Source organism: Syzygium oleosum, unplaced genomic scaffold (genome assembly GCF_021117445.2).
Source record: "Syzygium oleosum isolate NSW1041296 unplaced genomic scaffold, Sole_v2.1 Sole_v2.03, whole genome shotgun sequence".
Taxonomy (NCBI): domain Eukaryota; kingdom Viridiplantae; phylum Streptophyta; class Magnoliopsida; order Myrtales; family Myrtaceae; genus Syzygium; species Syzygium oleosum.
The window spans coordinates 342,675-585,905 of NW_026607487.1; the positions used below are offsets into that span (position 1 = coordinate 342,675).

The window sequence follows — 243,231 nt, forward strand, 5'->3', positions numbered from 1 at the left end:
GGTGTTTCCATTGTCAGGGAAGTCGGAAAATGGAAGCACTGTCCATAGGATATCGAGGAAATGAAGACGTTATTCTAAAGCATGATGAATTTGCTAATTTACGGAATCTGAGGTTCTTTGAAGGGGATGGGGTGTTCTTTGTTGGAGACTTCAATAATCTTCTCTCGAATTTAAGATGGATTTCTTGGCAAAGTTGCCCTCCCAAGTTTGAGGCAACAAACTTTCATCCGACTAATTTAGTTGTTCTTGACCTTTCATGGAGCCATATTTCGGAGGGATGGATTGGCTGGAACCAAATCAAAGTATCGTTTGAGTCCCACTCCTTGCATACTCATATCGTTTCTTTTGTCATTTTTTTTCCTACAAGTCGTTTCTCAATATATATTTTATCAAATTATTTTGCAGGCAGCAAGTAAACTAAAAGTATTAGATCTCGGCTATTGCTCCTTTTTAAGAATACCTGATTTATCTCCGTGGGTGTCCTTGGAGAGATTGATTCTTGAAGGCTGTTACAACTTAATTGAAATCGACCCATCCATTGGTAAATTGAAGCTCCTAACTTCTTTGAACTTGAAGGGATGTCAATCTCTTCGAGAGTTGCCTGAAGAAATAGGTTGTCTACAAGCTTTGATAGAGATTGTCATGCCTAATGCGCTTCATGGACTTCCAGAGACGTTTGGTAACTTGCAGTCATTGTTGACCTTTGATGTACCAAATAGGCAAATCAACAAATTGCCATACTCGATTGGAGGGCTGGTGAAAATTAGGCGATTGAATTTATCTGGGTGTACATACATAAAGGAACTTCCAGATTCGATTGGGAAAGTACAATCATTAGTTGAGTTGGATATTTCATCGACAAGTATTGGTCACCTACCCGATTCAATTGGCAATCTAAAGCAACTGAAAGTACTAAGGATGAGAGGCATAATAGGGTTAACAAAATTGCCAAGTGCGATTGGGCTGGTGGAGAAGCTCGAAGAGTTGGATGCTCAAGAATGTTGCAACTTGACTGGCGAAATCCCCGAAGAAATTGGGAGACTGTCCCGTTTGAGGATCCTAGACTTGTCGGACACACGTATATCCGAATTACCCACCTCGGTGAGTCACCTCTCTAATCTCCAAATACTTAAGCTAGAAAAATGTTGTGAGCTGAAACAATTGCCGGAGCTTCCCCCAAGTTTGACTTGGCTGACATGGAGCCCTTTTTATTTCTCGTGTTCCACCCCGAGAATTGGTGCCCTATCTCAACAGGGAACACTTGTCACCACTCCTCCCACTAGCATCGGTACCCTATCTCAGCTTAAATCACTAGAATTGTCCTGCAATTACATGCAATTCCTCCCCCGGCTCCCGTCTAGTTTAAGAGAGTTACGACTTGAAGATCTGGAGACCACACGATCACCGGATTTTTCCAATTTGAAAAACTTGTTAATCTTGACATTCTATCAATGTTCGCTAAAACTCTCGAGTGTATTTGATGCGGAGTCGGAGGAACTCCGTGTGCAGCTCTGTAAGCTTAGAAAACTGGACTCACCGTCGCAGCCGGAAATGAAAAGATTGAGATTATTAAAGATGGATGATTGTGAGTTCCTTCCAGAAGTACTTGATCTGTCGCGCATGAAGAATCTATACGAGGTAAGTCTGAGACGTTGCCTTTCATTAGTCGAGATTCGTGGCCTTGAAGAATTGGGATCCCTTCACTCCCTATCAGTCGACGATTGCCCTTCCATGGAGAGGATGTCAGACCTATCGAAATTGAAAAAGCTACGGAAGCTCAAAGTAATAGATTGTGGCCAGCTAAAAAGCGTGCAAGGTCTAAACCACTTGGGACCTTTAAAGGAGCGGACAATCTTTGGTAATGGAGAGTTTGAGGGTGACACCTATCAGTCATCGGTTGCCTCTGCGTCCGCCGTCGTATCCAGGAGTCCAATCGGCGGCTCCGATTCATAGATCCATTGCATTCTTCAGAGTGTCGCCGCCGCCATTGCCTCTAGGAGCCCCATCGGTGCTGGTTGGAATATGGCAACACCAAGTTTCGCACCACAACTTGCAACTGGTAATTCTAAAATTGCACACCAAATGCTTGCGCAATTGCCTCTTTCCCTGTTCGAATCTGGATATGAAGTTTCGTTACGGTGGTTTGATGGGTGAAGTTTCTGGTGTTGAGCTAAATGGGAAAACTGTGCGAATGGACATCTTAGTTTTGATTTGATTTGATTTGGTGCGCAGAGGGTGGTAAAAACCCCACATTTCAAGAGAAGTTTGTGTTCATGCTCGTTGAAGGGAATAGGTAGTTGAATCTTGCGGTGTGGAACGGCAATATCCTCACTTTGGGCATGTGCGATCCGTTGAATCTATTCCTCTTTTCTTATGCATGTAGAATTATGGATAAGGTTCAAAAGCAAAATACAAAAAAAAAAGAAAATGTCAGAAGATAGAGTACATAAGATGACCTTTGTGTAAGAACAGTGGTGTGGTTTCTCTAATTCACTCATTTGCAATAATAATGCTAGGTTCTAACTTTGCTTTCAAAATTACATGCTGACTGCCAAATTATTGTTGTTGTCATCGTCATTATCATCATTAGTAGGTTTGATCACTTGACCAATTTGCTGGAAACTTGGGTGCTTCATAATAGTGGCTGCATTTTCCATGTCCATTTTAGTTAGTCATTTGTGTGTTAGGGCTTGGCATGTCATATTTGCCAACTTTTATTGTTTTATTGTCTATGGATATACTATATTTTGTTTTCAGGTGAAATATGAACTATTTGAGAATATTGGGAGTATTTATTCCTTTCAGAAGTAAAATTCTTGCACAATTTAGTTGTCCCAGTAGTGACCATTGCTGGCAATACACTAGTTCTTCTAGCTAGATTCTAATATGGTCAATTTTGCAATGGACCAAGTAGAATACTTATCTTGGTGTGAGAACAAGCCCTTGGATTTTTCCTTTTTATTTTCAAGAATATAGTTGGACACTTACTAATATTTGATCCGACAACTTTGAGATTGAAACATATTGACATGTCCAACCAATTCTGTAAGAATGACATGGACTATTTCCTGCAGCTGAAGTAATGGAGTCTTTACATATTCCCAAGGGTGTGGGACGGGTGTTGTTCAGCATCCTACATACTACCAGGTAAACTTCGGTTCCTAAGCATCCTTTTGTGGGTCATGGTAAGCTGAACTAATGTGGGATTTCCAAATTGTTGGAAATCATGTCACCCATGCATGTGCTATTGGAGCACTCATCTGAGTATTTTAGTATACTGTGGTACTAGTGAGTACTATGATTAGAAAGACAAATTAGATTTGTGCTATGTTTTGTTCTCAGATGGCTTATGTACAAAAAAGAGTTCGACACGAGCCATGTGGAATTCGTGAGAGATGGAGCAAAATGGTTGGTAGAGAACGTAGAAATTAAACTTGGTAGGATTCATCCCTTTTTATTATTCTGATGCAATCTTAGTGAGAAAGCTCTTTTTCTCTTTTCTTTTTTTCTTTTTTGTTTGTGTGTGTTTGGTGGTTTGCTTCATTTTCATCTTATCTTCACCTTTTACCAAGACTCACTGATTTATAGTGTACTTCATGATGTTTCCTAATCGTTACCCAGAAACCATGTTAGGATATATTTCTCTGTTAGGTAGCTACCTTTTCTATTACCACCAATTTTTATTTGCAGCTTCACTACAAGCAAATGTTATTTTTCTTAGGCATGGCAACAAATGCATACTTTCATCTTATTTGATTTTCTCCTTGCCGACACATGAGTCGTAGTATGGTGCTGTAATAACTGTCAACATGAACACATGACATTCGGTTGATCTCTAAAGACATGGTTGTGTAAGAAAACGCTCAAGCATATGTTGCTATCAGGCTTTTTGAGCACTACACAGGTTCAATTTTCGCTAAACCTCCCTCTTGAGAAATAGTGCAACTTGATCATCTATTTTCTTTCTTCTTCTGCAACTTGTAGATTATTACATGTCTGAGACTGAGATGCAATCTTGCATGACATAGTCTGTGCTATTCGATGCATGTATTGATTACCTGTTTGTTACCTCATATGATCATTTGATCCCATCCCATCTTATCTTCCTCGAAAGCTAGGTAAGAAATTGATTTGACGTATGACAAACTTCCCCATCAAAGTTAAGGATGACCATGTTTCATTGTTGAATTGCCATCTTAGACCTAAACTAGTGTTGGTGATTTTGTCCGGATTTCACATCGTTGCATTCTCATATGAAGTCTAGGTTCAAGAAATTGACATTGCGGTAAAGCTGCAAGAAATTATTCTTGTTGAGGGCTTGAAACTCGAAGATGTACCCATAGGAGTGTATACAGTCCATGTCTGCCTTTGAGATTACTTGGTGCAGAAGGATCACGTATAAGATGCATCCTTATCAAATAACTTCTCCGAGTTTTGTTCTTTTTGAGGGGAATTAATTAGATGACTATTTTATCTACGATCATCATTATCGTCATCACATGAGATCAACTTATCCCTGATTGGTTACCATAGAGGTGTCAATTGAAGATTCTTTTGTTGTTTTCGTGACTTTGCATGTGATAATGCCAGGTGCTAACAATATTTCTTTTTTTGTTCCAGGGGAGTAGGAGTTATCAAAAGTGCCAAGTGAGAAAGGCATTGCACGCACGTTCTCCTCAGAATTCAAATTTACTTTGACGGGACACGTTTTGCAGAGATTGTGGAACTTTAGCGATCATTTGAATATGTAATATTACTATAGGCAAAGCAAAGGCTATGGTTATGTTTACATAGATAATGTTATGCTTTCAAACTAAGACTCATTTGGATTGTTTCTCATGTTTCTTCTTTTCTGTTAATAAAGAGCTGCTGAGGATTGACTTCATTTGAACATTTACTTGATGAGGCCCGCCGAAATTGGTTATGGTGACTCATGAACAGAAGGCTTTGAGAATCTGTTTGGCTATTTGAGAGCAGTTCTCTCCGGTAGAATTGTCCATGACAAGGGCAAAAAAAAATCATTGTTTCAAGTCTTTCCTATATTTATTTGCAAATATTTTTGCACACGACAGGCGTTTCTGGCGTGGTTTTAGATTGATTTGGCATTAGGATACGCCATTCCCTAGTGTTCTCTTGGTTGAGGTCTCATGGGGGCTGAAGTTTGCTTATATCACTGTAGTTTGATTTTTTTTTTCCTTCTTTTACAGTCCGGTATCTTCTGAGTTCTTGTGAACTATTTGATTGAGCTAATAGGGGTCTAATCTGACTATGTCCAAGTTTGGCTTGGTCTTACTAGTCATTTCCAGATTCACATTACCCTTTTACTATAACGATACCCGAAGATAGTGTTGCTCAAAGTCTTATCCAGGGCTACTTTTTCTGCACCTTCAACAAGTAGCTTCTTTACATGTCCACTGTTGAAATATTGCGCCAACCTAATTTTCTCTCTTCTTTAATACTTCACTAACCGCATCTTCTTGTTTTGTTCGGAAACTTTCGTACAATCACAGGAGCACTTGGCACCCGCTGGTTATGTGAAGATACAACCGTGACTATGATTCTGTGCTAATAGAGAAAATATTTAAACAGGATGACTTTTTGTTTATATCTTCTCGATGGTCCTAATTTTGTACATCTTACTATATTATCCTGTCAAAAAATTTTATAACCATTCCAAAATAGGCGTGGCCGACAATACTCTTTGTATAACATAGGAGCAATGCATATTTTCATAGATTCCCTGTTTTTAGTTTCATATGTTTGATGTTATTTCTCAATGCAAAATCTCATTTCACTCGCTATTGTGTCACAAAGTAAATGTTATTTCAATTAAGCAATGCGTGAATTGCCTTTCGTTTCTGCAGGACCTTGCTAACTGTCTAAAAGGCTGCATGTTTCTCCCAAAAGTAAATATTGATCTCGTGGATTACAGAAACTCAACCTACAAGGAAAGATTTGCTAACTTGCAGAACCTAGTCCTTATTATGGTTAGTTTTGTATATGTTATTGATTTTGGATCTTTGTCTTTTGCAGCTTTGTGATGCTAACTCTTTTTATTTCCCTCTAGTTTGAGCAAGACACTGTGTTGATACCAAAGGAAACATCCTAGTTCGTATACTATCTAGATGAAACTTTTGATACTGTTTTGCCTACCCAGGAGGTAATTACTGCATTAACTTGAAATGCAGTTATCAGTGTCTTTATCGGTGCCATTGAATCATGGTAATTTTGGGTGATACTGATGGTCGCTGAAAAGCAGCGATAAAGTATTTATGGTGGATGAGGGTGGAATCTCCTTGTGGTTCAGAAAGCATGCATTTTGAAAGATTCCATTCTTTTGAGATTATTTCCTGTCGTCAAACCGATTCCATAATTAAGAATTTGCTTGAGGACTTGCACGCACATAAATATGTTAAAAATCAAGGGTGTAAAATATATAAAATCTCTGGTAACATTGATATTGACTTGGAATCAACTTGTTTTATTGCACTTTGCGCAGTCAACCAAGAAATGTAACAGAGAACAAGCTGAAACATTTTCTAAGCCCTAGATATGAATGATTAACCATGTTGAAAGTAATACTGAGGATTGTGAAAGCATTATCTTTACCGAGCTCTTACTCTACAATCTTAGGGTGTAGGAGGTGTATATCCATGACATGGTTTGGAATTACTTTTGGTAGTGATTTATGATTTTCATTTCATCATTGAGCATTAACTATTGACAAGTCGATAATCGAAGGAAAATTGCATTTACATGAGAAAAATGGACAAACGAGAATGGGCGAACGAACATATTGTGATATTGTGTTGTCACTATGGTGTAAGCTCGTCATAACATGCTTTTACCCTTACTCTGCTACAATTTGCATCCTTTTACGATTAGGACTGGATTGGATTGAAAAATAAAATAGAAATGTATCTAATCGATGCATTTCCTGCGGACCGAGCTTTACACCAAGGATTGGATTGGATTGGATTGAAGACCTTGGATGAAGCTGGGAAAGTCAATTCATCAATGTCTCTAGGAACCATCTCCAGATCTCTCTCGCTGACATGCAAAAATATATAGTACCTTACTTGGTGGATGATGCAGCTTTAGCAAAGAAAATGGCAACAAGAATGGCTTCTAGTAGTTGGACCCCATGGGTTCAGGGTTTGTATCGAAGAATGTTGAGGCAAAGATTGGTTAGGCTGTTTGAGGATCGGCCACTACTCCTCTTGGCAGTTACCTTTAGCTTCTGCTTAAAAATGTAAGATTATGACATACAATGTGATGAGAGATCAACTCAGGCAGAAACTGAGACGACAAATGAACTCCATATAGATTTTGATTTACATGTGACCTAAAGATAAAGCAGTTAGGACTTGATCATTTGCAAAATATGCACAATGTAACTGGGTTCTTACACCTACCGTGTGAGTTAACCATTTTCACTGTGGCATATACTCTATCAACAAATATAGGTGGACCAAATCAATGGTTGAATTTTCATTTACCTTAATGTACTATACACATAGGTAAATGACCCAACAGATGATAGGATTTATACTACACAAATAAATAAAATATATGATCTGATTAAAGATCATATTACAATTTACTTATATACATTATAAGCTATAGTATACTAAATGTCCATTTAAATTTTGCATGCATTAGCTAATTCCAATTTCTTGGTAACTCCTCTGCTTCTCCATGCAAATTTATTTTATGATTGCTGACTCTTTCTAGCATCCAATTTTCAGTTCCTAACATGATAATGTTCTTATGGTGTTTCGAAATAATCCTCCTAAATTATGTTATGTAATTTGTTAATTTGGATATGACTCAATGTAAGAGACAATAAACAAGTTAAATTTGTAATTGGAGTTTTGATATGATTTGTTAGTAACATAAGTGGCAACAAATCGAAGTCATCTACTAACTATTCGATATCAAGCTGGTGTAGTTTCGTATCTCCATCTTCCGAGTTATCAGTCAACCCATCAAATGTATGCGCGCTGAGAAACTTACACATGAAACACATGATAGTAGTCCAACAAGATAAACAAGTAGTCATGAATGAAAGTTAAATCAGCATTCAGCACCCATAAACCTTCCATGATATGATGGTATCCAGCAAAGACTGCATGAGACTACAAACTGACATCAAGTTTCCACTCGTAATTTGCATGCAAACCTCCTGGATAAGGCAAGAAACATAACGACGCATATATCACAATTCCAAGCGGGGAGATTTAAGAGAGAAATTGAAATCAAGAATTGTGAAGAATCGCCATTGGGAAACTCACAAGTACCTCACATAGATGTCGATGGTTTTGCTGTTCCATGATCTGTTATGTGCCAACTAAACTATTTCTTACCACCACCAGCCTGGAACTCTTGTTAGTTGCTGCTTTGGCAATATATTCAGGGGTTTCCTGTTGAATGGATGACAATAATATACACATTGTATAAGTGACATATACGTATCGTAAAATGAACACTAAAATGCAATTTGCCCGACAAGAAGTACCAATCTCATTCTAACATAGAGAGAAAACTTCATCCATCTAATAAAAATTTATACAAATCTCTTCCAAAATTGCAATACCATAAGACATGACCCGTTTTTTATGAAAGGAAAGCATCAACTTGCTTCTAACAATGGGCAAAAACAGCATCTACAAGTCAGGACTTGCTCAATAAATAGGGTTCCTACATCCACCATCATTTAGCTCCATGTCGGGAGGCAGACAACTCTCAACGGCTGTTTGAAGTTCCTCAAACCCAGGACCATGGTTGGCATTTTAAAGTTGCCAAGGAACCTGTGCTGGAGATTTACAGAGACTTGTGTAGAGCATGTCTTAGGCTTGAACACCAGATTGGGGGATTTAAGTGTGCATTTGCTTTCCTGTCATCCATTGCAATTATGGTTGTTAATCAGGCCGAAATTCTTAACAGATCCGTATAAGCATGCTGGTGCTTTTGTTTATCTAATTGATTTCATGAATAGGATGATGCAACACCATTAGCACATCTGTAAAGTTATATGAGACTAATCGGGCATAAGCAGCAGGGGCATGGCAACACACTACCGTTGATTTACAACACTACCACCAACAGTTTAAAAATGATCACAAAGATCTAAAAATTTGTGCATCGCTAGGGCAATCAATGGCTTATGAAGTGAGTTAAAGGGAGTACTATTCATCCATCAAAAGTTGCATCTGAAGACATCTCTTTGCTAGAGCAATGTGTGACATTACACCTTCACATACATTAAAAGAAGGTAAATTCTAGGTGCTCAGTACTCAAATATATCAAGATGACATACCTTCCTCTTAGCAGGTATAGATAGATTCTTAGCTGGCTTAAAGAAGGATTCTAATCTGTAGAAAATAAATGAGGAATCATCGGATGAAAGAAAGTGCATTTTGGAAGTCACTTTCATTTATTCACGCTTTAGTTACCGGCCTTGTGATGACTCATCCTTAGCTGCCTTAATCTTCTCTATCGTCTGCTACACATGGTAAAACAACATTGAAAACATGTATGCTCTCTCCTCCAGAGGAAAAGAAGCAACTTCCTCGAGTAGGCAACTGACCAACACATTACTGAAGATAGAAGCCATACCTTTGTCACTCTGTCAATGTTGAACCCATTCTCATTCACTAGAAACGACATTAAGCCCTTGAAAGGGAAAGAACAATCAATTAAGAAATGAGTCAAGAATTCAAAAGTGAAATGTTGCAAGTAAATCCCAACATGAAAATGGCCCACTTCGTCATTTGGAGCAGTCCATTTTATCTCAGGTTGTTCCTCCGTAGAAACTATTGGTTCCTTAAAAAGCAGTCGAGCTTCGCCATAGGGCCAATTATCGGGTATCTGATACCTATTCAAAAAACAAGCAAACATTTCCTTAAGAAGGATAACTGAACTGAATAAAGACTTCCAAGTAATGCAAAGAACCTCCGGGTCTTAAGGATAGAGAAACGAATTTTGTTCAAGTGAGAGTGAAAGAATAGACAAAGCAGAAATCATAATAGATAAAAGTATTATGGTAAATCAACACATGAAGTAGCATGGTTGATGCACTGATTGCCAGCCCAAATCTATTGGTGGCAAATGATCTTTCAGTTTCAAATTGTTGATCAAATATTTCCGCTCCAGCTGAGTTTGAGAGATAATTCTTTTAAGTGAAGGAATCAGCAGCCAAGACAATTACAGTGAGAAACTATGCTGCCTTATTTTGCTTACAAATCGGGGGACAAGATAAGAGAATAAGAAGCACCTTTGCTTGTTTATGTTCTCTAGTATGTTTTCTATGGAACCATGTTGACGGATGAGCTTAAGAGCAGTCAGCCCTCCAATACCTGATAAATTCATTCCAAAGTAAAGCCACTGAAATCATCAATCTAAAACATATGAGAGGGCAGAATGATATACGATAGCGTAAAACAGTTAACAGAGCACTGCAATAATATCACGTCTACCTCGAATGCTTTCACAATAGTCACATCCAGAGAGAATGCAAAGGTCAATGAATTGATCCATATCCAGATTCATCTCCTCCAAGATCTAAAAGTCATGAAAGTGAGAAAAAAAAAATTTAAGTAATCGCAATGAATAAACTTTCCTAAGTACCCTGGAAATTTCAAATTCCATGACTGGAACTTTTCTTGAGCTGGGATCCATAAAATGGCGAAGAAATCTAGGAGCTCCAAAAGTAAGGGAATCCATATCTTCAGAAGCAACTGCATAAACCTGAAAAACAAAAATTACATCTAAAACACCATGCGTGATAGATGAATTCTGGTTACCGCACAACAATTAAGCAATGATAGGAATTCAAAGTCAGCGAAAATTCCTTGGACAAAGATGATTTAGTAAAGAACGTACCAAATGTAAATTACTACGTAGAAGAAGACATTAGACAAGTGAAAAAGCATAAGTTCAGTGGATCCCGTAAAAACTTCTTTCGAGGAAACAAGTGACTATGCCGAAGAAGACATTAGACAAATGAACAAGCATAAGTTCAGTGAACAAGGAAATTAAATCATGGAAACAAGATGGCAATTTACATAGAGTTAAACGATTGGTTATCATGTGAAACAATGAACTATCCTAAATCAGAAGACGATCAAACAGGAAGATACTTGCCTTTCCAGCTTTGCAAAGTGCAGCACATTGTGCCTCTGCTTCTGAAGGAGCCTAACATACAAAAACTGAATTTGATATCTAAACTTTTTGTTAGAAATAAAAAAAAGAACAAACTTTTCAGACAGAATAGTAACCTCAACTAGTGGGACACCCATAAGTCTTAGTAGTCTTTTGCAATCTTCATTGTGCTGTTGTGTCACCTGCAAGGGTATCAAAGCCATGTACCACAAGTCCACACACACCCAATTAGCTACGTACATAGGTTTTTCTGGAAAACAAAGACAAAATCAAACTTCACATCGAACAGGACAAAAAGATCGCACTGTAAGGAAGTGATCCAAACAAAGACAAACCTTCACAGTTCTTTTACTGAATTTCTCTATGTCTTGCTTGTTCTGAGACTGCAGGCAATAAATACAGAGTTCACTAAGACTTTTTGTACTCTGTGCGTGAGAGAGAGAAAGAGAGAGAGAGAGAGAGAGAGAGAGAGAGAGAGAGAGATGCACATATACCGCAATGGCTAATGCCAACTCCTCAGAGGCATCTGCCCTCTTCAAAAAACTGCTCAGAGACTCATTAAAGGTAACTAAACGTATTCATAGATACTTTAAAAAAACGAGAGAATAGAAGGCTACATAATAATAAAGTACCGTTTTGCAAGCTCTTGCTTCTTCAAATCAGGAGGTTGACCATCAAATACGTAGCTGTCGTAACAACAGCAAAGCATAATTCAGAGAAAGATGAGCTTCATTCTTCTTAGCATTCTATCCCAATGAAAACAGAGGAGGTAAAGAAAAAGACTTACACTGGCTGTATCCCCGCTTCCAACAGCCTAATCGTCCGGTAAAGCATGCCTTGCAGATGACTACACGGGAAGACAAATAAAAAAGCAGCTCAATGTCAACACTTCCCAAGCACAAAGATCACATACATAAAACCGAGTCCAAACAATAACATCTGAAGCATCAAAACAGAAACTTGAGCAAAGTGGATTTTCATTTCCACGAAGTATTGCGATGCCAGTAGCAGTACCTGGTGACTTGACCAGCCTCATTGGTGAGTATCTGAGTCCCCTTCCTCCCAACCACAATCTGATCCACCAATCAAAGTCCAAAAAAAACCACCAACCACTCAAAATCCAAATCCCAACCGACACCGAAACGCGCAATCAATCACAGGCATCGATCCACAAAAAGAAAAGCACTTAACGAGGAACTGATAGATGCTCATGCTGGCATCGACGGCGATCCTCCGGCCGGAGTAGCTCTCCAGCTTTTGCTCCCTCATCGCCTTCGGGGCATTGTCCGCCAGTAGCTTCGTCAGTCCCTATCGAAATCAACGGACGATTCGATTAACAATCATATGGAAATGATCGGATTGAAGAAGAGGGAGGCGGAACTACCTTGATGCCCATTTTCGGAGAGAGATCAAATTGCAGTGGAAATTGAGGATGAAATTGAATTCTAGGGTTCGAGCTCTTCCGTCTTCCCGCCTAATTTGGAGACCGGCGCGTGTGGGTGGAGAGCGTTGGGAGTCGCGAGTGGGAACGCTGTTAATGTCCGAATTTTCACGATAACTAATAATTTAAGAGGGAGACTTGGAATCAATTCTCTTTATAGGTGCTCTTGGCCTATTTGGATTAGCAACCGTTATGACACGTCATGAAAGCACACCGTGATATGTACATATTAAATAATGGGTCGTCATCCTAGGAGTTTCCAACGTCCCATTCATTTAATAATAAATTTTAAATCGGAGATCCACAACTTTAAAAATGGAGGATATAAAGAGAAATCTGGATACATAGTGAAGGTGATTTTTGAGCTTTTCTTTATTTTAACCATATCAGAAAAGATTTAAAAGAAACAAAATGAAGGGTTTGATGTATACAAAATTTACGTAATATCGTTGGACATCCAGAATACATGAATTGTGCAAATTTCATACCGAGTCCCATTGTTAAACACAAGTTTTACCATAATTGTGATTGATTTTATCTAGTCGCGTCACTTATAATAAGTCTATACGACATTTTCACGGTAAATAAGGGTCCATCATCCTGCAATGCTAGATTGAGGAAGACTTCGGACTTCGCCAGTCTTTTCTTTTGTCCCGCTTCTTTTGAGTAGGTTTTCGTCGCGGGCTTTTCTCCCTTATCAATGAATTGGAAGCTCTTGATGTTTCAAGCAATAAAGCTCTCGGGAAGGATCCCTCCGGAAGAACAAACCCAAGTCACTTCCCTAAGCTTTCTTCAATGTGTCAAGACAACCATCTCTCGAGAGTTACTATTAGCATTTTACGTGATTTTCAATCACCTTCGAAACAACAATAATAAACGTGAAAAATATCATTATTGCGTAAACATCTCTAATACATCATATTAGTGATTGTTACAATGAATTCACATGAATTAACTATTCCGAAAAATGTGGGAGAAAAAACCTCGAAAAGGAATTGGTCTTGCATGTCACGCCCCGGACCCCACCAAGCCCGCTACATCTCGTCCATGGTCGAATTGAAGGCGACATCCCAGGACGCGTCGCCGACCCAAACGAACTATGCAAGCGGAAGCGAAATAAAACAACCCAGACAACTAATATGATGACGAAAGGATAGCGCAAAACAATAATTCCAAAACATCATAAAGTAGTCACTATTACAGAACGATAACCTGGGCTAGTAATTTCAAACCACGCTTTTCAAAAGGGGGCGGTGGTTGACAAGCTTATCTTCTCTACAAAAGGGTACTCAAAAGACAGGGTAAATTTGATCTATTCTTCAATCCCTGTAGTACTCTGGCGGCATCTCCGAATCGATCACGGTCGCGGATCTGAAAGTGGTTATATAATAACCGTGAGAACGAGTCTCAATAAGCAACACCCTAAACCCCACGTAGGCCAATGCGTATCCAGACAAGTCGTACAAGCAATCTAACCCTCAACACAGAGAATTCGCGTCATTGTACTTACCTCGCCATCAAACGCATGCTCTGCACGTTAGTTAAACGCGACAAGACAATAATACTAACTTAATAACACATCACAATCAATCAAACGCCAACCACACTGGCACTCAATCAATCCAACCAATTCAATCACACATTCAATCAGCCAGTCCAATCAGTTCAATCAATTCAATCACACTCCACTCGCATGCGTGGTCGAACAACTTTCCACGACCTCCCAGGTCCTCTCACACTGCCCGCGCCACTGCGCCTCAGGCCCAATCTCACAACCCGCGCCACTGCGCCTCAGGCTCAGCCCTTAGATCAAGCCGGGCTCGGTCCCTCGTAACCACGCCTCAGGAGATTTTTCCCCTCCAATGACCCGCGTAACCTACGCCTCAGGTCTGGTCATGCCTTTCTCGCCACACCCGCGTAACCACGCCTCAGGTTGGCAGCCCTCCGATCAATCCGGGCTTTTCTCATGCACATGCATCACCACACAATTCGTCATTCACACAAGTCGTACCAATCGAACTCAAGGCATGCTCATCACAATATTCCACCAACCCGACCTTCAAGTCGGTCACATTCAGCTATCAATTCCACTCACAAATGCCACGATAAGCCAATCATTGACCCACCAACAATAGCCACAAACATGCACCCACAATCATCCCAATTCCAATTCACAAGCTCACGATTCCGACATTCAAGCCGGCCACAATCACACGTAAATTTCCCACACACGCCACGACAATACAGATACTTAACCCACCATAATTAACTACTAATGAAGCCCCACAATTATCACAATTTAATTTAACAAAAACGCACATACGAATATTGACCATAATCCACGTTTAGCCCTTAAACCGGTACTAATCACATCCTAAAAAAAGTCTAAAAATACCCATAGTCCTAAATAAGGATTAGGAGGTCACTTACTTAAGTTTGGCTCGGAGAAAATCGGCTCGGGCCTAAAATGGCCCGGGTGAACAGTGCCAGACTAGGCACGGGCGCAGGCCAACGGGCGCGCTGGTCGGCCAACGCGGGCACGGTGGCCGAGCGGCGTGCCTGGTGCGCGGGCGTGGTGGCTGAACGGCGTGCCTGGGGCGCACGGCGACGCGCCTAGTTGGACGGGCGACGCGCCCGGGTTGGACGGGCGACGCCGCGCGGCGATGGGCAAGCCGGACGGGCAGCCGGGCGCGCGGCTAGGATGCGCGGCAACGGGCCGGCCACGGCTGGGCAAGCCCGGCACACTGGGCTGGCCGACGGGCGCTGGACCGACGACGGCGACTTGCACGGCGACGCGGCGGCGACGGGCCGAGGGGGAAATGATCACCGGGGTGGAGGTGGATGGAGAGAGAGAGAGAGAGAGAGAGAGAGAGAGAAACTCGGGTGAGGGGAGTGGGGCGAACCGCGCGGCCGGGACGACGGAGTGGCGGCGACGGCTGGGCGCTGCGGTCAGCCGCCGGGCGCGACGGGCAGCGGTGGCGAGCCTGCTGGCTGCTTGCGCAAGCGAAGGAAGAGACCGGCCGGTCGGGCGGCGGTTGGCGGACGGTGCGCGCGGCGGTCAAGCTGGGCAGCGACGGCGACGGCAGCTGGGCGGCGGCCGGCGAGCTCGGGCGGTCGACGGTGATGGGTCGGGCAAGCGAGGAAAAGCGAAGCGTAAGCGGTTGCGGGAGGAAGAAGGAAGAAGAAGAAGAAAGGAGAGAGAAGAAGAGAGAGGAGAGAGAGAAGGTCTGAGGAAATGAGCGTGAAGGGACACGTGCAGGGGGGGCCATCGTGCGCGGCAGAGGGGAAGAAGAGAGAGAAAGAAAGAGGGAGGGAGAGAGAGAGAAAGAGAGAGAGAGAAAAACAAACATTCATTCAAATAATTATTGCGATCCGATGGCCTATATTTAAAACCGAAAGCGATCTACCGGTCCAAATTAATCCTAGAATATAATAAGGGATAAATGCCAAATTAATTAAATCAAATTACCTCGAGGGAGATCTACTAGTCCAAATCTGCACCCGGTCAAAAATCCACTTTTCACATATCCCGGGCAATATCGAGGCTGGCCACAATAATATCGACACCGTCCAATTAAATTCGTCCCGAAACTCCGAGAAATTCGATACCAAAGTTTGGGCTTTAAATAACGGCAAAATTCGATCGAATGCGATTCTAGCGAAATCTCAAATTTAAAAGAATAACCGGGAGTGATCAGTTCCCGGGCAAGATTTTACTATAAGCACATTGACGAATTACACGTTTTATAAATCCCAAAAATGGGCCGAAATTTGGAATGTCACATTGCATATCTTCGTCGAGTCAACGTCATTAGCAATACTTGAGAAATCAATGAATAAATTTTAAGACGTGTGCATGCACTAACTGTGAACGCTACAAATCGGGAAATGGTTGTGTGGTATTGTCAATGAGACAAATGTTAGAACTCATGCAAAATGAACATTTCATCAATTGCCGTAGTATAATAATAATAATATTTAAAAGAATTTGGTATTGCATACCAAATTATAGTCCCTTTTTAAATAAATGAATTATGGCGGTGAGAATTGACTTTTTCACAATGAACTTTCAAGGTTAAATATTTAGATTTGCTTTTGAAATTCACAAACGAAGAAATGAGTGAGAAGTCGCCTTTTTAATAATGAATAACTATAGAAAATTGATACAAAAAAATGAATTTTTACTACCTAACAATGCTGACTAACTTAATCGAACTAAATTCCCAATCATGCCATATCATCATTTCACTATTCACCATCCAATCATTTTAGTACATATAGATTCAACGAGTACGATGAAATTTACTTTCCACATTTTATATGAAAACAAGTAAAGTTGGTCTCGAGATTTATCTTTTAATGAAACCTCCGGTCCTCAAACTTTTGTATAAATGCATCGTCCATGTCATATATAATTGAACAATTGATTCAATTAAATCCCTAAATTTGTCTAATGTATGATGTGATTCCTTATCTTTTAATTGATTATGTTCCTAAACTATTTTAAAAATGTTCAATATCATCTTCATTTTAGTTATTGCAAGGATGGAATCTGTGTAATGTCACTTTCTCGTCTTTCGCTTGTTAAGAACAATTGGTTGTTCTTTACTTTTCTCCAAGCTTTAGCTACTAATTTTGATCTGAATCTTGACATCTAAATTTTCATGCGAAGACTTCCCGTTCATTAAGGAGAAAACTAGGATCGAATTCGATAGAGTTTGATCCTAAACAAAAATATCAATCTTGCATAGTCTTGCATTTGCAATTGTTACTCTATTTCTTTGCATTTAGATGTTAGGGACATTTAAATTTTGCACACAAAGCATTCGCCTCGGACAAAGCATGGATCCAGCTACGGGTTTCTTTGGGATTGCCCCAATAGATGGCTTACTAGGCAAAATGAGTCCTGAACTCACTTGAGGTTCCAAAACTGAGCCCACGCAAGCCCAGCCCTAAGCTAATCAAACTCGGCCTAATGAAGGGAAAGGAATGAGGGAAATTCCAATTAGCCAACACCCATTTTCCAAGCCAATCCCAATCTGGACACATAAGATGGAAGGAAGCTCTTGTTCAGCTGCACTTGGAAGAAAAGGCAAAGGAGAATCAAAGAGGGAAAGGAGCGTGCAGTTTCCATCTTGACAAAGGGAGCAATCTCGGCATTCAGGGACCGGAATTCACGGCCAAAATAAAACAAGAAAATCTGGGCATAGAAAAAGCAGAGGATTCTCAGCATATAATCATCGCCAAAGAGAGCTCGAAAATGAAAAGGACGGAGCTTTTCTCCACGGCCAAGAAAGAGAAATACAGAGAGAGGGTTATGGTCGGCAAAAGAGAGAAAACTTTAATAAAAAGAAGAGAAAAAAAGGGGAGTACTCGGCAATAAAAAGGGAGAAAAAGAAGAACAGAGGAGGCAGATTGTCGAGGAGCATCTGAAAAGAAAATAAGGAAAAGAGAGAGAGAGAGGTGTCGAGGCATGCGAGAGGAAGCGACAGAGACCAAAAGATGCAACTTCACTGTAAGTTCGTTTAATTTACTTTCATAGCATCTACATTCCCTCAAAGTTCACTTGTCTTGTGGACTTTAATTTCCCAGAATTTTACTCCTCACAGTTAAATTTCTCCACCATTTCATTTTATTTCAAAGCCCGGCGCACCTTGCACTTGGAAAAAGCCAAAAACGAAATCAAGTTCAGAAGTGTTTTGAAGTTGAACAAAGTTTGTTCAAGTTAAGAACCAAACTGTAAAAAAACCATTTTATCTTAAGGAAAAGGGTTAATACCACGAAAAACTTCAAATTGGTACATCTGTGATAAATTTACCCAAAACTAATTTTTTGACCACGAAAAACCTCAAACTGATATACCTATGACAAATTTACCCAAAGTTAATTTTTTGATAACAAAAAATCTTAAATTGGTACATATGTTACAAATAAACACTTGTGACAAAATTGTTAGGATGAATGAAAAGGATATTCTAGATATAGCCCACTGGGTCTAAAGGTCGGAGTGATATTGTTACACTTCGAAATTGTATCTGCGAAATGGAAAAACAAAAGAAGATGCAGCAGGAGAAGAAGCAAACCGCCCATCCGCCCATCCGGACTGGACCGGTAATATATATAATTTTTAAGAAAAATTTCAACTAAAAAGAAAAAGAAAACATTTTTAGAAAATTGAAAACCATAAAATTCCTAATTTGAAGCTCGACTCTCAACTTTCATCAACTCGCGACCACGTTTATAGTCGTTCATCGCCTTAGTCTTTCACTCTCGGTCACCTCCATTTGCGTGAAACTTGATGAGACCAATTCCGTGGACCCACCTGGGAACCGGACCGGACCGGTGGTTCGGTTTTCAAGTGGATCCATGGAACCAACGGGCGGTTTCCGGTTCTAATTTCTCAGAACCGATCCTTAGTGGACGGTTCCCGATTTCATGTTGGGAACTGCCTGCCCGGACCAAGCTCACCTCAATTGTACACGTATAAAGGAATAGCGGAGGAGAGGAGAATTTGCTAGAAAATCCATCATCCGCATCACAACTCGTATGGAAGAAAGAATGAGATAGAAGAAACCCCCCCCCTTTATGTTTATCTAGGAGAGGAAGTTACTCAGATCAGCATTTTTTATTTAGGTATCGAGTCATACCATACCACATGCCCTCTGCCTAAGTGGGAGGCCAAGTGATCGGTTGCCTATATCGTTCTATGAAACAAAACGTGTGAAAAATACTACCAATAACTCACATTATATTGCAAGAACCCGAGTGAATTAGAGAAATCACGCCACTATTCTTACACAAAGCTCATCTTATCCACTCCATCTTCTGACATTTTTTTTATATTTTGCTTTTGAACCTGATACATAATTCTACATGCATAAGAAAAGAGGAATGGATTCAATGGATCGTACCTGCTCGGTTTTTAGTCTGAAGAGGCCAGGGCGTATTATTGAAGCTTTGAGAAAGAACCTTATGGAGCCGAACCCATGAGGCCATGAAAACACAACTAAGATAAGAACACTAACCACTCAAGGACCAAAATCCAAAACAACTTCAATTTTGTTAGCAAAATGGATTCAAGGTAGGAAGTAATTACTTTCCGCTTGTAATAATGGGCTTAAATAACCCATTATTTTTTCTAGAGCTCAGCCCATTAACTTGTCTTTATTTTCAACGTGAAGTGGTGAAGAAGGAGCCTCGGTGATTGAAGAGAAAAAAGGGAGAAGAAGGGAAGAAGAAGAAACGCACGCAGAGAAGAAGAAAAAGAGGAATAGGGAAAATCTTCATGCGTTTGCGATCCGGACGACTCGATAAGCCGAATCAACGTCGTTTTGTAACGCCGGGTAAGTAATCGAGGCCTCTATTCGTCTAATCGGATTGATTTAGGAAATTAGGGCACAAATTTAAAGGAATATCGATTTTGAATTGCGAGGCTCGATCGAGGAGTTATTAAGTTGCGATTTTGTGTGGAATGATGGTTTATGGTGTTGTAAAGTGTTGGGGTTTGTTGAGTAGCTATTTCGTAGTATGGTTGTTCGGGACGAATTTCGGAGTTACGCGTTACTCGACCGGCGAAGTCCAATTTTTTAGTCGTTGAGATGTGAATATATATAGAATTGGTAGTTTAGGGTGTTGCGAGGCCGTGGGATTTTACGGAACCTGATTTGGACTTACGGTTTGCCGGATATGAATTTTTGAAGTTGAGTGCGCGCAGTGAACAGTGCGCGATCAGTGGTTTTTAGGCTGATTTTTGTCGGTTTTCGGCTCAATTTTAGGACGGTCAAGTTGGGGTTATTGTAATGCTCTGAATAAGCTTTGTCTTGACTATAAGTTCGCTTAGAACGGAGTTTAGTGGAGAAAGTTATGGCGCAATCAAGTTTCGCGCTCAAGTTCCGCGTTGTGGGCGATTTTGGATAATCGCGTTAGACGAGCGATTTGAGGGCGTCTTTTAGTGGTTATATTAGCGTCTAAGCTTAGTTTAGCCGAATCGTAGTTGAAGTAACATTTTACTCGGTTTTGATACCGTTTTTCGACTTATTGTTAGGTATTCGAGTGCGTCGGCTCGAGAAACCGCCGTAGGTTAGTTTTTCAGCTTTTCAAGGTGAGTGGTACTATTTCTTCTTTGAATTTGTAAACTCATGTTTATAAAATGATATGTATTAGACATGTTACCATATAAGAAATGGCATTTTGATTGCATAAAATTGAATCGAGCATTTACTGTCATATTGTGTATTTGAAATGAAAGATTATCTTTTGATTTCGGTTTGAATTTACTGAATGCAAATAGGTTTGCGAAACCTTTTGAGAAAGACTCATGAGGAGTTTTTGCATTTTAATGTGGCTTATGAAGGGTTTTATATCGGTTTATGAAATGGTTTATGAAATAATTTCTGGAATGGGTTTTATAGATTAGTGGATGATATTATTGTGGATTTTGATGCTCAGTGTCTCTGTGAACCCAAATGAGGGGTTGTGGGTATGCGCATACTAGTCTAGGATATCCTTGTGGGCCGAGCCACTGGCTTATAGTAGGTGGAGACCTTGCCAAGGGGGGAATCTTGGTCGCCTTTCATGGGGCGTTATCCGTGATCATACTTAGATTTCTGAGCATGAGATTGGCTAATGGAATGGACCATTGGCGTGTGCTTTTCGATGAGATTGGTCAATGGAATGGACCATTGGCGTGTGCTTTTCGACGAGATTGGCCAATGGAATTGACCATTGGTTTCTTCTTTGATATTATTAATTAAAACGAGACTTCCTATTGTGAAAAGGTTATGTTTAAAGCGGTATATAATGTATTTTGACCTTGAAGTTTGTGATATGTTGGAGTTGGGTTAATTGAGCTTTCGTTTGATCTTTAACCATGTGCATAGTGGGTGCTCGATCTACTTAGAAGAAATGTATTACTCACTGAGCCGTGGTAGCTCATTTCTCTCATCTTACTTGTTTTCAGGTTCTTCACCGAGACGCTAGTAGGCGTGAGGGTTCCGGTGTCGGGGAGGACATTTTGATAGTTGGGACTTTTTTGGTACGAGTTACACATAGATGTGGAGTTTAAGTTTTAGCCTTTTGTCGGTTATACTTTTGGCCTTTTGCTGGTTTGTAGTTAACTCTGATATTATAACCAGTTAAACTCTATATCATGTATATATATGTGGATGCATATATTATGATATTATGTGAGTTTTGGTTATGTTTAGGCTGCGTCCTTTTGTGAAAGGATGGCCGTGTCATGCCCTTATTCTTGTTGAGTTTGGGGTGTGACATTTATTGGTATCAGAGCATAGGTTTTGATTTTTGGAGTATAGATATGGGACGTTGTGAGATTGTGTGATAGATTTTTGCGCTAGTCTTTTATATTCTAAGTAGTATTTCATTCTTGGATACAGGCGACCATGAGTTCTGACTCGGAGCCACTTGCCTCGCTTCTTAAGAATAATAAAGGCAAGCGAGTCATTACTTCCGACACTAGAGATATGCCTCAACGTTCTCAAGGTGTGACTTTAAAAAGGAGACTGGAGGATCAATATGAAATGAGTTCTGACTCATGAGAAGCTAGGGAAGAACCCCAAGAGCCTAATCCCCCGATTGATTTCACTCAAGCAATGATTCATTGGTATCGTCAGGCGAAGGAATTAAGTGAAGGTGGCACCACTGACTCATGCACCTTCGCACAATTCAGAAAGGCGGATCCACCTAAGTTTGATGGGAAGTTTGATCCTCTTAAGGCTGATGGTTGGATTAGAAGCATAGAGGAAATCTTTAGAGCGGAAAATGTTCATGACAATCAAAAGGTCAGCTTTGCCACTCGTTATTTGGAAGGTGAAGCTATATGTTGGTGGCAAGGGACTAGACCCGCCCTTAGAGGTACTGATGTAATCATTTCCTGGAAGGACTTCACTGAAGCGTTCAATGCCCAATTCTTCCCCGAGTCATTCCAAGCGAAGATGAGGAGTGACTTTGCAAATGTATCTCAAGGTAGCTCATCGGTTATGGAGTATGCGGCCCGCTTTAATCAGCTCAGTAGATTCGAGGAAGGCTTCGTGGCTAGTGAAAAACGGAGGGCAGAACACTTTCAGCAAGGACTTCGACATGATATTCGCAGTATTCTCACGCCTTTTGTACTGACTACGTACAAAGATGTCTTGGATCGAGCGATTAGGGTGGAGCAAGACATGTTGGAAAGCGGCGCACAGGGTGCACCTCAGTACAAGAGGTTTAAGCCCACTAATTATCATGATAGTCGGACTAGTAGTAGCAAAAAGCGAAGGGATTTCAATCAGCCAGGAAGGCCCAAGATTCAGAGTAATCCGGGCCCTTGTGCTACTTGTGGGAAGCGTCATAGCGGTCCTTGTTACCGCAAGATAGGAGCTTGCTTCCTTTGTGGGAAAATGGGACATATGGCGCGTGATTGTCCTACACAGAAGGATATCCCTGGAGATAGTAGAGTGTGTTTTGTTTGTGGGCAGCCTGGGCACCTAGTATCTGCTTGTTCTATGAGAAAAACTGCATCTTCAGCTGGTAGGCCCCAAGGAAATCAGGAAAGGCAAAAGACGACTCGGAAAGTTTTTGCGATAACAAAGGAGGATGTGGCGGCGTCCAACGCAGTTGTTGCAGGTAATATTTATATTGCCTCTCAATATGCGTATGCGCTGTTTGATCCGGGTGCTACGCATTCCTTTATTGCCATTGACTTCGCAAGGAAACTTGATGTGTTGCCTGAGCCTCTTGAGCATGAAATGTATGTTGATACTCCTACTGGAAATTTCCTGATTGCTAATCGTGTGTTCAAGAGATGTTTGCTCCGGATTAATGATGTAGTATTACCTGTCATTTTGGTGGAGTTAGATATACGGGATTTCGATGTTATTTTGGGAATGGATTGGTTATCCACATATCATGCAACTGTTGATTGCTATTCTAATAAAGTTGTCTTTCGACTTCCAAATCAACCCGAATTTTCTTTTTCGGGAAGTTGTAAAGGCACCTTGCCAAGATTGATATTAGCTTTGCAAGCGAGGAAGCTTTTGAAGAAAGGTTGTTGTGGTTATGTGGCTTATGTAAATGACACAAGTAAAGATGTTGTAAAGCTTGAAAATATTCCTATTGTTAGAGAATTTCCAAATGTGTTTCCCGAAGATTTGCCTGGCTTGCCTCCTGATAGAGAGATTGATTTTTGTATTGATTTGATGCCTGGTACTACACCTATTTCTAAGGCGCCATATCGGATGGCACCGTTTGAATTGAAGGAATTGAAAGCACAGTTACAGGAGTTGTTGGATAAAGGTTTTATTAAACCCAACGTTTCGCCTTGGGGAGCTCCGGTTCTTTTTGTGAAAAAGAAGGATGGTAGTATGCGGCTTTGCATCGATTATCGAGAACTTAATAAGGTGACGATAAAAAATAAATATCCTTTACCCCGGATTGATGATTTGTTTGATCAACTTCAGGGAGCTCAGATATTTTCTAAGATTGACCTTCGTTCTGGGTATCATCAGTTGAAGATAAAGGCGGATGATGTACCAAAAATTGCTTTCAGGACGAGGTATGGCCATTATGAATTTCTTGTCATGCCTTTTGGATTAACAAATGCTCCCGCTGCTTTTATGGATTTGATGAATAGGGTGTTTAGGCAGTATCTTGATAAGTTTATTGTGGTATTCATTGATGATATTTTGGTGTATTCGAAGAGTTTGCAGGAACATAAACAACATTTGAGATTTGTCTTGCAAACTTTGCGTGAAAAGAAGTTGTTTGCTAAATTCAGTAAGTGCGATTTCTGGCTTGATCATATAGAATTCTTAGGCCATATAATCTCGAAGGATGGCATTTCGGTTGACTCGAGGAAAGTTGAAGCAGTTGTCCAATGGAGTCGCCCTACCAATGTCACTGAAGCGAGAAGTTTTCTTGGTCTAGCTGGCTACTATAGGCGGTTTGTGGAGGGATTTTCTAAACTTGCTGGTCCACTTACTCGCCTAACTCAGAAGGGAGTTAAATTTGTTTGGTCAGATCAGTGTGAGAACAGTTTCCAAGAGTTGAAGAGACAGTTAGTGTCAGCTCCTATATTGACCTTGCCTTCAGGTACTGGTGGCTTCACAATCTACTGTGATGCATCTAAGGAAGGTTTAGGTTGTGTTCTTATGCAGAATGGTAAAGTTGTAGCTTATGCCTCCAGACAGTTGAAAGTACATGAGAAAAATTATCCCACTCATGATTTGGAGTTAGCAGCGGTTGTGTTTGCCTTGAAGATATGGCGGCACTACTTGTATGGTGAGAAATGTGAGGTCTTTACTGATCATAAGAGTTTGAAGTACATCTTTACTCAGAAAGAATTGAACATGAGACAGAGAAGATGGCTAGAACTCTTAAAGGATTACGACCTGTCTATCAATTACCATCCAGGTAAGGCAAATGTAGTAGCTGATGCCCTAAGTCGTAAATTTTATGGAAACATGGCAACATTGCTCACTTCTCAGAAGCCTATTCTTGAGGATATGAGGAAGTTGGACTTGGAGGTATTGATACATAAGCTTGGTGCTCGATTAGCTAATCTTCAAGTACAACCAATGTTGATTGACAAAATTAAGGCTAAACAGAATGGGGATCCTCAGTTGGGAAAGATTAGAGAAGGAGTAGAAGCTGGGAGACAAGAGGACTTCAGTATCCATGCGGATGGGTCATTGAGGTTTCATGGTCGGCTATGCGTTCCTGATGATTCGGGATTGAAAAAGGAGATATTGCAGGAAGCTTATAGTACGAGATTCTCTATCCATCCGGGAAGCACTAAAATGTATAGGGATGTGAGAGAGAATTTTTGGTGGATCAACATGAAGAAAGATATCGTGAAGTTTGTTGACCAGTGTCTGGTTTGCCAGCAAGTAAAGATTGAGCATCAGAAACCAGGTGGACAGCTACACCCACTTGAGATACCTAAGTGGAAGTGAGAGCATATTACCATGGACTTCATCGTCGGTCTACCGAGGACATCTAGTGGTAAAAACGCTATATGGGTGATTGTCGATCGATTGAGTAAATCTGCTCACTTTTTGTCATATCGATTCGGTCTTTCACTTGAAGATATGGCGAAGCAGTATGTTAATGATGTCACGCCCCGCACCCTACGAGCGCGCGATCATCCCGCGATGGTCGATCATTGAACGCGACGTCCCAGGACGCGTCGCCGACCCAACCCAAACATCAGAGATTAGGCACGCGCGGAAGCAAATAGAAACAACCCGGACAATTAATAATGACAAGGGGTAACAATAGCACAAAACAATAAGCTCGTAATTCCTACACTTGGCAAATACATACAATGCTCATCAAAAGGGACAATGGTTCGCGAACTTAACTCCTCTACAAAAGGGGAGACTCAAAATACGGGACACTCGACCCGTCCTTAATCTCCGAGACACCCTTGCAGCGTCTCCCATCACTTACGGTCGCGGATCTGAAATGGTTATATAATAACCGTGAGAACGAGTCTCAATAAGCAACCCCCTATACCCCACGTAGGCCAATGCGTACCCAGACAAGTCGTACATGCAATCTACCCCATAACATATAGAGTCCACACCATTGTACTTACCTTGCCCTCGAATCACGAGCCAACCCTGCATATCAGTCCAAACAAGATAATGCAAGAATAGTTCATCATCATGTCACGGTCACCCGGCACACGCAATCTCACTCGCATTCAACCAGCCCAGCCAAGCAACCACACATTCAACTGGTCAATTAAATCACACGCTCAACCAGCCCAAATCGGGCTCACACGCTCAACCCCCAATTCGAGCCACACGCTCAACCAGCCCAAATCCCGGTCACACTCAAATCACATGCGTGTCCGAACATCTTTCTTACAACTCGCGCCACTGCGCCTCAAGTCCCTTCTCACAGCCCGCGTAAACACGCCTCAGGCTCAATCACACGACCCGCGTAAACACGCCTCAGATCCAATCTTACAGCCCGCGTAAACACGCCTCAGGCTCATTCTCACTGCCCGCGTAAACACGCCTCAGGCCCAATCACACGACCCGCGTAAACACGCCTCAGGTCCAATCTTACAGCCCGCGTAAACACGCCTCAGGCCCAACTTTCTTTCCAATGACCCGCGTAAACACGCCTCAGGTCTTTTCTTGCCTTTCTCGCCACACCCGCGTAACCACGCCTCAGGTTGGCAGCCCTCCGATCAATCCGGGCTTTTCAAGCAAACACACACGCCACTCAATTAAATCAATTTCACGCCAATTGCATCAAACAGCCCATAATCACAACTCAGTCCAATTCACAATTCGCCACCTCAATCCACAAACCCGACGTTCAAGTCGGCCACACGCAACTATCCAATCGAGCATATTATTTAATCAAATTCAAGTAGCAAAATTTTAAAATAATATAATTAGATGAAACACGCCCTAGCCGTTCTAAACCCGAGACAAGTCGATGAAATACCCACGTACAAATCAGACTCACATCACAGTCCATCACACTTGCCCACAAATCCATCATTTATGCCTACCACATACGAACATCAAGTCCACCCATGAATGCCACTACAATATTATCAATTAGCCCACCATAATTAGTCATTAATTAAGCCCCACACTTCTCACAATTTAAACTATCAATTAAGCACGTACAAAAATTGCCCACAATCCACGTTAAGCCCCTAAACCGGTACTAATTACCCCATGGACAAGTCTAATAATACCCAAAGTACTAGGTAGGGTTTAGGAAGTCACTTACCTAAGTTTGGCTCGGTAAAAGTCGGCTCGGGCCTAAAATGGCCCGAGTGAACAGTGTCTCACTCGGCGCGGGCAAGGGCGCGACGGGCGCGGGGCTCGGCCACGGTGCTCGGCCATGGGCACGGCCACTCGGCCACGGGCACAAGGCCGGCCATGGGCTCGGCCACGGGCACACGCATGGGCACGAGCGCGGGCACGGGCGCGGGAACGGGCACGGGCGCAGGCAACGGGCACGAGGCACGGGCACGGCGACGGGCGCGCGGCTTGGTCGCGTGGGCGACGAGCCGGCTACGGCCTGGGGCTGGCTGGCCGGCGGGCGGCGGCGGCAGCGCGGCGGCGGCCGCGGCCGGCGGCAGGCTGGGCGGACAAGAAGAAGGGAGGAGGAAGAAGGCGGGCGAGGTGGGGAGGGCGAAGGTGAGAGACAGAGAGAGAGAGAGAGAGAAAGAAGGCAGGGGGTGGCGGGGCTCGGCCGGGCGGGGCGGCTGCGTCGTCCGCCGGGAGTAGCGCGGCGGCGAGCTCTTGGCGGCCGCGAGCGAGCTCGCGGCGGTGGGACGAACAGCAAGCTCGGGGCTGCGAGTTGGGGCGGAGGACGAGAGAGAGAAAGAGAAGCGATCGGTTGGGGCGGTGGCCGGCGGCAGTGAGGTGGCAGGACGGACGGCGAGCTCGGTCGGCGATCGCGCGGCGTCCGGCGGGCTCGAGCGAAGCGAACGAACCGAACGACCCAAAGAAGAAGAAGAAGAAGAAGAAGAAGAGAGAAAAGGAGGAGAGAGGAGAGAGGGGTGTCGGGGAGTTGGTCAACATGAAGGGGAGAAGGGACGTGTATGGGGAACGTGCACGGCGAGGGGGAAGAGAGAGAGAGAGAGAGAGAGAGAGAGAGAGAAACGTGCGCGGGGAGGGGACGGGCGGCGGGCGAGAGGGAGAGAGAGAGAGAAAGAGAGAGAAAAAGTTAATATTTATCCTCGAGCGCGAATCAACGGACACGGTTCAAACTAAATATCGATTTAACGGTCACGATTCAAATATTAAATGCAATCCGATGACCCAAATTCAAAACCGAAAGCGATCTACCGGTCCAAAATAAGCCTCGCATATAAAAAGGGACAAAGGCCGAATTAATTAAATCAAACTATAGCGAGGGGTCTACTAGTCCAAATTCGCACCCGGTCAAAAACTCCTATTTTTCCATTGTTCTGACAATCTCAACGGCGCTACGATAATATTGACACCGTCCAATTTATTTTGTCCCGAAACTCCGGAAATTTTGCCAAGTTCGGGGTCTAAATAACGGCCAAATCCGATCGAGTGCGATTCTAGCAAAATTTCTATTTTTAAAAACAAGAACCCAAGGGTGATCAGTTCCCGGGCGAAATTCTATTATAAGCGCACTGACGAATTACACGTTTTATAAACCCCAAAAATGGGCCAAAATCCGGAATGTCACAATTCTTCCCCCCTTACAAAAATTTCGTCCTCGAAATTTACAATTCAACCCAACTATTCAAACAAATGGGGGGTACTGGTGTCGCATCAACTCTTCACTTTCCCACATCGCACTTTGACTGTTTTAATCGACTACTGAACCAACTTGGGACCCGTGATACTCCTCTTACCCACTTCATCCCAATAAACCGGGTATTCTGCAAACCCTGCCATACAATGCCCTAAATGGTGCCATTCTAAAACTCTGCTGATAGCCATTGTTATAGGCAAACTCAACCAAGAACAACTATTCCTCCCAGCTACCTTTAAAATCCAATATGCATACCCGTAGCATGCCCTCCGAAGTATGAATTGTCCTTTCAGACTGGCCATATGTCTAAGGATGATAGGCCAAGCTAATTTGCAACTTTGTTCCTAATGCCATACGAAGACTTATCCAAAAGCGGCAATGAATTTAGGATCCCGGTTTGAAGTGATTGTCGCTGGCACTCCGTGCAGACGGACTATTTGTCGCACGTGAATCTCGGCATACTTTTCCAAGGCGAAGTTCTTTCGTACTGGCAGAAAATGCGCTAACTTTGTCGATTGGTCGACTACTATTCAAATCGAATCATGACCCCTTTGACTTCTCGGTAATCCCAATACAAAGTTCATCGTGATGTGTTCCCATTTCCACTCGGAAATTTCCAATGGCTGCAACATTCCACCCGGCTTGCAATGTTGTGCCTTCACTTGTTGGCATGTTAGATACTCGGTCACGTGCTTGGCTACATCTACTTTCATGCCTTCCATCAATAATGCTACCATAGGTCCTGATACATTTTCGCGCTACCCGGGTAAATACTGTAATTACTATGGTGAGCTTTTGACAAAATCCCCTCCTTAAGCTCGGCATCACAGGGTACACTCAACCGTCTACGGAACTTCAGTATTCCATCCTCGGATACCTGAAAATCCAATTTCCTTTTTGTGGCATCCTTACTCAGAATCTTTTGAATCTCTGGGTCCGTCGACTGTAAAGCATTAGTCTTAGTTTGGATCTCCGGTTCAATCCTCAATACGACAAGTAGACTTGAAAACATGGCTCACTTCAAACTTAAACTCTGAATCTCGGACTCATTCCAACAAGGTCCATTCTTTGACCATCATATGCGCAACGTTCGATTTCCAACTCAGTGCATCCGCTACCTTATTAGCCTTTCCGGGGTGATATAAAATATCGCAGTCGTAGTCTTTAAGGAGTTCCATCCAAGGACGCTGTCTCAGGCTAAGTTCTTTTTGAGAAAACCGATACCTTTAAACTCTGATAATCTGTATAAATCTAAAATTTCTCCCTACACGAGTAATGCCTCCAAATCTTAAGGACAAATATAATTACGGTCAATCCCCAAGTCATGCATCGGATAGTTCAGCTCATACGGTCTCAATTGACGCGATGCATATACCACTACTTTCCCGTGTTGCATTAGCACGCATCCCAATCCTCCTAACGACGCGTCACTGTGATTCTCAATTCCTCCCGGACTTGACGAGATCGCTAACACCGGCGCGGTCGTCAACCTCTGTTTTAATTCTTGGAAGCTCCTTTCGCACTTATCCGTCAGTTCAAATCTCGTCTCCTTCTTTAATAACCGCGTCAACGGCGTCGCTAATGCCGAAAACCTCTCCACGGAGCGTCTGTAATAACCTGCTAGACCCAAGAAGCTCCGAACCTCGGTTACTGCCTCGGCCAATTCGTAACGGCTTCAATCTTTGTCGGGTCCACCACGATTCCTTCTCCGGTTATCACATGTCCTAAGAATGCTACTCGATGAAGCCAGAAGTCGCACTTACTAAACTTGTCATAGAGTGCGTGTTCTCTTAAAGTCCGTAGAACCATCCGTAGATGTTGCTCGTGCTCCTCGAGGCTCCTTGAATACATTAAGATGTCGTCGAAGAATATAATAACAACTAATCTAAGAATTCCCTAAATGCTTGACTCAACAAATCCATGAGAGTAGCTGGGGCGTCAATCAATCCAAATGACATCACTGTAAACTCATAGTGTCCATATCTCGTCCTAAATGCCATCTTCGACACATCCTCCTTAATTCTCAATTGATGATAGCTAGTCCTTCAGTCAATCTTTGAAAATATCGATGCCCCTTGCAACTGGTCAAACAGGTCATCTATCCTTGGCAACGGTACTTATTCTTACTGGTCACCTGATTCAATTATATGTAGTCAATGCACAACCTCAAAGACCCATCTTTCTTTTTCACAAATAACACTAGCGCTCCCCATGGAGACGCACTCAAGCGGATAAAGCCTTTACCCAGTAACTCCTGCATTTGGACCTTTAATTCTTTTAATCCTGACAGTGACATCTTACAGGGCACTTTCGAGATCGGTTCTGTCCCTGGGGCTAATTCAACCACAAACTCCACTTCCCCTCTCAGGTGGCAATCCCGGCAATTCCTGAGGAAAGACATCGGGAGGATTACACACCTCGGCTATGTCCTTTAGTCTCGGTTCCTCCACCAACTAGTTAGCCACAAAATAATTATCTTTCTATACCTCAAAGACAAAGCTTAATCTACCCAATTTTAATCTAACGGTCTCCCAAAAACAATCGCCCTGGTTCTTTACAAAATCCTAAATTTCCAAGCGATAACTCATCCATCAAAATCTTGTCAAAGGATATCATCAGCAATTCCAAAATACAAAAACTGATTGCGTCAATTTACAATGAGCAATTATACATCTACACGACCATTCGAATCTAAAATTTCCAAAAATCACTTCTAATACACCCAATATCCTTACACATCGTACTTAAGCCCTTAAGATAAGTCCTCCGCTTTCTTCCCAGCCACAACTTACACTTTTCCTTACGGCCGTAGTCGATTCTGATTATTCAGTGGAGCAGCTCCCGCTTAATGTCCTACTCACGATTGTCACGGTTGTATCGACGGCCTAACCCGTCGGTTCGGGCAGTTTCTCACTTGGTGACCTCGCCCACCACATCCAAAGCATACTCCACCCCTACTCGGGCAAGGCCCATTTTCCTGTCTTCCCCCACAAAGTCGACAAGTCGTATTCGAATGGTGAGCCGGCTTCCCGATATTCTTCCTAACGGGAGGGACGAAGCGACCATTTCCCATCATTGGCCTCCTTCCAACTTGACGATCGTCCCCAGCCGAGGCATACCGCGATCCAGGGGCGGCGGCCCGACCTATCAAATCACGCTCAATTGCCTGAGCTCGATCATAAATTTCGTAATGACCCCTCAAGTTCAGTGATATCATCTGACTGCGGAGGTCCGACTTCAGCCCATCTCGGAACCTCCTGGCTTTGTCCACTGGGTCCTCTACCATTCTTGGGGCAAACTTGGACAGCCTTGCGAACTCGGCCTCATATTGGTCTACCGACATCTGACCCTGGCGAAGCCTCATGAATTCTGCCAATTTCTGCTCTCGGGCACTTTCCGAGAAATACTTGCCATTGAAGGTCTCGGTAAAAACAGTCCAATTCGGGGTGGTACCAGCGGGAAACACTTGACCTCTGGTGGCCCTCCACCAATCACTTGCATTATTCTGAAGTCGATAGGCGCTAGTGTTACCTTCTCTTCCTCGGTACACCCAAGCATTACCTCAAAAGCTTTCTCTAGCTCTTCTACCCATCTTGGTGCGACCCTCGGGATCGCCTCTCCCATCAAATTTCGGGGGTTTCAACCTCAGAAACTGCTCGACTAGCTTGGACATTGGCCTGTTCACATTCACTCGCACTATACCAGGATTTCCACCAATCACATTATTTCCCTGATTTCCATTATTTCCAATAATCTCGCTGGCAGCTGCAGCGGCGACAGTAGCGCTCCTTTCCCCCGTCTGTCTACCCGATAATAATCCTGCTTCCTCAAGTACCCTCCACATCTCATCCAACCTGGGATCCCCTACAACTCCAGCTTGCGGGACTACACGACTCGACCTCGACCTCGACCTCGACCTCGACCGCTCATCTTACCAGTTCTCACAAATGCTCACCTGCTAAATTCCACGCAGGAATTAGAAACCTAGGCCAACTAAACAAGTCTAAAGCCCTAGGCAGTGAACTGCAACAACAATTCACTAAGCAGGCAGCCAATCACAAACAACACCCAATCACAACCAACAAGGTTCGTGCACTTACCTCAAATCCCGACGCACCTGCACCTCACACATTATTGCATAAAATCACTTAGCAATCACAACCAAGCAGTCTAGGTAACGCATGGCCAACAAGTCTCCCTAATTAGCTACCCCAAAGTCATCGCTCCTTATCACTCCAAGCTTCGACCATCTTGGTTCGGCGACCTTGCTACGATACCAAATCAACGGGGATGTCACGCCCCGCACCCCTACGACGCGCGATCATCCCGCGATGGTCGATCATTGAACGCGACGTCCCGGGACGCGTCGCCGACCCAACCCAAACATCGAGAGATTAGGCACGCGGAAGCAAATAGAAACAACTCGGACAATTAATAATGACAAGGGGTAACAATAGCACAAAACAATAACCGTAATTCCTACACTTGGCAAATACATACAATGCTCATCAAAAGGGACAATGGTTCGCGAACTTAACTCCTCTACAAAAGGGGAGACTCAAAATACGGGACACTCGACCCGTCCTTAATCTCCGAGACACCCTTGCAGCGTCTCCCATCACTTACGGTCGCGGATCTGAAATGGTTATATAATAACCGTGAGAACGAGTCTCAATAAGCAACCCCCTATACCCCACGTAGGCCAATGCGTACCCAGACAAGTCGTACATGCAATCTACCCCATAACATATAGAGTCCACACCATTGTACTTACCTTGCCCTCGAATCACGAGCCAACCCTGCATATCAGTCCAAACAAGATAATGCAAGAATAGTTCATCATCATGTCACGGTCACCCGGCACACGCAATCTCACTCGCATTCAACCAAAGCTCACCAAAGCAACCACACATTCAAGCGGTCAATTAAATCACACGCTCAACCAGCCAAATCGATCCACACGCTCAACCACCAATTCGGTCGCCACACGCTCAACCAGCCAAATCGGTCACACTCAAATCACATGCGTGTCCGAACATCTTTCTTACAACTCGCGCCACTGCGCCTCAAGTCCCTTCTCACAGCCCGCGTAAACACGCCTCAGGCTCAATCACACGACCCGCGTAAACACGCCTCAGGTCCAATCTTACAGCCCGCGTAAACACGCCTCAGGCTCATTCTCACAGCCCGCGTAAACACGCCTCAGGCCCAATCACACGACCCGCGTAAACACGCCTCAGGTCCAATCTTACAGCCCGCGTAAACACGCCTCAGGCCCAACTTTCTTTCCAATGACCCGCGTAAACACGCCTCAGGTCTTTTCTTGCCTTTCTCGCCACACCCGCGTAACCACGCCTCAGGTTGGCAGCCCTCCGATCAATCCGGGCTTTTCAAGCAAACACACACGCCACTCAATTAAATCAATTTCACGCCAATTGCATCAAACAGCCCATAATCACAACTCAGTCCAATTCACAATTCGCCACCTCAATCCACAAACCCGACGTTCAAGTCGGCCACACGCAACTATCCAATCGAGCATATTATTTAATCAAATTCAAGTAGCAAAATTTTAAAATAATATAATTAGATGAAACACGCCCTAGCCGTTCTAAACCCGAGACAAGTCGATGAAATACCCACGTACAAATCAGACTCACATCACAGTCCATCACACTTGCCCACAAATCCATCATTTATGCCTACCACATACGAACATCAAGTCCACCCATGAATGCCACTACAATATTATCAATTAGCCCACCATAATTAGTCATTAATTAAGCCCCACACTTCTCACAATTTAAACTATCAATTAAGCACGTACAAAAATTGCCCACAATCCACGTTAAGCCCCTAAACCGGTACTAATTACCCCATGGACAAGTCTAATAATACCCAAAGTACTAGGTAGGGTTTAGGAAGTCACTTACCTAAGTTTGGCTCGGTAAAAAGTCGGCTCGGGCCTAAAATGGCCCGAGTGAACGAGTGTCTCACTCGGCGCGGGCAAGGGCGCGACGGGCGCGGGGCTCGGCCACGGTGCTCGGCCATGGGCACGGCCACCGGCCACGGGCACAAGGCCGGCCATGGGCTCGGCCACGGGCACACGCATGGGCACGAGCGCGGGCACGGGCGCGGGAACGGGCACGGGCGCGGCAACGGGCACGAGGCACGGGCACGGCGACGGGCGCGCGGCTTGGTCGCGTGGGCGACGAGCCGGCTACGGACTGGGGTTGGCCGGGTGAGGTATTGGCCGGGCTGCCGGCGGCGGGCGGCAGCCAGCGGCGCGGCCGCGACCGGCGGCACGATTGGACAGCAAGAAGGGAGGAGGGGAAGAAGGCGGCGAGGTGGGGAGGGCGAAGGTAGGGAGAGATGAGAGAGAGAGAGAGAAAGAAGGCTGGGGGGTGGCGGGGCTCGGCCGGGCGGGCGGGCTGCTGTCGTCGCCGGGTAGCAGGGCGGCGGCGAGCTCTTGGCGGCCGGCGTAGCCGAGCTCGCGGCGGTGGGACGAACGGCAAGCTCGGGGCTGCGAGTTGGGGCGGAGGACGAGAGAAAGAGAGAGCGATCGGTTAGGGCGGTGGCCGCGGGACGGTGAGGCGGCGGGACGGGCGGCGAGCTCTGTCGGCGATCGCGCGGCGTCCGGCGGGCTCGAGCGAGAAGCGGAACCAGAACCGGACGCCCGAAGAAGAAGAAGAAGAAGAAGAAGAAGAAGAGAAAAGGAGGAGAGAGGAGAGAGGGGTGTCAGGGGAGTTGGTCAACATGAAGGGGGAGAAGGGACGTGTATGGGGAACGTGCACGGCAGAGGGGGGGGGAAAAAGAGAGAGAGAGAGAGAGAGAGAGAGAAACGTGCGCGGGGGAGGGGACGGGCGGCGCGGCAGAGGAGAGAGGAGAGAGAAAGAGAGAGAAAAAGTTAATATTTATCCTCGAGCGCGAATCAACGGACACGGTTCAAACTAAATATCGATTTAACGGTCACGATTCAAATATTAAATGCAATCCGATGACCCAAATTCAAAACCGAAAGCGATCTACCGGTCCAAAATAAGCCTCGCATATAAAAAGGGACAAAGGCCGAATTAATTAAATCAAACTATAGCGAGGGGGTCTACTAGTCCAAATTCGCACCCGGTCAAAAACTCCTATTTTTCCATTGTTCCTGACAATCTCAACGCTGGCTACGATAATATTGACACCGTCCAATTTATTTTGTCCCGAAACTCCCGGAAATTGACTGCCAAGTTCGGGGTCTAAATAACGGCCAAATCCGATCGAGTGCGATTCTAGCAAAATTTCTATTTTTAAAAACAAGAACCCAAGAGTGATCAGTTCCCGGGCGAAATTCTATTATAAGCGCACTGACGAATTACACGTTTTATAAACCCCAAAAATGGGCCAAAATCCGGAATGTCACAAATGAGATAGTGAAGCTTCATGGGGTGCCAGTGAGCATTGTTTCTGATAGACCGAATTGGGTACTAAACTCAACTTCAGCACGGTTTTTCATCCGCAAACAGATGGACAGTCTGAGAGAACGATTCAGACATTAGAGGACATGCTAAGATCCTGTGTTATTGACTTTGGTGGTTCGTGGGACGAACACCTTCATTTGGCGGAGTTTTCTTATAATAACAGCTATCATTCTAGCATCAAGATGGCTCCTTTTGAAGCTCTATACGGTCGAAAATGCAGAACTCCCGTGTATTGGGATGATGTTGGTGAGAAAAGATTAACTGGACCAGAGTTTATTCAGCAGTCAGAAGAGAAAGTCAGGTTGATTCGAGAGCATTTGAAAACAGCACAAAGCCGTCAGAAAAGCTATGCTGACCTCAAAAGACGCAAGGTAGAGTTCAATGTGGGAGATCATGCATTCCTCAAAGTCTCTCCGATGAAAGGCGTTATGAGATTTGGCACTCGTGGTAAGTTAAGTCCAAGATATGTGGGACCATTCTTAATATTAGAGAAGATTGGTGAAGTTGCTTATAAACTGGCTTTACAACCAGCGTTATCGGGTGTGCATGATGTGTTCTATGTGTCTTTATTGCGAAGATATGTGCCAAATCCTGAACATGTGCTGGATTTTACACCATTAAAGTTAAAGGAGAACTTAACTTATGAAGAGCAGCCTATACGCATCGTCGACAGGAAGGATCAAGTGTTGCGACGAAGCACTATCCCTTACGTGAAGATTCAATGGCAAAACCATACTGAGAGGGAGGCCACTTGGGAACCAAAGAAAGAGGCAAGACGTAAATACCCGAACTTGTTTGGCGATTGAGGTACGTCTGAATTTCGAAGACGAAATTTTTATAAAGAGGGTATAATGTAATAATGGGCTTAAATAACCCATTATTTTATCTAGAGCTCAGCCCATTAACTTGTCTTTATTTTCAACGTGAAGTGGTGAAGAAGGAGCCTCGGTGACTGAAGAGAAAAAAGGGAGAAGAAGGGAAGAAGAAGAAACGCACGCAGAGAAGAAGAAAAAGAGGAATAGGTAAAATCTTCGTGCGTTTGCGATCCGGACGACTCGATAAGCCGAATCAACGTCGTTTTGTAACGCCGGGTAAGTAATCGAGGCCTCTATTCGTCTAATCGGATTGATTTAGGAAATTAGGGCACAAATTTAAAGGAATATCGATTTTGAATTGCGAGGCTCGATCGAGGAGTTATTAAGTTGCGATTTTGTGTGGAATGATGGTTTATGGTGTTGTAAAGTGTTGGGGTTTGTTGAGTAGCTATTTCGTAGTATGGTTGTTCGGGACGAATTTCGGAGTTACGTGTTACTCGAGCGGCGAAGTCCAATTTTTTGGTCGTTGAGATGTGAATATATATAGAATTGGTAGTTTAGGGTGTTGCGAGGCCGTGGGATTTTACGGAACCTGATTTGGACTTACGGTTTGCCGGATATGAATTTTTGAAGTTGAGTGCGCGCAGTGAACAGTGCGCGATCAGTGGTTTTTAGGCTGATTTTTGTCGATTTTCAGCTCAATTTTAGGACAGTCAAGTTGGGGTTATTGTAATGCTCTGAATAAGCTTTGTCTTGACTATAAGTTCGCTTAGAACGGAGTTTAGTGGAGAAAGTTATGGCGCAATCAAGTTTCGTGCTCAAGTTCCGCGTTGTGGGAGATTTTGGATAATCGCGTTAGACGAGCGATTTGAGAGCGTCTTTTAGTGGTTATATTAGCGTCTAAGCTTAGTTTAGCCGAATCATAGTTGAAGTAACATTTTACTCGGTTTTGATACCGTTTTTCGACTTATTGTTAGGTATTCGAGTGCGTCAGCTCGAGAAACCGCCGTAGGTTAGTTTTTCATCTTTTCAAGGTGAGTGATACTATTTCTTCTTTGAATTTGTAAACTCATGTTTAGAAAATGATATGTATTAGACATGTTACCATATAAGAAATAGCATTTTGATTGCATAAAAATGGATCGAGCATTTACTGCCATATTGTGTATTTGAAATGAAAGATTATCTTTTGATTTCGGTTTGAATTTACTGAATGCAAATAGGTTTGCGAAACCTTTTGAGAAAGACTCATGAGGAGTTTTTGCATTTTAATGTGGCTTATGAAGGGTTTTATATCGGTTTATGAAATGGTTTATGAAATAATTTCTGGAATGGGTTTTGTAGATTAGTGGATGATATTATTGTGGACTTTGATGCTCAGTGTCTCTGTGAACCCAAATGAGAGGTTGTGGGTATGCGCATACTAGTCTAGGATATCCTTGTGGGCCGAGCCACCGGCTTATAGTAGGTGAAGACCTTGCTAAGTGGGAATCTTGGTCGCCTTTTATGGGGCATTATCCGTGATCATACTTAGATTTCTGAGCATGAGATTGGCCAATGGAATGGACCATTGGCGTGTGCTTTTCGACGAGATTGGCCAATGGAATTGACCATTGGTTTCTTCTTTGATATTATTAATTAAAACGAGACTTCCTATTGTGAAAAGGTTATGTTTAAAGTGGTATATAACGTATTTTGACCTTGAAGTTTGTGATATGTTGGAGTTGGGTTAATTGAGCTTTCGTTTGATCTTTAACCGTGTGCATAGTGGGTGCTCGATCTACTTAGAAGAAATGTATTACTCACTGAGCCGTGGTAGCTCATTTCTCTCATCTTACTTGTTTTCAGGTTCTTCACCAAGACGCTAGTAGGCGTGAGGGTTCCGGTGTCGGGGAGGACATTTTGATAGTTGGGACTTTTTTGGTACGAGTTACACATAAATGTGGAGTTTAAGTTTTAGCCTTTTGCTGGTTATACTTTTGGCCTTTTGCTGGTTTGTAGTTAACTCTGATATTATAACCAGTTAAACTCTATATCATGTATATATGTGGTTTCATATATTATGATATTAGGTGAGTTTTGGTTATGTTTAGGCTGCATCCTTTTGTGAAAGGATGGCCGTGTCATGCCCTTATTCTTGTTGAGTTTGGGGTGTGACACCGCTGCCGATGAATTCGTCGAAAGTGAGGATATGGCTGTTCCACACCACAAGATTCAACTCCCTAAACCCTTCAACAATGTGAACACAAACTTCTCTTGAAATGTGGGGTTTTTACCGCACACCAAATCACATCAAATAAAAACTAAGATGCCCATCCACACAGTTTGCCCAATTAGCTCAACACCAGAAACTTCACCCATCAAACCCTTGTAACAAAACTCCATATCCAAATCTGAACAAGGAAAGAGGTAATTGCGCAAACATTTGGCGTGCAATTTAGAATTACCGGTGCAAGTTCTGGTGCGAAACTTGGTGCTGCCATTTTCCAGCCGCCAATGGGGCTCTAGAGGCAGAGGCAGCGTCGACGCGCAGCAGAATGCAGCGGATCGGGAGCAAATGCTAGAGAGAGAGAATTTTGAAAAGAAGAAGAGAGAGAGCGTCTTCCTCGTTCTTGACGATAGGGAGACCCAACATTTTGAAATATTAGAGAGAATTTGCAGATCTGTCTCGATGGGACCCACTCGCTGATACAATTCAAAAAAAAAAAAGAATAGAAAGTGCAACTAGACAATCAGCCCAACTAATGTCGTCGCGAAATCCGATCATTGTCTTGTGTTGAGATCCGGCAAAGGATTTCTTCAGAGACAACAATCAAAAAACTGCACAACATCATCCAAACAACTCAGCCGCGCCAAAACCACCTCAGCGACGTTCCAACGATTCAACCCTCAGACACCAAGTCAACAACATCAAAGTAAACAGCGTCGAATGGGGGTTGGTGTTTGAGGAGTTGAATTGTATTGCTACCTTTGTTGCGGTTTACTTTGATGTTGCTGAGTTGGTTTTTGAGGGGTTGAATTGTTTGAATGATGCTGAGATGGTCTTGGTGCAGCCGAGTTGTTTGCATGATGATGTGCAGGTTGTTTGATTGTGGTCTGTGAAGAAACTTTCCACGGGATTACAACACAAGACAACATTTGGATTTCATGGTGACCTTAGAAGCTCTTCGCCGCAGCTTTCTCTTCGACCCAACCGATGCAGAGCTCATCGACTTCTATCTCAAGAGGAAAGTGATGGGAAGAGCGCCCAAAGCCAAAGAAGGATGATTGTTTCTGTTGTTGTGATTGGGTGGATTATGATTGCTTCCGCTTGCGTTTAATTGAAAGTTAAAATGAATGGGTTGGCGACGCATCCTGAGAAGTCGCAATTCCACGACCAATGAAGGATGTCCGCGCGCTCGAGGGTCCGGGGCGTGACAGTTTATATATACCATAACTAGTAATGTACATAAGAAAAGTGTAATCCTATCATTGATTAGGTCATTTATTTTATTAGTATATGAAATGTATATAAGAAACTCAAATCATATCATTAATTTGTTATGTTATATTGTTTGTATATATAGTATATGTAAGTAAACTAAAATCCTATCATTTGTTAGGTAATTTATTTTATTCGTATTTATAGTATATATACAAATAAGTAAATTGGAATCGTATAATTAAGGGTCGTTTGTGCTAAGACTAAATTGGCAAAACTGAAAAATTTAGGGCTGAATTTGCATCTGTACAATTGATTTAGGACTAATTGGATAATTTTCCCGAATTAATTGATGAAAGTATTCCGTCATGTGTACACATGTACCTTATAAACAAAAAATAAACGTACCAAATTGATGATTGAATTTTTATTTACCTTTAATGTACTATACACATAATTAATACAAATCACCCAACAATATAAGATTTCGACTTACTTATATACGTACCATACGTTCAAATGAAATAATAGAAGTGATTAATGATAGGATTTGATATTACTTATATACATGACATGAAAAAATAAAACCAATGTTCTAATTAATGTTTGGATTGCACTTTACTTTCATACATTATAAGGTCTGGCATAACATATGTCCATTTACAATTCCCATGCATTAGCGAATTCCGGTTTCTTGGTAACTTCTCTACCTCTCCATGCAAATTGATTTTGTGATTGCTTGCTCTTTCTAGCCTCAAATTTTCATTTCCTATCCATATGTTTCACCAGGAAAATTACCTAATCAGTACTAAATCTAATGTACGTATGTCAATTCAATCTTAAGTTTTTCAATTTTGCCAATTTAATCCTAAATCATTGCGCAAAAATCTAATGTAGTCGTTCCAATCAAATTCATAAGAAATCACTAATGTGACAGTTTAAATATTACCGGCCATATCAGCGATTTTCGATGAAAATTGATCAAAAGGATTACAATGATATTTTGCGAAAAGGTTTAACATTAAATTGCTAAAATTGAAAAGTTTAAAACTGTATTGACATTCGTACAATAGGTTAGGACTGATTTGACAATTTCCCCTATTTCAACATATTATTTGGAATTACAACCTCAAGAATTTCTTCGATTGATAAGCATGTTAATCTTCTTTACCCAAGGCTTCTAGCCGAGACGATGTAATTCTAAACTTAGGAGTATGAACCTATGTGCATAGGGAAGGATTTAGTATTGAATAAAAATCAAATTTTTGCTCCAACCCAAACAAGAACAGAAGATTGATACCCGATCTTCGTTGTCTCCATTCAGTATCATCATTGAATACCCCATGCATAGACTCGTGATCAGTAGAAATCCTCAATTCGAGAACCGGCATGAGAAGATTGCACCATTTCAAAGGCTCGGGTGACGATTTTGTCACTTGATCTCAAGCACCGGATTACTAGTCATCGAATACTGATTTTCAGGTAGCGTAGTTGCTGACATGGGCTTGTGGACTGAGGAACATCGGACGTCTTATAGATTTTGATGACGTCGTCTTCTCATTTTTTTCGATACTACAGAACTCCACATTGCATTTGGGAACTAAGCCATCCTGATGCAGCCTGGTGTAGGCTGCTCGAACGTTAGGATCGGGAGAGTGACTTGCACACGTGGAACAGGATGAACAGTAATTACAGTCCTGCGCAAGCTCGGGAAAATGGATGTAACTTCGTCGATACAGATCGGAATGACCTGATTCCAAGCCAAATGAACAAAGACTTCTGGATTGACAATTTCTCTGTTTTGAGTTTTCTCAAATAAGCACTATAGGAAGGACGAAATCGGGGTGGAAGTGGACGGATGTAAATGGACAGAACAGAGGAAAAGATAGAACTTCGTTGGTTGCTCTTCCAGGCCTCCAAGGAAGTGGATAGGGCACCGATTCTTCTAGATCGATGACTGTAACTCTTCAAGGATGCAGATTTTGAAAACCTCCAACTCTTCAAGGACGGAGTGAGAACTCTTCAAGGTTTTCGGGGGTATGAACTCTCCAAGGTTCACGATAATTGCTTTATGCAAAATCTTCATTAATCCAATTCGTCTGTCGAATACATAAAGTAGATGGTCTTTTATAGCCAAAGAAAAACAAATGAAAAGACTCAAGCAAATGAAGAGACTAAAGAGCATTAAAGACCCTAGAAAACATAAAACATTAAAGAACTTAGAAACTATAAACTAGATAAATGCCCAACGTCTTCTTGATCATCCCAAAGTATCTTTTAGGCTTCCAATGTATAGGGAAAGACAAGGACTTTATTGTGGCATGGACTCGCGGATGAGACTCTTGGTCTTCGAATTGCGTCCCTTCGATATCTTCAAGACTGGTCGAGCGACTTGTCGAGCTCGGATGCAGGCTGATCTCCTTGGTCGAGTGAGCTCGTCTTCGATGCGGGTAGCATTATCAATCTGGCCTGCATCATCCTCCCCTTCTTTAAAAGAATTCGTCCCCGAATTCATGTCATCATCAGAGGAATCACCAGCATAAGGTGTTAAATGCCGAACGTTGAAAACATCATGTGTTTTCATATGAGAAGGAAGCCTTAAGCGATATGCATTGGGATTGATGCGCTCAAGAACTTCAAGAGGACCAAGTTTTCGATCACTAAGCTTGTTATAGCTTCCAACAGGATGACGCTCTAGTGGCAAGTAAGCCCAAACAAAATCTCCTGGTTCGAAGATAACTTCACGCCGCCGCTTATCGACGTCCTTTTTATAGGACTCTGTCTTGCTTTCTAACCTTTGGCGCACATCTTCATGAATTGCTCTCATCTGAGAAACAATATCTTCAACATTGCCACTCGACTTTTTAGCAAAAGGAATGGGTCCAAGATCAAGAGCAGTGTTCGGCTGTTGTCCATACACGATCATGAAAGGACTATACCCAGTCGTACGGTTTACAGCACAATTATATGCAAATTCGCCATGTGACAATCGTGTCTCCCAAGAGCGAGGATTTTCATCAATCATTGTCCTCAATAGATTTCCCAAGGTTCGATTGACGACTTCAGTTTGCCCATCAGTTTGGGGATGAAATACAGTACTATATTGCAGTTTAGTACCGACATTCTTCCACAATTGTCGCCAAAAATGACTGAGAAACTTTGTGTCCCGATCAGAAGTAATAGTCTTCGGAATGCCATGCAATTTATAGACTTCCTTAAAGAATAATTCAGCAATACGCGAAGCATCCATAGTTTTGCGGCAAGGAATAAAGTGTGCCATCTTTGAGAATCGATCTACAACAACAAAGATGGAATCCATACCTCTGAGAGTGCGAGGTAGTCCAAGAACAAAGTCCATCAGGAAAACAACCTTGAATTCTTCCAAAAGTGGCCGAACTTCAAGAGGTATGGAAGAAGCAACTTCACCTGCTTTGTGAAGTAAAACATATACAATACGAACCCCTTTTAAAGCACCTTTCATATCCTTCATCAAAAGCAATGTAGGAGATGAAGACTTTTCGACAACAGGAGTTTTCAAAGGCTCCTTACTAGGTGCTAATATAATCCTCTTCCCTCCAAATTCAAAAGAATACGTATTTCGATAACCATCATGAGTAGTCCGCCTATCGAATTGCCATGGTCGCCCAAGAATAACATGACTAGCATCCATTGGTAGAACATCGCACCATATCTTGTCGAAATAAACAGAACCAATGGATAGATTAACAAGGCAGCGTTTGGAAACGGTTATCTCGGTGCCTTTCGATAGCCACGACATCTTGTAAGGTGTGGGGTGCGCCTTTAACTCCAACTTTAGTTTGTTCGCTGCCCTTTCAGAAATTATATTCTCACAGCATCCAGAGTCAATAATCAATTGACATACCTTCCCCTTAATCGTGCAAGCGGAATGAAAAATATTGGTGCGCAGCCACCCATCTCCGGTCTCATCACGAGGAACTAGAAAGATTTTTCTCACCATCAGAAATTCACCAGAATCAGCATGCACTATTTGCTCGTCACCTGCGGACTCTTCAACATCATTCACCTCTTCTTCGAGCGGATCCTCCACATGCTCATCAGAATCGTTATCCACTAAGAAGGCTTTGGGCTTGTCGATTCTTGTTCTTTTGGCAATTGCTAGCACGATGACCCAACTCACCACAAGTATAGCAACGAATATCGGACGTAGTTGGTTGCTTCAAAATGTCAGACTGATTAGGAAACTTACTAGCGGTTTGCGTCGTAGCCTCAGCAACTTTGGTGGTGCCGGGGGTACTCTTAGCGGGTTGATTGGTCATGATAGAGGATTGTTGCCTCCTTGAGCGAGAACGCTCCACCTTGAGTGCTCGTTGGTGTGCATCTCCTAAGTCCCAAATGTCAAGGACTTCCAGGGCATCTTGAATATGAAGTTGAAGGCCATTCAAGTACTTGCTTACAAGCATCTCCTCCGGATCTTGAATGTTGTTGCGAATCACCAACTCATTGAATTCGTTGGTGTATTGGTCCACCGTTCGCGTACCTTGTCTCAGATTTTGGTACCGTTGATAGAGCTCTCTCTTGTATCCCTTAGGTAGGAAATACTTTCGGATCTTGTCTTCCATCTTCCTCCACGAGGTAATTGGCGCTTTGCCAACGGATTGGCGAGTTTGCTTCTCACGCCTCCACCAAGCGATGGCTTTACCTCTGAATCGCATAGTGATGATCCCGACTCGACGATCCTCCGGAACATTTTGATGCTCAAACACTTCATTAACAAGTGTTAGCCAGTCAACAATTTCTTCAGGAGAATCATTACCTGAGAATTCCGGGATATCCTTTTTAACTTCTTTTTCCCACTCTGGTTCACGAATGTTTTGCTCGTGATGTCGAACATTCCTCCGATTGCGAAATGGTCGAACATTCTCCGAAGATGAAGAGTCACCATTGGAATCTTCGGTCCTGGAACGAGGTGGTGAATTGTTTCTTTCCGCCCTTAGACGCTCAACTTCCCGCGTCAATTCATCAATTTGTTGTTGCATATGTTGCTGCAAATTGTCAGCGAGCATATGCACTTCATTCAGTGGGATGGTTCTGCCTCCACGACGTCTAGCTTGTCTTGGCGGCATGGTTCTCTCCTCCAAAGCTCTGATACCAAATGATGTAGCCTGGTGTAGGCTACTCGAACGTTAGGATCGGGAGAGTGACTTGCACACGTGGAACAGGATGAACAGTAATTACAGTCCTGCGCAAGCTCGGGAAAATGGATGTAACTTCGTCAATACAGATCGGAATGACCTGATTCCAAAGCCAAATGAACAAAGACTTCTGGATTGACAATTTCTCTGTTTTGAGTTTTCTCAAATAAGCACTATAGGAAGGACGAAATCGGGGTGGAAGTGGACGGATGTAAATGGACAGAACAGAGGAAAAGATAGAACTTCGTTGGTTGCTCAAAATGATGTAGCCTGGTGTAGGCTACTCGAACGTTAGGATCGGGAGAGTGACTTGCACACGTGGAACAGGACGAACAGTAATTACAGTCCTGCGCAAGCTCGGGAAAATGGATGTAACTTCGTCGATACAGATCGGAATGACCTGATTCCAAAGCCAAATGAACAAAGACTTCTGGATTGACAATTTCTCTGTTTTGAGTTTTCTCAAATAAGCACTATAGGAAGGACGAAATCGGGGTGGAAGTGGACGGATGTAAATGGACAGAACAGAGGAAAAGATAGAACTTCGTTGGTTGCTCTTCCAGGCCTCCAAGGAAGTGGATAGGGCACCGATTCTTCTAGATCGATGACTGCAACTCTTCAAGGATGCAGATTTTGAAAACCTCCGACTCTTCAAGGACGGAGTGAAAACTCTTCTAGGTTTTCGGGAGTATGAACTCTTCAAGGTTCACGATAATTGCTTTATGCAAAATCTTCATTAATCCAATTCGTCTGTCGAATACATAAAGTAGATGGTCTTTTATAGCCAAAGAAAAAAAAATGAAAAGACTTAAGCAAATGAAGAGACTAAAGAGCATTAAAGACCCTAGAAAACATAAAACATTAAAGAACTTAGAAACTATAAACTAGATAAATGTCCAACGTCTTCTTGATCATCCCAAAGTATCTTTTAGGCTTCCAATGTATAGGGAAAGACAAGGACTTTATTGTGGCATGGACTCGTGGATGAAACTCTTGGTCTTCGAATTGTGTCCCTTCAATATCTTCAAGACTGGTCGAGCGACTTGTCGAGCTCGGATGCGGGCTGATCTCCTTGGTCGAGTGAGCTCGTCTTCGATGCGGGCAGCATTATCAATCTGGCCTGCATCACATCCTTTTGTTAGGCTATGCACCTATGAATGATTCAAGTGATCCATATACTTATTTCGTACTTGTTTCATTGTTTGTAATGGCGTTCTTGACAAAAAACAATATTTTAGAATCGATTGAGGTGGGTACAGTTGAGTTTGTAGTATGTTGTGATCCATATTCTTTATCATGATTGAAGTCTCTGGTTGCAACATCTTTTTATCGCTTCAATTGACTCGTGATTGTTGGTTTGCGTATAATTAGGTATCCTCGTAATTGTTGCTTGGTCTTCAGGTGCTTCGCTCGTAATGTCGAATTAATGCATCTGCTGGTTTTTATGCAATCAGTTAGATGAAGACGTAATTTATTATTTAATATTCTAACACTCCTCATGCGTAGTTTAGTCTAGTCATTTTGCCTAATAATAAGCGTGTACATAAATAATTAGAAAGGCAAATGGGAACTCAGGACCTCTAGGTCTGATATAATGTGAGATTTTGTGGGATCACCCCCAACTGTCATAAATCTGTTCTAAAAGCTGTTAGTTGAATGTTTATTATTTAATATTCTAACACAGCATAACTGTTTCCTCCCAATTTCGGATCGTGTTTGTTGCTGTGTTAGCTCGGTCTCTGGGAAGGCAATTGCAAGGGCTGAAAAGTTTTAAGGCTTTATTTTCCTCAATGATAATTTCGGCTCTCGAAAACCCATGGAAGAGAGCTTTAGTCATTTGAAGCTATAAGAGTGACTCTGAAGATTAAGAAGTTTCTTCGCTAGTACCCTTTTATTTGTGTTGCAAAGGGTAGCTGATGACAATAATCACGGTGTTAGTGTAACAGGCTATCAATATAATCATGTCCCAAGCACTATAAAGATTATTTCTAGATTATTGTTGACAGAGACAGGGATTAATTCACTTCCTTCATCATTAGGAGAAATATGTTATCAATAAAATTGTTGAAATAATGAAATCAACCTCTTGGTACTTCTCGTCATTTCGATAGGATCCTAGGTTTTCATTCTTGATTACGAGTTTTTATAGTAGTCTTGTCTACTCTAGACACAGTGTACAGGCTTATCAAATCACTCTCTTTTTGACTTGCTAATCTGAACAGGTAATTCTGGTGAATGTTCTTCTGCTCAGCTAATTGATCGAGATGGCACATTTAATGTCGACGGACTGGAAAATTTCATCAAGGAGGTCAAATTGAGGGACTGTGGCCATTCATACGCCGTAGTCTCCACCATGGGTCCTCATATTAGTGGTGTGTATTTACTCCCAATAACTTAGCTTTGGATTTTGCTTCTCTTGCTAGAAATGGATTAGATCAAAACTTTTTGTAAGGTTCTTGTAAGGGCTGTGAAATGATTTCAAGTTGCTCAAATTCAGTTTAATTCTTTTATTTTGTTTCATGTTCATGAATCTTTTCTTTTGCCTTCATAAGAGATTCAAACTTATTCTATTGTTGTGTATAATATCAAACATGGAAGAGTACGCTGTTAAATCATCTATTTGGCACCAACTTTAGCGAGATGGATCATTTTAAAGGGAGGCATGTCTACAAACCAACTGTTTAGCTCACTCTTATGAAGTATTTGGATTCGGAAAGTGCAAAACCAGTTTGGTATTTTTCCAGGTCCCAAACCACCAAAGGTATATGGATGGCAACAGCTGCCAGCATGGAACCGTGTACCCTGGTTATGGACTTGGAGGGAGCTGGAGAAGGAGAGGTATATTTACTAGATGATTTTACATGGATATATAATAGCTTATTTTGTCTATGTTTAACTGCTTATTTTTATCCATAAGTAATTGCCAATTCTATTTTTTGTACATGTTGAAAGATAATTTGTGCATCGGGTAGCTGCTGTATTATCTTTAACTTGCTTTTCCACTTTTGTATGTCTTTGCTCATCTTACCAACCCAGAAGATTGATTTATTGTGTGGCTGATGCTCATTGAAACTCACCTGATTCACACTTGGTTTGAGTAAGCAGCAATTAGCATCCTCACAGCTTCTTAACCAGTGTCATTTTTATTCAGGACAATACTGCTTTTGAAAAGCAGAGTGCTCTTTTCGCTTTGGCTGTCTCCGATATAGTGCTCATAAACATGTGAGGCTTTTGCTTTGCTCTAGTGAGATACCGTTTCTGTTGCTGCAATTTTATCTACGAGGTTGTTGTTTTAGTATTTTCCTAGTGCCCTTTTTACACATCTTTTTCGTAGGTGGTGTCAAGATATTGGCCGTGAAAAAGCTGCCAGCAAGCCTCTTCTGAAAACTGTATTCCAGGTATTTCTTGTCCTCTTGCGTTAAGATAAGCTAAATGTTTAGTTCTAAGAGTTAATGATAAACTTGTGACTTTTCTTGAAGGTCATGATGCGATTGTTTAACTAAGAATTGTACTTAGTTAAAAAGAGGACATTTTACAATTTGATGTTGCATTATATAAATGCAAAAGAGAGGTTGGCCATTGTTCTGTAAAATTTTCAGACATCAGTTTATAGGGTTGTTAGACTCTCCATCTTTTAGCTCCATGTGGGGAGGCAGACAACTCTCGACGGTTGTTTGAGATTCTTCAAACCCAGGACCATGGTTGGCACTTTAATGCTGCTAAGAAAATGGGACTGGAAATTTACAGAGACTTGCAGAGAGACTGCCACAGGCTTGAACACCAGCTTTGGGGATTCAAGCGTGCACTTGCTTCCCTGTCATCCAGTGCAATTATGGTAGCCAATCAGGCTGAAACTCTTGACAGATTTATACAAGCACACTGGTGCTTTTGTTTGCCTAATTGAGTTCATGAATAGGGTGATGCAACACCAGTAGCGCATCAGTAAAGTAATATGAGAATAATTGGGCATAAGCAGGTGGGGCAAGGCAAAATACTACCATAGACTCGCAAAACCATTACCAAAAGTTTAAAATGATCACAAAGATCTAAAAAATTGTCCATCGCTAGGGCGATCAATGGCTTACGAAATGAGTATAAAGGAGTACTATTCATCCATAAAAAGTAGCATTTGAAGATATCTCTACGCTAGAGCAATGTGTGATGTTACTCCTTTGCACACATTTAAAAAAGAAAATATTCCAGATGCTCAGTTCTCAAAGATATCAAAGTGACATACCTTCCTCTTAGCAGGTACAGATAGGTGCTTAGCTGGCTTAGGGAAGGAATCTAATCTGTAGAAAATAAATTAACAGAATCATAGGATGTAAAAAATTATTTTTTAAGTCACTTTTAATTATTCAAGCTTTAGTTACCGGCTGACCATCGCTAGCTACATGCTGGTCTAGGCCCTCGCCTAAACCAGGCAAGGGCATCGTGGCCCTAGCCAGCCACGAGCGAGGGCTTCGCTGCCCTCGCTTGGATCTAGGTGAGGGTCTGATGCCCTCGTTTGTGGCCGACGAGGGTGCAGCGGCCCTTGCCCGTGGCCGGCGAGGGCACGGTGGCCCTCACCTAGACCAGCATGTGGCAGGGGTGGTCGGCCGGTGACCTTGCCAGCCAACCCAGTTATGGGAAAAGAAAAAAAATATTGAAAAAATCTGAAAAAATTATTAAAAAATTATAAAATTTGTCCACGTGAGCGTCGGCGGTGCCATGTAGGACTGTTAGCATCCACGTCAGTGATTTCCGGCCTAAATTGGCCGGATGGACTGAATTGGTACTAATGTGAAAATGTTTATGACTAAATTGGTTCAATTGAAAGGTTTATGACTGAATTGGTATAAATGCAATATGTTTAGGACTTTTTTGGTACTTTTCCCCTAATTTTGGGTCATCAACTCTCATTTGAATTTTGTTTGGTCACTAAGTCTCATTTGAATTGATTTCCAATATTTATATTATTTTTAACTTACCAACTTTTCTATTGAGGTGCCACTTTCATTTGTCTTACTTATTGACATTTTTGGAAATTACCAACCTCAATTAGAATGATTACCAACTTTTCTACAATTATGTTACAAACTCTTGTTTAGTTACCATTTTATAGTAGAATTCTTTCTGAATTACCAACTTCTCTTATCTCTGACAAGTATTGTTTACACCTTTTATTTACCTTTCTTACCAATGGCTTATGGTTTGTCAACTATTATATGAATATTAGAAAAATGTATCATTTACTGAGTCGTAAATCTAACAAATTCATCCCACAAATATTTTCTTATCTAACAAATTACTAAAATAATTTGCAAAAGATTTAGTGCAGTTTCAGTAGTTTCCTTTATTTTTTGAACAAATAACCGAAATTAATACTTTGTAGCTAGTGAAGTACTATAGTATAGACTCAGAAATAAAAATGATTTTTTAAAGTTTGGACTAGACTATTAGTTCAAGGGAAAAAGCCACAAAAAACCCCAAACTTTGCCCACTATGACACATTTACCCTAAATTTTTTTTGTGATACAAAAAATCTTAAACTTATGCATGTGTGACATATTTACCCCAAATTTTTTTTTGTGACACGAAAAATTTCAATTTGTTTTGGGACACCAAATTATTAGGGCAAATGTGTTTCATGGATACAAGTTTGGAGTTTTTGATGTCACAAGAAAAAAATTTGGGGTAAATGTATCACATTCTATAAGTTTGGGGTAAATGTGTCGTATAGGTACAAGTTTGGGGTTTTTGGTGTTACAAAAAAAAATTGAGATAAATATATTACGGTTAGAATATTTTAGGGTTTTTGGTGGCTTTTACCCTTAGTTGAACCTCCTAACAGTTGCATGTAATGGAGCGCGCAGTTGTAGTACTGAAGTGTTGTGTCTGCTTGTGTCCGAATTGGGCCACCTTCCTTATGCATCAGGTATCAAATTGATCTCTCGAGATCATATTGGTCAAAATTGATTTTGTAGTTAGGCAATCACTCTCGGAGACTGGCATTTTTCCCTTGCACATAGTGGGAGAAATAATCTGACAAAGAAGCCTTAAAAGAAAACATGAAATGCCGTAACATTTCAATTGGTTATAAAATGTAGCCATCCATATCCTCCTATATGCTCAGTAATGTGAGTTTTTCATCAAGTAAATAAAAAAATGAACAAGGAAATTCTGAATCTGGAGAACATACCCTGAGCTAGACTAAGTATTTCCATTCTGGGTATAAGAGAAGAAGGACACTAGAAGTACCAAAAGTTGTGTACGGTGCTCACTTTAGTGCCAAAAGTTTATTTCAGATCACTTAAGTACCACTTTAAAAAAAAAACGATCACTTTGCCAAATCCAATCTGGATTGCCGAAAATCTGACGTGGCAATATTTTAATAATTTCTTGGTCTTACATGGCTCGCCGGCGTGCCCAGTTAGCATATAACTCATAAACGACGTCGTCTAAAAGTTGTAAATAATAATCGTTTGAGTGCCAAATTTTATTTAAAGTGATCATTTCAGTTCTAGTTATTGTTAAAAAACGATCACTTCAGTGCTAGTTGGATTATGCGACGTCATTTTGGATATCCACGTGGACTGAATTTTTTTAAAAAATATGTCAAGTCATATTAAAAAATTTAATTATAAATGCCACGTAATCAATTTGACCGGAATTAGCACTTAAGTGATCGCTTTTTCTTCGATTTGGCACTTAAGCAATCATTTTTTCTCCGATTTGACACTTAAGTGATTCAAAAAAAACTTTTGATACTAAAGTGTGCGCCGTACACAACTTTTGGCACTTCTTGTGTTCTTCTCTTGGGTATAAGAGCAGGTAAGGCCCATATGAAAAAGGAAGATCACCAAGGGCAGATTCAAGGGTCAAATTCATCGACCTCGGGCGGCTCAGCTGCAATTTCGACAAAAAACATTTCAAGGGGGAAAAAAAGAGAAGGAGAGCATGGGCAGCTCGTCGAATCAAGACAGGTCAAGAAAAGTCCAAGATCAGTAAGTGCACCAAGCTAAACTGATAGAGAGTGCAACTGGGAAGATAAGCAGTATGAGCACACGAAGATTGTCAATTGTATTCCAAAATCGCATGTTCACGAGAGCTGATCCTTTGTTTCGAGCTTCAATATCTCAAATAGAGCACAATCTCGAAAGCACATCACTAGACTCTAGCGACCTTGTTCTTCATCTTGAAATTTTGAACAACCACCACTCATGTTTTACAAGTCAGAAATTTTCTCAATAAGGTCGACAGAGTGCCCTCGATAGCTGATTCTTTTATGAATCCGTTATTGCTATCCAGACTTTATTTCGTGCTCTTCTTTGAAACCGTCTTTTTTTGCTATGAAACAATACTTGACATACTAAACCAATGTAAAGTAAGTTTACAATTACAGAGTGATTTTGTAGATTTTTCATGGTTTTTGAATATAAGCATACTCATCTCGATTGCCCACTTACACATTAATATATCATTTAGGAAACCAATTCCACATACCATTTGCTATCACTATCGCCACTCTTTGCCTATATAGACATATATCAATATTCAATTCTGACTCCAGATATGCTTTTGAGTTGCATCAAAATCATGTTTATTTCTTGTGTGCATCTCTAAATTTATTAATTATAGAAAAAATGCACATTTTAGTTTGGCATGTAGTGACCTGAAAAAACGGCTTCTGCATATGGAACCTACTAGGGCATATGGCATATGCTTTGTAGCCGTTTGATGGAATACAGATCATTTGCACTTATTAAAAGGCGTTTGGTTACATTTACATAATCATTTTTCTGTTCTTAAAAGCAAAAAAAAAAAAAAAAAAATTCAAATGAAAATACAAGAAAAAATTTCAAAAATAAAAACCGACGTAATTTATTATCCCGAAAGTAAAATAATTTTATTTTATATAATCAGAAATTTGATTCAGTTATCTCTAATTTTAAATTAATAGAGGAAAACGACTGCACATACATCTCTTCTATTTGAGAACTAATGTATCTTCTTCTTTGCCAGAAATCAATGAGAGCTTTTAGTGTGAGAGATGAGATCAGAAATTCAACAGAAACTGCATATCATATTACCGTCGATAGCGACCCCACTCATATAAGTTATAAGAGCTATTATCATCTTTTGAATTTTTATTCGTCTCTCAACAATTAAAACTTCTTACGTCTGAATTGCGAGAGTAGTTCTTTTAATGTTGTAAAGAAATTAATGTGCTAATTTGTAAATTCTAACTAATTGATATTTATTCTGACTATGTAGTTTATCAATGAAAGATATCATGTTGTAAAATAAATAAAAAGCGTGATTGACATTTAGATATGACAAACATTGTTTAATGAAAATGATAATGAATAAACATTTATTATTTGGCCTAACCAAATATAATTTTCAATCAAGAAATGTTTAAATAAACTAACATTATTTAAAATGATTTTACTATTTGTAAATTAACGTAAATAAATGTGAAATTAATGGGCACTTACAGTACTCGGATTTTCAAAGGCCTAACGACTCCATCTGTTTCTTGGAAAATGAATGATTCGAAAAATATTTTCCTAAACATTTTTGTGGACGATAGAAAATATTTTTCATTCATTCATTTTTTAAAGCGATATAAGCAATCATTTTTAAGAAAGATATTTTTTAAATAGTTTATTTTGTGCGAAACAAACACTCCTTAAATTTGAAAAGATTCTCAGGATGTTAGAGTTTTTATAGTAAAAAAAGATAATCATATATTATTTTCCTTTGACATATCTATATGAACTAAAACATAACCCCAACAATTTAGGTTTATGGCAGGCCAATCATTATAGAATTCATCCATCTCCTCCACTTGCTCCTGGCATGCTGGTCGTCGTTGACTTTCGATCATTCTTATCCGATCGATTATTTTCTACTCCTTTTTTCGGTGTTTAGCAACGATGCAAGTGATCAATGTCGGAATGCAACCTCCCCATGGCACCATATAAAATGTTACAATGCTACCCAACACACAAACTTTAGCCTCTCTTTGTTTAAATTGGATTGCGAATTGAATTGCCGACACATACACATATATTATTGACACTTAAATTTTGGCGATCCTCATATAATGTTTGAGGGGTTCGAATTATTTACAAGGCTACCCAACACATACCATATTTTGGCAAGAGACATCAACACTCACCCTCCACTGCAATTCTTGACAATCCACGTGCAATTCTCTAGCGTTCAAGATCACTTTGGCATCCGCGGTGTCGCCACTCACTGTCCACTATTTGCTTTGGTGTTCTTGGCTCACCGATCGCCGAGGTCTATTGGCGTTTCACTGAGCCATCTCGGTGTATTCGAGCTCTCTCTCGGTCTCGTCGATTCACGAGCAACTACTGGCGGGCTCCACATCCCGGATACTATTTTACTTTGTTGTCAGTCCTCTCGGTCACGTCCTCCAATTGCGTCCTTTGTGTCTGTCCCAAGACGTTCTCGATGTAATCAACCGTCCGCGCGGTACTTCGTCCGTGACCGAGCCTCATCCTTCGACGGTTCGTGGTGAGGTGCCCAGCTCAAGGACGCACGCCATCTGTCTCTTGGGCGATCGTCGCACCTTCTTCGTTCGCACAAGGAGACGAACCCAAGACATGTTCAAGAATGGCGGAGTGAATTGGAAAGAAGAAAATAGGAAATGGGGTGATTGTTGGAAGACGGAGATTGCTTGGTCAAATATCGAATTCTGAGTGAAAAGAAGGTAAAGAACTCACGGGTTAGTCAGGCTTGGAGATAGTGGGCCTGCACAACACGAGAGGTGATCTTGAAGGGAAGCAAAAGTCATCAGAGGAAGGACGATTCACGAGCTCATTGACACCCCTCTTCCACGAGCCAAGCCGAGGCATCCATCAAGCTGTACTACCATCAGCAGATTTCCTAGCGAGCCCGCAGCAGCCTCCCAGAGTTCTGCCATTGCCAGTCGCTGTGCTCCTCCCTCTGTCGCCGGTCTAGTTGGAAGCGAAGTCCAATTTAGTTACTTTCCTAATTTGAGTCAGATTTTGCACTAACTTCGTGTGTTTCGTGCAATAACGCTTCAACATGGTTTCTGGTTTGATTTTCACTTTCCAAATTGGATTTTCCTAAACAATTAGGATTATCTGCTTGAAACTCTTTGCGGTAGATGATGTGGTGATACTCGGATTTTGCAATGGCGTTTAGAGAATCCTTTGAAAGAAAGCAGTTCATACACGCACTGATGTGATTTCTGCAAATAAAGCTATGAAAGATATACAATTCCGAAATAAAAGAGACGGTGATAATACAACAAAGAATAACGAGGGCATCTAGACAATCAGCCCCACTAATAAAGAATTAATCTGGGGTGGAAGCTTGCAAAGCCACAGTCGAGCATGAAAACATGGCAAGAAATCGGAGGTGAAGGGCTTCCAATGTCTTTGCGAAATCCGAATGTTGTCTTGTTTCGTAATCTCACAAAGAGTTTCTTCAGAGACAACAATCGAAACTCTGCACAGCATCGTTCAAACAGCTCAGACTCGCCAGGGCCACATCAGCATCATTCAAACAATTCAAACGATGCTGTGCGGATGTTTATTTTGTTGTCTCCAAAGAAACTCTTCGCGGGATTTACAACACAAAGACAACATTCGAGTTTCCCAACGACCTTAGAAGCTCTTCGCCACCTATTCCTTGCCATGTTTTCCTGCATGCGGACAATTCATGCATGGAAGGAATGAATACAAGTTATGTCCGTATGAGACTCTGGCATTGCTAGCTTCCACCCCTGGTTCATTCTTTCTCTTCGAACCAACCGATGCGGAACTCGTCGACCACCATCTCAAGACGAAAATGATGGGAAGAGCACCCAATGCCGAAGCCATCCCATAATAACACATAGAACCACCGTTAGGAGAGAGAATGGCGAAATTAGGATGTGAAAATGAGAGGTTGGACAGATGAAAGCAGCCCAAAAAGTTTAGGAGCGATGGAGAAAGGGGATACAGCTAATGTTGGGAATTGAAAGAAGGATATTTGAACCTACATACCAACAACATGTGTACAGATTCATATGTACTGTTAAACTTATATTGTATATAAGTAAAGTGTAATCCTATCATTAATTAGGTCATTTATTTTATTACTATGTACATTGTATATAAGAAAGCTCAAACCCCATCATTAATTAGGTCATTTATTTTATTACTATGTACGTTGTATATACGAGAACTCAAATCCTATCTTTAATTAGTTCTGATATATTCTTTGTGTGAGAGTATATGTATGTAAACTAAAATCGTATCATTAGTTAGCTAAATTATTTTATCTGTATTTATAGTATATATACAGATAAGTAAATTGAAATCATATAATTAAGGACGGGAAAATTACCAAAAAAGTCCTAAATCTATTGTACGAATGCCAATTTAGTCATCAACCTTTCAATTTGGTCACTTTAGTCTTAAATCTTTTGATATTTTACGAGTGTAGTCCGTTCGGCCAATTTTGGCCAGAAATCAATGATGTTGACACAGAACTTCCTATGTGGCATGGCCGGAGCTAACGTGGACAAAATTTTATTTTTTGTTTCTTTTATTTTTTTTCATTGTGGCCAACAAGGGTCGCTAGAGCTTGTTGGTCAACGGGCGAGGGCTTCATGGCCCTCACCCAGTGGTTGGTAGGGTTGGCGAGCCCCGGCAACTCTTGTCGGCCATGACGGAAACAAGAGAAAAAAAAAGGAAAAATAAAAGGAAAAAGAAAAGAAAACAAATAAAAAATTCAGAAAAATTGAAGGTCCGTGTCGACATCGATCGTCATCGGTCATGCAATGTCGGGCAGTTGGCGTTCACGTCACTGATTTTCGACCAATTTTGGGCAAAAGGACTATTGGCAAAACGTCGAAAGTTTTATGACTAAATTGGTTTAATTGAAAGGTTTATGATTGAATTGCTATGTGTACAATATGTTAAATAATTTTTTGATAATTATCCCCAGTAAAGGCACATTTGTTTTAAGACTAAATTGGTAAAACTGAAAAATTTAGGACTGATTTGATATCTATAGAATAAATTTAGGACTGATTGGGTAATTTTCTTGAATTAATTTATAAAAGTATTCTGGTTTATGTATACATTTACTCTATTAACAAAAATTAAACGGACCAAATTGATGATTGAATCTTCATTTACCTTTATGTACAATGCACATAACTAATACAAATAGCCCCGCAATGGATTTCGGTTTCCTTATACGTACCGTACGTTCGAATGAAATAATACTAGTAATTAATGATAGGATTCGAGATTACTTATATACATCACATTAAAAAATAAAATGAATGGTCAAATTAATGTTTGAATTTGCACTTCACTTTTATACATAATAAGCTATAGCATAACATACGTCCATTTATAATTCCCATGCATTAGCTAATTCTGGTTTCTTGGTAACTTTTCTACCTCTCCATGCAAATTCATTTTATGATTGCTTCATTTTATGATTGCTTGCTCTTTCTAGCATCGAATTTTCATTTCCTATCTAAATGTTTCAACAGTGAAAGTTAGCCAATTAATCATAAATCTTTTGTACGAATGTCAATTCGGTCTTAAATTTTTCAATTTTTTCAATTCAGTCCTAAATCTTTGCGTAAAATTCCAATGTAGTCCTTCCAGTCGTTTTATAACGGAAATTACTGATATGACAGTTCAGCCATCATTGGTCATCTTGCGCGGCACACCGCCATGAAGTTTCGAGGTCGATAGAAATCAGATTGGGACAATTTTGACTCAAGGTTGAATATGGAGGTGCAGTGGGAATAAAAATCAAATCTTGCCAAGCCTTTATGCCCTTCGAAAAAGGGTTAACGATTCAAAAATGACTACCCACACATCGAGCGGTGTCGATTAAAGCGACGTGTCAAAGTATTACGAGGTGAAGAGAATGCGATGGAGATTGCTAAGATCGAAGAGAAGGTCACTGTTAAGAAACAAGTCAAGGTCAAAGTTGGAAGTGATGCTTCCTTTAGCAAGCGACATGTTTTGTGGGATGGCATATAGTATATACCAAGTAGCAGGATTAGGGGCATGATTATCTGTTCTTGTTGGGCTTATTGGATTGGACTGATTTTGTTGGGCCCTATGTGATTTCATGATAATTGTGGTTTGATGATTGCCCCTTAAATAAATTAAAGTACTTGTTTATTTATAGCTCTCCTCTTTTTAGATGATTTATGCGTTTTCCATTTATAAGACCTATAAACCAATCGATCAGCATGTTTTGCGACATAAAATCTTTGAAGACTGAGATTTCTTTGACTTGATTAATCTAGAAGTTTCTATACATAATATTTTGTGCGGTCATAAAATTAGAAATCGTTTCATTTACACCCCCTTCTTCGAAACATATAAAATTAAAAAGGCAAAAGTTACCAAAAACCCCAAACAATATCCATTGTGACATGTTTACCCTAAGCCTTTTACCATGACACCAAAAATCCTAAACTTGTACCTATGTGATACATTTATCCTCCATCAAAGTTTTATTAATGAGAATCATTAATAATTGACTTCGGAAAGTAAATGTTATTGATATGGCACTCATGTGGCTTACATGAAATAAAAACGACATTTTCACTGAAATATATCTAACAGAACCTTAATAAAGGATTAATGTGTTACATAGGCACACGTTTGAGGTTTGTTATGTCACAAGAAAAAATTTGGAGTAAATGTGTCACAATGAGCATAATTTAGATTTTTCTTTAATGTGATTAATCCAAGAAAAACTCAAAAAACGTCTTCATGTTCTACCCAGATTTTTCTTTATATCCTTTCCTTTTAAAGCTGTGAATCTGTGATTTTGTGCTGTGGCTTTTGTAGCTTTGTTATTAGATTTTTTATTCTAAATTTTTTATCAAATGAATGGGAAAAGGAAACTTCTACGATGACAACCGATTGATTGATCAATGACGTCGAGAAAACTGCACGAATCAAGATGATCTATTCGTCTTAAGAGGAAACTCACTTTTCAACTTCACCTAAGAAAACTCGCGTATTTGATGAAGTTTTTTATTACAACTTTGAAGAAGATGGACAAGAATCATTTGGCTATTCCGGGGATTAGCATCTACTTCTCTTTTTCTTCCCGAGACCAACGTTGAAAAGTTAAAGTTGTCAACCATATATGTCTTCGAGATGGTAAATAGTTACTTATCCTTCTCGTTTGCCCGTTCCGTCACAATTGCAAGAAGTTTCCATGGTCTTTCGAGTGTTGGCTCTATTCCGAAAGAAATACATGAAATGTCGAGAAAAATTGAATCGGCTCGGCAAAATTACAACTAATAATAATAATCTGATGACGGTATTGCGTCAGGACATCCATACACTAAAGTTATCTTCCTACCTAATTCTGATTTTTAAAGTACAATGATAAGCCAATTTATGTATCATCACCGACAAATGTGAAAAGATTAAGGGCAATCTTAAACATTTAGTAGAATGGTAGTTCAATCTTTTACTTTAGGGATAATTACATAAACGGTCCTTCAACTTTGGTCCAGTGTGCAATGTGGTCAATGGATTTTTAATTTATTCAATGTAGTCCATGAATTTTAGCTCAATGTTCAATATGGTCCCTGGAGTTTTGGTATATGTTCAAAATAATCCAGAACTATATGAAAATATTCAATGTATTGAATATGTACAAAAAGTTCAGGGACGAATAAATTAAAAGTTCAGGGACTACATTACATATTCGGTTACAGTTCAGGGATTACATTGAACAAATTAAAATTTTAGGGACCACATTATATATTGAGTCAAAATTCATGGACTATTTGTGTCATTTTCCCTTTTACTTTAGAGCAGATTACTTCAACCGGGAGGAGCGTCTTCTTAGCACGGATTGTCTAAAGCTTATCCAGGCCCATCCATCCATCCGCATAGCCCATTGCCCAAGGGAGTCCAACTTGCTCTTTGTCCCTCCTCAGGCCCGGCCATCCTTAGTCTAGACTTTCCTGGTTTGGGTAGTTACAGACCTTTTTTTTTTTTGTCGAAAGGTTGTTACTGACCTTGCTAGCAAATTAGCAATATAATACTGCTTTTTCTGACAAAAACAAAAGTCACTAATTACTTTAGTTAGAAATTGTCATGTGAAGCATCTTGGGATTCTCGCTTCCTCTTACTCGGCACGTGATCATGTTTTTGTTAAAAAGCAACAAAGCCAAAATAAACAAACAAATAGATGGGTGAGAGGCTAGCCCATCACCCGAGAATGGTAATTTAATCCCTAATGACTCAACCAAAAGTCGATTACGTTTAACGTGAGAATCTCGCAATTTGAATGAGTTGGCGTGAGAATTGAGAAACTTGTCCAAACTTTGACTAATTCAAGACTGATGTATAATATTTCTATGTAAGAGACTCGACAAACAAGAGATATTATAATAAGCAGATCCATTGGGAAGCAGAAATTGCGACGAAGAAATAGGTGTTTATGTGATGGTCCGACTCATCCAAATGGAGCATCTACTCGTCGTTTTCTGAGTTAGCATCTACTCGTAAACAGCATTTTTTCTTCTTCTTTTTTTGGCATATTTTGTTAATGTGACTAATGGACAAGAACTTTCGTGAACAATTTCGTAGACTCTGTGCGATTTTTTTATTCAAATCTTCTTCGTTTCCACGTTCAACCACTGAATCCAATTACCTAGCAATACTGCAGAAGGCGATGACCATGTTTTCTCATTTTCACACGTACACACAACCTGTTTCACTGGAAATTGAATATTGACTCGAGTAGTGAAATACCTTTCACCAGAAGTTGAAATTTGGTTTTTATTAAATGGGTTCAGTAGCGATTCAGACATAAATAAAATTAACAAGGATTATGAACAATAAAATCAGGAAAGTGAATGTTGGAAATTGAAAATATATTGATAACCTGAAACTGAAAAAAGTACATAGGTTTGTATGGATGACTGTGATTTTTTTTTTCTACAATAAACAGGTACTAACTTTTATAGTCTACACAACATAACTACTCATAAGCTGTTCTATTCTAATGACAGTTATCGCCGTATTTCCAAAACTTTGGGCCTAACAATTGCTTGTCGACCTTATCGACAGGTGGTTACAACTCCTTAAGTGCCACTGAGCTCAACCATCCATCGATATCTTCGTCTTTGATCAACATCCTCATTTTACTTTCTCTATCTCATTGCATTGAACACTTAGCCAAATTTACTATGACATTGGCCATGTATTGATTTTTTTCATTTCATCGACCATTCACCGTCGTACAACGGTAGCTGTATGTCATGGTCATCAACTTACCGATAGCCACATCCGTTATCAGTAGTCTCTATGTTCACTTAAATCGATGTCATATTGATTGTAAAGATTTGGTCATTTTCTGATGTCAACACAACCAAAGATGTTTACAATCAATTTTTCTAGCTATAAACCAAGTTAAGACGCCAGCTTTGAATGTCCCTCTCCTAGTTTTAATAATTCGAGATGTTTGACATTAAATCAAAACCTCATTTTAGATCCTAAGAAGTTAAAAAAATAGAAAAGTGTTGCCTAGATCTTTTCAACCTATTGCCTTTTCTGTCCCCCTAGGTAATTCTTTATGGTTCTTTATTACGGCATTCTGCATCCATGTGATGGCTCTCACATGCAAGTCAGTCTTGTTGGATGCGTCTCTACCTCTAGTTTGTCTCTTCTTGATGCACACTTAATTTCTCCGATTTGCTCTCCCTACAGAATCTACTCTTATATGGATCTCGCTACTTCCGATGTTGAACCTTATACGGACACTCTGATAAGACTACCTTCGATGCGTCTTCTTGATATCATTGTTATTTTGCTACTCTTTATGAAACTTTAATCTTATTGAGAGGCTCGTTCCAACACTCGTTGGCAAAAGCTAATCCTTGAGGAACTGCAAGCTTTAGAAAGGACTCGTACGTAGGATTTAGTTGATCTTCCAACCCGGGAAAAATTACCAGAGGTTAGCATGTGGGTTTATTAAGTTAAGGCTCACTCTGATGATTCCTTAAAGCAATACTAGGCTTGCTTAGTAGCCAAAGGTTTTAAGCAGAAGTATGACATTGACTATTAGGACAATTGTGAACCAATTGCTAGACGTACATTTGTTAACACTCTATTGGTTGCTTATATCAATGTTTTGCAAGAATGGACAAAGGACATTGAAATTTTTTAAGTGCCAATTAGGATGACATGCACAGTACACAAATCATGTGGATTGACTGATTACATCACATCAATCGCGTGTAGTAGAGTGATAGTTTAATCTTTTACTTTAAGGATTTTCGTCTAATGACAAACATTACTGCAAATGTCATGTAAAAAACCGAGAAGCGTATTCAATATAGATACAAAGTTTGAGGAGACTTTTGAAAATTTCTCTAATGTGATTAAAATTAAGAAAAGCTAAAAAACCATCTTGGTGTACTATCCCAATTTCACTTTATATCCTCTGCTTTTAAAGCTATGAAAATTTTATTGTGTGCCGTGACTTTTGTAGCCTTGTTATTAGGCTTCAAATTTAAATTTATTATTAAATGAATGAGACGAGGAAATATCTAGAACCAAACATGTGACTTGACCCATAAAAAAGGATTTGATGTTGCAAAACTGAATATACGAACTACGCGTTCAATTCACATAGTGATATGAATTATAGATTCTTGTTCTATTCAGATTATTTGACTTGTCTTAATGAAAATAACGATGTTTCAAAACTAGCACGAATAGATATGTATTATAAGAGCAACTATTTAGCATTTGCTTCAACTGTCAACCTTATCATGTTGTCTACCTGAGGGCGAGGGAGGGGAGGGGAGGGACTAAGAAAAAGTGTAAAGAACACGTCTATCGCTGTATTTTTCTCCCAAGAATTAATTTGATGACATAATTTCGAGAATTTGTTGATAAAGAAGACAAATCGAGGGATGGCTGCCTTGATTAAATCATGGATCTCGACCTTAAGACTCAAGAAGCTCCTCAAATCACAATGAAAATAACGACATGGTCATCTATTTAACAGAATTTAGAATTGAAATTTGCTTGATTAATTGACAGGACTTACTTTTATCAAAAACCGTGATGCATCATTATCTTTTTATATATAGATAACATGTCATATCTTAAGGAGGTAAATTGAATCAATTCATGTTTTCTAAATATCTATTCATGTAATGTCTCGCTTGTTATATCCCATTAGTGTAACAAGTTTTCTTAGCCATGGTGATGTTCCAAAGAGAGAGGCTCATTTATGAAGTTTTTGATGAACAAGCAGCATCGTAAAGTTAATTTCAAATGGAGGATCGATGTAATGTCACTAATTACTTAGTAAAAAATGTATTACCGTATTGTCATGTGAAGTAATTTCGGGATTCTTGCTTCGTGTTACTTGGCACCTGGTCATGTTTTTGTCAAAAAGCAGCGAATTTAAAATAAATAAATAAATAGATGAGAGGCCCGCCAATAAATCGAGACCTCATTTCGGACCAGAAAAAGTTGGAAAAAGAGAAAAGTGTTGACTAGATCTGGTCAATCTATTGCCATTTCTGTCCCTCTGGGTAAATTCTTTATGGTTCTTTAACACTGCATTCTGCATCCATGTGGCTGCAAATGGCTCTCACATGCAAGTCAGTCGTTTGGTTGCTTCTCTACCTCTAGTTTGTCTATTCTTGATGCACACTTAAATTCTTTAAATTCCCCAGATTTGCTCTCCCTACAGAATCTGCTCGTACATGGATCTTACTACTTCTTAAATATGGACCTTATATGCAAATAGGACTACCTTCAATACGTCTTCTTGATTATCATTGTTATTTTGCCACTCTTCATGAGCCTCGATCCTATTGAGAGGCTCAATCCAACACTCATTGGCAGAAGCTAATGCTTGAGGAGATGCAAGCTTTAGAAAGGACTCGTACGTATGATTTGATTGATCTTCCACCTGGGAAAATTAGCGAGTGGGTTTATTAAGTTAAGACTCACTCTAATGATTCCATGGAGCAGTATTAGGCTTGCTTGGTAGCCAACGGTTTTAAGCAAGATTATGACATTGACCATTAGGACAATTTTGAACCAATTGCTCGACTTACGTTTGTAAACACTTTTTTTTTTGCTAGAAATACATTTGTTAACACTCTAATGGTTTCTTATATTGATGTTTTTCATGAATGGACAAAGTGCATTGAAATATTTTACGTGCCAGTTACGATGACATGCATAGTACACGGGCCATGTGGATTGGCCGATTACAACACATCAATCGTAGTAGAGTGGTAGTTTAATCTTTTACTTTAAGAATTTTTGTCTAAAGACAAACATTGCTTCAAATATCATAAAATGCGAAATGTATTACATACAGATACAAAATTAGAGGAGATTCTGAATTTTCTCTAATATGATTAAAATTAAGAGAAGCTCAAAAACCATCTTGGTGTTCTATTAAAGCTTTGAAATTTTTTTATTTTGTGCCGTGATTTTGTAGCTTTGTTATTAGGCTTCAAATTTTAAATTCGTTATTAAACGAACGGGATGAGGAAACATCTAGAACCAAAGGTGTGACTTGATTTAAAGAAGAGATTGTGACCCATAAAAAAGGATTTGATGTTGCAAAATTGAATATACACAACTACACGTTCAATTCACATATTGATATGGATTTTAGGTTCTTGTTCTATTAAGATTATTTGACTTGTTTTAATGAAAATATCAACGTCTCAAAACTCACATGAATAGATATGCATTATAAGTGCAACTATTTTGCGTTTGCTTCTAGGAAGCACGGACACTCTCCGGGGGCCTCCGTGTCGTGTCGGACGCGTGTCGGACTTGTCAGACATTGACACTTGTCCGACACTCTTTTTTTTTTAATTTATTTATTTGTAGATTTGAATCAAATTAATTTAATTGAAATAATAATAAAAATGATAATTTATTATGAAAATATACATTTAATATACAACGTGTCGAATTTCTCTATTTTTTAAGAAATGACGTGTCGGCGTGTCGTGTCGCGTGTCGATGCTATTTAGGTTTGCTTCAATTGTCAACCTTGTCATGTCGTTTGCCTAAGGGTGAGGGAGGGGGGAGACTAATAAAAAGGGTAAAGAACACGTCTAATGCTGTGTTTTTCTCCCAAGAAATCATTGGATGACAGATTTTCAAGAATTTGTTGATAAAGAAGACAAATAGATGGATAGCCGCCTCGATTGAATTATGGATCTCGACCTTAAAACTCGAAAATCTCATGTCACAATGAAAATAACAACAGGATCATTTGTTTAACAGAATTTAGAATTGAAATTTGCTCGATTAATTGACACGACTGACTTAATCAAAAACCGCGACGCATCATTATCTTTTTATATATAGATAACATGTCATATCTCAAGGAGGTAAATTGAATCAATTCATGCTTTCTAAATATCTATTCTATTAGTTTCTCGAGTGTTATATCCCAATAATGTAAGATTTTTCTTATCCATGGTAATGGTCGAAAGAGAGAGACCCATTTATGAAGTTTTTGATAAACAATATGCATCATAAAGTTCATTTCAAATGGAGGATCGATGTAATGTCACTAAGTAAATTAATCAGAAATGTATTATCGTATTGTCATGTGAAGTATATCGGGGTTCTCGCTTCGTGTTGCTCGGCACATGGTCATGTTTTCGTCAAAAAGCAACAAAGCCAAAATGAATATATAAATAGATGAGAGCCAGCCCATCACCCCACCTCGGTAATCCCAGTTTTAAAAATTCGAGATGTTTGCGATTATATCGAGACCTCATTTCAGACCAGAAAAAGTGGGAAAAAGAGAAAGTGTTGGGTCAATCTACAGCCTTTTCTGTCCCTCTGGGTCATTCTTTATGGTTCTTTATTATTGCATCCTGCATCCATGAATGGCTCTCACATGCAAGTCAGTCAGTCATGTTGGTTCCGGCTCTACCTCTAGTTTGTCTCTTCTCTATGTATCCTTAATTCCTCGCCGAAGTCTCTCTATCTCTCTTTCGGGATAAGTAAAGCGCAAGTGTCATAACTTTTGTACGGAGGACATTTGAGTGCCATAACTTTTTTTTAGCTTACTTGAGTGCCAGAACTGTCAAAAAAATGATCACTCAAGTGCTACTTACGACCGATCGTGAGGGTCAGAAACCGCGGCTTTTCCGTCGAACGGTGACCTTTCCCGGCAGGCGAGCACCACCAGCTTGAAGAGGGGGTGTCGGTGAATCATTCCATGGTCTCCGTTCGTCTCGAAATTTCCGTTTTAGCCTCCGTTGACAAAGGTAAAAATGCTTCGTAGTCACACAAATCGGCTCGATAAATGTGTGACTACGAAGCATTTTTACCTCGTCAACCAAGGCTAAAACGGAAATTTCGAGACGAACGGAGGCCATGGAATGATTCACCGACACCCCCTCTTCAAGCTGGTGGTGCTAGCCTCACCGGGAAGGTCACCGTTTAGCCGGAAAAGCCGCGGTTTTGGGCCCTCACAACCAGCTCGTAAGTGGCATTTGAGTGATCATTTTTTTGAAAGTTATGGCACTCAAGTGAGCCAAAAAAGGTTATGGCACTTAAGTATCCTCCGTACAAAATATGTACTACTGTACTTACCCCCTCTCTCTCTTTCTTTCTGTTGAGTGGGTTTTGTAGGCTTTTGCCTTCTCCCCTTCTTTGGTAGGAAGAAAAGGACAGGAAAATGCAACGAAGCAATAGTAGAAGACTTTGGTTTGCTTGCTTTCTCGTGTTACCCGCTGTGAAGTAGATTAGCTAACAACGATGATTTGGGACTTAGTGTGCTTTCCAGACAATTAACCAATCGGGATTAATTTAAATTTGATAATTCATTGCCTCCTCTCATTATATTCTTTTGAAATTTTAATTTAAAATTTAAGATAAAAGAGTTACAATTTTAAAATTTGGAATAAAATATATTAAGCTACTCACATTTAGATCATAATTAATAAAATAGTTTGTATTGAGAATTTTGCAAATCAATCCTTTTTGCAAATCAAAAACATATTGTTCATAGCACTCTACATTCACTCCGTTACTAAATCTGATTATCTAGGCTGTTTCACAGCTTAATTTCTAAACTCAAGTTGGTTTTATTTTGAATGGGATACTAGATATATTTGAGTTGATTTTGTGTAATCTTGGTTGATACGTTCCTCAATTTGTCAAATCTCCATATATCCGGAACATTGTCGGTGTCTTTTATATGATTATGTTTAAATTTGCAATATCATATATCTTTCCATATTTGTTTGGGATTTAGATCCATATAAAAGATCATCATATTTGTTTGGGATCTAGCTCTATATACTATAAAGTATTATTTGAAAAGGTAAGGCATACTCAAGCATTCAAAGTTTGTCACGTTATTTTATAACTAAATAATAATGTGAATGATTGTTTTCAGTCTCTTATACTATTTAGCTGTTTTTATTGGTAACACCGGCACTTCATAAAGTGATGTTAATATTATGACACATATATGATAATTTTAATTTTAAATTTGTTATTAAATGAATGGGACCCGGAAACTTCTAGGATGACAACCCATTGATCGATCCACGGAAACTTTTAGGAAACTTCTCGAAAACTTCTTGGATGACTCTTGGAAAGTTTTCCCCTACCCCATGACGCCAGAGACCGAGAGAGCTTATTAGATTGATAGCCCTCGCTCAGATCCAAGCACACCCAAAGCAAACTTCCCTGAGAGATAGAAAGGATTTGATATCTTTGGTGTTTAGAGATCCTACAATGGAGAAAGGGACGCATTCACGGGCATCATCCGGACCTTCATATGAGGTTTTTCTGAGTTTTCGAGGAGCAGATACCCGTCATGGATTCACCGATCATCTTTACAATGGCATGGTTGATGCCGGGATCATCGTCTTTAGGGACAGTGAATCCCTTCATGTCGGTAAGGAAATTGGTGGTGAACTTCTACAAGCAATTGAGAACTCCAAGATCTACATTCCCATATTCTCCGAGAATTATGCTTCGAGTGACTGGTGCCTCCGAGAGCTTGCATGCATGGTCGAGTGCACCTCGAAATCAAATGGAAACAAAGAGATTCTGCCGATTTTCTTGAACGTGGAACCTGCTGATGTCAAGCTGAAAACAGACTTGTACAAACAACCACTTTCAAAGCGTAAGAAGACGGGGTGTGCTGAAGCAGAGTCATGGGAAAAGGCTCTCGTTGAGGTGGGCAAGAAAAAGGGATGGAACTGGCAAAAAGATCAAGGGTAAATGTCCTAAACTTTTCAACTGTCATACATAGATTTCGTTTTCCTCTCTATTCAGTATAATTGTGGTATTGTTGGTGAAATTATAGTCTATTCGATTCTGTTTAGTTCAAATAGCGGTCGCGGCCACTGCCGCTACTGCTACCGGCCACTATGGCGGCCAGAACGGAATTCTCACCAGCAGTGGCCAATAGTGGCCGCTATCGGTTGTATTGCTGCAATAGCTCTTGTCAATGGCACTATTGCGGTGGTAGTGCACGCTACTCATCCTGATTCTCTCTCTCCTCTTACTCTCGGTCTTTGACATAGTAGCCACGATCAATAAAACAATTCTCCGAGCAGCTCCACCAAGCTGCCGACCAGCCACCACAGCAGCTTGTCTGTCAGTCACCGCCACTTCCTTGTCGCCAGCCTAACACCAAGCCGCAAGAAGCCTCCTTCGAGCCATCCGGTCCTCGCCCTTTCCCTCTCTCACTCACTGAGGCGAGTCGGATCCGGGATTTGGATGTCGGGTCTGATACCACCGAGCTCGGCCTTGGGCGACGGTCACCCAAGGCCAATGACACCATCCCCAGCAGTCGCAATGCCACAACCACGTGATGTGGAGGATTGAGGCAAGGCCGAGATGGGCAATGGCACACGAACGTGACGGTGACGGCCCAGGGAGGCGAGCGACGTCAATGGTGTGGTGACTGAAATTTGGGGGAGCGGAGATACATTGGGAAAAATCTGGATTCTTTTGGTGTCTAGATTATTTTGCGTACTTTCTGCAAATTGTAAGGGCAATTGAGTCACTTAGGAGTAGTTTTACAACATAAAATTTATCCCTAACGTGGTTGTTATGTTGTGACAGCCAAGCAGATTTGATACAATCTGTAAAGGAGACTGTGTTGACTAAGCTGAACATCGGATTTAAAAAAAATGTGACTGAACATCTGGTTGGAGTTGATGATCGTGTAGAAACTATAATCAAAATGTTGCATGCGGAATCCGATAGCATACAATTCCTCGGAATCCACGGAATGGGCGGGATTGGCAAAACAACACTTGCCAAGATCATCTTCAACCAACTGTCTTCTCACTTTCGAGGCTGCAATTTCCTTTCCGACATCGGAGAGTCATCACGACGTCATGGTCTAGTACATTTGCAAAAACAGTTACTATCCAAGTTCCTCGATTCTCGTTCTATCCTCGACCAAATTCACGACGTGGATGATGGGATCAACATGATTAAGAGGGTACTTCGTGATAAAAGAGTTCTGATTGTTCTTGATGATTTGGATGAGAAAAAGCAACTCAAAAGTTTGGCAGAAAAAGAAAATTGGTTTGGTTCCGGTAGTAGAATTATCATAACTACTAGGGACCAAAGTGTCCTAATGATTGAGGGAGAAGCAACAGATGAAGGCCCTGTAAAAAAGTTTGCAAATGTTTGGACTTACGAAGCACGTGCAATGGAATTTGATCATGCTCTTAAGCTTTTTAGTAAGCATGCTTTTAGAAGAGACTCTCCACCAGACCATTATGTCTCCCTTTCAAAGGCAATTGTCTCTACTTTGGGAAAGCTTCCATTGGCTCTTGAGATTACAGGTTCATCCCTTAGCGGTAAATCCGAAAAAATATGGGTAGACACATTGAAGAAGCTAGAAGAAGCTCCTCCCATGGGAGTCCAAAAAAAATTGATGGTATCTTATGAAAGGTTAGATCATGCACAAAAGCAAGTATTTCTGGATATAGCTTGTTTTTTTGTTGGTTGGGACAAAACATACCCTTTGTACATGTGGGATGAATGTGGATATCACCCACACGATTCCCTTGAAGTCCTCTCTCTCATGTCCTTGATAAAAATCAAAGACGACAATACTTTTTGGATGCATGATCAAGTGCGGGACCTCGGAAGGGAGATTGTCCGTCAAGAGAATTTCAATGATCCCCGCGAGCGTAGCAGAGTGTGGAATCATATGGTAGCCCTGAGCATTCTGAAGCTGAAAGAGGTACAATAAGGGAATAGCAATTTATTTTCCTGTGAATTGTTACATACTATTCTTGCAAAAGGAAAAATTAATTGCTATTGGCGCTTAAAATTGTTTGCTTTTGACCTTCACATATGGACTTCTTGGTGTTTCCATTGTCAGGGAAGTCGGAAAATACAAGCACTGTCTACGGGATATCATGGAAATGAAGACGTTATTCTAAAGCATGATGAATTTGCTAATTTGCGGAACTTGAGGTTCTTTCAGGGGGATAGGGTGTTATTTGTTGGAGACTTCAATAATCTTCTCTTCAATTTAAGATGGATTTCTTGGCAAAGTTGCCCTTCCGAGTTTGAGGCAACAAACTTTCATCTGACTAATTTAGTCGTTCTTGACCTCTCATGGAGCCATATTTCTGAGGAATGGATTGGCTGGAGCCAAATCAAAGTATGATTTGAGTCCTACTCCTTGCATATGCATATCATTTCTTTTGCCATTTTTTTTCCTACAAGTTGTTTCTGAATATATATTTGATCCAATTGTTTTGCAGGAGGCCAGAAAACTAAAAGTACTAGATCTCAGGTACTGCTACCACTTAAAGAGAACACCTGATTTATCTGCGTGGGTGTACCTGGAGAGATTGGTTTTTAAAGGCTGTTCGAACTTAATTGAAATTAACCCATCCATTGGTAAATTAAAGCTCCTAACTTCTTTGAACTTGGAGGGATGTGAGTTTCTTCGAGAGTTGCCTAAAGAAATAGGATGTCTACAAGCTTTGACAGAGATTGTCATGCCTACTAAGTTACGTGAACTTCCGGAGACGTTTGGTAATTTGCAGTCACTGTTGACCCTCGATGTATCACGGAGGTTGATCAACAAATTGCCATACTCAATTGGAGGGCTGGTGAAAATGAGGCAGTTGAATTTATCTGGGTGTACATACATAAAGGAACTTCCATATTCGGTTGGGAAATTACAATCATTAGTCGAGTTGGATTTGTCATGGACGAGAATTCGTCACCTACCCGATTCAATCGGCAATCTAAAGCAACTGAAGGTACTAAGGATGATAGGCATAGAAGAGATAACAAAATTGCCAAGTGCGATTGGGCTGGTGGAGAAGCTCGAAGAGTTGGATGCTCTAGATTGTTTCAACTTGACCGGCGAAATCCCTAAAGAAATTGGAAGATTGTCCCGTTTGAGGATCCTAAACTTGTCAAACACACGTATATCAGGATTACCCACCACGGTGAGTCACCTCTCTAATCTCCAAATATTTAAGCTAGAAAAATGTCCCGAGCTGAAACAATTGCCGGAGCTTCCTCCAAGTTTGACTTGGCTGACATGGAGCCCTTTTTATTACCGGTGTTACTCCTCGACAGACCTCTTCCTCTCTCCCACTGGAATTGGTGCCCTATCTCCACGGGGAACACTCGTCACCACTCTTCCCACTAGCATCGGTACCCTATCTCAGCTTAAAACACTATCATTGTCCTGCAAACACGTGCAATTCCTCCCCCGGCTCCCGTCTAGTTTAAGAGAGTTACTACTTCAAGATCTGGAGACCACACGATCACCGGATTTTTCCAATTTGAAAAAATTGTCAATCTTGACATTCTATAAATGTTCGCTAGAATTCTCGAGTATATTTGATGCGGAGTCGGAGAAACTCCATGTGGAGCGCTGTGAGCTTAGAAAACTGGACTCACCGTCGCAACCGGAAATGAAAAGATTGAGATTATTAAAGATGGTTGGTTGTGAGTTCCTTCCAGAAGTACTTGATCTGTCGCGCATGAAGAATCTATGCGAGGTAAGTCTAAGAATTTGCTTTTCATTAGTCGAGATTCGTGGCCTTGAAGAATTGGGATCCCTTCGCTCCCTATCAGTCTTCGAATGCCCTTCCATGGAGAGGATGTCAGACCTATCGAAATTGAAAGAGCTACGGAAGCTCGAGGTAACAAATTGTAGTAACCTAAAAAGAGTGCAAGGTCTAAACCACTTGGGGCCTCTAAAGGAGCGGATAATCTCTTGTAATGGAGAGTTTCGGGGGTAGTACCTCAAACGCTGCCACTGCGTCCGCCGTCATACAAAGAATTCCCATTGGCGGCTCCGATTCCTAGATCCGCTGCATTCTTCGGCGGGTCGCCGCGGCCTCCACCATCGCCCCTAGGGGCCCCTTGGCGGCTGCTGGTTGGAATATGGCAGCATCAAATTTCGCACCAGAACTTGCAACTGGTAATTCTAAAATTGCACACCAAATGCTTGCGCAATTGCCTCTTTCCCTGTTCGAATCTGGATATGAAGTTTCGTTACGGTGGTTTGCTGGGTGAAGTTTCTGGTGTTGAGCTAAATGGGAAAACTGTGCGAATGGACATCTTAGTTTTGATTTGATTTGATTTGGTGTGCAGAGGGTGGTAAAAACCCCACATTTCAAGAGAAGTTTGTGTTCACGCTCGTTGAAGAGCATAGGTAGTTGAATCTTGCGGTGTGGAATGGCAATATCTGCACTTTGGGCATGTACGATCCGTTGAATCTATTCCTCTTTTCTTATGCATGTAGAATTATGGATAAGGTTCAAAAGCAAAATACAAAAAAAAGAAAATGTCAGAAGATAGAGTACATAAGATGACCTTTGTGTAAGAAAAGTGGTGTGGTTTCTCTAATTCACTCATTTGCAATAATAATGCTAGGTTCTAACTTTGCTTTCAAAATTACATGCTGACTCCCAAATTATTGTTGTTGTCATCGTCATTATCATCATTAGTAGGTTTGATCGCTTGACCAATTTGCTGGAAACTTGGGTGCTTCATAATAGTGGCTGCATTTTCCATGTCCATTTTAGTTAGTCATTTGTGTGTTAGGGCTTGGCACGTCATATTTGCCAACTTTTATTGTTTTATTGTCTATGGATATACTATATTTTGTTTTCTGGTGAAATATGAGCTATTTGAGAATATTGGGAGTATTTATTCCTTCCAGAAGTAAAATTCTTGCACAATTTAGTTGTCCCAGTAGTGACCATTGCTGGCAATACACTAGTTCTTCTAGCTAGATTCTAATATGGTCAATTTTGCAATGGACCAAGTAGAATACTTGTCTTGGTGTGAGAACAAGCCCTTGGATTTTTCCTTTTTATTTTCAAGAATATAGTTGGGCACTTACTAATATTTGATCCGACAACTTTGAGATTGAAACATATTGATATGCCCAACCAATTCTGTAAGAATGACATGGACTATTTCCTGCAGCTGAAGTAATGGAGTCTTTACATATTCCCAAGGGTGTGGGACAGGTGTTGTTCAGAATCCTACATACTGCCAGGTAAACTTTGGTTCCTAAGCATCCTTTTGTGGGTCATGGTAAGCTGAACTAATGTGGGATTTCCAAATTGTTGGAAATCATGTCACCCATGCATGTGCTATTGGAGCACTCATCTGAGTATTTTAGTGTACTGTGGTACTAGTGAGTACTATGATTAGAAGGACAAATTAGATTTGTGCTATGTTTTGTTCTCAGATGGCTTATGTACAAAAAAGAGTTCGACACGAGCCATGTGGAATTCGTGAGAGATGGAGCAAAATGGTTGGTAGAGAACATGGAAATTAAACTTGGTAGGATTCGTCCCTTTTTATTATTCTGATGCAATCTTAGTGAGAAAGCTCTTTTTCTCTTTTCTTTTTCTCTTTTTTGTTTGTGTGTGTTTGGTGGTTTGCTTCATTTTCATCTTATCTTCACCTTTTACCAAGACTCACTGATGTATAGTGTACTTCATGATGTTTCCTAATCGTTACCCAGAAACCATGTGAGGATATATTTCTCTGTTAGGTAGCTACCTTTTCTATTACCACCAATTTTTACTTGCAGCTTCACTATAAACAAATGTTATTTTTCTTAGGCATGGCAACAAATGCATACTTTCATCTTATTTGATTTTCTCCTTGCCGTCACATGAGTCGCAGTATGGTGCTGTAATAACTATCAACATGAACACATGATATTTGGTTGATCTCTAAAGACATGGTTGTGTAAGAAAACGCTCAAGCATATGTTGCTATCAGGCTTTTTGAGCACTACACAGGTTCAATTTTCACTAAACCTCCCTCTTGAGAGATAGTGCAACTTGATCATCTGTTTTCTTTCTTCTTCTGCAACTTGTAGATTATTACATGTCTGAGATTGAGATGCAATCTTGCATGACACAGTCTGTGCTATTCGATGCATGAATTGATTACCTGTCTGTTACCTCATATGATCATTTGATCCCATCCCATCTTATCTTCCTCGAAAGCTGGGTAAGAAATTGATTTGACGTATGACAAACTTCCCCATCAAAGTTAAGGATGACCATGTTTCATTGCTGAATTGCCATCTTAGACCTAAACTAGTGTTGGTGATTTTGCCCGTATTTCACATCGTTGCATTCTCATATGAAGTCTAGGTTCAAGAAATTGACACTACGGTAAAGCTGCAAGAAATTATTCTTGTTGAGGGCTTGAAACTCGAAGATGTACCCATAGGCGTGTATACAGTCCATGTCTGCCTTTGAGATTACTTGGTGCAGAAGGATCACGTATAAGATGCATCCTTATCAAATAACTTCTCCGAGTTTTGTTCTTTTTGAGGGGAATTAATTAGACGACTGTTTTATCTACAATCATCATTATCGTCATCACACGAGATCAACTTATCCTTGATTGGTTACCATAGAGGTGTCAATTGAAGATTCTTTTGTTGTTTTTGGGACTTTGCATGTGATAGTGCCAGGTGCTAACAATATTTCTTTTTTTGTTCCAGGGGAGTAGGAGTTATCAAAAGTGCCAAGTGAGAAAGGCATTGCACGCACGTTCTCCTCAGAATTCAAATTTACTTTGACGGGACACGTTTTGCAGAGATTGTGGAACTTTAGCGATCATTTGAATATGTAATATTACTATAGGCAAAGTAGAGGCTATGGTTATGTTTACATAGATAATGTTACGCTTTCAAAATAAGACTCATTTGGATTGTTTCTCATGTTTCTTCTTTTCTGTTAATAAAGAGCTGCTGAGGATTGACTTCATTTGAACATATACTTGATGAGGCCCGCCGAAATTGGTTATAGTGACTCATGAACAGAAAGCCTTTGAGAATCTGTTTGGCTATTTGAGAGCAGTTCTCTCCGGTAGAATTGTACATGACAAGGGCAAAAAAAAATCATTTTTTCAAGTCTTTCCTATATTTATTTGCAAATATTTTTGTACATGACAGGCGTTTCTGGTGTGGTTTTAGATTGATTTGGCATTAGGATACGCCATTCTCTAGTGTTCTCTTGGTTGAGGTCTTAGGGGGGGCTAAAGTTTGCTTATATCACTGCAGTTTGATTTTTTTTTTCCTTCTTTTACAGTCCGGTATCTTCTGCGCTCTTGTGAACTATTTGATTGAGGTAATAGGGGTCTACTCTGACTATGTCCAAGTTTGGCTTTGTCTTACTAGTCATTTCCTGATTCACATTACCCTTTTACTATAACGATACCCGAAGGTAGTGTTGCTCAAAGTCTTATACAGGCTACTTTTTCTGCACCTTCAACAAGTAGCTTCTTTACATGTCCACTGTTGAAATATTGCGCCAACCTAATTTTCTCTCTTCTTTTATACTTCACTAACTGCATCTTCTTGTTTTGTTCGGCAACCTTCATACAATCACAGGAGCACTTGGCACCCGCTGGTTATGTGAAGATATGCATGACTGTGATTCTGTGTTAATAGAGAAAATATTTAAACAGGATGACTTTTTGTTTATATCTTCTCGATGTTCCTAATTTTGTACATCTTACTATATTATCCTGTCAAAAAATTTTATAACCATTCCAAAATAGGCGTGGCCAACAATACTCTTTGTATAACATAGGAGCAATGCATATTTTCATAGATTCCCGGTTTTTAGTTTCATATGTTTGATGTTATTTTTCAATGCAAAATCTCATTTCACTTGCGATTGTGTCACAAAGTAAATGTCATTTCAATTAAGCAATGCGTGAATTGCCTTTCATTTCTGCAGGACCTTGCTAACTGTCTAAAAGGCTACAGGTTTCTCCCAAAAGTAAATATTGATCTCATGGATTACAGAAACTCAACCTACAAGGAAAGATTTGCTAACTTGCGGAACCTAGTCCTTATTATGGTTAGTTTTGTATATGTTGTTGATTTTGGTTCCTTGTCTTTTGCAGCTTTGTGATGCTAACTCTTTTTATTTCCCTCTAGTTTGAGCAAGACACTGTGTTGATACCAAAGGAAACATCCTAGTTCGTATACTATCTAGATGAAACTTTTGATACTGTTTTGCCTACCCAGGAGGTAATTGCTGCATTACCTTGAAATGCAGTTATCAGTGTCTTTATCGGTGCCATTGAATCATGGTAATTTTGGGTGATACTGATGGTCGCTGAAAAGCAGTGTTAAAGTATTTATGGTGGATGAGGGTGGAATCTCCTTGTGGTTCAGAAAGCATGCGTTTTGAAAGGTTCCATTCTTTTGAGATTATTTCCTGTCCTCAAACCGATTCCATAATTAAAAATTTGCTCGAGGACTTGCACGCACATAAATATGTGAAAAATCAAGGGTGTAGAATATATAAAATCTCTGGTAACATTGATATTGACTTGGAATCAACTTGTTTTATTTTACTTTGCACAGTCAACCAAGAAATGTAACAGAGAACAAGTTGAAACATTTTCTAAGCCCTAGATATGAATGATTAACCATGTTGAAAGTAATACTAAGGATTGTGAAAGCATTATCTTTACTAAGCTCTTACTCTACAATCTTAAGGTGTAGGAGGTGTATATCCATGACATGGTCTGGAATTACTTTTGGTAGTGATTTATGATTTTCATTTCATCATTGAGCATTAACTATTGGCAAGTCGATAATCAAAGGAAAATTGCATTTACATGAGAAAAATGGACAAAAGAGAATGGGCGAATGAACATATTGTGATATCGTGTGGTCGCTGTGGTGTCAGCTCGTCATAACATGCTTTTACCCTTACTCTGCCACAATTTGCATCCTTTTACCGCTAGGAATGGATTGGATTGAAAAAAAAAATAGAAATGTATCTAATCGATGCATTTCCTGCGGATCGAGCTTTACACCAAGGATTGGATTGGATTGAAGACCTTGGATGAAGCTGGGAAAGTCAAATTCATCAATGTCTCTAGGAACCATCTCCAGATCTCTCTCGCTTACATGCAAAAATATATAGTACCTTACTTGGTGGATGATGCAGCTTTAGCAAAGAAAATGGCAACAAGAATGGCTTCTAGTAGTTGGACCCCATGGGTTCAGGGTTTGTATCGAAGAATGTTGAGGCAAAGATTGGTTAGGCTGTTTGAGGATCGGCCACTACTCCTCTTGGCAGTTACCTTTAGCTTCTGCTTAAAAATGTAAGATTATGACATACAATGTGATGAGAGATCAATTCAGGCAGAAACTGAGACGGCAAATGAACTCCATATAGATTTTGATTTACATGTGACCTAAAGATAAAGCAGTTAGGACTTGATCATTTGCAAAATATGCACAATGTAACTGGGCTCTTACACCTACCGTGTGAGTTAACCATTTTCAATGTGGCATATACTCTATCAACAAATATAGGTGGACCAAATCACTGGTTGAATTTTCATTTACCTTAATGTACTATACACATAGGTAAATGACCCAACAGATGATAGGATTTATACTACACAAATAAATAAAATATATGATCTGATTAAAGATCTTATTACGATTTACTTATATACATTATAAGCTATAGTATACTATATGTCCATTTAAATTTTGCATGCATTAGCTAATTCCGGTTTCTTGGTAACTCCTCTGCTTCTCCATGCAAATTTATTTTATGATTGCTGGCTCTTTCTAGCATCCAATTTTCAGTTCCTAACATGATAATGTTCTTATGGTGTTTCGAAATAATCCTCCTTAATTATGTTATGTAATTTGTTAATTTGGATATGACTCAATGTAAGAGACAATAAACAAGTTAAATTTGTAATTGGAGCTTTGATATGATTTGTTAGTAACATAAGTCGCAACAAATCGAAGTCATCTACTAACTATTCGATATCAAGCTGGTGTAGTTTCGTATCTCCATCTTCTGAGTTATCAGTCAACCCATCAAATGTATGCGCACTGAGAAACTTACACATGAAACACACGATAGTAGTCCAACAAGATAAACAAGTAGTCATGAATGAAAATTAAATCAGCATTTAGCACCCATAAACCTTCCATGATATGATGGTATCCAGCAAAGACTACATGAGACTACAAACTGACAACAAGTTTCCACTCGTAATTTGCAAGCAAACCTCCTGGATAAGGCAAGAAACATAACGACGCATATATCACAATTCCAAGCGGGGAGATTTAAGAGAGAAATCAAAATCAAGAATTGTGAAGAATCGCCATTGGGAAACTCACAAGTACCTGACATAGATGTCGATGGTTTTGCTGTTCCATGATCTGTTATGTGCCAACTAAACTATTTCTTACCACCACCAGCCTGGAACTCTTGTTAGTTGCTGCTTTGGCAATATATTCAGGGGTTTGCTGTTGCATGGATGACAATAATATACACATTGTATAAGTGACATATACGTATCGTAAAATGAACACTAAAATGCAATTTGCCCGACAAGAAGTACCAATCTCGTTCTAGCATAGAGAGCAAACTTCATCCATCTAATAAAAATTTATACAAATCTCTTCCAAAATTGCAGTACCATAAGACATGACCCGTTTTTCAGGAAAGGAAAGCATCAACTTGTTTCCAACAGTGGGCAAAAACAGCATCTACAAGTCAGGACTTGCTCAATAAATAGGGTTCTTACATCCACCATCATTTAGCTCCATGTCGGGAGGCAGACAACTCTCAACGGCTGTTTGAAGTTCCTCAAACCCAGGACCATGGTTGGCATTTTAAAGTTGCCAAGGAACCTGTGCTGGAAATTTACAGAGACTTGTGTAGAGCATGTCTTAGGCTTGAACGCCAGATTGGGGGATTGAAGTGTGCATTTGCTTTCCTGTCATCCATTGCAATTATGGTTGTTAATCAGGCCGAATTCTTAACAGATCCGTATAAGCACGCTGGTGCTTTTGTTTATCTAATTGATTTCATGAATAGGATGATGCAACACCATTAGCACATCTGTAAAGTTATATGAGACTAATCGGGCATAAGCAGCAGGGGCATGGCAACACACTACCGTTGATTTACAACACTACCACCAACAGTTTAAAAATGATCACAAAGATCTAAAAATTTGTGCATCGCTAGGGCAATCAATGGCTTATGAAGTGAGTTAAAGGGAGTACTATTCATCCATCAAAAGTTGCATCTGAAGACATCTCTTTGCTAGAGCAATGTGTGACATTACACCTTCACATACATTAAAAGAAGGTAAATTCTAGGTGCTCAGCACTCAAATATATCAAGATGACATACCTTCCTCTTAGCAGGTATAGATAGATTCTTAGCTGGCTTAAAGAAGGATTCTAATCTGTAGAAAATAAATGAGGAATCATCGGATGAAAGAAAGTGCATTTTGGAAGTCACTTTCATTTATTCACGCTTTAGTTACCGGCCTTGTGATGACTCTTCCTTAGCTGCCTTAATCTTCTCTATCGTCTGCTACACATGGTAAAACAACATTGAAAACATGTATGCTCTCTCCTCCAGAGGAAAAGAAGCAACTTCCTCGAGTAGGCAACTGACCAACACATTACTGAAGATAGAATCCATACCTTTGTCACTCTGTCAATGTTGAACCCATTCTCATTCACTAGAAAGGACATTAAGCCCTTGAAAGGGAAAGAACAATCAATTAGGAAATGAGTCAAGAATTCGAAAGTGAAATGTTGCAAGTAAATCCCAACATGAAAATGGCCCACTTCGTCATTTGGAGCAGTCAATTTTATCGCAGGTTCTTCTTCCGTAGAAACTATTGGTTCCTTAAAAAGCAGTCGAGCTTCGCCATAGGGCCAATTATCGGGTATCTGATACCTATTCAAAAAACAAGCAAACATTTCCTTAAGAAGGATAACTGAACTGAATAAAGACTTCCAAGTAATGCAAAGAACCTCCGGGTCTTAAGGATAGAGAAACGAATTTTGTTCAAGTGAGAGTGAAAGAATAGACAAAGCAAACATCATAATAGATAAAAGTATTATAGTAAATCAACACATGAAGTAGCATGGTTGATGCACTGATTGCCAGCCCAAATCTATTGGTGGCAAATGATCTTTCAGTTTCAAAGTGTTGATCAAATATTTCCGCTCCAGCTGGGTTTGAGAGATAAATTCTTTTAAGTGAAGGAATCAGCAGCCAAGACAATTACAGTGAGAAACTTTGCTGCCTTATTTTGCTTACAAGTCGGGGGACAAGATAAGAGAATAAGAAGCACCTTTGCTTGTTTATGTTCTCTAGTATGTTTTCTATGGAACCATGTTGACGGATGAGCTTAAGAGCAGTCAGCCCTCCAATACCTGATAAATTCATTCCAAAGTAAAGCCACTGAAATCATCAATCTAAAACATATGAGAGGGCAGAATGATATACGATAGCATAAAACAGTTAACAGAGCACTGCAATAATATCACGTCTACCTTGAATGCTTTCACAATAGTCACATCCAGAGAGAATGCAAAGGTCAATGAATTGATCCATATCCAGATTCATCTCCTCCAAGATCTAAAAGACATGAAAGTGAGAAAAAAAAAATTTAAGCAATCGCAAAGAATAAACTTTTCTAAGTACCCTCGTTACCAAAAAAAAAAAAAAAAATTTTCTAAGTACCCTGGAAATTTCAAATTCCATGACTGGAACTTTTCTTGAGCTGGGATCCATAAAATGGCGAAGAAATCTAGGAGCTCCAAAAGTAAGGGAATCCATATCTTCAGAAGCAACGGCATAAACCTGAAAAACAAAAATTACATCTAAAACACCATTTGTGATAGATGAATTCTGGTTACCGCACAACAATTAAGCAATGATAGGAATTCAAAGTCAGCGAAAATTCCTTGGACGAAGATGATTTAGTAAAGAACGTACCAAATGTAAATGACTACGCAGAAGAAGACATTAGACAAGTGTAAAAGCATAAGTTCAGTGGATCCCGTAAAAACTTCTTTCGAGGAAACAAGTGACCATGCCGAAGAAGACATTAGACAAGTGAACAAGCATAAGTTCAGTGAACAAGGAAATTATATCATGGAAACAAGATGGTAATTTACATAGAGTTAAACAATTGGTTATCATGGGAAATAATGAACTATCCTAAATCAGAAGACGATCAAACAGGAAGATACTTGCCTTTCCAGCTTTGCAAAGTGCAGCACATTGTGCCTCTGCTTCTGAAGGAGCCTAACATACAAAATCTGAATTTGATATCTAAACTTTTTGTTAGAAATAAAAAAAAGGACAAACTTTTCAGACAGAATAGCAACATCAACTAGTGGGACACCCATAAGTCTTAGTAGTCTTTTGCAATCTTCATTGTGCTGTTGTGTCACCTGCAAGGGTATCAAAGCCATGTACCACAAGTCCACACACACCCAGGTAGCTACGTACATAGGTTTTTCTGGAAAACAAAGACAAAATCAAACTTCGCATCGAACAGGACAAAAAGATCGCACTGTAAGGAAGTGATCCAAACAAAGACAAACCTTCACAGTTCTTTTACCGAATTTCTCTATGTCTTGCTTGTTCTGAGACTGCAGGCAATAAATACAGAGTTCACTAAGCCTTTTTGTACTCTGTGCGTGAGAGAGAGAAAGAGAGAGAGAGAGAGAGAGAGAGAGAGAGAGAGAGAGAGAGATGCACGTACCGCAATGGCTAATGCCAACTCCTCAGAGGCATCGGCCCTCTTCAAAAAACTGCTAAGACTCATTAAAGGTAACTAAACGTATTCATAGATACTTTAGAAAAAACGAGAGAATAGAAGGCTACATAATAATAAAGTACCGTTTTGCAAGCTCTTGCTTCTTCAAATCAGGAGGTTGACCATCAAATACGTAGCTGTCGTAACAACAGCAAAGCATAATTCAGAGAAAGATGAGCTTCATTCTTCTTAGCATTCTATCCCAATGAAAACAGAGGAGGTAAAGAAAAAGACTTACACTGGCTGTATCCCCGCTTCCAACAGCCTAATCGTCCGGTAAAGCATGCCTTGCAGATGACTACACAAGAAGACAAATCAAAAAGCAGCTCAAAGTCAACACTTCCCAAGCATAAAGATCACATACATAAAACCGAGTCCAACCAATAACATCTGAAGCATCAAAACAGAAACTTGAGCAAAGTGGATTTTCATTTCCGCGAGGTATTGCGATGCGAGTAGCAGTACCTGGTGACTTGACCAGCCTCATTGGTGAGCATCTGAGTCCCCTTCCTCCCAACCACAACCTGATCCACCAATCAAAGACCGAAAAAAACCACCAACCACTCAAAATCCAAATCCCAACCGACACTGAAACGCGCAATCAATCACAGGAATCGATCCATAAAAAGCAAAGCACTTAACGAGGAACTGATAGATGCTCATGCTGGCATCGACGGCGATCCTCCGGCCAAAGTAGCTCTCCAGCTTTTGCTCCTTCATCGCCTTCGGGGCATTGTCCGCCAGTAGCTTCGTCAGTCCCTATCGAAATCAACGGACGATTCAATTAACAATCATATGGAAATTGCAGTTGAAATTGAGGCCCATTTCCGGAGAGAGATGAAATTGCAGTTGAAATTGAGGATGAAATAGAATTCTAGGGTTCGAGCTCTTCCGTCTTCCCGCCTAATTTGGAGACCAGCGCGTGGGGGTGGAGAGCGTTGGGAGTCGCGAGTGGGAACAGAATTCAGGGACCGGAATTCACAGCCAAAAGAAAACAAGAAAATCTGGGCATAGAAAAAGCAGAGGATTCTAGGCATATAATCATCGCCAAAGAGAGCTCGAAAATGAAAAGGACGGAGCTTTTTCTCCACGGCCAAGAAAGAGAAATATAGAGAGAGGGTTATGGTCGGCAAAAGAGAGAAGACTTTAATAAAAAGAAGAGAAAAAAAGGGAAGTGCTCGGCAAAAAAAAAGGGAGAGAAAGAAGAACAAAGGAGGCAGATTGTCGAGGAGCATGTGAAAAGAAAATAAGGAAAAGAGAGAGAGAGAGCTGTCGGGGCATGCGAGAGGAAGCGACAGAGACCAAAAGATGCAATTTCACCGTATGTTCGTTTAATTTACTTTCATAACATCTACATTCCCTCAAAGTTCACTTTTCCTGTGGACTTTAATTTCCAAGAATTTTACTCCTCACAGTTAAATTTCTCCATCATTTCATTTTATTTCAAAGCTCGGCGCACCTTGCACTTGGAAAAAGCCAAAAACAAAATCAAGTTCAGCAGTGTTTTGAAGTTGAGCAACGTTTGTTCAAGTTAAGAACCAAACTGTCAAAAAACCATTTTATCTTAAGGAAAAGGGTTAATACTACGAAAAACCTCAAACTGGTACATCTGTGATAAATTTACCAAAAACTAATTTTTTGACCACAAAAAACCCCAAACTTATACACCTATGACAAATTTACCCAAAACTAATTTGTTTATTACAAAAAAAATCCTAAATTAGTACATATGTGACAAATAAACACCTGTGACAAAATTTACCCTTTCGTTAGCTTTCATCAAATTTTATCATTAAATTTGCTGACGTGGATGACACACGCTAACGTGATATGGTGATGTGGCAAGTTCACATGGAAATTCATAGGGTAAATACCACGAAAAATCCTAAATTGGTCATCTAACGGAGGGTCAATTTGTCATGGGATTATCAGTTTGGAGTTTTTGGTGGTAAAAAAATTAGTTTAGAGTAAATATGTCATATGTGTATCAGTTTAGGGTTTTTTATGGTAAAAAATTAGTTTGGGATAAATTTGTCACAAGTGTAGCAGTTTGAGGTTTTTGGTGATCAAAAATTAGTTTGGAGTAAATTTGTCATATATGTACAAGTTTATAGTTTTTTGTGATCAAAAAATTAGTTTGAGATAAATTTATCGTATGTGTATTAATTTGAGATTTTTCGTGATATTAACCCTAGGAAAATTGTGTGTAAAGGTGACTGGCATTGAGAACTTTGCAAAAGTCAAGATTGAGGTGATAGGATTATTCTCACTGGCCATCCTCTTGGGAGGAAAGTCACTTTCCATTTGGTCTCAAGAATAGTCGCACATTTGATGGACAACAATCTTTTGTTATCTAACTTGTCATTTCCAGAATTAACATCTACTCGTAAACCGCCTTATGCTTTCTGCCGTATCTTTCAAATGTGACAAATGTACAAGAATTTCTTGAACAATTTCGTTACCGCATGCCATTGTTTATCCGACTCTTCTTTGTTCCCCCATTCAACCATCAAATCCAAGTACCTAGCAATACCGCAGAAGACGAAAACCATGTTTTCTCATTTTCACATGCACAACAACTGAAGGTATTTGCAATCAATTTTTCTTTCTACAAACCAAATTTTAAAACCCCATCTTTTAATTTCCATATCCTAGTTTTAAAAATTTGAGATGTTTGATGTTAAATCAAGACCTGATTTCAAACTCTAAAATGTCGAAAAAGAGAAATAGACTAAAGTTAAAGTAAAGAGACATTCACATATTTAACAAAATTACTAGCCGAAAAACTTCCCTTCAAATTAACACCCAATATCTGTTTTATGTCCTTTCAACTATGACCTTTTAACAGTATTATCGGATTAAAAGCAATAATTTATGAAACAATGTTACGACTTGTTTGATATATTTGTAATGCACTTCATTCCCAAATTACCAAATCTTTTACACATGCAGGATATCACGTGTGCCTTGAATATGGTTAGATTATGTCTAGAATCATGGTATCATGTATCTACTTCATATTAGTTTAGGTTTTATATAAATATCGCAATCACATTTATAATGCATTCTGGTGATATACAAAAGGCCTTTAGTTTTTTTGTCTCTGGCTAACATAACCCTTCAACAGAAACTCGCCACCACCCACTTAGACAATCTCCGCCATGATCCACTACGAAAGATTTTGAATCCTAGAATCACTTTGTTTTTTTTTTGGTTTGGTCAAATAGAATCACGTTGTTGAGTCGACGCCAACTACGACTCAACTCCACCATGGACGAAAACCTCACGTGCCGAGACGACACAACACGTGCAAATTTTTTCCTTCATAGCCCGCCACCCTTCGGTGCTTATTACTCAACGAACCACCCATCAGACAAGTAATTGTCCTCCAAGTTGAACACTAGAAACTACGACTCGAATCGTTGCCACATGTGGTAGGACGGTCAAGACCACAAACTTAAAGCTAGTTCATATGTTACTAGTCATTTTTTGATCCGTGCCAGCTTCGTACCACCGTTTGGCCTTGCTCCATCCTCAGGACGATAACGTCAGCATCAAGTAACCACTATATCATCACTATATCACTTACGCCTCCACACCATCACTATGAGAGCTGGCAATTTGTGTTCATGTATCATAATGAAGTTTTATAATCGTGTCAAGCAATTTTTCCAAATGTGGACCTGTCAAAGAACTAGTTTGGGTTCCGATTTGCGAGTCAACCAGTTGAACCACCCATTGAACTACCAAATCGATAAAGTTGGAAAATCTACAAAGAAATTCACGATACATATTAAATATGCAAATTAGCACCAAAAGGAGCGCTCATGTGTTTAGATGCATGTTGAGTGTAAGTGATATGTAGGGAAGTTTCATGGATAGACTTGATTAGCTCTTGTTTAATTAACACTTAAAAAGAAACTAAGGGAAATCTTGAAAAAAAGAAGGGGGGGGGGGGGGGGGGGGGGGGGCAGCATTTACATTTTTTTTTATCTTTTTTCTTCACTTTTGGAAGGAAATAAAAATGTGCCTGCTTAAGCGAAGTATGTCTCCCCTGTTTAATATCATTTTCACCCACTTCCTCTCTAATTTAGACGGCCAAACAAGGGAATATATACCTAGGTTATTATTTCTACCCATTTCCTTTCACTTCCCTCAATCCAAGCACATATTCCACGTGAATCGAATCTATTACTTCGTTGAAGACTATTGACCCTATAAACACCTAATTTTTTACCGAGATTCGACTAGATTTTGATCGAAAGTTAACCTTGTTAAGATTATGATCAAAGGGTACAACTAGGATGTGCATTGTAAGAGCCTTCCAATAATGCCTAATTTGTCCAAATCGGGTGACCCGGTCGCTAGATGTATTGTCACAAGGGATGCTTGATCCTTTGGATGTTCACTCATTCGATTTCCCCAATATTGTTCTTAAAGGAAATGAGCAGCAACTACCGTTTGAAGTATGCTTGAAGATAGAAAATTTGGTGATCTGATCTTGAAGGCAACAAAGTCTTCAGTGGTTCTGTTTGACATGTATGATGACTGGCTGAATCTTTCTCTCATTTCATTATAATTCTCATTGCTCTTCGTGTGAACAATGAAGGCTGAAATATTACTACTGCCTCATAAAATAGTTGTCGATAAATCTCATATGATATCGAACCGTCTCTCATAGATGATTAGTGGATGAAGGTAATGTGATCCTTTATTTCTTCGTTAGCTTGAAATTCTCCAATTTGATGATACCACACTCTTCATATATATGTGCCAAATGTGATCATTATTTTTATGTAGAATGTTACAATGGCGACGTATGACTATAGAATATTTTGGGAACAAGGACACTACAAGTGTCAAAACTTGTGTACGGCGCTCACTTTAGTGCCAAAAGTTTCCGCCGGATCACTTAAGTGCCAACTCCGGTAATTTGGCCGGAAATCCGATGTGGCATTTTTTTTATTAATTTCTGAAGCCGATGTAGCTCGCCGGAAGTTTAGTCAACATATATAGTCAGAATTTTTTTATTTTAAATAATATTTTTTTCTTTTTTTTCCTTTTTTTCTTTTTTTCCTTTTTTGATCTACCGCCTGGTTGCCGGTGGCCGGCCCGGCGACCGGCAACGCTCTAGAAGGGCTGGGCGTCGGCCTCGCCGGCCATGGGCGAGGCCGGCCCTGGCCAGATCTAGGCGAGGCCGGCCTCACCAGCTGCCGGCAAGGGGCGGCCTCGTCTGTCGCCGGCAAGGGTCACCTCAGCCAAATCTGGCGAGGCCACCCCTCGCTGGCCATGACCGGTGACAGGCGAGGCCGCCCCTTGCCGGCAGCTGGCGAGACCCTCGCCCAGCCCTTCTCGGGCGTCGCCGGGCCGGCCACCGGCAACCGGTCGGTAGATCAGAAAAGGAAAAAAAGAAAATAAAGGAAAAAAAGAAAGAAAAGGAAAAAAGAAAAAAAATATATTTAAAATAAAAAATGCTGACTAAACCTCCGGCGAGCCACATCGGCTTCAGAAATTAATAAAAAATGCCACGTCGGATTTCCAGCTAAACTGACCAGAGTTGGCACTTAAATGATAGTTTTTCAAAAAGTTTGGTACTTAAGTGATCCGGCGGAAACTTTTGACACTAAAGTGAGTGTCGTACACAAGTTTTGACACTTATAGTGTCCTTGTTCCAATATTTTGTATTGAAGACAATCTTTTACCTCTTTCTATTAATGGCACTCATATTGTTTTCAGGATGTTATATGCTTGTAATTGATGAATGGTATTATATATGTTTTCTTCTTGAATTCTTTCGTGCATTTGTTGTGGACCTTGCAATCTTTTGGCCGGTGAAAGTAAACAACCCTTTTTATTCTTTTCGTGGGGATAAGGACACCATAAATGCCATAACTTTCGTACAACCCTTACTTGAGTGTTATAACATTTTCTTTCGATCGCTTGAGTACTATGACTTCTAAAAAACGTGTATTTGAGTGTCATAACTTCCAATCGATTACTTAAGAGCCATAACTTTTAAAGAACGTTCACCCAAGTGTCGGAAATCCGATGTGGTATGGCACTCATGTTGAAAGTTTTTTAAAAATTATGGCACTCAAAGTAATCGATTAAAAAATTAAATGAGACTTAAGTGAGCGCCGTACGAAAGTTATGGTACTCAAGTAATCGAAAAAAATGTTGTGACACTTAACTGAGCGTTGTGCAAAAGTTATGACACTTATAGTGTCCTTTTCCTCCCTTCATGTGCTTGATGGTTTGCTTTTGTTTATTGCGCATGATTTTTAACCCCGTTTCAGAAGCTTAAGTTTTGGTGGTACTAAGATGATAGGTGGGAATGAATTTGTTCCATTTAGGGCCATTAATGTCTCATCTCAGTCAATGGAAGAAAGATGGAAGAATCAAAGAGCCAATGAACCAATGATATTCCATTTATCTTAATATTGCTCTGGAATAAACACTTGGAGAGCACCATGGTGCCCTTGATTCGTGTGGTTTCCTTCCAATAAAAGCCGGCAAAATCAGATATTTCCAGGTAAGAATATCAGTCCATTATTTGTTAAGCCAGAAAATTACAAGTTCGATCCTCAGAGGAAGGCAAAAATCTTGCTAGTTTTACATGTTACTCCTTTTAATAGCACTGTCGTAACATGGAGGAATTATTTCGCAAATCTAATATACGTGTTGAATTGAATCTACACCCATAAAAAATGATGGATCCAATGTAAATCTCAAAAAACTCACGATCAGCATAAGCAGAGCAAGCAGGGGAGAAGAGAATGGATCTTGGCCATGCTGATGTATATTCCAAACAACAAATGGCTATGAATCTCTGATTTAAAATATTTTATTAGATGAATGGGACATGGAAACTCTTAGGACGACAACACATTCATTGATCAATGAAATTTCTGGGAAACTTCCGGGATGACTTGCAAACCGTGGTCTACTTTTCGGCATGTCCTTTGAATGTGACTAGTGGGCAAGAATTTCTTGAACAAGTTTGGAAACCGCGTCTGAGGGAGACTTTTCAATGAGGGTCCCTCCTCGTCTCTCAATGCAAGATGGACGACTCCGATTCAACTAAGCTTTTGCCTTGTCACTTTCTTTGCAACTAAGCAGGTGAGATGGTGGAAGACTTTTGACTTGCTTTACCACGCGAAAGTCTCTTTCTTTCTTTCTTTCTTTCTTTCTATTGAGTACGTTTTGTAGGCTTTTGCCTTTATCCCCTTCTTTGGTTGGAAGAAAAGAATAGGAAAATGCAACAAAGCAAGCAAGATAGTAGAAGACTTTGACTTGGGACTTGTGTGCTTTCCATACGATTAACCAATCAAGATTAATTTAAATTTGATAATTCATCGCCTCCTCTCATTATATTCGTTTGAAATTTTAATTTAAAATTTAAGATAAGAGAGTTGCAATTTTAAAATTTGGAATAAAATATATTAAGCTGCTCACGGTTAGATCATAATTAATAAAATAGTTCGTACTGAGAATTTTGCAAATTAATCCATTTTGCGAATCAAAAACATATTGTTCATGGCACTCTACATCTACTCCATTGCTAAATCTGATTATCTAAGCTATTTCATAGCTTAATTTCTAAACTCAAGTTGATTTCATTTTGAATGGGATACTAGATATATTTGAGTTGATTTTGTGTAATCTTGGTTGATACGTTTCTTGATTTGTGGAATCTCCATATATTTAGAACATTGTCGGCGTCTTTTATATGATTATGTTTAAATTTGTGATAGCATATATCTTTCCATATTTGTTTGGGATTTAGATCTATATACTATAAAGTATCATTTGAAAAGGTAGGGCATAGTCAGGCATTCAAAGTTTGTCACATTTTTTTTATAACTAAGTAATAGTGTGAATGATTGTTTTTGGCCACTTATATTATTTAACTGCTTTTATTGGTAACACCAGCACTTCATAAAGTGATGTAAGAATTTGACACATATATGATAATTTTAATTTTAAAATTGTTATTAAATGAATGGGACTGGAAACTTTTAGCATGACAACTCATTGATTGATCAATGGAAACTTTTAGGAAACTTCTCGGATGACTCAAGGTGTTGACTATATTGACTCAAGATATTCGAAGTCCAGTGCATTTTTTCCCTACCCCATGTCGCAGACTGAGAGAGCTTATCATATTGACAGCCCTCGCTCAGATCCAAGCACACCCAAAGCAAACTTCCGTGAGAGATAAGAAAGGATTTGATACCTGTGGTGTTTAGAGATCTTACAATGAAGAAAGGGACGAATTCACGGGCATCATCCGGACCTTCGTACGAGGTTTTTCTAAGTTTTCGAGGAGCAGATACCCGTTATGAATTCACCGATTGTCTTTACCATGGCATGATTGATGCTGGGATCATCGTCTTTAGGGACAATGAATCCCTCCATGTTGGTAAGGAAATTGGTGGTGAACTTCTACAAGCAATTGAGAACTCCAAGATCTACGTTCCCATATTCTCCGAGAATTATGCTTCGAGTGACTGGTGCCTCCGAGAGCTCGCATACATGGTCGAGTGCACCTCGAAATCGAATGGAAACAAAGAGATTCTGCCGATTTTCTTGAACGTGGAACCTGCTGATGTCAAGCTCAAAACAAATTTGTACAGACAAACTTTTTCAAAGCGCCAGAAGACGTCGTGCACGGAAGCAGAGTCATGGGAAAAGGCTCTCATGGAAGTGGGCAAGATAAAGGGATGGAACTGGAAGAAAAATGAAGGGTAAATATCTTGAACTTTTCAACTGTCATATGTAGATTATGTTTTCCTATTGAAAATATAGTTTATTCATCTAGTCAATTCCATAGAGTTTAAATAGTGGTTGGCGGCCATTGCCGCTAGTGCTATCGGCCACTAATTCTCACTGGCAGTGGCCAATAGTGGCTGCTATCGGCAGTATCGCCGCAATAGCTCCAGTCAATGGCACTATTGCGGTGGTAGCGCACCCTTCTCATCCTGATTCTCTCTCTCCTCTCGCTCTCCGTCTCTGACACGGTAGCCACGGACAATAATAGATCTCCGAGCAGCTCCACCAAGCTGTCGGCTAGCCACCGCAGCAGCTTGTCCGTCAGTTGCCACCACTTCTTCGTCGCCAACCCAACACCAAGCCACCAAAAGCTTCCGAGTCATCTGGCCCCCACACTTCTCTGTCTCACTCACTGTGGCGAACCGGATCCAGGATCTGGACGTAGAGTTTGATGCCACCGAGCCCATATCCGGCATAGCTAACCATGGGTGACCCCAAATCTGGTGTCACCCAAGGCCGATGACACCATCCCGGCGGTCGCAAGGCCATGACCCACGTGACGTGGAGAATTGAGGCAAGGCCGAGATGGGGGGTCAACGGAGTGCAGAGGGCAACGACACCGAAACGCAATGGTGACGGCGCAGGAGGCATTCTGGTGCAGGAGACGAGCGATGCCAACGGCGGCATGGAAGTGGCAGGGGCCGACAGTGATGGTGACTGAAGTTGGGGAGCATAGAGAGATTGGCAAATATCAGAATCGTATTGGCGTCTAGATTTTTTTTGTGTAATTTCCTTAACATGTGAGGGCAATTTAGTCACTTTGGGAGTAATTTTACAATATAAAAGTTATCCCTAACATGGTTGTTACCTTATGGCAGCCAAGGAGATCTGATACGTTCCGTAATTCGAACGGTTTCGATTAAGCTGAAGGTTGCACATGAAAAAGTGACTGAACATCTTGTCGGAGTTGATGATCGTGTAGAAGCTATAATCAAAATGCTGGATGTGGGATCTAATAGTGTACGATTTCTCGGAATCCATGGAATGGGCGGTGTTGGCAAAACAACCCTTGCTCAGGTCGTCTTCAACACACTATCTTCTAGCTTTGAACGATGTTGTTTCCTTGCAAACGTTCGAGAATCATCAAAAGGCAATGATGGTCCGGTAAATTTGCAAAAACAATTGTTATCCAAGCTCGCTGGTTCTCGCTCTATCGATGAAATTTATCACGTGAATGATGGGATCAAAATTATAGAGAAAGGATTACTTAGAAATAAAAAAGTACTCATTGTTCTTGATGACGTGGATGAGAAAGAGCAACTGAAAAGTCTTGCAGAAAAAGGTAATTGGTTCGGTTCTTGTAGCAGGATTCTCATAACTACAAGGGACAAAAGTGTCCTAACCGAAGGCCCAAATGTTTCGACTTACGAAGCATGTGAACTGGAATTTGATCATGCTCTTAAGCTTTTCAGTAGGCATGCCTTCAATAGAGACTCTCCACCAGATCATCGTGTCTCCCTTTCCGAAAAAATTGTCCATACTTTGGGAAAGCTTCCTTTAGCTCTTGAGATTACAGGTTCATTTCTTGTCGGTAAATCCGAAGAACTTTGGATCAACACATGGGAAAAGTTACAAGAAGCTCCTCCCAAGGATGTCCAAAAGAAATTGATGATAACTTATGAAAGGTTAGATCCTGCAGAAAGGGAAATATTTCTGGATATAGCTTGTTTTTTTGTTAATGAGGATATAACATACCCTTTCTATATGTGGAATGACTATAAATACCACCCACACGTTGCCATTGATGTCCTTGTTCTCATGTCCTTGATAAAAATCAAAGAAGATAGCACTTTCTGGATGCATGACCAAGTGCGGGACCTCGGAAGAGAAATTGTCCGTCAAGAGAATTTCAAACATCTTAGCGAGCGTAGCAGAGTGTGGAAATGTGAGGAAGCGTTGGGCATTGTAAAATCGAAAGAGGTAAAAAGGGGAATGACAATTTATTTTCCTGCGAATAATTCTAGACTATTCTTGCAAAAGGAAAAAATTATCGCTAGTAACGCTTAAAATTGTTTGCTTTTGACCTTCACATGTGGACTTTTTTGTGTTTCCATTGTCAGGGAAGTAGGAAAATAGAAGCACTGTCAGTTGCAAAACGTGGATTATATCAATTTTATCTTCATGAAACTCTGACGAACGATGAATTTGCTAATTTACCAAACTTAAGGTTCTTTCGAGGGTATGAGGTTTCCCTTGTTGGAGACTTCAATAATCTTCTCACCAGTTTAAGATGGCTTTATTGGCGATATTGCCCTTCCAAGTTTGAGGCAACAAACTTTCATCCGACTAATTTAGTCGTTCTTGAGCTTTCATGGGGCCATATTTCGGAGGAATGGATTGGCTGGGACCAAATCAGAGTATGATACGAGTCATGCTCCTTGCATAAACATATCGTTTCTTTTGTCTTCTTTTTTTCCTACATGTCATTTGTTAATATATATATCTTATCAAATTGTTTTGCAGGAGGCCAGAAAACTACAAGTACTAGATCTCAGCTATTGTAAATACTTACAGAGAACACCTGATTTATCTACGTGGGTGTATTTAGAGAGATTGGTTCTTAAAGGTTGTGGCAACTTAATTGAAATTGACCCATCCATTGGTAAATTAAAGCGCCTTACTGTTTTGAACTTGGATGGATGTAACTTTCTTCGAGAGTTGCCCGAAGAAATAGGTTGTCTACAAGCTTTGACAGAGATTGTCATGCCTAATACGCTACATAAACTTCCGGAGACGTTTGGTAATTTGCAGTCATTGTTGACCTTCGATGTACCAAATAGGCAAATCAACAAATTGCCATACTCGATTGGAGGGCTGGTGAAAATTAGGCAGTTGAATTTATCTAGGTGTACATACATAAAGGAACTTCCAGATTCGGTTGGGAAATTACAATCATTAGTCGAGTTGGATTTGTCATGGACGAGAATTTGTCACCTACCCGATTCAATCGGCAATCTAAAGCAACTGAAGATACTAAGGATGAGAAGCATAGGAGGGATAACAAAGTTGCCAAGTGCGATTGGGCTGGTGGAGAAGCTCGAAGAGTTGGATGCTCAAGGATGTTGCAGCTTGACCGGCGAAATCCCTGAAGAAATTGGGAGACTGTTCCGTTTGAGGATCCTAGACTTGTCGGACACACGTATATCCGGATTACCCACCACGGTGAATCACCTCTCTAATCTCCAAATACTTAAGCTAGAAAATTGTCCCGGGCTGAAACAATTGCCGGAGCTTCCCCCAAGTTTGACTTGGCTGATATGGAGCCCTTTTCATTTACGGTGTCCCCCCTCGATAGCCTTCCTCGGTCCCCCTAGAATGGATGCCCTATCTCAACAGGGAACACTTGTCACCACTCTTCCCACTAGCATCGGTACCCTATCTCAGCTTAAATCACTATCATTGTCCTGCAAATACGTGCAATTCCTCCCCCAGCTCCCGTCTAGTTTAAGAGAGTTACGACTTCGAGATCTGGCCACCACACGATCACCGGATTTTTCCAATTTGCAAAACTTGACATTCTTGGCATTCTATGGATGTTCGCTAAAACTCTCGAGTATATTTGATGCGGAGTCGGAGGAACTCCGTGTGGAGTGCTGTGAGCTTAGAAAACTGGACTCACCGTCGCAGCCGGAAATGAAAAGATTGAGACTATTAAAGATGGTTGATTGTAAGTTGGAAGTACTTGATCTGTCGCGCATGAAGAATCTGTGCGAGGTAAGTCTGACACGTTGCCATTCATTAGTTGAGATTCGTGGCCTTGAAGAATTGGGATCCCTTCGCTCCCTATCAGTCGTCGATTGCCCTTCCATGGAGAGGATGTCAAACCTATCGAAATTGAAAAAGCTACGGAAGCTCGAAGTAAGAAATTGTTGGAAGTTAAAAAGCGTGCAAGTTCCGAATCACTTGGAATCTTTAAAGGACGGACATTCTTTTGTTGGAAGCTAAAAAGCGTCGTATCTAGGAGTCCGATCGGCGGCTCCGATTCATAGATCCACTGCATTCTTCGGAGTGTCGCCGCCGCCATCGCCTCTAGGAGCCCCATCGGTGCTGGTTGGAATATGGCAACACACCAAGTTTCGCACCAGAACTTGCAACTGGTAATTCTAAAATTGCACGCCAAATGCTTGCACAATTGCCTCTTTCCCTGTTCGAATCTGGATATGGAGTTTCGTTACGGTGGTTTGATGGGTGAAGTTTCTGGTGTTGAGCTAAATGGGAAAACTGTGCGAATGGACATCTTAGTTTTGATTTGATTTGATTTGGTGTGCAGAGGGTGGTAAAAACCCCACATTTCAAGAGAAGTTTGTGTTCATGCTCGTTGAAGGGAATAGGTAGTTGAATCTTGCGGTATGGAACGGCAATATCCTCACTTTGGGCATGGGCGATCCGTTGAATCTATTCCTCTTTTCTTATGCATGTAGAATTATGGATAAGGTTCAAAAGCAAAATACAAAAAAAAGAAAATGTCAGAAGATAGAGTACATAAGATGACCTTTGTGTAAGAAAAGTGGTGTGGTTTCTCTAATTCACTCATTTGCAATAATAATGCTAGGTTCTAACTTTGCTTTCAAAATTACATGCTGACTGCCAAATTATTGTTGTTGTCATCGTCATTATCATCATTAGTAGGTTTGATCACTTGACCAATTTGCTGGAAACTTGGGTGCTTCATAATAGTGGCTGCATTTTCCATGTCCATTTTAGTTAGTCATTTGTGTGTTAGGGCTTGGCATGTCATATTTGCCAACTTTTATTGTTTTATTGTCTATGGATATACTATATTTTGTTTTCAGGTGAAATATGAACTATTTGAGAATATTGGGAGTATTTATTCCTTTCAGAAGTAAAATTCTTGCACAATTTAGTTGTCCCAGTAGTGACCATTGCTGGCAATACACTAGTTCTTCTAGCTAGATTCTAATATGGTCAATTTTGCAATGGACCAAGTAGAATACTTATCTTGGTGTGAGAACAAGCCCTTGGATTTTTCCTTTTTATTTTCAAGAATATAGTTGGGCACTTACTAATATTTGATCCGACAACTTTGAGATTGAAACATATTGACATGTCCAACCAATTCTGTAAGAATGACATGGACTATTTCCTGCAGCTGAAGTAATGGAGTCTTTACATATTCCCAAGGGTGTGGGACGGGTGTTGTTCAGAATCCTACATACTGCCAGGTAAACTTCGGTTCCTAAGCATCCTTTTGTGGGTCATGGTAAGCTGAACTAATGTGGGATTTCCAAATTGTTGCAAATCATGTCACCCATGCATGTGCTATTGGAGCACTCATCTGAGTATTTTAGTATACTGTGGTACTAGTGAGTACTATGATTAGAAGGACAAATTAGATTTGTGCTATGTTTTGTTCTCAGATGGCTTATGTACAAAAAAAAGTTCGACACGAGCCATGTGGAATTCGTGAGAGATGGAGCAAAATGGTTGGTAGAGAACGTAGAAATTAAACTTGGTAGGATTCCTCCCTTTTTATTATTCTGATGCAATCTTAGTGAGAAAGCTCTTTTTCTCTTTTCTTTTTTTCTTTTTTGTTTGTGTGTGTTTGGTGGTTTGCTTCATTTTCATCTTATCTTCACCTTTTACCAAGACTCACTGATTTATAGTGTACTTCATGATGTTTCCTAACCGTTACCCAGAAACCATGTTAGGATATATTTCTCTGTTAGGTAGCTACCTTTTCTATTACCACCAATTTTTACTTGCAGCTTCACTACAAGCAAATGTTATTTTTCTTAGGCATGGCAACAAATGCATACTTTCATCTTATTTGATTTTCTCCTTGCCGACACATGAGTCATAGTATGGTGCTGTAATAGCTGTCAACATGAACACATGACATTCGGTTGATCTCTAAAGACATGGTTGTGTAAGAAAACGATCAAGCATATGTTGCTATCAGGCTTTTTGAGCACTACACAGGTTCAATTTTCACTAAACCTCCCTCTTGAGAAATAGTGCAACTTGATCATCTATTTTCTTTCTTCTTCTGCAACTTGTAGATTATTACATGTCTGAGATTGAGATGCAATCTTGCATGACATAGTCTGTGCTATTCGATGCATGTATTGATTACCTGTTTGTTACCTCATATGATCATTTGATCCCATCCCATCTTATCTTCCTCAAAAGCTAGGTAAGAAATTGATTTGACGTATGACAAACTTCCCCATCAAAGTTAAGGATGACCATGTTTCATTGCTGAATTGCCATCTTAGACCTAAACTAGTGTTGGTGATTTTGCCCGGATTTCACATCGTTGCATTCTCATATGAAGTCTAGGTTCAAGAAATTGACACTACGGTAAAGCTGCAAGAAATTATTCTTGTTGAGGGCTTGAAACTCGAAGATGTACCCATAGGAGTGTATACAGTCCATGTCTGCCTTTGAGATTACTTGGTGCAGAAGGATCATGTATAAGATGCATCCTTATCAAATAACTTCTCCGAGTTTTGTTCTTTTTGAGGGGAATTAATTAGATGACTATTTTATCTACGATCATCATTATCGTCATCACACGAGATCAACTTATCCCTGATTGGTTACCATAGAGGTGTCAATTGAAGATTCTTTTGTTGTTTTCGTGACTTTGCATGTGATAATGCCAGGTGCTAACAATATTTCTTTTTTTGTTCCAGGGGAGTAGGAGTTATCAAAAGTGCCAAGTGAGAAAGGCATTGCACGCACGTTCTCCTCAGAATTCAAATTTACTTTGACGAGACACGTTTTGCAGAGATTGTGGAACTTTAGCGATCATTTGAATATGTAATATTACTATAGGCAAAGGAAAGGCTATGGTTATGTTTACATAGATAATGTTATGCTTTCAAAATAAGACTCATTTGGATTGTTTCTCATGTTTCTTCTTTTCTGTTAATAAAGAGCTGCTGAGGATTGACTTCATTTGAACATTTACTTGATGAGGCCCGCCGAAATTGGTTATAGTGACTCATGAACAGAAGCCTTTGAGAATCTGTTTGGCTATTTGAGAGCAGTTCTCTCCGGTAGAATTGTACATGACAAGGGCAAAAAAAAATTATTTTTTCAAGTCTTTCCTATATTTATTTGCAAATATTTTTGTACATGACCGGCGTTTCTGGTGTGGTTTTAGATTGATTTGGCATTAGGATACACCATTCTCTAGTGTTCTCTTGGTTGAGGTCTCATGGGGGCTGAAGTTTGCTTATATCACTGCAGTTTGATTTTTTTTTTTTCCTTCTTTTACAGTCCGGTATCTTCTGAGTTCTTGTGAACTATTTGATTGAGCTAATAGGGGTCTAATCTGACTATGTCCAAGTTTGGCTTGGTCTTACTAGTCATTTCCAGATTCACATTACCCTTTTACTATAACGATACCCGAAGATAGTGTTGCTCAAAGTCTTATCCAGGCTACTTTTTCTGCACCTTCAACAAGTAGCTTCTTTACATGTCCACTGTTGAAATATTGCGCCAACCTAATTTTCTCTCTTCTTTTATACTTCATTAACTGCATCTTCTTGTTTTGTTCGGAAACCTTCATACAATCACAGGAGCACTTGGCACCCGCTGGTTATGTGAAGATACAACCATGACTATGATTCTGTGTTAATAGAGAAAATATTTAAACAGGATGACTTTTTGTTTGTATCTTCTCGATGGTCCTAATTTTGTACATCTTACTATATTATCCTGTCAAAAAATTTTATAACCATTCCAAAATAGGCGTGGCCGACAATACTCTTTGTATAACATAGGAGCAATGCATATTTTCATAGATTCCCTGTTTTTAGTTTCATATGTTTGATGTTATTTCTCAATGCAAAATCTCATTTCACTCGCTATTGTGTCACAAAGTAAATGTTATTTCAATTAAGCAATGCGTGAATTGCCTTTCGTTTCTGCAGGACCTTGCTAACTGTCTAAAAGGCTGCAGGTTTCTCCCAAAAGTAAACATTGATCTCGTGGATTACAGAAACTCAACCTACAAGGAAAGATTTGCTAACTTGCAGAACCTAGTCCTTATTATGGTTAGTTTTGTATATGTTGTTGATTTTGGATCCATGTCCTTTGCAGCTTTGTGATGCTAACTCTTTTTATTTCCCTCTAGTTTGAGCAAGACACTGTGTTGATACCAAAGGAAACATCCTAGTTCGTATACTATCTAGATGAAACTTTTGATACTGTTTTGCCTACCCAGGAGGTAAGTACTGCATTAACTTGAAATGCAGTTATCAGTGTCTTTATCGGTGCCATTGAATCATGGTAATTTTGGGTGATACTAATGGTAGCTGAAAAGTAGCGGTAAAGTATTTATGGTGGATGAGGGTGGAATCTCCTTGTGGTTCAGAAAGCATGCATTTTGAAAGATTCCATTCTTTTGAGATTATTTCCTGTCGTCAAACGGATTCCATAATTAAGAATTTGCTTGAGGACTTGCACGCACATAAATATGTGAAAAATCAAGGGTGTAGAATATATAAAATCTCTGGTAACATTGATATTGACTTGGAATCAACTTGTTTTATTCCACTTTGCGCAGTCAACCAAGAAATGTAACACAGAACAAGCTGAAACATTTTCTAAGCCCTAGATATGAATGATTAACCATGTTGAAAGTAATACTGAGGATTGTGAAAGCATTATCTTCACCGAGCTCTTACTCTACAATCTTAGGGTGTAGGAGGTGTATATCCATGACATGGTCTGGAATTACTTTTGGTAGTGATTTATGATTTTCATTTCATCATTGAGCATTAACTATTGACAAGTCGATAATCGAAGGAAAATTGCATTTACATGAGAAAATGGACAAAAGAGAATGGGCGAACGAACATATTGTGATATTGTGTTGTCGCTATGGTGTAAGCTCGTCAAAACATGCTTTTACCCTTACTCTGCTATAATTTGCATCCTTTTACCATTAGGACTGGATTGGATTGAAAAATAAAATAGAACTGTATCTAATCGATGCATTTCCTGCAGACCGAGCTTTACACTAAGGATTGGATTGGATTGAAGACCTTGGATGAAGCTGGGAAAGTCAATTCATCAATGTCTCTAGGAACCATCTCCAGATCTCTCTCGCTGACATGCAAAAATATATAGTACCTTACTTGGTGGATGATGCAGCTTTAGCAAAGAAAATGGCAACAAGAATGGCTTCTAGTAGTTGGACCCCATGGGTTCAGGGTTTGTATCGAAGAATGTTGAGGCAAAGATTGGTTAGGCTGTTTGAGGATCGGCCAATACTCCTCTTGGCAGTTACCTTTAGCTTCTGCTTAAAAATGTAAGATTATGACATACAATGTGATGAGAGATCAATTCAGGCAGAAACTGAGACGGCAAATGAACTCCATATAGATTTTGATTTACATGTGACCTAAAGATAAAGCAGTTAGGACTTGATCATTTGCAAAATATGCACAATGTAACTGGGCTCTTACACCTACCGTGTGAGTTAACCATTTTCACTGTGGCATATACTCTATCAACAAATATAGGTGGACCAAATCAATGGTTGAATTTTCATTTACCTTAATGTACTATACACATAGGTAAATGACCCAACAGATGATAGGATTTATACTACACAAATAAATAAAATATATGATCTGATTAAAGATCATATTACAATTTACTTATATACATTATAAGCTATAGTATACTAAATGTCCATTTAAATTTTGCATGCATTAGCTAATTCCAGTTTCTTGGTAACTCCTCTGCTTCTCCATGCAAATTTATTTTATGATTGCTGGCTCTTTCTAGCATCCAATTTTCAGTTCCTAACATGATAATGTTCTTATGGTGCTTCGAAATAATCCTCCTAAATTATGTTATGTAATTTGTTAATTTGGATATGACTCGATGTAAGAGACAATAAACAAGTTAAATTTGTAATTGGAGTTTTGATATGATTTGTTAGTAACATAAGTGGCAACAAATCGAAGTCATCTACTAACTATTCGATATCAAGCTGGTGTAGTTTCGTATCTCCATCTTCCGAGTTATCAGTCAACCCATCAAATGTATGCGCACTGAGAAACTTACACATGAAACACACGATAGTAGTCCAACAAGATAAACAAGTAGTCATGAATGAAAGTTAAATCAGCATTCAGCACCCATAAACCTTCCATGATATGATGGTATCCAGCAAAGACTGCATGAGACTACAAACTGACATCAAGTTTCCACTCGTAATTTGCATGCAAACCTCCTGGATAAGGCAAGAAACATAACGACGCATATATCACAATTCCAAGCGGGGAGATTTAAGAGAGAAATCGAAATCAAGAATTGTAAAGAATCGCCATTGGGAAACTCACAAGTACCTGACATAGATGTCGATGGTTTTGCTGTTCCATGATCTGTTATGTGCCAACTAAACTATTTCTTACCACCACCAGCCTGGAACTCTTGTTAGTTGCTGCTTTGGCAATATATTCAGGGGTTTCCTGTTGCATGGATGACAATAATATACACATTGTATAAGTGACATATACGTATCGTAAAATGAACACTAAAATGCAATTTGCCCGACAAGAAGTACCAATCTCATTCTAACATAGAGAGAAAACTTCATCCATCTAATAAAAATTTATACAAATCTCTTCCAAAATTGCAATACCATAAGACATGACCCGTTTTTTAGGAAAGGAAAGCATCAACTTGCTTCCAACAATGGGCAAAAACAGCATCTACAAGTCAGGACTTGCTCAATAAATAGGGTTCCTACATCCACCATCATTTAGCTCCATGTCGGGAGGCAGACAACTCTCAACGGCTGTTTGAAGTTCCTCAAACCCAGGACCATGGTTGGCATTTTAAAGTTGTCAAGGAACCTGTGCTGGAGATTTACAGAGACTTGTGTAGAGCATGTCTTAGGCTTGAACGCCAGATTGGGGGATTTAAGTGTGCATTTGCTTTCCTGTCATCCATTGCAATTATGGTTGTTAATCAGGCCGAAATTCTTAACAGATCCGTATAAGCAGGCTGGTGCTTTTGTTTATCTAATTGATTTCATGAATAGGATGATGCAACACCATTAGCACATCTGTAAAGTTATATGAGACTAATCGGGCATAAGCAGCAGGGGCATGGCAACACACTACCGTTGATTTACAACACTACCACCAACAGTTTAAAAATGATCACAAAGATCTAAAAATTTGTGCATCGCTAGGGCAATCAATGGCTTATGAAGTGAGTTAAAGGGAGTACTATTCATCCATCAAAAGTTGCATCTGAAGACATCTCTTTGCTAGAGCAATGTGTGACATTACACCTTCACATACATTAAAAGAAGGTAAATTCTAGGTGCTCAGTACTCAAATATATCAAGATGACATACCTTCCTCTTAGCAGGTATAGATAGATTCTTAGCTGGCTTAAAGAAGGATTCTAATCTGTAGAAAATAAATGAGGAATCATCGGATGAAAGAAAGTGCATTTTGGAAGTCACTTTCATTTATTCACGCTTTAGTTACCGGCCTTGTGATGACTCATCCTTAGCTGCCTTAATATTCTCTATCGTCTGCTGCACATGGTAAAACAACATTGAAACATGTATGCTCTCTCCTCCAGAGGAAAAGAAGCAACTTCCTCGAGTAGGCAACTGACCAACACATTACTGAAGATAGAAGCCATACCTTTGTCACTCTGTCAATGTTGAACCCATTCTCATTCACTAGAAAGGACATTAAGCCCTTGAAAGGGAAAGAACAATCAATTAGGAAATGAGTCAAGAATTCAAAAGTGAAATGTTGCAAGTAAATCCCAACATGAAAATGGCCCACTTCGTCATTTGGAGCAGTCCATTTTATCTCAGGTTGTTCTTCCGTAGAAACTATTGGTTCCTTAAAAAGCAGTCGAGCTTCGCCATAGGGCCAATTATCGGGTATCTGATACCTATTCAAAAAACAAGCAAACATTTCCTTAAGAAGGATAACTGAACTGAATAAAGACTTCCAAGTAATGCAAAGAACCTCCGGGTCTTAAGGATAGAGAAACGAATTTTGTTCAAGTGAGAGTGAAAGAATAGACAAAGCAGAAATCATAATAGATAAAAGTATTATAGTAAATCAACACATGAAGTAGCATGGTTGATGCACTGATTGCCAGCCCAAATCTATTGGTGGCAAATGATCTTTCAGTTTCAAAGTGTTGATCAAATATTTCCGCTCCAGCTGAGTTTGAGAGATAATTCTTTTAAGTGAAGGAATCAGCAGCCAAGACAATTACAGTGAGAAACTATGCTGCCTTATTTTGCTTGCAAGTCGGGGGACAAGATAAGAGAATAAGAAGCACCTTTGCTTGTTTATGTTCTCTAGTATGTTTTCTATGGAACCATGTTGACGGATGAGCTTAAGAGCAGTCAGCCCTCCAATACCTGATAAATTCATTCCAAAGTAAAGCCACTGAAATCATCAATCTAAAACATATGAGAGGGCAGAATGATATACGATAGCATAAAACAGTTAACAGAGCACTGCAATAATATCACGTCTACCTCGAATGCTTTCACAATAGTCACATCCAGAGAGAATGCAAAGGTCAATGAATTGATCCATATCCAGATTCATCTCCTCCAAGATCTAAAAGTCATGAAAGTGAAAAAAAAAATTTAAGCAATCGCAATGAATAAACTTTTCTCAGTACCCTGGAAATTTCAAATTCCATGACTGGAACTTTTCTTGAGCTGGGATCCATAAAATGGCGAAGAAATCTAGGAGCTCCAAAAGTAAGGGAATCCATATCTTCAGAAGCAACTGCATAAACCTGAAAAACAAAAATTACATCTAAAACACCATTCATGATAGATGAATTCTGGTTACCGCACAACAATTAAGCAATGATAGGAATTCAAAGTCAGCGAAAATTCCTTGGACAAAGATGATTTAGTAAAGAACGTACCAAATGTAAATGACTACGCAGAAGAAGACATTAGACAAGTGAAAAAGCATAAGTTCAGCGGATCCCGTAAAAACTTCTTTCGAGGAAACAAGTGACTATGCCGAAGAAGACATTAGACAAATGAACAAGCATAAGTTCAGTGAACAACGAAATTAAATCATGGAAACAAGATGGCAATTTACATAGAGTTAAACGATTGGTTATCATGGGAAACAATGAAGTATCCTAAATCAGAAGACGATCAAACAGGAAGATACTTGCCTTTCCAGCTTTGCAAAGTGCAGCACATTGTGCCTCTGCTTCTGAAGGAGCCTAACATACTAAAACTGAATTTGATATCTAACCTTTTTGTTAGAAATAAAAAAAAGAACAAACTTTTAAGACAGAATAGTAACCTCAACTAGTGGGACACCCATAAGTCTTAGTAGTCTTTTGCAATCTTCATTGTGCTGTTGTGTCACCTGCAAGGGTATCAAAGCCATGTACCACAAGTCCACACACACCCAGTTAGCTACGTACATAGGTTTTTCTGGAAAACAAAGAAAAAATCAAACTTCACATCGAACAGGACAAAAAGATCGCACTGTAAGGAAGTGATCCAAACAAAGACAAACCTTCACAGTTCTTTTACTGAATTTCTCTATGTCTTGCTTGTTCTGAGACTGCAGGCAATAAATACAGAGTTCACTAAGCCTTTTTGTACTCTATGCGTGAGAGAGAGAGAGAGAGAGAGAGAGAGAGAGAGAGAGAGAGAGAGAGAGAGAGAGAGAGAGAGAGATGCACGTATACCGCAATGGCTAATGCCAACTCCTCAGAGGCATCTGCCCTCTTCAAAAAACTGCTAAGAGACTCATTAAAGGTAACTAAACGTATTCATAGATACTTTAAAAAAACGAGAGAATAGAAGGCTACATAATAATGAAGTACCGTTTTGCAAGCTCTTGCTTCTTCAAATCAGGAGGTTGACCATCAAATACGTAGCTGTCGTAACAACAGCAAAGCATAATTCAGAGAAAGATGAGCTTCATTCTTCTTAGCACTCTATCCCAATGAAAACAGAGGAGGTAAAGAAAAAGACTTACACTGGCTGTATCCCCGCTTCCAACAGCCTAATCGTCCGGTAAAGCATGCCTTGCAGATGACTACACGAGAAGACAAATCAACAAGCAGCTCAAAGTCAACACTTCCCAAGCATAAAGATCACATACATAAAACCGAGTCCAAGCAATAACATCTGAAGCATCAAAACAGAAACTTGAGCAAAGTGGATTTTCATTTCCACGAAGTATTGCGATGCCAGTAGCAGTACCTGATGACTTGACCAGCCTCATTGGTGAGCATCTGAGTCCCCTTCCTCCCAACCACAACCTGATCCACCAATCAAAGACCCAAAAAAAACCACCAACAGTCAAAATCCAAATCCCAACTGACACCGAAACGCGCAATCAATCACAGGCATCAATCCATAAAAAGAAAAGCACTTAACGAGGAACTGATAGATGCTCATGCTGGCATCGACGGCGATCCTCCGGCCGGAGTAGCTCTCCAGCTTTTGCTCCCTCATCGCCTTCGGGGCATTGTCCGCCAGTAGCTTCGTCAGTCCCTATCGAAATCAACGGACGATTCAATTAACAATCATATGGAAATGATCGGATTGAAGAAGAGGGAGGTGGAACTGCCTTGATGCCCATTTTCGGAGAGAGAGAGATCAAATTGCAGTTGAAATTGAGGATGAAATAGAATTCTAGGGTTCGAGCTCTTCCGTCTTCCCGCCTAATTTGGAGACCAGCGCGTGTGGGTGGAGAGCGTGGGAGTCGCGAGTGGGAACAGAATTCAGGGACCGGAATTCACAGCCAAAAGAAAACAAGAAAATCTGGGCATAGAAAAAGCAGAAAGCGAAGCTATGGTGGAAACTAGGGGTGATCGGTTCCAGGGTGGGTTGGGTCCAGATCTGGAACCTGAAACCAACCCTGTTATAACCGGTTCCTAATTTTTGGAACCTGAAACCGATCCCGTTTTCCTTGGACCCTGTTTTGGAACCGACCCCGTTTTTTTCCTGGGTCCTGGGTTTCGAAGTCTACCTAAGTTAACCTGTTGCTTTTTTTTTTTTTTCCTTTTTCGGTTTCCCCATTTTTTTCTAGCAAAATAATTTATGTAGTAATGAAACGATTCAAAATAAAAGATGAATAATAAAATCACTATCTGCCAAAAGTAACAATCCCTAAAATGGGCAATTGAAATTACAATCCATGAAAATTACAATCCAAAAGCACTATGTGGCAAGATATAGTCCAATCGCATAAATCTTTAGGAGTCACATTTCTAGGAATCATTCAACATGTTTAGCTCTTTATTTTGCGCCATGACGAAAGCTCCTCATTCTGTTTCCAAAATCCGAGGCTCAGATCCACACATCAGAATCTAATAAACAATTGTCCCATGCCAAAAAGCTCCAGCATCCTTCCCTGCCTTACGAGAGGTCAAAAAGCTCCAACTGAAAAGTAATGAATATACAAGGTAGTGATTAGGATTTGGGATCTTGGTGATTGCCCAATTGAGGGAGAGTTATAGGTTTGCTGTCTTTTTCTTTTTGACTAAAATGGGACTAACACCAGGACATATATCTAAATATATACACTGACCTTTTGGAGGTGGCCTGAATCCAGCCGTGTTACCAATGGAAAGAAACCTCATGGTCCAGCCAAGAACAGAAGTAATGACCATACCCTAAAATCAAGATGAGAAAAGGCCAAGGAGATATTCTTTACACACCTTGTCGTATAGATCCCTGCTGCAAGAGCTGTGACTCCCCCAACTGCTACTACCAACTTATTTTGATCTATCAAAATGGCCCGCAATCCACCTACAGAAGAAAAAGTCATCATCAATAATCCACACTTCCCAAGAAACAAGAACCATCTGTGCCACACGGCACACAGGATAAATAAGCAAAGAAAAGAAGAGATCAAAGTCACAGGTTTGATAGCCATGTTCCTAATATGCCCTATATAAATACAGAAAGCAGAACATCAATATTGACAGTATCAAAAGAAATGAACGTTTTCAAAAGGAAGTCTATTTACTCACCACAAAATCGGAGTTTCCACAAAAGGAAGTCTATTTACCAATGATAATGTCCTCAGTAAGACAATCCAAATCTAAAAACCAAAAAAAGAGATTAAATAAAGTATTCACTCAATAGATAATATGTGAATGAATTACAAAATAGAAAGAAATTTAAACGACTTACCTGACTCAAACTTTTCCGCATTCTCAATGCACTCTTCAACATTAATTGGCACGCGAACGGCTCTCAACCAATCTTGAGTGCAAATCAAACCTTCCACCACTCTAGGAGTCAAAGAACTTCGAAAGCCGTCAAGCACACGTCCCGATGTACTAAAAGTCGACTCTGAAGCAACGGTAGTCACAGGAATTGACAAAACATCCCGAGCCATCAAAGATAAGATTTTATACTTTGACCCAGTACTCTTCCACTACATCAAAAGGTCAAGATTAATGACATCTTCACTTTCGGCTTCAAGATACCGATCAAGCTCAGATTTGTTTTCATCAAGCACTGTTTTCTTCGCGTGAAGAAAGCTTTGTCGCCAAGCATGGATGTCATCCTCATTGTCACCTTCATTGCTCTCAGTATTGACATTGGAACCACTACTACTAGTACTCACACTTGAAGCACCAAAATTTTGTTTACTAGAACCAACAAGGGATTGCTCATAAAATTTATACAAACGCTCCAAGGCCAGCTTCACCTTATCATGCATCTCATCAATTTTTGCTTCATCATCATAAATTTGTCCGTAACAGAACTTCACATAATTTAACTTTTTTGTGGGATCCAACGCAACCGCAATCAACACCATCATGTTTATTTTATCCAAACTCCCATAATATTTGTCAAACTTCTCCTTCATTTTTAAACCCATAGCTTGAAGCTTAGGGTCCAAAAAATTCGCCGCTTGATTCAAATATTTATACAAAAATGCTATACCCTCAAAGTAATCATTTGAAGTAACATATGAACTCCCCGACATCCGTTTGGTGGCATTATAAAACTGTTTCAGAAATTTAGAAAGAATGATGGCATTTTCCCAATCTTCATTTCGAGGAGGATCATTGTCAATCTCCCTTAAGAAAGATGAATCATCTTCTTCCATCCTTTCAAAAGCTTTCCTGAACTTTATGGCGGTGTCTAACATCAGATAAGTGGAATTCCATCTAGTGGTAACATCAAGACAAACTGAACCCTTGTATGTGATTCTCCCATTCTCAATACAAGATTGAAATGTTTTGGCTCTCATTGGAGAACTCCTCACATACTTAACTACATTTCGGATACGTGCAATAGAATCACGCACCTCATTCAATCCATCTCGGACAATCAAGTTTAATATATGAGCTGTGCACCTCATATGTAAAACATCACCATTCAAGATCAAAAGCCTTTCCCTTGAAAATTTTTCCTTCAAATAATCAATGGCCACATCATTGGAACTAGCATTATCTACGGTTATTGTGGACACCTTATTTTCTATTCCCCACTCGTAAATGCACTTCTCCACCATTTTCCCAATCTCCCTACCCTTGTGACTATGCATCACCACAAAATTGATGATTCTTTTATGCAACTTCCAGTTTTCATCAATAAAATGTACAGTGAGACATAAATAGTTCAAGTTTTGGATGGAACTCCACATATCAGTTGTAAGTGCAATCCTAGAATTAAGCTTACCAAAGTAAGCTTTCAAACAAGTTTTTTCACTCAGATACAACTTCATACAATCTCTAGCCACCGTAAATCGTGATAAATGTTGGAAAAGAGGCTGTAATTCAGTGACAAAATCACGAAAACCGACACGCTCAACCGTGGAAAAAGGTTGTTCATCAATAATAATCATCCGAGCAAGCATGTGCCTAGAACGTTCTTGATCAAACTTCCACGTTGTTAAGACACTACCACCACTAGTATTTTCCCCTGCCTCGCCAACCACATCTTTGTTATGTGGTGCAAACAACATTTGCTTCTTATCTGCATGTGGATACTTTTTGCACTTTGTCAAGTGCTTCCGCATAGTAGACGTTCCATGATCAACAGAATAATTATACTCAGTCCCACAGTGAATGCACTTTACTCTAGTTGTTTTTTGTGTTTTCTCATCTATAATTCTCGAAAAATTATCCCAGGCGTCCGATTGATTAGCTTGCTTTTTACCAAGAGGAGGACGGGAGTTAGATACACCCACCTTGTTTGTCGCACTCACGGTCGTAGAGTCCACTTCAGCAGCTCCTTGGAATGGCAATTTCATGAGCGGACTCATTTCATTATATCCATCCACTTCAATTGATATTTCTTTGTCTTGATCCATCAACTAAAATCAAATTATACAACAATGTCGTGGATTCTACTGAAAACAAATTATACAACAATGACAAGATTCTAGGATCAAATATCACTGTTCTTGTCTACGATGCTAAACTGATATGTGACGAATTATTCCCTTCCTATTCATAAATTACAAGCACCAACTAGCAAGCATAAAATGTTAGCGATCTGCATGCTAACAGGCACGAGTTCTTTTCTTTTGTTCCCACAATTTGAGTAGATAAAGAGGATCCATCCTTCTCAAAGTTATGAATTAAACTAATGTATATATGCAAGTCTCATCTCTATTAAATAATAAGCTTAACAAAGCAACATAGACAACACTTTCTGTGTACAGACTCCTAAGTGCAAATTAAGAGAAGATATAAGTTCACATTAGCCATTAACATATGTTTTAGTTCGCTCACAAAATTAGCCTTTAGCCAGGAATCGAGTCTCATTGAGACTAAACTACGGTCACACTTTGCCAAGAAAAAATGTTTGCGGTGGCAACAAAAAAATATCATCATGTCTGAAAATTAACAAAGTCGATCATGATGGAACCGTGTCGAGATGAGACAATGCTTCAAGGAAGTTTCGATCAAAGTGGATAGCTTTTAAATGTGCTTCTTCAGCCCTTTGATAGTCACCAACTGAACACAATGCCAAACCCTACGCAACAATATGTCAAATATCTCAACAATGTAACCTCTGTAACTCTGGCAGATTTCAACATACCCAGAATCAAATAATACGGATATTTCAAAAATAGGACAAACCAAATATGTATATGCAAATTTGTTCTCCTTACCGAGCTTAACACGGGCGGATAAGTCCGCAACAGCGGCTTCAAAATCCTTGAACTTGAAATTGACGATTCTGGGTAAATAAGATACTCATAATTACATGTCAACAGAAAAACTCGAACTCGAACGCAAAACCTCAAACTCGAACTCGAACATTTCCCCAACACGAGAACAGATTCGGAGCTCGAGCTCGAAACCATCTGACCTTGCAACAAAGACGAAGAAGAGAGAATAAGGGAACGGAGGACTCACGGATCGGTGAGAGCCGGACGGGGGAAGCGAACGTGATCTTGCGGCGAAGAGAGAACTGAGACAGAGGAGCGGCGAAGAGAGAAGTGACAGAGCGGCGAAGAGAGAAGTGATACAGGGGAGCGGCGAAGAGAGAAGTGATACAGGGGAGCGGCGAGCGGCGAGCGGCGAAGAGAGAAGTGATACCGGGGAGTGGCGAAGAGAGAAGAGAGGGAGGGCAACGTGATCTTCATTTAGGTTTTTTTTTTTTTTACATTATCTTAAAACCGGTTCTAAAACCGGTCCGGTTCAGTTTTTACTTAAAACCGGAAATCGGACCGGTTCTAACCGGTTCCAAAAAAATGGAACCGGTTCCCGAACCGGTTCTAACAAGAACCGGTACCCGGACCTGTTTTTCGGGTGGGCCGGTCCGGTTTCCGGGTAAACCCGGTCCGGTTGCACACCCCTAGTGGAAACGCTGAAATTCCTCTCTCCACGTGCAGGGGAAAGACTTATTCTGGAGTCTGATTGTCTAGGTTTAGTGAGAAGTGTCAATTCTGTAGAAAAACTGTCGTGGGAACAGCACGTACTGATAAGTGAAGCCCGTGACCTGGTTTCCAGCTTTTCTAACATTAAGCTTATTTTTTGTAATAGGGCTAAAAATAGTGTAGCTGACTGGGTAGCTAAGACCCACAGAAAAAAGGCACTCACCGAAAATTGGTTGACCCGCTCTCCGTAGGCCCTTAGAGATTTGCTCTGTTTTGAGACTCCGCCTGTGGGTTCTTTATTTACAAGTTATTAATGAGCAGTTTATATTTCTGACCAAAAAAAAAAAATCATCGCTAAAGATAGCTCGAAAATGAAAAGGATGGAGCTTTTCTCCACGGCCAAGAAAGAGAAATACAGAGAGAGGGTTATGGTCGGCAAAAGAGAGAAAACTTTAATAAAAAGAAGAGAAGAAAAGGGTAGTGCTCGGCAAAAAAAAAAGGGAGAAAAAGAAGAACAGAGGAGGCAATTGTCGAGGAGCATGTGAAAAGAAAATAAGGAAAAGAGAGAGAGAGAGCTGTCGGGGCATGCGAGAGGAAGCGATAGAGACCAAAAGATGCAATTTCACCGTAAGTTTGTTTAATTTACTTTCGTAGCATATACATTCCCTCAAAGTTCACTTTTCCTGTGGACTTTAACTTCCAAGAATTTTACTCCTCACAGTTAAATTTGTCCATCATTTCATTTTATTTCAAAGCCCGGCGCACCTTGCACTTGGAAAAAGCCAAAAACAAAATCAAGTTCAGCTGTGTTTTGAAGTTGAACAACGTTTGTTCAAGTTAAGAACCAAACTATAAAAAAACCATTTTATCTTAAGGAAAAGGGTTAATACTACGAAAAACCTCAAACTAGTACATCTGTGATAAATTTACTCAAAACTAATTTTTTTACCACGAAATTCCTCAAACTGATATACCTATGACAAATTTACCCAAAAGTAATTTTTTTATCACGAAAAATCCTAAATTAGTACATATGTGACAAAATAAACACCTGTGACAAATTTGTTAGGATGAATGAAAAGGATATTCTAGATACAGCCCGCTGCGTCTAAAGGTCGGAGTGATATTGTTACACTTCAAAATCGTATCCGCGAAATGGAAAAACAAAAGAAGATGCAGCAGGAGAAGAAGCAAACCGCCCATCCGCCCATCCGGACTGGACCGGTAATATATATATATATATATATATATATATATATATATATATATATATAATTTTTAAGAAAAATTTCAACTAAAAGAAAAAAGAAAACATTTTTAGAAAATTGAAAATCATAAAATCCCTAATTTGAAGCTCGACTCTCAACTCCCATCAACTCACAACAGCGCCTATAGCCGTTCATCGCCTTCCTCTTTCACTCTCGGTCACCTCTATTTGCGTGAAACTTTATGGGACCAGTTCTGTGGACCCACCTGGGAACCGGACCGGACCGTTCTCGGGTGGATCCATGGAACCAACGGGCGGTTCCCGATTCCAATTTCTTGGAACCGGTCCTTAGTGGGCGGTTCCCGGTTTCATGTTGGGAACCGCCTGCCCGGACCAAGCTCACCTCTATTGTACAGGTATAAAGGAATAGCGGAGGAGAGGAGAATCTGCTAGAAAATCCATCATCCGCATCACAACTCGTATGGAAGAAAGAATGAGATAGAAGAAACCCCGCCCGCCCCCCTTCCTTATGTTTATCTAGGAGAGGAAGTTACTCAGATCAGCATTTTTTATTTAGGTACCGAGTCATACCATACCACATGCCCTCTGCCTAAGTGGGAGGCCAAGTGATCGGTTGCCTATATCGTTCTATGAAACAAAACGTGTGAACAATACTACCAATAACTCACATTATATTGCAAGAACCTGAGTGAATTGGAGAAATCACGCCACTATTCTTACACAAAGCTCATCTTATCTACTCCATCTTTTGACATTTTTTTTTTTATATTTTGCTTTTGAACCTGATACACAATTCTACATGCATAAGAACAGAGGAATGGATTCAATGGATCGTACCTGCTCGGTTTTTAGTCTGAAGTGGCCAGGGCGTATTATTGAAGCTTTGAGAAAGAACCTTATGGAGCAGAACCCTTGAGGCCATGAAAACACAACTAAGATAAGAACACTAGCCACTCAAGGACCAAAATCCAAAACAACTTCAATTTTGTTAGCAAAATGGATTCAAGGTAGGAAGTAATTACTTTCCGCTGCCGATGAATTCGTCGAAAGTGAGGATATGGCTGTTCCACATCACAAGATTCGACTCCCTAAGCCCTTCAACAGTGTGAACACAAACTTCTCTTGAAATGTGGGGTTTTTAACGCACACCAAATCAAATCAAATAAAAACTAAGATGCCCATCCACACAGTTTGCCCAATTAGCTCAACACCAGAAACTTCACCCATCAAACCCTTGTAACAAAACTCCATATCCAAATCTGAACAGGGCAAGAGGTAATTGCGCAAACATTTGACGTGCAATTTAGAATTACCAGTGCAAGTTCTGGTGAGAAACTTGGTGCTGCCATTTTCCAGCTGCCAATGTGGCTCTGGAGGCGATGGCGGAGGCAGAGGTAGCGTCAACGCGCAGCAGAATGCAGCGGATCGGGAGCAAAGGCGAGAGAGAATTGTGAAAAGAAGAAGAGAGAGAGCGTCTTCCTCGTTCTTAATGAGAGGGAGACCCAACATTTTGAAATATTAGAGAGAATTTGCAGATCTGTCTCGATGGGACCCACTCGTTGATACAATTCAAAAAAAAAAAGAATAGAAAGGGCAACTAGACAATCAGCCCAACTAATGTCGCCGCGAAATCCGATGGTTGTCTTGTGTTGAGATCCGGCGAAGGATTTCTTCAGAGACAACAATCAAAAAACTGGACAGCATCATCCAAACAACTCAGCCGCGCCAAAACCACCTCAGCAACGTTCCAACGATTCAACCCTCAGACACCAAGTCAACAACATCAAAGTAAACAGCGTCGAATGGAGGTTGGTGTTTTTTTTTTTTTTTGTGGTCATAAGAGGTACTTTCATTCATTCATAAAAAAGAGGTCTATATGATGAAAATGAACAAGTCTCCGAAAACAAAATATCCCGAAGGAGCTGGGGGGGGGGGGGGGGGTGAAGACACCCAATTTGGAGGAAGAGTTCTTGTACGATGGGCTTTAGCTACCCAGTCTACTGCTTGGTTGGCCTCCCTAGGACAATGACTTAATTTCGCTGAAGCTTGTTGAGCTAAAAGATCATTGCATTCAATTAAGATATTCCGCAAGGCCCCAGGGGGCTCTTCTCGGCCCAACACCATCTCCACTAAGGATGAACTGTCGCTCTCACACTCCCACTGCACTTTCTGTACTTGTCCTTCACCCACGTGCGTTTCTATTCGCTGTTTTAGAAACAAAAGTCCTTGCACTAAAGCTAGGGCTTCGGCTTGCAGAGGAGTTGAAGCTCGGACATCCTTCGCGAAGCCATCGACGACCATCCCCTTTGAGTTGCGCAAGATTCCTGCAATTGAACTTGCTTTGTCGCTATCCACCCATGAGCAGTCCACGTTTAACTTCATGGAGCTTCCAATCGGAGGTATCCAGTAAACAGGTACTTTTGATTTGCTGGGTATTGTTTTCTTCTTCGGGTTCCAGCGGCTAAAACTTCTTACTTGTGCCTGAGCTGCGTCGATTAAGGAGAGGGGTTCTGTGGGCCGAGCTCCGATGGACCGAGCTCTGAAGATGCTGTCATTACGGTTTTTCCATATTAGCCATAGCACTGCCGCTAACAATTCTTCTTTGGGTGAGTCCCTCTTTGCTTCGAAAAAATCCAGAAGCCATTTGTCTATTCTAGTGATGTTGAGGGTGCTTACATTGAGGCTGATTCTCGGGTCGACCAAATATTTTTCGTCCATTCGCATAGCGGGAAGAGATGTTCACTGTCTCGGATGACTTGCCTGAGAGGGCACAACGGGTCGGGTTAATACTTTCCTCTTGAAGAGGTTTTCTCTCGTTGGTAGGGCGTCTTGACATAAACTCCATAGGAAAATTCTCGGTTGGGGGGATCGGATGATTCCATATTTTTGTCCATAATCTTCTGGGAGGCTGAAATGATGTTGTTGCCCTGTGTAGGTCTGATTTTGTGATCATGGAACACCCCTTGTTATAGCCACTCTTTACTGTGTAGGCACCTGTTTTGTTCCCTGTCCAGAATAATTTATCTTCCTTTAGGCTGGGACCAATGGAGATAGATAGGATTTCATTAGCAATACTATCATCAAAGAGATTTTTGATTTTGGATTCATTCCATCCCTTCGTTTCTTCACTGATTAATTCTGCCACCATTACTAGATCATCCTTGTTCACTGGACCCCAATCATACCGATAGTGAGCCACTTGTCCTCACGAATTTTAATAGACTTACCATCGCCTACCATCCATTTCACCTCCAATTCTATGGCTTCTCTTCCCATTATAATGCTTTGCCAACCCCAGGATGGGCGATTCCCTTTTCTGGCTTTCCAAAAATCGCCATCAGGAAAATAGATACCTTTTAAGATTTTGCTCCATAATGCTGAGGGGGTTTGAGATAGTCTCCACGCCTGCTTGCCTAACATAGCTTTGTTGAAAATTTGTAAATTTTTAAAACCGAGACCCCCTTCATCTTTTCTGGATTTCAGCACTTCCCATTTCTTCCAGTGCATTCCCCTCGTTGAGGCATTTTGTTTCCACCAGAACGACGCAATTCTTTTTTCAATGGCATTGCAGATAGAGTTGGGAATTTTAAAGATTGACATAGCATATTGAGGTAGGGCTTGCACCACGCTTTTTATCAAGATTTCTTTACCTGCTTTTGACAAAGTCTTTTCTTTCCATCCCTCTAACTTCATATTCACTCTTGCTAAAATCCAAGCAAACATCTCCTTCTTCGATTTACCCCATTCGAATGGAATGCCGAGGTATTTCCCTGTTTTTTCTATGATCGGAACTCTTAGCTCATGTGCCATATTCCTTTTGAGCATCGGTGGGCATCCATTGCTAAAATAAACTCCGGATTTATTCAGGTTAATGGCTTGGCCGGTTGCAAAGCAATACTGATTTAAAATAGTTGCCAGATTTTGGCATTCTCTGACTGTCCCATCCAGAAAAAATATAGCATCATCAGCGAACAATAGATGTGACAATGTAGGGCAATACCTGTTGAGTGTGATTCCTTTGAGATCCCCATCGAGTTGAATTGTATTGCTACCTTTGTTGCGGTTTACTTTGATGTTGCTGAGTTGGTTTTTGAGGGGTTGAATTGTTTGAATGATGCTGAGGTGGTCTTGGCGAAGCCGAGTTGTTTGCATGATGACGTGCAGGTTGTTTGATTGTGGTCTGGAAAGAAACTTTCCACGGGATTACAACAGAAGACAACATTTGGATTTCATGATGACCTTAGAAGCTCTTTGCCGCAGCTTTCTCTTCGACCCAACCGATGCAAAGCTCATCGACTTCTATCTCAAGAGGAAAGTGACGGGAAGAGCACCCAAAGCCAAAGTCATCCCATAATAATACATGGAAGCACCATTAGGATGTGAAAATCAGAGGATGGAAAGAGGAAACAAGTGTGACATGGATATGCATACACAAGTTTAGGAGCAAAGGAGAAAAGGGATTTAGCTAATGCTGGGCATTGAAAGAATGATATGTGAACTTACATACCAAGTCATTTGTATAGGTTCATATATACTATAACTTGTAATGTATATAAGTAAAGTGTAATCCTATCATTAATTAGGTCATTTGTTTTATTAGTACATGCATTGTATAAAAGAAAACTCAAACCCCATCATTAATTAGTTCTGTATTATTATTTGTATGTATAGTATATGTAAGTAAACTAAAATCCTATCATTAGTTAGGTAATTTATTTATCCGTATTTATAAAATATTTACAGATAAGTAAATTGGAATCATATCATTAAGGGTCATTGTTTTAAGACTAAATTGGCAAAACTAAAAAATTTAGGGCTGAATTTGCATTTGTACAATTGATTTAGGACTAATTGTATAATTTTCCCAAATTAATTGATGAAAGCATTCCGTTATGTGTACACATGTACCTTATAAACAAAAAATAAACGTACCAAATTGATGATTGAATTTTTATTTACCTTTAATGTACTATACACATAATTAATATAAATCACCCAACAATATAAGATTTTGGCTTACTTATATACGTACCATACGTTCAAATGAAATAATACAAGTGATTCATGATAGGATTTGAGATTACTTATATACATGACATGAAAAAATAAAACCAATGTTCTAATTAATGTTTGGATTGCACTTTACTTTTATTCATTATAAGCTCTGGCATAACATATGTCCATTTATAATTCCCATGCATTAGCGAATTCCAGTTTCTTGGTAACTTCTCTACCTCTCCATGCAAATTGATTTTGTGATTGCTTGCACTTTCTAGCCTCAAATTTTCATTTCCTAATCATATGTTTCACCAGGAAAATTACCTAATCAATCCTAAATCTAATGTACGTATGCCAATTCAATCTTAAACTTTTCAATTTTGCCAATTTAATCCTAAACCATTGCACAAAAATCTAATGTAGTTGTTCCAATCAAATTCATAGGAAATCGCTGACGTGACAGTTCAAACATTATCAGTCATATCAATGATTTTCGATGAAAATTGACCAAAATGATTACAATGATATTTCACGAAAAGGTTTAAGATTAAATTGCTAAAATTGAAAAGTTTAAAACTGTATTGACATCCGTACAATAGGTCTAAGACTGATTTGACAATTTCCCCTATTTCAACATATTATTTGGAATTACAACCTCAAGAATTTCTTCGATTGATAAGCGTGTTAATCTTCTTTACCCAAGGCTTCTAGCCGAGACGATATAATTCTGAACTTAGGAGTATGAACCTATGTGCATAGGGAAGGATTTAGAATTGAATAAAAATCAAATTTTTGCTCCAACCCAAACAAAAACAGAAGATTGATACCCGATCTTCGTCGTCTCCATTCAGAATCATCATTGAATACCCCATGCATAGACTCGTGATCAGTAGAAATCCTCAATTCGAGAACCGGCATGAGAAGATTGCACCATTTCAAAGGCTCGGGTGAAGATTTCGTCACTTGATCTCAAGCACCAGATTACTAGGCATCGAATACTGATTTTCAGGTAGCGTAGATGCTGACATGGTCTTGTGGACTAGAGGAACATTGGACGTCTTATAGATTTTGTTGACATCCTCTTCTCGTTTTTTTTTATACTACGGAACTCCACATTGCGTTTGGGAACTAAGCCATCCTTTTGTTAGGCAATGCACCTGTGAATGATTCAAGTGATCCATATACTTACTTCATACTTGTTTGTAATAGCGTTCTTGACAAAAAAAAACAAATATTTTAGAATCGATTGAAGTGGGTACTATTGAGTTTGTAGTAGGAATGACATAACACAGTTAGATGAGTAAAGAATTGCACTTAGTTAAAAAGAGGACACTTTACAATTTGATGTTGCATTATATAAATGCAAAAGAGAGGTTGGCCATTGTTCTGTAAATTTCTCAGACAGTTTATAGGGTTGTTAGACTCACCATCTTTTAGCTCCATGTGGGGAGGCAGACAACTCTCGACGGTTGTTTGAGATTCTTCAAACCCAGGACCATGGTTGGCACTTTAATGCTGCTAAGAAAACGGGGCTGGAAATTTACAGAGACTTGTGGAGAGACTGCCACAGACTTGAACACCAGATTTGGGGATTGAAGTCTGCACTTGCTTCCCTGTCATCCAGTGCAATTATGGTAGGCAATCAGGCTGAAACTCTTAACAGATCTGTACAAGCACACAGGTGCTTTTTTTGTCTAATTGAGTTCATGAATAGGGTGATGCAACACCATTAGCGCATCAGTAAAGTAATATGAGAATAATTGGGCATAAGCAGGTGGGGCATGGCAACATACTACCATAGACTTACAAAACTATTACCAAAAGTTTAAAATGATCACAAAGATCTAAAAAATTGTCCATCGCTAGGGCGATCAATGGCTTACGAAGTAAGTAAAAGGGAGTACTATTCATCCATAAAAAGTAGCATTTGAAGATATCTCTACACTAGAGCAATGTGTGATGTTACTCCTTTGCACACATTTAAAAAAGAAAATATTCCAGATGCTCTGTTCTCAAAGATATCAAGGTGACATACCTTCCTCTTAGCAGGTACAGATAGGTGCTTAGTTGGCTTAGGGAAGGAATCTAATCCGTAGAAAATAAATTAACGGAATCATAGGATGTAAAAAATTGCATTTTTGAAGTCCCTTTTAATTATTCAAGCTTTAGTTACCGGCCTTGTGATGACTTATCCTTAGCTGCTTTAATATTTTCTATTGCCTGGTACACATAGTAAAACAACAATGAAAACATGTATGCTGTCTCCTTAATAGGAAAAGAAGCAGACTTGCGCGAGTAGGCAACTGACCAACACATTACAGAACATAGAAGCCATACCTTCATCACTCTGTGAATGTTGAACCCATTCTCATTCACAAGAAAGGAAATTAAGCCCTTGCAAGGGGAAGACACAATCAGTTGGAAAACAATTCAAGAATTCAAAAACTGAAATGTTGCAAGTAAATCCCAACATGGAGATGGCCCACCTCCTCGCTTGGAGCAGTCCATTTTATCTCAGGTAATTCTTCAGTAGAAACTATTGGTTCCCTGAAAAGCAGTTGAACCTCTCTATAGGGCCAATTATCTGGTATCTGATACCTGTTCAATAAACAAGCAAAAATTTCCTCAAGTAAAGAAAAAATGAATAAAGTGTTTCAAGTAATGCAATGAACCTGTGTGTGTTAAGGATAGAGATACAATACGATTTTGTTCAAGTAAGAGTAAAGGAACAAATAAAGCAGACAACAGAATAGATAAAAATTACATAGTAAATCAACATACGAAGTAGCATGGTTGATACACTGATTGGCAGCCCAAATCTACTGGTGGGACATGATCTTTCAGTTTCAATTTGTTGATCGAATATTTCACGCCAGTTGAGTTCGAGACATAATTTAAGTCAAGAAATCCAGTAGCCAAGACTATTGCAGTGAGAAACTTTGCTGCCTTATTTTGCTTACAAGTCAGGGGACAAGATAAGAGAATAAGAAGCACCTTTGCTTGTTTATGTTTCCTAGTATATTTTCTATGGAACCATGTTGACAGATGAGCTTCAGAGCGGTCAGCCCTCCAATACCTGATAAATTCATTCCAGAGACAAGCCACAGAGACAAGCCACAGAAATTATCAAGCCAAAACATATAAGAGGGCAGAATGATGGACGATAGCATAAAACAGATGAAGAAAACACTGCAATAATATCACGTCTACCTCAAATGCTTTCACAATAATCACATCCAAGAGAATGCACAGGTCAATGAATTGATCCATATCCAAATCCATCTCCTCCAAGATCTAAAAGTCATGAAAGTGAGAAAAAAGTTCGAGCATTTCGAATAAATAAACTTTTCTAAGTACCTTTGAAATTTCAAATTCCAAGACTGGAACTTTTTTTGAGCTGGGATCCATCAAATGGCGAAGAAATATAGGAGCTCCAAAAGTAAGGGAATCCATATCCTCAGAAGCAACTGCAAAAACCTGAAAAATAGAATTACAGCTAAAGAATCATTCACGATTGCAATTAGAGAAAATTGGAAAAAGATAACTTAGTGAAGAACGTACCAAATGTAAATAAGTACTTAGAAGAAGACAGTAGACAAGTGACCATGATTATGTGTGAGAGAATAAGGAAATCAAATCATGGAAATAAAATGGTCATTTACATAGAGTTAAAAGACTGGTTATCATGGGGGAAACAATGAACATTCTAAATCAGAAGACTATAAATAGGAAGATACGTGCCTTACCAGCTTTGCAAAGTGCAGCACATTGTGCCTCTACTTCTGAAGGGGCCTAACATACATAAACTGAATCTGGTATCTAACATTTTTGTTAGGAATAAAGAAGAATGAACTTCTCAGACAGAATAGTAACCTCAACTACTGGGACACCCATAAGTCTTTGTAGTTTTTTGCAATCTTCATTGTCACGCCCCGAACCCCATCGAGCTCGCAACATCCCGCTCCGGTCCAATTATTGCGACGTCCCAGGAACATCGCCGACCCAATCCCAAACATCAGAAACACATGCGGAAGCGAATATAAAACCCCTGACTATAAAGACGACGACGGGTAGCTCAACCAGACAGTCAAATAACAACAACATTCATTTATATACAATGCCAAAGCATTATACATACAAACATCATATTATACACGAGCTTAGCAAACAAGCATTCACAACCACCGACATAACAAAAAGGATCAGGTGGCTTGGTTAACCTAGCTTCACTATAGGACGACCTATTCCGTGCAACCCCTAAAATACCCTAGGGAAACCTACTGGTCGCCCTCTTTCCAATCTGCTCCTGAGGATCACCTGCAGCTCCACTGGGCACCGTGGGCGGCTCTTCAAACTCCAAAAAGAGGAGGCGGACCTCCTAGGTTTGCGACTGGGGGTCTGAAAGTGGTGGTTATACAACCATGAGACGGATCTCAATAAGTGTACAACCCCAAACCCCACGTAGGCACTCACGTACCTCCAAACGAAAACAAGCATAGCATCCGACAATCAATCAAGCTAACAAATCACACGCGACCCTACCTAGAACCCATCATGCATGTTCCTGCACGTTAGACAACAACACAGCCGACAGACCACAGCAAAACATCGCAGCCGCGTGCGTGCCTCGATTATAAAGCAAAACCTACGAGGGCATGTCCCATACCATGCCTAACAGATTTTACCCCATAATCGAGCACTACATCACGCGATACAAACACACTCGCACACCAACCAACTCACACCATGCGTCACTTTCTCAAACCTTACTCATCAAGCCATAATCCCACTCATTCTCAACTTTTCCACCACTACCGCGCCCGCGTAAAACGCATCAGGCCAACGGTCTTCTGACCTCGTCAGGCATCGTCACCCCGTCGGGCCGGGCATCGTCACCTCGTCAGGGACGGCATCGTCCCGCGTAAACGAACACGCCTCAGGACGGAATCCTACACTCAACTTTCCTTCTACCGCGCCGCGTAAACGCATCAGGCCAACGGTCTTCTGACCTCGTCAGGCATCGTCACCCCGTCAGGCCGGGCATCGTCACCTCGTCAGGGACGGCATCGTCCCGCGTAAACGAACACGCCTCAGGACGGACTCACTCCGCGTAAACAAACACGCCTCAGGGTATCACTTTTCCAACCAATCCTACATTCTCGTTCCTTCGTTCCACACATTCCACACGTACCACACGGCCACACATACACACGGCCATACAAAATCCCACGCCACGCATGCCTTGCGCCAACATACATTACCATCACACAATCACGCCACACGGCCACACATACTTGGCACGCGGTCACACACAATTTCTCGCTCATAAAAATGAACATCCATAGAATCAGGGTAAATCTGGACAGTCTACACAGTGACCGAAATCCCATCAAAATAAATAGTAAACGAACTCCAAAAATTCTAAATTTTGGATATGTCATAAAAAACATCTTGATAAACATTTCTTATGAAGAACACGAAATTCGGTTCAATCTGCAACCATTCCTTTTTGTCCCTCGAAATCAGACCAAAATCAGTTCGCTCTAACAGACTGTTTTGTCCTCAAAATACATTTATTTCAACATCCAAATCACCTTAAAAAGCTTTGAAATTTTTATATGTCATATAAAAGAGAGTCGTCAACAACTTTCGTGAAGGAAGTTTATTGAAAATGGATCTGGAAAATTTTATAAAAATTCGGCAAGACAAGAAGGTCGGGATGAACAGTGTTCCGGGCGGTTTCAATACGGTCTGAAAATGGGTTTTCGTACGATCCAAATGGTCTCCAAAAATTCCAAATTTAAAATATATTATACTTCAAGATGTTGGGAGCAACTTTTATGAAGAAAATTTCCTTAAATTCGGCCCCCAAAATTCTCCACAAAAATAGCAAACCGGACGGGTACAGTAGTCACAAATCCGAAAATCACACCAAATCTCACGGATTCAAACCGTAATCGTTCCATATCATCACGGCCCTATCCGAACCTCCCAAACTTCATATTTCCACCCCTCAATTCAGTCCGCGACTACCGAACATCCAGCCTCACTCCAAGTCCCAAAACAACCACACAAATCGCCTAAACCGAGCTCTAAACACGTCCTACAATACCGAGGTCCTAGGGAGAGTTTGGGGAAGTCACTTACCTAAGAAAAACGCGACAAACTGGCTGGACAAGGGGCTGGAACAGCCGGACCAGCAACAGCAGCAGCAGCGGCGAACGACGGCGGGCGGTGCTCCTCCGGCGGCGACGATCACGGCAAGGAAACGAGAGAGAGAGAGAATTTCGGGAGAGAGAGGGAGAAAACGGGAGAGGAGGGGCTGATCGTGGGGGAGAGGGGATGGCGGGAGGTGAGGTGAGAGAGAGTGAGGAGAGAGAAAGGCAAGGTTTGACTAAATGGTCAAATTTTCCTTTAATGACCAAATTGCCCTTCTCTTCAATGGCTTGGATTAAATCTAGACAAATAATTGAGGGGCAATTTTGTCCAACTTAATCTGAATTATTGGGCTGATGGTTATCCATAAAATATCCCCAAAATAAATCTCCAAAATTCGGAATACCCCAAATTAGGCTTAGGGGCAAAATGGTCATTTTTCCGGTCCCGGGTCGAAATTCCATTTTTCGCCCGTACTAACCCCAAATGTGTGTGGCCACTCAAAAATGGCATCGGCCACGCAAAATAATCTCATATGGTCTCGAAAATCGACGTCGGAGTCCAGAGGGGCAAAATCGTAATTTTTTCGGTCCCGAACCGAAATCCATTTTTTTGCATAAATGGATGGCCCCAAGGTTGGCCAAGCCAAAAACGTCATCGGCCGCTTAAAATTGTCGCTTTCAAAATTCTCGATTCCCGGGCCCGAATTCCAAGAAATGACTAGAATCGAGCAATCGCGACTTTAGCTTATCTCTGGCTAACGGGTGGCTCATTAGGATTACGCGCTCTCGACCCGTGACTGACACTAAGTCAAATCACATTTAAGTTTACTCGTACCAAGGCGACCTCGATTGTCATGTAATTGTGAAGGTCTGTCGCTAGTTCCCTTCGGACACGATCAATCAATTAGATCGGTCTCGGTTGGCTCAAAACATTCCCTCATCAATCTTTATGGTCGAAGGTCAAACCAAGGTCGAGTTCTTTGGTCGTGCGAACTCAGTCCCGTCATGGCCTTACCCCTAAGGTTAGCATCCCGTGAATGCGCATTTCCGGGTGAGATCTCACTATAAGTGCATTGGCCAAAATATTCATTTCTTAAATCCCGGAAAAAGGATCGAAAATTCAGACTGTTACATTCATTGTGCTGTTGTGTCACCTACAATGGTATCAAAGCCATGTACCACAAACACACACACATCTAGTTAGCTACATAGATAGGTTTTTCTGTAAAACAGAGACAACATCAAACTTCTCATTGGATAGAACGAAAATATCGCATTGTAAGGAAGTGATCGAAACAAAGACAAACCTTCACAGTTCTCTTGCTGAATTTCTCTGTCTTCCTTGTTCTGAGACTGCAGGCAATAAATACAAAGCTCACTAAGTCTTCTTGTACTCTGTGTTTCTGCATGCTATGTGTGTGCGTGAGAGAGAGAGAGAGAGAGAGAGAGCGTTTATACCGCAGTGGCTACTGCCAAGTCCTCAGAGGCATCTGCCCTTTTCAAAAAACTGCTCAGAGACTAATTTAAGGTAACTAAACGTGTTCATATATAATTTAAAAACAACGAGAAAATAGAAGGCTACATAATAATAATAAAGTACCGTTTTGCAAGCTCTTGCTTCTTCAAATCTGGAGGCTTACCATCAAATACGTAGCTATCGTAACAAGAGTAAAGCATAATTCAGAGAAGGATGAACTTCATTCTTCTTAGCATTCTATCCCAATAAAAACAGAGGAGGTAAAGAAAAAGACTTACACTGGCTGTATCCCCGCTTCCAACAGCCCCATCATCCGGTAAAACATGCCTTGCAGATGACTACATGGGAAAACAAATCACAAAGCATCATCACTTCCCAAGCACAAAGATCACATGGCAAGTACAAAATAATGTGACACTCGTCGATCTCATATACATGAAACCCGAGTCCAAGTAATAACATCTGAAGCATCAAAACAGAAATTTGAGCAAAGTGGATTATCATTTCCATGGAGTATTCCGATGCCAGTAGTAGTACCTGGTGACTTGACCAGCGTCATTGGTGAGCATCTGAGTCCCCTTCCCCCCAACCACAACCTGATCCACCAATCAAAGACCAAAAAAAACCACCAACACTCAAAATCCAAATCCCTGCCGACCCCGAAACGCACAATCAATCACAAGCATCAACTCATAAAAAGCAAAGCACTTAACGAGGAACTGATAGATGCTCATGCTGGCATCGACGGCGATCCTCCGGCCGAAGTAGCTCTCCAGCTTCTGCTCCCTCATCGCCTCAGGGGCATTGTCCGCCAGTAGCTTCGTCAGCCCCTATCGAAATCAACGGACGATTCAATTAACAATCATATGGACGATTCTAGGGTTCGATCTCTCCCGCCTTCCCGCCTAATTTGGAGAACAGCGCGCGTGGGGGTGGAGAGCGTGGGAGTCACGCGCCAGGTGTCGCGAGTGTTTATTTTTTATTTTTGTTAGTACCAATGATAAACTTTTGGACATAAAACTTAAAAATTATCAGCGAAGCTAAATTTTTTCTCATGAATTTTTTTTTATGCTCCACCTTTTGTGCTTTATCGTGCTACGATTCATGCGACGAAGTATCTTAAGTTTGAGCTTGAAATCCCTCTCAAGGTTTTCCTAAAAATGATTATTTTTATGGCCGTGACAAATTGGTCAATAGAAAATATATTCATTATCCACAACATTTTATGTCTAAATATTTTGGTTGACGATGAAGATATATTTCATTTATTTATTTTTGTAACCGATTCATGAAATCAATTTTCGAAGAAAGTTTTTCAAATTGTTGATTTTCCGTGATACAAATGCTCACGTGTAAAAACTTATTAAACTAGTAGTTGGCTAAACATAGAAGAGGAATAATAATGATTCTAAATTCAAAATTAATCATGGCACAAATTTTAGAGTCGTTATTTATATAATAAATTATGTTGCTAATCACGTGTCTTAGAAATAATTCTGTATTTGTTAATATAGAGCTTCATTAAATTTTTATTGAAAACGATAATGATTTAAACTTGAGATGTCCATATACGAATTGACCACGTATTAACAATAACATATTTGTCATTTTTTGTGTTGGAAGATCACTAATATTTGAGATAGGAAATCAATGTATGTTTTTTATAAAAAGAAAAAATATCAATTAAAATGACGTTGATCCAAAACTAGGCATTGAATCTCAATGGGGAAATCGTCCAATCAGTCCTAACCCTGTTGTACGACTGTCGAATCAGTCCTGAAATTTCAAATTTGCTAAATTAGTCCTAAACATTTACTCAAAATTCCAATGTAGTCATTCTAGCCAATTTTCGTTCGAAATCGGTGATGTTGCGTTATGCCACGTAGGATGCCCGATCAATGACTAGACTGTCAAAATTGACTGAAATGACTACATTGGAATTTCTAATAAATGTTTTAAGACAAAATTGATAAAATTAAAAAGTTTAGGACCAAATCGATATTCGTATAATAGGTTTAAGACTGATTGGGCAATTTTCCTGAATCTCAACCATCCACAATCATCATAATGTCCACAAACCAACTGTTCATCATCGTAGTGAGCTTCATTTTTCATTATATTAATTATTTAACCAAGACATAATAGCCGAAATAATTTACCGAATGACTGTATCCGAATAACTTCTTTATTCAAATAACATATATCAGCAAGTAAATCCAATTTACTGATAGAACTTTATATTTTGAGTAATGTATATTGTTCTATAAAGTCAAGATGGTCTTTTACTCTTTGATCCTTTTGAATTCTATATTCATATCGGCGATTGCATCTATGGAATTACAATTTTCTTTTCTTTTCTTTTCAAAATATCTTCAATTAGTTATTTTGTAAGTATTTTAATGGACAAATGCATATACTTATAATTATTTCATCTCAAGCGTACTTCATATAAAATTTGAATCATTTTTATCTCATGAACATTCATTACCCAAAAAAGTTCAAATCTTGAAACATTGTCCTTTTTACACGTCTGTGTTCTTTGTATAGTTTCTCATATTTTGTAAACAATTTCTTTCTACTAATTAACAATTGAAATATTTTATAGTTGGCGATTTTGCAAAATCTTTTAAACGAAAATAAGTTGCAAACACGCAGGGCATGTGCATTCTTACTAGTGCTATAGATACTAAGATGGCAATCCTTACCAAATGACACGGCAATATATGTGGCACTGTCTCGTTAATGAGTCTCAAGACAGCAACCCCTATAAACTAAATATGAAGTGAATTCAGTGTCTCGTCCGAAACATCAATCTACTATAGCTAAACTATATCAAAGGTACTCACTACAATCTCTAAACTATATGTATGCTAACTAAATGAAACTAAACTAAATCAGTGTTCAAACTTAACGACCTAATCAAGGTCTCTGTTTCTAACCACTTTCCAATTTTTTATTTTTTTTATTTTTTAATTAATTTTAAATTCTTTTCTTGTTTTCTATTTTCCTCATGCACCCGATGAAAGTCCGTACGATCAGTTTTTGAATTTTCTAGTTTCCTCGCATTGATGGGCGCCCGCGATGGAGCTTCAAGCCAGAGCAAACCACTTCAAGCTCACACGGCCAAAAAGCAAGGGAGAACAGAGCACGCAGCCGGTGCCGGAATGGCAAGGAATGAGCGACGATTCTCCGGCAACCAAAGACAACACAGATAGGAGTCGAGAAAACGAGGGATTCGCTCAAAACCGAGAGGATTTCCTTCGTATAGTGAGCGTCCGGCTCTCCCTTTTCCGTGACCTCTCTCTGTCTCTAGTGCTCTCGGGTGATAAGTCTTAAAACTCCGGCGATCGACGATGATGGAAAGCAAGCAACACAAGAGATCACGTCCAGAAAAATTGCCAATTTCAGTGTAGTCAGATCAGCCCGAAAAGAAAGCTTTGCTTCCGTCGCTCCTGCCACAACTCACGCGCGCGTTCCCATCCCCTCTTCCTTTCGTGGGATCTGATTCTTGTGGGCCTGTTTCCGTAAGGGCCCCTCTTCTGGGCCTTTTATATTCCAGATTGGATTTTTCCATTTGAGTGGGCCAGCGGATTGACTAGGCTCCGAAATCAATGGACCTGAGTGAGTGATGTGAATTGAACTTGATAGATGGATTAAGAACCTAATGGGTTTAGGTTAGAAAGTATTGGGCTTAATTAAAGCTTTATTATTATTGTAATTCATAAAAGTGAAATTGAGTCATAACACCTACAAAAAGCGTAATCAAATACTAAAACTTATCAAATTGATGCAATCAAGTCATTTCGTTTATTTTATTCAACTTGGCTAACGGAAAATACAGACATGGCTTTCTATTATTATTTTATCTATCCTACGTGGCGACGGCATGGTTAAAACATGAAATATAATGCTAAAGAGACATCGTTTTGGTCAAAATCTGATTTTTTAATAAAATTCTATTTAAATTATAGTAAAAAATAAGAAATTTTTTAAAAACAATTAAAAAGATAGAAGGAAAAAAAGAAGGAAGAAGCAGGTGAGCCGCCCCACCATTGCTGGGAAGGGCTGAGGCCCGGTGACCCTTGTTGACCTTTTGTATCGAGGACGATAGTAACACAATCTTTCCAACGTGCCATAAAAAGCTAACCTTTTTACCCACGGAACAAAACTGACACCCCATTACAAATTCCATCCAGCATCTTTGTTAAATCGCCAAGGATACCCTACATAGTGAGCCACGTCAACCAACACAAAATCTTAGTGTATAATATGTGTTACCAAATTTCTAGCATTTTGTACCCAAAAAAAAAACCGTATGTGGTCATGATTAATGTGGTTCATTGAGCATGTTAGCATAATGAGCTGTGTAGGATGACGCGTGGCGATTTAAGGCTGGAATAGATAGAATTCGCAACAGTTTTTATATTTATCCTATGAGTGAAAGGTTGAGCTTTTTCTCTTGGGAAGTTTGAAAAGTTGCATTATTTTCATCCCGCATGCAAAGAGTTAGGTTCAAAAGGCAGTGGGTTTTTTTTTTGTTTGGCTGTATACTTACTACTACACAAGGAGTGAATTGTGAATGTGTTTCGATGGTTTTGCGTTATTTTGGCTTTAAAGCCTCTCCCTGCTTTGGACGAACACTTCTCTCTCTCTCTCTCTCTCCCTGCTGTGGGTTGAGCTCTGCCTTACAGAAAACATGGGCTTGGGCCTTCTCACTCAAAGTCGCTGGCGAGTGCATGAGAAACAAATGCGCCGACGCCAGCGAACGAAACCTTCAGATTCCGATTAGCAAAGATGTTGATTGATCCTGAACCTGTCAGTACTTGACAAGGAAGGACAACATGGAGGAAGCACATGGCGTGGGACCTAAGTAGGGAAAAACAAATCTCACTATATCCGAAGGTGTACAAATGTTGCGTTAAATAATGTACCTCATAAATTCATAAATCTTTTTGGAAATAGATCAGAGTACACCGAATTTTTTTTTAAGATTTAATTTATTATTCATGATGACTTAAAGAGCGGATGAAATGCTTCTTGGGAAGTATCGAATTCCTTGAATTGAGATCAATAAAAGATCGAATTCGTTTTCAATAGCTTTAGCTTTGATTAACAAGACTTTTGTTTTACTAATCGAAAGTCCAAAAGTATTGTTGCAAAATTTTGAAATCAGATTTTTGATTTTGTAGCGCATATGCATCTCATTAAGGAATCTGAATAGTTTTTGTTTTTGCGGGTAATGAGTAGTTGGTAGTAAGCTCTTAATATTTCGAAGGAGAGCACCGAATTCAAGTTTTTGGCTTTATGTTAGTATAAATAGAGAATATTTAGCACTTCAATTAAACTTTTTTCAACCATAGAAATTTAAGAACTCTAAATTCCACAAATTGTGCAAAAGCTAATTCCTTATTTATATAGTACCGTTTATAGCATAATTAATCTTTTGGATTACTATGATTCTAAAAAGTACTTTTATTACAAACATATTGAGTTTATCTTTATATTTTGAGATCATGAATTTTGAATTTACTTCTAATTTTTTGTTACAAGATTGAATTATGCTTCCATTAAAAGTCTGGCGAGTGTTGGTCCACAATCGCACCAATAATGCTAGCTCGTCAACCACGTGCTCGTAGTCGTCATCTTCTAGCGGTGGAAATTTCAATGCACAGAAGAAAACCCAAGGCGATACCCGCCCCGAAGAAGAAAACATCTCAGGAAATTTCGATGCAGAAGCAATGAAAAGAAATAAAACCAAACATAAAAGGACAAAGTGCTGCCGGCAAGATTTTAGCCAAAAGATTCCCCTCAAGGAAAACAAGCGTGAGGATGCATTTCGGTGGCAACAAATTACTCATTATTGGTCCTTCCTGTTTCGCCATTTCTGTTCTAGTACTATAAAGAAATTCTTTTCATAGTTAGATTTACGAAAAAATGGTCATGTCGGTCCTATACTACTATTACTATCTTCACTTTTGCTCATACTACAGTTCATCGCCCCTTTAAGAAAAAAGAGGAAAATGGACCTGAACAATGCTCGGACATTGGCACAACCCGTTATTGCTCATGAGCTTGGCCTGGCACAACCCCTCACTGTGAGGAGCCGTGCCGAGTCGGGCCCAAGAGGGTCGATCCGTGCTGTGCCTGGACTGGCACGCCAAGTTACCATTTAGGGTAGGGGTTTGTTAATATACATGTTAGGAAAAGCAAAATGCCAAAGTTCAAATCTTTTACAAACTTTGGCCATTCAAAGCCAAACCCTCAAAAGGTCATTCATGAGAATGGCGAGTCAAATTCAGATTTTGACGGAGAAAGGGAATTGTCATGTGCAATTGCCGAACTGATAAGTTATGGTCTTGGTAGAGTACAAATAATATGTGATGTGAAGTAGTGCAATAGAAATTAAACGAAGAAAAGAAGAAAATGTTCTAGAATTTGGAGTAGAATCAAGGGTGCGTTCGTTTCACGAAAAATGAATGATTTGGAAAACATTTTCCGAAAAATGATTGCTTATATCTTTTGAAAAATTTAGTCAATCGAAAATATTTTCATCATCAATAGAGATCTTTACCTAACTATTTTCATGGGCGATGAAAAAATTTTCCTTTTATTTATTTTTCTAAACAATATAAACGATCATTTTTCGGAAAATGTTTTTGAAATCACTTATTTTTCGTGAAATAAACGCATCCTAAGAATATCAATTCTTTTTTTTTTTGGCGAGAAAGAATGTTCACTATTGTCTTCGATGCAATATCTCCAAGTACCAAAAACTTATGTTTTTAGTTTAAGTATATATAATCAGAAATAGAGAAAAATAACTGAGCTTATATTATCAAATTGAGTAAATAAAGGTATCATTCTCAAAGCGTCCTGGAACGGACGAGAGACCGTGAAGAGCACTGCAAGGACGTGGAGGCGGAGCCAAACTATCTGTCTTCTGGTGCGGATTAGGCTTACAAAGACCATATTGAAGCTGAAGGCACGCTCAAGTAACGCCAAAACTTTGCGGTGTGGAACAGCAATGTCCTCACTCTCGATGACTTCATCCGCAGTGGAAAGTAATTACTTCCTACATTGCCTCCATTTTGCTAACAAAACTGTTTTTGAGTTGTTTTGGATTTTGGTCCTTGAGTGGCTAGTGTTCTTATCTTAGTTATGTTTTCCATGGTCTCAAAGGTCTCAAGGGTTCGGCTCCATAAGGTTCTTTCTCAGAGCTTTAATAATATGGCCTGGCCTCTTCAGACTAAAAAAAGGGCAAGTACGATCCGTTGGAATCTATTCCTCTTTTCTTATGCAAGAAGAATTATGTATCAAGTTCAAAAGAATAATACAAAAAAAAAGTCAGAAGATGGACTATATAAGATGACTTTTGTGTAAGAATAGTGGTGTGATTTCTCTAATTCACTCATTTGCAATAATAACTCGTACTAGATTCTAACTTTGCTTTCAAAATTGGCTTTAGAATTGGCCGTCTCTGTCAAACAGCTTTGGAATGTACAGAGATGAACAGACACCGGTTTTGCAATCATATGGAGTGGAAATGATGGGATTGAAGAAGACGGAGGTGGAACTACCTTGATGCCCATTTCCGGAGAGAGAAGAGGATTGCAGTGGAAATTGAATTCTAGGGTTCCAGCTCTTCCGCCTTCCCGCCTAATTTGGAGACCAGCGCGTGCGTGGGTGGAGCGTGTGGGAGTCACGTGCCATGTGTCGCGAGTGGTTTTCATCAATTGCCGTAGTATGATAATAATAATATTTAAAAGAATTTGGTCTTGCATACCAAATTGTAGTCCCTTTCCAAATGAATGAATTATGGGGGTGAGAATCGACTTTTTCACAGTGAACTTCAAGGTTAAATATTTAAATTTGCTTTTGAAATTCACAAATGAAGAAAAGAGTGAGAAGTGGCTTTTTGATATTGAATAAATACATAAAATTGATACAAAAAGTTGAATTTTTACTGCCTAACAACGCTAACTAAATTAATCGAACTAAATTCCCAAGCATACCACGTCATCATTTTACTATTCACCATCCAATCATTTTAGTACTTATAGATTCAACCAAGTACAAGGAAATTTACTTTCCAACTATTTGAAAACAAGTAAAGTTGATCTCGAGATTTATCTTTTAATGAAACCTCCAGTCCTTGAACTTTTGTGTAAATGTATCTATGTCATATCTAATCGAACAATTGATTCAATTAAATCCCTAAATTTGTTTGATGTGCGCCGCAATTCCTTATCTTTTAATTGATTATGTTCCTAAACTATTTTAAAATGCTCAATATCATCTTCATTTTAGTTATTACAAGGATGGAATACGTGTAGTGTCACTTTCTTGACTTTTGCTCCTAAAGTCGATTTGATTCCTCACACCTAAATTTTCGTTTGAAGACTTCTCATTCATTTGATAAGAAAACTAGGATCAAATTCGACAGAGTTTGATTCTAAACAAAAATATTGAACTTGCACGGTCTTGCATTTGCAGCTTTTACTTTATTTCTTCTCATTTAGATGTTAGGGACATTTAAATTCAGGCATAAAGCATTCACATTGACCAAAGTATGGATCCGGCTACGAGTTTCTTTGGTATTGGCCCGATAGATGGGCCCACTATGTGAAATGAGTCATGAACTCACTTGAGGTTACAAAACCGAGCTAGCGCGAGCCCGGCCCTAAGCTAATCAAACTCGCCCCCTTGAAGGGAAAGGAATAAGGGAAATTCCATTTGGTCAACACCCATTTTCGAAGCCAATTCCAATCTGAACACATATAAGATGGAAGGAAGGCCTTCTTGCTCAGCTGCACGCGTTGAAATTGGAAGAAAAGGCAAGGGAGAGTCAAAAGAAGGGAAGGGGGGGTGGTGCAGTTTCCATCTTGACCGAAGGGAGCAATCCCGGCATTCAGGGACCGGAATTCACGGCCAAAAAGAAAAGAGAGAAAAAGTAGAACAGAGGAGGCAGATTGTCGTGGAGCAGGTGAAAAGAAAATAACAGGAACAGATAGAGAGAGAGCACTGTCGGGGCATGCGTGAGGAAGCGACGGAGATCAAAAGATGCAATTTCACCGTAAGTTCGTTGAGTTTACTTTCGTAGCATCTGACATTCCCTCAAAGTTCACTTTTCCTTTGCACTTTAATTTCCAAGAATTTTACTCCTCAGACTTAAATTTCTCCATCATTTCATTTCAAACCCAAAAACCAAATCAAGTTCAGCACTGTTTTTGAAGATGAACGACTTTGGTTCACGTTAGAACCAAAGTAAGAAAAAAAACCATTTTATCTTGAAGAAAAGGTTGTGTAAAGGTGACCAGCATGGGGACTTTGCAAGTGGCCACCCTCTCTGGAGGAAACTCACTTTCCAACTGTTCTCATGAATACTCGCATATTTGATGGACAAGAATCACTTGGCATATGACTGTCATTTCTAGAATTAGCATCTACTCGTAAATCGCTTTTGCTCTTTGGCATATCTTTCAAATGTGAGAAATGGACAAGAATTTCCTAGACAATTTCCTAACCGCGTGCCATTGTTTATTTGACTCTTCTTTGTTTTCACATTCATCCATCAAATCCAAGGACCTAACCATACTGCAGAAGATGAAGACCACGGTTTTCTCATTTTCACACACACAACAACCAAAGATATTTGCAATCAATTTTTCTTGCTACAAACCAAATTAAAACGCCATCTTTAAATTTCCCTATTCTAGTTTTAAAAATTCGAGATGTTTGACATTAAATCAAGACCTGATTTCAAACTTTAAAAAATCGAAAAAGAGAAAAAGCCTAAAATTAAAGTAAAAAGCCGTATATCTGACAAAATTACTAGCCGAAAACCTCCCTTTAAATTAACACCTAATATTTATTTTATGTACTTTGGACTATGACCTTCTAACAGTAATATCGGATTAAAAACATTAATTTATGAAACAATGCTACAACTTGTTAGATATATTTGTAGTGCACATCATTCACAAATTACCAAATCTTTCCAAAATATCGCGTGTATGTTATATATGGTCAGATTATGTGTAGAATCATGATATCATATATCTACTATATATTAGTTTAGGTTCTTTATAAATGATCGCAATTACTTGTATAATGCATTTCACTAATTTACAGAAGGCCTTTAGTTTATTTGTCTCTCGCTAACATAACCCTTCAATCGAAACTCACCACCAACCACTTAGATAGTCTCCTCCACGATCCACTACGAAAGACTTTGAACCCTAGAATCACGTTGTTGAGTTGACGTCAACTGCGACTCAACTCCACCATGGACAAAAACCTCACGTGCCAGGATGAGACAACTCGTCCCAATCTTTTCCTTCATCAGACAAGTAATTGTTCTCCGAGTTGAACACTAGAAACCACGGACTTCACCTAGTCATGTGTTATAGTCTTCTTTTGCTTCGTGCCACTATTCGGTCTTGCTCTATGCTCCAGAATATGACGTCAGCATCAAGGAACTACCAAATCATTAATGCCATTCACACCTCCAGATCATCACAACATCATCGCTATTAGAGCTGGAAATTTATGTTCATGTATCATAATTGGGTTTTGTAATCGTGTCAAGCAATTTTTCCAAATGCGGACCTGTCAAAAAACTGGTTCAGGTTGGTTTGTGAGTCAACCAGTAGAACCACCCATTGAACCACCGGATCGATAAAGAAGGAAAATCTACAATGAAATTCACGATATATATATTAAATATGCCAATTAGCACCAAAAAGATCGCTCATGTGTCTAGATGCATGGTGAGTGTAAATGATATGTACGGAAGTTTCGTGAATGAAGTTGGTTATCTCTTGTTTAATTAACACTTAAAAAGAAACTAAGGGCAATCTTGCAAAAAAAAGGGGGGGGGGGGAGGCATTTACATTTCTTTCTATTTTCTTCACTTTTGGAAAAAAATAAAAATATGTCTGCTTAAGGGTAGTATGTCTCCACTGTTTAAAATCATTTCCATCCACTTCCTCTCTAATTTAGACGGCCAAATAAGGGAAAAAATACCTAGGTTATTATTTCTACCCATTTCCCTTCACTTCCCTCAAGCCAAACATATATTCCACGTGAATCGAATATATTACTTCATTGAAGACTGTTGAGCCTGTAAACACTTTATTTTTTACCGAGGTTTGACTAGATTTTGATCGAAAGTTAACCTTGTTAAGATTATGATCAAAGGGTACAATTGGGTTGTGCATTGTAAGAGCTTTCCAATGACACCTAATTTGTCCAAATCGGGCGACCAGGTCGCTGGATGTATTGTCGCAAGGGATGCTTGATCCTTTGGATGTTCACTTGTTTGGTTTCCCCGATATTGTTCTTAAAGGAAATGAGCTGCAACTAGTGTTCGAAGTGTGCTTGAAGATACTGTTCAAAGTTTGTTTGATCTGATCTTGAAGGCAACAGAGCCTTCAATGGTTCTGTTTGACATATATGATGACTGGCTGAAGAGTATATCATGATATACTTCTTTCTTTCGTTTCATTATAATTCTCAGTGTTCTTCATGTGAACAATGAATGCTGAAATGTTACTACTGCCTCATAAGATCAGTTGTTGCTATATCTCATGATATCTAAGTCTCTCATGGATGATTAGTGGATGAAGGTAAATTTCTTCGTTAGCTTGAAATTCTCCAATTTGATGATGCCATGCTCTACATAATATATGTGACAAATTTTGCCAGGTGAAATCTTTATTTTTATGTAAAATGTTATAATGATGACATATGACTACAGTTTGTACTGAAAACAATCTTTCACCCCTTTGTGTTAATGTCACTCATATTGTTTTCAGGATGGTATATGCTTGTAATTAATGAATGGTACTGTATGTTTTCTTATCGAATTTTTTCGTGCATTTTCTGTTGACCTTGCAATCTTTTGGCCGGTGAAAATAAACAATCCACTTTATTCTCTTCATAGGAATAAGGATGCCACAAGTGCCATAACTTTCGTACGGCACTTACTTGAGTGTCATAACTTTTTCTTTTTGATAACTTGAGTGCTATGATTTTCTAAAAAATGTGTACTTGAGTGCCATAACTTTCAATTGATTACTTAAGTGCCATAACTTTTAAAGAACGTTCACCCAAGTGTCGAAAATCTGATGTGGCATAGCACTTGTGTTGAAAGTGTTTTAAAAACTATGGCACTCAAGTGATCGATTAAAAAGTTACATGAGACTTAAGTGAACGCCGTACGAAAGTTATGGTACTCAAGTGATAAAAAAAAAAGCTATGGCACTTAATTAAGTGCTATGTGAAAGTTATGACACTTGCGGTGTCCTTTTTCTCTCTTCATGTGCTTGATGGTTTGCTTTTGTTTATTGCACAGCAGAGCCTATGATTTTTAACCCCGTTTCAAAAGCTTAAGCTTTGGTGGTACTAAGAAGATAGGTGGGAATGAATTTGTTCCATTTTGGGCCATTGATGTCTCATCTCAGTCGATGGATGAAAGAAGGAAGAATCAAAGAGCCAATGTACCATAGATATTCCATTTATCTTAATATTGCTCTAGAATATACACTTGGAGAGCACCAAGGTGCCTTTGATTTGTGTGGTTTCCATCTTATAATTACAAGTTCGATCCCTAGAGGAAGCACGGGAGAAGAAAATGGATCTTGGCTATGTTGATGTATATTCCAAGTAACAAATGCATAGTATACTTGCGGGTTTACATTTATGGATGGTGGCTTGTATTGGCTGGCTCACTGTGTTCGATTTATAGAAAAAATATAATTATAAAACAATAACATTACCACGTATGCTATCAGATCCATATGTGCTATTTAGAGTCAATAGATAAATTGAAGAGCCTGACCATATGAGCTATTTAGAGTCAATAGATAAATTGAAGAGCCTGACGTATACCGACTTAACGCAGCATTGTCGGACATACCGAGTCCCATGTAAAACACAAGTTTTAGTACAATTACTATATTGTGATTAATTTTCTCCATCACCTCACTAATAAATTAATTTTATACAATGTTTTCAAGATAAATAATGGTCTCTCGTCTCGCAATGTAACTAAGCAAGCAAGATGATGGAAGACTTTGACTTGCTTTCAATCGCTGGAGTCTTCCTTGCATGTTCCCTTTTCTTTTGAGTAGGTTTTGTCAGCTTTTGCCATATCACTTTCTTTGCAACTAAGCAAGTGAGATGGTGGAAGACTTTGTAGTTCGGCTAAGTTCGTATACTAGAATTGAAATCAAACGCTAAGAAAACTAACCTGAAAGCAGTACAACCAAATAAGCAGAATGTTGATCCGAGCCCAACGAAATAACGTCGTGTCCTTAAGATGAATTTGGCCCCTCAATCAGTACCCGAGGATATTGGACAGTCGTCTCCCAGGATAGAATGGATCTCGTTCCTCCGAAGCGGTACGTGTTCGGAGGACTCCTACGAACTCAATTTCGCAGAATAATCGCACAAAATGATAATTAGGAAGCGAAAAATGTCTAGAGTGCGTTGGGAAAATGTCTCGCGAGAACGTAAAATGCCACGAAGTGTCACTTCCGAACTAAACCGTTCGGATATATGTATATGGCGAAAATTGAAGAGTTGCGAGTAACGAAAGCTCGCCGGCGGTTCCCGTTCGATTCATGAACAGTAGCGAAGGTTCACTTGAACCGGTTCGGTTCGTGAACAGTCGCGAAGGGCTTCGGTTTTCGTTCGGGCGAACCGAACCTCACGAACAAACATGTTTGTTTGTCCAAAAAATAAAATAAAAAAATGATAATAATAAATAAATCAATTCTAAACAACGTGTCTGTTCGGAAAAATAAAAAACCGGAGCCGAACGGACAGCGGCGGCGGCGCGCGCACGGGGGGGACTGACCTAGCTTGGCGTAGGTCCTCTCTCTTCCACAAAAGTGGGGTACCTCTTGAGGCCCAAACCCATTTGAGAGGCTCCTCAAAATAAACCCTCTCCCATCACCTCTTCTATCCTATGTGGGACACTTTCATCCACACACTTTTCATTCAATTCTATGGGATTTGGATGCCAAAATCCCAACAATCCCCCACATGAATGAAAAGTTCTATCAAGACTCTTCGTGTATGCATGAGATGCAACGTGCGATTATTCCATGAGAAAACGTTGCATCAGGATAAGTAGTCTGAGACTTTGAACTTTCTTTAGTGAAACCTATCGGACTTACTCGGTCAATCAATAGACTTGATGTCTTTGAACTGTCGACCTTTGGTGTAAGCCTACACAATAGAAATCACACAACTATTTCTCGAACAAAATTGGTTCTCACTGTTGTGTTCGTTTTGGCCATGAACACCGCCTGGTCTCATGAGTGTTTTAGAGAATTCGGCCTTTTTCAATTCTCATAGAAGCGGCTCTCACTTCACACTCATATAGGTGATTTCTGAACATATAGTATATCACATACTCAATTCAGAATCATTAAAAACTTTTGCTTAACCTTCACATATTAGTATTGTCTTTATCCGGGAATGAGTAAAAAATTTGACAGTACTTTACACTGTCTTCATAACTTAGTTGTCCCTTTGAACCTAGATCTTGGGATCTCCAGTCAATTAGGTAGGGTTTCCGCTATGATGACTTATTTATAGGCCTTAAACCCATTCCCCTTGATGTTTTCGCAACCATCTCTCTAGTTAGGCCTTTTGTCAATGGATCCACAACATTATCTTTTGACTTCACATAATCAATGGTGATAATTCCACTAGAAAGAAGTTGTCTTACTGTGTCATGTCTTCGACGTATGTGTCGAGACTTACCGTTATACATGACATTCCTTGCCCTTCCTATTGCCACTTGACTGTCACAATGTATACATATAGCGGGCACTGGTTTAGGCCAATTAGGAATATCTTCTATGAAATTTCGAAGCCACTCTGCTTCTTCACCGGCTTTATCCAAAGCAATAAATTCTGATTCCATAGTGGATCTAGCAATACAAGTTTGTTTGGATGATTTTCAAGACACTGCCGCCCCATCAAGTGTGAATACATATCCACTTGTCGATTTTGTGTCTTTAGTGCCGGTTATCCAATTTGCATCACAGTATCCTTCAAGTACCGTCGGATATTCTATGTAATGCAAAGCATAATCTTGAGTATGCTTTAAGTAGCCCAATAAACGTTTCATGGCTTTCCAATGATTTTCATTTGGACTAACTGTAAATCGACTTAGCTTGCTCACAGCGCAAGCTATGTCCGGCCTAGTATAGTTTATTACATACATTAGACTGCCTAGTATACTGGCATACTCATTTTGAGCTTTGCTTTCACCAGTATTCTTTGAAAGATGTAAATTAACATCTATCGGAGTCTTTACTGGTATAATATCTAGATTCTTGCACTTTCCAAGAATCGTCTCAATATAATGGGATTGTGATAGAGCTAATCCTCCATATGTCTTATAGATTTTAATTCCTAAAATAACATCTGCAATCCCCATATCTTTCATATCAAATTTACTTGTGAGCATGCGTTTGGTTGCCTTAACAACCTCACTATCGCTGCCCATTATAAGCATGTCGTCTACATATAAGCATAAAATGGCAAAACCATTATGAGTGTTCTTAACATATACACATTGGTCGAATTTAGCATGTCATTGTTTTGGTGCTTGTTTCAATCCATAAAGTGACTTGATAAGTCAACATACTTTCTTCTCTTGTCCTGGAACAACGAACCCTTCGGGTTGTTCCAAATATATTTCTTCTTCCAAATCCCCGTTTAAGAAGGCCGTTTTAACATCCATTTGATGGATTTCAAGCTTATACACCGCTGCTATGGCAATTAGTATCTTATAGATGTAATTCTAGTAACAGGTGAATAAGTATCAAAATAATCAAGACCTTCTCGTTGTTTGTATCCTTTTACTACGAGCCTAGCCTTATATTTATCAATAGCACCATCCGCTTTCATTTTCCTCTTGAAAATCCACTTACATTGTAGTGGTTTATTACCAGGAGGAAGGTCAACCAATTCCCATGTATGGTTTGATAAGATGGATTCAACTTCACTATTGATAGATTCTTTCCCGAACGGGGCTTCTGGCGAAGTCACAGCTTCTTTGAATGTCCGAGGCTCATTCTCTAACAAATACATTAAGAAATCAGGTCCAAAAGACGTGGAAGTCCTTTGTCTTTTACTACGTCTAGGTTCATCCTCCATTGGATCACTTCTAGATATAGTATCTCGAGGCCTCTTATTATTATCAATTGGCTCATATACTATGTTATACGGAAATATATTTTCAAAGAACGAAGCGTCCCTTGATTCAATGATCGTATTAACATGTATATCTGGGATCTCTGACTTGTGAACAAGAAAACGATATGCATTGATATTATGAGCATATCCGATAAAAACACAGTCAATAGTCTTTGGTCCTATCTTAACCTTTTTAGGCTTAGGTACCACAACCTTAGCTAAACACCCCCACACTTTGAGATAATTTAAGTTAGGCATTCTGCCTTTCCATTTCTCATAGGGAGTTTGTTGTGTTTTTCTGAGGGGCACTCTATTTAAAATAAAATTCGCCGTCAAAACAGCTTCCCCCCACAAATTCTGTGGTAAATCGGAACTATTCAACAATGCATTCATTGTTTCCTTTAAAGATCGGTTTTTCCTTTCCGCCACTCCATTAGATTGTGGCGTATAAGGAGCAGTCATTTGGTGAACGATACCAAACTCGGTACAAATTTCCTCAAAAGGAAATTCATATTCACCTCCTCTGTCACTCCTTATTTTCTTAATTTTCTTATTCAACTGAGTTTCAACTTCGGACTTATAAGTTCTAAAAGCATTCACAGCCTCATCTTTGCTACTAAGCAAATAAACATAACAATACCTCGAGTAGTCATCTATAAATGTGATAAAATACTTATTACCACCTCTTGACGGTATTGATTTCATATCACATATATCTGTGTGTATTAAATCTAAAGGTTCTGAGACTCTATTGTCTACAGAATGAAAAGGAATCTTAGAAAATTTAGATTCAACACACACTTGGCATTTCTCACTTGAACAATCGAATTTTGGCAATAACCCCATGTTCGTTAATTTCTTTATCGACTTATAGTTAACGTGTCCTAATCTAGTATGCCATAAATTAGGAGACTCAAGCACATAAGCAGAAACAACTTTATTCATAACATCATTGGGTACAACAGTCATTACATTCAACTTGAAAAGACCATCACTAAGGTAACCCTTTCCTACATACATCTCATTCTTGGAGAGTACAAACTTATCGGATACAAAAATCAACTTGAAGCCATTCTTGCTAAGAAGAGATCCGGACACTAAATTCTTGCGTATGTCTGGCACATGTAGCACATTGTTTAGTGTCACAATCTTTCCGGATGTCATCTTTAGAGCAATCTTTCCGACCCCTTCAACCTTAGAGGTTGATGAATTACCCATATAAAGTTTTTCATCACCCCCCACAGTTGTGTAGGTCGAGAACATCGATCTGTTTGCACAGATATGACGAGTTGCTCCAGTATCAATCCATCACTCTTTGGGGTTTCCCACCATATTACATTCTGATATCATAGCAGTCAGATTGATATCGTCAACACCATTGGAAATCTCTTCCACCACATTAGCCCGAGTTTTCTGTCTTTTCTTGGCTCTGCAGTCTTTGGCTCGATGTTCAGACTTGCCACAGTTGAAGCACTTGCCAACGAACTTCTTCAGGCCTTGGTTGAATCCCTCTCCAGACTTGCTAGGCATTTTCCTCTTCTTGTTGGATTTCGATCCTTCTTCAACAACATTGGCCTTTGAAACCTCTAGGTTCTTCCCAACTTTCTTCTCGGAGAGCCTATTGTCTTCCTCAATCCTCAACCGAACAATCAAGTCTTCAAGTGACAACTCCTTTCTCTTGTGTTTGAGATAATTTTTGAAATCTCTTCAGGATGGTGGCAGTTTTTCAATGAAGGCAGCCACTTGAAATGTCTCACTTAGAGTCATTCCTTCAGCATGAATATCATGCATAATCACTTGAAGCTCTTGAACCTGACTTAAGACGGTCTTTGAATCAACCATCTTGAAGTCCAGAAATTTACCGACAATGAATTTCTTCAATCCGACATCTTCGGTTTTATATTTCTTGTCCAGACTATCCCATAACTCCTTAGCCGTTTTCAGTGGACTATAGACGTTATAGAGAGTATTTTCCAGACCGTTGAGGACATAGTTGCGACACAGGAAGTCAGAATGATTCCATGCATCCACAGCAGCCAACCTTTCTTTATTTGTCTCTCCAACGTCCAATTTAGGACCATCCTCATTGAGGAATCTAGCCAAGTTCAAGGTCGTGAGATAGAACAACATCTTTTGTTGCCATATCTTGAAATCCGTACCATTGAACTTTTCTGGCTTTTCTCCGTGATTTGGAATAGGGTTGACCGGAGTCGAAGTCGAAGCCATTTCTGAAATATAAAAACAGAACATACTCACGAACAGAATCGGAAATATATGACTACGAACAGAATCGTTTGTTTATGAACAGAATTGAAAATTTTTTATATGAACGAAAACGAAAAATTTGTTCACGAACAGAATTGAAAATTTTAATAAGGACAGAATGAATGAATAGAATGTGCGAATAGAATGTACAAACAGAACGCACGAACAGAATCGTATTCCTATACGACTATGACAAGGAACATACGAACTATACAGAATACTTGTATTAACTGAGAAGCATACGAATAGAACCGAAGGAAATTCGTCTTAAGATTGTAGTTCGGCTAAGTTCGTATACTAGAATTGAAATCAAATGCTAAGAAAACTAACCTGAAAGCAGTACAACCAAATAAGCAGAATGTTGATCTGAGCCCAACGAAATAACATCATGTCCTTAAGACGAATTTGGCCCCTCAATCAGTACCCGAGAATATTGGACAATCGTCTCCCAGGATAGAACGGATCTCGTTCCTCCGAAGCGGTACGTATTCGGAGGACTCCTACGAATGCAATTTCGCAGAATAATCGCACAAAACGATAATTAGGAAGCGAAAAATGTCTAGAGTGCGTTGGGAAAATGTCTCGCGGGAACGTAAAATGCCACGAAGTGTCACTTCCGAACTAAACCGTTCGGATATATGTATATGGCGAAAATTGAAGAGTTGCGAGTAATGAAAGCTCGCCGGCGGTTCCCGTTCAATTCGTGAACAGTAGCGAAGGTTCACTTGAACCGGTTTGGTTCGTGAATAGTTGCGAAGGGCTTCGGTTTTCGTTCGGGCGAACCGAACCTCACGAACAGACATGTTTGTTTGTCCAAAAAAAATAAAAAAATGATAATAATAAATAAATCAATTCTAAACAACGTGTCTGTTCGGAAAAATAAAAAACCGGAGCTGGACAGACGGCGGCGGCGGCGCGCGCGCGGGGGGACCGACCTAGCTTGGCGTAGATTCTCTCTCTTCCACAAAAGTGAGGTACCCCTTGGGGCCCAAACCCATTTGAGAGGCTCCTCAAAATAAACCCTTTCCCATCACCTCTTCTATTCTATGTGAGACACTTTCATCCACACACTTTTCATTCAATTCTATGAGATTTGGATGCCAAAATCCCAACAGACTTTTGACTTGCTTTCCCATGCCAAAGTCTCTTTCTTTCATTCTTTCAATCGAGTAGGTTTTGTAGGCTTTTGCCTTTTCCCCTTCTTTAGTCGGACGAAAAGAATAGGAAAATGCAACGAAGCAAGCAAGAAAGTAGAAGACGTTGACTTGGGACTTGTGTGCTGTCCAGACAATTAACCAATCAGGATTAATTTAAACTTGATAATTCGCCGCCTCCTCTCATTACCTTCTTTTAAAATTTTAATTTAAAATTTGAGATAAGTGAGTTGCAATTTTAAGACTTGGAATAAAATATATCAAACGATTATATCATAATTAATAATATAATTCGTATTGGGAACTTTGCAAATCAATCCATTTTGTAATTCGAAAACATACTGTTTGTGGCAATCTACATTCACTCCATTACAAAAATTGATTATCTAAGTCAAGCTGTTTTCAATGCAATGATCTTATTTTGAGTAGGATGCTAGATATATTTGATTCAATTTTGTGTAATCTTTATTGATATGATCCACGATTTGTCGAATCTCACAAATATTCGAAATATTGTCGGCGTCTTTTATGTAGCTATCTTTATGTTTAAGGTGTGGTATCATATATCTTTCCATATTTCATGTGACAGATGATTGGGGACAAGGATGGCGATGTTGATTGGTAGTATGGTGGGGGGAGAGAAAGAGAGAGAAATGATGTGGTAAAGCAAAAGATATTTCATGTGACAGTTGTATCACATGGTGTGATAAATCAATGCAAAGTATATATTTTTAACATTTCAGTGCCCATTAGAATGACCTGGACATTGCATGGGCAACATGGATTTGATCGATTACACCACATCCGTCATGTGATCGATGCATAATATTACTTTCACTTTGTATCCTGATTTCACTTTATATCCTCTATTTTTATGGCTATGAATCTCTGATTTAAAATATTTTATTAGATGAATGGGACATGGAAACTCCTAGGACGACAACATATTGATTGATCAATGGAAACTTCTGGGAAACTTCCGAGATGACCAGTAAAGCGCGTTCTACTTTTTGGCATGTCCTTTGAATGTGACTAGTGGACAAGAATTTCTCGAACAATTTTGTAAACCGCGTCTGAGGAAGACTTTTCAATAAGGGTCCTTCCTCGGCTCTTAATGCAAGATGGAGGAAGACTTTGACCTGCTTTTCCATCGTCAGTCTTTTCCTTTCTCCCTCCTCTTTTCTTTTGAGTAGGTTTTGTTGGCGTTTGCCTTGTGAAGAAAAGGAAAGGAAAATGCAACGAAGCAAGCCAGATGTCAGAAGACTTTGGTTTGCTTTCCCGTGCTACACGCTGTGAAGTAGATTAGCCAACACCGATGATTTGGGACTTGAGTGCTTTCCAGAAAAATTAACCAATCAGGATTAATTTAAATTTGATAATTTATCGCCTCCGCTCATGACCTTCTTTTGAAATTTTAATTTAAAATTTAAGATGAGCGAGTTGCAATTTGTAAGATTTGATATAAAATATATCAGGCTACTCACAGTTGGATCCTAATTAGTAAAATAGTTTGCATTGAGAATTTTTCAAATCAATCCATTTTGTAAATAAAAAAAGTACTGTTCGTGGCACTCTACATTCACTCCATTGCTAAATCTAATTATCTAGACTGTTTTACAGCTTAATTTCCAAAATCAAGTTGTTTTCACTGCAATCATCTTCTTGTAAGTGGGATGCTAGATATATTTGGTTTGATCATGTGTAATCTTCATTAATGTGATTCGCGATTTATCAAATCTCGCCTTGGAATATTGTCAGCGTCTTTTATATAGCTGTCTTTATGTTTAATGTGTGGTATAATATATCTTTCCATATTTGTTTGGGATCTAGATCTGTGTACTATAAATGATCATTTGAAATGGCACGGCATAGTCAAGCATTCAAAATTTGTCACATTATTTTGTACGTAAGTGATAATGTGAATAACTCTTTTCAATCTCTTATATTATTCTAACTGGTTTTATATGTAACACCGGCCACATAATACTTCGTAAAGTGAGGTTAAGATTATGATACATATATAATAATTTTAATTTAAGTAAATTAAATAATTCCAAGAAGGTTAAGATTTTGATACATATATTAATTTTGATTTAGTAATTACATTAATTCCAATGACGGATAAGTCTCTTCAATTAAAAGCTATTCATGTGTTTTTCTTAAGAGATAATCACACAAATGATTTCTGAATTTTGATTCAATATGAAATGTGATCCATGAACTTTTAAAGAAAAGTTTAATCAATTAACGCTCAAACAAACTTACTCGTCCCCATTCACCTACAACATCCATCTCCAAATGTCAAAAATGCCCTCAACACCAATTATCAAATTATCACCACCATCCATACAACAGAAACAGAAGCGCTCATCCAACGTAAGGGCACTTGCGTAATAATATTGCAAGACGGGGACTACTTACAACGGCATCGAACATCCTTCACTCCCTCCGTCTCTTTCCTTTTCCTTTGTATCCATTATAAGGTACTGCACTGCACTGCTCTCTCTCTCTCTCTCTCTCTGCGCAGAGCTCTCATTCTTCAATCCTCACGCATTCACGTACTCCCTCAGCCTTTTCCACTCTCTCGCTCTTCGCTCCGCTGGAAACATGGCGGTTTCCGGCGAACACCGACCTCTCAACGGCTCTCTCCCTCACGAGCTCACCTCCAAGACTCCCTTCCCCAGCCTCATGCTCTACATCCTCATCGGAATCCTCAGCCTCTCCGCTCTCTCCATCGCTCTCCTCATATACCTCCACGTCCGTCTCAGCCGGACCTCGAAGAAGCGCAGAACGCTAGCAAAAGAAACGAATTTGCGGGCATCATCCGGGCCTTCCTACGAGGTTTTTCTAAGTTTTCGAGGACTAGACGCCCATCATGGATTCACCGATTGTCTTTACCGTAACATGGTTGAGGCCGGGATCCTTGTCTTTAGGGGCAGTGAATCCCTCCATGTCGGTAAAAGAATTGGCAATGAACTTGAACAAGCAATCGAGAACTCCAAGATTTACATTCCCATATTCTCCAAGAATTACGCTGCGAGTCACTGGTGCCTCGAAGAGCTCGCATACATGGTTGATTGCAAATCCAAATCGAATGGGAACAAAGAGATTTTGCCCATTTTCTTGGATGTGGAACCTGACGATGTCAAGCTCAAAACAAAATTATACAGCAAAGCTCTTTCAAAGCATCGGAAAAGGTTCTGCACTGAAGCAGTAGAATCATGGGAAAAGGCTCTCATTGAGGTAGACGAGATAAAGGGATGGAACTGGAAGAAAGACCATGGGTAAATGTCTTAAACTTTTGAACTGTCATATGTAGATTTCCTTTTTCCTCCCGAGTCTTTTTAATTGAGGTCTTATTGTTGAAAATATAGCTTATTCATCTCCTCGATTTTATATAGTTTAAGTAGCGGTCGCAGCCACTGCCGCCATTGCTATCGGCCCCTATAGCGGAGAGAATAGAATTCTCACTTGGTAGTGGTCAATAGTGGCCGCTATCGGCAGTATCGCGGCAATAGCTTTGGTCAACGGCGCTATTGCGGTGGTAGCGCACCCTCCTCATCCTGATTTTCTCTCTCCTCTCACTCTCCGTCTCTGACACGGTAGCCATGAATAGTAATGAATCTCCGAGTAGATCCACCAAGTTGCTGGCTAGCCACCGCACGAGCTCGTCTGTCAGTCGCTGCCACTTCTTCGTCGCCAGCCCTACGCGAAGGCGCTAGAAGGCTCCGAGCCATCCCACCTCAATGGGTGACGGCACCGGAACCCCATGTTGACGGTGCGGGAAGGTGAGTGACGTCCATGGCAGTGTGGCAGTGGCAAGGGCTGACGGTGATGGTGACTGAAGTTAGGGAGCAGAGAGAGATTCGCAAAAATCATAATAGTATTGGTGTCTAGAGTTTTTTGGCGTAATTTCCTCAACATGTGAGGGCAATTTTGTCGCTTTGGGAGTAGTTTTACAATATGACAGTTATCCCTAACATGGTTGTTACCTTATGGCAGCCAAGGAGATCTTATCCATTCGGTAATTCGAACGGTTTCAATTAAGCTGAAGGTTGCATATGAAAATGTGACTAAGCATTTAGTCGGAGTTGATGATCGTGTAGAAGCTATAATGAAAAAGTTGGATGTGGGATCTGATGGTGTACAATTTCTCAAAATCCACGGAATGGGCGGTGTTGGCAAAACAACCCTTGCTAAGGTCGTCTTCAACAAACTATCTTCTAGCTTTGACCGATGTTGTTTCCTTGCAGACGTTTGCGAATCATCAAAAGGCAATGATGGTCCGCTAAATTTGCAAAAACAATTGTTATTGAAGCTCCTTGGTTCTCATTCTATCGACAAAATTTATCACGTGAATGATGGGATCAACATGCTTGATAGAGGAGTACTTAGAGACAAAAAAGTACTCATTATTCTTGATGACGTGGACGAGAAAGAGCAACTGAAAAGTCTTGTAGATGAAGTTGATTGGTTTGGTTCTGGTAGTAAGATTATCATAACTACTAGGGACAAGAGAGTCCTAACCGAAGGCCCAAATGTTTCGACTTACGAAGCACGTGAAATGAAATTTAATCATGCTCTTAAACTTTTCAGTAGGCATGCCTTTAGAAGAGACTATCCACCAAATCATCTTGTCTCCCTTTCCGAAAAAATTGTCCGTACTTTGGGAAAACTTCCTTTAGCTCTTGAGATTACAGGTTCGTCCCTTACAGGTAAATCCGAAGAATTATGGATCTCCACATGGAAGAAGCTACAAGGAGCTCCTCCCAATGATGTCCAAAAGAAATTGATGATATCTTATGAAAGGTTGGATCTTGCAGAAAGAGAAATATTTCTGGATATAGCTTGTTTTTTTGTTAATGAGGATAGAACATACCCTTTCTATATGTGGGATGACCGTAAATACCACCCACACATTGCCATTGATGTCCTCGTTCTCATGTCCTTGATAAAAATCAAAGACAACAATACTTTCTGGATGCATGACCAAGTGCGGGACCTCGGAAGGGAAATCGTTCATCAAGAGAATTTCAAACATCTTAGCGAGCGTAGCAGAGTGTGGAAATGCGAGGAAGCGCTGAGCATTCTGAAGCAGAAAGAGGTAAAAAAGGGAGCAACAATTTATTTTTCTGCGAATTTTTTGTATACTATTCTTGCAAAAGGAAAAATTAATTGCTATTAACACTTGAAATTGTTTGTTTTTCACCTTCACATGTGGACTTCTTGGTGTTCCCATTGTCAGAGAAATAGGAACATAGAAGCATTGTCAGTACAAATTCGTGGAACATATTCCTTTGGTCGAGAGATTTTGACGCCCGATGGATTTGCTAATTTACAAAACTTGAGGTTCTTTCGGGGGGGTGCTGTGTCCATTGTTGGAGACTTCAATAATCTTCTCTCCAATTTAAGATGGCTTTCTTGGAATTCTTGGCATTGCAGCAATTCCAAGTTTGAGACGACAAACTTTCATCCGATTAATTTAGTCGTTCTTAACCTTTCATCCAGCGGTATTTCGGAGGAATGGATTGGCTGGGACCAAATCAAAGTATGATACGAGTCCCACTCCTTGCATAACCATATCCTTTCTTGTCACGCCCCGAACCCCATCGAGCTCGCGACATCCCCTGCTCCGGTCGAAATGATGCGACGTCCCAGGAACGTCGCCAACCCAACCCAAACATCAGAGTCACATGCGGAAGCGAATATAAAAACCCCGGACAAAAAGATGACGACAACGGGGTAGAACAACAGAACAGACAAACAACAACATCCTCATACAGCACCAAATATACAAACATCATATTACAGACATAAATATAGACGAACATCCTCCACCACCGTTTTAACAAAAGATCAAGGTCTGGTTAACTTAACTTCCCTATGGGTCAACCCGATTTACATAACCCCTAAAACCCTAGGGAAAAACCTAAGGATCGCCCTCCTCCGGTCCCGCTTCGAATCTTCGGTCCGAGCCTCCTGGGACACTCACACCGCAACTCCTTGGGCACCAAAAGCGCTCCCGGACTTCCAAAAAGAAAAGGCGCACTTCCCGGGTTTAGGGCCGGGGGTCTGAAAGTGGCGGTTATACAACCGTGAGACGAATCTCAATAAGTGTACAACCCCAAACCCCACGTAGGCACTCACGTACCGCCAGACGAAACATGCATAACACACAGCAATCAACCAAACTAGCAACCACACGCGACCCTACCTGGAATCCATCATGCACGTCCCTACACGTTAGTCAACCACACAGCCAGTATGCCACAGAAATACATCACAGCCGCGCGCGTGCCCCGATTATAGAGCAAAACCCACTTGGGCACGTCCCATACCATGCCTAGCAGTTTTTTCCCCATAATCGAGCATCACACCACGCAATACAAACACACTCGCACACCAACTCACACCACTCGTCACTTTCTCAAACCTCGCACCTCAAGCCAATTCCCGCTCATTCTCAACTCTTCCACCACTACCGCGCCGCGTAAAACGCATCAGGCCAACGGTCTTCGACCTCGTCGGCATCATCACCCCGTCGGGCCGGGCATCGTCACCTCGTCGGGGACGGCATCGTCCCGCGTAAACGAACACGCCTCGGGACGGAATCCTACACACACTTTCCTTCTACCGCGCCCGCGCAAAACGCATCAGGCCAACGGTCTTCGACCACGTCGAGGCATCGACACCTCGTCGGGCCGGGCATCGTCACCTCGTCGGGGGACGGCATCGTCCCGCGTAACGTACACGCCTCAGACGGACCTTTCCAACCAAACCACATTTCCATATCCTCGTTCCACTCAAACCACACTTACGCACGACCAGCAACCACATGACCCAACACAATTCCACATTGCACGCACAATTCACAAGTCACATACACTTCGCAAATATACATTCTCACCACGCAAGCACACCACACAATCATACACATATAACACGCGATCCCAAAGCACAATCACACATTCTTGGCAAGCGAACATATTGCGCAATCGCACTGCCACACCATCACACCTCACGGCCACACACGTGACATATACGACCACACGTACACAACTCGAAACGCAATCCCAAATCAGCCAACTACCACAAATCGCACAATCACGCACAAATTTCCATTCAAGGCACAATCCCAATAATTAATCGCACAAATTAATTCCAATCAAACCTCAACATCACAGCCATAATCCAAGCTCCCTAAACCTCAAAATTCTTCGCCTAATCAGTCCGCAACCACCAAATAATCAGTCACTCAAATCAGTCCCGAACAACCCCTAAAACAGTCACAAAATCGCCTAAACCGGGTCCAAACTGGGCAGTTGTGCAGTGACAGAAATCCATTTGAAATAAATAGTAAACCAACTCCAAAAATTATGAAATTTGAATATGTTGTACAACACATCTCAATGAACATTTTCCATGAAGAACTCGAAACCCAGTTCTAACCGTAAACACCTCGTTTTAACACTCAAAATCGGACAAAATCCGATTCGCTCGGACAGCCCCTCAGGCCATCAAAATATAACTCATTCGGTACCCAAATCATTTTGGAAAACCTTGAAATTTTTATATGTTATAGCCACAAATTTACCCATCAATTTTTGTGAAGGAAGTATTTTGAAAATAGGCCTGGAAAAATTTATAAAAAATTCGAACAGACCCGAAGGTCGGGTGAACAGTAAATCGGGCAGTTTTATTTCGGTCCAAAGATGGACTTCCGAATGGCATCAAATGATTTCCAAAAATTCCCAAATTAAAATATGTTATACTTCAAGATGTTGGAAGCAACTATCATGAAGAAACCTTCCTCAAATTCGGGCCACACAAGTCACAGTAAAAATAGCAAAATCTGGCGATGCAGCAGCAGCCTAGCCGGAAATCAGTTAACACACACCACCAAGCAAACCAGCCACTAAATTCATTCTAAACCGAGCCCTAAACAAGCCTAACAATACCCGAGGTCCTAGGCGACATTTGGGGAGGTCACTTACCTAAGAAAGGCGAAACAAACGGGCTGGATGGGTGGCTGAAATGGGCGGAACAGCAGCAGCAGCAGCAGCAGCAGCAACGGTGATGAGAGGAAACAAAAAATGAAGAGAATGAGAGAGAGAGAGAGAGAGAGAGAGAGAGAGAGAGAGAGAGTGATCGTGGAAGGGGGGGGGGGGGTTCTGGCCAGAAGAGGGAGGAGAGAGAGAGAGAGAGTCAATATTGGTCAAAAAAGTGGGCTGGTGAGGTGACACGTGTCGCGATCCTACGCGATTTCCCATTTTGCCCTTGATCCAACGGCCCTCGTTTGTTCCAATCCAATAATTGAAGGGCAAAGAGGTCAATTGTCCAATAATGCAGCTGATATTTTCAGACCTGATTATCCCAAAATTATCCCCAAAATTCGGAACTGAAATGGGCCCAGGGGCAAAATTGTCATTTTTCCGGTCCCGGGGCGAAATTCCAATTTTCGCACATACGGGTTCCATATGTGTGTGGCCAACATAATATGGCGTCGGAATCGTGAAAATAGCTCCTTAAGCCCTCGAAAATCGACTGCAAAGTCCTGGGAATAAAATAATATTATTTTTCACTTCCGAGCCAAAATTCCAATTTTTGACCGAAACAACTCTAAATGCACGTGGCCACCCCAAAATGACACTAGCCTCGAAAAATAACCTCAAACGATCTCAAAATCCAACATCGGTGTCCACAGGGGCAAAACCGTAATTTTTCCGGCCCCGGACCGAAATCCATTTTTTTTGCAGAAATGGGTGGCCCCAAGGTTGGCCAAGCCAAAAACGTCATCGGCCGCTCAAAATTGTCACTTTCAAAATTCTCGATTCCCGGGCCCGAATTCCAAGAAATGACTAAAATTGAACAATCGCGACTTTAGCTTATCTCTTGCTAACGGGTGGCTCCCTGGAATTACGCGCTCTCGACCCGTGACCGACACTAAGTCAAATCATGTTTAAGTTTACTCTTCCCAGGACGACCTCGATTGTCATATAATTGCGAGGGTCTGTCACTAGTGCCCTTCGGACACGATCAATCAAATAGACCGGTCTCGGTTGGCTCAAAACATTCCCTTGTCAATCCATATGGTTGAAGATCAAACCTAGGTCGAGTTCTTTGGTCGTGCGAACTCAATCCCTTAATAGCCTTACCCCTAAGGTTAGCATCCCGAGAATGCGCGGGTCCCGGGTGAGATCTCACTATAGTGCATTGGTCAAATTCATTTCCTAAATCCCGGGAAAAGGATCGAAAATTCAGACTGTTACATTTCTTTTGTCTAATTTTTTTCCCTATAGGTTGTTTCTTGATACATATTCTATTAAATTGTTTTGCAGGAGGCCAGAAAACTAAAAGTACTAAATCTTAGCTACTGCAAATCCTTAAAGAGAACACCTGATTTATCTACGTGGGTGTCCTTGGAGAGATTGGTTTTTGAAGGCTGTTCCAACTTAATTGAAATTAACCCATCCATTGGTAAATTAAAGCTCCTAACTTCTTTGAACTTGAGGGGATGTCAATCTCTTCGAGAGTTGCCTAAAGAAATAGGATGTCTACAAGCTTTGATAGAGATTGTCATGCCTAAAACGCTACATGAACTTCCGGAGACGTTTGGTAATTTGCAGTCACTGTTGACCTTAGTTGTATCATGGAGGCAGATCAACAAATTGCCATACTCAATTGGAGGGCTGGTGAAACTTATGCGGTTGAATTTATCTAGGTGTATATACATAGAAGAACTTCCAGATTCGATTGGGAAATTACAATCATTAGTTGAGTTGGATTTGTCACGGACGAGAATTTGTCACCTACCCGATTCAATCGGCAATCTAAAGCAACTGAAGGTACTAAGGATGAGAGGCATAAGAAGGTTAACAAAATTGCCAAGTGCGATTGGGTTGGTGGAGAAGCTCGAAGAGTTGGATGCTCACGGATGTCGCAACTTGACCGGCGAAATCCCCGAAGAAATTGGGAGACTGTCCTGTTTGAGGATCCTAAACTTGTCAAACACATGTATATCCGGATTACCCACCACGGTGAGTCACCTCTCTAATCTCCAAATACTTAAGCTAGGAAAATGTCCCGAGCTGAAACAATTGCCGGAGCTTCCCCCAAGTTTGACTTGGCTGATATGGAGCCCTCTTAATTTCCCGCGTTCCCTCACGAGAATTGGTGGCCTATCTCAACAGGGAACACTTGTCACCGCTCTTCCTACTAGTATCAGTACCCTATCTCAACTTAAAACACTATCATTGTCCTGCAAATACGTGCAATTCCTCCCCCGGCTCCCGTCTAGTTTAAGTGAGTTACGACTTCGAGATCTGGAGACCACACGATCACCGGATTTTTCCAATTTGAAAAACTTGTCAATCTTGGCATTCTATAAATGCTCGCTAGAATTCTCTAGTATATTTGATGCGGAGTCGGAGGAACTCCGTGTGGAGCTCTGTAAGCTTAGAAAAGAGGACTCACCGTCGCAGCCGGAAATGAAAGGATTGAGATTATTAAAGATGAACGGTTGTGAGTTCCTTCCAGAAGTACTTGACCTATCGCGTATGAAGAATCTATGCGAGGTAAGTCTGAGACTTTGCGATTCATTAGTCGAGATTCGTGGCCTTGAAGAATTGGGATCCCTTGGCTCCCTATCAGTCGACGGATGCCCTTCCATGGAGACGATGTCAGACCTATCGAAATTGAAAGAGCTAAGGGAGCTCGAGGTAATAAATTGTGGTAATCTAAAAAGAGTGCAAGGTCTAAATCACTTGGGGCCTTTAAAGACGCGGAGAATCTCTGGTAATGGAGAGTTTCGGGGCTGCTCCAATTCCTAGATCCGCTGCATTCTTCGGCGGGTCGCCGCGGCCTCCACCATCGCCCCTAGGAGCCCCTTGGCGGCTGCCGGTTGGAATATGGCAGCATCAAATTTCGCACCAGAACTTGCAACTGGTAATTCTAAAATTGCACACCAAATGCTTGCGCAATTGCCTCTTTCCCTGTTCGAATCTGGATATGAAGTTTCGTTACGGTGGTTTGCTGGGTGAAGTTTCTGGTGTTGAGCTAAATGGGAAAACTGTGCGAATGGACATCTTAGTTTTGATTTGATTTGATTTGGTGTGCAGAGGGTGGTAAAAACCCCACATTTCAAGAGAAGTTTGTGTTCACGCTCGTTGAAGAGCATAGGTAGTTGAATCTTGCGGTGTGGAATGGCAATATCTGCACTTTGGGCATGTACGATCCGTTGAATCTATTCCTCTTTTCTTATGCATGTAGAATTATGGATAAGGTTCAAAAGCAAAATACAAAAAAAAGAAAATGTCAGAAGATAGAGTACATAAGATGACCTTTGTGTAAGAAAAGTGGTGTGGTTTCTCTAATTCACTCATTTGCAATAATAATGCTAGGTTCTAACTTTGCTTTCAAAATTACATGCTGACTCCCAAATTATTGTTGTTGTCATCGTCATTATCATCATTAGTAGGTTTGATCGCTTGACCAATTTGCTGGAAACTTGGGTGCTTCATAATAGTGGCTGCATTTTCCATGTCCATTTTAGTTAGTCATTTGTGTGTTAGGGCTTGGCACGTCATATTTGCCAACTTTTATTGTTTTATTGTCTATGGATATACTATATTTTGTTTTCTGGTGAAATATGAGCTATTTGAGAATATTGGGAGTATTTATTCCTTCCAGAAGTAAAATTCTTGCACAATTTAGTTGTCCCAGTAGTGACCATTGCTGGCAATACACTAGTTCTTCTAGCTAGATTCTAATATGGTCAATTTTGCAATGGACCAAGTAGCATACTCGTCTTGGTGTGAGAACAAGCCCTTGGATTTTTTCTTTTTATTTTCAAGAATATAGTTAGGCACTTACTAATATTTGATCCGACAGCTTTGATATTAAAACATATTGATATGTCCAACCAATTCTGTAAGAATGACATAGACTACTTCCTGCAGCTGAAGTAATGGAGTCTTTACATATTCCCAAGGGTTTGAGACGGGTGTTGTTCAGAACCCTACATACTGCCAGGTAAACTTCTGTTCCTAAGCATCCTTTTGTGGGCCATGGTCAGCTGAACTAATGTGGGATTTCCAAATTGTTGGAAATCATGTTGCCCATGCATGTGCTATTGGAGCACTCATCTGAGTATTTTAGTAAATTGTGGTATTAGTGAGTCCTATGATCAGAAGGACAAATTTGATTTGTGCTCTGTTTCATTCTCAGACGGCTTATGTACGAAAAAGAGTTCGACACGAGCCATGTGGGATTCATCAGAGATGGAGCAAAATGGTTGTTAGAGAACACAGAAATTAAACTTGGTAGGATTCGTCCCTCTATATTATTCTGATGCAATCTTAGTGTTCAAATTTCACTAAACCTACCTCTTGAGAAATAGTGCAACTTGATCATCTATTTTTTTTCTTCTTCTGCAACTTGTAGATTACTACATGTTTGAGATTGAGATGCAATCTTGCATGACACAGTCTGTGCTATTCAATGCATGAATTGATTACCTGTCTGTTACCGCATATGATGATTTGATTCCATTCCATCTTATCTTCCTCAAAAGCTAGGTAAGAAATTGATTTGACGTATGACAAACTTCCCCATCAAAATTAAGAATGACCATGTTTCATTGCTGAATTGCCTGGATTTCACATCACTGCATTCTCATATGAAGTCTAGGCTCAAGAAATTGACACTATGGTAAAGCTACAAGAAATTGTTCTTGTTGAGAGCTTGAAACTCGAAGATGTACCCGTGGGAGTGTATACAGTCCATGTCTTCCTTTGAGATTGCTTGGTGCAAAAGGATCACCTATAAGATGCATCCTTATCAAATAACTTCTCCGAGTTTTGTTCTTTTTGAGGGAAATTATTTTGACGACTGTTTTATCTATGATCATCATTATCGTTGTCACACGAGATCAACTTATCCCTGATTGGTTACCATAGAGGTGGCAATTGAAGATTCTTCTGTTGTTTTCGTGACGTTGCATGTGATAATGCCAGGTGCTAACAATATTTCTTTTTTTGTTCCAGGGGAGTAGGAGTTATCAAAAGTGCCAAGTGAGAAAGGCATTGCACGCAATTTCTCCTCAGAACTCAGATTTACTTTGATGGGGCATGTTTTGCAGAGAATGTAGAACTTTAGTGATCATTTGAATATGTAATATTTCTATAGGCAAAGCAGAGGATATGGTTATGTTTACATAGATAATGTTACGCTTTCAAAATAAGACTTGTCTAGGCAAAGCAGAGGATATGGCTATGTTTACATAGATAATGTTACGCTTTCAAAATAGGACTTGTCTGGATTGTTCCTCATGTTTCTTCTTTTCTGTTAATAAAGAGCTGCTGGGGATTGAGTTCATCTGAACACATACTTGACGAGGCCCACCAAAACTGGTTATAGTGACACATGAACAGAAGCCTTTGAGAATCTGTTTGGCTATTTGAGAGCAGTTCTCTCTGGTAGAATTGTACGTGACAAGGGCAAGAAAAAATCGTTTTTTCAAGTCCTATATTTATTTGCAAATGTTTTTGTACATGACATGCGTTTCTGGCGTGGTTTTAGATTGATTTGGCATTAGGATACGCCATTCTCTAGTGTTCTTTTGGTTAAGGCCTCATGGGGGTTGAAGTTTGCTTATATCACTGCAGTTTGATTTTTTTTTTTCCTTCTTTTACAGTCTGGTATCTTCTGCGTTCTTGTGGACTATTTGATTGAGCTAATAGGGGTCTACTCTAACTATGTCCAGGTTTGGCTTGGTCTTACTAGTCATTTCCTGATTCACATTACCGTTTTACTATAACGATACCAGAGGATAGTGTTGCTCAAAGTCTTATACAGGCTAACTTTTTCTGCACCATCAACAGGTAGCTTCTTTACATGTCCACTGTTGAAATAGTGCGCCAACCTAATTTTCTCTCTTCTTTAATGCTTCACTAACCGCATCTTCTTGTTTTGTTCGGAAACCTTCGTACAATCATAGGAGCACTTGGCACCCGCTAGTTACGTGAAGATACAACCGTGAGTATGATTCTGTGTCGAGAGAAAATATTTAGATAGGATGACTTTTTGTTTATATCTTCTTGATGGTCCAAATTTTGTACTTGTTACTCTGTTATCCAGTCAAAAAATTTTATAACCATATCAAAATAGGCATGGCCGACAATACTCTTCGTATAACATAGGAGCAATGCATATTTTCATTGATTCCCTGTTTTTAGTTTCATATATTTGATGTTATTTCTCAATGCAAAATCTCATTTCACTTTCTATTGGGTCAAAAAGTAGATGTTCTTTCAATTAAGCAATGTGTGAATTGCCTTTCGTTTCTGCAGGACTTTGCTATATCTAAAAGGCTCTAGATTTCTCCCAAAATTAAACAATGAACTTGGGGATGACAGAAACTCAGCCTACAAGGAAAGATTTGCTAGCTTGCAGGACCTAGTCCTTATTATGGTTAGTTTTGTATATGTTGTTGATTTTGGACTCGACTTTCGCAGCTTTGTGATGCTAACTCTTTTTATTTCCCTCTAGTTTGAGCAAGACACTGTGTTGATACCAAGGGAAACATCCTGGTTCGGATACTATCCAGATGGAACTTTTGATACTATTTTGCCTCCCCAGGAGTCAATTGATGTATTACCTTGAAATGCAGTTATCAGTGTCCTTATCGGTGCTATTGAATTATTGTAATTCTTGGGTGATACTAATGGTCGCTGAAAAGCAGTTGTAAAGTATTTATGATGGATGAGGGTGGAATCTCCTTGTGGTTCAAAAAGCATGCATTTTGAAAGATTCCATTCTTTTGAGACTATTTCCTGTCCTCAAACCGATTCCATAATTAAGATTTTGCTCAAGGACTTGCACGCACATAAATATATGAAAAACCAAGGGTTTGGAATATACAAAATCTCTGGTAACATTGATATTGACTTGGAATCGAACTTTTTTTATTGCACTTTGCGTAGTCAACCAAGGAATGTAACGGAGAACAAGCTGAAACATTTTATAAGCCTTAGATATGAATGATTAACCATGTTGAAAGTAATGCTGAGGATTGCGAAAGCATTATCTTTACTGAGCTCTTCCTCTACAATCTTATGGTGTGGGAGGGGTATATCCATGACATGGTCTGGAATTACTTTTGGTAGTGATTTATGATTTTCATTTCATCATTGAGCATTAACTTTGAAAAGTCGATAATCGAAGGAAAATTGCATTTACATGAGAAAAATGGACAGAATAGAATGGGCGTAGGAACATATTGTGATATTGTGTTGTCGCTGTGGTGTAAGCTCATCATAACATGTTTTTACCCTTACTCGATGCTACAATTTGCATCCTTTTACCATTAGGACTGGATTGGATTGAAAAAAAGATAAACGTATCTAATCAATGCATTTCCTTGCGGATGGAGCTTTACACCAAGGGTTGGATTGGATTGAAGACCTTGATAGCTAGGAAAGTTAAATTCATCGACGTCTCTGGGAACCATCTCCCGATCTCTCTCGCCGACATGCAAAACTATATAGTACCTTACTCGGTGCATGATGCATCTTTAGCAAAGAACATGGCAACAGGAATGGCTTCTTGTTGTTGGACCCCATGGGTTCAGGGTTTGTATTGAAGAATGGTTACGCTATCCGAGGATTGGTTGGTACTCCTCTTGGCAGTTACCTTTAGCTTCTGCTTAAAAATGTAAGATATGACATACAACGTGATTTGAGAGATCAATTCAAGCAGAAACTGAGGCAGTCAGTGAAGACGAACTGCAAAATAGATTTCGATTTACATGTGACCTAGAGATAAAGCAGTTAGGACTTGATCATTTGCAAAATGTGCACAATGTAACTGGGCTCTTACACCTATCGAGTGAGTTAACCATTTTCACTATGGCATATAATCTATCAACAAATACAGGTGGACCAAATCAATGGTTGAATTTTCCATTTACCTTTATGTACTATACACATAGGTAAATGACCCAACAGATGATAAGATTTATAATACACGAATAAATGATCTGATTAATGATCGAATTACAGTTTACTTATATACATTATAAGCTATAGTATAATATATGTCCGTTTAAATTTCACATGTATTAGCTAATTCTAGTTTCTCAGTAACTCCTCTACTTTTCCATGCAAATTTATTTTATGATTGCTTGCTCTTTCTAGCCTCCAATTTTCATTTCCTAACATTATAATGCTCTTATGGTCTTTTGAAATAATCCTTCCAAATTATTTTATGTAATTTGTTAATTTGGAAATATGACTCGATATAAGAGATAATAAACATGTTAAATTTGTATTTGGAGTTTTGATACGACTTTTCAGTAACATGAGTGGCAAAAAATCGAAGTCATCTACTAATTATTCGATATCGAAATGGTGTAGCTCCGTATCTCCATCTTTCGAGCTATCGGTCAACCCATCAAATGTATGCGCACTGAGAAACTTACACCCGATACACACGATAGTAGTCCAACAAGATAAACAAGTAGTCGTGAAAGAAAGTTAATTCAGCAGTTAGCGCCCAGAAACCTTCCATGTTATGATGGTATCTAACAAAACTACATGAGACTACAAACTGACATTTCCGACTCGCAATTCGCATGGAAACCTCCTGGATAAGGCAAGAAACATAACGACACATATATCACAATTCCAAGCGGGGAGATTTAAGAAAGACATCGAAATCAAGAATTGTGAAGAATCGCCATTGGGAAACTCACAAATACCTGACATAGATGTCGATGGTTTTGCTGTTCTATGATCTGTTATTTGCCGACTATACTATTTCTTCTTCTTACCACCACCAGCCTGAAATTCTTGTTAGTTGCTGCTTTGGCAATATTTTGAGGGGTTTCCTGTTGCATGGATGACACTAATAAACAAGTTGTATAAGTGACATATACGTATCGTAAAAATTAACACTAATATGCTATCTGCCCGACAAGTACCCCTCTCGTTCTAGCATAGAGAGCAAACGTCATCCATCCAATAAAATTTATACAACTCTCTTGCAAAATTGCAGTACCATAAGACATGACCCATTTTTTAGGAAAGGAGGGCATCAACTTGCTTCCAATAATGGGCAAAAACAGCACCTACAAGTCAGGACTTGCTCAATGAATAGGCACTACAAAAAAAGTTGATTTTAGCGACGAATTTTGCCACGAAAAATTTGGCAAAATTCATCGCTAAACGAATTTGCGATGAAATTAGCAACGGAAAAAAATTCATCGCTAATAGACCATCGCAAATTTTGCGACGGAAAATTTGAATTTTCGTCGCTAAATTGCGATGAAAAAAAATTCATCGCAAAATTCGTCGCTAATTATTCATTGCATAATTCATTGCTAATTTTTCGTCGCAAAATTTGCCGCTAATTATTTGTCGCTAATTTTTCGTCACAAAATTTATTGCTAATTTTTCTTCGCAAAATTCGTCGCTAATTTTTCGTCACAAAATTCATCGCTAATTTGCAACGGAATTCTTTTTTTTTGGTCAGTAATTTGCGACGAACTGATTCGTGGCAAAATTCGTCGTTAATTTGCCACGAAAATTTTTTACTTTTGCCACGAACATTGTTCCGAAACGAATTTAACGACGAAATTTTATTAATTCGTCGCAAATTAGCGACAAACTATAAAAATAATTGCGAATGTGCAGCAAAAGTTTATTACAGGTTGGCCTCCTAGTAGTCAAGATAACCATGTGCATCGTAATCACAACTGGCACAGTGCAAACTGTATCTAATCCATGGCTGAAACCTGGTATATCTACCACAAACTCAGCCTTGCGGAGTTCCTTCTAACCTCTGATATCAAGTACATGAATATTAGCAGCAACAGTTCATGCTCTAATATAAATTCTCAGTAAATTACAGTCTTTCCATGAAACTCCTGATACGAAGACAGTTTGCACAGAAATTACATAGGTTGATAACTTTATTTTAGAATGATGAAGTAATGCTGCTGAAGCTAAGCTCCAAAGTATTTTCTAGTATGGTGACCAGGGGGCCACACAATGCCTAAAGGAATTCTACAAGGCATCAGCAACCGGCAATAATGTTGGGAACCCACAAGAAGTCAGTCTAGGGGGCCTTGCCTCAGCAGTAATATGACATCAAACAAGTGAAGCTATCACCATCTCAATTGTCAAAACTATCCACATGTATAATCATTCTGCAAGCACATTACACGGCGGCCTCCTTCTCTGCTTCTTATCAACATCAAATTGCTGCTTGGAAAAAAGAGAAGAGTAAAGATGGTCAACATGTGAGGCGATGTTATGATATGATTCCCTATTCTATTTCATAACCAGTTATAGAATGCAAATACAATGTTTCAAGATACTCTCGTGAAATTAATGCTGTTGTCCATCTATTTGCTTGTTATCTAATCAATAATCAGACTTGCTGTTGTCAATTCATTTTCCATTTGCTCACATGAAAGAGAAAAGGAGCTGTATCTAAGAAACGGCATTGACATTTACGTTACAACCACTAGAAGATATGTAGGTGAAGCAGAAAATGGGAAACCCGAACTCTCTTGGAACCATCAGCCAGACGTTTAAAGGGCAAATGGTTTTCCACGGGAAAAGAATCATTGTTGACCTACAAGTAGATGCAATACAAATGTTAATGCTTTCCTCAAACCATTGAATCTTTGAGATCAAACAATTTATTTAATATATAAATAAATCTTAAGTTACTGTAAGAAGGACAAAGAAAAGTGGGGGATAGAGCAAGGTATAACTTCTCACATACAGGATTCTCAAGACAAGGGTCTCAACAAGAAAGTGCGACATACAGACTTTCACGTCAGTAGAATATCACATCAAGTTTCCAGCAAGGCTAACATTGTCTATGAGGTAGGTTTGTTCCGCAAATTCAAGTTTTAAAGTGCTTGATGATGTAATCAACAAGCTCGTATAGGTTAGAGAAGCATATTGACAAGCAGCACAAATTGATGTTAATGCTATATTCTGATTAAATTCAGATCGTACGTGGTTTTGAATAACCTCTATTAACAATTCTTGACAACCTGACGCATATACATTCTCTAAACTAGGGCACTAAATTAGCAATCGATCTGAGAATGCAAAGAAAATTAAAGTTAGATTAGGATGCAAATTAGGAAAGCATGTGAGATGCATCAATATCCCATTAATTAAAGCACTCAATCAAGACCAATACATTTTTTAAAACGTACCAGTGAGCAAATTTTTATAGGCATTGAGATTCAGGTCATTCAACTCTGGGCAGTTCAAATACAGGGCCTGCATTTCAATCAACAAAATAAGAACCACAAGGAACCCATGGTAACAGAATGCAATATACAAATTATAGGATCTGGGAGTCTCACATCTAAGCCACTACAACCCCACAAGCTGAGTTTTTTTAATTTACTGTGCTTTATAATAAGCTTCTGGTGTATGAGGTGAAGATTGCTGTTAGGCCTTTTCTCCATCCCATGGTTGATGGCTTCATCAGAGATGAGGCTTTCGTCATTACTATCACATACAGTCATACCACAGTCCATGAGTTCAAGAAGAGGCAGCTGAGCTGTGGCAAACTGAATTCCACCTGAAATATATAAACAGTTAGTGAACCCAAAAAAAATGCAAGAAATGATTTGAATAGATTCACGTTCAGCATGACAAACAATGAACCTATAGTGCTAACTGAAAGGAAATGCCATTTATTTACAGAGTAGTCCAGGAAGTTACTTGAAGAGATGTTAGGACAAAGGGCAAGTAGGAGTCTTAATAATGTTTCCGGAAACACATTGCATATCATCCCGATGCCACTGTCACTAATGCCTGACCTGCATGTAACTATAAATTCATGATTAAAAAAGAAGTGCAATTGTTGGGGCTGATGATTAAATTATATTCCTTCATGCTCTAAGCTTCTATGGTCATTACCATTGCGCCCTATTTGTCACACTATTTGAAAGCAAATGTGTTTATATCATGTATGGGAACTTTTGCAAAAGAAAAAAAAAACCATGAATTGACACGATGAAGCTAAATTTTCTATACTACTGTGATATCTCATAAATCAAACAACATAGGACCTCACAGCAGAACATACCCACTGAGATCAGCAATTCTAAATCCGAAAAGCTTGAAGCTATAGCAGCAACAGATGCATCAGTGATTTCTGATCCAAGCACCAGTGATAGCATCCGCAAACCCCTGTACAATGAAAAAATTTAGCAGTGGTCATCAAAGCTGTATCTAATTAATGATGCTTCAATGCTCTTATGGAAAATTTCGGTCTTTAGTATCTAGGAAGTGAACTTAGGATCTATATGATCACTAGACAGCAAAATGTGTGGAACAAGGACTTACAAAGCTCTAGAGCTTAAAGGAAATAAATGCCTGTTTGAAGCTGTTATCATATGCAACATGCATGACCAAGCTACAGAACACACTTTAAATTTGAAGCTGTAAGAGCTAGTACAACCGCATGAGAAAGCTGAACCGACGCAATGTGAATATTTTGTAAAATTGGACAACTAACTTCCCAGACCATCAACTGTGGCAATCAAATCTGTACAATCATTTCCATTGCGAGAGAATTCCAAGGAGATTTCTCTTAAGTTGGGGTAGTTAAATACCTGTAGGGATGTGAAAATGAGTCAGCATCACTTGTTACATCTATCAAAGACAGGAATAAACATGCAAGATACAGAGGAGAGATCCTAGAGCATAAAAAAGCAAAGGGATGCAATTACCATCTTTGAGAGGGAGTTTAGATCAGAAAGCCAGAGTGTAGAAAGACTCGATGAGCTGAGAACCAAACCCCCAAGGTTAGAGCAACCTTCCATTTTAAGACACGTGAGGCATCGTTTGTCAGCAACAAAACAACCCAATTCATCTCTGCAGAAGTTTGCACAAGTTAATATGGTAAATGAAGAATACATTTCCAAGATTTCTGCGTGCACGAATAAGAAAATGGAGATCAAACTGCTTAGTATTACTAAAAACCATTAAACAGACTATGCAACCTCCTTGCTGGAAACAAACAAGATGTTATTTAAGCTGTAAAATGGATATTTACTTGTGAAACTAAGATGTTACAAGCATGAGCAACCAAGAGTAAGATCTCAACACGTTGATCGCTTAAATAGTTGGTTCAAAAAGCAGCATAAAAAACTGACAGCTTTCCTCTCCTAGTTCCCACTGCTAGTCAAGGACGAAATAATGATGCACACACCACAATTGGAAGAGCCATCACATTTTCTAGTGGCATTCCTAGATCATGGAGACGCAAACAAATTTGTAAATCACAGACAGGTGATCAAAACCTTTACAATTAGAGTAGACTCCGCTAAAGTCTTTCCATTTCGAACAAATGTTGCTTGCAAATTACATGTGCCAGCTTGAAAGTGATATCCATTTGCAACCATTAATTGAGCAGTAATGCAGGGATCTTAGGGTTCTCCACCCCAGAAATGCCTCAATACATATATAACCAAGATCCAAACAAATCTCATATGAAAGACCTAACCTGCAAAAGGGGAACAGAAAGTTTACCCTGTAATCTGGTTGACAGCATTAAAGGATGTTGAGATCTCCACAGACTCCAGATTAGGGCATGAGAACGCAATGCAAGCCAGCATCGTCGCATCTACATCACTGCGAAAGCCAACCAACAGAACAAGAACCGAATCAGTGTCATAAATCCAGAAAAATTTGACGAAGCTCAAGCACATGATCTCGAACTGGAATTAATTGTGAGATCCAATCAGGATCCTCACAATTGATTCACAAGTTCTAGGCCTTCCTTAAAGGGTTAATGTGCGAATCCTGAAACTCCCTGATTCATGAAAGTTTGTCCATAAATGCTGATCAAGCAGCATTTCCACTACTCGCAGCATGCATTTCTTTTTGTTAATTTTAAGCTTCAATTCAATTGATCAAACAGTTCACTTGCGGTTATTAGCTCGTGCATCAACTTCGGTCCTAATTGATAACGCCCATATGAACCTTGTCTCATCAGTGCAGCAACATCAACCGATCCGATCCACCTCACGAAGAAACATCCTAGATCCGAATCCACGACTGATTACTAACCTTTCCATCCACAGAGATAGCCTAACGAGCTCAGGGCACTTGTTCAACACCGATCCGACGAAACAGAGCTGAGCTCTCGAGGGAACTCTGAGCTTCAGATCCTCGGCGGCCCACCACACCCTCCTCGAGGTCTCCCGCCACCGCGAGCAGCTCCGCCGGCGGCAACCTCCTCAGGACCTCCCCACAAGCACCTGGCGGGCAACCCGCCGGCGTCCGCATCCCCGTCCACGAAATCCCGATCCCGCTCGTCGAGATCCGGCTCCACCTCGTCGATGTCCTCCTCCTCCTCGTCAGCGCGGACGTCGAGGTCGTCGAAGGAGAGCGCGCGGCGGAGGTGCGAGATCGGGTGGCGCAGCAGGAGGGGCGGCGGCGGCTAGGGAGGGCGGGCGGCGGAGGAGAGCGCGGACGGGGCGACGGCGACGGCGGACGAGGAAGCCGCCGAGGCAGAGGATGCAGCGTGGGCGCTGACGGGCGGCGGCGGAGGAGGAGTCGGAGGCGGGGAGGGGGAGGAGCCAGCGTGGCAGGAGTGGCCCTTCTTGGGGAGGCCGCAGTTGTAGCTGCCGTGCTTGGCGGCGGCGTCGTCGTCGGAGGAGGAGGAGGGGGCGGCGGAGGCGGCGGTGCATGGCAGAGGAGCGGCGGAGGAGGCTAGAGAGAGAGAAAGAAGGAGAGAAGTTAGAGAGAGAGAGTGAGAGAGAGAGAGAGAGAGCGAGCGAAGGGGAGACGATGGCGCGAGAGGGGAGGCGAGTTCGCGCCTTCGAGTTTCGAAGATTTTTCAATTATTATTATTAAAAAAAATAAAAATAATTAATTAATTAGTGTTTTTTTCGTCGTGAGAAGAGGGGGAGGAGCGTTGCATGCGGGGAGCGCTGGGACGTGGTGGAATTACGGAAATGGGCACGCGCGCAGGTTCCTGAAAATTTTTGAAAAAAGAGGAAAAAAATGTGCGCTTGTCGTTGCTGCTGCTGTTGTTGTAGTCTAAAAAGGCAGGCGACGAAAAGGGAGAGTAAGATCTAGTCCCTGGACACAGGTTGGATCGTGTTTTAGATATTATTAACTTTCTAAATTCAATTGGGTTTGATCAAAAGAAATTTATTAATTGGTTCGGGCCGTTGTAACAGGTTCCTTATTTTTTGAAATTTCGAACCATCATTTACATGATATGGGTGAGCATGATTCTAAAAAACTTAGAATTGGAGAAGTTCGGATGCAAAAAATTCTGGGAACATGCATTATTATCATGCAAATGCAAAAGAAAATGCTCCCAAAACATCATTATATGGATACTAGGTTTTAAAATTACATATAATTAGCTATTAACACAAAAACTATGGCAATTGTAATGGTTCAAAGTTATAAGACAACCCATTACTGGAATTTTGCCAACACATATTTTTTTTGTCAATTCTAAATGCACCATAATTTTCATTGAATCATTAATAAAAAGAAAATTATCCATTGCAATAACAACAAGTTGCATATGTAGCTTAATAAAAGATATTGTTCATTTAGTTGCTTGGCTTCCTTGAAAAAGGTTACTCTCTTGAAAAAATATTTTACATGAATCAGACAATAAAAGTTTTCAATTGCATCAATAAGAAAGTTATTATTCACTTAAAACACATATATATCAAGGAATAAGTTTCAATGTTTAGTGCGAGCAGCACCAAATGAACTTGTTGACATGATCGATTATTGTTCTCCATTCGCAGTTTCATTATCAATAGATACATTTAAGCAATTTAGGTCCTTTTCAATATTATCTTCCAATAAAATATGAGTAAATTGAGTATAATGCATTCATCAACCACAATATTCAATCTTTGAGTAAATTTTCATAAATTTGTACCTAAAATCAAAGTCGAAAAATTCATGATCATGAGGATTATTCGGGGAAATAAAGTTAATAATTGTTGGAATAAGTTTAGAAGAAGATAGACATGAAGGAAACCTTGCAATGAATGGGTGTGGAAGATGAGGCTAGAGTGAAAAAAATTATTTGAAAGGAATGTGAGTAGTTTTGTCTTTTAATATAATATAAAGCAAAAGAAAAAGAAGAAAAAATGCAAGAAATAATCTTAAATTAAAAGTGAGATCCGCAAAGAATAATGTAGTCAGTTCAATGTGATGGAGAATGCAAGAAACCAATTACGGAGAGAGAGTTTGCGCGTGTCACCGAACAATTTTTCCCTCACATGGCAAGGAAAGTTAGGATGTTATTATGCGATAGCAGGTTTTCATGTGAGAATGGTATTTGCCTCAATTTGAAACCCAAAATCCATTGATATACTATTCCTTAAGAAAAAATTACTAAATAGTTTGTTGAATTTCTACAAAAGAAAACTTGTGCATTTTAACTTATCGAAAAGCTATTCTATTACGTCGCAACATGAGAAAAACTCGTATATCATACAATGAAGTACAAATTCACTATATTGATAGCAAAACCCAATGATATTGCACAACTAAAATACAAAATAATTTTTCGAGTTTATATTGAAACTTGTACCTGAAAACTATAAAACAGCAAGTAATTACTATATTCTCGTACATTTTTTGTGCAAATAATTATCTGAAAGGACCATTTGCCGTGTAGTATGCACGAGTAAAAGTTACAATGAGGATATGATATAGTTATGACTCCATATCTCGAAGCTTATCATATACTCTCAAGTTCTAATGGTTCCATTGATTCCACACATTTCTATGGGTTCTTATGCACACCCTTAATAGCGGCTCCGATATAATCATGTTCCCAATCCATCCAAACCCTTATAAAATGATAATAGAATTTCAATCTGCAACCCGACTTTGCGATTTCATTTAAAAAAAAATTGAATCTTCCGTTGCTTTTCTAACTTATGTCACTAAAAAAAAAAGTAGGTTTTAGCGACGAATTTTGCCACAAAAAAATAGAAAAATTCGTTGCTAAACGAATTTACGACGAAATTTGCAACGAAAAAAATTTTGTCGCCAATTAGGCGTCGCAAAATTTAATTTTTCATCGCTAAATTGCGACGAAATATATTCGTGGCAAAATTCGTCGCTAATTATTCGTAGCAAAATTGGTCACTAATTTTTCGTGGCAAAATTCGTCCCTAATTTTTCATGGCAAAATTCGTCGCTAATTATTCGTGGCAAAATTCGTCGCTAATTTCTCGTGGCAAAATTCGTCGCTAATTTGCCACGAAATTTTTTTTTTTGGTCAGTAATTTGCAACGAACTTATTCGTGGCAAAATTCGTCGCTAATTTGCCACGAAAATTTTTTACTTTTGCCACGAACATTGTTCCGGAACGAATTTAGCGATGAATTTTTATTAATTCGTCGCAAATTAGCGACGAATTTGAATCCGTCGCTAATTAGCGACGAAAATAAAATAGTCAGGAACGTGCTGCGAATTTTATAGTTCATCGCTAATTCTGTCGCTAATTTGCGACGAATTTAGTGACGAAAATAAACTTTTGCTGCACATTCGCAACTATTTTTATAGTTTTTTTTTTGTAAGAAAACTATTTTTATAGTTTGTCGCTAATTCCGTCACTAATTAGCGATGGATTCAAATTCGTCGCTAATTTGCGATGGAATTAGCAATGAATTTGAATCCGTCGCTAATTAGTGACGAACTATAAAAGTAGTTGGGAATGTGCAACGAAAGTTTATTTTCGTCGCTAATTAGTGACGGAATTAGTGATGAACTATAAAAATAGTTGGGAACGTCCCGCCAAAGTTATTTCCGTCACTAATTCCGTTGCAAATTAGCGACAATTTTTTTTCCATCACTAATTAGTGACAAAATTTTTTTCATCACAAATAAATTTTGACACTAATTAACGACGAATTTTTTTCCATTGCTTTTTTTTCGTCAGAAATTAGCGACGAATTTTTTTTCCATCGCTAATTAGTGACAAATTTTTTTCCGTTGCAAATAATTAGCGACGAATTTTTTTTCATCGCAAATTAGCAAAGAATTTTTTTTCCATAGCAAATTCCGTTGCTAATTAGCGACGAATTTTGTTTTCGTCGCTAATTTTTTTTCCGTCGCAAAATTCGTCGCTAATTAGCGACGAATTTTTTTCCATCGCTAATTAGCGACGAATTTTTTTTCCGTCTCAAAATTTGTCGCTAATTAGCGACCAAATTTTTTTTGTCGCAAATTAGTGATGAATTTTTTTTCCGTCGCTAATTAGCGACGAATTTTGTTTCCATCGCAAAATCCATCACTAATTAGCAACGAATGCTTTTTCGTCGCAAATTCCATCGCAATTAGCAACGAATTTAGTTTTCGTCGCAAATTAGCGATGAATAATTTTTTGTCGCTAATTTTCCGTGGCTAAATCCTTATTTTTTTGTAGTGTACCTGGAGGGCCAGGAGGTGGTGGAGATGGAGGCAGAGGACACGCTAAAGGCCGAGGAGGGTACGCTAGAGGAGGATAAGCCGATAGAAGATGGGGAAAATGTGGTAGAGGTGGGTCTACTGCTGAATATGGTGGATGCGGAAGGGTATGCCCGAGCTGCCGTGAGGTATGTTGTGGCGGGTGCACCGTAAGGAGGTGCAGATTACAAAGGCACCTAAGGAGCTGAAGAAGCTACATATGGCGGTGCAGATGGTGCACAGCTTGCTTCCGGTTTCTACAACAGTACAATCACAATATTGTTCAAAATCCGTGACAGAATAATCATGGTAAATGGTCATGATGATATTCTATACCGAAGATACCATTGCATTTGCGTAATGTAATATGAAGTGTGCTTCTCTGGCATATCTGGAATCAGAGAAAAAAAATTGTCACTTTGATTTAGACAATCAAAACCTTTCCTTCTAGAGGGTAGTAATGCAAATGCTAAGTGACAGTTGTCCTACTTTACAAATTTGACGAGATAGATTGGGGGTATCTGTTGGGTAAATATGTTGTACACTAGGAGTGTGCAAAAGAACCGGGAACTGCCTAGATTGCTTGGAATCGGACCGGACCGGCCCGGAACGGGCGGTTCCCGTGAGGACCGATCCGGTTCCTGCTTCTAATTTATACTCCGGTTCCCGATTATAAGCGTGAAACCGCCCACCCGCCCATCCGGACCAGACCGGTAATATATATACATATATATATAATTTTTAAGAAAAATTTCAACCAAAAAAAAAAGAAAACATTTTTAGAAAATTGAAAATCATAAAATCCCTAATTTAAAGCTCAACTCTCAACTCCTATCAACTCACTACCGGACCTATAGTCGTACATTGCCTTCCTCTGTCACTCTTGGTCACCTTCATTTGCATGAAACTTGATGAGACCAGTTCCATGAACCCACCTGGAAACCGGATTGGACCGGCCATCCGGTCCGGTTCCCTAGTGGATCCATAGAATCAACGGGTGATTCCCAGTTCCAATTTCTCGAAACCGGTCCTTAGTGGGCGGTTCCCAGTTTCATATTGGGAACCGTCTGCCGAGAGCAAGCTCACCTCTATTGTACACGTATAAAGGAATAGCGGAGGAGAGGAGAATCTGCTAGAAAATCCATCATCCGCATCACAACTCGTATGGAAGAAAGAATGAGATAGAAGAAACCCCCCTCCCGCCCTTTATGTTTATCTAGGAGTGGAAGTTACTCATATCAGCATTTTTTATTTACGTACCGAGTCATACCATACCGCACGCCCCCTGCCTAAGTGAGAGGCTAAGTGATCGGCTGTCTGTATCGTTCTATGAAACAAAACGTGTGATCAATACTACCAATAACTCACATTATATTGCAAGAAACTGAGTGAATTAGAGAAATCACGCCACTATTCTGACACAAAGCTCATCTTATCTACTCCATCTTTTGACATTTTTTTAATATTTTGCTTTTGAACCTGATACATAATTCTACATGCATAAGAAAAGAGGAATGGATTCAACGGATCGTACCTGCCCAGTTTTTAGTCTGAAGAGGCCATGCCGTATTATCGAAGCTCCGAGAAAGAACCTTATGGAGCCGAACTGTGACATCTCGAATTTCGGCCCATTTTTGGGATTTATAAAACGTGTAATTCGTCAGTGCACTTATAATAGAATCTCGCCCAGGAACTGATCACTTTTGGGTTCTTATTTTTAAAATAGAGATTTTTGCTAGAATTGCACTCGATCGAATTTGGCCGTTATTTAGACCCCAAACTTGGCAGTCGATTTTCGGGAGTTTCGGGACGAAATAAATTGGACGGTGTCGATATTATTGTGGCCAGCGTCGAGATTATCAGGAATAGTGAGAAAGTGAAATTTTGGACTGGGTGCGGATTTGGACTAGTAGACCTCCCTCGTTATAGTTTGATTTAATTAATTTGGCCTTTGTCCCTTATTATATTCGAGGGTTATTTTGGACCGGTAGATCGTTTTCGATTTTGAATTTGGGCTATCGGATCGCAATTAATATTTGAATGAAGTTTATTTTCTTTTATCTCTCTCTCCTCTGCGCGCCCCACTTCCGCGCACGTTTCCCCCCTGCTTGCGTCCCATCTGCCCATATCCATGCAGACCAACCTCCTGACATTCTCTCTCCTCCTTTCTCTTTTTCTTTTCTTCCTTCTCTTCTCTTTCTTCTTCTCTTCCTTCTCCTTCGCCGCGTCTGGTTCTGCTTCGCCTCCGCTTCTGCTCGCCCAGCCGATGCCGCCCGAGCCCGCCTGACTGCCGAGCGCCGTAGCCGTCGCCAGCAAGCTCGGACGCCGTCGCGCCGGCCACCAGCCGCCTCCCCGGCTGTCCTCTTCTCTTTCCTTGCTGCTGCTGCCCGTGCGTCTTCTGCTCTTGGCTTCTGCTTCGGTTCTGCTCGCCGGCGACCAGCACCGCCGTGCTTTGCCACCACCGTCCTCCTCGCGCTGTCGTCGCGCCGCCACGCCGCGCGGCAGCTCCGCCGACGCTGCCTTCCTCCCTTCCCGAGCGCCCGAGCTCGGCTCGTCACCGCTCGCTGCCGCATCCGGCGAGTCCCGACCGCCGTCCGAGTCGGCCTCCCGGCCTGCCCGACACACAGGCGTCGCCGCCGTTCTTTATTCTTTGCTCCGCGAGACCCGGTTCCCCTTTCTCTCCATTTTCTCTCCCTCAAAGCCTTCCCCTGTTCTGGACTTCTTCCCGCCGCTGCTGCCCGTCGCGCCTGGCCGCCGCTGTTCGCCGGTGCCGTCGCCGTGGGCCACCATCCCTCTCACCCCAGCTGGCAACCCCCCTCCTCTCCTCTCCGCCCCGTGAGCCTCCTCCCCCTCTCTCCCTCTCTGTTTTGGCCGTGAGAGGCCTTTCGCTGGAGGAGCTCCGCCGTCGCCCGTTGCATCGTTCGGTGCGGACGCCGCCTCGCCCACCTGTCCCGGCCGCCCCATTTCTTCCCCTCTCTCGGCCGTGTCCCTTCCCCTCCCTAAGCCGCGGAATCGTCTAGTCCGTCGCCGCCCGTTCGCCGGAGTTGCGGCTGAGCCGAGGCTGCTGCCGTTGCTGTTCCGGTCCCCCTCGCCACCCTTGCGCGGCTTGTTCTCGCTTAGGCCCGAGGTAAGCGACTCCCTAAACTCCGTCTAGGACTTTGGGTATTATTTGACTCGTTTAGGGGTTTATTAGTGCGGATTAAGGACTAATTTGGTGGCGGATCGTATGGGCTGTTCATGGCTGGATTAGTTGGTGATTTATGATGGTTTAGAGGCTTGTTTAGTGGCTGTTATTGGCTGAGTCAATTTCTGGTTCGGCGGGATGATGTTGGTGAATCTATTGAGCGGAATGTGAGTTAAAATGTGTGGGAAATGGCGAGCGTTGTGACGGTCGAATGTTGCTTGATTAGCGGGCTGATTTAGTGCCCAATGTGTGTGTGACAATGGCTGATTTATGGGCGTATTGTGGCTGGTTTTAGGACTGAGTTAGGGTTTGTCATGAGCCGTGATAATGGCTAGTCCGATGGATTGTTAATGAACAAGCTTTGGAGTGGAATTGTAGGATATATTGTGTCGGTGTAGAGTGCTAAGTGTGGCTAATGATTGCTTGATTTATGGATTGATTCCATATTTGAAATTGGGTACTCAAGTGATGTTTTGATGACAAAGTAGTTGCCATCCTTCGGATGACCGCTTGTTGGTGCGCAAGCGTGAATTTAATTGGTGGGATCGTGGCTATTTTTAATGTGCTAGTATGGTGAATTGCATTGTGGTTGTCTGGACACACTTGGGTGATATTTGAACGTGTGAATGCCATGAAATTGATTGAATTATGTGGCGTGTATGCTTGACAAGCCCGGATCGATCGGAGGGCTGCCAACCTGAGGGGTGTTGACCCGGGTTGTGAGAAAGGACCTATGGGGTGTTGACCCGGGTCGTGTGAAAGTTTGTTTTTGAAAGGTCCTGTGGGGTGTTGACCCGGGACAGAGCCCGGATTGATCGGAGGGCTGACCTGTGGGGTGTTGACCCGGGTCGTGTGAAAGTTTGTTTTTGAAAGGTCCTGTGGGGTGTTGACTCGGGACAGAGTCCGGATTGATTGGAGGGCGACTGTGGGGTGTTGACCGGGTCGTGTGAAAGTTTGTTTTTGAAAGGTCCTGGGGTGTTGACCCGGGACAGAGCCCGGATTGATCGGAGGCCTGACCTGTGGGGTGTTGACCCGGGTCGTGTGAAAGTTGGATGGATGCGCATGTGAAATGTGTTTGGGTTGAATTGGATGAACGTACGTGTGTATGGCACTCGAATGATTTTGATGTGTTCATTGACTATTATTGCATTATTATGATTTGACTAATGTGCAGTGTGGGCATGTGATTGGATGGCGAGGTAAGTCCATTTATGTGAATTATATATATGTAATCGGGTAGATTGCATGCTGAACTTGTCTGGGTACGCTTTGGCCTATGCGGGGTTTAGGGGTCTGCTTATTGAGATTTATCTCATTCCCGTTGTTAAACATTTTCAGGTTTTGGAAATGACGGTTAGTCGTCGCGTGCGGTCCCAGAGACCAGGAGTACTTGGGCATTTGATGCCCGTTCATCTTTGGATACCCCCTTTTGTGTATAGTGAAGTAGGCCACCCAACCGTCGCCCCCTTTTTGTTAAATGTGGCCTTGAAGCTAGTAACCTAGATTTAATGTTGTAAGTGACTGTCAGTTTTATAATATGCGTTTGTTGATTTGTGCCTATGTTATCCTGTTGTCATTATCTATTGTCTGGGTTGTTTCTATTTCGATTCCGCTTGCCTTTATCGTTGGGTGTTTCGTTTGGGTCGGCGACGCGTCCTGGGACGTCGCGTTCAATGATTGACCATCGAGGGGTGTCGCGAGCCCGTTGGGGTTCGGGGCGTGACACGAACCCTTGATACCATGGAAAACACAACTAAGATAAGAACACTAGCCACTCAAGGACCAAAACCCAAAACAACTCAACAACAGTTTTGTTAGCAAAATGGATTCCAGGTAGGAAATAATTACTTTCCATTGCCGATGAAGTCGGTGAAAGTGAGGATATCGTTGTTCCACGCCGCAAGATTCAACTCCCTAAGCCCTTCAAAGAGTGTGAACACAAACTTCTCTTGAAATGTGGGGTTTTTACCACTTATCAACACACCGAATCAAATCAAATCAAAACTAAGATGTCCACCAGCACAGTTTTCCCAATTAGCTCAACACCAGATACTTCACGCATCAAACCCCTGTAACAAAACTCCATATCCAGATTTGAATAGGGAAAGAGGTAATCGCGCAAACATTTGGCGTGCAATTTAGAAGTACGAGTGAAAGTTCTGGTGCGAAACTTGGTGCTGCCATAGTCCAGATGGGGCTCCTGGAGGCGACGACGGTGGCGGAGGCAGCGGCGACGCGCTGGAGAATGCAGCGGATCTGAGCTCGCCAGACACAGACTACGAATTGGAGCCGCCGGCGGGACTCCTGTAGGTAATGGCAGAGGCAGAGGCGACGCACCGAAGAATGCAGCGGATTGGGAGCGAAGGCAAGAGAGAGTGAATTTTGAAAAGAAGAAGGGAGGGAGAGTCTTCCTCGTTCTTGACGAGAGGAAGACCCAACGTTTTGAAATATTAGAGAGAGAATTTTCAGATTTGTCCCGGTGGAAGCTTGCAATGTCACAGTCTCATACAGACATAGCTTGTATTCATTCCTTCCTTGCACGAAAACATGGCAAGCGACTGGTGGCCGAGAGCTTCTAATGTTGTCGCGAAATTCGATTGTTGTCTTGTGTGGAAATCCCGCGAAAGGATTTCTCCAGAGACAACAATAAAAAATCTGCACAGCATCATCCAGACAACTTAGCTGTGCCAAAACCACCTCAGCGACATTCAAACGACTCAACCCCTCAAACACCAAGTCAACTACATCAAAATAAACAGCGTCAAATGTGGGGTTGGTGTTTGAGGAGTTGAATTGTATTGCTACCTTTGTTGCGGTTTACTTTGATGTTGCTGAGTCGGTGCTTGAGGGGTTGATTGTTTGGATGACATTGAGGTGGTCTTGGCGCGGCCGAGCTGTTTGCATGATGCTGTGCAGGTTGTTTGATTGTTGTCTCTAAAGAACGCGGTGCGGGACAAGACAATATTTGGATTTCGTGACAACCTTAGAAGCTCTTCGCCGCAGCTTGCAGCTTTCTCTTTGACCCAACCGATGCAGAGCCCATCGACTCTTATCTCAGGAGGAAAGTGATGAGAAGAGCACCCAAATCCGAAGTCATCCCATAATATATGGAACCACCATTAGGAAGTGAAAATCAGAGGATGGAAAGATGAAACAAGTGTGAAATGGAATTGAAAGAATGATATGTAAACCTACATACCAACTCACTTGTATAGGTTCATACATAGTATAACTTGTAACGTACACAAGTAAAGTGTAATCCTATCATTAACTAGGTCATTTATTTTATTAGTATATGCAATGTGTATAAGAAAACTCAAATCCTATGATTAATTATTTTTGTTATATTATTTGATGTATAGTATATGTACGTAACTACTATAATTAGGTAATTTATTTTATCTGTATATATAGTATATATAAAGATAAGTAAATTGGAATCATATCATTAAGGGTCATTTGTTTTAATACCAAATTGGCAAATCCATAAAATTTAGAGCTCTGAATTGGCATTTGTACAATTGATTTAGGACTAATTGGGTAATTTTCCTGAATTAATTGATGAAGTATTCCGTTATGTGTACACATGTACCTTAAAAACAAAAAATAAATGTACCAAATTGATGATTGAATTTTCATTTACCTTGATGGACTATACACATAATTAATACAAATCACCCAACAATATAAGATTTCGGCTTACTTATATATGTACCATACGTTCAATTGAAATAATACAAGTAATTAATGAAAGGATTTGAGATTAGTTATATACATGACACAAAAAAATAAAACGAAAGTTCTAATTAATGTTTGGATTGCACTTTACTTTTATACATTATAAGGTCTGGCATAACATATGTCCATTTATAATTCCCATGCATTAGTTAATTCCAGTTTCTTGGTAACTTCTCTACCTCTCCATGCAAATTCATTTTGTGATTGCTTGCTCTTTCTAGCCTCAAATTTTCATTTCCTATCTATATGTTTCACTAGGAAAATTACCTCATCAGTCCTAAATCTAATGTACGTATGCCAATTCAATCTTAAGCTTTTCAATTTTGCCAATTTAGTCGTAAACCGTTGTGCGAAAATCTAATATAGTCGTTCCAATCAATTTCGTAGGAAATCGCTAACATGACAGTTCAAACATTGCCGGCCATATCAACGATTTTCGATGAAAATTGGCTAAAAGGATTATAATGATATTTCGCGAAAAGGTTTAAGATTAAATTGGTAAAATTGAAAACTTTAAAACTGTATTGACATCCGTACAATAGGTTTAGGAGTGATTCGACAATTTCTCCTATTTCAACATATTATTTGGAATTACAACCTCAAGAATTTCTTCTATTGATAAGTTTGTTAATCTTCTTTACCCAAGGCTTCTAGCCGAGACGATGTAATTCTAAACTTAGGAGAATGAACCTATGTGCATCCGGAAGGATTTAGTATTGAATAAAAATCAAATTTTTGCTCCAACCCAAACAAGAACAGAAGATTGATACCTGATCTTCGTCGTCTCCATTCAGAATCATCATTGAATACCCCATGCATAGACTCGTGATCAGTAGAAATCCTCAATTCGAGAACCGGCATGAGAAGATTGCACCATTTCAAAGGCTCGGGTGAAGATTTCGTCACTTGATCTCCAGCACCAGATTACTAGGCATCGAATACTGATTTTCAGGTAGCGTAGATGCTGACATGGGCTTGTGGACTAGAGGAACATCGGACGTCTTATAGATTTTGTTGACGTCCTCTTCTCATTTTTTTCGATACTACGGAACTCCACATTGTGTTTGGGAACTAAGCCATCCTTTTGTTAGGCTATGCACCTATGAATGATTCAAGTGATCCATATACTTACTTCATAGTTGTGCGTAATAGCGTTCTTGACAAAAAAACAAATATTTTAAAATCGATTGAGGTGGGTACAATTGAGTTTGCAGTAGGAATGACATAACACAGTTAAAAGAGGACATTTTACAATTTGATGTTGCATTATATAAATGCAAAAGAGAGGTTGGCCATTGTTCTGTAAATTTTTCAGACATCAGTTTATAGGGTTGTTAGACTCACCATCTTTTAACTCCATGTGGGGGGGGCGTCAGACAACTCTCGACGGTTGTTTGAGATTCTTCGAACCCGGGACCATGGTTGACACTTTAATGCTGCTAAGAAAACCGGGCAGGAAATTTACATGGACTTGCAGAGAGACTACCACAGGCTTGACCACCAGATTTGGGGATTGAAGCGTGCACTTGCTTCCCTGTCATCCAGTGCAATTATGGTAGCCAATCAGGCTGAAACTCTTAACATATCTGTACAAGCACACTGGTGCTTTTGTTTGTCTAATTGAGTTCATGAATAGGGTGATGCAACGCCATTAGCACATCAGTAAAGTAATATGAGAATAATTGGGCATAAGCAGGTGGGTTATGGCAACATACTACCATAGACGCACAAAACCACCACCAAAAGTTTAAAATGATCACAAAGATCTAAAAAACCGTCCATCGCTAGGGCGATCAATGGCTTACGAAATGCGTAAAAAGGAGCACTATTCATCCATAAAAAGTAGCATTTGAAGATATCTCTATGCTAGAGCAATGTGTGATGTTATTCCTTTGCACACATTTAAAAAAGAAAATATTCCAGATGCTCAGTTCTCAAAGATATCAAGGTGACATACCTTCCTTTTAGCAGGTACAGATAGGTGCTTAGCTGGCTTAGGAAAGGAATCTAATCTGTAGAAAATAAATTAACGGAATCATAGGATGTAAAAAATTGCATTTTTAAAGTCACTTTTAATTATTCAAGCTTTAGTTACCGGCTGACCATCGCCAGCTACATGCTGGTCTAGGCGAGGGCCACCGCGCCCTCGCCTAAACCAGGCCAGGGCATTACAGCCCTCGCCAGCCATGAGCAAGGGCTTTGCTGCCCTCGCTTGGATCTGGCTGAGGGTTCGATGCCCTCGTCTATGGCCGGTGAGGGTGCAGCGGCCCTCGCCCGTGGCCGACGAGGGCGGTGGCCCTCGCCCAGACCAGCATGTGGCAGGGGTGGTTGGCCCGTGACCTTGCCAACCAACCCAGTTATGGGAAAAGAAAAAAAAAGAGAAAAAAAATAAAAAAAACACATTGAAAAAATCCGAAAAAAATTATTAAAAAATTATAAAATTTGTCCACGTCAGCGCCGGCGGTATCACGTAGGATTGTTGGCTTCACATCAGTGATTTCCAGCCTAAATTGGCTGGATGGACTTAATTGGTACCAATGTGAAAAGGTTTAGGACTAAATTGGTTCAATTGAAAGGTTTATGACTGAATTGATACAAATGCAATATGTTTAGGACTTTTTTGGTACTTTTCTCCTAATTTTGGGTCATCAACTCTCATTTAAATTTTGTTTGGTCACTAACTCTCATTTGAATTGATTTCCAATATTTATATTATTTTTAACTTGCCAACTTTTCTATTGAGGTGCCACTGTCATTTGTCTTACTTACCGACTTTTTTTGGAAATTACCAACCTCAATTAGAATGATTACCAACTTTTCTACAATTATGTTACAAACTCTTGTTTAGTTACCATTTTATATTAGAATTCTTTCTGAATTACCAACTTCTCTTATCTCTGACAAGTATTGTTTACACCTTTTATTTACCTAACTTACCAATGGCTTATGGTTTGTCAACTATTATATGAATATTAGAAAAATGTATCATTTACTAAGTCGTAAATCTAACAAATTACTAAAATAATTTGCAAAAGATTTAGTGTAGTTTTAGTAGTTTCCTTTATTTTTTGAACAAATAACCGAAATTAATACTTTGTAGCTAGTGAAGTACTATAGTATAGACTCAGAAATAAAAATGATTTCCTAAAGTTTGGACTATACTATTAGTTCAAGGGAAAAAGCCACAAAAAACCCCAAACTTTGCCTACTATGACATATTTACTCTAAATTTTTTCTGTGACACAAAAAACCTTAAACTTATACACGTGTGACATATTTACCCCAAACTTTTTTTTGTGACACCAAAAATCCCAATTTGTTTTGGGACACCAAATTATTAGGGCAAATGTGTTTCATTGATACAAGTTTGAGGTTTTTTATGTCACAAGAAAAAAATTTGGGTAAATGTGTCACATTGTATAAGTTTGGGGTAAATATGTCGTATAGGTACAAGTTTGGGGTTTTTGGTGTTATAAAAAAAATTGAGATAAATATATTACGATGGGCATATTTTAGGATATTTGGTGACTTTTACCCTTAGTTGAACCTCCTAACTAGCCAGTTGCATGTATTAGAGCGCGCAGTTGTAGTACTGAAGTGTTGTGTCTGCTTGTGTCCGAATTGGGCCACCTTCCTTATGCATCAGGTATCAAATTGATCTCTCGAGATCATATTGGTCAAAATTGATTTTGTAGTTAGGCAATCACTCTCGGAGACTGGTATTTTTCCCTCGCACATGGTGGGAGAAATAATCTGACAAAGAAGCCTTAAAAGAAAACATGAAATGCCGTAAAATTTCAATTGGTTATCAAATGTAGCCATCCATATCCTCCTATAAGCTCAGTACCGTGAGTTTTTCATCAAGTAAATAAAAAAAAGAACAAGGAAATTCTGAATCTGAAGAACATACCCTGAGCTCGACTAAGTATTTCCATTCTGCGCATAAGAGCAGGTAAGGCCCATATGAAAAAGGTAGATCACCAAGGGCAGATTCAAGGGTCAAATTCATCGACCACGGGCGGCTCGGCTGCAATTTCGACAAATAACATTTCAAGGGGGAAAAAAAAAAGGAGGAGAACATGGGCAGCTCGTCGAATCAAGACAGGTCAAGAAAAGTCCAAGATCAGTAAGTGCACCAAGCTAAACTGATACAGAGTGCAACTGGGAAGATAAGCAGTCTGAGCACACGATTCTATTCCAATATCGCATGTTCATGAGTGCTGATCCTTTGTTTGGAGCATCAATATCTCAAATAGAGCACAATCTCGAAAGCACATCACTAGACTCTAGCGACCTTGTTCTTCATCTTGAAATTTTGAACAACCACTTCTCATGTTTTACAAGTCAGAAATTTTATCATCTTTTGAATTTTTATTCGTCTCTCAACAATTAAAACTTCTTACGTCTGAACTGTGAGAGTAGTTCTTTTAATGTTGTAAAGAAACAAATGTGCTAATTTGTAAATTCTAACTAATTGATATTTCTTCTGACTATGTAGTTTATCAATGAAAGATATCATGTTGTAAAATAAATAAAAAGCGTGATTGACATTTAGATATGACAAACATTGTTTAATGAAAATGATAACAAATAAACATTTATTATTTGGCCTAACCAAATATAATTTTCGATCAAGAAATGTTTAAATAAACTAACATTATTTAAAATGATTTTACTATTTGTAAATAAAGGTAAATAAATGTGAAATTAATGGGTAATTACAGTACTCGAATTTTCAAAGGCTTAACGATTCCATTTGTTTCTTGGAAAATGAATGATTCGGAAAATATTTTCCTAAATATTTTCGTGGACGATAGAAAATATTTTTCATTTATTCATTTTTGAAAGCGATATAAGCGATCATTTTTAAGGAAGATATTTTTTAAATAATTCATTTTGTGCGAAACAAACGCATCTTAAATTTGAAAAGATTGTCAGAACGTTAGAGTTTTTAAAGTAAAAAAAGATAATCATATATTATTTTCCTTTGGCATATCTATATGAACTAAAACATAACCCCAACAATTGGCAGGCCAATCATTGTAGAATTCATCCATATCCTCCACTTGCTCCTGGCATGCTGGTCGTCGTTGACTTTCGATCATTCTTATCCGATCGATTATTTTCTACTCCTTTTTTTGGTGTTTAGCAAAGATGCAAGTGATCGATGTCGGAATGCAACCTCCCCCTGGCACCATATAAAATGTTACAAGGCTACCCAAGACACAAACTTTGGCCTCTCTTTGTTTAAATTGGATTGCGAATTGAATTGCCGACACACATATATATTATTGACACTTAAAATTTTGGCGATCCTCATCTAATGTTTGAGGGGTTCGAATAATTTACAAGGCTACCCAACACATATCATATTTTGGCAAGAGACATCAACACTCACCCTCCACTGTGATTCTCGACAATCCACGGGCAATTCTCTAGCGTTCAAGATCACTTTGGCATCCGCGGCGTCGCCACTTACTGTCCGCTATTCGCTTTGGTGTTCTTGGCTCATCGATCGCCGAGGTCAATTGGCGTTTCACTGAGCCATCTCGGTGTATTCGAGCTCTCTCTCGGTCTCGTCGACTCACGAGCAACTACTGGCGGGCTCCACATCCTGGATACTATTTTACATAGTCGTCGGTCCTCTCGGTTACGTCCTCCAATGGCGTCCTTTGTGTCTGTCCCAAGAAGTTCTTGACGTAATCAACCGTCCACGCGGTACTTCGTCCGTGATCAAGCCTCATCTTTCGATGGTTCGTGGCGAGGTGCCCAACTCAAGGACGCACGCCATCTCTCTCTCGGGCGATCGTCTCACCTTCTTCGTTCGCACAAGGAGACGAACCCAAGACATGTTCAAGAATGGCGGAGTGAATTGGAAAGAAGAAAATAGGAAGTGGGGTGGATTGTTGGAAGACGGAGATTGCTTGGTCAAATATCGAATTCTGAGTGAAAAGAAGGTAAAGAACGCACGGGTTAGTCAGGCTTGGAGATAGTGGGCCTGCACAACACGAGGGGTGATCTTGAAGGGAAGCAAAAGTCATCAGAGGATGGACGATTCACGAGCACATTGACACCCCCTCTTCCAAGAGCCAAGCCGAGGCATCCATCAAGCTGTACTACCATCAGCAGATTTCCTAGCGAGCCCGCAGCAGCCTCCCAGCGTTCTGCCATTGCCAGTCGCTGTGCTCCTCCCTCTGTCGCCGGTCTAGTTGGAAGCGAAGTCCAATTTAGTTACTTTCCTAATTTTAGTCAGATTTTGCACTAACTTCGTGTGTTTCATGCAATAACGCTTCAACATGGTTTCTGGTTTGATTTTCACTTTCCAAATTGGATTTTCCTAAACAATTAGGATTATCTGCTTGAAACTCTTCGCGGTATATGATGTGGTGACACTCGGATTTTGCAATGGCGTTTAGATAATCCTTTGAAAGAAAGCAGTTCATACACGCACTGATGTGATTTCTGCAAATAAAGCTATGAAAGATACAATTCTGAAATAAAAGAGATGGTGATAATACAACAAAGAATAACGAGGGCATCTAGGCAATCAGCCCCACTAATAAAGAATTAATCTGGGGTGGAAGCTTGCAAAGTCATAGTCGAGCATGAAAACATGGCAAGAAACCGGAGGTGAAGGGTTTCCATTGTCTTTGCGAAATCCGAATGTTGTCTTGTTTCGTAATCTCACAAAGAGTTTCTTCAGAGACAACAATCGAAGCTCTGCACAGCATCGTTCAAACAGCTCAGACTCGCCGGGGCCACATCAGCGTCATTCAAACAATTCAAACGATGCTGTGCGGATCTTTATTTTGTTGTCTCTGAAGAAACTCTTCGCGGGATTTACAACACAAAGACAACATTCGAGTTTCCCAACGACCTTAGAAGCTCTTCGCCACCGATTCCTTGCCATGTTTTCCTGCATGCGGACAATTCATGCAAGGAAGGAATGAATACAAGTTATGTCCGTATGAGACTCTGGCATTGCTAGCTTCCACCCCTGGTTCATTCTTTCTCTTCGAACCAACCGATGCGGAACTCGTCGACCACCATCTCAAGACGAAAATGATGGGAAGAGCACCCAATGCCGAAGCCATCCCATAATAACACATAGAACCACCGTTAGGAGAGAGAATGGCGAAATTAGGATGTGAAAATGAGAGGTTGGACAGATGAAAGCAGCCCAAAAAGTTTAGGAGCGATGGAGAAAGGGGATACAGCTAATGCTGGGAATTGAAAGAAGGATATTTGAACCTACATACCAACAACATGTGTACAGATTCATATGTACTGTTAAACTTATATTGTATATAAGTAAAGTGTAATCCTATCATTAATTAGGTCATTTATTTTATTACTATGTACATTGTATATAAGAAAGCTCAAATCCCATCATTAATTAGGTCATTTATTTTATTACTATGTATGTTGTATATACGAAAACTCAAATCCTATCTTTAATTAGTTCTGATATATTCTTTGTGTGAGAGTATATGTATGTAAACTAAAATCGTATCATTAGTTAGCTAAATTATTTTATCTGTATTTATAGTATATATACAGATAAGTAAATTGAAATCATATAATTAAGGACGGGAAAATTACCAAAAAAGTCCTAAATCTATTGTACGAATGCCAATTTAGTCATCAACCTTTCAATTTGGCTACTTTAGTCTTAAATCTTTTGATATTTTACGAGTGTAGTCCATTCAGCCAATTTTGGCCAGAAATCAATGATGTGGACACAGAACTTCCTACGTGGCATGGCCGGAGCTAACGTGGACAAAATTTTATTTTTTGTTTCTTTTATTTTTTTTCATTGTGGCCAACAAGGGTCGCTAGAGCTTGTTGATCAACGGGCGAGGGCTTCATGGCCTTCACCCAGTGGTTGGCGAGCCCCGGCAACTCTTGTCGGCCATGACGGAAACAAGAAAAAGAAACATAAAAGAGAAGGAAAAAGAAAAGAAAACAAATAAAAAATTCAGAAAAATTGAAGGTCTGTGTCGACGTCGATCGTCATCGATCATGCAATGTCGGGCAGTTGGCGTTCACGTCACTGATTTTCGACCAATTTTGGGCAAAAGGACTATTGGCAAAACGTCGAAAGTTTTATGACTAAATTGGTTTAATTGAAAGGTTTATGATTGAATTGCTATGTGTACAATGTGTTAAATAATTTTTTGATAATTATCCCCAGTAAGGGCACATTTGTTTTAAGACTAAATTGGCAAAACTGAAAAATTTAGGACTGATTTGACATCTATAGAATAAATTTAGGACTGATTGGGTAATTTTCTTGAATTAATTTATAAAAGTATTCTGGTTTATGTATACATTTACTCTATTAACAAAAATTAAACGGACCAAATTGATGATTGAATCTTCATTTACCTTTATGTACAATGCACATAACTAATACAAATAGCCCCGCAATGGATTTCGGTTTCCTTATACGTACCGTACGTTCGAATGAAATAATACTAGTAATTAATGATAAGATTCGAGATTACTTATATACATCACATTAAAAAATAAAATGAATGGTCAAATTAATGTTTGGATTTGCACTTCACTTTTATACATAATAAGCTATAGCATAACATACGTCCATTTATAATTCCCATGCATTAGCTAATTCTGGTTTCTTGGTAACTTTTCTACCTCTCCATGCAAATTCATTTTATGATTGCTTCATTTTATGATTGCTTGCTCTTTCTAGCCTCGAATTTTCATTTCCTATCTAAATGTTTCAACAGTGAAAGTTAGCCAATTAATCATAAATCTTTTGTACGAATGTCAATTTGGTCTTAAATTTTTCAATTTTTTCAATTCAGTCCTAAATCTTTGCGTAAAATTCCAATGTAGTCCTTCCAGTCGTTTTATGATGGAAATTACTGATATGACAGTTCAGCCATCATTGGTCATCTTGCGCGGCACACCGCCATGAAGTTTCGAGGTCGATAGAAATCAGATTGGGACAATTTTGACTCAAGGTTGAATATGGAGGTGCAGTGGAAAAAAAAATCAAATCTTGCCAAGCCTTTATGCCCTTCGAAAAAGGGTGAATGATTCAAAAATGACTACCCACATATCGATGGCTTATAATGACAATAGTCCGTGAGCAGTGTCGATTAAAGCGACATGGCAAAGTATTACGAGGTGAAGAGAATGCGATGGAGATTGCCAAGATCGAAGAGAAGGTCACTGTTAAGAAAGAAGTCGAGGTCAAAGTTGGAAGTGATGCTTCCTTTAGCAAGCGACATGTTTTGTGGGATGGCATATGGTATGTACCAAGTAGCAGGATTAGGGGCATAATTATCTGTTCTTGTTGGGCTTATTGGATTGGACTGATTTTGTTGGGCCCTATGTGATTTCATGATAATTGTGGTTTGATGATTGCCCCTTAAAAAATTTAAAGTACTCGTCTATTTATAGCTCTCCTCTTTTTAGATGATTTATGCGTTTTCCATTTATAAGATCTATAAACCAATCGATCAGCATGTTTTGCGACATAAAATCTTGGAAGATTGAGATTTCTTTGACTTGATTAGTCTAGAAGTTTCTATACGTAATATTTTGTGCGGTCATAAAATTAGAAATCGTTTCATTTACACCCCCTTCTTCGAAACATATAAAATTAAAAAGGCAAAAGTTACCAAAAACCCCAAACTATGTCCATTGTGATATATTTACCCTAAGCTTTTTTCCGTGACACAAAAAATCCCAAACTTGTACCTATGTGATACATTTATCCTCCATCAAAGTTCTATCAATGAGGATCATTAATAATCTGCCTACATTGACTCCGAAAAGCAAACGTTATTGACATAACACTCATGTAGCTTACATAAAATAAGAACGATATTTTGACTGAAAAATATCTGATGGAACCTTGATAAAGGATTAATGTGTTACACAGGCACACGTTTGAGATTTGTTATGTCAAAAGAAAAAAATTTGGAGTAAATGTGTCACAATGAGCATAATTTAGATTTTTTTAATGTGATTAATCCAAGAAAAGCTCAAAAAACGTCTTCATGTTCTACCCAGATTTTTATTTATATCCTTTACTTTTAAAGCTATGAATCTGTGATTTTGTGCTGTGGCTTTTGTAGCTTTGTTATTAGATTTTTTATTCTAAATTTTTTATCAAATGAATGGGAAAAGGAAACTTCTACGATGACAACCGATTGATTGATCAATGACATCGAGAAAACTGCATGAATCAAGATGATCTATTCGTCTTAAGAGGAAACTCACTTTTCAACTACACCGAAGAAAACTCGTGTATTTGATGAAGTTTTTTTATTATAACTTAGAAGAAGATGGACAAGAATCATTTGGCTATTCCGCGGATTAGCATCTACTTCTCTTTTTCTTCCCAAGACCAACGTTGAAAAGTTAAAGTTGTCAACCATATATCGTCTTCGAGATGGTAAATAGTTACTTATCCTTCTCGTTTGCCCGTTCCATCACAATTGCAAGAAGTTTCCTTGGTCTTTCGAGTGTTGGCTCTATTCCGGAAGAAATACGTGAAACATCGAGAAACATTGAATCGGCTCCGCAAAATTACAACTAATAATAATAATAATCTGATGACGGTATTGCGTCAGTACATTTGTTTTCCTACCTAATTCTAATTTTTAAATTACAATAATAGCATACTTGTTGTGCTTTTACGATAACTTAGTTAATCTAATTGATTAGCCAATTTATGTATCATCACCGACAAATGTGAAAAGATTAAGGGCAATCTTAAACATTTAGTATAGCAGTAGTTCAATCTTTTACTTTAGGGATAATGACATAAACGGTTCTTCAACTTTAATCCAGTGTGCAATGTGGTCCCTGAATTTTTAATTTATTTAATGTAGTCCCTAAATTTTAGCTCAATGTTCAATGTGGTCTATGGAGTTTTGGTATATGTTCAAAGTAATCATGAACTATATGAAAATATTTAATATATTGAATATGTACAAAAAGTTCAAGGACGAACAAATTAAAAATTCAGGGACCACATTACATATTGAGTTACAGTTCAGGGATTACATTAAACAAATTAAAATTTCAGGGACCACATTATATATTGAGTCAAAATTCATGGACTATTTATGTCATTTTCCCTTTTACTTTAGAGCAGATTACTTCAATTGGGAGGAGCGTCTTCTTAGCACGGATTGTCTAAAGCTTATCCAGGCCCATCCATCCATCCGCATAGCCCATTGCCCAAGGGAGTCCAACTTGCTCTTTTGGTCGAAAGGTTGTTACTGACCTTGCTAGCAACAAAAACAAAAGTCACCACTTACTTTAGTTAGAAATTGTCATGTGAAGTATCTTGGGGTTCTCGCTTCCTCTTACTCGGCACGTGATCGTGTTTTTGTTAAAAAGCAACAAAGCCAAAATAAACAAACAAATAGATGGGTGAGAGGCTATCCCATCACCCGAGAATGGTAATTTAATCCCTGATGACTGAACCAAAAGTCGATTACGTTTAACGTGAGAATCTCGCAATTTGAATGAGTTGGCGTGAGAATTGAGAAACTTGTCCAAACTTTGACTAATTCAAGACTGATTATGTATAATATTTTTACGTAAGAGACTCGACAAACAAGAGATCTTATAATAAGCAGATCCATTGGGAAGCAGAAATTGCGATGAAGAAATAGGTGTTCATGTGATGGTCCGACTCATCCAAATGGAGCATCTACTCGTCGTTTTCTGAATTAGCATCTACTCGTAAACAGCATTCTTTCTTCTTCTTTTTTTGGCATATTTTGTTAATGTGACTAATGGACAAGAATTTTCGTGAACAATTTCGTAGACTGTGTGCGACTTTTTTATTCAAATCTTCTTCGTTTCCACGTTCAACCACCGAATCCAATTACCTAGCAATACTGCAGAAGGCGATCACCATGTTTTCTCATTTTCACATGTACACACAACCTGTTTCACTGGAAATTGAATATTGACTCGAGTAGTGAAATACCTTTCACCAGAAGTTGAAATTTGGTTTTTATTAAACAGGTTCAGTAGTGATTCAGACATAAATTAAATTAACAAGGATTATGAACAATAAAATCAGGAAACTGAATGCTGGAAATTGAAAATATATTGATAACCTGAAACTAAAAAAAGAACATAGGTTTGTATGGATGACCGTGATTTTTTTTTTTTTACAATAAACAAGTACTAACTATTATAGTCTATACAACATAACTACTCATAAGCTGTTCTATTCTAATGACAGTTATCGCCGTATTTCCAAAACTTTGGGCCCAACGATCGCTCGTCGACCTTATCCACAGGCGGTTACAACTCCTTAAGTGCCACTGAGCTCAACCGTCCATCGATATCTTCGTCTTTGATCAACATCCTCATTTTACTTTCTCTATCTCATTGCATTGAACACTTAGCCAAATTTACTATGACATTGGCCATGTATTGATTTTTTTCATTTCGTCGACCATTCACCATCGTACAACGGTAGCTGTATGTCATGGTCATCAACTTACCAATAGCCACATCCGTTATCAGTAGTCTCTTTGCTCACTTAAATCGACATCACGTTGATTGTAAAGATTTGGTCATTTTCTGATGTCAACACAACCAAAGATGTTTACAATCAATTTTTCTAGCTATAAACCAAGTTAAGACGCCAGCTTTGAATTTCCCTCTTCTAGTTTTAATAATTCGAGATGTTTGACCTTAAATCAAAACCTCATTTCAGACCCTAAGAAGTTAAAAAAATAGAAAAGTGCTGCCTAGATCCTTTCAATCTATTGCCTTTTCTGTCCCCCTAGGTAATTCTTTATGGTTCTTTATTACGGCATTCTGCATCCATGTGATGGCTCTCACACGCAAGTCAGTCTTGTGGATGCGTCTCTACCTCTAGTTTGTCTCTTCTTGATGCACACTTAATTTCTCCGATTTGCTCTCCCTACAGAATCTGCTCTTATATGGATCTCGCCACTTCCGATGTTGAACCTTATACGGGCACTCTGATAAGACTACCTCAACCACGTCTTCTTGATATCATTGTTATTTTGCTACTCTTTATGAAACCTTAATCTTATTGAGAGGCTCGTTCCAACGCTCGTTGGCAAAAGCTAATGCTTGAGGAACTGCAAGCTTTAGAAAGGACTCGCACGTAGGATTTAGTTGATCTTCTAACCCGGGAAAAATTACCAGAGGTTAGCATGTGGGTTTATTAAGTTAAGGCTCACTCTGATGATTCCATTAAGCAATACTAGGCTTGCTTAGTAGCCAAAGGTTTTAAGCAAGAGTATGACATTGACTATTAGGACAATTGTGAACCAATTGCTAGACGTACATTGGTTGCTTATATCGATGTTTTGCATGAACGGACAAAGGACATTGAAATTTTTTAAGTGCCAATTAGGATGACATGCACAGTACACAAATCATGTGGATTGACTTATTACATCACATCAATCGTGCGTAGTAGAGTGATAGTTTAATCTTTTACTTTAAGGATTTTCGTCTAAAGACAAACATTGCTGCAAATGTCAAAAACTGATAAGCGTATTTGATATAGATACAAAGTTTGAGGAGATTTTTGAAATTTTCTCTAATGTGATTAAAATTAAGAAAAGCTAAAAAACCATCTTGGTGTACTATCCCGATTTCACTTTATATCCTTTGCTTTTAAAGCTATGAAATTTTTATTGTGTGTCGTGACTTTTGTAGCCTTGTTATTAGGCTTCAGATTTAAATTTATTATTAAATGAATGAGATGAGGAAATATCTAGAACCAAACATGTGACTTGACCCATAAAAAAGGATTTGATGTTGCAAAACTGAATATACGAACTACGCGTTCAATTCACATAGTGATATGAATTATAGGTTCTTGTTCTATTCAGATTATTTGACTTGTTTTAATGAAAATAACGATGTTTCAAAACTAACACGAATAGATATGTATTATAAGAGCAACTATTTAGCGTTTGCTTCAATTGTCAACCTTATCATGTCATCTACCTGAGGACGAGGAAGGGGAGGAACTAAGAAAAAGTGTAAAGAACACGTCTATCGCTGTATTTTTCTCCCAAGAATTAATCTGATGACATAATTTCAAGAATTTGTTGATAAAGAAGACAAATCGAGGGATGGCCACCTCAATTAAATCATGGATCTCGACCTTAAGACTCGAGAAGCTCCTCAGATCACAATGAAAAAAACAACAGGATCATCCGTTTAACAAAATTTAGAATTGAAATTTGCTTGATTAATTGACAGGACTTACATAATCAAAAACCGTGATGCATCATTATCTTTTTATATATAGATAACATGTCATATCTTAAGAAGGTAAATTGAATCAATTCATGTTTTCTAAATATCTATTCATGTAATGTCTCACTTTTAGTATAACAAGTTTTCTTAGCCATGGTGATGTTCCAAAAAGAGAGGCTCATTTATGAAGTTTTTGATGAACAAGAAGCATCGTAAAGTTAATTTCAAATGGAGGATCGATTTAATGTCATTAATTACTTTAGTAAAAAATGTATTACTGTATTGTCGCGTTAAGTAATTTTGGGGTTCTCGCTTCATGTTACTTGGCACTTGGTCATGTTTTTGTCAAAAAGCAACGAATTCAAAATAAATAAATAAATAGATGAGAGGCCCGCCAATAAATCGAGACCTCATTTCGGACCAGAAAAAGTTGGAAAAAGAGAAAAGTATTGACTAGATCTGGTCAATCTATTGCCATTTCTGTCCCTCTGGGTAAATTCTTTATGGTTCTTTAACACTGCATTCTGCATCCATGTGGCTGCAAATGGCTCTCACATGCGAGTCCCAGTCGTTTGGTTGCTTCTCTACCTCTAGTTTGTCTATTCTTGATGCACACTTAAATTCTTTAAATTCCCCAGATTTGCTCTCCCTACAGAATATGCTCGTATATGGATCTTACTACTTCCTAAATATGGACCTTATATGCAAATAGGACTACCTTCAATACGTCTTCTTGATTATCATTGTTATTTTGCCACTCTTCATGAACCTCGATCCTATTGAGAGGCTCAATCCAACACTCATTGGCAGATGCTAATGCTTGAGGAGCTGCAAGCTTTAGAAAGGACTCGTACGTATGATTTGATTGATCTTCCACCTAGGAAAATTAGCGAGTGGGTTTATTAAGTTAAGACTCACTCTAATGATTCCATGGAGCAGTATTAGGCTTGCTTGGCAGCCAACGGTTTTAAGCAAGATTATGACATTGACCATTAGGACAATTTTGAACCAATTGCTCGACTTACATTTGTAAACACTTTTTTTTTGCTAGAAATACATTTGTTAACGCTCTATTGGTTTCTTATATTGATGTTTTTCATGAATGGACAAAGTGCATTGAAATATTTTACGTGCCAATTACGATGACATGCATAGTACATGGGCCATGTGGATTGGCCGATTACAACACATCAATCGTCCGTAGTAGAGTGGTAGTTTAATCTTTTACTTTAAGAATTTTGTCTAAAGACAAACATTGCTTCAAATATCATAAAATGCGAAATGTATTAGATACAGATACAAAATTAGAGGAGATTCTGAATTTTCTCTAATATGATTAAAATTAAGAGAAGCTCAAAAACCATCTTGGTGTTCTATTAAAGCTTTGAAATTTTTTATTTTGTGCCGTGATTTTGTAGCTTTGTTATTAGGCTTCAAATTTTAAATTTGTTATTAGGGCGCGCATGGAATCCATTATGGAGTAGAAATTCTGCTCCATAATGGATTCCGGAACAGAAATGCGTTTGTTAAAAAATTTCCGGAATGCATTCTGGAGCAATTTTTGCATTCTGGAATAAAAATGCGTTTGTTAAAAATACTTGATTCCAGAATGCATTCTTGATTCCAGAATGAGTTTTGGGCAAGAAAAAGAGAAGTTACTTTTTGTAGCTTCTCTCTTCCAGAATGCATTCTCCCTATTTTCTCTCTTTTTCTCACTAATTTTTTTATTCATAAAAATTTCTAGAAAATAAAAAAAGTCAAATTTCGGGAAAATAGGAAATTTGGTGAATTTTTTTCAAAAAATATAAAAAAAATCAAAAATTTCAAAACTTCACAAAATGGCTTAGAATACCTTTGGGCACCCACTTTGAGTGAAATTTAATTTTTTTTAGGTGCCCAAAAAAATCAAAAAATAAAAAATAAAAAACTTCACATAATGGCTTAGAATACCTTTGGGCACCCACTTTGAGTCAAATTTAATTTTTTTGAGGTGCCCAAAAAAATCAAAAAATTAAAAATTTCAAAACTTCATAAAATGGCTTAGAATACCTTTGGGTATCCACTTTGAGTGAAATTTATTTTTTTTGAGGTGCACAAAAAAATAAAAAAATAAAAATAGATTTCTTTTCCAGAAATCGATTTCTGGAGTAAAATTAGTTATGTTTTATCAAACAGATTTCTCTTCCAAAAATCAATTTTTGGCAAGAATTCCGGAAATCAATTTCTGGCAAGAATTTGATTTCTGGAGTAGAATGGTTACCATTCGCGCCCTAAACGAACGGGACGAGGAAACATCTAGAACCAAAGGTGTGACTTGATTTAAAGAAGATATTGTGACCCATAAAAAAGGATTTGATGTTGCAAAATTGAATATACACAACTACACGTTCAATTCACATATTGATATGGATTTTAGGTTCTTGTTCTATTAAGATTATTTGACTTGTTTTAATGAAAATATCGACGTCTCAAAACTCACACGAATAGATATGCATTATAAGCGCAACTATTTTGCGTTTGCTTCTAGGAAGAACGGACACTCTCTAGGGGCCTCCGTGTTGTGTCGGACGCGTGTCGGACGTGTCAGACATTGACACTCGTCCGACACTCTTTTTTTATTATTTATTTATTTGTAGATTTGAATCAAATTAATTTAATTGAAATAATAATAAAAATGACAATTTATTATGAAAATATACATTTAATATACAATGTATCGAATTTCTCTATTTTTTAAAAAATGACGTGTCAGCGTGTCGTGTCATGTCGTGTTGTGTGTCGGTGCTACTTAGGTTTGCTTCAATTGTCAACCTTGTCATGTCGTCTGCCTAAGGGTGAGGGAGGGGGGAGACTAATAAAAAGGGTAAAGAACACGTCTAATGCTGTGTTTTTCTCCCAAGAAATCATTGGATGACAGATTTTCAAGAATTTGTTGATAAAGAAGACAAATTGATGGATAGCTGCCTCGATTGAATCATGGATCTCGACCTTAAAACTCGAAAATCTCATGTCACAATGAAAATAACAACAGGATCATCTGTTTAACAGAATTTAGAATTGAAATTTGCTCGATTAATTGACATGACTTACTTAATCAAAAACCGTGACGCATCATTATCTTTTTATATATAGATAACATGTCATATCTCAAGGAGGTAAATTGAATCAATTCTTGCTTTCTAAATATCTATTCTATTAATCTCTCGAGTGTTATATCCCAATAATGTAACATTTTTCTTATCCATGGTGATGGTCGAAAGAGAGAGGCTCATTTATGAAGTTTTTGATAAACAAGATGCATCATAAAGTTCATTTCAAATGGAGGATCGATGTAATGTCACTAATTACATTAGTTAGAAATGTATTACCGTATTGTCATGTGAAGTACCTCCGGGTTCTCGCTTCGTGTTACTGCACATGGTAAAACATCAAAAAGCAACAAAGGCAAAATGAATAAATAAATAGATGAGAGGCCAGCCCATCACCCGACCTCGGTAATCCTAGTTTCAAAAATTCGAGATGTTTGCAATTATATCGAGACCTCATTTCAGACCAGAAAAAGTGGGAAGAAGAGACAGTGTTGGGTCAATCTATAGCCTTTTCTGTCCCTCTGCGTCATTCTTTATGGTTCTTTATTACTGCTTCCTGCATCCACGAATGGCTCTCACATGCAAGTCAGTCAGTCATGTTGGTTCCGTCTCCTACCTCTAGTTTGTCTCTTCTCTATGCATCCTTAATTCCTCGCCGAGATCATGTGAAGTATCTCGGGGTTCTCGCTTCGTTTTACTCGGCACATGGTCATGTTTTCGTCAAAAAGCAACAAAGCCAAAATGAATAAATAAATAGATGAGAGCCCAGCCCATCACCGGACCTTGGTAATCCTAGTTTTAAAAATTCGAGATGTTTGCAATTATATCGAGACCTCATTTCAGGCCAGAAAAAGTGGTTAAAAGAGAAAGTGTTGGGTCAATCTATAGCCTTTTCTGTCCCTCTAGGTCATTCTTTATGGTTCTTTATTGCTGCATCCTGCATCCATGAATGGTTCTCACTTGCAAGTCAGTCAGTCAGTCACGTTGGTTCCGTCTCTACCTCTAGTTTGTCTCTTCTCTATGCATCCTTAATTCCTCGCCGGAGTCTCTCTCTCTCTCTCTTTCTCTCTTTCTTTCTATTGAGTGGGTTTTGTAGGCTTTTGCCTTCTCCCCTTCTTTGGTCGGATGAAAAGGACAGGAAAATGCAACGAAGCGATAGTAGAAGACTTTGGTTTGCTTGCTTTCTCGTGTTACCCGCTGTGAAGTAGGTTAGCTAACAACGATGATTTGGGACTTAGTGTGCTTTCCAGACAATTAACCAATCGGGATTAATTTAAATTTGATAATTCATCGCCTCCTCTCATTATATTCTTTTGAATTTTTAATTTAAAATTTAAGATAAAAGAGTTACAATTTTAAAATTTGGAATAAAATATATTAAGCTACTCACAGTTAGATCATAATTAATAAAATAGTTTATATTGAGAATTTTGCAAATCAACCCATTTTGCAAATCAAAAACATATTGTTCATAGCACTCTACATTCACTCCGTTACTAAATCTGATTATCTAGGCTGTTTCACAGCTTAATTTCTAAACTCAAGTTGGTTTCATTTTGAATGGGATACTAGATATATTTGAGTTGATTTTGTGTAATCTTGGTTGATACGTTCCTCGATTTGTCGAATCTCCATATATCCGGAACATTGTCGGCGTCTTTTATATGATTATGTTTAAATTTGTGATATCATATATCTTTCCATATTTGTTTGGGATTTAGATCCATATAAAAGATAATCATATTTGTTTGGGATCTAGCTCTTTATACTATAAAGTATTATTTGAAAAGGTAGGGCATAGTCAAGCATTCAAAGTTTGTCACGTTGTTTTATAACTAAGTAATAATGTGAGTGATTATTTTCAGTCTCTTATACTATTTAAAGTGGTGTTAATATTATGACACATATATGATAATTTTAATTTTAAATTTGTTATTAAATGAATGGGACCCGGAAACTTATAGGATGACAACCCATTGATCGATCCACGGAAACTTTTAGGAAACTTCCTAGAAACTTCTCGGATGACTCATGGAAAGTTTTCCCGTGCTCCATGACGCCAGAGACCGAGAGACCTTATTATATTGACAGCCCTTGCTCAGATCCAAGCACACCCAAAGCAAACTTCCCTGAGAGATAGACAAGATTTGATATCTTTGGTGTTTAGAGATCCTACAATGGAGAAAGGGACGAATTCACAGGTATCATCCGGATCTTCGTATGAGGTTTTTCTGAGTTTTCGAGGAGCGGACACCCGTTATGAATTCACCGATCATCTTTACCATGGCATGGTTGAGGCTGGGATCATCGTCTTTAGGGACAATGAATCCCTCCATGTCGGTAAGGAAATTGGTGGTGAACTTCTACGAGCAATTGAGAACTCCAAGATCTACATTCCCATATTCTCAGAGAATTATGCTTCGAGTGATTGGTGCCTCCGAGAGCTCGCATACATGGTCGAGTGCACCTCGAAATCAAATGGAAACAAAGAGATTCTGCCGATTTTCTTGAACGTGGAACCTGCTGATGTCAAGTTGAAAACATACTTGTACAAACAACCACTTTCAAAGCGTAAGAAGACAGGGTGCGCTGAAGCAGAGTCATGGGAAAAGGCTCTCGTTGAGGTGGGCAAGAAAAAGGGATGGAACTGGCAAAAAGATCAAGGGTAAATGTCTTAAACTTTTCAACTGTCATACATAGATTTCGTTTTCCTCTCTATTTAGTATAATTGTGGTATTGTTGGTGAAATTATAGTCTATTCATCTAGTCGATTCTATTTAGTTCAAATAGCGGTCGCGGTCGATTCTATTTAGTTCAAATAGCGGTCGCTGCCACTTCTTTGTCGCCAGCCCGACACCAAGCCGCAAGAAGCCTCCTCTGAGGCAACTGGCCGATCTGGACGTCGGGTCTGATGCCACCGAGCCCATATCCGGCGTCACTGACCTTGGGCGACCCCAAATCTGAAGTCACCCAAGGCCGATGACGCCATCCCCGGCAGTTGCAAGGCCACAACCTACGTGATGTGGAGGATTGTGGCAAGGCCAAGATGGGCAGGTTGACGGGGTGCGATCGGCAATGGCACTAGAATGGGACAGTGATGACCTAGGGAGGCGAGCGACGTCGACAGCGGCGTGGCAGTGGCATGGTCCGATATTGTGGTGACTGAAATTTTGGGGGAGCGGAGATACATTGGGAAAAATCTGGATGGTTTGGGCGTCTATATTATTTTGCTAATTTTTGCAAATTGTAAGGGCAATTGGTAGTTTTACAATATCAAATTTATCCCTAACATGGTTGTTACGTTGTGGCAGCCAAGTAGATTTGATACAATCTGTAAAGCAAACTGTGTTGACTAAGCTGAATATCGGATTTAAAAAAAATGTGACTGAACATCTGGTTGGAGTTGATGATCGTGTAGAAGATATAATCAAAATGTTGCATGTGGAATCAGATAGCGTACAATTCCTCGGAATCCATGGAATGGGCGGGATTGGCAAAACAACACTTGCCAAGGTCATCTTTAACCGACTGTCTTCTCACTTCCGAGTCTGCAATTTCCTTTCCGACATCGGAGAGTCATCACGACGTCATGGTCTGGTACATTTGCAAAAACAGTTACTATCCAAGTTCCTCGATTCTCATTCTAACCTCGACCAAATTCACGACGTGGATGATGGGATTGACATGATTAAGAGAGTATTTCGCAATAAAAAAGTTTTCATTGTTCTTGACGACGTGGATGAGAAAGAGCAACTCAAAAGATTAGCAGAAAAGGGCAATTGGTTTGGTTCCGGTAGTAGAATTATCATAACTACTAGGGACCAAAGTGTCCTAATGATTGAGGGAGAAGCAACAGATGAAGGCCCTGTAAAAAAGTTTGCAAATGTTTGGACTTACGAAGCACATGCAATGGAATTTGATCATGCTCTTAAGCTTTTTAGTAGGCATGCTTTTAGAAGAGACTCTCCACCATACCATTATGTCTCCCTTTCAAAGGCAATTGTCTCTACTTTGGGAAAGCTTCCATTGGCTCTTGAGATTATAGGTTCATCCCTTAGCGGTAAATCCAAAAAAATATGGGTAGACACATTGAAGAAGCTAGAAGAAGCTCCTCCCATGGGAGTCCAAAAAAAATTGATGGTATCTTATGAAAGGTTAGATCATGCACAAAAGCAAGTATTTATGGATATAGCTTGTTTTTTTGTTGGTTGGGACAAAACATACCCTCTGTACATGTGGGATGAATGTGGATATCACCCACACGATTCCCTTGAAGTCCTCTCTCTCATGTCCTTGATAAAAATCAAAGGCAACAATACTTTCTGGATGCATGATCAAGTGCGGGACCTCGGAAGGGAGATTGTCCGTCAAGAGAATTTCAACGATCCCCGCGAGCGTAGCAGAGTGTGGAATCATAAGGAAGCCCTGAGCATTCTGCAGCTGAAAGAGGTACAATAAGGGAATAGCAATTTATTTTCCTATGAATTGTTACGTACTATTCTTGCAAAAGGAAAAATTAATCGCTATTAGCGCTCAAAATTGTTTGCTTTTGACCTTCACATGTGGACTTCTTGGTGTTTCCATTGTCAGGGAAGTCGGAAAATAGAAGCACTGTCTGCAGGATATCATGGAAATGAAGACGTTATTCTAAAGCATGATGAATTTGCTAATTTGCGGAACCTGAGGTTCTTTCAGGGGGATAGGGTGTTATTTGTTGGAGACTTCAATAATCTTCTCTTCAATTTAAAATGGATTTCTTGGCAAAGTTGCCCTCCCAAGTTTGAGGCAACAAACTTTCATCCGACTAATTTAGTCGTTCTTGACCTTTCACGTAGCCATATTTCTGAGGAATGGATTGGCTGGAACCAAATCAAAGTATGATTTGAGTCCTACTCCTTGCATACGCATATCATTTCTTTTGCCATTTTTTTTCCTACAAGTCGTTTCTCAATATATATTGATCCAATTGTTTTGCAGGAGGCCAGAAAACTAAAAGTACTAAATCTCAGCTACTGCAAATCCTTAAAGAGAACACCTGATTTATCTACGTGGGTATCCTTGGAGATATTGGTTTTTGAGGGCTGTTCCAACTTAATTGAAATTAACCCATCCGTTGGTAAATTAAAGCTCCTAACTTCTTTGAACTTGGGGGGATGTCAGTTTCTTCAAGAGTTGCCTAAAGAAATAGGAAGTCTACAAGCTTTGACAGAGATTGTCATGCCTAAAATGCTACATGAACTTCCGGAGACGTTTGGTAATTTGCAGTCACTATTGACCTTAGATGTAGCAGATAGGAACATCAACAAATTGCCATACTCGATTGGAGGGCTGGTGAAACTTACGCGGTTGAATTTATCTAGCATATACATAAAGGAACTTCCAGATTCAGTTGGGAAATTACAATCATTAGTTGAGTTGGATTTGTCACGGACGAGAATTTGTCACCTACCCGATTCAATCGGCAATCTAAAGCAACTGAAGGTATTAAGGATGAGAGACATAGAAGGGATTACAAAATTGCCAAGTGCGATTGGGCTGGTGGAGAAGCTCGAAGAGTTGGATGCTCACGAATGTTGCAACTTGACCGGCGAAATCCCCGAAGAAATTGGGAGACTGTCCTGTTTGAGGATCCTAGACTTGTCAAACACATGTATATCCGGATTACCGACCACGATGAGTCACCTCTCTAATCTCCAAATACTTAAGCTAGAAATATGTCCCGAGCTGAAACAATTGCCGGAGCTTCCCCCAAGTTTGACTTGGCTGATATGGAGCTCTTTTTATTTCGGGTATTCCTCCTTGATAGCCCATGGCGTTTCCACTAGAATTGGTTCCCTATCTCAACAGGGACCACTTGTCGCCACTCTTCCCACTAGCATCGGTACCCAATCTCATCTTAAAACACTATCATTGTCCTGCAAATACGTGCAATTCCTCCCCCGGCTCCCGTCTAGTTTAAGAGAGTTACGACTTCAAGATCTGGCGACCACACGATCACTGGATTTTTCCAATTTGAAAAACTTGTCATTCTTGGCATTCTATGAATGTTCGCTAGAATTCTCGAGTATATTTGATGCGGAGTCGGAGGAACTCCGTATGGAGTGCTGTGAGCTTAGAAAATTGGACTCACCGTCGCAGTCGGAAATGAAAAGTTTGAGATTATTAAAGATGGTTGATTGTGAGTTCCTTCCAGAAGTACTTGATCTGTCGCGCATGAAGAATCTACGGGAGGTACGTCTGATAGGTTGCCGTTCATTAGTCGAGATTCGTGGCCTTGAAGAATTGGGATCCCTTCGCTCCCTATCAGTCATCTGTTGCCCTTCCATGGAGAGGATGTCAGGCCTATCGAAATTGAAAGAGCTACGGAAGCTCGAGGTAATAAATTGTCGTAATCTAAAAAGAGTGCAAGGTCTAAACCACTTGGGGCCTTTAAAGTGGCAGAGAATCTATGGTAGTGGAGAGTTTCGGGGGTGGTAACTCAAACGCTGCCGCCGTATCCGCCATCATACACAGAATTCCCATTGGCGGCTCCGATTCCTAGATCCGCTGCATTCTTCGGCGGGTTGCCGCAACCCCCACCCCTGCTTCCGCCTCCACCATGATCGCCTCCGAGAGCCTCATCGGTGCTGGTTGGAATATGGTAACACTAAGTTTCGCACCGTAACTTGCAACTGGTAATTTTAAAATTGCACACCAAATGCTTGCGCAATTGCCTCTTTCCCTGTTCGAATCTGGATATGAAGTTTTGTTACGGTGGTTTGATGGGTGAAGTTTCTTGTGTTGAGCTAAATGGGAAAACTGTGTGAATGGACATCTTAGTTTTGATTTGATTTGATTTGGTGTGCAGACGGTGGTAAAAACCCGACATTTCAAGAGAAGTTTGTGTTCACGCTCGTTGAAGGGCAAAGGGAGTTGAATCTTGCGGTGTGGAACGGCAATATCCTCACTTTGGGCATGTACGATCCGTTGAATCTATTCCTCTTTTCTTATGCATGTAGAATTATGTATAAGGTTCAAAAGCAAAATACAAAGAAAAAAAAATGTCAGAAGATAGAGTACATAAGATGACCTTCATGTAAGAACAGTGGTATGGTTTCTCTAATTCACTCATTCGCAATAATAATGCTAGGTTCTAACTTTGCTTTCAAAATTACATGCTGACTGCCAAATTATTGTTGTTGTCATCATCATCATCATCATTAGTAGGTTTGATTGCTTGACCGATTTGCTGGAAACTTGGGTGCTTCACAGTAGTGGATGCATTTTCCGTATCCATTTTAGTTAGTTATTTGTGTGTTAGGGCTTGGCATGTTATTTGCCAACTTTTATTTTTTTATTGTCTATGGATATCATATATTTTGTTTTCTGGTGAAATATGAGCTATTCGAGAATATTGGGAGTATTTATTCCTTCCAGAAGTAAAATTCTTGCACAATTTAGTTGTCCCGGTAGTGACCATTGCTGGTAAATACACTAGTTCTTCTAGCTAGATTCTAATATGGTCAACTTTGTAATGGACCAAGTAGAATACTTGTCTTGGTGTGAGAACAAGCCCTTGGATTTTTCCTTTTTATTTTCAAGAATATAGTTAGGCACTTACTAATATTTGATCCGACAGCTTTGAGATTAAAACATAGTGCCAATTCTGTAAGAATGACATAGACTACTTCCTGCAGCTGAAGTGATGGAGCCTTCACATATTCCCAAGGGTGTGAGATGGGTGTTGTTCAGAACCCTACATACTGCCAAGTAAACTTCTGCTCCTAAGCATCCTTTAATGGGTAGTGGTCAGCTGAACTAATGTGGGATTTCCAAATTGTTGGAAATCATGTCGCCCATGCATGTGCTATTGGAGCATTCATCTGAGTATTTTAGTATACTCTTGTATTAGTGAGTTTTATGATTAGAAGGACAAATTTGATTTGTGCTCTGTTTCATTCTCAGATGGCTTATTTACAAAAAAGAGTTCAATACGAGCCATGTGGGGTTCATGAGAGATGGAGCAAAATGGTTGGTAGAGAACACAGACATTAAACTTGTTGGTAGGATTCGTCCCTTCGTCCCTCTTTACTATTCTGATGCAAACTTAGTGAGAAAGCTCTTTTTTTTTTGTGTGTGTTTGGTGGTTTGCTTCATTGTCATCTTATCTTCACCTTTTACCAAGACTCACTGATTTATAGTGTACTTCATGATGTTTCCTAATTGTTACCCAGAAACCATGCTAGGATATATTCCTCTGTTAGGTAGCTACCTTTTCTATTACCACCAAATTTTACTTGCAGCTTCACTACAAGCAAATGTTATTTTTCTTAGGCATGGCAACAAATGCATACTTTCATCTTATTTGATTTTCTCCTTGATGACACATGAGTCACAGTATGGTGCTATAATAACTGTCAACATGAACACATGATATTCGGTTGATATCTAAAGACATGGGTCTGTAAGAAACTGCTCAAGCATATGTTGCTATAAGGCTTTTGAGCACTACGCAGGTTCATTTTTTACTAAACCCACCTCCTGAGAAATAGTGCAACTTCATCATCTATTTTCTTTCTTCTTCTGCAACTAGTAGATTATTACATGTCTGTGATTGAGATGCAATCTTGCACTGTGCTATTCAATGCATGAATTGATTACCTGTCTGTTACCGCATATGATGATTTGATTCCATCCCATCTTATCTTCCTCGAAAGCTGGGTAAGAAATTGATTTGACGTATGACAATCTTCCCCATCCAAGTTAAGAATGACCTTGTGTCATTGCTGAATTGCCATCTTAGACCTAAACTATTGTTGATGATTTTGCCCGAATTTCACATCGTTGCATTCTCATATGAAGTCTAGGCTCAAGAAATTGACACTACGCTAGAGCTACAGGAAATTATTCTTGTTGAGGGCTTGAATCTCGAAGATGTACCCATAGGAGTGTATATAGTCCATGTCTGCCTTTGAGATTGCTTGGTACAGAAGGAATAACTTCTCTGAGTTTTGTTCTTTTTGAGGGGAATTAATTTGACGACTGTTTTATCTACAATCATCATTATCATCGTCACACAAGATCAACTTATTCCTGATTGGTTACCATAGAGGTGTCAATTGAAGATTGTTTTGTTGTTTTTGTGACTTTGCATGTGATAATGCCAGGTGTTGACAATATTTCTTTTTTTGTTCCAGGGGAGTAGGAGTTATCAAAAGTGCCAAGTGAAAAAGGCATTGCACGCATGTTCTCCTCGGAATTCAGATTTACTTTGATGGGACACGTTTTGCAGAGAATGTGGAACTTTAGCGATCATTTGAATATGTAATATTATTATAGGCAAAGCAGAGGCTATGGTTATGTTTACATAGATAATGTCACGCTTTCAAAATAAGACTCCTTTGGATTGTTTCTCATGTTTCTTCTTTTCCGTTAATAAAGAGCTGCTGGGGATTGAATTCATTTGAAGATATACTCGACGAGGCTCGGCAAACTTGGTTATAGTGACTCATGAACATAAGCCTTTGAGAATTTGTTTGGCTATTTGAGAGTAGTTCTCTCCGGTAGAATTGTACATGACAAGGGCAAGAAAAAAAATCATTTTTTCAAGTCTTTCCTATATTTATTTGCAACTATTTTTGTGCATGCGTTTCTGGCGTGGTTTTAGATTGATTTGGCATTAGGATACGCCATTCTCTAGTGTTCCCTTGGTTGAGGTCTCATGGGGGTTGAAGTTTGCTTATATCACTGCAGTTTGATTTTTTTTTTTCCTTCTTTTACATTCTGGTATCTTCTGCGTTCTTGTGGACTATTTGATTGAGCTAAAAGGGGTCTACTCTGACTATGTCCAGGTTTGGCTTGGTCTTACTAGTCATTTCCTGATTCACATTACCCTTTTACTATAACGATACCCGAGGATAGTGTTGCTCAAAGTCTTATACAGGCTAACTTTTTCTGCACCATCAACAGGTGGCTTCTTTACATGTCCACTGTTGAAATAGTGTGCCAACTAATTTTCTCTCTTCTTTAATACTTCACTAACCGCATCTTCTTGTTTTGTTCGGAAACCTTCGTACAATCACAGGAGCACTTGGCACCCGCTGGTTACGTGAAGATATAACGGTGAGTATGATTCTGTCAAGAGAGAAAATATTTAGATAGGATGACTTTTTGTTTATATCTTCTTGATGGCCCAAATTTTGTATTTCTTACTCTGTTATCTAGTCAAAATTTTTTATAACCATATCAAAATAGGCATGGCCGACAATACTCTTCGTATAACATAGGAGCAATGCATATTTTCATTGATTCTCTGTTTTTAGTTTCATATGTTTGATGTTATTTCTCAATGCAAAATCTCATTTCGCTTGCTATTGGGTCAAAAAGTAGATGTTATTTCAATTAAGCAACGTGTGAATTGCCTTTCATTTCTGCAGGACCTTGCTATATCTAAGAGGCTGTAGATTTCTCCCAAAATTAAACAATGCACTTGTGGATGACACAAACTCAGCCTACAAGGAAAGATTTGCTAGCTTGCAGAACCTAGTCCTTATTATGGTTAGTTTTGTATATGTTGTTGATTTTGGACTCGACTTTCGCAGCTTTGTGATGCTAACTCTTTTTATTTCCCTCTAGTTTGAGCAAGACACTGTGCTGATACCAAAGGAAACATCTTGGTTCGGATACTATCCAGATGGAACTTTTGATACTGGTTTGCCTCCCCAGGAGGTAATTGATGTATTACCTTGAAATGCAGTTATCGGTGTTCTTATCAGTGCTATTGAATTATTGTAATTCTTGAGTGATACTAATGGACGTTGAAAAGTAGTTGTAAAGTATTTATAATGGATGAGGGTGGAATCTCCTTGTGGTTCAGAAAGCCTGCATTTTGAAAGGTTCCATTCTTTTGAGATTATTTCCTGTCCTCAAACCATTCCACAATAAGATTTTGCTCGAGGACTTGCACGCACATAAATATATAAAAAACCAAGGGTCTAGAATATACAAAATCTCTGGTAACATTGATATTGACTTGGAATCAACTTTTTTTATTGCACTTTGCGTAGTCAACCAAGAAATGTAACGGAGAACAAGCTGAAACATTTTATAAGCCTTAGATATGAATGATTAACCATGTTGAAAGTAATGCTGAGGATTGTGAAAGCATTATCTTTACCGAGCTCTTCCTCTACAATCTTATGGTGTGGGAGGTGTATATCCATGACATGGTCTGGAATTACTTTTGGTAGTGATTTATGATTTTCATTTCATCATTGAGCATTAACTTCGAAAAGTCGATAATCGAAGGAAAATTGCATTTACAAGAGAAAAATGGACAAAACAGAATGGGCGTGGAAACATATTGTGATATTGTGTTGTCACTTCCAGTAAGCTCGTCATAACATGTTTTTACCCTTACTCAATGCTACAATTTGCATCCTTTTACCATTAGGACTGGATTGGATTGAAAAAAAGAGGAACGTATCTAATCAATGCATTTCCTTGCAGACCGAGCTTTACACCAAGGTTTGGATTGGATTGACGACCTTGATAGCTAGGAAAGTCAAATTCATCGACGTCTCTAGGAACCATCTCCTGATCTCTCTCGCCGACATGCAAAACTATATAGTTCCTTACTCGGTGCATGATGCATCTTTAGCAAAGAACATGGCAACAGGAATGGCTTCTTGTAGTTGGAGCCCATGGGTTCAGGGTTTGTATCGAAGAATGGTTACGCTATCCGAGGATTGGCTGGTACTCCTCTTGGTAGTTACCTTTAGCTTCTGCTTAAAAATTTAAGATGTGACATACAATGTGATTTGAGAGATCAATTCAGGCAGAAACTGAGGCAGTCAGTGCAGATGAACTGCAAAATAGATTTCGATTTACATGTGACCTAGAGATAAAGCAGTTAGGACTTGATCATTTGCAAAATGTGCACAATGTAACTGGGCTCTTACACCTACCGTATGAGTTAACCATTTTCACTATGGCATATACTCTATCAACAAATACAGGTGGATCAAATCAATGGTTGAATTTTCCATTTACCTTTATGTATTATACACATAGGTAAATGACCCAACAGATGATAGGATTTATAATACACAAATAAATGATCTGATTAATGATTGAATTACAGTTTACTTATATACATTATAAGCTACAGTATAATATATGTCCGTTTAAATTTCGCATGTATTAGCTAATTCCAGTTCCTCAATAGCTCCTCTGCTTCTCCATGCAAATTTATTTTATGATTGCTTGCTCTTTCTAGCCTCCAATTTTCATTTTCTAACATTAAAATGCTCTTATGGTGTTTTGAAATAATCCTTCTAAATTATTTTATGTAACTTGTTAATTTGGAAATGACTCGATATAAGAGATAATAAACATGTTAAATTTGTATTTGGAGTTTTGATACGACTTGTCAGTAAAATAAGTGGCAAAAAATCGAAGTCATCTACTAATTATTTGATATCGAAATGGTGTAGTTCCGTATATCCATCTTTCGAGCTATCGCTCAACCCATCAAATGTATGTGCACTGAGAAACTTACACCCGATACACACGATAGTAGTCCAACAAGATAAACAAGTAGTCGTGAAAGAAAGTTAATTCAGCAATTAGCACCCAGAAACCTTCCATGTTATGATGGTATCTAGCAAAACTACATGAGACTACAAATTGACATTTCCGACTCGCAATTCGCATGGAAACCTCCTGGATAAGGCAAGAAACATAACAACACATATACCACAATTCCAAGTGGGGAGATTTAAGAAAGACATCGAAATCAAGAATTGTGAAGAATCACCATTGGAAAACTCACAAATACCTGACATAGATGTTGATAGTTTTGCTGCTCTATGATCTGTTATTTGCCGACTATACTATTTCTTCTTCTTACCACCACCAGCCTGAAATTCTTGTTAGTTGCTGCTTTGGCAATATTTTGAGGGTTTCCTGTTGCATGGATGACACTAATAAACAAGTTGTATAAGTGACATATACGTATCGTAAGAATTAACACTAATATGCTCTCTGCCCGACAAGTACCCCTCTCGTTCTAGCATAGAGAGCAAACGTCATCCATCCAATAAAATTTATACAACTCTCTTGCAAAGTTGCAGTACCATAAGACATGACCCATTTTTTAGGAAAGGAAGGCATCAACTTGCTTCCAACAATGGGCAAAAACAGCATCTACAAGTCAGGACTTGCTCAATAAATAGGGTTCTTACATCCACCAACATTTAGCTCCATGTCGGGAGGCTGACAACTCTCAACGGCTGTTTGAAGTTCCTCAAACCCAGGACCATGGTTGGCATTTTAAAGCAGCCAACGAACCTGTGTGGGAGATTTACGGAGACTTGTGTAGAGAATGTCTTAGGCTTGAACGCCAGATTGGGGGATTGAAGTGTGCATTTGCTTCCCTGTCATCCAATGCAATTACGATAGTTAATCGGGCCGAAACTCTTAACAGATCCGTACAAGCACACTGGTGCTTTTGTTTATCGAATTGATTTCATGAATAGGATGATGCAACACCATTAGCACATCTGTAAAGTTATATGAGAGTAATCGGGCATAAGCAGCAGTGGCCTGGCAACACACTACCTTTGATTTACAACACTACCACCAACAGTTTAAAAATGATCACAAAGATGTAAAACTTTGTGCATCGCTAGGGCAATCAATGGCTTACGAAGTGAGTTAAAGGAAATACTATTCATCCATCAAAAGTGGCATCTGAAGACATCTCTTTGCTAGAGCAATGTGTGACACTATACCTTTGCATACATTAAAAGAAGGAAAATTCCAGGTGCTTAATACTCAAAGATATCGAGATGACGTACCTTCCTCTTAGCAGGTACAGATAGATTCTTAGCTGGCTTAAAGAAGGATTCTAATCTATAGAAAATGAATGAGGAATCATCGGATGAAAGAAAGTGCATTTTGTAAGTCACTTTCATTTATTCAAGCTTTAGTTACCGGCCTTGTGATGACTCATCCTTAGCTGCCTTAATCTTCTCTATCGCCTGATACACATGGTAAAACAACATTGAAAACATGCATGCTCTCTCCTCCAGAGGAGAAGAAGCAACTTCCTTGAGTAGGCAACTGACCAACACATTACTGAAGATAGAAGCCATACCTTTGTCTCTCTGTCAATGTTGAAAACATTCTCATTCACTAGAAAGGAAATTAAGCCCTTGAAAGGGAAAGAACAATCAGTTAGGAAATGAGTCGAGAATTCAAAATGTTGCAAGTAAATCCCAACATGAAAATGGCCCACCTCCTCATTTGGAGCAGTCCATTTTATCTCAGGTTGTTCTTCCATAGAAACTATTGGTTCCTTAAAAAGCAGTCGAGCTTCACCATAGGGCCAATTATCTGGTAACTGATACCTATTCAAAATTCAAGCAAACATTTCCTTAAGAAGGATAACTGAACTGAATAAAGACTTCCAAGTAATGCAAAGAACCTCTGGGTCTTAAGGATAGAGAAACGATACGATTTTGTTCAAGTGAGAGTGAAATAACAGACAAAGCAGACATCAGAATAGATAAAAGTATTATAGTAAATCAACACATGAAGTAGCATGGTTGATGCACTGATTGCCAGCCCAAATCTATTGGTGGCAAATGATCTTTCGACTTCAAATTATTGATCAAATATTTCCGCTCTAGCTGAGTTTGAGAGATAATTCTTTTAAGTCAAGGAATCAGCAGCCAAGACTATTACAGTGAGAAACTTTGCTGCCTTACTTTGCTTACAAGTCTGGGGACAAGATAAGAGAATAAGAAGCACCTTTGCTTGTTTATGTTATCTAGTATGTTTTCTATGAAACCATGTTGACTGATGAGCTTAAGAGCAGTCAGCCCTCCAATACCTGATAAATTCATTCCAAAGTAAAGCCACTGAAATCATCAATCTAAAACATATGAGAGGGCCAAATGATATACGATAGCATAAAACAGTTATCAGAGCACTGCAATAATATCACGCCTACCTCAAATGCTTTCACAATAATCACATCCAGAGAGAATGCACAGGTCAATGAATTGATCCATATCCAGATTCATCTCCTCCAAGATCTAAAAGTCATTAAAGTGAGAAAAAAATTTTTTAAGCAATCGCAATGAATAAACTTTTCTAAGTACCCTGGAAATTTCAAATTCCATGACTAGAACTTTTCTTGAGCTGGGATCCATAAAATGGCGAAGAAATCTAGGAGCTCCAAAAGGAAGGGAATCCATATCTTCAGAAGCAACTGCATAAACCTGAAAAACAAAAATTACAGATAAAGCACCATTCATGATAGATGAATTGTGGTTACCGCACAACAATTAAGCAATGATAGGAATTCGAAGTCAGCGAAAATTCCTTGGACAAAGATGATTTAGTAAAGAGCATACCAAATGTAAATGACTACGCAAAAGAAGACATTAGACAAGTGAACAAGCATAAGTTCAGTGGATCCCATAAAAACTTCTTTCGAGGAAACAAGTGACTACGCAGAAGAAGACATCAGACAAGTGAACAAGCATAAGTTCAGTGAACAAGGAAATTAAATCATGGAAGTATGATGGTAATTTACGTGGAGTTAAACGATTGGTTATCATGGGAAAACAATGAACCATATCGTAAATCAGAAGACGATCAAACGGGAAGACACTTGCCTTTCCAGCTTTGCAAAGTGCAGCACATTGTGCCTCTGCTTCTGAAGGAGCCTAACATACAAAATCAGAATTTGATATCTAAACTTTTTGTTAGAAATAAAAAAAAGAACAAACTTTTCAGACAGAATAGTAACCTCAACTAGTGGACACCCATAAGTCTTAGTAGTCTTTTGCAATCTTCATTGTGCTGTTGTGTCACCTGCAAGGGTATCAAAGCCATGTACCACAAGTCCACACACATCCAGTCAGCTACGTAGATAGGTTTTTCTGGAAAACAAAGACAAAATCAAACTTCACATCAAACAGGACAAAAATATCGCACTGTAAGGAAGTGATCAAAACAAAGACCAACCTTCACAGTTCTTTTACTGAATTTCTCTATGTCTTCCTTGTTCTGAGACTGCAGGCAATTAATACAGAGCTCACTAAGCCTTTTTGTACTCTGTGTTTCTGCATGCTTATGTGAATGTGCGTGAGAGAGAGAGAGAGAGAGAGATGTTTATACCGCAATGGCTACTGCCAAGTCCTCAGAGGCATCTGCCCTCTTCAAAAAACTGCTCAGAGACTCAATTAAGGTAACTAAACGTATCCATAGATAATTCAAAGAAACAAGAAAAGAGAAGGCTACATAATAATAAAGTACCGTTTTGCAAGCTCTTGCTTCTTCAAATCAGGAGGTTTACCATCAAATACGTAGCTATCGTAACAAACAGTAAAGCATAATTCAGAGAAAGATGAGCTTCACTCTTCTTAGCATTCTATCCCAATGAAAACAAAGGACGTAAAGAAGAGTATTTTACACTGGCTGTATCCCCGCTTCCAACAGCCTAATCGTCCGGTAAAGCATGCCTTGCAGATGACTAAACGAGAAGACAAATCAAAAAGCAGCTCAAAGTCAACACTTCTCAAGCATAAAGATCACATACATAAAACCGAGTCCAAGCGATAACATCTGAAGCATCAAAACAGAAACTTGAGCCAAGTGGATTTTCATTTCCGCGAGGTATTGCGATGCCAGTAGTATTACCTGGTGACTTGACCAGCCTCATTGGTGAGCATCTGAGTCCCCTTCCTCCCAACCACAATCTGATCCACCAATCAAAGACCAAAAAACCCCCAACACTCAAAATCCAAATCGCAACCGACACCGAAACGCGCAATCAATCACAGGCATCGATCCATAAAAAGAAAAGCACTTAACGAGGAACTGATAGATGCTCATGCTGGCATCGACTGCGATACTCCGGCCGAAGTAGCTCTCCAGCGTCTGCTCCTTCATCGACTTCGGGGCATTGTCCGCCAGTAGCTTCGTCAGCCCCTACCGAAATCAACGGGCGATTCGATTAACAATCATATGGAAATGATGGGATTGGAGAAGAGGGAGGTCGAAACTACCTTGATGCCCATTTCCGGAGAGAGAAGAGGATTGCAGTGGAAATTGAGGATGAAATTGAATTCTAGGGTTCGAGCTCTTCCGCTTCCCGCCTAACTTGGAGACCAGCGCGTGCGGGAGAGAAGCGCGTGAGCCACGCGCCAAGTGTCACCAATTTCATCAGCTGCACCTGACCTATCATCTCCTTTACTAGTGTGCTTAATGTCCGAATTTTCACGATAAATAATAATTTAAGAGGGAGATCTGGAATCGATTCTCTTTGTAGGTGCTCTTGGGCTATTTGGATTAGCAACCGTTATGACAAGTCGCGAAAGCACGCCGTGATATGCACATATTGAACAATGGGTCGCCATCCTAGGCGTTTCCCACGTCCCAATCATTTAATAATAAATGTTAAATCGGAAATCCACGGATTTAAAAATATGGAGGATATAAAGAGAAATTGGTATACAAAGTGAAGGTGATTTTTGAGCTTTTCTTTATTTTAACCATATCAGAGAAGATTTAAAAGAAACAAACTGAAGGGTTTGATGTATATAAAATTTACGTAATATCGTCGGACATCCAGATTACATGAATTGTGCACATTTCATACCGAGTCCCACTGTTAAACACGAGTTTTAGCATAATTATTGCATTGTGATTGATTTTTTCTAGTCGCGTCACTTATAATAAGTCTATACGACATTTTCACGGAAAATAAGGGTCCTTCGTCTTGCAATGCTAGATTGAGGAAGACTTCGGACTTCACCGGTCTTTTCTTTTCTCCCTCTTCTTTTGAGTAGGTTTTTGTCGCGGGCTTTTCTCCGTTATCAATGAATTGGAAGCTCTTGATGTTTCAAGCAATAAAGCTCTCGAGAAGGATCCCTCCAGAAGAACAAACACAACTCACGTCCCTAAGCTTTCTTCAATGTGTCAAGACAACCATCTCTCGAGAGTTACTATTAGCATTTTACGTGATTTTCAATCACCTTCGAAACAATAATAATAAACGTGAAAAATATTATTATTGCGTAAACATCTCTAATACATCATATTAGTGATTGTTACTATGAATTCACATGAATTAACTATTCCGAAAAATGTGGGAGAAAAAACCCCGAAAAGGAATTGGTCTTGCATATCTTTGTCGACTTGACGTCATTAGCAATACTTGAGAAATCAATGAATAAATTTTAAGACGTGTGCATGCACTAACTGTGAACACTACAAATCGGGAAATGGTTGTGTGGTACTATCAGCGAGACAAATGTTAGAACTCAAGCAAAATGAACATTTCATCAATTGTCGTAGTATAATAATAATAATATCTAAAAGAATTTGGTCTTGCATACCAAATTATAGTCCTTTTCAAATAAATGAATTATGGTGGTGAGAATTGACTTTTTCACAATGAACTTTCAAGGTTAAATATTTAGATTTGCTTTCGAAATTCACAAACGAAGAAATGAGTGAGAAGTCGCCTTTTTAATATTGAATAACTATAGAAAATTGATACAAAAAAACGAATTTTTACTTCCTAACAATGCTGCCTAACTTAATCAAACTAAATTCCCAATCATGCCACATCATCATTTCACTATTCACCATCCAATCATTTTAGTACATATAGATTCAACGAGCACAATGAAATTTACTTTCCACATTTTATATGAAAACAAGTAAAGTTAGTCTCGAGATTTATCTTTTAATGACACCTCTGATCCTTGAGCTTTTGTATTAATGCGTCGTCCATATTTTAAAAATGTTCAATATCATCTTCATTTTAGTTATTAGAGGGACGACATCCGTGTAATGTCACTTTCTTGTCTTCTGCTCGGTAAGGACAATTGGTTGTTGTTTACTTTCTCCGAGCTTTAGCTACTAATGTTGATCTGATTCCTCACACTTCTAATATGTGATAAACGATGGTTATACATAATTTTGTAGCTCACATTTTCAGTTCTGAGGATGAAGCTTTGGACAGTTATCTAGAGGAACAGTATATTCGTCCATACACCACTATGCTTTCATCCAAGTTATTTTTTGGTATAAAAAAGCAATAAAGTAATTACACAAAATTAGTATGATTAGTAACTCCTTTATTACCGAAAAAGTATCTACCTATTAGTAATTAGTAATTTTTCTATGCGATAAATAATTATGGAATATGAAAAAGTAACGTTTCTGCCTATCTATTGTTAGTAAATCTCAATGTTCGTAGTAATTTCTCTAGACTCTATATATATCAACTTATGTCTGTAATCTTATTGGCGAGAGTATGTAAGATTTTTATGTCGTGGATGGACATATTGCATCTGGTGGTGTGAGTGTTGGATATGCTATGCTACTAGTAAATTAGTTTCTGCCATTTGATGCCTAAATTTTAATCCGAAGTCTTCTCCTTCATTTAATAAGAAAACCAAGATCGAGTTCGATAGAGTTTGATCCTAAACAAAAATATCGATCTTGCATACTCTTGCATTTGCAATTGTTACTGTATATCTTCACATTGGGCACAGAGCATTAGCACCGAACAAAGCATGGATCTGGCTATGGGTTTCTTTAGGATTGGCCTGATAGATGGCCCGATATGCAAAATGAGTCCCGAACTCACTCGAGGTTCCCAGACCGAGCCTTGCGCGAGCCCGGCCCTAAGCTAATCATAACTCGGCCTAATGAAGGGAAAGGAGGCGCGGTCATTCAGGACAGTCTGAACCCATATGATGGGAGGAAGGTCATGTTCAGCTGCACGCGTCGAAATTGGAAGAAAAGGCGAAGGAGAATCGAAGAAGGAAAGAGGCGTGCAGTTTCCATCTTGACGAAGGGAGGAATCTCGGCATTCAGGGACCGGAATTCACGGCCAAAAGGAAACAAGAAAATCTGGGCATCAAAAAGCAGAGAGAAATACAGAGAGAGAGAGAGGGCTATGGTCAGCAATAGAGAGAAAACTTTGATAAAAAGAAGAGAAAAAAAGGGGAGTGGCCGGCAAAAGAAAAGGGAGAAAAAGAAGAACTGTCGAGGAATGCGAGAGGAAGCGACAGAGACCAAAAGATGCAATTTCACCGTAAGTTCGTTTAATTCACTTTCGTGGCAGTTGCATTCCCTCAAAGCTCACTTTTCCTTTGCACCGTAATTTCCAAGAATTTTACTCCTCATAGTTAAAGTTCAGCGCTGTTTTTGAAGTTGAACGAGTGAGAAAAAACCATTATATCTTAAGAAAAGGTGGGTGTAAAGGTGACCAGCATTGGGGACTTTGCAAGTGGTCACCTTCTTCGAAGGAAACTCACTTTCCAACTGGTCTCAAGAATACTCGCACATTTGATGGACAAGAATCGCTTGGCATCTGATTGTCATTTCTAGAATTAGCATCTGCTCGTAAATCGCCTTCTACTTTTTGGCGTATCTTTCAAATGTGAGAAATGGACAAGAATTTCCGTGACAATATTGTAACCGCGTGCCATTGTTTATTCGACTCTTCTTTGTTTCTGTCACGCCCCGAATCCCATCGAGCTCGCGACATACTTCTTTGGTCATTAACGCGACGTCCTAGGATGTCGCCGACCCCACACATACAGAGATAAAGCACTAGCGGAAGTAACATACACCCAGACAATACTTAGAAAGGGGTAATAGGGAGAATATACATTTATTACCAAGTCAAACTTATACAATACACACCACTTACGAAACACCTAAAATACATGTATACCGGCTCCTAAGTTCTCACTACCACCTCAAAAAGGATCAGTAGTCTGGGTATCCACTAACTCCAAAAATGGGGCACTTCAAAAATGGGTTTACCCTATCCTTAGACTAACCCCTACGCCCTCTAAACGGTGTCCACTTCGAGTCGGTCTCCCCAGAACCCGAATCTGATTCCCCTTGAGCCACCTGCTCCTCTGAAGACTCAGAATCCGTCTCGATCTCAATCGGATTGTCTTCATCCCCCAACTCTAACGGAACCTCAATTCGCTCCTCTTCTTCAGACTCCTCCTCTGGTTCTTCCTCCGGCTCTTCTTCTGGTTCCTCCTCAGACTCTTCTTCGGGTTCCTCCTCTGGCACTGTACCTAAATCCACATCCATCGGGTCGAACCCTTCTTGTGACTCTTCCGGCTCCGAATCAGGCTTAGCCACTGAAGGTTCCGGTGCTGCAGGTACAAGCTGATGTCCTGACTGTGCGAGGCTAGTGTCAAGGCTAGTCATCTCACCATCAGGAGGGGGTATAGCCGACGGATCCCAATCTCCCACTCCGTCAAAAGGGACATCAAAACCTCGAACAGGACTGAACTCGTCCATACCATCTCGGAAACACCAGGCAGTATAAGTGTGGGCTTGCCAAAGGGGTTATCCTATATCTACCCAGACTACGGTGGTGTGCTTGATCCAAGCCATAGTATCATCTATCGAGTACTCTATCACGGCATGATCGGTGTGCATCGGTATGCCAAAACGCTAAGGCGATGGCGGTGGAAGATTCATGGTCCAGGCCGGAGTTCTGAAATGGTTTGGTTAAACAACCATGAGACACGTCTCAGCAACTAAACACCCTAAACCCCACCTAGGCTAACACGTACCTCCAGACAAGTCCAAACACAATGTCACTCAATAAACACATAACATGCACACAAATGTACTTACCCGGGCTTTTAATGCGTACAATCTGCACGTTAGTCTCAATTACACAAATTCCAACCACATGTACATTCCAAATTAATTTCATGCCTAAAAACAAAGTCGAACATATGTTATTTCCAAACTTCGCATTTCACACACTCGTTCATGCAACACCACCACACTATTTTCATTAGACTTGCCAACGACCCGCGTAATTACGCATCAGGTCCACTTTCAATTCACGGTCCACGTACGACCATCTCAAATTCACAACACTCCTTAGCCCGCGTTACAGTACACGCCTCAGGCTATGTCTCTTGCCCGCGTTACAGTACACGCCTCAGACTCAACATCCTCCACCTACGGCACAACCCGCGTAAATGAACACACCTCAGGTTGGCGGTCTTCTGGTAATACCGGGCATCGTCTCGCGTTACAGTACACGCCTCAGGACGGCTCAATTCCTCGCGTTACATTACACGCCTCAGGGACTTTCGTAACCACACGTACGACATATCACATAAATTTTGCACCCATCCACACGCTCAAACATCATACAATATGCTCAATTGACACACAAACATGCCCAATTTCTAGCCAATCCAATTCAGCCCATGCTCATATAAACGGGTCCACATTTCAACCAATTACTCCACAATCCGACGAGCATGCAAGGTCGTCACTAGACCCACAATTATAGCCACTAATATGAGCATAAAGTCAACATATTCATGTCTATTTCAAGTCACAATAATCACACAAGCTAGCCACGGCACCACACATCAAACCAACACGTTTAGTCCCCAAATCGAGCCATACACTCATCATTTCGAACCGCAATTTCCAGCATGTAAATCCACCATGTTTAGCCCCGAAACCATTACAATTTCATCCACAAATCAGCCAAGATCAGCCCCCAACTCAGTCTACCAAAATAACCCCTAAACAGCCACTAATAAACCCAAATCAGCCCCTAATCAAGTTCGTTAGTACCCGTAGTCCTAGGAAGAGTTTAGAATGCCACTCACTTGAAGTCCTAGGCAAGCTCGGGCAAGAAGGGGGGCGGCAAGCCGGCGATCACACGGCGAATGGACGGCGATGGCGGCGGTGAGCGGCGGACGGTGGCCGGACGGACGGCGACACGCCTTGCTCGGCCACACGTGCAAGGCCAAAAGAAAAGGAAGAGGGCCGGTTGAGAGAGAGAGAGAGAGAGAGAGAGAGAGAGAGAGAGAGAGAGAGAGAGAGAGAGAGAGAGAGAGAGAGAGAGAGAGAGAGAGACGGTGTGGTGATGGTGAGGCCATGACGTCGGGGACAACCGGACGGTGGCGATCAAGCACGGCGGCTGAACGGCGGCGACGGCTGGCTTGGCCGGCTGGCCACGGTCATGGGAGGAGGGGGGAGAGGATTGGCCGAGAGGGAGTGGGAGGGGGAGAGATAGGCGTGAGAGAGAAATGAGAGGGTGAGAGAGAGAGAAAAGGAGAAAAAGACTAATTGCACCAATAATTGGTGTCTACCCCCTAGCAAAATGACCATCCTACCCTCTTCTCTACTTTCCATCCGACGGCCACGATTAAATCTTATCTTGAGATCAACGGCCAAGATTAACTCTTACCAAAAATATCCAAGGGCAAAATTGGAATTTCACAAAAAGTCCAAGGGCAAAATTGTCCAAAATTTTTTATCTCTAAAGTTGGTGTGAAATGACCAAAATGCCCTTCTCACAATATACTTAGCCTTAACAAAGTCCCAGGGGCAAAACGGTCATTTTTCCATTTCTTGCCAAAATTCAAATTTTCTGAAGAATCCGGACAAATCTGAGGCTGACCACACTAATAGCAACGTCGTCCAATTATCCTGTCGTGACTTTCGAAATTTCCAATGCCCAAACTTGATCTCTAATTAATGACTAAATATAAATAACGTAACTTGAGCGTATCTCAAACTAACGGGTGGCTTTCGGGAAATTCGCATATTCGACCCGTGGTCGATACTGAATCAAGCCACGTTTAAGTTCACTCGGATCGTGACGACCTCGGTTGTCACATAATCGCGAGGATCGATCGCTAGTTCCGACGGGCGTGATCGTCTGGCATAGGTTTAGGGTCATTCGTCAACTCATCTCGTGGTCAAGCGGAATCACCCGCGATCCACTCATATGACAGCGGCGAATTGATCCCTAACTATCCTTGGATCAGCTTACATTGGCTCAAAATGTCACCTCGACAATTTTTATGGTCGAAAGTCGGTTCACGATCGAGTTTCTTTGGTCGCACGAATTTAAATCCCTAATTGGTTGCGCAAATTTAAATCCCTAATTAGTATCTCATGAGTGATTAGTTCCGGGCGAGATCTAACTACAAGCACGTCCATAAAATCATCTATTTCATAAATCCCAAGTGAGTCGATTTTCAGAATGTCACAACTCTTCCCCCCTTATAAAAATTTCGTCCTCGAAATTTACAATTTAACCCAACTACTCAAACAAGTGGGGGTATTGACGTTGTATTAGCTCCTCACTTTCCCAAGTCGCGCCTTCTGCTCCGTGATATTCCCAAACAACTTTGACCATCGGGATCGTCTTGTTCCTTAAAACTCGTTCTTTTGGATCTTCGATCCTTATTGGCCTTTCGACATACGACACCCTATCGTCAACTTCTATCTCTTCATAGTTTAACACATGAGTTGGGTCCAGTTCATATTTTCTCAGCATCGACACGTGGAATACATTATGCACTTGCGACAAATTTGGCGATAATGCAAGGCGATAAGCTAAGTCTCCAATCCTTTCCAAAATCTCAAAGGGTCCCACGTACCTTAGACTCAACTTTCCTTTCTTGCCAAATCGGGATAATTTCTCATGCGCGATACCTTAAAGAATACGTGATCCCCTACTTGAAATTCCAAAGGTCTTCGCCTTTTGTCTGCATAACTCTTTTGACGGCTTTGAGCTGTTTTCAGCCTTTTACGAATGATCTTAACCACCTCAACTGACTGTTGAACTAATTCTGGCCCAGTTATACTCCTTTATCTAACTTCGTCTCAACATACGGGCGTTCTATATGCTTTGCCATACAGCGCTTCAAATGGCGCCATCCCGATACTCTGCTGGAAACTATTATTGTACGCGAATTCCACTAAGGGCAATTGCTCTTCCCACTTTCCTTGAAAATCCAATACACATGCCCGAAGCATATCCTCTAGAGTTTGAATCGTCCTCTCAGACTTGCCATCCGTTTGTGGATGATAAGCTGTACTAAACTGCAGCTTTGATCCTAATGCCATCTGCAGACTTTTCCAAAAGTTGGCGGTAAACATAGGATCACTATCCGAAGTAATCGTCACTGGTACCCCATGCAAACGAACTATCTGTTGTACGTACAACTCAGCATACCGATCCAATACGAAGTCTTTTCGTACGGCCAAGAAGTGCGCTGACTTTGTCAATCTATCGACAATCACCCAAATGGAATCATGGCCTCTTTGGCTCCTTGGTAATCCCATTACAAAATCCATAGTAATATGTTCCCATTTCCATTATGGGATTTCTAAAGGTCGCAACAATCCTCCGGGCTTACAATATTGCGCTTTCACTTGCTGGCACGTCAGACACTTAGCCACGTGCTTAGCTATGTCCACCTTCATGCCATTCCACCAATAGTACTGTCTCAAATTCTGATACATTTTCGTACTCCCTGGATGGATACTATAATTACTACGATGCGCTTCTGACAAGATTTCTTCCTTAAGTTCCGCATCGTCAGGCACGCACAACCGCCCACGGAACTTCAATATCTCGTCTTCAGATCCTCGAAAGTCCGGCTTCCTCTTGGTAGCATCCATTTCCAAAATCTTTTGAATTTTTTGATCTGTAGATTGTAAGGCCTTAATCTTAGTCTGAATTTCTGGTTCGATTCTTAAAGTGGCAAACAAGCTCGAGACTTGACTTACTTCAAGCTTAAACTCCGAGTCTCGCACTCCTTCCAACAAAGTCCATTCCTTAACCATCAAGTGTGCGATGCTTGACTTCCGACTCAATGCATCGGCTACTCGGTTGGCCTCTCCGGGGTGATACAAAATATTACAATCATAGTCCTTAAGTAATTTCATCCAACGATGCTGTCTCATATTAAGCTCCTTTTAAGAAAATAAATATTTCAAACTCTGATGGTCTGTATATATCTGAAACTTCTCTCCACATAAATAATGTCGCCAAATCTTAAGGGCAAATACTATTGCGGCTAATTCCAAATCATGCGTCGGGTAGTTCAACTCATGCGGTCTCAACTGTCTTGATGCGTAGGCTACTACTCATCCATTTTGCATGAGTACACACCCCGTCCTTTCAATGATGCATCACTATAAATTTCATATCCTCCTGGTCCCAATAGAATAGTCAGTACCGGCGCCGTGGTCAATCTATGCTTTAGTTCTTGAAAACTCCTTTCACATTTGTCGGTCCATTCAAACCTTGTTTCCTTTTTCAACAAATGTGTCAAAGGTGTTGCTATTGCCGATAATCCTTCCACGAAACGTCGATAATATCCTGCCAAACCTAGAAAGCTTCGGATCTCTGTTACCGTCGTTGGTCTTGGCCACTTTATTACAGCTTCAATCTTTGCTGGATCTACTGAGATTCCTTCCCCAGAGATCACGTGTCCAAGAAATGCTACTCGATGGAGCCAGAACTCGCATTTACTAAACTTAGCGTACAATGCGTGTTCCCTTAAGGTCTGTTAAACTTTACTCAAATGGAACTCGTGCTATTCCAAGCTCTTCGAGTACACCAATATATCGTCTATAAAGACTATAACAAACTGATCCAAGAATTCCTTAAATACCCGATTCATTAAGTCCATAAAGGCAGCAGGGGCGTTTGTCAATCCAAACGGCATTACTGTATATTCATAGTGTCCATATCTCGTCCTGAATGCCGTTTTCGGTATGTCCTTTTTCCTAATCCTCAACTGATGATATCCCGTCCTCAAATCAATCTTAGAAAATACCGAAACCCCTTGTAACTGATCAAACAAATCATCTATCCTTGACAGGGAATATTTATTCTTGATCGTCACTTGATTTAACTGCCGGTAATCAATACATAATCTTGATGACCCATCCTTCTTCCTTACAAATAAGACTGGCGCTCCCTATGGAGACACACTTGGACGAACGAAACTTTTGTCCAATAACTCTTGCATTTGCACCTTTAACTCTTTTAACTTTGATAACGACATTCTATAAGGTGCCTTCGAGATTGGCTCAGTCCCAAGGGCCAACTCGATTACAAATTCTACTTCCCTTTCAGGTGGCAATCCCTGCAATTCTTAAGGAAAGACATCGGGATAATCGCACACTACAGCTATGTCCTCTAGCCTCGGCTCCTCAGCCGTGGAATCAACCATAGCCGCTAGAAATCCTTGACACCCTTCGTTCAACAAACGAAATCTAGGGGATCGAGGTCCCTCCTCGATTTCCCACAAATTCGAATTTCGGATGTCCAACCGGATTAAATTGGATCACCCTACTACTACAATCCATAACAGCCTTTTGCTTAACTAACCAATCCATACCCACAATCACATCGAAGTCATACATGGCTAAAACCGCTAGATCTATCGTTTCCTCCCTATCACCAATCACAATCTTACAATCCGGGCGCCCTAATGAGACTAGCACCTTATCAGTGGAGTGGTAACATACAACACAACATCAAACAATTGCGGCTCTATACCAGTCAATTTAACAAACTGTTATGATATAAACGAATGTGACACCCCAGGGTCAAACAAAGCATATGCAGCATGATCGCATAGAGAAACCGTACCTGTGATCACCCCTGGCGCGTTCTCAATCTCTCTCATTGCCATGGCGTACACCCGTCCTTGGGCCGGTGGCCTATTCTGATTAGCCGACGGGGCAGCTCCAATTTGGTTCCCGTTCCGGGGTGGCGGCAACGCAGGCGACCTATTCTGCCTGATGTTAGGGCAAGTCCTTATCTGATGGCCAAACCCGCCACATCCAAAACAGGCTCCGCCCCTGTTCGGACAAGGTCCATTTCCATGTCTTTCCCTACACATCCGACATGGACCATTCTGGAAACGGTTCGGTTTCCCGATATTTCTTCTAACAGGAGGGACGAAACGTCGATTACTCGCCATTGGCCTCTTCCCGAAGTGGCGATTGTCCCTACCCGAGGCAAATCTTGACCTAGAAGCGGCGGCCCTATCCGCTAAGTCACGTTCGATCGCTTGGGCCCGATCATAGATCTCGTTATAATCCCTCAAATTCAGCGAAATCATTTGGCTGCGAAGGTCTGGCTTCAAACCGTCTCGGAACCTCCGAGCCTTATCCAACGGGTCCTCCACTATCCTTGGGGCAAACTTAGATAACTGAGCAAATTCAGCCTCATACCGATCCACTGTCCTCTGTCCCTGACGAAGCCTCATAAACTCGGCTAACTTCTGTTCCTGGGTACTCTCAAAAAAGTACTTACCATTGAAGACTTCCACAAACATCGCCCAAGTCTGGGCGGCACCAGCTGGGAACACCCTTCCTCTGGTGGCTTTCCACCATCACTCGCACTTCCTTGGAGCTGGTACACCGCCAAGGTCACTTTCTCTTCCTCGGTGCACCATAATACCTCAAAGGCCTTTTCTAACTCCTCTACCCAAAGCGATGCAACCTCAAGGTCGCCCTTACCATCAAACTTATGGGGCTTTAATTTCAAAAACTGCTCAACTAGTTGATGCATCTACCTATTTACATTCACTTGCCTTTGCCCTTGATTCCCATTGTTATTATTGGCGGCGGCGGTCACAGCGGCCTCAGCAGCTTGGGCAATAGTGGCAGCTCGTTCCTGAGTCTGCCGTCCTATCAGATTACTAATCTCTTCTAGGGTCCTCATGATCGCATCCATTCTCGGATCTCCCGCAGGTTGGGCTTGCGAACTTGATTGGCCTCTTATTCCTCCACCTCTCGAACTCATCCTTACGGGTTTCTATCACTCACCTACCTGCTATAATTCCACTCAGAAATTAGAAACCTAGGCCAACTATACCAATCTAGTCCTAGGCAGCAAATTAACATAATAATTCACTCAGCAGGTAATTAATCGCAACAGCACAAGGCCACAATCAATAAGGTCTGTGCACTTACCTCAGGTCCAGACGCACCTGCATTCCAATCGTTATAGCACTCAATTCACTAAGCAATCACAACAAACAGTCTGGAGGCACGCGTAGCTTGTTGCACACCTATGACGCGCTAAGGTCTCCCTAGTCAATTACCCCAAAAGTTGTCGCTCCTTATCGCTCCAGACTTCAACCAACTTGGATCGAGCTAACCTTGCTCTGATACCAAATCAACGCATGATGTCACGCCCCAAATCCCATCGAGCTCGCGACATACCTCTTTGGTCGATTAACGCAACGTCCCAGGATGTCGCCGACCCCACACATACAGAGATAAAGCGCTAGCGGAAGTAACATACACCCAGACAATACTTAGAAAGGGGTAATAGGGAGAATATACATTCATTACCAAGTCAAACTTATACAATACACACCACTTACGAAACACCTAAAATACATGCATACCGGCTCCTAAGTTCTCACTACCACCTCAAAAAGGATCAGTAGTCTAGGTATCCACTAACTCCAAAAATGGGGTACTTCAAAAATGGGTTTACCCTACCCTTAAACTAACCCTTACGCCCTCTAAACGGTGTCCACTCCGAGTCGGTCTCCCCAGAACCCGAATCTAATTCCCCTTGAGCCACCTGCTCCTCTGAAGATTGAGAATCCGCCTCGATCTCAATCGAGTTGTCTTCATCCCCCGACTCTAACGGAACCTCAATTCGCTCCTCTTCTTCATACTCCTCCTCCGGTTCTTCCTCTGGCTCTTCTTCTGGTTCCTCCTCAGGCTCTTTTTCGGGCTCTTCTTCTTCGGGTTCCTCCTCTGGCACTGTACCTAAATCCACATCCATCGGGTCGAACCCTGCTTGTGACTCTTCCGGTTCCGGATCAAGCTCAGCCACTGAAGGTTCGGGTGCTGCAGGTACAGGCTGATGTCCTGACTGTGCGAGGCTAGTGTCAAGGCTAGTCATCTCACCATCAGGAGGGGGTATAGCCGACGGATCCCAATCTCCCACCCCGTCAAAAGGGACATCAAAACCTCGAACAGGAGCGAACTCGTCCATACCATCCCGGAAACACCAGGCGGTATAAGTGTGGGCTTGCCAAAGGGGTTGTCCTATATTTACCCAAACTACGGTGGTGTGCTTGATCCAAGCCATATTATCATCTATCGGGTACTCTATCACGGCATGATCGATGTGCATCGGTGTGCCAAAACGCTGAGGCGGTGGCGGTGGAAAATTCATGGTCCAGGCCGGGGTTTTGAAATGGTTTGGTTAAACAACCATGAGACACGTCTCAGCAACTAAACACCCTAAACCCCACCTAGGTTAACACGTACCTCTAGACAAGTCCAAACACAATGCCACTCAATGAACACATAACATGCACACAAATATACTTACCTGGGCTTTTAATGCGTACAATCTGCACGTTAGTCTCAATTACACAAATTCCAACCACATGCACATTCCAAATTAATTTCATGCCTAAAAACAAAGTCGAACATATGTCATTTCCAAACTTCGCATTTCACACACTCGTTCATGCAACACCACCACACTATTTTCATTAGAATTGCCAATGACCCGCGTAATTACGCCTCGGGTCCACTTTCAATTCACGGTCCATGTACAACCATCTCAAATTCACAACACTCCTTAGCCCGCGTTACAGTACACGTCTCAGGCTATATCTCTTGCCCGCGTTACAGTACACGCCTCAGACTCAACATCCTCCACCTACGGCACAACCCGCGTAAACGAACACGCCTCAGGTTGGCGGTCTTCCGGTAATACCGGGCATCGTCCCGCGTTACAGTACACACCTCAGGATGGCTCAATTCCCCGCATTATAGTACACGCCTCAGGACAGCTCAATTCCCTGCATTACATTACACACCTCAGGGACTTTCGTGACCATACGTACGACATATCACATAAATTTTTCATCCATCCACACACTCAAACATCAAACAACATGCTCAATTGACACACAAACATGCCCAATTTCTAGCCAATCCAATTCAGCCCATGCTCATATAAACGGGTCCACATTTCAACTAATTAATCCACAATCCGACGAGCATGCAAGGTCGTCACTAGACCCACAATTACAGCCACTAATATGAGCATAAAGTCAACATATTCATGTCTATTTCAAGTCACAATAATCACACAAACTAGCCACGGCACCACACATCAAACCGACACGTTTAGTCCCCAAATCGAGCCATACACTCATCATTTCGAACCGCGATTTCCAGCATGTAAATCCACCATGGTCAGCCCCGAAACCATCACAATTTCACCCACAAATCAGCCAAGATCAGCCCCCAACTCAGTCTACCAAAATAACTCCTAAACAGCCAATAATTAACCCCTAAACAGCTACTAATAAACCCGAATCAGCCCATAATCAATTCCGTTAGTACCCGTAGTCCTAGGAAGAGTTTAGAATGCCACTTACTTGAAGTCCTAGGCAAGCTTGGGCAAGAAGGAGGGGCGGCAAGCCGGCGATCACACGGCGAATGGACGGCGACGGAGGCGGCTGAACGGCGAATGGTGGCCGGACGAGTGACGACATGCCTTGTTCGGCCACACATGCAAGGCCAAAAGAAAAGGAAGAGGGCCGATTGAGAGAGAGAGAGAGAGAGAGAGAGAGAGAGAGAGAGAGAGAGAGAGAGAGAGAGAGAGAGAGAGAGAGAGAGAGAGAGACGGTGTGGTGATGGTGGTGATGGTGAGGCCGTGACGTCGGGGACAACCGGACGGCGGCGATCAAGCACGACGGCTGAACGGCGGCGACGGCTGGCTTGGCCGGCTGGCCACGGTCACGGGAAGAGGGGTGAGAGGATCGGCCTAGAGGGAGTGAGAGGAGGAGAGATAGGCGTGAGAGAGAAATGAGAGGGTGAGAGAGAGAAAGAGAGAAAAAGACTAATTGCACCAATAATTGATGTCTACCCCCTAGCAAAATGATCATCCTACCCTCCTCTCTACTTTCCATCCGACGACCACGATTAAATCTTGTGTTGAGATCAACGGCTAAGATTAACTCTTACAAAAAATATCTAAGGGCAAAATTGGAATTTCACAAAAAGTCCAAGGGCAAAATTGTCCAAAAATTTTCATCTCTAAAGTTAGTGTGAAATGACCAAAATGCCCTTCTCACAATATACTTGGCCTTAACAAAGTCCTAGGGGCAAAACGGTCAGTTTTCCATTTCTTGCCAAAATTCAAATTTTCTGAAGAATCCGGATAAATTTGAGGCTGACCACGCTAATAGCAACGTTGTCCAATTATCCTGTTGTGACTTTCCAAATTTCCAATGCCCAAACTTGATCTCTAATTAATGACTAAATATAAATAACGTAACTTGAGCGTATCTCAAACTAACGGATGGCTTTCGGGAAATTCGCATATTCGACCTGTGGTCGATACTGAATCAAGCCACGTTTAAGTTCACTCGGATCGTGACGACCTCGGTTGTCACATAATCGCGAGGATCGATCGCTAGTTCCGACGGGCGTGATCGTTTGGCATAGGTTTAGGGTCATTCGTCAACTCATCTCGTGGTCAAGCGGAATCACCCGCGATCCACTCGTATGACAGTGGCGAATTAATCCCTAACTATCCTTGGATCAGCCTACATTGGCTCAAAATGTCACCTCGACAATTTTTATGGTCGAAAGTCAGTTCACGATCTAGTTTCTTTGGTCGCGCGAATTTAAATCCCTAATTAGCCATTCCCTAACGGTTAGTATCCCAGGAGTGATCAGTTCCGGGTGAGATCTAACTACAAGCACGTCCATAAAATCATCCATTTCATAAATCCCAAGTGGGTCGATTTTCAGAATGTGACAGTTTCCACATTCAACCATCAAATCCAAGTACCTAGCAATACTTCAGAAGACGAAGACCGTGTTTTCTCATTTTCACACGCACAACAACCAAAGATATTTACAATCAATTTTTCTTGCTATAAACCAAATTAAAACGCCATCTTTGAATTTCCCTACCCTAGTTTTAAAATTTTGAGATGTTTGACATTAAATCAAGACCTGATTTCAAACTCTAAAAAGTCGAAAAAGAGAAAAAGCTTAAAGTTAAAGTAAAGAGACATCCGTATATCTGACAAAATTACTAGCCGAAAACCTCCCTTCAAATTAACACCTAATATCTATTTTATGTCCTTTGGACTATGACCTTTAAATGGTAATATCGGATTAAAAACATTAATTTTTGAAAGAATGTTACAACTTGTTAGATATATTTGTAATGCACATCATTCACAAATTACCAAATCTTTCCAAAATATTGCATGCATGTTATATATGGTCAGATTATGTCTAGAATCATGATATCATATATCTACTCTATATTAGTTTAGGTTCTCTATAAATGATCGCAATTACTTGTATATTGCATTCCACTGATTTACAGAAGGCCTTTAGTTTATTTGTCTCTCGCTAACGTAACCCTTCAATCAAAACTCACCACCAACCACTTAGATAGTCTCCGCCACAATCCACTACGAAAGACTGTGAACCATAGAATCACATTGTTGAGTCGACGCCAACTGCGACTCAACTCCACCATGGACAAAAACCTCACGTGCCGGGACGAGACAACTTGTCCCAATCTTTTCCTTCATCAGACAAGTAATTGTTCTCCGAGTTGAACACTGGAAACCACGGACTTCACCTAGTCATGTGTTACTAGTCTTCTTTTGCTTCGTGCCACTATTTGGCCTTGCTCTATGCTCCAGAATATGACGTCAGCATCAACGAACTACCAAATCATTAGTGCCACTCACACATCCACATCATCCCAACATCATTGCTATTAGAGCTGGAAATTTATGCTCATGTATCATAATCGGGTTTTGTAATCGTGTCAAGCAATTTTTCCAAATGCGGACCTGTCAAAAAACTGGTTTAGGTTACGGTTTGTGAGTCAACCGGTTGAACGACACATTGAACCACCGGATCGATAAAGATGGAAAATCTACAAAGAAATTCATGATATATATATATATATACATATATATTAAAGTATGCCAATTAGCACCAAAAAGATTGCTCATGTGTTTAGATGCATGTTGAGTGTTAATGATATGTAGGGAAGTTTCGTGAATGAAGTTGGTTATCTCTTGTTTAATTAACACTTAAAAAGAAACTAAGGGCAATCTTGCAAAAAAAAATAACAAACGAGAGGGGGGGGGGGGAGGGGGGGGGCATTTGCATTTCTTTCTATTTATCTCACTTTTGGGAGGAAAATAAAAAAATGTGCCTGCTTAAGGGCAGTATGTCTCCTCTGTTTAAAATCATTTCCATCCACTTCCTCTCTAATTGAGATGGCCAAATAAGGGAAAATATACCTAGGTTATTATTTCTACCCAATTCCCCTCACTTCCCTCAATCCAAACACATATTCCACGTGAATCAAATCTATTACTTTGTTGAAGACTGTTGACCCTGTAAACACCTTATTTTTTTACCAACGTTCAACTAGATTTTGATCGAAAGTTAACCTTGTTAAGATTATGATAAAAAAAAAAACAATTAGGTTGTGCATTGTAAGAGCTTTCCAATGACGCCTAATTTGTCCAAATCGGGCGACCAGGTCGCTGGATGTATTGTCGCAAGGGATGCTTGATCCTTTGGATGTTCACTTGTTTGGTTTCCTCAATATTGTTCTTAAAGGAAATGAGCTGCAACTACCGTTCAAAGTGTGCTTGAAGATAGAAAATTTGGTGATCTGATCTTGAAGGCAATAGAACCTTCAATGGTTCAGTTTTGCATGCATGAAGACTGGCTGAAGAGTGTATCATAATACACTTTTTTCTCTCGTTTCATTATAATTTTCAGTGCTCTTCATTGAACAATGAAGGCTGAAATGTTACTACTGCCTCATAAGACAGTTGTTGCTATATCTCATGATATCTAATAGTCTCTCATGGATGATTAGTGGATGAAGGTAGTGTGATCCTTTAAATTTCTTTGTTAGCTTGAAATTCTCCAATTTGATGATACCCCACTCTACGTGATGTATGTGGCAAATTTTGCCACGTAAAATCTTTATTTTTATGTAAAATGTTACAATGATGACATATGACTACAGTTTGCACTAAAAACAAATCTTTCACCTCTTTTTCTTAATGGCACTCGTATTGTTTTCATGATGTTATATGCTTGTAATTAATGAATGGTACTGTATGTTTTCTTATGGAATTTCTTCGTGCATTTGATGTTGACCTTGCAATCTTTTGGCAGGTGAAAGTAAACAATCTTCTTTATTCTCTTCATAGGGATAAGTACGCCACAAGTGGCATAACTTTTGTATGGCGCTTACTTAGTGTCATAACTTTTTTTTCAATAACTTGAGTGCCATAACTTCTAAAAAACGTGCACTTGGGTGCCACAACTTTTAAAGAACGTTCACTCAAGTGTCGGGAATTCGATGTGGCATGGCACTTGTGATGAAAGTTTTTAAAAAATTATGGCACTCAAGTGATCTACTAAAGAGTTACATGAAACTTAAGTGAGTGTCGTACGAAAGTTATGACACTCAAATGATAAAAAAAAAAAGTTGTGGCACTTAATTGAGAGCCGTGCAAAAGTTATGACATTTGTAGTGTCTTTTTTCTCTCTTCGTATGCTTGATGGTTTGCTTTTATTTATTGCGGAGCAGAGCCCATGATTTTTAACCCCGTTTCAAAAGCCTAAGTTTTGGTGGTACTAAGATGATAGGTGGGAATGAATTTGTTCCATTTAGGGACATTGATGTCTCATCTCAGTCAATGGATGAAAGATGGAAGAATCAAAGAGCCAATGAACCAATGATATTCCATTTATCTTAATATTGCTCTGGTATATACACTTGGAGAGCGCCAAGGTGCCTTTGATTCGTGTGGTTTCTATCCAATAAAAGCTGGCAAAATCATATTTTTCCATATCAGTATACCGGTCCATAATCATATTTTTCCATATCAGTATACCGGTCCATTATTTGTTAAGCCAGAAAATTACAAGTTCGATCCTCAGGGGAAAGCAAAATTCTTACTAGTTTTACATGTTACTCCTTTTAATAGCACTCTCATAACAAGGGGGAATTATTCCGCAAATCGAATAAATGTTGAATTGAATCTACACCCATAAAAAATGATGGATCTAATGTAAATCTCAAAAAACTCACGATCAGCATAAGCAGAGAAAGCGGGGGAGAAGAAAATGGATCTTGGCTATGTTGATGTATATCCCAAGTAACAAATGGCTTCCACGTATCAATCTCAACTCTCCTTTAACTCTTGATGAGACTAACGTGAGGATTATATGCATAGTATACTTGCGGGTTCACATTTATGTACAGTGGCTTGTATTGGCTCAGTCTTTTCAATTTACAGAAAAAATATTATAAAATAATAACATTACAACCTATACTATCATATCCATATAAGCTATTTAGAGTTAATAGACAATTTGAAGAGTCTGACATATACCGACTTAATCCAGCATTGTCGAACATACCAAGTCCCTGCCGAGTCCCATGTAAAACACAAGTTTTAATATGATTAGTATATTGTGATTAATTTTCTCCAGCACATCACTAATAAATTAATTTTATACAATGTTTTCAAGATAAATAATGGTCTCTTGTCTCGCAATGCAACTAAGTATGCAAGATGGTGGAAGACTTTGACTTGCTTTCAATCGCCAGAGTCTGTCTTGTTTGCTCCCTTTTCTTTTGAGTAGGTTTTGTCAGCTTTTGCCTCATCGCTTACTTTCTTTGCAACTAAGCAAGTGAGATGGTGGAAGACTTTTGACTTGCTTTCCCACGCCAGAGTCTCTTTCTTTCTTTCTTTCAATCGAGAAGGTTTTGTAGGCTTTTGCCTTTTCCCCTTCTTTGGTCGGAAGAAAAGAATAGGAAAATGCAACGAAGCAAGCAAGAAAGTAGAAGACTTTGACTTGGGACTCGTGTGCTGTCCAGACAATTAACCAATCAGGATTAATTTAAACTTGATAATTCGCCGCCTCCTCTCATTACCTTCTTTTAAAACTTTAATTTAAAATTAGAGATAAGTGAGTTGCAATTTTAAGATTTGGAATAAAATATATCAAGCGATTAGATTATAATTAATAAAGTAATTCATATTGGGAACTTTGCAAATCAATCCATTTTGTAATTCGAAAACATATTGTTTGTGGCAATCTACATTCACTCCATTGCAAAAATTGATTATCTAAGTCAAGTTGTTTTCAATGCAATGATCTTATTTTGAGTAGGATGCTAGATATATTTGAGTCGATTTTGTGTAATCTTTATTGATATGATCCACGATTTGTCAAATCTCACAAATATTCGAAATATTGTCAGCGTCTTTTATGTAGCTATCTTTATGTTTAAGGTGTGGTATCATATATCTTTCCATATTTCATGTGACAGTTGATTGTGGACAAGGATGGCGGTGTTGATTGGTAGTATGGTGGGGGGAGAGAAAGAGAGAGAAATGATGTGATAAAATAAAAGATATTTCATGTGACAGTTGTATCACATGGCGTGATAAATCAATGCAAAGTATATATTTTTAATATTTCAGCGCCCATTAAAATGACCTGGACATTACATGGGCAATATGAATTAACCGATTACACCACGTCCGTCATGTGATCGATGTATAATATTACTTTCACTTTATATCCTCTATTTTTATGGCTATGAATCTCTGATTTAAAATATTTTATTAGATGAATGGGACATGGAAACTCCTAGGACAACAACACATTGATTGATCAATGGAAACTTCTGGGAAACTTCCGAGATGACCGGTAAAGCGCGTTCTACTTTTTGGCATGTCCTTTGAATGTGACTTTTTGGTAAGGGTCCCTCCTCGGCTCTTAATGCAAGATGGAGGAAGACTTTGACTTGCTTTTCCATCGTCAGTCTTTTCCTCTCTCCCTCCTCTTTTCTTTTGAGTAGGTTTTGTTGGCGTTTGCCTTGTGAAGAAAAGAAAAGGAAAATGCAACGAAGCAAGCAAGATGTCAGAAGACTTTGGTTTGCTTTCCCGTGTTACACGCTGTGAAGTAGATTAGCTAACAACGATGATTTGGGACTTGAGTGCTTTCCATAAAAATTAACCAATCAGGATTAATTTAAATTTGATAATTTATCGCCTCCGCTTGTGACCTTCTTTTGAAATTTTAATTTAAAATTTAAGATGAGCGAGTTGCAATTTGTAAGATTTGGTATAAAATATATCAGGCTACTCACAATTGGATCCTAATTAGTAAAATAGTTTGCATTGAGAGTTTTTCAAATCAATCCATTTTGTAAATAAAAAAAAGTACTGTTCATGGCACTCTACATTCACTTCATTGCTAAATCTGATTATCTAGACTATTTTACAACTTAATTTCCAAAATCAAGTTGTTTTCACTGCAATCATCTTATTGTAAGCGGGATGCTAGATATATTTGGTTTGATTATGTGTAATCTTCATTAATGTGATTCGCATTTATCAAATCTTGCCTCGGAATATTGTCAGCGTCTTTTATATAGCTGTCTTTATGTTTAATGTATGGTATCACATTTCCACATTTGTTTGGGATGTAGATTTACATACAATAAGTAATCGTTTGAAAAGGTAGGGCATAGTCAAGTATTGAAAATTTGTCACATCATTTTATAACTAAGTAATGATGTGAATGACTCTTTTCAATCTCTTATATTATTCTAACTGCTTTTATTTGTAACACCGGCCACGTTATACTTCAAAAAGTGTTGGTTTCATTTTGAATGGGACACTAGATATATTTGAGTTGATTTTGTGTAATCTTGGTTGATACGTTCCTCGATTTGTCGAATCTCCATATATTCGAAACATTGTCAGCGTCTTTTATATGATTATGTTTAAATTTGTGATATCATATTTCTTTCCATATTTGTTTGGGATTTAGATCCATATAAAAGATCATCATATTTGTTTGAGATCTAGCTCTATATACTATAAAGTATTATTTGAAAAGGTAGAGCATAGTCAAGCATTCAAAGTTTGTCACGTTATTTTATAACTGAGTAATAATGTGAATGATTGTTTTCAGTCTCTTATACTATTTAATTGTTTTTATCGGTAACACCAGCACTTCATAAAGTGATGTTAATATTATGACACATATATGATAATTTTAATTTTAAATTTGTTATTAAATGAATGGGACCCGGAAACTTCTAGGATGACAACCCATTCATGGATTCACGGAAACTTTTAGGAAACTTCTCGGAAACTTCTCGGATGACTCATGGAAAGTTTTCCCCTACCCCATGACGCCATAGACTGAGAGAGCTTATCATATTGACAGCCCTCGCTCATATCCAAGCACACCTAAATCAAACTTCCCTGAGAGATAGAAAGGATTTGATATCTTTGGTGTTTAGAGATCCTACAATGGAGAAAGGGACGAATTCATGGACATTATCCGGACCTTCATATGAGGTTTTTCTGAGTTTTCGAGGAGTAGACACTCGTTATGGATTCACCGATCATCTTTATCATGGCATGGTTGACGCTGGGATCATCGTCTTTAGGGACAATGAATCCCTCCATGTCGGTAAGGAAATTGGTCGTGAACTTCTACAAGCAATTGAGAACTCCAAGATCTACATTCCTATATTCTCTGAGAATTATGCTTCGAGTCACTGGTGCCTTCGAGAGCTTGCATATATGGTTGAGTGCACCTCGAAATTGAATGGGAACAAAGAGATTCTGCCGATTTTCTTGGACGTAGAACCTGAAGATGTCAAGCTCAAAACAAATTTGTATAGACAAACTTTTTCAAAGCGCAAGAAGACGTTGTGCACTGAAGTAGAATCATGGAGAAAGGCTCTCATTGAGGTGGGCAAGATAAAGGGATGGAACCGGAAGAAAGATGAGGGGTAAGTGTCTTAAACTTTTCAATTTTCATCAGTAGATTTCGTTTTCCAGGTGAAAATATAGTTTATTCATCTGGATGATTCTATGTAGTTTAAATAGCCGTCGGTGGCCACTACCACTACTGCTATCGGCCACTATAGCTGTGAGAACGGAATTCTCACTGGTAGTGGCCAATAGCGGCCGCTAGCAGCGGTATCGCTGCAATAGTTCCCGTCAATGGCACCATGGCACCATTGCGGTGGTAGCGCACCCTACTCATCCTGATTCTCACTCTCCTCTCACTCTCCGTCTCCGATATGATAGTCACGAACAGTAATAGATCTCCGAGCAGCTCCACCAAGCTGCCGGCCAGCCACCGCAGCAGCTTGTCCATAAGTTGCTGCCACTTCTTTGTCGCCAGCCCAACAGCAAGCTGCCAGAAGCCTCTGAGCCATTCGGCCCCCACACTTTCTCTGTCTCACTCACTGTGGCAAGTCGGATCCAGGATCCATGATCTGGACGTCGGGCCTGATGCCGCCGAGCCCATATCCGGCGTCACTGACCGTGGGCTACCCTAAATCTGGTGTTGCCCAAGGCCAATGATGCCATCCCCAGCAGTCGCAAGGCCATGACCCACATCACGTGGAGAATGGAGGCAAGGCCGAGATGGCGGGTCGACGGGGCGCGACAGGAATGGCACTGGAATGCGATGGTGACCGTGCAGGGAGGCAAGCGACATCAACGGCGGCGTGGCAGTGGCAGGGGCTGACTGTGATGGTGATTGAAGTTGGGGAGCGGAGAGAGATTGCTTAAAATCAGAATGGCTTTGGTGTCTACATTTTTTTCTTTGCATAATTTCCTCAACATGTGAGGGCAATTTAGTCACTTTGGGAGTAGTTTTACAATATAAAAGTTATCCCTAACATGGTTGTTTCCTTATGGCAGCCAAGCAGATCTTATCCGTTCGGTAATTCGAACCGTTTCAATGAAGCTGAAGGTTGCACATGAAAATGTAACTGAACATCTAGTCGGAGTTGATGATCTTGTACAAACGATAATCAAAATGTTGGATGTGGGATCTGATAGTATACGATTTCTCGGAATCTACGGAATGGGCGGTGTTGGCAAAACAACCCTTGCTAAGGTCATCTTCAACACACTATCTTCTAGCTTTGACCGATGTTGTTTCCTTGCAGATGTTCGGGAATCATCAAAAGGTAATAATGGTCTGCTAAATTTGCAAAAACAACTGTTCTCCAAGCTCGTTGGTTATTATTCTACAGACCAAATTTATCATGTGAACGATGGGATCAACAAGCTTAACGACGGAGTACTTGGAAATAAAAAAGTTCTAATTGTTCTTGATGATGTGGATGAGAAAGAGCACCTGAAAAGTCTAGCAGCAAAAGGTAGTTGGTTCGGTTTTGGTAGTAGGATTATCATAACCACTAGGGACCAAAGTGTCCTAATGATTGAGGGAGAAGTAATAGGTGAAGGTCCTGTAAAAGAGTCTGCAAACGTTTTGACTTACGATGTACAGGAAATGGAATTTGGTCATGCTCTTAAGCTTTTCAGTAGGCATGCCTTCAGAAGAGACTCTCCACCGGATCATCGTGCCTCCATTTCCAAAAAAATTGTCCATATTTTGGGAAACCTTCCTTTAGCTCTTGAGATTACAGGTTCATCCCTTAATGGTAAAGCTGAAACATTATGGGAAGACACATTGAAGAAGCTAAAAGAAGCTCCTTCTGCTGGAGTCCAAAAAAAATTGTTGATAACTTATGAAAGGTTAGATCGTGCCCAAAGGCAAGTATTTCTCGATATAGCTTGTTTCTTTGTTAATCGGGACAAAACATACCCTATCTACATGTGGAATGCCTGTGGATATTGCCCACACAATGCCCTTGATGTTCTCACTTTCATGTCCTTCATAAAAATCAAAGATGACAATACTTTCTGGATGCATGACCAAGTACGGGACCTCGGAAGGGAAATCGTCCGTCAAGAGAATTGCAATGATCCCTGCGACCGTAGTAGAGTGTGGAATCATGAGGAAACGCTGAGCATTCTGAAGCGGAAAGAGGTATAAAAAGGTTTACTGTGAATTGTCGCAATTAGAGCTTGCAATTGTTTGATTTTGACCTTCACATGTCGACTTCTTTGTGTTTCCATTGTTAGGGAAGTAGGAAAATAGAAGCACTGTCACTGGGATTTCGTGGATTCTTACGTGGACTTATTATTCTAAAGCATGATGAAATTGCTGATTTACCAAACTTAAGGTTCATTCAAGGGGAGGAGGGGTCCCTTGTAGGAGACTTCAAAGATCTCCTCTCTAATTTAAGATGGCTTTCTTGGCGATGGTGGCCTTCCAAGTTTGAGGCAACAAACTTTCATCCGACTAATTTAGTCGTTCTTGACCTTTCACGGAGCGATATTTCGGAGGAATGGGTTGGCTGGAACCAAATCAGAGTACGATACAAGTCCCCCTCCTTGCATATGCATATCGTTTCTTTTGTCATTTTTTTTCCTACAGGTCATTTTTTAATATATATTTTATCAAATTCTTTTGCAGGCAAATAAACTAAAAGTACTAGATCTCAGCTACTGCATGAAGTTAAGGAGAACACCTGATTTATCTACATGGGTGTCCTTGGAGAGATTGATTGTTAAAAGCTGTCACAACTTAATTGAAATTGACCCATCCATTGGTAAATTAAAACTCTTAATTGCTTTGAACTTGGAGGGATGTCAGTCTCTTCGAGTGTTGCCCGAAGAAATAGGATGTCTACGAGCTTTGACAAAGATTGTCGTGCCTAATACGCTATATGAACTTCCGAAGACGTTTGGTAATTTGCAGTCATTGTTGACCTTTGATGTACCAAATCGTCAGATTAGAAGACTGCCATACTCGATTGGAGGGTTGGTGAAAATTACGCAGTTGGATTTATCTGAGTGCGTGATGATAAAGGAACTTCCAAACTCAATTGGGAAATTACAATCATTAGTTGAGTTGGATTTGTCATCGACAAGTATTGGTTGCCTACCTGATTCAATCGGCAATCTAAAGCAACTGAAAGTACTTAGGATGAGGAATGTAAGTGGGATAACAAAATTACCAGGTGCAATTGGGCTGCTGGAGAAGCTTGAAGAGTTAGACGCTCGTCAATGTTTCAACTTGACCGGTGACATCTCAAAAGAAATTGAGAGATTGTCCAGTTTGAGGATCCTAGACTTGTCATTCACGGGTATTTCCGGATTACCCACGACAATGAGTTGCCTCTCTAATTTCCAAATACTTAATCTAGAACCATGTCCTGTGCTTAAACAGTTGCCGGAGCTTCCCCAAAGTTTGACTTGCCTGAGATGGGCGCCCCATTGTGGATGGGAATCCTTCGGAGGCTTGACACGAGATGAGCTAGCTCCTGCTCTTCCCATTAGATTTGGTACCATATCTCAGCTGGAAACACTTGTCACTGCTCTTCCCACTAGCATCAGTACCCTATCTCAGTTGGAAACACTAACATTGTCCTGCAAAAACGTGCAATTCCTCCCCCAGCTTCCTTCTAGTTTAAGAAAGTTACAACTTCGATATCTGGCGACCACACAATCCCCTGATTTTTCCAATTTGAAAAATCTGTCAATCTTGACATTCTATAGTTGTTCCATGCCGGAATTTTCTGGTATATTTGATGCGAAGTTGGAGGTCCTCCGTATTGACAACTGCACATTTAGAAAATTGGACGCATTGATTCAGTTGGAAATGGAAAGAATGAGATCTTTAACCATGTTGTGGTGTGAGTTCCTCCCAGAAGTATTTGATCTGTCGCGCATGAAGAATCTGCAAGACATAATTCTGCTAGATTGCAAGTTGTTAGTTGAGATTAGTGGCCTTGAAGAACTGGGATCCCTTTGCTCCCTATGGGTCGAGGATTGCAGTTCCATGGAGAGGATGTCGGACCTATCGAAATTGAAAAAGCTAACGAAGGTCAGAATAGGAAACTGTCCAAAGCTAAGAAGCGTGGAAGGTCTAAACCAATTGGAATCTTTAAAGAGGCTGACGATTATTAATGCTGGAGAGTTTGGGGGTGACACCTCAAATTTGAATTTAGAATATTCTTGTATTAGGTGACACCTCTCAGGCTTTGTTGATGTCATGAGGGCATGTTTTATAAGTTCAGCAGATCCCCACATTCTCGGATTGTCCGGCAATTATGATGTTGTGTATGTGAGGAAGTCTGAACAGGACTTGTTTGTTGGGCAAGGAGTTCCAACGATAAATATTGATGACAAATACTGCCCTTCTCTGGACAAAGATTGAGAGGCCATTTGAAGATGAGTTATATAGAGAGTAGTACATTGCAAAGCTCGGCACATGAACTTGACCAACAATGACTTCGTCCTGGACCGGACGAGAGACCATGAAGAGCACTGCAAGGACGTGGAGGCGGAGCCAAACTGTTTGTCTTCTGGTGCGGATTAGGCTTACAAAGACCAAAATGAAGCTGAAGGCACGCTCAAATAATGCCAAAACTTGCGGTGTGGAACAGCAGTGTCCTCACTCTCGATGACTTCATCTGCAGTGGAAAGTAATTACTTCCTACATTGCCTCCATTTTGCTAACAAAACTGTTGTTGAGTTGTTTTGGATTTTGGTCCTTGAGTGGCTAGCGTTCTTATCTTAGTTATGTTTTCCATGGTCTCAAGGGTTCGGCTCCATAAGGTTCTGTCTCAGAGCTTTGATAATATGGCCTGGCCTCCTCAGACAAAAAAACGGGCAGGTACGATCCGTTGGAATCTATTCCTCTTTCCTTATGTAAGAAGAATTATGTATCAGGTTCAAAAGAATAATACAAAAAGAAAGTCAGAAGATGGAGTACATAAGATGACTTTTGTGTAAGAATAGTGGTGTGATTTCTCTAATTCACTCATTTGCAATAATAACTCGTACTCGATTCTAACTTTGCTTTCAAAATTGGCTTTAGAATAGGCCGTCTCTGTCAAACAGCTTTGGAATGTACAGAGATGAACAGACACCGGTTTTGCATGGGAGAGAGCTTGAAAGTCTCAAAGGGAGCTCTCAGCCTCAATCTTTGCATTCTGGGCTACAAAGTATTTTGTTTGCTGCAAAAGGATTTTCTGGTCATGTAATAAATGCACTGCATGAATTGATTTCTATGCCATCGACAGTTTCAGTTGTTAAACTTCCCTCCACCATTCCAGTTTGATATCCTAGACCTTGTCGTCGAAGGAGTCATCACTTTTAGTACCTAATCACATTCTTAGTGGCAAGAAGGGACACCAAGTAAGAATGCAAACGTCACGGTACCTCGAAGCCCTGCAAGAAGCAAGGGATCTTAATTCAGTATCAGATGATCCATCTGACGGGGCAAAGATATGGAGAAGGCTATTGCTGAAGTTATTTCCGCCCCATTGAGCGTACCAAGTCTTCCGAAGTTAGTTGAATTCCTGAAAACCTGTAAATTACCCTGCAGCATATAATTAAAATTGAGCAATCTCATAAATCATACGTCATAAATTGCATTGTTGATCAGTTTTTTAGAGTACGTATATTACTAGTTCAGTCTAGCTAAATTATTGATTCCTGCTTACTCAGTCCGCACATAACGAAATTTCAATTTCATAAGTTCGTTGACTTGATTCAGGATAAGTATTGAATGATGTGGTGGTGTATATGCATATGCAGTTTTACTATAGAGGATCTCCAATCTCAAGAATGAGACCTGTAAAGGAAATCCAATGGCATAACTAGAAAGTATTTGCCTATGACTGGATACCTTTTAGTTCATCTCTTCTTTTCTTTCTCCTTGCATCATTAACCTTGAAAGTGGTTGGTTCTCATAACGACAATAGGTTTAGAACCTTTTTAATAATTATCTAGTTTGTAGAGACCACCGACGGAGATCATATCTTCAAACTGTTTTTTATCTCTTGAATTACCCGGATGTGTTTTTTTTAATATGCTGTAAAACTTTGTAAATAAAGAAATATTGTAGTTTTGGGATGCATTGTTCTTCCTCGTGTTATGAGTAATAAATGTTAGGGGCCCTTGAAAGAGATACAATAAGTAAAATGTTGGTAGGATTCGTCCCTCTTTACTCTTCTGATGCAATCTTAGTGAGAAAGTTCTTTTCTTTTTCTTTTTTTCTATTTGTTTTTGTGTACGGCGGTTTGCTTCATTGTCAACTTTCCTTCACCTTTTACCAAGACTCACTGATTTATAGTTTACTTCATGATGTTTCCAAATCATTACCCAGAAACTATGTTAGGATTTATTTTATTGTTAAGTAGCTACCTTTTCGATTACCACCAATTTTTACTTGCAGTTAAACTACAAGCAAATGTTATTTTTCTTAGGCATGGCAAGAAATGCATACTTTCATCTTATTTGATTTTCTCGCAATATGGTGCTGTAATAACTGTCAACATGAACACATGATATTTGGTTGATCTCTAAAGACATGTGTAAGAAAATGCTCAAGCATTTGTTGCTATTGGGTTTTTGATCACTACGCAGGTTCGTTTCTTTCTAAACCTAACTCTTGAGAAATAGTGCAACATGATCATCTATTTTCTTTCTTGTTCAGCAATTTGTAGATTATTACATGTCTAAGATTGAGATGTAATCTTGCGTGACAGAGTCTGTGCTATTCGATTCATGAATTGATTACCTGTCTGTTGCTGCATATGATGATTTGATTCCATCCCATCTTATCTTTCTCGAAAGCCAAGTAAAAAAATTCATTTGACTATGACAAATTTCCTGATCAAAGTTGAGAATGACCATGTTTCATTGCTGAATTGCCATCTCAGACCTAAACTAGTGATGGTGATTTTGCCCGGATTTCACATCGTTGCATTTTCATATGAAGTCTAGGCTCAAGAAACGGACACTATGGTAAAGCTGCAGGAAATTATTCTTGTTGAGGGCTTGAAACTTGAAAATGTACCCACAGAAGCGTATAAAGTTCTTGTCTGCCTTTGAGATTGCTTGCTGCAGAAGGATCATCACCTATAAGATGGATCCTTATCAAATAACTTCTCCAAGAGAGTTTCATTCTTTTTGAAGGGAATTAATTTGACAACGATTGTTTTATCTACTAATTATTTTATATCGAAATGGTGTAGTTTCATATCTCCATCTTTGGAGTTACCAGGCAACCCATCAAATGTATGCGCACAGAAAAACTTACACACGATAGTAGTCCAACGAGATAAACAAGTAGTCATGAAAGACAGTTAAATCAGCAGTCAGCACCCAGAAACCTTCCATGATGTGATAGTATCCAGCAAAGACTACATGAGATTACAAACTGACATCAAGTTCCCACCCGTAATTTGCATGCAAACCTCCTGAACAAAGCAAGAAACATAACGACACGTGGATCACAATTCCAAACAGGGAGATTTAAGAAAGACATCGAAATCAAGAATTGTGAAGAATCGCCATCGGGAAACTCATAAATACCTGACATAGATGTCGATGGTTTTGCCGTTCCATGATCTGTTATTTGCCGACTAAACTATTTGTTCTTACCACCACCAGCCCGGAATTCTTGTTAGTTGCTGCTTTGGCAATATTCTCAGGGGTTTCCAATTGCATGGATGAAAATAATATACAATTTGCATAAGTGACATATACGTATCGTAAAATGTACAATACATGGAAGAAATGGAATCCTTTAAACAGCAAATAAACAACACTCTAAAAGGAACACTGGTTAA

General features: G+C 40.0%; 10 protein-coding genes, 2 long non-coding RNA genes and 3 pseudogenes across 14 annotated transcripts in view; 8 read left to right on the plus strand and 7 right to left on the minus strand.

The window, feature by feature from the left end:
* LOC115664625 (disease resistance protein RPV1-like) overlaps window positions 1-4,910 on the plus strand; it is a 7,560-nt gene extending 2,650 nt beyond the window's left edge. Inside the window, exons 3-7 of the mRNA XM_056309324.1 lie at window positions 18-302; window positions 406-1,638; window positions 3,075-3,147; window positions 3,343-3,437; window positions 4,621-4,910. Coding sequence (XP_056165299.1) covers window positions 18-302; window positions 406-1,638; window positions 3,075-3,083 — 1,527 coding nt within the window. The 3' untranslated portion in view covers window positions 3,084-3,147; window positions 3,343-3,437; window positions 4,621-4,910. The remainder of the gene's footprint in view (window positions 1-17; window positions 303-405; window positions 1,639-3,074; window positions 3,148-3,342; window positions 3,438-4,620) is intronic.
* A 996-nt stretch (window positions 4,911-5,906) lies between these two features.
* LOC115668292 (uncharacterized) lies at window positions 5,907-6,575 on the plus strand. The gene is made up of 2 exons (XR_004004173.2): window positions 5,907-5,987; window positions 6,068-6,575. It is a non-coding gene; the product is annotated as an uncharacterized LOC115668292 (long non-coding RNA).
* Window positions 6,576-9,247: 2,672 nt separating this feature from the next.
* Window positions 9,248-10,585, minus strand: LOC130137574 (flap endonuclease 1-like). The gene is made up of 7 exons (XM_056309178.1): window positions 10,479-10,585; window positions 10,277-10,358; window positions 9,766-9,877; window positions 9,619-9,675; window positions 9,456-9,502; window positions 9,320-9,374; window positions 9,248-9,253 (listed from the first exon to the last, which is right to left on the minus strand). The coding sequence occupies exons 1-7, from the start codon at window positions 10,549-10,551 to the stop codon at window positions 9,248-9,250; spliced, it is 432 nt and encodes a 143-aa protein (XP_056165153.1). The 5' UTR covers window positions 10,552-10,585.
* Window positions 10,586-46,950: 36,365 nt separating this feature from the next.
* LOC130137575 (protein ROOT HAIR DEFECTIVE 3-like) lies at window positions 46,951-49,246 on the plus strand. The gene is made up of 7 exons (XM_056309179.1): window positions 46,951-46,996; window positions 47,966-48,117; window positions 48,342-48,403; window positions 48,488-48,581; window positions 48,895-48,965; window positions 49,078-49,141; window positions 49,223-49,246. Exons 1-7 carry the CDS (start codon window positions 46,951-46,953, stop codon window positions 49,244-49,246), a joined length of 513 nt encoding a protein of 170 aa, XP_056165154.1.
* Window positions 49,247-68,387: 19,141 nt separating this feature from the next.
* On the plus strand, window positions 68,388-160,860 carry LOC115668989 (disease resistance protein RPV1-like). Its single transcript, XM_056309322.1, has 8 exons — window positions 68,388-69,018; window positions 69,872-71,009; window positions 71,151-71,435; window positions 71,539-72,798; window positions 74,237-74,309; window positions 74,505-74,599; window positions 158,819-158,936; window positions 159,053-160,860. The coding sequence occupies exons 1-5, from the start codon at window positions 68,531-68,533 to the stop codon at window positions 74,243-74,245; spliced, it is 3,180 nt and encodes a 1,059-aa protein (XP_056165297.1). The 5' UTR covers window positions 68,388-68,530; the 3' UTR covers window positions 74,246-74,309; window positions 74,505-74,599; window positions 158,819-158,936; window positions 159,053-160,860.
* LOC130137576 (flap endonuclease 1-like) lies at window positions 79,874-83,664 on the minus strand. Its single transcript, XM_056309181.1, has 16 exons — window positions 83,552-83,664; window positions 83,375-83,433; window positions 83,148-83,207; window positions 82,993-83,046; window positions 82,856-82,904; window positions 82,695-82,742; window positions 82,476-82,541; window positions 82,342-82,392; window positions 81,826-81,945; window positions 81,636-81,720; window positions 81,434-81,515; window positions 80,922-81,033; window positions 80,775-80,831; window positions 80,612-80,658; window positions 80,476-80,530; window positions 79,874-80,053 (listed from the first exon to the last, which is right to left on the minus strand). Exons 1-16 carry the CDS (start codon window positions 83,627-83,629, stop codon window positions 79,874-79,876), a joined length of 1,203 nt encoding a protein of 400 aa, XP_056165156.1. The 5' UTR covers window positions 83,630-83,664.
* Window positions 91,138-95,705, plus strand: LOC130137577 (disease resistance protein RPV1-like). Its single transcript, XM_056309182.1, has 4 exons — window positions 91,138-91,656; window positions 92,560-93,661; window positions 93,802-94,098; window positions 94,205-95,705. The coding sequence occupies exons 1-4, from the start codon at window positions 91,169-91,171 to the stop codon at window positions 95,684-95,686; spliced, it is 3,369 nt and encodes a 1,122-aa protein (XP_056165157.1). The 5' UTR covers window positions 91,138-91,168; the 3' UTR covers window positions 95,687-95,705.
* LOC130137635 (uncharacterized) lies at window positions 101,094-103,265 on the minus strand. 2 transcript variants are annotated; one of them, XR_008815998.1, is made up of 3 exons: window positions 102,477-103,265; window positions 102,073-102,195; window positions 101,094-101,957 (listed from the first exon to the last, which is right to left on the minus strand). It is a non-coding gene; the product is annotated as an uncharacterized LOC130137635 (long non-coding RNA). The 2 variants fall into 2 exon arrangements; XR_008815999.1 differs by having other exon boundaries at window positions 102,067-102,195.
* Window positions 103,268-106,520, minus strand: LOC130137578 (flap endonuclease 1-like). Its single transcript, XM_056309183.1, has 12 exons — window positions 105,963-106,520; window positions 105,581-105,795; window positions 105,443-105,491; window positions 105,268-105,315; window positions 105,049-105,114; window positions 104,915-104,965; window positions 104,399-104,518; window positions 104,250-104,334; window positions 104,048-104,129; window positions 103,537-103,648; window positions 103,313-103,446; window positions 103,268-103,277 (listed from the first exon to the last, which is right to left on the minus strand). Exons 2-12 carry the CDS (start codon window positions 105,655-105,657, stop codon window positions 103,268-103,270), a joined length of 834 nt encoding a protein of 277 aa, XP_056165158.1. The 5' UTR covers window positions 105,658-105,795; window positions 105,963-106,520.
* LOC115663255 (flap endonuclease 1-like) lies at window positions 119,836-133,008 on the minus strand (annotated as a pseudogene).
* Window positions 147,161-207,788, plus strand: LOC115662680 (disease resistance protein RPV1-like). The gene is made up of 11 exons (XM_056309325.1): window positions 147,161-148,340; window positions 149,059-150,160; window positions 150,302-150,604; window positions 154,395-155,093; window positions 157,014-157,086; window positions 157,282-157,376; window positions 158,100-158,226; window positions 205,628-205,745; window positions 205,861-205,898; window positions 206,213-206,504; window positions 207,285-207,788. Exons 1-5 carry the CDS (start codon window positions 147,664-147,666, stop codon window positions 157,020-157,022), a joined length of 2,790 nt encoding a protein of 929 aa, XP_056165300.1. The 5' UTR covers window positions 147,161-147,663; the 3' UTR covers window positions 157,023-157,086; window positions 157,282-157,376; window positions 158,100-158,226; window positions 205,628-205,745; window positions 205,861-205,898; window positions 206,213-206,504; window positions 207,285-207,788.
* On the minus strand, window positions 163,603-168,528 carry LOC115683450 (F-box/LRR-repeat protein 17-like; annotated as a pseudogene).
* LOC115666413 (disease resistance protein RPV1-like) lies at window positions 197,975-207,814 on the plus strand. Its single transcript, XM_056309185.1, has 10 exons — window positions 197,975-198,462; window positions 199,109-200,246; window positions 200,388-200,672; window positions 200,775-202,172; window positions 202,339-202,426; window positions 202,645-202,753; window positions 206,213-206,333; window positions 206,412-206,504; window positions 207,285-207,530; window positions 207,794-207,814. Exons 1-10 carry the CDS (start codon window positions 197,975-197,977, stop codon window positions 207,812-207,814), a joined length of 3,987 nt encoding a protein of 1,328 aa, XP_056165160.1.
* A 412-nt stretch (window positions 207,815-208,226) lies between these two features.
* LOC115664083 (flap endonuclease 1-like) lies at window positions 208,227-223,966 on the minus strand (annotated as a pseudogene).
* Window positions 223,967-234,895: 10,929 nt separating this feature from the next.
* Window positions 234,896-240,669, plus strand: LOC115678194 (disease resistance protein RPV1-like). Of its 2 annotated transcripts, none has more exons than XM_056309320.1 (6): window positions 234,896-235,512; window positions 236,435-237,572; window positions 237,668-237,958; window positions 238,062-240,075; window positions 240,193-240,266; window positions 240,471-240,669. In XM_056309320.1, exons 1-4 carry the CDS (start codon window positions 235,025-235,027, stop codon window positions 239,616-239,618), a joined length of 3,474 nt encoding a protein of 1,157 aa, XP_056165295.1. In that variant the 5' UTR covers window positions 234,896-235,024; the 3' UTR covers window positions 239,619-240,075; window positions 240,193-240,266; window positions 240,471-240,669. The 2 variants fall into 2 exon arrangements, with proteins under 2 accessions (XP_056165295.1, XP_056165296.1); XM_056309321.1 differs by lacking the exon at window positions 234,896-235,512 and adding an exon at window positions 236,209-236,356.
* The last annotated feature ends 2,562 nt before the right edge of the window (window positions 240,670-243,231 follow it).

Bases quoted from the DNA above. Each gene is read 5' to 3' on its own strand.
- LOC130137574 (XM_056309178.1), bottom strand. From the start codon at position 10,551: ATGAATCTGGATATGGATCAATTCATTGACCTTTGCATTCTCTCTGGA. The intron at 10,359-10,478 runs GTAGACGTGATA...TGAATTTATCAG, and splicing joins CTATTGTGAAAGCATTCGAG to GTATTGGAGGGCTGACTGCT. The intron at 9,375-9,455 runs GTAACTAAAGCG...TATTTTCTACAG, and splicing joins GATGAGTCATCACAAGGCCG to ATTAGAATCCTTCTTTAAGC.
- LOC130137575 (XM_056309179.1), top strand. From the start codon at position 46,951: ATGGCGTTCTTGACAAAAAACAATATTTTAGAATCGATTGAGGTGG. The intron at 48,404-48,487 runs GCATGTCTACAA...GTATTTTTCCAG, and splicing joins ATGGATCATTTTAAAGGGAG to GTCCCAAACCACCAAAGGTA. The intron at 48,582-48,894 runs GTATATTTACTA...ATTTTTATTCAG, and splicing joins AGGGAGCTGGAGAAGGAGAG to GACAATACTGCTTTTGAAAA.
- LOC115668989 (XM_056309322.1), top strand. From the start codon at position 68,531: ATGGAGAAAGGGACGCATTCACGGGCATCATCCGGACCTTCATATGAG. The intron at 69,019-69,871 runs GTAAATGTCCTA...ATGTTGTGACAG, and splicing joins AACTGGCAAAAAGATCAAGG to CCAAGCAGATTTGATACAAT. The intron at 71,010-71,150 runs GTACAATAAGGG...TTCCATTGTCAG, and splicing joins GCATTCTGAAGCTGAAAGAG to GGAAGTCGGAAAATACAAGC.
- LOC130137576 (XM_056309181.1), bottom strand. From the start codon at position 83,629: ATGAAGGAGCAAAAGCTGGAGAGCTACTTTGGCCGGAGGATCGCCGTC. The intron at 82,743-82,855 runs GTACGTGCATCT...TATTGCCTGCAG, and splicing joins AGTTGGCATTAGCCATTGCG to TCTCAGAACAAGCAAGACAT. The intron at 80,659-80,774 runs GTATGGATTCTA...CATGTGTAGCAG, and splicing joins ACATTGACAGAGTGACAAAG to ACGATAGAGAAGATTAAGGC.
- LOC130137577 (XM_056309182.1), top strand. From the start codon at position 91,169: ATGAAGAAAGGGACGAATTCACGGGCATCATCCGGACCTTCGTACGAG. The intron at 91,657-92,559 runs GTAAATATCTTG...ACCTTATGGCAG, and splicing joins AACTGGAAGAAAAATGAAGG to CCAAGGAGATCTGATACGTT. The intron at 94,099-94,204 runs GTATGATACGAG...ATTGTTTTGCAG, and splicing joins TTGGCTGGGACCAAATCAGA to GAGGCCAGAAAACTACAAGT.
- LOC130137578 (XM_056309183.1), bottom strand. From the start codon at position 105,657: ATGCTTTGCTGTTGTTACGACAGCTACGTATTTGATGGTCAACCTCCT. The intron at 104,335-104,398 runs GTACTGAGAAAA...CATGACTTTTAG, and splicing joins TGGAATTTGAAATTTCCAGG to ATCTTGGAGGAGATGAATCT. The intron at 103,649-104,047 runs GTGCTTCTTATT...TTTTTTGAATAG, and splicing joins GAGAACATAAACAAGCAAAG to GTATCAGATACCCGATAATT.
- LOC115662680 (XM_056309325.1), top strand. From the start codon at position 147,664: ATGGCGGTTTCCGGCGAACACCGACCTCTCAACGGCTCTCTCCCTCAC. The intron at 150,161-150,301 runs GTAAAAAAGGGA...TCCCATTGTCAG, and splicing joins GCATTCTGAAGCAGAAAGAG to AGAAATAGGAACATAGAAGC. The intron at 150,605-154,394 runs GTATGATACGAG...ATTGTTTTGCAG, and splicing joins TTGGCTGGGACCAAATCAAA to GAGGCCAGAAAACTAAAAGT.
- LOC115666413 (XM_056309185.1), top strand. From the start codon at position 197,975: ATGGAGAAAGGGACGAATTCACAGGTATCATCCGGATCTTCGTATGAG. The intron at 202,427-202,644 runs GTTGGAATATGG...TTTGGTGTGCAG, and splicing joins CGAGAGCCTCATCGGTGCTG to ACGGTGGTAAAAACCCGACA. The intron at 206,334-206,411 runs GTTAGTTTTGTA...ATTTCCCTCTAG, and splicing joins AGAACCTAGTCCTTATTATG to TTTGAGCAAGACACTGTGCT.
- LOC115678194 (XM_056309320.1), top strand. From the start codon at position 235,025: ATGGAGAAAGGGACGAATTCATGGACATTATCCGGACCTTCATATGAG. The intron at 235,513-236,434 runs GTAAGTGTCTTA...TCCTTATGGCAG, and splicing joins AACCGGAAGAAAGATGAGGG to CCAAGCAGATCTTATCCGTT. The intron at 237,573-237,667 runs GTATAAAAAGGT...TTCCATTGTTAG, and splicing joins GCATTCTGAAGCGGAAAGAG to GGAAGTAGGAAAATAGAAGC.